Consider the following 288,358-nt stretch of genomic DNA (forward strand, 5'->3'; position numbering starts at 1 on the left):
CAAGCCTGCCAGCTAATTTAAAAATAACACTTCATTTTAATCTCCAGCTTTCAGTTGGAAGTAATGAAGAAATGGAAGTTAAGTGCTCGATCCAAATTGCCCGAGCCTCCAAATTCTTCCCAGCCCTCATCTCCCACTCACAGATAGAAATAGGCAAATCTTTAAATGATATCGCTTATTGTCTATCCTTTGCTAATGGCTTTAAAAATCTTCCACATGGGCAATAACTTAAGAAGGGAGCTATGGAAAATCTACTACAGCCCCAGCTCAAGGGAATTCTGTCCTCTTCACTGCTCCTTTGTTATGCGTGAAGCTCTCACTGGAGATTTCCTGTGCCTGTCACTTTGCCAGCTGACAGTGAGTGAGCTGGCATTTTCTACACATGTATCAGTACTTTTTCACCATGTGGACAAAATCCAATTTAGGAACAGGTTATATCATCAATAAACTGATGTGTTAAGGCAGTAATTTGGATCTGGAACAGGTTCCCTCGTAGAAACAGTGTAACATATGGTAGCTAGGTTTTAAGACAAGACCACAAAGACCATCTAATCTGTAATAAATAAAAATTAGCATATTAATGCTTGGTTTTGATGATGCCGAGGCCCATTTTCAACTTTTTGTCTTTAGAAAAATGCACTCTGAAACCCAAATGGGCCCCTCAGGAACATGTGTTTTCAGAGCAGGTGACACTGGGGGACAGAACTCCATATGGAATGCAGGGTAAATGGCACAGGCAAGCGTATTACAAACACAGTGATTTATGAATCTCTTCACCACTCAGAAAGGAAGGCAGCGAGTCAATCAGACTCTGAATGGTTTAATTCAAAAACCAAGGGTAAGGTTACTTCTGAGAAGTAGACAAATCCGTTCTGGGATGCACCTGCCAGACATTTTGTATTTGGGGTTCTTTGTAGGGCAAATGATTATATATTGTACACAGATGAAGATGTGTTGTTAATGAGGCAAGCTCTGCCAGTAGCCTCCACAGGTGGTTGTCAGACAAGGAGTGTGCCATGAAGGGCCCTGAATGATCCAGTTTCCCGAAACTACTCCTGTATCAGCTTTCTTTCTTCTCTAGTGTAACACTCCCATCTTAGCGTAACTCAAGGATTTGCAACTTACACGTCAACAGGTCTGCAATTGCAATTTCCACATTAAAAATAAAAGGGTGAGACTTTTCTACCTTATTCTAAGATATCAGAAAATAATCAGGACAAAGAGAGAAAAAATTGTAAATGTCACCATTGATGAAGTAAGTAGAAATCTCCCTTAGCCTCGTTTGACACCACGGGGAAAGCAAAGGACCCAAGACCAAACAGGGCAGGGTTTGACCTTCCATCTCAGCACCCAGGATCTGTGGCAGCCCTGCACCTGCCACCCTAGGTCACATGGGGAGAAGGAAACATCTAAGTCCCTTGCACATAAGACCCAACCTATATTGTGCTTGGCTTCACAGAGGCTTTGCTAAGTTGTCTAGTCGGAACACATCTCTTTCAGAGATGATAAGGAAAGAGCAGGCTGGCCTCAGTCTTCTCCATAGGAGCTAGAGGTGCTAGAAGACAGTAGCATCATGCTTGATCAAGGAGAGAAAGCAGGATCCAGAAAGTGCCTGTCGAGTTGAAGACAACCTCAGACAAATGCAGATGGAAAGAATTTTATGAAATAATAGATCACTGCTCTTCCACAATGTTAAGGTTATGAGAAACTGTCCCATACCATGGAGGGACAAGAAGTAAATACAATGTGAGATCCTGGATAGGATCCTGGAGCAGGAAAAAAAGATATTCTTTTAAAAACTGATGAAATTCACATAAGATCATAATTCATAGTATCACACCAAAGCTAATTTTCTGGTGTTGGTAGTTGTTCTATAGTTATGCAAAATGTTTATACAGAGAAATCCAATGTTACTTTTGCAACTTTCCTGTAAGTCTCAAGTGAATTCAAAATAAAAAGTTAAAAAGTAAGGCAGTAGATAATTATATTTAACATGCAAGACCTTAAGGAGTATAGTTCCTGTGAGTTCTTCTTAAAAAGCATTAGAAGATGGATTTAAGCCAACGACTAAATGAAGGGAAATTATGACAAAAGAATGGCTAGTACTTGAGCACTGGATCCCTTAAACATAGGATTGAATTCAAACCAGCTTGGCTATAAGGTAAAGTGTGAGCAGTTTTTAAATTATACATTGCAATGATGTATTAAGAAATATTGCTATTAAAAGATGGCACTAGTGGTCAGAGATGAGAAGCGGGAGAAATATAATGAAGTATTTATGCATTAAAGTTAAGCCTTCAAAGGATAGATAAACTAATTAGAGGTATAAGTACTTTAAAATACACTTGAAAAACAATGATAATGACCCAATCAATCAAAATTGGGAAGCAGAAGAAACAAAGCAGTAAGAGGTGAAAAGGCATTAATCTCGTCATTGTTTACAGTGGGCAACAAATGGATGCTGTCCAATAAAGAGCCAACTGTCTTATAAAAGGCATTTTTAATGGTACTACTGAAAGATTTAAAACCAGACTTTCTAAATTATAATAATGAACACAACTAAAATAAGGGGAATGTTTTAAATATTAAGAGGAATCATAACATAATAAGTTTATAAAATGGCAGCATTGTTTTATAATAAATAGTAAGAGACTAGAAACTACCTACAAAACTATCACTGAGGAGTGAGTTAAATCAATTATGATAAGAATACAATATATTTATTACCAATAAAAAGGCAGTAGCTCTATATATTGATACGGAATGATCTCTAAGATGTCTTAAGAAGAAAAAGAAAGTTCAGTACCATTTGTGTAGCAAAGAAAAAAAATGAAAGAAAAAAAATCCCTGCATTTGTGTTTGTGTGCTTATATCTCAGACAGATATGCAGAAACTAATAGTTGTGTTTTCTTTGGGATTTAAGTGGTGAATTGTAGGAGCTGGATGAAAGGAAATCTTTCGTTTCACTCTAGATAACTTTATGTGCCTTATATACATTACGCATTATATAAATCTATTGCCTATTGAAAACATAGATTGCTAGATCAATAGATGGATGATGGAAAAAACCATTCACCAGAAACAGTGTTTAGAATAAAGCACAAGGAAACGCTGATTCCCAGTGTCTCCACATTACCTACAAAATTGTGCCAGCAGTGGAGGCTTTCACAGTTAAAAAACTTTGGCTCTTAGAGGGAGGGGCATGGCTCACATGGTAGGTGAGAATGACCCAATAGAAGGGCTTTTGACTATGTCCATGCTCCTATTAAGCAACTAGGAAACTGTTTCAGCAAACAGAAGAGGCCCCTTGGTCTTCTAACCATTCCTAGGGCTCATGGTTTCATGACCAAGAATGGGTGTAAGGAGTAACAAGGAATCAAAGATGTCATCCAGAGTTCCAGCTTAAGAAAGGTTGAATGTGGCTCCATTCACAAGATAAAAGACAGAAGAGGAATGGTGGTTTTCCTAATGGAGGGGCAGGGAGAGGATGGAAGTGGAGGAGGGATTATTACTCTTTGCAGTAGAAGGTCAAGTGAACGTCAGGTAAATTAGGTTTGTGCCTGGAGCACAGACATCCACACGTAGATGCTCATTAACTCGTTAGAGTTAGTCTGTGTCTCAGAAGAGAGATCTGCCCAGGAGATAATTATGTAGACATCAATGTGTGCTTTAATTTCAGCCTTGAGAAAGGACACAATTGATAGCCAGATATACAGACTGAGGGAAGAGCAGATGGAAAAGGAAAAAAAAAAAATCAAAGGAACCTCAAATGGAAGGATGAGCAGAGGAGGAAGAGCTAGGAAGGAAACTAAGACGAAGAAGCCAGAGAACTCACAGATTTTACAGCATCCAAGAAAAAAAGAACATTTTAGTTCTTTCAAAAAGGAGAGCTGCATCCAGGAGATATGCGGCGCAGAAGCTGGAGGATGAAGCAGAGTCCAAAGAGAACTTTTTAAAACAAGAGGCTTCAGATATTCAAATGCCAATGGGAGGGTCCAGTGGACAGGGAGAGGCTTAAGATGTGGAAGTAAGAAGATTGGTGGTGCTCCTGATGAGGGGGAGGTGAGGGATTCGGAGCCTACGAGGAGGGTAAAGCCTTGGACAAGATGAGGACCACCTCTTCTGTCATAACCAAGAGGAGGAAGAAAAAGAAAGGTACAGGTGCAAACACACTGTGCATCAGCTGGGAGCAGGGGGAGTTCTGACCACGAATCTGAAGACAGCTCTTTCCTCATTGCAGTGGAAGGTGAGTCATCTCCTCAAATTGTGGGGTGAAGTGGTGAGGCTAGGAGATATTTTAAGAAGGAGTAGACATGTTATTATTGCAGCACCTTGGCAGGAAAAGAGAAATTGCCTACTATAAAAGATAGGTGGAAGAAGTAGGAATCCATACATTTGCAGAGGCAAGAGTTGGCAGGGTCACGTGGGCTTTGTTCTGGTTGGTTGGTTTGTTTTTAGCATCATTCAACAGATGAGATATGAATGCAAGCAAAGGGAAATTGGCTGTATTGATCCAGAGGGGGTTCAGAGAAAGAGATGCAGGGGAAGGTGTTGGATGATATGAAAAGACGGTTGAACTAACAGACGATGAGTTAAAGACCAGACAGAAGAGACACACAGAAAGGAGGGAGCTGATGAATAGGAGTGGAGGGCCTGAAGTTCTGGAAGTCTCAGTCAGGTAGAGAAACACATGCATAGACTGAGGTGAGAACACTGGAGATTGAAGAACAGGTTTCAGTTTTCAATACATAGCTAATAAAACTAAAAGATGCTTCTGCATAATTTTATTTTATTTTGTAAAAAGACTTTATTTATTCATGAGAGACACAGAAAGAGAGGCAGAGACACAGGCAGAGGGAGAAGCAGGCTCCCCATGGGCAGCCTAATGCAGGATTCGATCCCAGAACCCTGGGATCACGACCTGAGCCAAACACAGATGCTCAACCACTGAGCCACCCACATGCCCTGCTTCTACATAATTTTAAATGCAAATCAAAACCTTTTTATTGGTCAGATTGGCAAAAAACAGAATAATAAGCTTGATATTGAAGTACAAAGTGTGGTGAAGATAGGAGGAATTGAACATCTTCCCACACTATCAGTAAGACTGTAATTTGGCAATATCTATGAAAATGCCCAGTGGCCATCGTGCCCGAGCAGGCAGTTCTGTGGCTAGGAAGTTAAGCCAAGGACATACTCAGACAAGTTTTCCCAAAATGCATGTGAGGGATATTCTCTGCATTGTGTACTCACTCATTCAGCGATCATTTACTGGGCACCTACCATGTTCAGAGGACAACTGTCAAAATGTAATTTTTGAAAATGAAAAACATGACACTCAGACAAATACAGAATGAATTCATGTCACCAATTTTATTCAACTCATTAATTATTGAGGCCAACAGTAATGCAGCAAAGCTGGTTTAAAGGAGACTCTGAAGAAAGGGGAATTATATGGTCCTTTAAAAAGAGAATGTTAGAATAAGGTTGTTGGGGGGTATACAAATGAGTTAAATCCTACAGAGAAATAAGCTGCAATCTTTGAAGTTATCTTTCCTACCGGACAGAAATTATTTGCTCCTTGACTAGACATGAATCAATAAGTTAATGTGTGTCTTTATGGAGTCTAAGCCCTTAATTAATAGTAAATAGCGGTCAAACAATATATTCTCTTGGAAAAATAAATAATTTGAGAATGGACTTGTTGAATGATGCCCTAGAATGACACTGAAAGACTATTCTGCACTGTTTTGCATTTACTTCCAAATGCAGATAATTTTTCTTAGTGTGACCTTGTGCTTGGGAAGCAACAATGAATAAAGCAAGCAAGTTCTTTGCCTTCCTGGAGGGAACCCCCACAATGCCAAGGGGTGGTTATGGATGATGTGGTATGTACGATATGATGAATTAGATGTAGCCTCTAGAAAGACTAAAGTTGATCTGTAACTATTGTTAGCCAGAGGCCAGAGGAAAGGTGTTTGCTTGTTTGTTTTCCATTAGAATGAATGACTTTGTATATTGGGGTAGACAGAGAAACTCAGAATCTAGAAGCACTGTGTCTTCATTTCATCCCAAGGAAAGTAGGATGTCAGGAGGTGGAGAGGGGGCTGTGGAGCACCAATCCTGTATCAGGGTTGCCAAGAAAGCTGGATAGAATGAAGCAGTCCATCTAGCTGGAAACAGAAATTTGAAAGAGTACACTGAAAACACTTGGCAGGAAGGGGAAGAGAAAAGGGGAGAAATACGAGTTTGAGTTTTAGAGCAAAAAGCTTAAAGCATGTAGAAATTAAGAGGAGGGCAGAGCCTTCTGGGGCCACCCAGGATTGACACTGATGGGAGTGACCAAGGATAATGGTGCACGATGAGGTGATCTGACCCCATTTCTCAAAAGAATTAATCAAATTTCAATTTCAGCTTCAAAACATAAAGACCCTGGACATTGTCAATAACTGTCCAACAACTTCTCACAGCAAGATGGAAAAATTAAAAAGCGGTGACTTTTCTTGGACCTGTCAGGGAACTCAAGTCATTGGGCAAATCATCACCCTGGAATCCAAAGCTATTTGCTTCTAGGGAGGTACAGAAACCAAGATCTACTTCCATGGAGCAAACGCCACAAGAGACATCAACTTGTAGGAACAGTGAAATGGTAATGTTGACCAATTGCTGGGGCCTATTGTGGACTATAATGAAGGTGTGACACTCCTAGATGTCACAGTCTTAGAGACAGTCCCTCACTTTCATGGGTTTTTCTCTCCAGAACCCCCAAGAGGTGCTCCCAGTGAGAATCCAAAAAAAGGATCCCATGTGACTCTGGCCAGGGCACGGGAACTCTCCAGACAGAAGGAATTTGCAAGATCTCAAATCTTTTTTTTTAAGATGTTATTTATTTATTCATGAGAGATACACAGAGAGAGGCAGAGATATAGGCAGAAGGAGAAGCAGGCTCTGCTTGGAGCCCAATGCAGGACTCAATCCCAGGACCCCAGGATCACAACCTGAGCCGAAGGCAGGCACTCAACCACTGAGCCACCCAGGAATCTCTGCAAGATCTCAATTCTAAAAGCCCATCTCCATTGGGAGAAGAGAATTCCTTCCAACACCAGTTCCCTCCAACCTTCCTGTCTCATTTAAGATGAAACACACACACACACACACACATACACACACGCAGAATCAATAAGAGTCAGGACTTCAAGAAAATAGATTAGAAATTCTGTAGTCAGGGAGGAAAATAGGGTGGCACAGGGTCGATAAAGAACCACTTATGAAGGTCACAGGCCAGAGACCCAGGACCTCAAAAAGACTAAGGTTTTATTAAGAGGTTATAAGATGCTCTTTTCCCCCACACTTCACCACCACACCAACGGGGCCAAGTATAATAACAGAAGATCTACCTGTAAGAGCTACCAGATGCACTCTCTGAGGAAGAGTACTTAAGTAAGCCTAACATGAAGATAGGAGGCAAAAACAAGATACCAAAGGAATTTGATGCCTCTGGTACCTATAGCTATAGTAAAGATTAACACAACCCAACATCTGATCAGATTAATATAAATCTTCACACTAAAGCTCTATTTATTTCAGTCCTTTTACCCAATAAAACATACTTGAATTTCAGCAAAAAAATACAAGATGTGCTAAAAAGGCAGAAAAAGGAGAAACACACACACACACACACACACACACATAGTTTGAAGAGATATAGCAAGCATCAGAACCCAACACAGATATGACACAGCTGTTGAAACTCTCAAGCCAGAAATTTAAAATAACAATGACTAATATGCTAAAGGCATTAATGGAAAAAGTAGATAACATGCAAGAATAAGTGGTTAATGCAACATAAGCAGAGAGATTAAAAGGCTAAGAAAATTTCAAAAACACCATCATAGAAATAAAGAATGACTTAGATGAGCTCATCAGTAGACTGGACATGGCTGTGGAAAGAATCTGTGAACATTCAGAAAAGTCCACTAGAAACTTCTGGAAGCAACATACAAAGAGAAAAAAAGAATGAGGAACAAAAACCAGAACAGAAGATCCAAGAACTGATGGATATCAGTAAGTATAAGATATACATAATTGGAATACCTGACAAAGAAGACAAGGAGAAGGGAATGGAAGAAATATTTGAAGTCATAATGGTTGAGAATATCTCAAAATTAGTGACAGACAACAAACCAAAATACAGATCCAAGAAGCTCAGAGAACCAGGCAAGAAAAATACCACGAAAGACTCCACCCCATATCATAGTCAAAAGAATCCACCCCAGCACTCACCTATAAGTGGGTAGGTGGTGGGAATTAAACAAGCATTTCTTGAAGGCATTTCAAACTTGTACACTTCAACCCCTCCCTCTTTTCCACCTTCCACATCAAATTGCTCACAAAATGCTGCCAATTCTCCAAGAAATGTCTCTCAGATCCAGCATCTCCTTTATCTTCCTATTGCCACTGCCTGAGTTGAGGGCTTCATCTGTTACTTGGAATTATCACAACATTTTTTTTTTAATCTGTCACCAGTTTCTTTCTCACAGGCATAAGCCAGAGTTATTATCCAAAAAAATTCAGCTGGCTCTTTGGTACCTACAAACTGAAACCCAAAATTCTGTTGAAAACCTGGCTACTGATTCACTTCCACTCCCCATCTCCATGCACCCAGACTGAGTTTAATCCCTTGCCTTCCAGGCCCTGACACATGCTAGTCACTATTCCAAGATCACATTCACACCACTCTTCATCTGTCAACTCACTCATCTTTTCATATCTAGCTAAAATATTACCCTCTCAGTGAAGTGGTCCCATGTCCCTGTTGTTAAATTAGTTGCTCTATAATACTGTGCCTTCGGGACATTTTTTTTTTTTTAATTAGAGTGGTGGGGGCAGAGGGAGAGGGAGAGAATCTTAAGCAGGCTCCATTTCTAAGCATGGTTAGAAAATGCTTCAAAATGGAGCCTGCTGAGCATGGAACCCAACACGAGGTTCGATCTCATGACCTTGAGATCATGACCTGAGCAGAAATCCAGAGTCGGATGCTTAACTGTCTGAGCCTCCCAGGCACTCTGCGTTAGTGGAATTTTATTAAACTTGTTGAAGCAGTTATATTGTAATGTATTTGTTGACACACTAATCTATAATCCTAGAATGAGAGCTCACCTAGGCCAGAGGCATTTGCACATAGTAGTCAATACATGTGTTTGAATAAAATGAAATGAAATGATGACATAATTTTTGGAAAGGTGTTGATAATAACGGGCACTCGTGATAAAGACAAAGGGATATTTTCTGAATGAAAAGGAAACCTTATCTTGGCATTCGCAGCATGGCTTGGCATTTGATTTAACAATTTGGAAACCAGAAGCTGTTTTTGGACTTGTCTGCAAAGTGAGGTGGTCATGGCCTTCTTATACTTCAACATACAGGTACCTAATAGACAATCTCATATCAGAGATGTCTTTAATACAGCAAAGTCTAGGCACTCTCTTGGTGGTGGTGTTCCATCTTCCTCATTCTCTCTGTCTGGGCTCCTATAACAAAACATTACACACTGAGTGGCTTAAAAATAGGAAAGATTTGGTTCTCACAGTTCTGGAGGCTAGGAGGTCCAGATCAAGGCATTAGCAGTTTGTGAGGGCCCTCTTCCTGGTTCATAACTATGACCACACCTGGTAAAAGGGGAAAGGTCTCTCTGTGGGACCTATTTTATAAGAAGCTCCACCCTCATGATCTGATCACCTTCCAAAGGCCCCACCTCCTCATACCACCACCTTTGTGGGTTAGGATTTCAACTCTTGAATTTGGGGACGATCCAAACATTCAGACCATGGCATCCATGGTCTATCCTCACTACCCATCTTTGTCATTACTGGAAAGGTATGCCCTATATTCAAACTTTTGATAACCATGACTTATCAGAAAACTCTGTTAATACATAATAATAAAATAATAGATTTTTAAGAAGTATTTCCATTAAAAACTTTAAATATTTTTTGAAATGTTAGCAACCAGGTGACTTCATTTTCTAATGTTCTTATCTCTTTTTTTTTTTTTTTTTTTGGCCCAAATTCAGGGTATGAACTAAATTATACTCATTTAGTGTTTAGTATTTAGTATCCTTACTGTTATATAGTATTTTCTGTATAGGTTCCAAGAAGACCTGACTGCTTCTGACTTGGACCTTTCTAGGCTTCCCTAAAACTTGTCCACAGTTCCAATCACTACCAGTATGGCACCCCAGAGAACAGGCTATGGGTCAGCATAGTAAGGAGCAGGGAATGACCTCACTAGCTGGACCCAGAGCTTAGTCAAGAGTGAGGCAGGAATCCTAGGAAGACTGAGGACCTGGGCTCTCAACTACTTCTCTTACTGCCGGGCTTCTGGACTCAGTGTTCCAGATGCTCGTGTGCTCTGCAGATAGAACTATACTTCAACATCATTGATTTCCTTTGTAATTCTATGGATTTTACTTTATGGCTTAAAAACCTCATCTTGGGAAGAGTTCCATGGCATGAAAAGTGTACAGATGCCTGTAAGGCTTCTTTACCAAAGGATCATATTTCAGGGAGAAATGAATCCCCTGAAAGAGAAAGGCAACTTTTATGATCTATGCCTTTTCTTTGAGAATGCCCAGAGCTTTCACTTGTAACAAAACAGGATCCAGGGAGCCAAAAAGGTCTGAGGTGAGATTTCTTTAGTTTAGCAGGTTTTGGGGTGGCTTTTATAGGGATTCCAGAATCTTTCTCCACCCTATTTCTAAAAGCAAGCACTATTTCTTTTCGTTGCTTGTAGGTTTGGTGAAAGAGTGACTGATAAATGATGTGCATGCCAAGTGATCTTGCCTTTTACTTAAATCCACTAATCCAGACCAGGGCTTTAATTTTCAGTGCTTCAAGCAGCCATATCTATGTGACATCCCTGGAATCAGAATGAGTTCTTTTGGTTAGGACATTTTACTATTTACCAATTTTTCCACAAATGCCATATCATTTTATTTTATTTTTAGTAAGGAAACCTGTATAGTACAAAGTAGTTTATTATAGTGCAGTAGAGTTAAGTGTAAGTAGGTATAAGTAAGGAAGTATAGTCAGCCTATAATTCTAATTCTTACCTCTTCTAAACTGGGGTACTAATTCCTAAGAATTAGGGGTAGAATCCAAAAATGGTGTGATTTCAAGCAAAGTCATAGACTTAGCCTGATTCAGCAGGAGAGCTCTGCAAGAGAGCAGGCTTCTGTATCCTTCCACCACCTATACCCTATTTCTTTGTTGTTGGTCATTGGTGGCAAGCTGCCCCAAGGCAATGAGAGGATGGGGAATGCAGATTCCCAGGATCTTTGAACTCTCTGACATAGAGCAAACTGGGTCCAGGAAACTGAGAACAGTTCTATAAAAGAGTCACAGGTACCAACCATTAGAGGCAAAATCACACCAAAGTCAGAGATGGGTGCAAAGATAAAGGGATTCCAAGGGATTTGGATGGAGTGTTGACAGTATTGGCTGCAAAGAGTTTGAGTGATTTTTTTCAAGCAAATCTAAAATGAAATATAGGTCTTCAAACTTAAAATATCACTATTACATCGAGTCTCCTATTGTCTAGAAATCATACTTTTCAGAACATTTTTTATATTCCTACTATGGGATATAGCTAAGACCTAATTGCCCCTCACTCTTGCAGACTCTATTACAAAGCTACCAAAGTCACTTAATAAATCCCAAATGATAAAATAACAGGTCTTGGCTAACTTGATTGCCAAAAAAATCAGTAACATATTTTGTCAGGTCCCTGTGATGACTGTGGCTTCCCTCAACAAAAAACAGGCTGGGACAGAAGTAGAGAGACCAATCACTGCTGAAAGAAGGGTCTGAATTGAATATCTCCAGTAAGATGAATTCACAGGAAATGAAGCTTCATTAGCTCAGATGCCTCCATATGGAACTACTTGTTGGGTCAAGAGCTTTCCAGAAAACCATATGAAACCCTGGGAAATGTCTGTTTTGGATGCAAGAAGTCTCAAGAGGTTTTATGGATTCAGATCTTTGTTATGGAAAAAGGAACTTCGACTTTTGCTTGGGAAGTTTGCTTCTGGGAGACATGCCAAACTCAAAGCTGACGTGATTTGCAATAACCTAGTTAATCAGCCATAAAAATCAAGGCTTTATCATTTTTTAGAGATAATCACACACTGTAATTTCAAATAGTAAGACTTACTGTGAGAAAACCATGTGCTTTAGCTAGGGTATATGTTTGTTTAAAAGATAACTAAATGTAAAAATCTCAGCCAAAAGCTTGCCTTGTACATAAAAATCCAATATACTAATGTTTTCACATACCACTTGCCCATATTTTTAAAAGATAAAGTGACATCAGAGGCCTTTCATGACTTAAACTTGGCTTTAGTAATTATAGAATCATTTTTTAAGCAAAAGAAATTGGCTTTCACTGACAAAAGTCAGAAATTCATTCATTACTTATGAGTAGTATGAAGCTGAAGTTTTATGTAAACAAATCAGAATTTTGAAACCAGGACACAGACACATGCATTCTTACTAGCATGACTCTATCTGAGACTGTTATTTCTTTTAGATAATTAGAATTTATACCTGCTTTAAATATATATATTTATATGTATAGACTCAGATAGACATAGACTATCTGAGATTGTAGGCTGAAATTTTATAGAAGGCCTAGAAAAGCAGTTTTGAGAGTCTGGCAGGAAGAGGGTGAAATTGAACAGAGAAGCAGATTAGACATATCAATCCCAAGAGAAAGAGTGAAGAAAGCAAAATTGAGCTTTCTGTCTCCCACTTCAAGCCCCTTCCCTTTCAAAAGTGCTTTGAAGCCTCTCAAGATCCCACAGTGGGTCTCAGCCAGACATCTACAGTAGCATAACCTACAGACTTTTTTTTTTAAAGTACAATTTTCTAAAACTTCAGTTTCCCAGAGTGTGTTCTCATTACTCCTGGGGATCCCTGCAACAGTATCAGAAGGCAACCAGCTTAAAACTATTTTTATAATAATGCAAAGATGCTTTTTACCTTTTTACTTTTATTTTCCTTTTCAGTAAGCAGTGGCATTTTCCATAGACTACATGATAAGTGATGTCATAAGAGATTGAAATCATGTTAAAAATAGCTAGAATAACAACTAAGTAGGCAGAAAGCATATACTTTCCCAAAAGGTGTCAATTTTAAAATAAAAACAGTTAATTTGGTTTCAGCTCAGGTTGTAATCTCAGGGTTGTGAGGTTGAGCTCCACATTGGGCTCCATTTTCAGCATGGAGTCCGTTTGGGACTCTCTCTCCCTTTCCCTGCTCCCTCTCTAAAATAAATAAATAGATCTTCTAAAAAAAAAAAAAGTTAAAAAAGGGCTCAATCAAATAAATGGCAAAGAGGTAGTAGGTAGGGCAGCAGAAAAGAGAAGAAACAAAAAATATGGAATAATAGAAAATAAATAAACTTGAGAAATCACAATAAAAGTAAATGGACTAAACCATTCAGGTAAAGAAGAAAAATTAATCTGACAAATATTTTTAAAATAAATACTGTTATTTATAAGTAAGACTAAAACAGAGTTGGCAAACTGCAGCCCATAGGGTATGTCTAACCCATATATATTTATATATAGTCTTAGGCAAATGATGGTGTTTGCAATTTAAAGTGATTGGGTAAAAAGAAGAAGAATATGTGACAGAGACCACATATGACATGGAAAAGCTAAGATATTTAGTATCTGTATCTTTACAGAAAAACTGTATGAACCCCTGTGTTAAAATATAAAATGATAAGATCCAGAGTTGAGACAGAATGGAGACAGATTTAGAACACAGTCTGGTTTCCCTCCACTATTCAGATATTACCTGGATACATGAATGCCCTCGCACGTTTATTAGCCTCCCTTGTAGTTAGATATGGCCAACAGGAAATGTGCTGCAGTGACTTATACAATTTCCAAGTCAAGTCTTCATAAAGCATACATATGTCTCCAACTCTACTTTCCCTTCTTCCTATAGAAGAAAGAAAAACGATGGATGGAATAAGTCAACTTTGAATCTTTGATTATGTGGATAAAGCCATCACTTGGAGCCCAGCAAAGCAATGATATGGGAGTCTAAGTCCCTAGACAATTTATGAAAACAGGAGTTTGCAATAATCCCTGTTCTGCCCACCACCAAATCATTATAGATTAGAAAGAAATGGACTTCTCTCTTACTTCAGCCATCGTTGGGTAGAGATCTTTGTCACTGTAACTTGGCCTGTATCCCAACTAATACACCAAGGAGATGTGAACTAAGAGAAACCTATGCTGTTATAATGTCAGACAAAATACACCTTAAAGCAAAAAAAAAGATCAAAAGTATCATAATGGATGGTGCGTGTGGGTGGTTCAGTCCGTTAAGCATCTACCTTCCACTCAGGTCATGGTCTCAGGGTCCTGGGATTGAGTCCCACATGGGGCTCCCTGCTCAGTGGGGAGCCTGCTTCTCCTTCTCCCTTTGCCTCTCTCCTGCTCATGCTCTCTCTCTCAAATAAATAAATAAAATTTTTTTAAAAACTGTCATAATGGAAAAGCTGATTTTACAGGAAGATTCAATCATTCTAAACCAGAATTTAATTCTATGATGTTATGTATCATCATAGACCCACAGAAAATTAACAAATCTCTCTAGTGAAATATTTAACACCTCTCAGAAATCAATGGATAAAGCAGAAAATTAGAAATAAAAGATTGAGGCAGAAAAGTGAATATGCTTTATCTAGTAGGTATATAGAGAACATTACATCCAATAATTGAGTAAGTTATATTCTTTTAATTTTTTTTCATTTATGATAGTCACACAGAGAGAGAGAGAGAGAGGCAGAGACACAGGCAGAGGGAGAAGCAGGCTCCATGCACCGGGAGCCCGACGTGGGATTCGATCCCGGGTCTCCAGGATGGCGCCCTGGGCCAAAGGCAGGCGCTAAACCGCTGCGCCACCCAGGGATCCCCCAGTTATATTCTTTTAAAGCACAAATAGAACAATTTTGAAAACTGATCCCATTCTAAGTCATAAGGTTAGTTTTAAAAAATTTCAAAGGATGATAAGGTATAGCATGTAGTCTCTGAGTACAAGGTAAATAACTTAGAATTTAGTAACAAAATCAAGCAAGAGAAATATTTACAAATTTTATAACATTCTAAATAACTCAGAACTCAAAGAAGAGAGAATAATGCAAATTATAAGATATTTGTAAATGAGCAGTAACTAGAATACTATGTAACAAAACTTGTGGAATAGAGCGAAAGCCCTGCCTAATGACAAATGCATAACCGTGTTAGGTCTCATTGAAAGGTAAAATCATGACTCTCATACAGATGTAAAAGTGAACAAATGCTAAAAACTTTACCCTATTTGTTAATCAACAAGGGAATCAAGCATATGTCATAACTGCTCAAAAGAGAATCCAAAGAATAGACACATTTATAGATACAGGATATTGAAAAGAATACGCAAATGGAAGTAAAACTGGGTTTTCCACAGGGGACAAGGGAAGTCAGATGAACTTCTCTACCAGAATCTGCAGGTCTCTAGATAAGAATGATTCCGTGCTGCTAGCAGTTACTGGCAGTGTTATAACATAGCTCAAAGATAATGACAACAGTAGAATCAAGTAACTCAGAAGGTAGACAATGCATAGTTTTCCATGGAAGCACAAGTTTTTCCTTACAGTTGCCCTCCATATGATCAAAAAATATTATCACAGAAGGATTATTCATAACCACAGTGTAAAGCTGGTCTCATTACTGCTGGAGGCTCTGCAAGAGTGGTAATCTATCATATAGACCTCTTTGAGATTGTTTTCTTGCAATAAACCAAGCAGGTAGCTTTTGAAATATGGGAGAGAGAGAAACAAATAATAACACAGCAAAATAAACCCAGAGGAAAAAAGATATGGTGCATAAAGATAAGTGGGAAAAACATGAAAAGCAAAAAGTTCCCGCATTTGCCCCAGGAGGCAGAGCGCTGGAAGAGCCTCACTCCCACCCTTATAACAAAGTCAGCCGTGCTCACTTCAGATTCATGAATGTATTTAATTAAGCCCATTGGAGAACTGAAGTAGCAAAGCAACAAATGGCCTAAAATCAAAGGAGACATGGTACATGCAGAGAGAGAGGAGATGAACACCCAGCTGGGTGTGGCAGATGCAACCAGACGCCATTTAAATCATTAGACTAGAAGAGCTGAAAAATTGGTGAAAGTCAAGTGTGGACCATCCAGTGTAAACCCCCGCCCCCGGCGGTTGCAGAAATTGAGTTTGCCCCAGACTCTTTCTGTACAAACCCCATTGGCTGCTCATAGAAGAGACCAGAAAGGGCCCTATGAAGGAAGCACCCACACATCTCAAGTGAAGAAGGAAAGGAGAATTCCAGATGAGGTAAGAAACAACTGGTGTCTTCGAGGCACTTCTAAAATTTCCAAGCAGCTGGGGAGGGAAACAGAGGAAAATGCCTGGAGAAGGAGCAGGATTACACGGACCTCACAGCTACAGCCAGCAGTGGGGAAGGAGTTCACATACCCCAAACCCAGATAAATACCGCAAGCCTAAATCGGTGGAGTAATCAAAACAAGAGACCAACAACCCCAGCCCCAAGCTAAGAAGCTTGAGATAATAAGGACCAACAGCAGAATATTAACGGTGGCAACAGGAGAACAAGAGCACTCAAGTGATCTTTAAGGCACAATTGCAGAGGGAAGACCTAAAACCCAAAATTTAGCTGAGTCTCCCCACAACCCCCTGCACTAAACAAAAAGTATCTCTTAGAGCATGTTGAAGCCTGCGGTATACTGACAGTTGCCATAGCAACCACAAAGCTCCAACCCAGGCAATCTCAGACTCGGCCATGAAGCAAGCTCAAATTTTAAAAAATAGAAATCGCACAAAATATGTGTTCAGACCCTAACGGAAAGAACTCTACAGATGTTACAGTAAGAAAACAAGTGACTTGTAAAAGGGGGAGAGGAGGAGAGGAGGAGAGGAGGAAAGTTCTGAGCTGATACTTTGTCAGGGAAGATGTCTGTAGAGAAAATAAGCACATACAAAGATGCTAAACATCACAAATGAGTCAGAAAATGCTAATCAGAACAAAAATAAGACACCGCTACATGCCCAGTGAGGATCTTAACAAAACAAAACAAAACTAGAAATATCAAGGCTTCACAAGGATGTGGAGCGACTGGAACTCCCATGGCAATGTGAGACAGTGCAACCACTTTAGAATCGACAAAGCTAAAATTAGTTGTTGGAAACCCACAGTGAAACAAACATAGTTCCCTTCCCTCAAGGCAAACAGAGAAAAGGCACTAAAAAATATGGTACCTATCCCTAATATCTTCCCTCAATTCCAATGCCAGGTTAGTAGGTTTGGGATATACCCCTGGACCCAGACACCAGTAGACTTTCAAAGATCAAAGTGTTTCCGAGAATCACTAAGGCACTCTTATTTTGAGCCTCACCATTGTACTTCATCTCAGTATCTACAAATACCATTTAGGTTAAGTCTTTCCTTGTTTTTCTTTGGCCTTTCCTGTCAAAGTCACATTTGATGAACAACCAGATTCAACTCAGGCCATCTATGACTTTTCAGCTACCCTCTTCCAAACAGTGTCCTTACCTCTATGGGGTAATATGAGAAGAAGACATCAAGGCCTTTGGGGAAACCCAAAAAGGTTTGCCTAATTCCTGAATTCATAAGATGGGCTGAAAGGTCAATGATGGCAACATTCAGTTTTGGTACTAGGAAGATAGATGAAATGAGAAAGGAAACAGGTGACTGAATTTCTTTTTTTAAAGATTTTATGTATTTATTCTCAAAAGACACACACACAGAGGCAGAGACATAGGCAGAGGGAGAAGCAAGCCTGATGTGGGACTCGATCCCAGGACCCCGGGATCATGACCTGACCTGAAGACAGATGCTCAACTGATGAACCACCAAGGTGCTCCAATGATTGAACTTTAATCAGACTTCTAGATCCTGGGGTCATGGAGCTAGCATGATCCAGACACTCTGCTGTACTTGTTTCATGTTCTCCTCACAATAACCCCCCAAAAGAAAGTAGGTTTATCCTCCTTTTACTTAGGAGAATACATTCACTCAGCAAGCTTAAGTAAACAGCTCAGAGTCACACAGCTACTTATTTGGCAAACAGAGGGTTTGAAGCCAGATTTTTCTAACACGTAAGCCCTTGTTAATTCTACTGTAATCACATATCAGCCAATATGATACTTCATTTAAGTTTACAGTCAGGTAACTGAAGTGATTTTTTTACTCGTTTTATTTGCTCCCAAACTGGCGTCCCGTTCTTTATTTCTCCATGATGAGCCTTTCTCTTTAAAGCTAAAGAATGAGCCTCAACCTCCCATAAGATTTTCATGTTACAAAAGAAACTTTCATAAATCCTGTCTTGATTGACTCATCCTAGGGTGTGGAATAAGACAAGAGGCTTTTCATATCTGTGTGAAACTAGCCCTGTTCAGTGGTATTATGTATGAGCCCTACCAGCAATTCTTTCTTTTCAAAGTGATGGTGTACCTTGAATTCATTTGGCATAGCAAGGCATTCTAGTCTGAGCCTCACTGATGAATTATGTCCCCAGTGGGATTTTTTTTTCTAAATAATGTTGAATTAAATTTAATCTGAGAACTTCTCCAGCCGGCTTATTTTCTTATAGCAAGTATTGAACTGAATCTCTCTTCTGACTCCCTTGGTTCTTTTCAGATGAGAATAGCCCATCTAATCAGGTCTACATCATTCTTGGATTTGAATAAAACCTTCAAAGCCTGTGGGACTTAGCATAGTAATAAATACCACAAACGTAGATAGAAGACGCAAAGGTAGAACAAGCTGCCAGCACTAAAGAAAGGGAAAGAGTAGGCAGGAATTCTTTTAATTAATTGCAAATTAAGTCTATCTGACAAGAAAGGAACTCTTCCTGATTCATATTTTCTCTCTTGGGATCTTAACACTAGGTTATGAAACATCTCTTGACAGTAACTGCCAATGGATATTGCCATTGTTTTCATATATGTTATTTGAAAATTGATGTATGGAAGTAACATTCCAGAATAACTTTTTATTTGGATGTTTACTCATCACACCAAACGAAATTTGCCAGCTCCTTTCCTCCTATTTTTGCCTGATGTACATACTATTATACATACATGAATATTTGTTCAGTATATTACACATACTATATTAATGGCTCAAGTCTTCTTTCTCTTCTTGGCTTACCTCTCCCTGGCAATGGCCTCACCATTCCCATATTGAACATGGAATCAGCCTCTAATTTTGTACCTTCTTTAAGTGGAGTATAAGGCACAGAGGGAATGGCTTTGCAGCCAGATGAACCTGGGTTCAAATCCTGATTCCACCCCCTATTGGTATGTGCCATTGACTAAGTCATCTTAACTGATTTGAGACTCAGTTTATTCATCTGTAATGTAGGGATCATAAAGTCAGCCCTCCCCCATTATTGTCAGGATTAAATGAGATAAAGCACACAGAATATTCAGCACAGGGCCTGATGTATGTTAGGAGTTCAAAGTACTTACATTCTTACTATTAAAAATAGAACTGAAGCGATCTTGAAAAAAAATTGCCTGCTTTTTTACCCAAGCCTTGGAGTTAATAAGTTCATTTGCAATTGCACAATAAGCTGCCACAAAACAATGACAGTCTATTTCAAAGAAAACATTCAGTGGAAACATTCATTAAGAAGAAAACATTTAAAAAAAAAAAAGAAGAAGAAAACATTTTGGTTTATATATCCACCACTTTAAAGCTAACCAGGCTGAGAGGATAATGGACAACATTATCTAGAGCAGAACTCACACAGTAGGACATGTGGTGGCAACTAGTTGGCCACTGGTGAGTGGTGGAAGGTTCCAGATGTACGGTCCTTACCTTGGCTCTCAGGGGAGTGCAATGTCCATTTCCACAGTATTTTTAACTTCACATTTGACTAAAGGTTAAGTGTTGGTAACCTACTTCATGAGTGATTAAAGGTTAATTTTGATTGATATTCATAAATTCATTTACTTGTTTAATAATGACTTTAATTCAGTATTCTACTAAAAAGTACCACCCAAACTTAGCAAACTGTAACCTACATGTTTTGCATATTCAGAGTTAACATGCTTACAATTTTCAAGAAAGCTGCATTCAACCTCCATTTTTTTGACAGATACTTACACAAAGGACATTTCTTTCATATAATATCTCCCACATAGTAAGTGCTAATAGATAGTAATTATTCATATTACTTAATTCCCCACAACCATTCACTGGCCAACTCCTTCTATTCCTCTGAAAAATTTCCCCTCTCCATTTCTATCACAACCACCTTAATTCAGGAAGGAATCATCGCACAGCCAGAGAATTTAATACTTGCCTCTAATACTTTCCTGTCTCCCTGACCTTTCTGCTAAACCACCCTACAGCTAAATCGAAATGCATATATGTGTCTGGTTTTTAAAACCACCCCCCAAAACATGCTCTTCCTGTCCAGCCATCCTTGATTCCCACAGTCTATCAATAAAAATCCTCCATGCCTTGCAAAGGAAGCATTTCGCAGATTCACAGGGGCCTTTGGGAACTCAAGATTTATATTCTGAGTAGGGGATAGGTGGAGATTTAATAGTAGATGACTGGAGATTTGTGCTACACCTATCCCAATCTGCCAGTCATCAAGATCCACACTGATGCCTTTTTCAAACATTCTTTCCAAACCACTCTAACCACATTAATTTCCCCACTACCAAACCTCAGAGCACTTAAATACGGTGCCAACCAATCCAACACTTAATTATGCATTGTCTCACAAAGTTCTTTAACCACTCCATATACACTTCCTATATATTATCCTTTCCTGTCCAATAGATAATTTCCCCAAAGATAGAAACTATGTTTTATTCATCTCCTACATTTTTTTTTCATCTCCTACCTTTTAAAATAGTGATGGGTATGTAATATACATTACCACATAGCATACAATTATTACTACCAGGCATATTGCTAGGCATTTTAGCCAAATTATTTAATTCAATACACACAACAATCTTATCTGGTAGATGTTTATCATTCTCCCCTGCAAAGATGAGTATTCTGAGATTTAAAAGCAAAGTTACTTGTCCAATGTCAGAGAGCTAGAAGACAAGCAAAACCACAGGTTGATTCCAGGAATGTCTGATCTCTAGGTTTTAACTATAGCTGGTATCCAACACAAAGTTAATTGCTGATAGATGTTTAACACCAACTTGCTCCAAGACAACCTCAGTAACTCTCAGTAACTCCTACACCTCTAAATGGAGAGTGGAGTCTCAAGTCTCAATAAATACTTGTTGGCTGATTTACTGGAGGCAAATGTCATGCAATTAGCCAAATAAGCTTTCAGTATTTTAGTGAATAATACAGCAAATGTCTACATTTTACAAGATGACTGAGAACTTTTTCAGCTTATTTTCAAAAACTTAGAATTCTACTACCCTTGAAATACACAAACAGAAGCTGTTCATTCAGATCTTGTTACAGCATGGGAGTCAACCACTATCACTTGGATTTGGCAGAGGCTTGAGGCAGGCAGGGGAGTGGGCATGCATCATAGTGGACAAAGGAGAAGTCTCTGGGCACGTCCTGATTAAAGATTGTTGGTCTGGGGTGGCTGGAGGTGGGCTAATAACAGCAGGATATATTATGTGATAGGTTTGGGCAGCTTGTATATCTCTGGTTGGCTCTGAGTTGAAATGGGGGTGGGAGTGACAAAAAATAGGGAAGCTGGCAGTCTGACCAAGTCCTGGCCTTTCTGGGCCAGTTGCTACAGAGGCTGTGGGTCAGAGTTCTATTGTCCTGTATGGTCTGGCCATTGTCCATTGGTATGTTCATTTTCTCATACTTAGCTGGAAGCCACTTTTCATCCTAATTTACCTTTGGTAGAGATTTGGAATGCTGTTTCTATTTGTTTGTTTGTTTGTTTTTTCTTATTATAAAGATATCTAACTATTTATTTCCAATGACTTAAGTTTAGAGGTTAACAAATTGCTTTCTTAGGAAATGCAATTTTCTACAGAGGTTGCCCATGTCTTAAAAAATAATAATAATAAGGTTTTCCCTCCAAGAAAGGATGAAGAAGGAATTAAATTAAAAGATGATGATAGGGATCCCTGGGTGGCGCAGTGGTTTAGCGCCTGCCTTTGGCCCAGGGCGTGATCCTGGAGACCCGGGATTGGATCCCACGTTGGGCTCCCAGTGCATGGAGCCTGCTTCTCCCTCTGCCTATGTCTCTGCCTCTCTCTCTCTCACTGTGTGCCTATCATAAATAAATAAAATAAAATAAATAAAAATAAAAGATGATGATAAGTGTCACTTTTTCTACATAAAACAGTGAAATTCTAGTAGTGACAAAGAATGTATTTCAAAGACTGGAGATTATAAACAATGGTATTGGTCTGGTTCCCATGTATACCACAATGAACCCTCTCCCATAACTACACTCAATACTATCTTAAATCTCTGAAGATTTTGACATGTGTAAAGTCATTGGATGTCTTTCCTCCATTTTTACAAAGTTCTGTCCAGCTTGTATTTGGCAGTAAGAAAAATATAAAAAGGGGAAATCTTATAAGGTAATGCTGGACAGGGAGCAAAGGGAATTTGGGAAATCTCTGCACCTTCCTCTCAATTTTGCTGTGAACCTAAAACTGCTCTAAAAATCAGATCTTGGGGGATCCCTGGGTGGTGCAGCGGTTTAGCGCCTGCCTTTGGCCCAGGGCATGATCCTGGAGACCCGGGATCGAGTCCCACGTCGGGCTCCCGGTGCATGGAGCCTGCTTCTCCCTCTGCCTGTGTCTCTGCCTCTCTCTCTCTCTCTCTCTCTCTCTCTGTGTGTGTGACTATCATAAATAAATAAAAATTAAAAAAATAAAATAAAAATCAGGTCTTGCTGTAAATTAAATGTACTACAACTCTCTTCATGCTGCTTTCATCGTTAGAAATCATAACTGGTTTTAGTTTAGGTCCAAGAGAGTACAGTACTCCATTATTTAGAAGTGTTGTTATCTCTTACTTGGAAATAAGGGAAAAGTCAGCCTATTCTTATCAAAACTATAAACAATTTTCTCAGGAAAAAAGTAAAATAAGAATGTTCTTTAAAATTAGGATTCTTAAAAATGAGAGCATACAATGTTTTGTGCTAGTGAGTAGATCAAAGAAAATGGAAGCTGGTTTTCAAGAAATTCTGATCTAGTCAAGCATTATACTCTTAGGTAGGCACTGAAACCACAAGCCCAGGCCCTGAGTAGAAAGAGGGAAAGACAAAATATTGGAATGAGGGCAGCCCTGGTGGCTCAGCGGTTTAGCACCGCCTTCAGTCCAGGGCCTGATCCTGAAGACCCAGGATTGAGTCCCATGTCGGGCTCCCTGCGGGGAGCCTGCTTCTCCCTCTGCCTGTGTCTCTGCCACCCCCCCTCTCTGTGTCTCTCATGAATAAATAAATAAAAATCTTTAAAAAATATTGGAATGAGACATAAAATGTATGCCTATGGGGGGAGGAGAATACTAATGATTAAGGCTTCCTGGAGGAGGTCAATCTTTAGCCAATTCTTGAAACATTTATGATAATAATATATATTGTAGAACACTTAAAATATATTCTTAAAATATACATTATAGGTGGGCCTGATAAACACCTGGTCACTTCTACTTAGCTTGACTTCAACTTCCAAGCTGTAATTTCTGCACTATCAAACCATAAGCCTAATTCAGTCCCTAAATGGGGTAACATAAGGGAAATTTGTTCAGAATTCAGCATTACATCAGCCCAGCTGCCAGTTAGAATATTATGCCTAAGGAAATAATTTGCTATACTCTCTCTCAAATGTGCCTCCAGAACACAATTTTCCCCTCTTCCCTTTTTCTGCTGCCATCAAAAATAAAAATAAGAAAGTCCCATATGTATGGTGTCAGAAAGGCAAGAGTAAATGAAGCAACGTTAATACACACATACTCACACACACATCTTGACTCCCAGAAGAGTGTTCCCTTTTCAATCCAGTTGAATGAGTAAGTGGTATGGTCCAGGTATAGTTTGAAATTCTATCTCAGTCTGCTTCTGGTTTTACTATCCACTGAGTCACATGCATTTAGAGTTAGTCTTGAGGGAGAAAGAGAAGCTTTGTCTGTGGCCCTGGGCCTTCTAGGGAAGGAGAAATGCTTTCTCATTACAATCTCATGGCAGCCATGTCTTCACATCTGTTTTCTCCACACTGTACATAATTCCTTCAGGGTAGGGGCTGACTTCCCCACAGGGAAATAAAAAATTGACAATAGCAGGGGGCAAAGATTCCTGCCCTGCATATCTGCCCACCTGCATCTCTTTCTTCTTTTTGGTAAAATCACCCTTCAAGCTTCGAAAATGTTGAGTTTCGGTTATCATGGAAGCCATAGTGGAATCACTTCTGGTTTGGCAATTGCTTCATCTGCTTCACCTCTGAAACCAGCAAAGCAGCTCTAACAATCTCCCATGTGTTTGGCTGTGCTATTACTGAGCACAGCGCAGTTAGTTTGTGATCTTTAAATAGCACCAAATCTGACATTTCCAGTTGACAAGCATTTTAGGGAATAAGGTAAGCACCCTTGACAGCTGCATTTGAGTTCTGTTTTGATGAACTAGACTAGAAGGAGCCTGCCTCTAGGGAAGGGCGTGTGGGCCCATCTGTTTAAGGCTGATTATGAGTAATTGATAATGAGTGACCAGACTGAAGTGATGCCCTGATAACAAGACTGTTTGGAACAGCAAATACCACTCTTTAAAAAATATTAGAGATAAATGCTATCTCTTTGAATGCCTGGTCTGGTAGTTAGGAGCCAGGTTACATTTTTCCAATTAAAGTGATTCATTTGGGGTTGTGTTAGTGGCAAGAAAAGAAGGAACACTTTGGAACGAAAAGCGAATTGCTAGGGCAAAGGTATTTTAAATATGAACAAATGATTTGGGGAGCACTAGTAGCTATTTAACCACTTTCTCTTTAACTTCAATACCAACACACTGATGATCATTAAATGCAGTTAAATGGAGAGAAGGAAGGAAGTGGGGAGGAAGGAAGAGAAGGGAGGAAGGGAAAGAAGGAGAGAGCTTTTGGACATATTTCAGATTTATCTGCCAGTTTTGTTCCTTCTAACACCATAGCTGTACTATTAAAAATATACAATGAAAACCTATACGAATTAACACATGCTCATTATACCCAGAGCAACCCAGATTAGGAGAGAATAAAATGAGAATTAGAAATCCAAGTTCTTTTGGTGATAAATCATATTTTTATCAACCTTAGAAACTGAAAAAGAATAATACAAAACCAACCAAACCAGTCACTGATGGAAATGTCTTTTAACACGGGAGTAATGAATTTAAGCTTCCTGTGCAAGGTTTTACTGGTAGTTCTGTTTTCACCACCATTCCCAAAATCCATAGCTCTGAGCCTGGCCTCATGCTGTCAGTCCACTTGAGCACATTTCGATGAAGGGAAAATGGAAAACATTGTTCTCTAAGCTGCATCACAGTAATTTCTAACAGTGCCTGAATGTGCACTGAGTATCTTGGTGTTCACACTTGATTTAGAAACCACTTTGAAGCTTTGAATTAGAGACATCAATATAATAATTTGACAGCATTAATTCCACTTGGTAATAAAAAGTGCTCCTTTTTTGGAATCTCTTAGCATTACAAAGAAACAAGGGCATTCAAATCTCTCCAACACACAAATTCTAGCTCAAGGGCACTTGGGTTCTAATGTATATCCCTAGTACATATTTTTTGTTTAAAAATATTAATATCCATTTGCCTCTTCTAAGTCTCACCCTTATAATTTCACTTGTCTTTATTGTTAAGGTCACATGAATACTGAAGATTAAGGAATTGAAGTATGATTCACTTTGAGACATTCTGTGTCAATAAAATCTCAGCTCAAACCAGTTAAATATGATTTTTAGTTTTCTAAAGAGGGCATGGAGTGTAAGAAATAAATTAGTCATTAAGATATCTAAGATGCCGGGGTGAGGGAAAATGCTCCAACCGAAAAATTCCAATAAATGGGAGCTTAACTAATGACACTGTCTGTGCCGCAACATGGATAAAGAGGAACAAGTGGATTACGACAGGACCTACCACCCTGATCCATGACACCAGGGCATTAGTAACAACATTCCCACATACATATCCAAGACAGCTTCTGCAGTGCAGAAGACACCACATTTTTTTTTCTGTTTGCTTCTTAACATACATGCATTGTGAAAATTTTACTCACAAGGTAGTAACGCAAAAAGCAAACCTGACTATCAAAACAGGTGCAAGCAGATTTCTTAGAATAATAAAATTAGGCAGCTGTAAAAACTACTGAAAGTGGGTTCAGTGATTTCTTAAATCACTGATACTGTCAGTGAATAATAATAACACCATATGAGTCCAAATTAGGACTGGTGGGCCCCAAGTAGGTATTGAGACAGCCTGCTTTGTTGTTAACTGCTTGCTCAAAGTTAAGGAAATCAGAATTTGTGGGCTCTCAGTCAGATTCTAGGAAGCCAAGAGGTCTGTCTATCATGCTGACTGTCTTTCTAGTCCAACTTTCCTGTGTCTCTTAGAGAATACTGCCTATGTAAAACTCCAGCTAAAATGCTACTTCCTCCAGGAAGACTTCCCTGAGCTTCCCCTACTCTGAAAGTTCACTGTTCTTTTTCCTATATGTTGTGGCACACAGCACAGAAGCCTTGTCCATATAGAACAAAGACTCTTTATGTTTGAGCTCCCACCCCATTAAGAAGCTAAAACAACAGGAGTTGCCTGGTAACCCATGCTCAAACTATGTGCCAGGCACTGTTCTAGGCACCATGTAGCTATTAATGCACGTCTTTCTGAGAACATCCCACAGATTAGGTAGTCCTTTGATCTCCATTTTTCAAGTAAGGAATCTGAAACAGCAGTTAGGTAAGGTGCCCCAGAACACAGAGTTGGCACATGCTAAACTACCATATGTCTGTCACACACCAGACAATTGAATGCTGTGAACATGCCTAGATTTTATATTTGATTGACCAACCAACCAAAATTAGCCATGAAGAGCTAACTAAAGTCTGTGCATCCTTAATAATATATTCTGTGCATGTGTAGGAAATCTAAACCTACTTAGCCTCATAAATTGTAAATTTGTTTCCAAAGTGTTAAGACTTAGCACCATACTAATTAAGCTCTGGCACAGTCTCCCACAGCCCAGAATAGAAGTCCGGGATGGCCTGGGTGATGCCTGGCTGTACAGTGCTGACTAATCAAAAGTACTGGTTGGCTCCAGTCCTAACAGAAAGGTTGCCATTCCGTAAGGCTATGTATATGTGCTGTCAGGAAAAAGGAACATTCAGGTCTTTGTCTTTTCCCTCATTTTTTTCCCTTTTAGTATATTGGTTCTTTCTATTTACATAGTAGTGAAACAGTTATTATTGTTTGTATTCTGTATTCTCTTTCTATTGTTGTAAGAACAAATCACCACAAGCCTAAAAAACAACTGTATTATCTCACAGTTGGTAGGTCAGAAATCCATGTGTGCTCAGCTGGTTTCTCTGCTTCAGGTTTCACAAAGATGAAATCAAGGTGTCAGAGGCACTGTGTTACCATTTGGAGGCTCTGGGGATGAATCTGCTTCCAGGCCTAGTCAGGTGTTGGCTAAATTCTGGGTCCTTGCTGCTGCAGCACTGAGCAGATCGTTCGCTTGCTGGCTGTCAGCAAGGGCCCCTCTCATCTTCTAGAGGCCTCTATTCACTCCTTAACTCACTGCCCCTACCTCCCTCCTCCTCCGTCTGATAGCCAGCAACCAGCAACCAAGAGGGTGATGAGGGGGCTGGTGGGGGGGATCTCTCTCCTACTTAGAATCTCTCTGTCCTGCCTTTGTCCTCATCACCACCACCCTCTCCTGCCTTCCTTTTTGTCATTTAAGGTCTCATGGGATTATACCGGATTCATTCCAATAATCCAGCAGGATAATCTCCCTGTTTTAAGGTTGGCTGATTAGTAACTTAATTCCATTTGAAAAGTCCCTTCACAGCAGTATATAGATTAGCGTTGGCTCAAAGAACCAGAGGACAGAAATCCTAGGGGCATCTTTAGAATCCTGCCAACCACACATGTTGACCCTCAAAATGTAAACACAACAATGTTTTCTTAATCAGAAGTTAAGAACTTTGGTGCATTTTAATTTTGTTACCCTACATTCTGTGGTTTCCCACCTAACAGCTCTTCTACCTATTACAAACAATTATAATGAAACAAGAATTTAGATAATATCCCTTTATGATTTGTAAGCATACTGATTGAATTGAATAATATAAAATATATGAACGTTATTAACTTTTGGGTTTTTTAAAACTACCAATAAAACGGTCTATAAAATAATTTCAACACCGTGATTAAATTTTGCTTTGGATTTTGCATGCAGCATAATGATGCAAGCTTGCACAAATAGTAAGCTGGGCTTACTGGGAAAGGATAAAAATCTCTTTCCTAGAGATAAGCTAAATTATGTCAAATAGATGATTGGTCACAATTATATCATACTAATGGACTCAAGGACTTATGAGAATTTTATGTATTGTGAAGATGAAATCAATCGTCCTCAAGATCCTTTGTGACACTATGGGGCACATGATAGTGTTCAGTTTATACTGTGGAAGAATGAATGAATGTGATTTGGTGGTGGTAGAAATTTTACTGATATGTTTATGAAATGCTCCATGCTTCTCATCCATGGAAAAAGGTTACAACTGCAAGTTATCTAATATCCCTCTAGCTTCATATCCTATAATCATGATTTGTAATAATTTTCCTTCTGAATTCTGTTTATTCCGCTCAAGATATTCACCCATGTTCCAGGATAGGAAAAAAAGTAAGTAGAATTTTTCCTAAGGAAAATTTAGAAAGCAATTAAAAATAGGATTGCCATAAGATTGTATCAAGTGCATAGAGATGCAACTTGTTTTCAGTGATAGCTGTCCAAAATCTATGGATGCTCAAGATATTAGTCAATGGCCCTAACTGGGGAGACAGAGGCAATATGATGAGGAAGAAAGGCTCTGGTATTTCTTCTTGAAACCCCCGCCCCCACCCCCTGCCACAGTAAATTGAAGGCAGGACTTAGGCAAAGCACTTAAGTTTTCTAGATTCCACTTTCTTAATCTGTAAGAGAAACAAGGCTTGCCAAATGAGGGGATATTTAATCTAAACACTTAATCTCTACTGGTGGATGAGGCTGCTTCTAGTGACTAGAGTTTTATGGGAGGTGGAACTGCAGCCTACACCAAGTTGTTAGGAATGGCAGTAGGCATTGGCTCTTAATATTATTTAAAAAAAAATCTTTGCAAGTTTAAAATCTGGCCTCTATACATTGAATGGCATTGTGTGCCTAGATCATTAGAGAAAGACATGTGTCAATCTTTTAAAAATCTCTAGCGATGATTCTCCTGTGCTGGGCTCTCACTGTTCATGTTTCCTCTCCTCTGACATTTCCACTGCTGCAACCAAAGGCCATTTCCTTTTTGGTCTGTCAACAGTGGAAATTGCAAACAGCTGCTTGCCAATCCCTTGGATAATAGGTTCACTGTGCACATCATGTTATCAGATCTTTAAAGTCACCTCCAATATCTGAAGAGGTCACAGAGGAGAATTTTGAAGTTGAAAGGGGCCTTAGTAAACATCTAATCCAACTTCTACCGAAGGCAGGAGTTCCATCTGTACCTTCTGTCTTTGAGGCATCCCTTGGCCTCTGCACAAAAACTTCCAACAACAGAGGATTCATGACCCCAAAGCAGCATACTTCTTGTTCAGATTACTTAAATTGTTAGAAATATTATTCTTATATTTAAGTGGAATCAGACTGTAGTTTCTACAGGATCTTATTCTGCTATCTAGAATCAAACAGAATGTGTTCATGTATTGTTTTTATCAGGTAGTTCACCTATAAGAAGAAAGATCTGTTCCCCCAAAAGGTTTATTCCAGTCTGAACTTTACCATTTCTTCATGTGAAAGGGTTTACATTCATCTTACTTCCTTTTTATTAGTTTCTACATGTTTTTTATTTTGTGAATGTCCCTCTCTTATAAAGTTATTTGAATAACAGAATTTGCTACAGTTCAGTAAAAAGAAATAATCTATAGTCACAGGCAAAGATGTGGCTGAAACTCAAAAACAGAATATTCAATAAAGGGACACCAGGGTGGCTCAGTGGGTTCAGTGTCTGCCTTTGGCTCAGGTCATGATCTCCGGATCCTGGGAGTCAGGCTCCCTGCTCAGTGAGGAGTCTGCTTCTCCCTCTCCCTTTGCCCCTCCCCTGCACTCATGTGCTCGATCTCTCTCTCTCTCAAGTAAAAAAATAAAAAATCTTGAAAAAAAAGAATATTCAAAAAAATAAGTAGGACACAAAAGAATGGAGTATGTTTCCATTCATATAAATTCAAAGTCTAACAAGATTGCATATATAGATAATATAACCATAAAGAAAAACCAGCTAATGATGATTATGAAAGTCATAATAATGCTTACCTCTGGAGGAAGAATGAAGGTGAGATCACAGAGGGACATGTAGCTAGGTTTGGGGGATGTTTTAGAATGTCGGTAATGTTTCATTCTTTAACCTGAGTGGTGATTTCATGATATTTACTTTATAGTTTCATCAGTTTACATATTTTTTTTTCTGAATGTATATTTTGCATTTGTGCTCATTTAGCATTTTACTCTAAAAATTTGCATGTATACATTTTGACCCCAAAATTCAGTTTCCAGAAAATTATCCCAAGCAAATAATTAAGGATATACACAAAACTTTTAGTTCAAGGTATGCATAATACAACAATGATTATAATAGCCCAGCATAAGTTAAATATTCAAAGTTAGACTGCATGTCTTGATATAAAAGTATATTCATGATCTTTTTCTGAAAAAAATAAAATAAAAGAAGATACAATCTGTAAGATTACATTCTTGAAAAAATCTGAAAAGGATTTCAATTAAATATTAATAAGCACTTCTCAGAGGCTTACTAAAGTTCATTTTTCTTTTCCTTCCTCTTTTTCATCTATACTTTTAGATTATTCTATAATGATATGTGCATTGTACTCTTTTGTAATAAAAGTATTATTAAAAATAAAAATAAAAATAATGGATCTGGTGGGCATAATACTCTAAATGAGGCATGGATCATGGCCACTTGGGTCCTACAGAGTCTATTTTTCAGTGCAGTGAAATTTTTTGTTTTTGGCATCATACATTTATTAGCTCTCTTTCTCTCTCTCTTTTTTATTGGTGTTCAATTTGCCAACATATAGAATAACACCCAGTGCTCATCCCATCAAGTGCCTCCCTCAATGCCCATCACCCAGTCATCCCAACCCCCTGCTCACCTCCCTTTCCACCACCCCTAGTTCGTTTCCCAGAGTTAGGAGTCTCTCATGTTCTGTCTCCCTTTCTGATATTTCCCACTCATTTTCTCTCCTTTCCCTTTATTCCTTTTCACTATTTTTTATATTCCCCAAATGAATGAGACCATAAAATGTTTGTCCTTCTCTGATTGACTTATTTCACTTAGTATAATACCCTCCAGGTCCATCCACACTGAAGCAAATGGTGGGTATTTGTCATTTCTAATGGCTAATATTCCATTGTATACATAGACCACATCTTCTTTATCCATTCATCTTTCGATGGACACCGAGGCTCCTTCCACAGTTTGGCTATTGTGGACATTGCTGCTAGAAACATTGGGGTGCACGTGTTCCAGCGTTTCACTGTGCAGTGAAATTTTGCACAAGCTCCATAGGAGCAACTATAGGACACTGAAAAAAGAAATGGGGAATAGTCAAGTTAAACACAAGATCAACCGAATTCAATCCATATCTTTTTAAATTTAGTTTTATTAAAAGCAAAGTTGTTCAATGGCATAAAGTCAAAGCCTTGTTAGAAAAAAAAGCAACACATCATGCCTCGTCCTTTCCCTATTTCCTACCTCCCAGACAATTTCAACTGTTTCCCCTTATTCTTTCAGTATATGCCTGTCTGTTTTAAACAACATGTTTACGATGCTTCATTCTGTAGCTTTAAACATAATCTATTGACTTCCCATGGCAGAAGGTAAAGATTTTTCTCTTTTTCAATATACCATGCACATGCATATTCCTGTCTTTGCAACCTCCCAGTATCACAAGTTTGATTATACATATTTAGTGTTTACATCATCATGACAGGAATGCAATAGTTATCTAAGTCAGGTGCCATCCATCACTGAAAACCTTCTCACTTTCCCTGGAGTTAACAATTATTTTTGTTTGTTCATTTGCTTGGGTTGCAATGTGCTTATCTTCCCCAGTTGTATAAACCCCAACTTATCCCCCTGTTGTAACCTCTCAATTCAACCAATGCATCTTGTATTTATCAGGTTAATAAATTTTTTTAACAGTTTCATTTATTTATTCATGAGAGACGCACACAGAGAGAGAGAGAGAGAGAGAGAGGCAGAGGGAGAAGCAGGCTCCATGCAGGGGGCCCGACGTGGGACTTGATCCCGTGTGTCCAGGATCAGGCCCTGGACCAAAGGCAGGCGCTAAACTGCTGAGCCACCGGGGCTGCCAGATTAATAAAGGTTTTAAGAAATCTTTCCCAGAACTTCTGACTGTCTCTAATCACACCTGGGTGCTCACTCAGGACCTCTTTTATCTTTCTGCTTAACTCTTTCACCTCTCTCGTTTGTTGACCTTCTGTTTCCTGGATCCCATGACTTCCCTCTTGGTACACTCCCTTTGTTTGTTTGTTTTAAGATTTATTTTTTTATTTGAGAGGGAGCACCAGCGGGAGGGACAGAGGGAGAGGAAGAGAAAATCTCAAGCAGACTCTGAGCTAAGCATGGAGCCCTACGCAGGGCTGTATCTCATGATCCTGAGATCCCCACCTGAGCCAAAACCAAGAGTCAGATGCTTAACTGAGCCACCCAGGCGCCTGCGTGAACTCCCCTGTTTTGATGGGACGCATTCATTTATAGCTTCCTAACAAGGGGGGCATGGAAAGTAATTTTTTGAGATTTTGAATGCTTCAAGATGTCTTTATTCTAACTTCTCACTTAGTTGATGGTTTTTGCAAATACAGAATTCTATGCTAGAGTCATTTCCCTTCAGAATTTTGAAAGCATTGCTCTACTATCTTCCACTTCCCAGTGTTGCTATTGATAACTCTGAGCTCAATTAGATTTCCAGCTTTCACATATGGGCTTATCATATCTCTCTGAAAAATCTTGGGGTCATCTCTTTGTGAAAATTCGTCTATTCCTCTCTGTGTCTGGATACTTTGTGAAATGTTGAGTCTCAATTCCGGGACCTTGTCTTGAGTTCCTTCTTTAACAATTAATTCACTTCTGTTTTCATGCTCCTTTCTTTCTGAGTCTTCTATTATTCAGATGTTGAAGTTTCTGGAAAGTCTTGATTCTTATCTTTTCTCTCCTCTTCTCCTGCTTTGCCTTTTGTTCTGCTTGCTGAGAGTATTACATCAATACTCTACCAGGGTATTAATTAGTCTCTACCAGGGTCTGAAGCTGTTTCCACTAAATGGAGTCACTGAAAACTATAGCTCCTGATCATTCCATTGAGGTTTCTCTTTCTACTATTATGCTTTTAATTTTAAGACCACTTATTTTAATCTGTGAATGCTCTTTTCTTGATGACATTCTATTTTTTATCTCAACAATGGAATAGCTTCCCTTATCTCTCTAATAATAGTTTTCCTTTTCATTTTTTAAGTTATCTTCTTTCTGTATTGTCTGTTTCCTCCAAATTGCTCTTGTTTTTCTCTTCTTGTTTTGGTCTTTTTCATATTTTACAGTTCTTGGTTGGGCACCAAAAAGCTGCTTGGGAGCTCTACAAAAGAGAATAGGGCCTGTCAATTATGGATGTCACTGTGGGGTCATCTGGCTGAGCCCATTCGTTGGAGAACCTCCAATGTTCATATCTTTAGATCTTTTTCCCTGGGGTTATTTGGCTGACAGAATTTTCTAGTGTCTGCCTGGAGTGAAGAAGCCAGCATCCTAAGTCAAGCTGAGGGAAGAAGTCTGGAAGTGATGATAAGGAAGTCTCAGTATTTAATAGGCATATATTTTCGTATAATGCCCCATTTTCAGTGAAGAACACCAGCTTTCAGCTCCACCAGAAGTCCTCCAGTTCAGTCAGAGAGCCACTATTTTGCCCTCCCCAGAGACATACATCCAGTCTTCTATCAGAGCAAGAAGGGAACCTGGGAGCTTCCAGCTTCTTAAACATGATTTCATAATGACTTCCAGGCTCCAGGCCCACTTTCAGCCATCTTCCAGGGGTACTTGGCACTGCCAATCCCTAGCTTTGAGGAGTTTCTTGTAAATCAGATGCTTCTCAGCTTTACCAGAGCCAGCTGAGATTCAACTTTCTCAAGTGTGCTAAATTAGTAATCATTCGTTCATCTGCTTTTTAGCTTTCTCGTTATCTTCTCTTACAGTCTCTTTGTGCACACTATGTATATATACATATTTTAAATAATCCAATTTATTAGGGATTTGGCAAGATGCACAGGTAAACATGTGCATCTTAATTGGAAACTACCTATATATTTTGCCCCAAGAACTTCTTTTATGACAAGTTTTTCCAACTTTTACATGTTTCATTCTATTTCTTGGGGGTGGAAAAAGTTGGCATATATACTTCTAAATTTGAATCTTGTACTTTTTGCCCATGTTTCACCTTTTTGATATAATTTGGAAACCCAATCATGTGATAGGAATGATAGTAATAATAAAGAGAGCTACTATTTTATATGCTTCTGACACTATACTAGATCAAAGTTATATATATGTATCCTTCATAGTTTTGTATTATCTGCACATCTGATAACCACATTCTTTGCCTTCCTTTAAGTCATGGGTTGGCAAGCTACAGCCCATGATCCAAACCTGGCCTGCTGCCTGATTTTGTAAATAGTTTTACTGGAGCACAGCCATGTCCATTTGTCCACATGCTGTCTATGGCTGCTTTTGTGCTACAGTGGCAGAGGTGAGTAGATACAGCAGAGTCTATATGACTTGAAAAGCCTAAAATATTTATTTACTCTTTGGTCTTTTATAGATACAGTTTGCCAATCCATGCTTTAAGTTATTGATAAAACATAGTAAGTATGATAAGGTTAGAACGAATCTCATTGGTGAGTCACCAAACCTTTCCAATGGCTGACATCGGTTTATTAACCAGTACAGTTAAGCAACTAGCAATAAACCTGTTTAACTCCATGTCTTTCAGATTTTACAGATCAAGTACATAAAAGGTTAAGAAAATTACAAAAATGCTAACCTCACATTGAATGCATTGTCTTATAAGATAAGAAGTCCCCTGTCAGTGTGTGTTTAAAGAGTGATAACATGCAAATACAAAAGAATCACCATAGATGATATTCATGATCCTGCGCATCAGATTCTGGGGAAGTATGGAATTCTAAGGAATTCTAAGAATTCACAAACTGACTTCTAAAAAATTTTAGACCTGTGGAAGGGAGAAAAAGGTTAAGGCTACATCATATTAGTGAAATATTATTTACTACTTTCTCCTTCCTGGAGATTTATAATATATTAGCACATGAGAGATCTAGAAAATTCCTGCAAAAGAAAAATATAAACACCTTTTTATGCAAATATTACCCTTTAGAAATTATCTCTTCCAATCCTAAAACTATGATTTCATCATATCTGTATTTATATCATTAGAAACATTGTTAAACCCTTTGCTGACCGAGATGAATAACCATGTTTTCCATGGTTTTCAGAAACTCGAACAACTTTACGGTTCTGTGTCTATTAGAGCAGTGTTTTACCTGGAAGCTAGTTTGAAAGAAGCTGACAGTTAATCAAGACAGAATCAGAGCACTAAGATAAATGGTGTTTATCATTCATTGCTTCCCTTTTCCTTATTCTGAAGCCACCAGAAAGGAATGAGGGGAAGGTAAAAGCAATAACTATTGGGCTAAGGACAAATGGGATCATTTGGCACTGCTGGAAGCAACTGGAATGCTCTGCATTCCACAACCAACAGGCAAGAGAGCCCCTCAGCAGATTTCATCTGGAGTTTGTCTGATCTTGGACAGTAATGGCCACTGCTTTTATGCTCTATTGGTATAGATCTGCTGAGGACCACTGATAGATGATGGTTCAGTCATCTCTCTGGCTATTGAAATCCTCTGTATTGCTCCAGCATTTTCATTACTCTTTTCCCTATCAGAGGTGATTCTAATCATTAATAAGAGCAATTTATTTGATCTCTATCTTAGGCTTTAACTTACATAGAAATAACAAAATATAAACTTAGTACTACACACCAGGTACACATTCAGGAAAAGCTACCCTTACAAGTTATTTCTTTTCACACAAAGTATAAAATGGAAAGGGTCCCAAAGGAGTGAGAGGTTTTTCTCCACTTTCAGCAACTTAAAATGATTTATTTCCTGATACATTATGCCATTGAAAAATCAAGCTGCATTACCATTCCTGTTTTACAAATAAATAAAACAAAGCTTAGAATGATTAAATAACTTGCCAAAGGTCTCAGAAAAGAGCCCAGGATTCACACTCAGAACTTCTATCTACAAATTCCAAGCTCTTTCTAACAAACCATGCTGCCTGACCAAATACTTTTTGTTTTTCTCATTCTCCAACTCTATTAGCCTAGTAGTTCTATTTAAAAAAGCAAAAAGCAAAACCAAAACTACAACTAAAAATGGTATGTGGTTCACATCATATTTCTGTTGGACAGCACTGATCTCAGATTCGATGCAATCCCAATAAAAATCCCAGCAGACCTTATTATAGAAATTGACAAGCTCATTCTAAAATGTATATGGAGGTACAAAGAATTTGGAAATGGCTAAACAAATTTGAAAAAGAACAAAGCTGTAGAACATATACTCTCTGATTTCAAGAGTTACTAGAAAGTTATAGTAATTAAGACAGTATAATATTAGCATAAAGATATGCATAAAGATTAATAGGGAAATGTAAGACTACAGAAGTAGATCTATACTTGTATAGGCAACAGATTTTTAACAATTACCAAGGTATTTCAGTGGGGAAAGGATGGTATTTTTTCATATATGATGCTGGAATGATTATATATCTGTCTGCAAAAATGAAAATAAAATAAAAATGAATTTGACCCTTACCTCACACCAAATATAAGCATTAATTTGAAATGAATTACAGACTAAAACTCAAAAATTAACTTTTAAACTGCCAGAAGAAAAACATGGTAAGCTATATTCATGAAGTTGAGGTAAAAATAAAATTCTTGGATAAAACACCAAAAAAGCATAAATCATTGAATTTAAGAAATGATAAATTGGACTTTATCAAAATAAAAAAAAATCTGCTTTTTGGAAGATACTATTAAGAAAACAAAAAAGGAAGCCACAGACTAGGACATAGCCACAATATGTAAATCTCACCAAAGGACCTGTATCCAGAAGGTATAAGGAACTCTTATAATTTAATAATAAGAAAATGAAAAGCTTAATAAATAATGATTTGAACAGTTCCACTGCAAAAAATACATTTAGATATATACATATTATATATATGTTATATATTATATATACATATGCATATTATATATGTTGTATTATATATTACATATATTATATAATATGTGTGTGTGTGAATATATATATATATATATATATATATATATATATATAATGGTATACCAATAAGCAGATGTATGAAAAAAATGCTCAGCATCATTAATTATCAGGGGAAATCAAACTAAAGTCATAAGGAAATACCACTATGCACCCACTACAATGGCTGAAATTAAAAAGAGTGACTCTACTAAGTGTTCACAAAGATGTAGAGCCACTAGGACTGTTTATATATTCCCGTTAGGACTTGGTGGGATTGTTACAGAAGGCAAAAGGGGGACCAGACAAAAAATGGTACAGATACTTCAGAGAACAGTTTGACAGTTCCTTATAAATTGTCAATTGGATAAAAAATCCAATTGCTAAATCACCATGACCTAGCAATTGGATTCCCAGGTATTTACCCAGAGAAATAAAAATGTGTGTTGCCACAAAGACTTGTCCTTGAATGTTCAGCACCTTACTCAGAAAAGCTAAAAACTCTTCAATAATAGCTGAATGGACAAACAGATTATGGTACAATTATGTAATGGAATGCAATCTGGCAATGACAACAAATGAACTAGGATACATGTAACAACATGGTTGAAGCTAAAGTAAGATCCGAGCAAAAGCAGTCAGACACCAAAGGGTGAATGCTGTATAATCACATTTTATGAAATTCTAGAACAGAGAAAACAGTGTACAGTAACAAAAAGTAGATCAGTGCATGCCCCAGATTTTCAGTACAGATGGGAGGATTGACTCTATATGGGCAAGAGGGAACTTTTGGGGGCAATATTCTATATCTTAATACTGGTAGAAATTATATGGTTGTGTATATTTGTCAAAACTTATCCCATTGCACATTTGAAATGGGTGCTTTGTACACCTGAAACTAGTAGAACACCGTATGTTAACTACACTGGAACTTTAAAAAAATTAATTAATTAATCACATGGGTGTGCTTTATTGTTGTAAACTATAGCTCAATAGAGTTGATTTATTTAAAGCATATGTACAGAAACAGAAAAAAATCCCAGAGTACGTATGTCATCATGGTAATGCCTAGATGGTAGAACTGTGGTTGATTTTTACTTCCTTTATCTTCCCTTCCTGTGTAATCTAGCATTTCTATTATTATATATAATGTTAATGATAAAAAAGATAAAAGTAGAAATAATATCCCTTCATTTAAAAAGAAAAAAAGTCATGTATGTGTTTTTCTCACCCCGGTAGTAATTTTCTTATCTAATCATGAGATGGTGGATAGGCTTATTCATCCCTGAACCAGCTCCTGGCCCCCAGTAATATCTAGTGAATTGAACTGAAATGTTGGATTCACTGTAGTCATCACCAATACTTAGACTACCAGTCTATTGCCTATTGGGAATCACTCAGAACATTTTCCACCCAATGCTCTTTTTCTGAGCTTTACCTACTGTCTTCCATCTAATTTTATCACCCTATAGGGTGTGTCAGAGAGAATCCAGAGATGGACAGTAGTTAAAAAGGTAAAAACAGATTTATCCAAAAACTATTGCAATAGGGGGGAAAAAATCTCAGTGTAGAACTATGCTCAACTCCAGATACAGCAAGGAAAAGTGAGTGTTTATAGCCAAGGAGCAGCATGAAAAGTAGTAAAAGGAATCAAGAGGATGGGGGAAGGGGGATGTCTGGCTAACCCAATTTGGTGGGATTGTTGCAGAAGGCAAACAGGGGGATCAGATAATCCCCTGGGTGGGGGGGGCGGGGTGGACGGTGAGGAATTTGATCAGATATGAAGGGTTATCAGGCATTGAGGGCAGAGGATTCTCACCAAACTGACTTAGCAGGATTCTTCTTGCTCTTGAGGTCAAGGCCCAACTATGGGGCCCAGTCCAAATAGGGCTTAAAAGAGCCTGACAAAGTTGAGTCTTTGTAGGGTGCCTTTTCTCTTCCCACTTCAAATTGCCTGCACTGGGTTGGCCGGCTCTCCTTCCCTAGAAGACCTGGGCTGGTAACAACCCCTGGAGGGGGTCATGCGTTGTGATGACAACTTCTTCTCCCAGAACTGGGCTGCTGCCCTTTCTTGGGCCCTGTATGTGCTCCTTGCTGGTGAGAGAGCTTCTCCTTCGCAAGGTACTGATACAAGCTTCCATGGAAGAACTTCAATTATGGGGGGCCCCTTTGTGTGATTATACCTCCTGTTCCATTCACTCCTTGAAATCTTTCTTTCTTGGCTAGCTTCTGCTATTGGATTTTGATCCTAGGAGGCATTCCTTCCCCTGCCTATAAAGTCAGAGGATACAGGAGCATTATTTAATCCTTGTCACTTCCTCATTCCTCTGGCATCATAGGCCTTTGGTGTGTGCCTTCTCCAAGACAGATAAAGAAAATATCTAGTCTATCCGGTATAGCATAGGAGGCTCTTCTGGGCCAAGGTGACAGGACTGATAAATGGAATGGAATCAGGGACCATGGATGTATTCCTGGGCAGAGAAAGGAAACTTCTTCTACCCCAGGAAGCTAGCCAGTAGCAGGCAACAAGCTGGCAATGTTGGTATGATGGTATGTCTTACCATCTTGCTTTACAGTGCCTCCTCCAAAGCTATTTTTCATCAGAGTCTTTTACCCACCATGTCAATGGATCATAAGGAATCGCCCAGAAAGTGCACTTTCAGAGACTGTAGTCAAGAGACTTGCACTCCTGCCTAGCTGTCCTGCTCCCGAAGCAGGGTTGGGGACATCACAGAGAAGCCAAACTCTTGGTGGCACTGAGCTCCTGGTGCAGGCAGTACTGGCATTTGTGACAACTTCTGGGCCATAGAAACAATGGTCCAGGTGCCTGAGAAGTCTTGCAGACACATGTTTAACTGGAGGAATATAGTTAAATTGATTCCATGTCTCCCCCAATACGGCGCACTTCCTTCTTGATCTCGAGTACATACTTGCCTGTAGAAGAAAGATAAGGGAGTACAGTGATCTCTATAGGACTCATATAGCTGCGTATAGATCGGTTGCCAAATGATATTAAATTACTTTAGTTCTTGTAGAAAGGAAGAACCTGAATTTCATTCTAATGGGCAAATCTGTGGTACTTGAAAGATTGCAAGCCTTGTAAGGACACTGTCATATTCAATATTTGAAAAGAGCATTTGTAAATGATGCACAGGCCCTTTAAATGATGGGGAAACACACCCTCTAGGCTGCCCTAGGTATTCTCCATGAATGAGTGTTCGGTGCTGAAGAGAGGGCTCAGGGCTACCATACAGCACAATCAAAGTATCATGCCAAGTTCAAATCTGAACAAGCTTGAATATACAAGCTTCCCCTCTTTCCCTGTGTCTTTCCTATTACATTTAAAGGGAGGGCTTTGAACACGCCCTACTATCAGTAGAACATGCAAGACAAGGAGCATACAACTTTAACAGTTGCTCACTAGAACCCTGAGAATCTATGTGAGCTCTTCCCCTTCCAGCTTAATGCTCTTTTGTTTGCATGAAAGGCGCAGGCACCTTAATTAAGCGTGATCAATGAGATTACCCTGTGTAAGATCTTAATTAGGTATAAAATTGAAGAATAGATTAATCCATATGAAAGCTGCCATTTTGCCTGCAATATATGGTGTTAGTCATTGAATAAAATGTTTTTGAGCCCAATCTTCAGTTACATAAAAACAGGAAATTCATTTATTCTAAGAAAGACAGAAATGTAGAGTCATAAATTTTAAAATTCAAAAAAAAAAAAATTGAAATGCATGTTTGCTGACAGAAAGTTTTCTTAGCATTCCAGTAAAGCAGACTCACAATAAAGTTGGTTCTCCAGATAGATAGGAATGTTGTTACATGAAAGTAAAATCAAAATCAAGATATATGTATAATTTACCAACTTTCCTATTTTGGTCTGAACTTATTTATCTGGGAGAAAGGGTAAAAAATACAGTAAGGTGTTCTTTAGCATTCTTCTCTAAAAAATAAAAACAAAATTGTGCTTTTGAAATATACTTCATGTACTTCTGAAAATACTGAAGAATATTTGCATTTGTTCATTAAAATAATGAGATAAATAGGTTTGATATGTTGACAACTTAAACGTGTAATTTTCATTTTCATCAAATTTATGTCTTCATTCTGAGTGTATAATAAGTAGCTATTTTGGGATTGATTGGCACTCATTATTAGGAAGGGGAAAGCAGGATAGGGCTAAGGAGTCTTAGGACTATGACAATCTGTTATCTATGCCCAGAAAAAAAGTTATCATCATTGGTCTAAGCCTTAAATAATACTACTTTGTGCAGATTTTTTCCCTGAAGGATCTGTCCAGCTCCAGGATTCTGTAATTTTACAAGCCAGGCAGTGGCTTGTAAAAAATTATACTTATTGGTGGAACAGAACAATTATTTTAAATGTTCTGTGTTATTCTCCACAGTTCATACTCTTCTGCTTATTGGGATTTTAAAGATAGTACAATAGTGAGCAACACTGATTTCACCAAATTTCTAAACAACTGAGAAATAAGATAATGGAAAAAGGCAGTTGAAGAATAGGGCATGATTGGAGAATGTGGCTCAGACTAAAGGATTCCTTAATAGTGAACCTAAAAATTTATCCAGAGCAGCTTGGGACAAAGAGCAGTGTGGGACCAGGAGAAGCCTGCCCTCACCCCTCCCCTACATTTCTCTCTCCCACAGAGCCTTCCCCTAGAGGGATAGTCGAGGAGAATGCTTATTTCTTATAGGCAACAGATCCCAAATGAAAGTAGCTAGGCTAACATACTCACATTCTCCTTGCAAAATCACCACATGGGTCGCTCCAGGTCTCCAGAAATGGAATGATTAAGATGCATAGAGATGCACAGATGTTTCTTTTTCATCTGGAAAGGCACATCAGGATGGAATCATCTTTTAACCCTCTTGTTCTGTGGCAATGGCTGGGGGGTCTATGACTGTAGCATTTTCATTGTCCAACCCAAGAAAGGCAAGTTAGGTTTTATCCTGCATGACACATCCAAATACTGTGACAATCTTCTTGGAGTAGTGGTTGGCCAGGACAGTGAGGACATATGTATCCTCTGTGGCAAATAATATCATAATGGATTCGTATCATCTGCTGTGAACAGGTACAGGAAGGTGAGTGACTGAATATATGCAACCAAATTCCTAATCCTATACCCTGGGGTCTATGAATGCAGCTCTTTGAAATCAGGAATAATACAAGGAGATAATAACATTTTTGTGACACTAAAACACTCATAGGCACCCCTTTTGCCTCCAGGACAAGGTTCAAGTTCTCTTCTTCTACACCAGCTTTTTCTCCCATATTCCTCTCATGACTCTTCTGTGTCAGTCAACAAGAACTCTGTCCCTACTAACATAAAAATAGACAAGCCAACCTGGCAGAAACTTCCAGCTCTTACTGATGCTCAAGAATCAAGCAATTTGGTGGCTCAGTGGTTGAGCATCTGCCTTCAGCTCAGATTCTGATCTCGGGGTCCTGGGATTCACGGAAGCCTACCTCTCCCTCTGCCTCTCTCTGTGTGTCTCTCATGAATAAATAAGTAAAATCTTAAAAAAAAAAAAAGAATCAAGCAATGTGTACTATGATCTGAAGGTTAACATACCCTCAAAATTCATATGCTGGTGTTAGGAGGTGGGGCCTTTGAAATGTGATTGGATCATGAAGGAGGAGCCCTCATGAATGGGATTCTTAATTTTCTATAAGAGACCCCCACAGAGATCTACTGACAATTCCACTGTGTGAGGACACAGCAAGGAGGCTGACAATGAACCAGGAGAAGGGCTCTCACTAGAATGTAACCATGGCAGTGCCTTGATCTTGTACTTCCAGCTTCCAGAACAGTGAGAAATAAATTTCTGTTATTTATAAGCCACCCTCTGGTATTTTTGTTATAGCAGCTCAGATGGTCTAAGACACTGTGAATCCTTTGAAATTGCATGAATACATGTGCAGTTTTCTTGGGAGAGGATCCACGGCTTTCATTAGACTTTTCAAAAGATCTGGACCCAAAAGAGAAACACTCTGCTCTTCACAGTCCCTGGCACAGATCATGGACAGAGAACAGCATGCTTTTCTAAAATACCCTCCTTGTCATAAATCCCTTCACCAGGACCACTTTTCCTTATAGAAACATGTCAAAAGTGTCATGTCACAAGAGGAGCAGGGAGATATTTTGCATCTTCTGATAGCTTGGCTACAATCCTTGCTTCACTATCATCATCCATCACTACTATAATAATAGATCCAATTCTGCTCACATTCCTACCAACACCACAAATCCTAGGGCCTGGCTTTTGGAAATATCTAGTGGCCCTGTTCACTGAGAATTTCTTAATTCTGCTTTTATGTCAATCAACCTAGTTGAGCACTTTTCCCGGTAGGGACTGGGTGAATTAGTGCACTACTGTATTTCCCCCAGAACTGTTCAAGTGCTGGGCATGGAGTAGACAAAGAAGAGAATTTTGGCTGAGGTGGAATCTACCTCAAGTTCATAGTACCTTCAGGTAGGTTTGAAATGCCTGCTCTGCAGGTATTTGCCATTGCTCATGGATGCCATTTTTAACAAAGGGAAGAAAGTAAACCACTGTTTATGCAGGTTCTCCACTAGTTTGGAACTGCAAAAAAGTTCTCAGACTGGCTGTCTACTGGGGTCCTTTTTCCAAACATCTTTTCAAAGCTTGATCTGTAAAAGCAGTAACCACGTTCTCAGAGAGAGCTTAAATCTGTCCTTTTCTCTTCCTAACTTTCTAAGATTTCCTATTTTCTACTGAGATAAATGAGTTGCTGGAAGAACTCTTACTATAATGTTTTTCACTTCTTTATATACAATCCAATCTTGAAAGTGGAAGAGAGCTGTTTGTGGGAAGTTAAAAACAAAAGAAGACAAAACAAATCCCCAGTTTCTTAAGTCTCCGGTTGGTGAAGCCCAGACCTTGTCAACTTTCTTTGATATGCCATTTTAAAAAGAACTTAATTGTGGAAAAAATAATGAAAAAAAAATTCATTCAATTTGAATTTAAGAGAAATGTTGGTAAAAATAAGAAGAGTATATAAATTTGAAAGTTGGTTCAAACTGCTCTCCTAGATTCTCTTCTTCCTCTTACTTTCCTGCTGAAGTGAGAGATTTATTTATTTTCATTGAGAGCCAAAACTCAGTTTACAAGGGGCATATGCTGAAATGGTCATTCATGGTTTTCTCCATTTGTCTTTCTTCTATCTTTTCCTCCTTCTTGCCTTTGGTTCCCCTCTGACCAACTCCACCCATATCTAAATTATTTAGTTGCTAAATAATTTAGTCATTATGATTTTTCCTCGATGCCCAGGAGTTTTACAAGTATTCTAGAGGTGCTCACCAAGCCTCCTCCAGCCTCATCCAAAGAGAAGGACAATGGATTCCTGTCTCATCCACCTCATGGACAGGGAAAGAATTGCTCTCATCCACTGTCCAGAAGAACATGGCTGTTTCTATGCTTATTCTGAGAAAGGTGCGAGGAACTTACTCTAGTCAAAGGTGAGAGGGACAAACTCAATCTTGTTGCCCAGAAGAACTGGTAGCTTCCAAGGAGGTTTCTCTTCACTCAGAGCCACCCTTTCTCCACACACAATCCCCCTGGGCAAACCTCCACCCCGACTTGGACTCACAATTTAAGATTTGGAGGTTCTGAGGAAGTATCACCTACAATCCATGCTCAGGGATGCACCTAGTAATAACTTCTTCACCCCAAGGAAGCAAGTCAGGCACAGTTGAACTTGGAAAGTTTTCAAATCAGAATTCCTTTGCTCTAAAATGAAGTCTCCAAAACTACCCTGAATCAACTTCATGAATTTTTACCTACAGATGCAGCAGATTCTCTTGTCTCAAGTCATGGCATTGATTAAAGTAATCTGTATTTCTTAATTAGGTAGAGTAGGTAATAAATTAATTTGCTTGATTACAAATGTTATATCAGTTTGCTTAGTTATGCTAAAAAATGCTATTCATATTAGTAGGTTAAAGAAATGCCTCTCTTCTGTTTTCATTTCAGTGGTTTAGTAGAAAAGAAAAATCAGTTGAGAGATCTTGAATTACACTCAAATAACAGAAAAAAAACATTTTCAAGGGATTTCTTAGTAGAAATGTTGATGTTCTGGTTCTCAGCTAAGAAGAATCCATTTATGAAAATATTTTTAACAGTCTATGAAACATCATTAAATTTAGAGGAACCCTCTTGGGTGAGATCAAAGTATCAGATTGCAACATCTAGCTTCATTTATCTGATAGTTATTGTGCTAATCTCCAAATCAATATTTCTACAAAAAGAGGAAAGAAGTTTCCCTGAGTTGTTCTTAGGACTTACTCTGTATTTTCTTCTCTGGATGCCATTTCTAAACCCATGTAAAGCAGTTAATGACAAAGTTAGTCATGAGATTTCCTATTACTATGCATGTTGTTTGAGGTTACAGTTTTAAATTCCTCTTCCAAAGTTACTTTGTACTAATCCTGAATTTGATGTATTTAAAGATGATCCAGTTTTTCAAGTGGATCCAAACAATTTGGCTTAATATCTCACCAAATGACATTTTTCAATGTACAGAGACATTTCCATAGTCTGATGAAATTCTGTTATTGAAATGTAAGGATATGCCCTAAGTGTGATCTTATTACAAGGATACTACAAACACACTCTGCAGATGTCCACTTTAAATGTAAAAAACTTTCCCAGGAAACTTTGGATAGTTCACTGTAATTCTGGAGCTTCTATGGTTCTCTGACCTACAGCCTAAGTTTAACTTAAGGAAAGTCCTTAAAAAATGTTCCCTTTGAGAAAATGAGTGGGAAATATCAGAGAGGATGACAGAACATGAGAGACACCTAACTCTGGGAAACAAACAAGGGGTAGTGGAAGGAGAGGTGGGTGGGGGGTTGGGGTGACTGGGTGACGGGCACTGAGTCGGGGCACTTGACGGGATGAGCACTGGGTGTTATGCTATACGTTGGCAAATCGAACTCCAATTAAAAAAATATACAAAATAAATAAATAAATAAAAATGCTCCTTTTTAGAACTGTTTCTAGGAAACAGGGTAATAATGAATGACCTCCAAGTAGACTGGCCACTAGGATAGTCCTCACAATATATAGAACTCAGACACTGTTGTAGGGAATTTTTCAAATAAATAATTATAAACCCACCACCATGAAGATCCAACATGCTAGGTTAAATCAAAGAATAATAATAGATAAAAGCCTGCAGTTGTGCATATATATTCTTTTCATTTACAAACTGAATCAAAAAGTAACTTGATTTTGTGGGTCATTATTGTTTGATGTCCATTCTTTAAGAGGACACTCAGTGGTTTCTTAAATACTTTGATACAGTTATAGTATTTAATGGCAAGATTGTGTAGGCATATGGGGTTGCTTTGTAAATCTGTAGAAGTTTCTCTGGTTAAAAAAAACTAATAAATCTTGTTCTGTTCAATATCAACATTGACGTCATGGTGTTGAAAAGCTTTATTCTTTAAAATCATAGACCCTCAGAACTTAGTGTTTGCAATTATATCAGGAACTAGAGCAAAATAAACAAACTGTACACTGAGCTAAATCAGAATGCTGAGCATGGTAACATAGCCCCACTTTAAGACTGGGAGCAATGGAATTCTTTTTCTTCTCTGATAGAGCCAGTCATAATCTTCCTACTTCTATTAGAACTAGTCGAAACCCTATTAATTTACCCAACATGATATATGTAAGATCCAGTGAGAGACTGCTGAGACTCTGCTTCCACGTGCAGGTCTTTCTTGCCCAGCAAGTGTAATAAATTCAATTTTGTCTTATAGTTGCTTTCAGATCCTTGTTAACACTTGTTCTGTGAAATATATTTATCTGGTCAAACGTGGATGTGTTTCTATTTGTCATGCAGACAAACACTTGGAGCACGAAAACATCTTAATACTGCTTTGCTCTTAAGCCAGTCTCTTAGACCTGTCTGAACTGTTGCTCAAATATGAATAAAAGTTAATGTTCACATGATTGTTGTTATGACTAAATGGATTTTTTTAAAAAGCAAAACCACTTTGCAAATTAAAAAGTGTTTACAAACGTTATTATAATAATATTTAGATGCATTTATTATACACTTCCTTAGATCCTATCACAAAGAGAAAGAAAAATTAATACTGCAGTAAAAGACTTTGTGAAAATACTTAGGGATTTAACATGCATTCTTAACATTTTTGAAGTAGATGCTGTTTTTCAAGACCCTGAAATTCATTAACTTGGAAAAAAGGATAAAAAAAAAAATGTAACCTTTGAAAACTAACAATTTAAAAGCATTATTCACTATCTACATTACCTGTCCACATCATACTAGATGTTGGAGTGAATATATAAATATGCATTCAAAGACAGCTCCTAATCTCAAATAATATACAATTGATTTAAGCAGATAAAACCAATGCATACAAAGTAGAGAATAAATAATACTAAATGCCATGATCCAGATTAAAATGCAATGTCAGTTTTAATAAACTAGTAAAAGTTAAAATATATATATATATATATATATATATATATATATTAGTATTCCTTGACACTATTTTAAAAAAGAGAATCTTAGTAAGAAAGAAAGAAATCCATCAGACTAAAAGAAAGAAGTCATGAATCAGCCTGAAGGTATTATGAGCCTGAAGCTTTATCAGTTACATAACCATAGGAAATTACAATCTCATGGTTTATTTTATAATTATTTTTGTCTCTAAAAAAAACCATTAATATAGGGGAGCCTGGATGGCTCAGTCAGTTAAGCATCTGCCTTCAGCTCAGGTCATGATCTCAGGGTCTTGGGATTGAGCCCTACATAGTGGGGGTAGGTCCCTGCTCAGTGGGGGGGGGGAAATCTCTGCTCAGTGGGAAGTCTGCTTCATCCTCTCCCTCTGCCCCTCCCCCCGTTCATGATTTCTCTCTCTCTCTCAAATAAATAAATAAAATCTAAAAAAAAAAATCATTGATAGAGCTCATAAAGAACTCTTTGAGGAAGAAAATCTAACTGATTTGTTGAACAAAAGAGGTTGATTAAACAAGGGAAACATTGAGACTAACAGTATTATATCATTACATCCCAGTGGACTACCTTCTATAGTTACCTTAAAAATTGTGTTAAATGTAAATTCCTTGTCTAGAACCTAGAACTATTGAATCAAAAATGCTGGGGAGACAGGGAGTAGTTCCCATCTACCTGAAGATTTAGCAAGCACTCCAAAGATTCTGATGCAGTTACTCTAGGGAAAACCATAGAGAACCACACCCTAAAAAGTAAAATTGTTTATTGAGGACATGGTCTCTTATCACTTAAAACATTCTGAGTTTAAAGTTAGAAAAAATGTTTTATTTAGTGAGTATAATTAGAAAGAGAGACTATATACCTACCTTTCTTAGACACATACGTAACATTTATAAATGTTCACCACATTCAATATAGTATGGGCTACAGCATAGGTCTATAACAAAATGAAAAGAAAACTTTAAAAAAATTTAAACTATGTTTGGAAAATTTAAATTACACTTTTAAATAATTAATTTATTAAAGACTATATTTTAAGAAGAAGTAGAAAGTACCTGGAACTGAATGAAAACACTGTATGTTGAGACTTGCGGGACATAGCTTAAGCAGTACCTAAAAAGAGAAATTTATAGCCATAAGTTCTTACCTTACAAACAGGGAAAGTTAAAATTCAATGAGCTAATTGTCAAAACTAAGACACAGAAAAACATAACTTATTGGTACCAGAAAAATGAAAGTAATCAGATGATAAAAATAAAAACAGAAACTAAAGAACACAGCAACTGTACCATAATGATAATCAAGACAGCCAAAATTTTTTTGAAAAGACTACAATAAAATAGACAAAAATCTCTGCTGAAACTGATCAAGACAAAAAGAGATGGTATACACACAGATGCAAAAATGTTAACAGTGAAGATGGGATATAGCACAAATAAATCATAGATTGAAAAGATAATGAGCCAATAATATGGATGACTTTATACCTATTATATTTTAAAACTTGGTTAAAATACATTATGGAAAAGACCATTATACAAAATTCATTGAAGGAGAAATACACATTCTAAGCAAGCCTATGATATGTAAAGAAATTGAATTTAATAATTCTCTACCCACGATAATATAGAATTTGGTTGTTTTGTGAACTATTTCAATATTTTATAAAATCATCCAAGTAAGAGAAAATAAAGAGCACTCTGAAGCTCATTTCATAAAACTAAAAGTACCTTGATGCTAAAATTATATAAGAAAAACAAATAAAAATTTAATTATAAACCAATTCATTCATGTGCATAGACTCAGAAATATCTTTTAGCTAAATTAATCCTAGCAATATATGTAAAAATGTAATCAATCATATCAAAGTGCTATCTTTCAGGAATTCAAGGTTAGTTTAACATTAAAAAATTTATTCAAATAATTCAGCACATTAGTAGATTAAGAGAGCAGAAACAGATAACATTCTCAATAGATTCAGAAAATATTATTTGATAAAACTCAAAATCTGTTTATGATAAAAATTTAAACTCTTAGCAAATTAGAAATAGCAAATAATATTCACTAGCAATTTACAACAAATCTTATACTTAATGATCAAATGATAGCAATCAGGAACATGACAGTGATGCTTTATATCACCATTTCTAACAGACATTGTTCTGGAAACCCTAAAATTCAGGTCTGCATACATTGTACACAAGACTTCCAAATGTCACCACAGCCATATTGCCAGACACCAAATGTCACCTGGTACAGAGTTGGCACTTCACACACCCATCTTCTGTTAGAGATGCTTTTCATACCACAGCCTCCTAGATAGTAACTCAAGTCTATAAGCATTTAATGGCAAACATCATTTCAAAAAGATCTCTGTGTGTCAAAGCTGGACCAAGTCCTTGCAGAATCAAGGACACCTGAGGCATGACATCATTCTTCAACTGAAGTTAGAGGGTGACCTGCAGTCATTGATCAAGGTAGAGGCTCATAAAACCCCAAAATCTGTAAAATCTGTGAGGTCCAAATGATTCCAACTGAGGAAATTCTTTATTCATTGTGCTTATCTAAGAAACTCTTCATCAGCTGCCTCTCTCATCTCTCTATTTCTGATTTCTGAAGATAAGATCACCAATATGGTGAATTAAAACAATAGAAATTTTTCATAGTTCTAGAGTCCAGAAGTCTGAAATCATTTTTACTGGGCCAAAATCAAGATGTCAGCAAAAATTTGCTCCCTTCTGAGGCTCAAGGGAAGTATTCTCCGGTTCTGGTGGCTGCTATCATTCCTGCTTGTGCGGTATCACTCTCATCTTTGCCTCATCGTCACATTGCTTCATATCTTCTGGGTATGTCATTTGCCTCTGCTTGTCTCTTAGACACTTGAATTTAGGGCCCACCTGGATAGTCTAGGATAATTTCCCCCATGTCAGGATCCTTAACTTAATCATATGTGCAAAGATTCTTTTTTCATATAAGGTAATATTTGCACATTCCAGGAATTAGGGCCTGATATCTCTGGGTGGCCATTATTTAGCCCATGACACAAAGTGACCCAACATCATAAAGAGCAGCTGAAGATCTTGACTGGTAGCAGTCTCTATATATCCTGGCAGGGTTCTACTGGGCTTTATCTAGGATGGCTACCTTCAAACAGGTGACAATATTAGGTTCTGCCTTTGCAGGACAAAAAGTGATAATGCCTGTAGCTGCCAGCATAGTAATATGTAGCCACAAGCTTGCAATTGCTGCTGGAATATATAGAAGATACTTATTTTAATTTAACAGCACATCGGTATGATCAAAATTAAGAGACACTTGCCCACTGAGTAGCACATACCTTGATGTATATGACAAAAAGCCACTAAGTTAGTGTTTAGTTGAGCCAAAAAATTCCATAAAGATATTTGTCAAGGAGATTAGATTTGGAGAAAGTGTTTCTAGTTTACTTCATTACAGTAAAAGCTATAGAAAGTGTACCAGAATATTTGTGCTTTAGCGAGGGGTTTGGGGCTGCAAGGGACAGAGATCTACACAAGAAAAGAGGACTGGGGGCAGCCCGGGTGGCCCAGCGGTTTAGCACTGCCTTCAGCCCAGGGCCTGATCCTGGAGACCCGGGATCGAGTCCTGTCAGGCTCCCTTAGTGGAGCCTGCTTCTCCCTCTGCCTATGTCTCTGCCTCTCTCTCTCTCTCTCTCTCTCTCTGTCTCTCATAAATAAATAAAAATAAAATCTTAAAAATAAAAAGAGGACTGGGGTGAGGTTATTGTTAGAATGTACACAGTATACACAATTAGACCCAAAGCTGTTCCTCTTTATCTCTTTCTCAGACCCTTTGCATTTGCCTCTGCTTCTTTACACTCACTGTGCTTTTCTCCAGATATACCCACTTACTGATGACTTCAGTCTGAGAGGGACCCATGATGGTTACCCCACTCAGCTTGTCTCTCAATAGCTTTTGGCAATTTCTTTTTGAGTGACTTACTTCAAAAGATGAAATGTTTGATTTTTCCAGCTTTTGTGGAACTAGAGCTATGGTCAGATGTTATGGATTGGTTGACCTTGAATTCCTTGTCAGTTCCCATCCAAACACAGAGCAGGGAAAGGTTTAAGACAGGGTTGTTCTCTAAAAAACACAGCCCCAGGGATAGAAGGGGCTATACAAGGATACATTTTCCCAACCTAAACTTTAGGCACCCTAAACAGTATCAACCACAATCTTCTGTTGGAAATCTAGATCGTTAAAATTCAAATGACTCCTCATAAAGCCAGCACAAATGTAAAGGTTAAAAATCTTAAAAAGCAAAATACACCATCTGGCTGTTATATTATAGGCATTTACTGGGGAATGGATTTTTTAAATATAAGTATGCTCAAAATCTAATGTCACATTCACAGTATTTCACTACTCTCTCTCTCTATCTCTACTGTTTCTAAACCTTCAATGAATTTTCTAAAAGTTATCTTACTTGTGGTCTTACCTTCCAACTTCTCTATATTTCCCCTCTGTTCTCACTGACCTCCTGGACTAAAAGGATAGCTGAGATCTGTAGGACTTAAATCCCAAAGAAGGGACACTCTTTGTCCCTTACCTAGCCATTTCTAAGATGCCTTGCTTTCTGCTTTATGGGAAAACTATTCTTAAATACTGAAGAAATGAGAAAAAAGAGAAACCAGTATAGAGTTAAAAATCCCAAACCAGGCCAGCAGCAAAGAGCTTGCCCAGCTAGTTAGTTCCGGAAAAATGTGATGTCAATTGTAGTGAAGATCTACTTAGACATGTCCAGCTTTATATGTTGAGTACCACTATGAATTGAGAATGGGGCAAGGCACTGAGTTAGGTAGGGCAGGACAGCCCCTGGACTTGGAGATCTCGCCCTAACAATTAAAAGAGTCATGAACCAAATGATCACAATCTAACATTCAAGCAGAAAAAGAGGTCTGTACATAGTGCAGTGACAGCTAGCAGGATCTAGAAGGATCTGGAAACACGGCTGGGTATTCAGGAAAGGTTTCACCAAGCTACTATCATGTTTAGCATATGAAGGATGTGGAAAAATTCCTCAGGCAAAAGACAAGGTAGCTGGGGCGGGGGGAGCAAACAAAGATAAATATGTGCGGAAGTATCTATTTGTATAAATATACCGAAGCCTAGTGGTTCAGAAGACAGTGGTTGGAATTTTCAGAATGCATGACAAGGGAAGGGTAAGGAAGTGAGACAAGAAGCATAAACTGAAGCCACATGGTGAAGGACCTAGATAGTCTGTAAAAGAATATGGATTTATCCCTAGGTCGTAGAGACACAGAAGGGTCTGAGATGAAGAGAAAGATGATCAGATTTGGGTTTGGCAAGACAAGGTCAAGAGTAGATTAAAATAGAGAAGGAGGGCAGCCCCGGTGGCGCAGCGGTTTAGTGCCGCCTGCAGCCCGGGGTGTGATCCTGGAGACCCGGGATCGAGTCCCACATCAGGCTCCCTGCATGGGGCCTGCTTCTCCCTCTGCCTGTGTCTCTGTCTCTCTCTCTCTCTCTCTCTCTCTCTCTCGCTCTGTGTCTCTCATGAATAAATAAAAAATAAAAATAAAAAATAAAAATAAAAAAAAAATAGAGAAGGAGCTGCTGGTGAGAAATCATTTGGGACACCTTCATAACAATCAGAGTGAGGAAGTAGGGAGGCCTGAAACAAGGCTCAGAAATGACAGGAAGGGAGACATTTCAAAGATGGGGTCAAGTGGAGTGTTCACACTGAGTGAGGAGAGAACCCAGAAACCCAGACATCTTCAACCAGGCTTCAACCTGGGCTTGCTAGCTTGATTCAAAGATGTGGACAATGCCGTTAACTGAAGTACTGCTGCAAGAAAGAAGAGTTGGAATAGGTTTGGAAAATTTGAGTTGAGAAAGGGGCTAGATGGGGACAGGGACAGGAAAGTACCAATGGTGAACTCCAAAGGATTGGGTATCATTTAAATCAGGCAAAACAACTCAGTGATTATACTAACAACCAGTGAATTGTACCCTTTAAAAGGGTGAGTTTTATGGTATTTGAATGATTTCTCAGTAAAGCTGTTAAAGCACATGAAGTCAGGCCAGGGAGAAAGAATTCACAAAAATGACAGAGCAAAGGTAACAAAATTTCAAGGAGTATAAGGTAAATACCTTTCAGATTTTACTTTTCTTATTCTGTTATTTTTTAATTCTCATTTTACCATTCCTTATTCCGCTTCCAATCTCCAGTTGCCTGTTTTGTAATCCCCACCAGAAAGGGCCTACCATGCCATTTTAATGGACCCAAATCCTAATGACTCTGAGTCAGTAGTAAATTCACACATGCTAGTAGTAAATTCACATATTCACATTTCTCATAAAGGGAACTTGTGGCTAGAAAGAAATTGTAATTTTTATTTGAGCACGTGCAGAATGTTACAAGAATTTAAAGCTCTATAATAAAGTGAAATGTTCTCTTTGCTAAATTTTTGTAAATGATTTTAAACAACCGTATCAGGGGAACTTGAGTGAAAATTTTAATTGGAAAAAAAAAGAAAATTTTAATTGGATAAACTGTAACCATACATAAATATAAAAATAGTTGAGAAAAAATTCTTTACATTGGATAAATCCATAATCCTGGATGTTTTTATACCAGTAATAAATTATTGGTACGCTTACTGATATGTGATGGACTGACGTGTGATCTCAAAATCATGTGATCTATTTATATGTGCTAGAAGCTGACAATCACAAGTTTTCTGCAAAAAAAAAAAAAAAGAAGAATGAGATTGACACCAAAATATAACTATAATTTAAAATTGGGGGTGAAGGGTGCAAAAAGAAGCCCATTCAGTGATCCTGTTAAAATGTAAGTCAGGTCATGATTATGTTGCCCCTTCTGCTCCAAACATTCCCAAATTTTCCCATCTCACCTGGAATAAAAGCCAAGGCTTCCCCCTGTCCTATCAGACCCTGAGCTTCTTGGACTTTCCCCACTCCTTACTTTCCTGACTTGGTCTCCTATTCTCTGCTCCTGTGTCACATGCCCCTGGGCCTCTGGGCCTCCATGTGTCTTGAACATGCCGCTCCCATCATATGGCCCTGACTTTTGCTCTGCCCACTGCCCAGAAAGCTCTTGAGCTGGATAGCCTCATGGTCAGCTCTCTCACCTCCTTTAGACCTTCCTAGCTTCTGCCCTGGACCTCCCCCTCTTCCACCCCTGCTCTATATCTCCCTGTAGCACCTGTCCCCAAAATGACCACAATACTTTTTATTTGGTTTTCCTGCCCCCTTTTCTACACTTCACAATGGCTCCACAGAAACACAGATGTTTGTTTGTCTTGGTCGCTCATGTGTCATCAGAACCCATAAGAATGCCTGGCACATAATAAGCTGTCTGTATATATTTTTGAATGAATGAAAGAATCTATTCCTTTAAGTTTTGACAATACATTCTCACCCAGTAAGCATTATAGAAATCAACACATTCTGGACAACGATAGAAGATTTTTCTCATTACCACATATTAAGAAGTATAAGGTATTTCCAATTAGGATTTCACCTTTTTGAAGTGCTGAGAATCTAGTGTGAATCTTAAGTACTTAAAAAATAATATGCATCCTCTAAAGGAAATCAGTATATGCAAACGTGTTTAGCCCAGGCTACAGTTCACTGCTGTTAACATCTGGTTATGTATCATGAATCTATAAGAAGCTAACTCATACATTGAGCGAGCTGAAATTCTTTGTATATTTCTTTATCAAAATAAGTTTTAGAAAAATAATCTTGGTGAAGTCTCTTCAATTCTTTTGCATGTGTATATATGCTTTCTTTACATATATTTTTATATTTATTCCTCTGTGTTATACTTTCTGTATTGGTTGATTGTGAACTCTGGATGCAGAGATTATTTATCATTTTTTTCTTAGTATCATTTGCACAAATTTTGCCAAATAGATTAAAGAGAACTTATGATCTATGTTGCTGAATGGTTGAAAGCACAAAAAGGTGAGACTAAGAAAGTACCATATACCAATACTGTTGGCATAGTTCCCAGACTATCAGCGTGATTTTCTTACACTTGTTTTGTCCAGGGCTAACTCTTCATAGAGCTCTGCCTTGATTAAATAAATAAGAGAAAAATAATTGGAAATCTTTGGCATTTATACTGTTTGAAAAACTAACTCTCATGAGATATCAGAAAACATACACATGCACATTTTAATGAGATCTTCTATTTCAGAGTCTAAAGAACATCTGGTTCATTTGGGGACATATATCATAATGTTGAGAACATGGAGTGGCTAAAACCCAAGAGAATAAAGTGCAGGGAAAGTATATTCAGCATTATTGGAAATGCGTTTTATTGCAAAACAGTAAAGATTTATGACTGAGTCAGGAGGATTAGCAGTACAGTTTCCTCATTTTCTTTAATATATAAATTATGTTAATAATGGCTTTTAAAAACATCAGCAAGGTACACTATAATTTTTAAGTTACATAATAAATAGTGACTAGAAACATTACTAGACCAATTAAAATTTATATTTAAAATTCCCTCCTAAATGTATCTATAATTCTTTTTAGAGGTCTGTAAGGGTTTCCATCTTGCTGACCTGAATTTAATTACTGCTTAATGTGTTTTATGCACACGTGTTCAAAATTTTAAAATGTTTTCTACAGATTATTAATCAATATGTCCCATTTCAGGTCCAATTGAAAGGCATATGAAGATAAGGTGCACTAACAAGGAGTATAAGTTAGCTGTGCATTATTTCATGTTCTGAAATTTCATTTAACAGAGTACAAATATTATTCTTTTAGAAATTCATTCTTTGAGGATGGTTTCTCTGAGCATAAATAAAAGAGATTCATAATGTTATAAAGACAAAGCTAACTGGCCAATGTTGAGGTAATTAGCTAAATGTCCCCTATGGAAAATAAAATTTCTGACAAAAGATAATGAAGAAATACTTCAGGATTTGTAATAACTATTCTGATGTCAAATTTATAATATTACTTCTTTCTTCATGAGTTTGAAGAACATGAGTGGGATTATCATGAAATTCTCAGAGCCCTGGGGTTAGTATGGTGTCAGCAAGCAAGTTTTTCAGAGCCAGATCCTACTTGCCTTTTACCCAGGTGAGCTCCGTAAACACCATCTGTAAGACCCTTTCCCTCTAAATAAAGGAATATCTAAATATTCCCTTATCTAATAATATTCCCTTCTAAATATTACTAGATATTTAGAATAATTGCTTCTTTGGGGGAGGTATATATTGCAAGACTTTTACAGAAATATGGTAAAAGAAATCATAGGCAATGCTCCTCCAACAATTTTACATTTAGATAAGAATATTCTCTTACAGCAAGTTTCAAATTTTAAAACCTAGAACTTCTGGGGGGAAAAAAACACGTTAAGCCGTCTAATAACAAATACCCCAGGAATAAATGACCTCTTCCACGACATTTCTCCCAACTTCTAAGTCCCTGTCTGACTATATAACTAGCATCCATCATGGAGCTAACTAGGAGAAAGCATCTGAGGAACAAATTTGGAGGGAACCCTCTAAGCCTAGTTTGAGGATGTCTCCATAGACTTTCTGTTGCCCAGATGTGCGCTCTTACTTCCAGAGGCTCCTCAAATATTCTTCTTGCTCTATACTCTGCTTTCTGGCCTTTTGAAGGCAGGGCCAACTTTACAGTTAGTAATAGCAGAAGCACACAATGTCCCTTGAGGAACATTGGACTTTTTCTCCAGAAATCCTTCTCCTTTATCCCCTTAAGACAACTGACATTTCACCATCAAAGAAAACTTCACACCTTTGGTTTTCCATACCAGAGAGACACCAATGGAGGGCTGTTTCCAGACTTAGAAGTCTAATGGAAACAAGGAATAATTCGCATGTTAAAAGACCAACTTGCCCGGTTTCCCATTTAACAAGGAAAGGTCCAAATACCACTTGGTTCGGTTTTTCCCAAACATCCATTAATATTCTGAGATAATATTTTTTAAAAATATGAAAGCTTACATTTGCATTGTAAACTAAGAATGACAGTAAATGATACTCCAAGACTCTAGGGCAAATTTTTACTAACTACTACATGCATAGGGCTCAAAGCAGAAAAAGAATCATAGGTTACCCCACACTCAAACCAGTATAGTGTGGCTGGGAAGAAGGAATTAGGAAAACATGTTGATTTCTGCTACATCATTCATTTCAACTTCCACCCCTACCACCCACCAGAGACTGAAACTGCCAGTAAAAAATACAGCCTGCATCCTAAAGGCAAACAAAACAAAACAAAACAAAACCACACACACACACACACACACACACACACACACACACACACACCCCTTAAGAAAAAAACATTACAGGCGAGAGGAGAGAGGAAAGTCCTCAAAGAAATGCATACTAAGAGATCTTATCTTTCATGTACCTAACCTGGACCAAAGAAGCTACTTTCTAAGCAATGAGAATGCAGGTAAAAGAGAATAATACAAATGCTACCTCTCACTTCAGTCTAAGAGAATGGCACTGAATAAATATTGTATCAATCAAGAAACTTTCTGTGGGAAATGACAGAAACCTAAATCACCTTGTGCCAAAGAGGGAATATTAATTTTTTTTGAAGATTTTATTTACTTATTCATGAGAGACACACAGAGAGAGGCCAAGACATAGGCAGAGGGAGAAGTAGGCTCCCCTTGGGGAGCCTGATGAGAGACTTGATCCCAGGACCCCAGGATCATGCCCTGAGCCAAAGGCAGATGCTCAATGACTGAGCTGCCCAGGTGACCCAAGAGGGAAGTTAATTGGCTCAGATATCTCCATGTATGGGTGGGTGGAAAGGACAGAGGTGAAGTTGGCCTTGGAGAAAGCCAGATACTACATCCAAATATCTTTCTTGCCTCTCTCCCTTTCTTACTCCCTCTCTCCTTCATTTCTTCTCTTTCTTCCTCTTTCACTCACCTTTCCTCCCTCTCTTCCTGTCTCCTTGGCTGCAGACCTTCCTGTCTCTGTCCCTTCCTTCTTCTTTCCTTCCTCTATGCCAGCTTTATTCGAAGTGCTACACCTTCCGCATGGGAAGGAAACAGGCTCCCAGAAGTCCTGTTCTCATATCCAAAAGGCTCTAACAGCAGCAAGAAAAGGAGCCTTCTCTGCCAGTCTAATCTTGAAGGACATTGAGAGGTTTGGCTTGGGTTACATGCCCATCTCCGTGACAGGGGAGAAAGTAACATGACCAGCATGGCCCGAGTCATGTGTCCCTGTCACTGTGGTTGTAGTGAGAGCACAGGGTAGCTCAAAGGAAGGGAGAAATGTTTTAGGAGGAAAGGTGAAAAAATCCTGTTTGTGCTTACTGCGAAGGCCTGCAGAGCATCAGAGCTTTGGCTAGGTCAGTATTAACCTCCTCTTCAGATACGGATTTTTTGTTTTTACAGCTTTATTGTGGTATCATAAAAGTACATTAAACTTCATGTGTTAAAATGTACAACTTGGGCAGCCTGGGTGGCTCAGTGGTTTAGTGCCTCTTCAGCCCAGGGAGTGATCCTGGAGACCCAGGATTGAGTCCCAAGTCGTGCTCCCTGCATGGAGCCTGCTTCTCCCTCTGCCTGTGTCCCTGCCTCTCTCTCTATCTGTGTGTGTGTGTGTGTGTGTGTCTCACAAATAAATAAATAAATAAATAAATAAATAAATAAATAAATAAATAAATAAATAAAATATTTAAAAAAATAAAATAAAATGTACAATTTGATCAGCTTTGACATATGTATACTCTTGAAATCATCACCACAATCAAGATGACAAACATTTCTATCACCCACAGAATTTCCTCATGTTTCATTGCAATTCATCCTCCTATACTCCACTTACCTAGGCAGCCACAGAGCCTCTCACTGTTACTACAGATTAGTTAGTATGTTCTAGAATGTTGTATAAGCAGACTCATGCAATAAAGAATCTTTTTTGCCCTGACTCTTCTGACTCAGAATAATGTGTTTGAGAATCATCAATGTTGTGCCCATCAATTGGTATGTTCCTTCTTAGGGCTGAGTTGTATTCCATTATATGAAGGCACTATAATTTATTTATCCATTCCACTGTTGATAAACGTTTGTTGTTTTCAGTTTAGGCTATTATAAATAAAGTTGTTATGGGTTTTTGTGTATAAGTCTTTGTGTAAACAGTTGGTGTATCTTTAATTCTTTAAGAAACATGCAAATTTTTCCAGTGTAGGTGTACCATTTCACTTTCCCATCAGCAGTGTGTAAGAGTTCCAATTGTTCCACATCCTCACCAACACTTGGTATGACCAGTCTTTTAAATTTTAGCCATTCTATTCAGTGGGTATTTAAGGGTTTTTATGTTTTGTTTTGGGTTTTTTTTGCATTTACCTCATCATTAATGATGGTGAGGATCTCTTAATGTGTATATCATCCATTTTTAGACTATACATTCAAATTTTTTTGAGTTGTTTCTCTTGTCATTAGTCATAAGACATCTCTATATGTTTTTGTTATAAATTTTTTGTCAAATATATGTTATAAATATTTTCTCCCAGTCTGTGAATTGCTGAGGTATAATTTTTTTTTAAATGAATATTTGGTGTTTGTATACTATCCCCAGCACAGAGCTCCTAAAGCCTTTGGAATTTCCTGAATCAAATCGTTCATTTGTCATGAATGACAATCATTCAAAAAGTCATGAATGACTTTTTTTTTTGAGCACAGTCCACACACAATATTACATTCAAGTGTACAGCATAGTGATTCAACAACTCTATAAATTATGCTATCACAAGAGTAGCTACTATCTGCCATCATATGTTATTGCAGTACTATTGACTATATTCCCTATGCTATTCCTTTCATCCCAGTGCCTTATTCAGAACTATCTTTTGTTATTCATAACAAACCTCTTTCAACCACATTTGAGTATAGGCTAATGAAGTGACTTAGGATAAGGCCACTAGAAAGCCTCAGAGTGGAATAATCACCAGAAAGACCAAGTGATGAGATGATTGGAACTTTAAGCCCCACCCATCTACCTGATGGGAGGAGGTCAACTGGAAATTGAGCCCTATAAAAATTTCTGAACAAGGAGATTTGGAAAATTTCCCAATCCATGTCCTGGGAGGGTAGCATGCTCCAACTTCACTAGAACAAAACTTCTGCATTTTGGATCTTTCCAGACCTCACATTATGTATGTTTTTATCTAGCTATTCATTTGTATCCTTCACAAAAACTAGTAAACATAAATAAAGGATCTTTTTGAGTTCTGTGAGTCGTTGTAGAAAATTATATAGCCAGGTGGTCAGAAGTATGGGAGGTCTGGTGCCTGCAGCTGGCATCTGAAGTCGGGGGGCAATCCTATAGGACTGAGCCTTTAAGTTATGGACTGTGTGTTAACTCTGAGTAACCAGCGTCAGAATTGAATTGAATTGTTGAATACCCAACTGAGTATCTGGAAAGTTGGAGAACTGGTTGTTTGTATTGAAGAACACCTCAAACTTGCCTTTTCATTTTTCTTAATGGTGTCTTTCAAAGAACAAAGGTTTTGCCTTTGTTATAGTCCAGCTTATCAATTCTTTCTTTTGTTTTTCATGCTTTTGGTGATCTAACAAATGTTCGCCTATTCTGAAATCTCAAAGATTTTTTCCTATGTTTTCTTCTTAAGATTTTAGAATTTGGGTTCATATTTAGCTCTATATCTATTTTGAGTTGACTTTTGTTTATGATGTGAAGAGATGAGGATTTTTTTCTTTTTTTATTATTTTTTTAATTTTTACTTATTTATGATAGTCAGAGAGAGAGAGAGAGAGGCAGAGACATAGGCAGAGGGAGAAGCAGGCTCCATGCAGTGGGAGCCCGACGTGGGATTCCATCCCGGGTCTCCAGGATCGTGCCCTGGGCCAAAGGCAGGTGCTAAACCACTGCGCCACCCAGGGATCCCAGATGAGGATTTTTTTTCTAAACTAATATACAATTAGTTCATCACTATTTGATTAAAAGTCTTACCTTTTCCACATTTAATTTTCTTAGAACCTTTGCCTAAAATAAATTGATTTATATGTGTGGATTAAGTCACAGCACATGGGAGTAATAGTGCCTCAGCATACCTCCAACATTCCAGACATACTTTTTACTCTGTTCCATTCATCTGTATGTTCATCTTTTCACTAATACCAAACTGTTTCAATTACTGTAAAGTAAGCTTAAAATCAAATAAGGTAAGTCATACTTGTGAGAGATTATTTCTTTCAAAATTGTGTCATCTATCACAGGTCCATTGCATTTTAACACATGTTTTCAATTGGCTTTTAAAGTTTATAAGAGAAAAGTCAACTGGAATATGGATTAGGATTGCATCAGATTGATACATCACTTTGGGGATACTTGTATTTTCACAATACCGAGTCTTTTAATCCATGAACATTGTATACATCACTCAATTTATTTAGGTAATGTTTAAATTCCTCTATGCCATGTTTTGTAGCTTAGTGTGAGGGTCTTAAATTTCTTTTGTTAGATTTATTCCTACATTTTTGTCTCTGTCAGAATTTTACATATCTATCCATTTATAATAGGAATTTGATCTAATGCAATTATAATGCAATTCTCTAAGGCTGTTGTTTTGTGTTTAATGCTGGAACAGAGCAGTTAATTCTGAATGGAAGATAGACATAAAGTGAGGAATGGCAAAGACAAGCTAAAAGCCATGAATATAAACTGAAACTGAAAAGTATCAGGAAGATAGACATAAAGTGAGAAACGGCAAAGACAAGCTAAAAGCCATGAATATAAACTGAAACTGAAAAGTATCAGTTGTCTGAAACCCATGAGGACATACTCACTGGACCCTTATCAGTTCTTATTGCTTCCACCATGGTGAATTGCATGTCCTACAGGAGAAGCTGACACCCTGAAGAACGGAACTAAATCATATCTGGTCATCAGTAAGAGCAGAAAGAGGATTTAAGGGTAAGTGGAAGAGTTGCAGACTTAGTAGTTGTTGCTCTACACCAAAGAGATAAACAAGCAGGTGGACACCAACATGAGTGAGGTGCAGAAGCTGTTTGCCCCAACCTCTCAAGCAAATACACAAAAAAGCTACTACTTCACTTCTGTATTCCAAATATTGAATGAAAATATGACTATTATTTGTCTGAACTGGAAATATTCTGAGAAGGAAACCCCAGGAAATATTCCACCTCAGGTGAGTCTGACACATTACAAAACCACACCATTTCACTCCTTATCAACTTGCCATCCATACATATGTCTTCAAACCATACTCAATGTCCAAATACAAATAATAGCAAAGTCACATTCCTACCAAACATGAAGCAAACAATAAGAACAGGGTAAGACATTCCCCCAAGATGCAAAGAACTTCCTGAGTCTTGGATTGATGTTCATTCTTCTTCCAGATGATTTACACTCCTCATTTGACATTTTGTAACTTAAATATTGAAATATAAGATAAACTATTATTAACATATCTTATGTTAACTAGGAGACTAGGAAAGATTAAGAAAACAAAAATATTGGTTAATATAAGCACTCATATCAAGACAAGAAAAAATACTCAACTATTACAGTACTTAGTTCTTTAAATGTTTACATGGTAATAGCTGGTAATTATAACTAAATTATTCTGCTATCCATTCAAAATTCCCTTTGCTTTCAGAAAGTACATCAGCTGGTAGTGGTTGGACACTCTTGAGTGACCCAAACCTTCATTCTTGAATGCTCTGGTTATTAGCAATCTTGCCTGAATTGGGTTTTTGTAATTTCCAATGACTTTAAACTCAGGACATGAAAGTACTAAGAAGTGCCCCCAAGGGATCTCTTACATTCCAAGCATGCTGTTCCCCTACCCCCACTGTGGAGTAACTACTCGATTGTTCCTTAATGGTCATGATAAATCAATCATCCCAGCCAATTTAGTAACAACTTTCTTTCCCTGTTAGTTTACTGGCTAAAGCATCCCAAAGTGGCCAGGTAACAGTATTAACTTCTAGTTTAGTGGAATTATTGTTGTTCTCACTGGTGGAAGCATTCATCTTTTGGAATTAAGATCTCCAAATAAGCAGTATCTATAGTTGCAGAAACAGGAAGTACAAATTTTTCTTGTAGATCACCAAGAGACAGAGTAAGACATTTCCAATCCCTCATTCCTAGATGCCTGAATCCTGAGTATGGAAGAAACAATTGATTTGAAGTACATACTGCATCCTGGAGGAGGTTTTCCTACTTATCCTACGTACTGCCACCTAACTGATGCTATAAACAAGTCTTCAAAAGGCCAGTTTGCCTGTTGCTTCGGGATAGTGGGAAACATGCTAAGACCAGTTAATTTCATGAGACTGGACCCATGTCTGCTCTGCATCTGCTATAAAGTGAGTTCCAACGATCAGAAGCAATGATAAATGGAATAGTATGATGGCAGATAAGGCATCAATAAGTCCATGGATGGTGTTGACAGAAGTGTTACAGTCAGGGAAGGGAAATTCATATTCAGGGTAATTGTCTATTGAAGTGAGAACAAAGTGTCTCCCCTTCCAAGATGAAGTAGTTTAAAGTAATCAACTTGCCACCGGGTAACTGGCTGATCACTCTGGGGAGTTGTGCCATAGCTGGTACTCAGTGCTAATCTCTGTTACAGGTTGGACATTCAGTAGTGAGTGGCTGCAGTCAGGTCAGCTTTGGTGAGTGGCAGGCCATGTTGCTGAGCTCATGCATACCTTTCATCCTTGCCACTAGGGCCATTTTGTTCATGAACCCATTGGGCAGTGACAGGAGCAGCCAGGAATGAAGGTGCCTGGTATCTATAGAATGGGTCATCCTCTTCACTTGATCATTAAAATTCTTCTTTGCTGATATCACTCTTTAGTAAGCATTCACATGGAACACAAATAGAATGACATTCTTCACCCATTATATCAGGTCTACCCACTGTTCCCTTCCCCTGGTCACTGGCACTAGTACTACTGTGAGTAAGAGCCTCCTTAAATTGTGTGTGCTAGGGACCTCAGTTGTCTCACTCACCCTAGTCCTGGCCAGGGTCTATATCTCCATGTCCAAACTACTTAAAAGACCAAGAAAATTCTGTCTACAAACTTCTACCATTTATTTTTAGAAATTGAGGAAAATGGGAAAGATACCAGAAGCCTGAAGAGGATTAACTATTGAGCAATTCTGCCCAGAAATTTCAGAAACCATTCATTCATGCATCCCTTTACATGACATTGATAGCATGCCAGACTGGGCAATTTGGACTTTATGCTGAAGACAGCAGGGAATCATTGAAGAGATTTAAGCTTATGAGAAAAGGCTGATGTCATTAGATTTATAGTATTCATAGAAGTCTCTCTGATTGCAGTATAGACTATGGAACAAAAGGGGAAGGGATCGAAAACAGGGAGGACCTATTTTTTTCCTGAATGAACGTGGGAGAAGTGATAGCCATTGTGCCTCAATAAAGCTTATATGAAAAGAAAGAGTGGTCAGTTTTTCTCAAGCTACCCAGGAAGATACTCAAGGGCTGAGGATATTGAAGTGGGAGCCACAGAGAAGTTTCAAGGATGGGATAATAGTTGCAGAGTCATAGAAAAATATGTAGATAACTAATAGATGAAAAAAAAGGGTAAGGTGTATTCTAGATAAAAGCCACCTGATGATAGAGGGTCTAGTTTAGGAATTGACTGAGTATGGAAAACAACTTTTTTCACCAAACCATGAAAAATTCTAGTGCATTCCATGGGACTCACATTTATGTCTGAGTTCTAACTGTTCTATTTCCTATTTATTGTAATTAATTCACCCATCAGGCAATTAATTCACCCATCCACTCCCAGGCCCAGGTAGTTTTAAGGCACAATAACTGTGAAAGTTGTTTAGACAATTATGTAAAATCCAATTTTAAGCCCTCACATATTAAGTGCTCATAAACAGCAGTTTTTGTTACAAGTATTAAAAATGGTACCTTGAAGAATTGTGTAGTTATGTAAATTTGTGAATCCCTCTCTAAAACAGATAATTAATGAATGTTACCCTCAAGTAGAATCTTGAATGACACTATTTTGGGGTTTCTCTCGATTTAGATTTATTCAAAGTATTATCAATTATTTCAATAAATCCTAGAATATAAGCTTATTAAATTTACAAATAACATCAAGGCTGGAGAAAAAGTATATTTGATAGCAAATTAGAATTCAAAAAGGAAGCAAAAATGGTAGAAGCCTAAATCATTAGGTACTGTTAGCAGAGTTTTAAAAATAGTAAGAATATACCTACATTAACTTTATTTCTGCTTTTCAAACACAATGGGTTGACTCTTGCATTGCAGCCTTTTCACTAGTTTTTTCCCTGCCAGGAATGTTCCACTTGCTTGGCTGGCTACACTGTGTCATTCAGATGGCAGCTCAAAGTATCTTTTCTGCAGTGGCTTCCTTGCGCACCCCATCTTATATAGCACTATCCTCCTACCTAGCAGCAAGTTATCATATCACTTTCTATCATTGTTTTCATTACATTTATCAAAGTCTAACAGATTTTCATTTCATAAAGCTCATTTGGAATACGGCAGGTGTTTCCTTTGCCTAACGAATATTTCGAATATTTCTCTGATAAGATTCTTTGATAACATTCACAAACCCAAGGCCCCACATATATACTGTTAACTGGACTCTGTCTAGACTCTGCTGGTCCCATACTCAGTTTTCTTCCTTAATTTCTAGAAGTAGCCATCTCCAAGCTAGAGACGCAGCTCTTGGTGAAAGCAGAGAGAACAAATAGGGAGGTCATTGTCTCCATTGTCTGTTCTCTGAATGGTACAGACTCTTGTTTTCTCCTTTGGCTGGCAGGAAGTGAGGGAGAAATTGCTGGATTCCAACCATTATTCCTGCCAGTGGCATCCCTCCATTTCATCTGACCAAATAGCTTCAGGCTAGCAACTGTAATTCTTCATTCAACTCCACTGATCCTTTTTGATACCTTCTGGAAAACTGTCTCAGAAAATGGTCTAATTGTTGTAGTAGGTTGACTGACAGTTTGGGTCTTTTCATTCTATTTTCAGGATCTTTATTTCTTTTTTTTTAAAGCTAATGGGAGTCACATAGGGGCTACTATCCAGACTACTTTTTAACCACTTCAATCTCCTCACTAATATCCTTTGTATTTCTTTTATGTGTATTGTTGGCTACTTCAAAGTAGGCTATTTGTTGTTCTTTTAAACACACAAGAATCACTTTATACTTAGACCTCTTTAGTTTCACCTTGGAGATTTGGTTTATTGTCCGAACCTGATGTGATCTCTTTCAAATCTGTTTCATAGTTTTCCTTTAATTCTATGCAACTTTGTGCTGCTTGAGATGTAATAGACTATGTTCATATTTAGACATTTTGCAGTGTTAATTTAACTCCTTTCTTTGTATGTTTTAATACAATTTTAATTGAAATATAACTGGCATTCCAGCATATATTTACATATATTTAATTAAAATGTAACATGTAAAGATTTATATGCTTATATATATTTCATTAAGGTATAATTGAATATACAAATCTTGAGTGGAAGCTTGCTGGATGAGCACAAAGTGAACTTCTATGTAGTCACCATTTATTAAAGAAACATCAAATTGCTAGCACCTCTTAAGCCCTCAATGCTGCTTTCTGATTACTAATACTACCCCGATCCCCCAAAGAAATCCCTTCTATCCAGACTTGTAAAGGCATAGATTAAAGACCCTATTATTAAACATTATATAAGTGGAATCATAGTACACATTCTTTTGTATCTTTTGCTTCTTTTGCATTTGAGTTTCACCCTTGTGGTTGCACATATCGGCAGCTTATTTATTTTTATGCTGTAGAGTATTCTATTGTATGGTATGAATATACCATAGTTACCTGTCCATGCGACTATTGAGAATATTGGTTTTTGCCAGTGTTTGACTCTTACAAGTACTGCTGCTTTGAGCATTCCTGTGAATGTCTTTTGGTTCATGTACCTACACATTTCTTTGGGGCATATATGGAGAAGTAGAATTGCATTTGTTAATCCAATGACCTACTTCTGATTCCCTAAGAAATTATGTTTGTTATCTTTAAAATGTGATAATAAAAATGAGGCAAAACAGAAAGCAAGGGAAAGGCTATTTCTCAGACTTTGAAGTGGAACTTTTTCCAAATATACCTACCATTCCAGTATCATATTGACTTTCATGAAATAAAAAGAATCACAACTATCTCATATTCAGCTTATGAACTGCTGAATGAGGTGGGCCCTCATTAGTGAAATAATGGTTTGCCAGGGTGTTTTCATCACTACAGTGCTTAAGCAGAGGCCATCAGCCCATGATGAAGTAGGCACTTTGAATATGTGATTGGACTACACATCCTCTCAGATCAAAGGCTGAGATTATCTGACCCTCCGGACTTTTCCTTTTAGTATTTCTTTAGCCTATATTATGTTGCATTTTCTGTTGTCAGTATTTATCAGTAGGGTTATCATTTTTCCTTATTTTATATCATCCTATCTCTAATACACAATCCATTTTCAAGTCCTATTGGCTCTGCTTCAGAAATACAACTCAAATTTATTAAATGTTCCTGCATCTTAATTATTGCCACCATGGTGCAAGCCACCATCTGCTTCCCTAGACCACTGTGAAATTTCCAAGCTGGTCACCCAGCTTTCATTCTTAACTATCCCACCACCTCTTGCAAATTTGTCACATCTCAGCTAGAATAGTCTTGCAGGAACATAAGGCAGATTATACAGCTTTCAGGAGGCATGCAGAATAAAATGTAAATTCCTTACCAAGGCCTTATTTCTTCTCCAGCCTCACTTCCAACTTTTCCTTGATCACTAATATCTAGTTGTGCAGGTCATCCTGGACATAGACCATGGGGTATGTCCCAATTAACTCATTGTAAGTTGAAAATATAAGAAGTCAAAAATGTGTATAATACACCTAACTTACTAAACATCATAGTTTAGCCTCACCTACCTTAAGGGTGCTTAGAACACTTATATTAGCCTACAGTTAGGCAAAATCATTGAACACAAAGTCTATTTTATAATAAAGTATTAATTCTCTCATGTAATTTACTGTACAGTGTACTGAAAGAAAGTACACTGGTTGCATGGGGACAGAATGGTTACAAGCGTGGCCCTTATGATCACGGGACTGCCTGGAAGCTGTGGCTCTTTGCCCCTGCCCACCATCACAATAGAGGAACCTACTGCATATCACTAGCCCAGGAAGAGCCAAATTCAGAATTAAAGTACGGTTTCCACTGAAATTGGATATGGCTTTTAAACCATTGTAAAGTTGAAAATTCATAAGTTAGACCATTGTAAGTCAGGATCCAATGTACTTGTCTTCCTTTTTCTCAAATACACCTAGCTCATTCCTCCCTCAGGGTATTTGCATAGCCATTCCCTCTGCTTGGAATACACTATCCCCTCATTTTTGCATGGGTGGTTCCTCAGACATCATCTTCCGAAGGAGACCTTTCTGACCACCTGATCTAACTCAGCCCCACCCCTTTGCAGTCACTGGCTTTCTATAGCATCATTCTGTGGAAAACAAGAACAGTCATCATCATATAAAATGATCTTATACATTTTTATTATTTGATTGCTTCTGCTCTCCTACCATGAGAACACAGTACAAGAACCTGGTCTACTTGCTTCCTGTTGTATCACTGTAGAGAAACTTTGCAGTGTATGTTGCTTGAGTGATTGAGTAATTTGTCAAACTACTGAATTAGTAAATTCACTATGATATGATATGCTCATTTTTTTATGATACACTCATTCTTTCTGCATTCTTCCTCTAGTGTCATCCTCCTAATTCTGACTTGTTATTGTAAAAACCTTACATGTAATTTATGCTTGTAGTATGCTGAGTACATAACTGCTGAGGTCTCATCTTTCTTCATGAAATCTATTTATACACAATCATATAAACATTATCTTCAGCATATCAATATTTTACATTTCTTAAAAAATGTTTTAGATTCTTTAATCTTGGATCAGTTAAATTGTCATAAATGATCTGCCTGTCATTTGGTGAAGCACCAACAATATACTATTGCTGCCACCCAACTCATCTTTTCAAACACCTGGAATTTCTCTGCTATAAAATATAATTCTTAGATTCTCTTTTAAGTGTTCTGAAGCTTTTCTTATCAGTGCAGAGGAAAGAAATCCAAGTGAAATGACCAGAAGCTGGAACTCTGCAGGCATATTTGTGGCTGGGTTTATCCTACTACTTGTACATTATGTGGTTTACCTCAACATGTGGAAAAATCCAGTAAGTCCTTCATTGCTTAGGGTGTAGTTAGTGTCTCATGTAACTTAGATGCTTTATTCTTTTTACAAATATCTCACGATAAACACACAATATGTTGAAATCCATTTTGAATAATTCATGTCTATTTGCTTAAAGAAACAGAATGTTATCTATAAAAACTTTTAAATAAGCATGTTTCTGCATCCCTTTTACCTCTACTAAGAGTGTTCCAATCCCATAAATGTGGGGAAAATGCCTTTAGGTTTATTGAAGTCATTTATTCATGGGAGTATACAGAATGAATCAGACCTATCTATCAGGAAAGACAAAAAGAAAGAATTCTGAGTTGTGACTATACCAGATTTGCTTACAACAGGAAATGTACAACTTTTCTACTTCAGGTAACATAATTTCTCTACTATCGGGGTGATAAATTAATGTGTACAGTGCACCCAGAGTTTATGCCTCACTTATTACATTTTTTAAAAAATAGCTCTAAGAAGTCATCAAAATATTTGGTTTAGTTTTCCTGACACTTTCAATGACCTCATCAATTTCACTAATAAGAAAAAGAATTCTTTTTGTATTTAGTCTTGAGAATTAAGAGGATCTTAAAGATCTATTGGTTTATTTTCTTTGGGATCTTGAGGATTCATGAGGGCTTACTATTATTTTGCTATATCTATAGTAATATTAGACATACTAATCTGAATATAAAATTAAGATGATCTTAAAAATAGGCTAAAACTTTTCCTTACTCCAAAATCTCAAAGTTGTTTTTTATGTACAATTTTAAAACATCTGTTTTATATAAAAATTTGTTGAACATTAAATCACATAATTATGATTCATATTACTGTATATTTCTATTAATCCTGCCTATTTCTACATTTAAAAATCTTATTTTACCATTTAATTATGCCCATCAACAGAGGTCAAAAAGGGGGCACCTGAGTGGCTCAGTGATTGAGTATTTGCCTTTGGCTCAGGTCATGATCCCGGGTCCTGGGATTGAGTCAGGCATCAGGCTCCCTGCAGAGAGCCTGCTTCTCTCTCTGCCTATGTCTCTGCCTCTCTCTCTGTGTCTCTCATGAATAAATAAATAAAATATTAAAAAAAAAACAGAGGTCAAAAGTACTCAGCAACAATATTTTATATTCAAGTTAGTACTAAAAGATCAGTGACTCTCTTATGACCATCTAGAATCTTTGGAAACATTGTTTAGAAGCAGTCATCCAACTGGCTGGTGTGTCATTCACTGATGATTCTTATTCTCGTCATTTCTGAAGTTAACTTCCTGTTTTAAATATTTGTTCACCATAGACCCTTAGAGCAGTTATCAGTTCTTTGTTTTATTTACAATTATAATTTCTCTAACAGAAAAATGCTATGCTCCTCTTTTTAACCCTCTCTTTTTATAAAGTCATATTAAAATTTCATTTCCTCAAGGAAATTTTATAATCAGCCTCCATCTGACTTCTCCATACAGCATCTGTTTGGTACTTATTTGAAACTGATCTTGCATTATATTTATTTGGCCTTGTTATCCAGTTTTTTCATGTGTATATTCTATTACTTTAGGAAATAAAAAAAATTACCCATGGATTGAAATGACATCTTATAATTTGCTGATAACTCTGACTCCTTCCAGCCCTTTTGCATTAGATGCACAATGCACTCTCTACAATTTCAGTAGATCATTGGAAAATCTCTCATATGACCAAACTCATAATAGATGGGCACATCTCCATAAATTATGCAATCGCTTTACTCTAGCATTGCAGTTAGGGCAGAAGATTGCAACCTACATGGCCCGATCTATTCCTCATGCAATAATTTATTAAAACAGTCTCTTAAATATAATAAGCTTCTCCATTTAAATAGTTTTGTCCTTTAAAAGATTCAATCATTAAGAACAGCAAGGGCTTTCCCATGTAATTATTAATACGTGTTCATACATAGAGATAGGCAGATAGAAGCTTATGAACAACAGTTATTTACTCATGTCTTATAACATTTTGCAAAGTGATTTATAGTACACTTAGAGTTAAAGCATTAGATCTATTGCACCAGAGAGAAAAGCAGAGTCTGTGTGAAGAAAGATAAGGGGAAAATCGCAAAATAAAAATTTCTAGCACCAGGGTTGCTGTGTGCACTTCTCCAGGCAGTGCCACCTGTGGAGTTGGGCACTGGAGGCCATTTGGTTTTGTGTGGCATCCCTGCAGAAACCAGAGTGTAGAGAGGGATATTAAATAATTTTAAGCTTCAGTGCCAGTCCTTAGTTAAATAGTCTTAAAAGTTTTATGGATGTCTTGTAAATCTATTATAACCCATCCTATCAAAATATATAATGGTCCTTACCAATCATTTTTCTTAGTTGAAAATAAAAATAAATATAACAATAAAAAAGTAAATTATGTATTTAAGATACATGTGAATAAAATAGAAGTGAAGGAGAAAGCACAAAATATAATATTACCAGCATCAAAAATTAAATACTTTAAAGTCAAAACTGTCTGCAAATAAGCCATAAGCATTAAAAATTTATACTGCTTATATGAGTCTTATGTCTCAAAATAAGAGAAGTTTTTGTAGTGACATTTCAGTCTCTAAAAAAAATCATCATTCAGGAAAGCTAAAATTATTTTATGCTAAATTAGTAGCATAAAAGCTTTCATAATAGCATATGATCTTTCATGTGAATTATATGTCCTCGGTTATTTCTCAGTCATATAACGGTATCTTTTAAACATTATTCAACCACATTAAAAATTGAAACATTGAAATTTGTTACCTGACATATCAGAAAAAATATGTATACTTTTGAACTTAAATCTTTTTTTAGAAGCAGAGGCACAGGAAAACAGATTTATTATCTATTACATCAACGAATTAGCTCAATGCAAGTTAAGGAGTAGGTTGTTTATATAAGATAATCTTTCTGTATTTATAAAGCTATGTGGAAAGTGCAACATATCAGATGGGCTATATACTGGTAGGAAATGAGTGTGTATGGGTACATATTCATTTTAATTAGTCGATTTTAACTAACCAAGAATATAAATCGTATACTGTGTATATAGCTGCCTAGATGGAGCTACAGATAGCCCATACCATGGAGGAAAGCATCTTTTAGGATTTTACAAGCTCATTACTTCCTCTGCATATGTCCTGTTGTATTTGGGGCTCACATCTAAAATTATTATTTAAGAAAATATTATTGGAAAAACTGTCTTTCCTCCGGTAAGAATGAATCCTTTTCCAAATATTAATTGACCAGATATGCATGGGTTGATTTCTGAGCAGTCAATTCTGCTCCATCCATGGGTCAAGGTGTCTGTTTTTATGCCAGTACCATACTGTTTGGATTACTATAGCTTTTTGATATAGTTCAAAAATCAAAGAGTGGGATGTTTCCAGTTCCATTCTTCTTTCTCAGGATTTCTTTGACTATTCCGGTGTTTGTGGTTCCTAGTGAATTTTAGGTTACTCAATAGAGAAAAGGGTTTCATCAGTAAGTCTTGCTGGGAAAATTGGATATTCACATGAAAAAAGGAAAAGGAAGGAAGGAAGGAAGGAAGGAAGGAAGGAAGGAAGGAAGGAGGGAGGGAGGAAGGAAGGAAGGAAGGAAGGAAGGAAGGAAGGAAGGAAGGAGGGAGGGAGGGAGGGAGGGAGAGAGGAAGGAAGGAAGGAAGGAAGGAAGGAAGGAAGGAAGGAAGAAGAAAGAAAGAAAGAAAGAAAGAAAGAAAGAAAGAAAGAAAGAAAGAAAGAAAGAAAGAAACTAGATTCTATCTTAAACCACTTGCAAAAATTAACTCAAAATAGATGTAAGACTTAAATGTAAGACCTGAAATTACCAAACTCCCAGAACAAAACATAAGGAAAACTCCTTGACATTGGACTTGGCAATGTTTTTTACTTTTTTGTTTTTGGCTATGACACCTAAAGCATAAGCAACACAAAAAGAAATTAGTGGGACTACATAAAACTAAAAACCTTCTGCATAGCAAAATAAATGATCAGCAGAATAAAGAGACAATCCATGGAATGCAAGAAAATATAAAAATATTTGTAAACCATTTATGATAAGGGTTACTATCCGTAGTATATAAAGAATTCATACAACTCAACAACAACAAAACATACACACAAATAATCCAATTTAAAAATTGGCAAAGAACCTGAATAGACATTTTTCCTAAGAAGATATTCAAATGGCCAGCAAATACACTAGAAGATGCTCAACAACATCACTAGTCTCAGGGAAATACAAATCAAAACCAAAAGAAGCCATCACCTCACATCTATCAGAATGGCTATCATCAAAAGGACAAGAAATACGTGTTGGAGAGGCTGTGGAAAAAAGAAAACCCTTGTGCATTGTTGGTAGGAATGTAAATTGGTGCAGCCACTATGGAAAACAGTATGGAGTGGCCCCAAGAAATTACAAATAGAAATACCACATCATCAAGCAATTGCACTTCTGAGTATTTGTCCAAAGGAAATAAGAACACTAACTCAAAAAGATATGTGCGCCCATTCATTGCAGCATTAATTACAATAGCCAAGACATGGAAACAATCTAAGTGTCCATCACAAAAGAATGGCCAAAGGAAATGCGGTATATACACACAAAGGAATATTATTCAGCCAAAAAAAGGAAAGAAAATCCTGCCCTTTGCAATAACACAGATGAACTATGAGTGCATTATATTAGATGAAATAAGTCAGACAGAGAAAGACAATAATGTGTGCTGTCACTTATATGTGAAATCTTAAAAACTGAAACTCTTATCAACAGAGAACAGACTGGTTATTGCCAGGGGGCAGGGCAGAAGAGAGGGTGGTCAAAAGGAACAAACTTCCAGTTAGAATATAAATATGTTCTGGGATGTAATATACAGCCTGGTAACTACAGTTAACAATATTGTATTGTGTATTTGAGAGTTCCTAAGAGAGGTTCTTAAAGGCCCTCATCACAAGACAAAAAATTTGCAACTATGTGAGGTGATGGATGTTAACTGAACTTAGTGTGGGAATCATTTCATAGTATGGTCATGTATCAGATCATTATGTTGTACAGTTTAAATTTATACAATGTTATATGTCAATTACATCTGAATAAAATTGGTGGGTTGGGGGGTAGAAAATATTAGCAAGGCCTGTACTACTGGGGGAAGAAAGCAGAGTCAGCTGTTAAGTATGCCCAAAGAACCGCTCTGCTTCCAGCTTTCCAGTATTCTGAAAAGCCCATTTTACTGTGACTCCCTACCACCTCCACCATTCTTCTGGGTGATTCACATCTTCTTTGCTACTAAAACTGTCATCACAACTCTATTTTCTCAAATATAATATTTTCATTTAGAGAAAAAATAACACCTTGCACATGGGAAATTAACAAGAATAATTTTGCTATTCATATCCTTAACAATGTGGCTTTATGAATCTTTTCAAATCCAAGAAAGAGCTAGATCTTCCTGTAATTCCCCATTTTCATTCTCTCCTGGATTCTGATGTGCATTGCCAGGTGGGAAAAGTGCCCTGCTGACTGTTGGGAGCTGCATGCAGATTAGGGACTTCTCGAGCCTGATAGCACTTTCTGTTCTCCACTTGCTCATGCAAGAAATGCTGCAGTATAGAACTTTAGACCAGTTTCTAGGCATTGAAAGTTGACAAATATAAAGTGACATAATAATTACACCACTATCAGAGCATGGATTTATCTCAGTGACTATCTGATGAAATGTTGTCAGGTGCTCTGATTTTGCTAAGTAGTGTGAGAAATTTCACAAGAGGAGTTATCTGCATCCCCTGTTCTCATATAGCTTACAGTCTTAATGAGGTTAATGAGGAGACACCCGAATGCATACTAAGGTCTAAGTTCTGAGAAATAGGCAATCTAATCAAATGTAACATAGGAAGACCTTCTAAGAACATCATGATTAAGATATTTACTAAGAGTTTGGGAACCCAGCCAATCCAAAATTCAGAGGATTATTATGGTTGATGATCATGAGAAAATTACGCTAGTATTTAAATTTTCTATTTGCTACTTTGCATAAAACTCCCAACTCACAGCTAAGTAGAAAGCAGAGAGTGTCACAGGAGATGTGCATATTGATAAATGCCATTAATTACATATCAAGATTTTTGTAGCCTGTGTTGACCATGCGTATCCATACTTCTGTTCTATCAGCAACAGCAAATTGGCAACATATGCTGATTTGTTTTTTCCCAAAAGATTTAGACATACTATGATTTAGTCTTCCTGTATATTCTCTGGTGGAGTTTGGACAAAGAATTTGGATTGCTTGGAATAGTGAGCTGAGCAATAGAGATATTCTCTTTATCACTCCATTCTGTCTTTTACTAACCTTTCTCCTTCTGTTCCTCTACCTCATTCCTCTTCTATGACAAACTAGCTGGCAACTTGCAAATGCTGATGTGCTAAAGGAATATCTACTTAGGAGTCTTGACTGCTGGTGGTGAATCTAGCGGAAAATTTAAAGTATGTGTAACTCGTGAATAAATAAAATGAATTAGTCATTGAAGTACTGCTCAGAAGATTGATTTTTACCAATTTGAGGAATGGAAGAATAATATAGAAGAGGTAACAAAGAATGTGTTTGACTGGTTTGTGTGATTACACAACAAACCAGGAAAGCTATTGTACTAAGCCCAGGTAAGATGTGAATGACTAGATGCATGAGTGAAAACATTGAAAATGAGAGATTTGGTGACAGAATAAGTGAGGGAGGAATGAGTGGGTGAATGAACTAAAATTCACATCTATACCAAAAGCACTCTGACATTTTGTTAAAAGTTCCTAATAATTTACAGGTGATTTTTCCAAATGTCAGAAATACCATTTCTCATCATTCAGATTAATACCAGGTGACTAAAAAATAAAATGCCTACACAAAATTCTGAATATATTTTTACCAAACATTTAGAGTACACTTTAAAACGAGCTCACAGGGAAAAAACACTCATTGAACCCTTAGACTCATGTCTGTATACCTACTTTAAGCATTTTTTCTATTTTTTAAATAGAACAAAATAGCTATTATGTATCAGTACCATCTGTGGCTCAGATACCTAATAGTCCCTCACTTGTCCTTTTCTCCTTGTTCTCTCCTGCTTATTTCCTATTTTTGCTTGTTAGCATCTTTACTATATAATGGTAAAAAGGAGGAGAAAGTTCAAATTAGTTCATTTTTCTGGCTACTAATGAACTGGTTTAATATTTGATTAGGACAAGGTTTGAATGAAATTAGAGATTTCAGTTATTCATGCCACTTCTGATTTTGGTTCCAGGGAAAATGAGAATTAGTGAGCTGTGCACGAAATGGATTATATTTCTATTAAGTAAGTAGCTTAATGTTCTAAGCTTACCTTGCCACAAATAGTTTAAAAATGTTCCGTATATTTGGTATATTATTCCATATCATGAGAGTACAGAAGGTATATATACATAATTTTAGAGATTTATTTATTTATTTGAGAGAGAGAGAGAGAGAGAGAGAGAGAGAACATGAGCAGGAGGAGCAAAAGGAGAGGAAGAGGGAGAGAGAATTCCAAGCAGACTCCATGCTGAGTGTGTAGCCTGAAATGGGGCTCCATCCCATGACCTTGAGGTCACGGCCTGAGCCAAATTGAGTTGGATGCACAACTGACTGTGCCACCCATGTGCCCCAGAAGGTGTATATATTAACCTAGTATTCCATATACCATGCAAACAAATTCTGGCAGCTTAACCCTTTCAAGTTTTGAAAATATGGAAGCAAGCAAAAGTTCTGAGCCAAATGATAACAAGAGTTGGTGTATTGATTTTGTAAAAGCAGACACACTACATCTCAGTTTTGAAGCATAGATCAGTTTTATGTCTGGGAAGGACCTGCAGAGTTTCGAGCTCCTCTGCATAATTAATTCATTATACACAATATTTGGCAATCTAGACTTTCTCAGGACATTTTCTATTGTGTTTGGTGTCAATAACAGACTAGGAAAATCAGTTCTTTCAGTTCATCTGTGTGTCCTCCATGGTCTTAGCATCCAGGGGGCATTTCATCATCAGCTCCAGCTCCTGGGTGCCAACGATATCAGCTTGTCCTTTATCTGTGTTCTTTGTAGTAGCATTTCTGGCTCCTGCTAACATCTAGACTGACTCCCTTTTCTTGTTTGTCTTTCAGCTTCTTGAGAACTTTTGTAAGGATAACCTTAGTTATTAACAGGTGGTAGATGAGCATTAGGGGTGTAAGAGATAGCCAGATGGAGTCAGGTACAGCATTTGGATTTGTTGCTTTGTTTTTATCTCTGATCCATTGCAGTCCATTATTTGCATACATACTATACCATACAATGCAATATAATGTTCCAACAATGGCAAATTGCTATAAAACTTCTTGAATCCCAGCTTCCACTTTCTAACCTCATCTTGTCCCAGAATAATAGTCAACTCACAGAGTACTGCTGGTCTACAGACAGCACTCTGAGTAGCACTAGTCGAATAGAGGGCAGGAAAAAAAAAAAAAAAACTGCTCTGAAGGTTAGAAAATGATCTGGAAGTTGGGGATCAAAATTCTGGAGTCCCTGGTGAGTTAGAGGTGGCTAGGGACATGGAATTGGAAGACAACGCATAGGAAGAATGCGTTGGGAAATAGAAATAAAAACAGGTTGGGGCAGAACATCAATGAGCCCTGTAATGTGGCAGACAGAGAAACAAGAAGTGAAGATGGGCAGAGATGCCAGAAGAGGAAAGAGAAGCAGAAGCTCCACAGCATGCCATTTGGGTCCACTGAGGTATTAAATAGGCATTCCATTCTGTGTGCCCTACTGACAAAGAGGCTGCGATTCACGTTGCCTACCCCAAAAGTCAAACGTTGAAATCCTAACCTCCTCAAGTGATGTTATCAGTAGGCATGGCCTTTGGAGGTGATTAGGTCATGAGCGTGGAGCCCTTATAAGTGGGATTAGTGCCCACATAAAAGAGACCCCAGAGAGCCCTCTGCTCCCTTCTCCTTTCTGACACTTAAGGACAGAGTGAGATGTCCATTGGTGAACAAGTAAGCTCTCGCCAAACACTGAATCTTTAGTATGTTGATCTCTGACTTCCCAATCTGCAAACTAGGAGAAATGAACTTCTATTTATGAGCCACACAATCCATGGTATTTTTGTTACAGCAGTTCAAACGGATTAAGACACAGGAACATAAATGTATTACATATTTTAGAAAGAAATCCATCAAAACAGTTGGAGCAATTTACTTGAAAAATTCAATCACAGAGAACAGTGCCTTTCTTCATTAGTGATACAAATATGTGAAGCATCAGAGCAAATAGAACTTTCTGTAATAATGATGGAAATAATTTTTATCTGTGCTAATGGGGTAGCCATCGGCTATACATGGCTATTGGACACTTGAAAAGTGCCTCGTGTGACTGAGAAACTGAAGTCTTCATCCAATTCAACTTTTTAGAAAATATTTTATTTATTTATTCATGAGAGACACACAGAGAGAGGCAGAGACATAGGCAGAGGGAGAAGCAGGCTCCCTGTAGGGAGCCCGATGCGGGACTTGATCCCCGAACCCTAGGATCACAACTTGAGCCAAAGGCGGATGCTCAACCACTGAGCCACTCAGGTGCCCCTCATCTAATTCAATTTTAATTAATTTAAATTTAAATAGTCACATGTGGCCAGGCAGTATTTATTAAATAGATGATTTGTATGACTCAGAGGCAAGTTTGGGTTAGAATAAAAATATATAGGCTTTGAGGTCACATGGACCAGCCTTTGAATCCTTTGATTACTAACTCAGTGACCTTGGATACACCACTGACTTTCCCTGGGCCTGAACTTCTTGTTCATAAAATGAGGGTTATAATATTTACGTTTAGAGCCAGTGCTACAATTAAAAATGAGGCATGTAAATTGCCTAGCGCAGACCAAATATTCAATAAATGATAGCTGTTAGTAGTCTTAAATGATGCAGGTCAGTATTCGTGAACATAATTCAATTGTTTTGATTTCTCTGATCATCAGTATGAACATGTAACAAACTGTGAAATATGCAATAAGAGATAACGCTAGGGGCTGTTGCCTCTGGTGGAGTAGTCTCTTCCGGTGATAACTGACAATGCTTTTCTAGTTAGTGATTCTCTTATCTCTGCCTTGCTGTGAGCTGTCCTTTTACAGTGTGATTGCTTCTGGCAAACCCACCCTGCTCCTCCCGGGAAACATTCCTCACTGCTTTTTCTTTAACCTCGGAAGAGCTAGGGGCTGTTCAGGAAAAAAGACAAATGGAGTTTGTTCAATCAATACCTTTAGTTTTACAAACAATTCTAAGTCAATGGAGTCTGATCAGATGGCCTCTCAAGTTTTTTCTGTGGAATGCAAAGCACAAATTCAGAGACATTTACCTTAACCCCGGCTGATGTCAAACTCTTGGGAGAACTTCTAAAAACTAGATACATGACCATCCCTCCCCCCTAACCTGGTGCTGTTAGGAGCACTCCAGGCGATTGTATCATGGTTTGAAAATTATTGGTGTATCCGTTTTTCCAGGAGAGGGCTGTGGACAGATGAAAGCCCAGGTTAAATGAGAGATTTTTGGACCGCTCGAGGGCAAGGACATGGCACAGACATTACGTGGATCCAGCACAAGGATGTGGAGCAACCCTGAACATTGGGCTGAAAATTTCCCTTGGAGGATCAGAGCCAATCATTTTAAACAAGTGTCACTCAGAGCTGGGCCTGGATTCCAGAACTAACTTTTCTTTTTCTTCTAAGCTACGCTGTCAGGTTTCTGGAGATGGTTCAGCTACTTGTGCTTTTAGTGGGGCTCTAGTCTATTTATGATCTACTACTATTCAGCTCACGGGCTTTCACGAATGAAATTTTACTAGTTGTGGTACCCCCATCTGAAGAAAAACTAGTGAAAAAACTTTTCCCTTTATTTGTTTTTAAAGATGCACTTGTTATATATATATATATAGAGAGAGAGAGCTCAGAGTGCGAGGGGGGAAAGGCAGAACCAGAGGGAGAGAGAATCCTCAAATAGACTCCCCTGCTGAGCAAGGAAGGAGCCAGATCCCAGGCCTCTGACAGATCCGGACCTGTGCCGCTTAACCAACTGAGCCACCCAGGCGCCCCTCTTTTCCCTTTAGAAAACACTCCTGCAATCAGAAGCTCAGGGCTATGTCTTCATGTCTGTCTGACCCACTCCCTTGCTACCCGAACTCTTACTGCTCACAGTGACCTAGGAGTAACGCTACATACTGATTAGTGTACGGATGCTTGTTAGGGTACTAGCCAAATATTGTTACATACTTGTGGAGACTTTCTGTGGAACAAAAGAATTCCAAGCATAGGCCAATGGCCCACTTCTCCGGAACAATATGCAACACAATAAAATTCCAGCACAACAAACCGATTTCAACAGTCCCTGAAAGTCTGTTTCAGGCCCTAAAATTTTCAGTCTAGAAAAGAGGAAAATGTCCTATATCACTAAATATTGGGGATTATGAAGGCACGTTTCATTGGAGTAATGGACAAGACAAAAAATTTACTGGAATGTAATGGTTTAGACATATTATTGTTTTCTCTCTGGTTTTCTAACCACATCTTTTATTAATTTTTGGTTCTAATGGTGGAGGGCAACGTGAAAATATTAAAAGTACACTGGGCAATAGTAACACCTTGAATGAGAAACTTAGTCCTATTAATAGTTAAGGTTTCTGGGGCACATGGTTGGCTCAGTGGTTGAGCATCTGTCTTTGGCTCAGGTAGTGATCCTGGGGTCCTGGAATCAAGTCTTGCATTGGGCTTCCTGTAGGGATCCTGCTTCTCCCTCTGACTATGTCTCTGTCTTTTTCTCTGTGTCTCTCATGAAAAAATAAATAAAATCTTTTATTTATTTATTTATTTATTTATTTATTTATTTATTTATTTATTCATTCATGAGAGACACAGAGAGATGGAGAGAGAGGCAGAGACACAGGCAGAGGGAGAAGCAGGCATCATACAGAGAGCCTGACGTGGGACTTGATCCAGTCTCCAGGATCACACCCTGGGCTGCAGGAGGCGCCAAACCGCTGCGCCACTGGGGCTGCCCAATAAAATATTAAAAACAAAAACAAAAACAAAAACAGTAAGTTAAGGTTTTGTACTAAGTGACCTTCTTGGTGACAGAAAAACTAGGACTCATTGATTATAACCCTGATTTTCAGAGCCTGGATCCTGTAAGAATCTTTCATGGCTTTTAAGTGAGTATTTTGGAAAGAAATGTAACTTCCAATAAGCTAAAAAGACAATTTATTGGTGTATTTCTTTAGAAATCCAGTCAAAACTGGTTTCAGAGATGGCTTCCTGTAAGGCCTCATTAATGCCATTGGGATTCTTCCTGTCTAGTGCTCAGTTGGCTTTCTTCTGGTTTGCCCTTTATCTTTTTTTTAATTAATTTATTTATTTATTCATGAGAGACACACACACAGAGAGAGAGAGAGGCTCCAGAGGGAGCCTGCTTCTCCTTCTGGGGAGCCAGCCCATGTAGGACTCCATCCCAGAATCCTGGTTCGCTACCTGAGCTAAAGGCAGATGCCCAGCCACTGAGCCACCCAGGTGCCCGGCTCTTACTTCCTTATGGGCTACCTCCAACTGCTACAGGCTTTCATGACACCCTCTCAGAAACTGCAATATCAGCGGGCGAAAAGGACCCCTATTCACCCAAGTCGGGTCATGTACGTCTCCCCTCCTCCCTGCCTATGCAGGGGCTGAGAGGCACTCTGACTGGCAGGCCTGGGTCACATGTCCTGCAGTGGCAGGGAAAGTGTGCCTACATGCTGTGACCAAGTAATTCCCAAAAGTAAGGGGTTGGGAGAAAGAAGTTAACTTTTTTAATAGCTTACTTTGGGGTGAGAGAACTTAGTTCCAATTTGCTATGCAAACGATGAAAAATAACTTCATTCTACCATCACACGACTTTTGGATTTAGTGAAGACCACAACATAATGGGTGATCATCACATGGAATGCATTAGTCTGCAAAGGAAAGTTCCATTCCAAACCCGGTATCCTGTCGCTTTCTTAAAATGGTTCTCTTGTAAATAGCCAGAAATTTATTGTGGGAGTCTGAGTTTTATTTATTTGACAATCTCTGAACTGGAATGAAACAAGGCACACCATTCAAATATAGATGATCTGAGAAGATGGGATGAATGCAATCTTATTTCAAATGTACAAAAGGTATAAAGAAATCTCTGCTAAATATTTCAGAGAAGTAATTATGTTGTGAGTTTGTATCTCATTCATTCGTTTTGATAAATATGGATTTCATCCACTAGAGTTCCCAATGGTGAAAAACTGAAGTAGAATGTGCTCCGCATTCCTAAAACAACAAAACCCTCGAAAAACCGACCGGGTGATTAAGCAAATCTAAAGAAAAAGCAGGACGAAACCACACATTACGACATGAATGATGATGTACCCCAAAACATTTAGTTAACTCGGAAACATCAGCCGGCCCATACTGTAGGGGCTGCACACCGTGCTTGAGATATTTTTCTATATTCTTTACTGTTTTCTCCAAACAGCTTTGGAGTCTTAAAAATGCCTTCAGAAATGAGGTCTAGAAATGCTAAGCTGGGTGCACTGGGTGTGCGGAAGCGAGTCCATAGAAAATGTCAGGCACTGGGATCGTCTGGGCGGGGGCACTGCCAGGTGCGGTTCTCGCAGCCACAACACGGACTCCAGGTCCCCGCCCGCAGGGGTCGGATCCGGGGCTTCCCGGCCGGCCCTTGGGGTCACGGTCACGGGGACGGGGGCACCGGGCGGGGGCGGCCGCCGAGTCTGGAGGGGGTTGGAGGGTGGGGGCGGGGGCGGGGCCTGGAGCGGGCGGGGCCTGGAGTGGGCGGGGCCTGGAGTGGGCGGGGCCTGGAGTGGGCGGGGCCTGGGGGCCGGGCCGGGGCGCCCGATGGGGGCGTGCACACTCCGCGGGGACACGCGCTCTGGGCCGCGGCAACTCGCTCCAAGTTCCCTCCCTCGCGCTCCGCGAAGCCCGCCCGAGCCCGCCCGAGCCCTCCCCTCCCCTCCTCTCCCCTCGGCGCGGACCTAGCCCTCCGCGGCCTCGCGCCCCGCGCCCCCGGCCCGCCGGCTCGGCTCCCCCCGGCCCCGCGGGGCGGCGCGAGGACTCGGCGGCGGCCCCCTCCCCGCGGGCCCGGGAGCCGACGCCGGCTGGGGCCGCACCTCCGGGACCGGGCAGCGCGGCCGAGGTAAGGCTGCGCCGGGGGCGGGCGGCCGCGGACAATGCCCGAGCGGCGCGCGGCCGGAGCGGGGGGTCCGCCTCGGAGCCTCGGCCCCGGCCCGGAGCCGCACTGGCCCGCACGGCCCCGGCCCCGGCCCCGGCCCCGGCCCCGGCCCCGGCGGGGGGTAGGGGGGGCGCCGGGCTGCGCGCGGAGGCCGGGCAGGGGCGGCGGCGCGGGGCGAGGCTCGGGGAGGGCGCCTGCCGCTTGCTGCCGGGGAGCGGGTGGGCGAGGGACCCGGGCTGCGCTCGGCCCTGCTCCTGCTCCTGCTCCTGCTCCTGCTCCTGCTCCTGCTCCTCCTCCTCCTCCTCCCCCTCCTCCTCCTCCTCGCCGGGGCTCCAGCCGCGGGGGCTGCGTACGGGGCGGGGGGGGGGGGGTCCCAGCATCTCGCAGTCGCCGGCCGGGAATCCTTGCGGGAGACGCAGACCCGGAGGCTCCGAAAGTTGCCTGCGGTCACCGCCTGCGGCTCCCCCGCGGCCGCGGTGGCCTCGGCGTTCTTTGGAAGCGCGCACATCGGCCGTAGAACGGGGTTGTGCGGGGCCCTCCCGGGCTGCGGCCGCCGGGAGGAGCTGGGGGCGTGCGCCGGTGCCTGCTGGCCGGCCGGGCTCGGGGCGTCGTCGGGGCGGGAGCGGCGCGGAGGCGGCGGCGGGGGCAGGTCCCGCGCGGCGCGGGCTGCTGGGGCGGCCGCAGAGCCAACTTTGCCGAACGCTCGGTTACTTGGGGAAGTGGAAACAAGACACCTGGGGCCCGGCTGCTTAACCTTTGGAGTTGTGACTCAGATTTCCCGAGCCACCAAAATGCACAGGCGTTCTTTGCTGCCTGAGATGCAGGCAAACTCTGGGTTTATCCTCACGCCGTATCCTGTGCAAAATCTGCCCACATCTGTGACAACGCCGCGTGGCTGGCCTTGTAAGGGCTGCAGGCTGGTTTGTTTGGAGAAGGGGACTGTGACCGCAGAAGAAGCATTTTTGCAGCATAAATAACACGACTTTCATTTTTCTCATTTCCCCTGTTGGTGTGGAAGACCCACATGTAGCATCGTCTCCCCAAATTATAATGGAGTCATTCCACGGAAAATACCTGTACTAACCTGTGACGTCACAACCCCCGGCCTTTCGGATGAGCTATTGATTGAGCATAATTATTTTAACATAAGGGCGAGGTCACGATAAGCCAGACTCCTTTGCCCATAGCATCCCATCGACTTCTCCTTTGGTATTTATGGTGCTGCTGCAGACCTTCCAACACTAAAGTCACTAATTGAGCAGGGAGGTGGCCATGCTTTGTCAGCCTGATAATCTGTAAAGTGCTTTGAGCAGTGCCTGGAACACAGTGCTACATGAGTGTCACCTAGTCTTATTTTTAATTTTTGTTATCAGTCCATGTGTCTTTCTGTTTGGAAAACAGTTGTTTTGTTTTTCAAATCCCAGCTCTTTTCAAGTCGTGGTCTATTTTAAGTCTGTGGCTTATTTTTAGATCAGAATTGAGGTTGGGTGGTTGTTTAGCTTATGACTGACAATCTGCTCAGTATATTCTTATGCACAATGTATAGCAGATCTGTAAGGACAAGAGAACACAGTCCTGAGCAGTCATATCCCAGTACATTTCATACTAAAGAGACTTAATTATCCTTCAGGGCCTAAATGTCTAAGGAGAAACCTAGACATTAGGGGAAATGTGGGCTCTGGACCCCATTCTGAACCATCCTCGTTGTTTAGGTTGACAATAATACTTGCGATTCCTACTTGAAATTCCACCATGGTGACACAACATTTAGGTGACTCCCACTGGGTCCACAGGTGGTGAAACAGAAACAGGCGTGTTGTATATACATCAACCAGATCCTATAATTCTTGTGCTTTAAAATCATTAGAGCAGCGCAATTAGCTAACGTAAGAAAAATTAAAACTACTTACTTGGCCATGTAACCAAATGATTATGTTTGCTGCCTGGATATTTTTAAAAAGAGATTGTCAGAGGTTTACTTTTATTTTGAATTTCCTCCTCCACCCACTTTTAACTTTCAAATGATACCTCTTTCATTCCTAAACAGTTTACTTGGCTAATCAAAGGCATGGCTAATTCTTGGGGCCCTGCGGTACCAAAGCTGCTGTAGGCACAGTGTGGCAGTAGGTGGTGCTGTGGATTAATGCTGGTGGACAAGGTGCATTTGTGTTCCTGTAGAGCTGGAGGGGTTAATTTAGTGATCCCACTGCTTGCCCTCTCCCCAAAATAATGCTCTCACCACACGGATACTGTCTAACAATCTTTTTAAGGAATAAACACTCTTAAAAGTCTCTCTCTTTTGTATTTCTACCTTTTTTAGACTTATTTCCTTGGGCAGATTTTTCTTTCTGGAAACCATAGTGTTCAGGTGTTAAGACAAACATTGCTTGAAAATCTTATTTAATCGGCTGTACTCTTTACTCTTAATTTTTCATGATAGAATAAGTTTGACCATTCTGGGACTCTAGGGTCTCCAACTAAGCTGGACTTTTTTTTTTTTTTCAGTACTTTTAAGAGAGAGAAACAAATGCTGAGAAACCCAGTTGCATCAGGACTCTTAAGAAAATACCTTCTCACTTATTCTGATTTTTGCCATTTTTCTGACTCCCAGTATGATGCAATGAGCATTGATATTCAGGATGAAGACTCTGAAGCTCTGCAAAGCCATGACTCATCCAAGAAAAATATATTCATTCTATTTCGTACAGTACCAAGGGTAGGGCATGAATAAGAAGACTTAGAACAAGGGCTTTCTGGACTGTAATCCGAGTTATCTCTGTGGGCTGGCTCAGGGACTGGCCTCGTCCTGGGTAGTTGACAGTGTATCCTCTTTATTCCAACACAGGATAGCTGTCCTTATCTTCTTTCTTCGGGTGACATGAAGTGACTGGCTGAGTCACGTAGCTAATAAGTAGCAAGGCTGCGATTTTTAAGCTGGGGTGGGGGTGTGCCTCTGGAGCCCATGGATCTTTCCACTGCACTGTGTGGAATAACCTCTGCATATTCAAGAGGTGCTCACTAGGTTCTTTTGGGATTTGTTATAAAAAAAAAAAAAACCCTCTTCTTTGTAACTTAGTGACATGTTTTGAATTGCCTGGGTAGCATCTGGAGTCTAAAACAGGAGAAATTAAGCCAATTTTAATGTTCAGATGTTACCTCCTCAGATTTCACACTACTTATTAAAGATTGCTTGTTTTAGAAGGAGGTAGGTGAAGGATGGCAGGTTTAACTTCTTGGAAATATGTAATGGCCAGTGCAAATGGTTTAGATTATGAAGTGATGTTGGGTCTGTTTTTGGCTTTCTTGCTCAGGTCATCTGATAAAAGTCCTAGACTCCCCAAACCTCCATTGACTTTCCTTCCCTTGTGTTATAGGAACTATATTCACTTTAATCACTTAAATGCATCAAATAATTAAATATGTTATGATTAATAAAACATTAGACCAAACCCTCCTTTCGATGTATTCATTTCTTAAAATTTTACACTTTAACCAGAGCATAATTTATTTTTTAATGGTCATTTTTTTGTTGTTGAAAGTATTATAAAAATACAAAAAAGTAGTATTAGAGAATTGTTCAGAAATGAACACAAATTTTGTCCAAAATGTTCACCAAAGAAGCTAAGGGTAGCTTTGATTCTACAGTTTGAAAGGGTAAGTTACGGGATCGTTCACATGGAAGATTTGGGAGAGAAAGTAGTAAGAAATAACAGTTTTTCATCGTTTGTGGATGTCATCACCCACACAATAAACTACAGATAATGAAGGTATGGGCAATGCTTCAAAACGTTTGCAGAATACATTTTCTTCCTGTTTTTAAGATTAGGTTTGTTTCTAGATGATCTCTTGTGATACAAAATTAATGACCTTAAATCATGCATATTCCTATTATGACACATTAGGTTTTCCTCCTTTTTGTGAGAAGGGAGTGTGTGTGATGTTTATGTTTTTAACATTTTGAGTCTCATAAGGAGAGTCACATAAGAAGATAACATCCAAAGACATGAATAGTTTGGTTTGTTTTTGTTTTGAAACTTTAGTATTTAGTAGATGAAGCAAGTGATTTCTTCTTTCCAGTGTGTTTGGTGATAAAAATAGTGAACATGCGGATGATTAAACAATTTTAAACTGGGAACTAGAGCTAAAGCTGGGATTTTAAAATTGTAAACACTGTAGAGGGAAGTTCAAAGGTGAACACTAAGCAAAAGGAAACAATATGTCATTTGGCAGACAGGTTTCTAGAAGAATTATAAGAATTCTGTGGTATGTTTTATACTTCAGAGCAAGATCAATGGGTTTTGAAATTGTCCAGTTCCAGATAAAGCTTTTAAGGATACAATTTAGAAGCATATGGGAAATTTTTGAGTGGTTATGTTGTAAAGCAAAGCATTTGCTCCTCAGAAACCCCACTGGAAGTTTGTTTCTTTTTTAAAATTTTTGTCTTTTTGAGGAGGAATCACAAATACACTTCAAAATAATCATTGCCAGCAATTTTTTTGGTTTCATTAGCTGGAAGTTAATGAAAGAAAGTAACTATGAGAAAGAATGTAGTTTAGCAATTTCTTCTATTTTGGTTATTGTGTTAAATGGATATTTGTAGAGGATTCATTGTGTACCTAGGTCCTGGGGATAAGCAGTGCTCAAGAAAGACAAGGTTCTTGACCCTTTGAGGCTTTATGGTATCAAGGAAGAAAAAGGTAATAAAATAAATAAATGTAAAGCTAGTTCTTTTTTAAGATTTATTAATTAAAAAAAAAGATTTATTTATTTTAGAGAGAGAGTGGGTGCACTTGAGAGAAGGGAGGGGCATAGGGCAAGCGAGAGCTAGAATCCTCAAGCAGACTCCACAGTGAGCACAAAGCTTGACAGGGGGCCAATCCCACAACCTAAAGATCATGATCTGAGCTGAAATCAAGAGACAGACACCTAACCAACTGAGCCACCCAGGTGCCCCGTGAAAAGCTAGTTTCAAGCATTTAGTAACTGCAGTCAGGAATGAGGGTGGCATTCCCAGCTGCGTTGGGTGGTCTAGGAGGGCTCCGTAGAGGATGTTTGAGCTGAGACTTAAGAGAAAAGAAAAGAAGGGAAAGGGAAGGAAAGGAAAGGAAAAGGGGCAACCTCCACAAGGCCTTTGGGCACAGAGGGCAGCTTGTGCAAAGGTCCTGAGGCAGGCTGAACCTGGCCTTTGTGAAGAACAGGAGAGAGCATCAGAGATACCAGGTCAGCAGGGCCTTGTAGTGGAGGATTGCTGTTATTCTAAAGTAGTGGGAGCTGTTGGAGGGTCTGACACAAGGAGAGCCAGGCTCTAGTGTGCAGATTTGGCAGCTCACATGGCCTGCCTTATGGAGAATGGATTGTCAGACAAGAGTGGAAATGGGGAGGCAGTTAGGAAGCTGTCATGGTGACCAGCCAGTTGGACAGGAAGGAAAGAAAGGAAATGGGAGAGAACCCGCTGTTTCCACAATTTTGAATTTCTCCTAAACCACTATTGATCTTAAGGTGCATCATTCTTGTATGTCACTTCAGAAAGAAAACATAGGCCAGTTAAGCTGCAACATACCTGGTTTCAGGTACTATAGTGGGGAAAATAGATGTGTCTGAGAATTGGTGAAATACATACAGTATATTCTGGATCTCAAGCTGAGAGGGCTTGCCTGTTCATATTTTATTTTTATTTGTGTATCAGTGATACAAGTGGAATCCTGTTATTTGGAAGGATCTGGGGGTCATATGTAATGGAATCCCCTACCTCAAGGATTGGGAGCTGGTGTAAACAATTGCAATCCGTGTAAGTAGTCTTTCTGAGACTTTAAAAATGTGTAGAGAAGGCATTCACGGGTTCTGTTGCCCCAGATGCAGTACAGACCATTGGTGTCAGAGATCAAGGAGACCTAGACAGCCCAGATTTGTCAGATTCAAGGGGAATCATAGACACTGTGTGTGCATTCAGAGTGGATGACAGAGCCCTTAGGGATTACAGGCTTTATTTCTGTGACACCAGGAGCAGGGCAAGGGGAGGGCAGGGGGAGGGCTCCATCAGGGCCATGAGGACTCCAGGTCACACACTAGGCCATTTCCGAGAGACGGATAGAACGTTTTCTGGTTGAGTCTGTGTGGGTGCAAAGATTGGCACTGTGTGAACTTGAGTGAGTTACGGAGGCTCCTGGAGCTTCCATTTCATCCTGTAAAATGGGGATAACCTTTGTGTAGTACCTACTTCATAGGATTGCTGAGAGGGTTCAGCAAGATGGTGTTTGCAAAATGCAGAGCACCCTGCCAAGGCTAGTTGCTGTTATGAGGTAACTGCGTCACGGATTTCAGGGGCATCTGTCTTGAATGCTGTCCTCATACGGGTCATGGGACGAAAGTCACTGTTTCAGAGACTCACCCTGACCACAGGAGCCAAGGTAGCCCCTTCTCCAGCTACCCTCTTTCCTGTCATCCTGCTTTATTTTCTTCACAGCTCCACTGTCAAACTAGAACAGTGTTATTGGTTTACATGTTGAAAGCACCTTCTCCAGGTTGAAAGGGATGTTGTCACGTAAGAGGCCAAGTCCAGATTGCTACAACCGTGCCAGGCACCTTGCAGGCCTTCCTACGTACTTACCGAATGGAGCCCAAGGGTGACCTGCTGGTTATGAGGTCCTTGCCTGTGGCACCTTAAAAGCACAGCAGAAAGGGCCAGAACTCAAGCAAAGTTGTGCTCTCACCTTTGCTTTGGTGCTGTGAGATGGCTGGCTTTCCAGTGAGGTGGATGGATGTACCTGAGGTCCAGCGGGCAGGTTTCAGGCAGCCCTCTGGAGCCCATTTTGGGGACAGAGAGAGGCGAAGGAGGATTTACATATTGAGAAACAAGGATTTTTCTGGGGGTGGGACATGCTAGTTGTTTGAGCCTGGCCTTTCAGAGAGTGTCACTTGCTTCATCATCAAGCCAAATATCACCCAGGGCCTACTCTGGCAACTAGCCCTTCTGTAAAAACCACAAGGGGAAACATGGTAGAGAAGTGTACCCCCTGTAAAAAGCAGCCCTGGCCGTGCCAGAAGCTGGACCTGAAATTGGGGCCGCAGTGGACAGCCTGATGGACCTGCCAGGTCAGCAGTCTGGACTGCGGACTATCTCCCCTGCCCCTGAGCTGGATTATGTTCCTTGTGATGCCACATCTCATGATAATGGCTTTGGTTGGGGGCGTTTTGATGCTATCTGTATTTTGTAAAACGCAATCATACTCATTTCAGAAATAAGAATATTTTATATTCTCGTCCAGGCTTTTTAGCTTTCACAGTGCTTGCTTGTGGACCACAGTGTTTGGGTGAAGTTAGTGAATACCGTGTAAGGACTTCTTTTCTTTTTATTTTTTTCCCCTTTTATTTATTTTTTTGGGTAAGGACTTCTTTTCAAATCCCTGTGCAGACGCACTCCACGATCATAGGTATATGCTCGTATTTATTCACACACACATGCACACTATTCGTCTGCTTTCTTTCCCTGGCTACCGATGGGGCCATTGCTCTCACGGTTGGTCAGAAATAGACAGAAACAGAACTCAGAAGTGTTGAGAAACACCAGTGAATCCGACAGCACTTCCTGACTCTGTGGTTAGAGCAAGGAGAAATGGGAGGCTCATTGTGCTCTTGACTATGAATTGGGGATTTAAAAAAATCCTTTTAATCTATCCCTGGCCTGTGCTCATTCAAATGATCATTAATTGGAATGTTGTGATTTTTAAGAATCAGATGTTGTTCTTCCCAATAAATTTTGTTCTTGTTCAGTGACCATGAGAGAAGGGGAATCTTTGTGTTGGTGCTGAATATGACTGGTCATGGATGTTCTTAGCTTCGGGCTCTGTTCTAACCTGCAGCATGAATCGGGTGTGTCACCATATAAACCTTTTTATAATGTTTTGGTCAAAGTGGCCACCATCTTCGAGGGGATGAGACGGCGGCTATCTAGCAACTCAGTTATTAAATTTAACGAAAAAATTTTTTTTCTAATTCCTGTTAGCGAATTTATAGTTACAGCTCTTGTACGGGGAGAGTATTACAATCATATAAATCTACATTTTCTGGAAAGTTGAAATAAGGTTCTATCGGTATCGTTTGGAAATTGGTTTTAAGTGAATTTTCCCCAGAAGTGGTGGGAGTCCCATGCATCTCATGTAAGTTTTACATGCACATGCAGGTGTGTGTGTGTGTGTGTGTGTGTGTGTGTAAACGTCTAGTTTACAAAATGAACTTTGCAGTGGCCACATTTCCCAGTTAGAAGTGGCTCTGCCCTCTCCCCAGGGTCACATGTTCCAGCTCATGTGGCCTACTTTGCTTATCTGATTTCTCCTTCAGGTATTTTTTCCTTTCAGAATGCACCAGCACAGGACCAGACTGCTTTAGTTGTTAATCCCCATTGCTATTTCCACATGCCTTTTCCAGAGTCATTTCAGTGTGAGGCATTCAGCTGTTGAAAAGCTCTGTCTGCCCTTCGGACCTTTCCCAAAAGGTGTTTAGATACTGTGAGTTAATGATAAAGAGACTGCATCACCAGGACCTTTTGATTCAGGATACTAAGACATAATCAAACAGCTTTATACATTTTGTGTCTGAAATACTTAAATATCCTCATTTTAATATAGACTTTTTATTTTAGCAGATAGTATTCATTGGTCGTAGATACCTCGTGTTAGGGTTCTCCAGAGAAACAGAACCAGTAGAGCTCTGTCTCTGTCTCCATCTTTTTTTAAAAGAGATTTGTTATAAGGAAGTGGCTGGTGAGGTTATGGGGGCTGAGAAGTCCCAGATCCATCATCTGGGGGCAAAGCATCCGACTCTTGATTTCAGCTCGAGTCTTGATCTCTGGGCCACGGGATCGAGACCCAGGGGAGCCCATGGTGTAAGTTGCAGAGTAAGGGGAGGGGAAGATGAATGTCTCCGCTCATGGAATCAGGCAGAGATCAGATCTTCCCTTCTACCTTTTTATTGTATTCAGGCCTTCGACAGACCACCCACATAGTGGGGGAGGGTGATCTGCTTTACTCCATCTGCCCATTTGAACATCAGTCTCATCCAGAAACATTCTTGCAGGCACATACTTGCTCAACTAAGTATCTGGGCATTTTGTGTCCCAGTCAAGTTGATGCGTAGACCTCTCTAGTCCTAGAGTACCACGTTACTGCCTGTTGTAGGGGAATGGAGGTGACCTTGGTGGCGCTTCTCACCTTGTCCATCCTCTGAAGGGCTGTTGCCCTTGTTGAAAATGTCAGGGTGCCTTGTGAATGGGGTCACGTGCACCTCACTAGTGCCTACTTGATGTGGAGGGTGCGGCATCGATGAAGCAAATATTCATCTTTTTTTCTTTTTAGAGAAGAAGAAAGCTTTGTCCCTTTTTCTTTTTTCTCTCAGTTTTCGGCCTCTCTACCCCCTCTTGGCATAGAAAGTTATATAAAAGGAATATGATGCCAGCAGGTGTTTTTTTTTCCCTTGCATTTTGATACATAAAGAACCTAAACTCCTGTAAGCAGCTTCCTTCCACCAATAGAAGGATAAATTCCTCAAACCTAAAATAGCGAACATACTGTCAAGCAAGCCCGCTTTTGTCTGTGCTCATAGATTTTTAATCGATTCGTTGATGCTTTGTGGTCTAATGAAATGACATTGCAAGGATCATGGAAAGCTTGCATTTGGAGACGGGTGAATTCTTCCCCTTGCAACTGAACCTTCCTTTCCCTGCCCCTACTCTACTGTCTCCAAAATTAGCTGAGGTATTGGTCTATCACAGTGCTTACCTGCTCCAAGCCTGGACCCCACGTTCAAAATAAAGTCTTATTAACATACCCTTCCAGTTCTTCCCAGTGTGGCTTCCGTGCCTCTCTGGCTCCTTCCCGTGGGCGTCACCCTGTATTACACCTGCTGTTTGCTCTGTCCCGAGTGGCGGCTCACCTCGCTCTGCTTCGTGCAATCCCAGTCACCCAAAAGGCTTCTAGTTCTAGCATGCATCCTCTCTAATTATTTTTCTTGAGCATATGTGGTCTAAATAAAAAAGAGCAGAAGAGGGGGCAAAGCATCCGACTCTTGATTTCAGCTCGAGTCTTGATCTCTGGGCCATGGGATCGAGCCCTGCCTCAGCATAGAGGATGCTTGTTTCTCTCTCTGTACCTCCCTTTCTCTCTCTTTCTTTCAAATAAACAAACAAATAAATAAATGAAATCTTAAAAAAAAGAGTAGGAGAAACAAACATGTCTTTTATGATGTTTGAATAATTTGGATGCCAGGGCATGAAAGCATGTCTCTGCCTTATGACTACTGTATGACTTGACAGAGAGCATAAATCATATTCAAACCAGCAGCTTCTTGTGAATATCTGCTTCAATCTTAAGCCACTCTGCTACGTGAGTAGTTTGTGTCTCAAGATTGAGGAGACACAAGGAGTTTGAAGGAGTTTGCAGCTGGGACCAAGCCATCCCTCTTGATAATCCCCTGAGAGAGCGTGGAGAAGACGAGAGGTGCCAGAAACTAGTCAAATGCCCTGATTTTTCAGAAAGGGACAAGATCCTAGACCTGCACTGTCCAGTATAGTGGCCCCTGAGCACTGTCTGTGTGGCCAGCCTGAATTGAGGTATCCTGTAGGTGTAGAGTACCAGATTTTGCAGATTTAGTTTGAAAATAGAATGTAAAAGAACTCATTAATATTTTTTGGATATTTTGGATCGATTGGGTTGAATAAAATACATTATCAAAAATAATTTCATCTTTCTCTTTTTAAGTTTTAATATACTGATTTGAAATAACGTATGGTTCACCTTTGTGGCTTGCATTGTATTTCCATGGGAGGATGCTCTTCTAGATTCTACAATTCAGTTATTTTACTCCCTATCCTTGGCAGCCTTCTAAAACGGTGTTAAGCAGATGGTTGTGTACTTGTAGAAAAGAAAGTAGTAATAACTAAAATCAAGAATAGTGTCAGTATGAACAAATCATGCCAAGCTAACCTCATTTTGTTTGCATAAGGTTACTAGCCAGAATATCAGAACAATTCTGTATATTTCTCTTTGGATTTCTGTGAAACATTTGGAACATCTCTTATAAACTCAAGAACAATTTCGAGTATATAGAGTTGTGGTGATTGCGTTGCTGTGTCCATAGCTGGTTGAACTTGGTTCTCAGAGTATCTTGTATTGATTGTTGTGATTGTTGTGTCAGGAACAGGCTGGGGACGCTCTCAAGCTTCCCATAGAGCTTGTTCCATTTTAGTAATGTGAGGGAATGTAAATTAAGTTCATTTATGAAAAACATCTCAAAGGGGGATCTGGTGATGTTTCTGGGCCACAAGTTTGACCAGGTTTCGATGGTCTGAAAGGTATTCCACACCAGCCATGTTCTGCCGAATGGTCTGTAGCTCATTTGTTGATCACATTTATTGGATTCGTATGTGCTCACGCACTACTACTTTGGGTGCTGAGCAGAAAGATTAATAATACATTGTCCCTACCTTCCAAGTTTCATAACGATTGGTATGTAGGCTGCCTGGCGATGTAGAGAATATCACCTCACCTCTGCTGCCACAAAGGATGGCTTAGTATTAACTGGTCTGAAACTAAAATCATTATCTTTAAATGGTTCATATCTAACAACTTAATGCATAGCAAATTAATACATGAGACGGTTTTTTTTTCCTAATTGGTTTTATTTGTATTTTTCAGCTTTATTGAAGTATAATTGACAGCTAAAAATTGTGTATGTTTAAGATAGTGTGTTTTGGTGTATGTATGCATTGTGAAATAGTGACCACAGTTAAATTATCAACACACCTACTACCTTACAAAGAGTGTGTGTGTGTGTGTGTGTGGTGGGGGGGTTGGTGAGAACATTTAAGATCTGACGCTCTTAGCAAATTTCAAAGAGAATAGGGTATTATTAACTATTAACTATAGTCATCATGTTGTACATGAAGTCTCCAGAACTTACTAGTCTTATAACTAGAAGTTTATTTTCTTTAAGTTTGTTTTCTCTCTCTCTTGCTCTCTTTTTAAAAATTTATTCTCCTTGGCCAATATCTCCCCATTTCTCCCACCCCCTACTTCCTGACAATGACCATTGCTTCTGTTTGACTTTTTTAGTTTCTACATGTAATACATATGTGAGATTTTTTTTTCTGTAGCTGTGGTAGAAAGCTTGGTAATATCCACTTTGAACCATTTCTAGAACAAAATCACCTTGATAATATACTTTTGGGGGTTTATTGAACCTATGACCTAGAGTGAGTCCTTCAAACTATTACTTCTCAGAGAACGTTTGGCTTTGCCCACTAGGTACCTATTTGGCTGCATCCGTTCAGAAGCAGATAGTTCTACATTCTGGTCAGGCTTTTGGAACTTTTTTTGAAAATTACAAATTTACTGAGCTCTTAACAATCTAAGAGGCCTATTTATTGTGGATGATTCTTTCAAGAGTCTACAGAGCCCATTCACTGCTTTGATTTTGTCAAGTTTGATCTTCCAAGTAGAAGGCTCTAGGCAACACTCAGGTGGCAATGAGTTATCTTAGACCCTTCCAGAGTTATCTTCCTGACTGAGTAGCCCTCTTACCCACTCTACTCTTTGATTTGGTTGAAAGAAATTCCAGAGGTGGCCACATGATATCGCCTGTATTTTGGTGGAGATGTCAGTAAGTATCTCTTGTGTTGTTATCATCCAGTGTGCTCTTCTACACTTTACACACTTAAAAATTTGTCAGAAATATGCAAGACAAAGAATTAGATTATAAATAATAAACTTGAAGCAGAATTGAAGCTCAACTGTAGCAACTTAGTAGGAAATTATGACTAGTCTCTTTCCTATCTTGAGCTGTTTCTGGGTTTAATTTTCTCTAGGTCCTGAAACTTTATGTTTTCCTCTGATTTTATTTTATATTTTTTTTCTTCAAGGTATCTCGCATCTTTTTGGGAAAGAAGGCAGGGTTAAAAGTAAAACCAGAGGCTTTCTTAATATAATTTTTGGTCTGTGAATTGGTTGTTTAGACTTTTTATATTGGGAAGGCATGAATTATATATTTGACCTTGTTGAAACTTTAATACTAAATATTTGAATCAGTGGTGGTCAGCTTTTTAATTATTTATTTTTTGTAGTTGGGAAAATACTTAGAGGTCATTTTCTTTTCTATCTCATATCACAAGTTCTGTTGAGCACTGTGGCAGAAACATTCTTACAATTTAATGATCTCTTGTGCAAAAACATCTCAAAGGGGGATCTGGTGATGTTTCTGGGCCACAAACAGTGCGTTCCCTGCCGGGGGCTGTTGGTGGTGGCAGTGTGAGGCAGGCATACCTTTGGGTTCCTATGAGGGAAAGTGATATGAAGTTAGATTTCAACTTAATGAAGGTGACCCAGACCAGAATGGGCTGCCATATAAAATGGACTCTATTGTTGGGATTGGAGTAGGGGTTCGGAGGAGGCTGGACAGTTGCCTTTCCATCCCCTATGCTGAGACCAAGACTGTTTTTATCCTGACACATATCAGCTTGACCACAACACTGATGGCTGTCACCATTTCTAACAGTATCATTTTGACTTCTCATTTTGGGTTTATTTCATCATGCCTTGGAAGCTGAGTCTGCTCCACAGTAGACTTTTAACAGAATCTTATTCAGGGCACTCTCTCCAGGGGCACAGTGTTGGAGAATAAGGTCATGTTTCTCTTTAACACCGAAATAAACTGATAAATACTTGTAAGCAGAGTAGGAGAGGAGTCAGATGGCTAGCCTTCAGTTTGGGGGCATTTGTTACCATGCTGGAAAGGAGACTGGGACTTGTGCTTCCCGGGAACGGGGATTTTCTGTGCATCAAGGTCCTGGCATCTACATGTGCAGAGTTATGCTTTTGCCTTCCGTTCTCTCTGGCTTGGCAAACACCCAAGCAAAATGGGAACTATGGGGGCTGACTTGGCAAAACAGATTCAGTTCTTCCTCGAAGGGCCCTTCTAGATTGCCTGCTCCAGTGGTCCACACTGTCTACTGGATAAGAGCATCTGGGATTCTGCTGTGCCAGGCAGGGGCGTGGGGGGTGAGGGGCTTCCCTGAACAGGAATTTGGGGGCACTGTGGAGGTTACCTGTGACCCTGCTGTACAGATGGCTTTGGGAACCTTGGATCTGGGTCAGTGGTTCACACACTGTAGCCCAGCAATGACCTGGATGCAAATTGCCTGTCTGTTCCCAGAGTTCCTGATTAACAGGTCCAAGGAGGACATGAGAATTTGCATTTCTGACAGGTTCCCTGTTGATGTGGAACTGCTGATATGGGTGAAGTCCTCATTTAGGGGTGCATGGTGCTAAATTGAGAACCCCCAGCTGCAGTAAACTTTGCAGGAGCCTGGGAAGGAGGGAAGGAGGGAGGGTAATTGAAAATGGATGTCTTGCAGGAAAATGCTGGGGAGGGCAGAAAGGGTTACAGACATTCTCCCAGAGAAGATCTGCCTTGTGTGATAGGCTTTAACTTCTCATCCAGAATCTGAAACAAAGTCCGTAACTTTTAATAAGCCAGGTGCATGCTTTTCCCTAACCATTTTGCATTTTTTTTTATAGTCTGTGTGGCTATTCATTTTAAAGTATCAGTTAAGATTTGCTTTCTGGAGTACCATTTATTAAACATTTTTAGACATTTGGAAGCAAGACTATGATGAAACTATGTTTTATTTAAAAATTTAATGGAAATCTGTTTTGGAACATGTTCAGCTTTCATAAAATATTTTTAAATGTAGTCATTCTAAGATGTTTTTGTTAACATCAAAACTTTGGGGCCATGAAAATGTACTTACTAAGTAAATGTACTAAGTTTTTTAAACTTAGGTTTAAAAAACGTTTTTATGAAATGATATCTTTTTGGGAGTTTCTGGTTTTTTTTGTTGTTGTTGTTTTTAAGCTGAGGAATTTGATGTTCTTTGAGAGAGCTAGCCCCCCCCTTTTTTTTGTCTTAGAGTATGTAACATTTATATTCTTGGAACAATTTTTCTTATTTTGACAAAATTAATGTAGATATTATTAAATTGATTAAATTTGGAGGAATAAATATAGCAAAGGTGATTTCTAAATTTAGTCTTAGGTCTTTAAGTAAAAATGTCTTCAGTGAACTGAAACCTGTTTTTAAAACGTTACGGGGGCTTACAGTAATATCTAATGAAATGTGTATTCTATAATAAGTCCTATTTGGAAACAAATTTAACTCAAAGAATATTGAACTATTTCTTCTTATATCATTCCACTCATTCTTTTTTTGTGGTTTAATTATATAGTCGACCCACTTAATCTGAATACTTCACAAAACCGAAACTAGGGTATCTTTTAAACAATTTTAGAATCTGAGAAATCTGATGTCTCTTTGGTGAAGGTGGCCAGAGGGAACTAGAACATGTATTCTCTATGGCTCTTTGATGATTTTTTTTTTTTATCTATGAAATAGATACTTTTAGATAAGTGATTATACTGAGCCAAAAGGAAGCTAGGAGTTGAAGTAAAATCTGTATTATCTCTGTTACATAAGAAGTGACCCTAAAACCTAGTGGCTCAAAAAAACGATAAGCGTCCCATCCTGTCATTTCAGTGGGGATTCGGGGTGTCTCAGGAGGCTGCAATCAAGGTATTGTTGGGGCTGTGGTGACCTGGAGGCTGGACGGGACCTGGAGCAGCTGCATCCAGGGGGGCTCAGCGAGGTGGCTGGTGGGTTGAGGCTGGCCGTTGGTTGGGGAGTAGAGCTCAGTTCCTCCCCACCTAGGGCCTTTAGTACTGCTGTTTGAACTGTTTCGGTTATAGGTCCAATTCTTGGCCCCGGAAAGCACCAGAGAATGATTTTTCACAATGTCTAAGGCTGTGCTCCTTACCTAACTCCATACATTCATCAAGTTTTTTTCTGAGATGCTTCTTTGCTCTGGCAAGTGCTCTGGGCAGATACCTGCCATTTTTTTTTTTTTTTTTTTTTTTTTTTTGCCTCCAGATACCCCCCAAAATGGTGTGGTGATCAGAATGTGCTAGCCTAAAAGGTAGGAAGGGAATAGGCCAAGGAGGTCTCCTTGAGGAAGGTCAGATATGAGCTGAGTCACATCCACCTACCCAAGGAAATGTAGGTGTTAGCCAGGGGTGGGCTAGGGGTGGGTGTTGGGGGAGAAATTAAAGAGGGAGATTCTAGCCAGATGGGACGGACCCAGTCAAGGGACTGAGGCATGAAACAGCACGGCCAGTCTAGGATGCTCCATGCAATTTTGTTTTGCAGTATAAGGTGAAATATTTGAATGGGGGAGATTCGAGGAGTAGAGAAACCTAGTGTGGCAGGTAGTGGCGTTTGGATTTCTGCCTGTAAGTCTGTGCTTTTGAACCATGCAGCTTGGCACATGGTCACCTGGCCTCTCAGGCATAGTTTTTCATTCATTCCTTCAACAAAGAATTTGAGCACTGATTAGATTTAAGGCATTATACTGCTTTTCTTACTCCTAAAAGGTGGAGATGTCTTCATTTTATAGATGAGAGAGGAGTCAAGGAGGAGTAATTGACTTGCCATGGTTATGTGGCTGGTGATGTAGGGCTGAGCATCTTTGCATCTGTTTGAAAACCTGAAGGTTTTTGGTAAGAATTGCCAAAGACACATATTTAAAATAAAGATTTCAGGGCCCCACCTTAGACCTTTTTATTTTTAGGGGAGGATCCCCAGGTGATGCTCACTATTGGTGAAGTCCAGAATGTAGCTTTTTTGCTTTAGGCTTGAACTTTGAACAGCGTGGGTTGGGAAATTGAGGGAGAGGAGATGCAATCTCTTTTTTGTATGGGATGAGGGGCATGAAGACCAAGAGGTGATTTCTCTCTAAGAGAAATTACAGTGGACATTAAAGAAATATCTTCTGCTAAGAGATTTCCGAAGTCTCTCAAAAATAAATTGTGAAGGAAGACATCCATCATCTTCCTTATCTTGGAAAATCAGCGTTTGATTTTTAATAGTTGATTTTATTGGTATTTGGTATTTGGTTTGATTTAATATTTCACTTGAGTTAGTAGCTGAAAGGTGCTAATGAGGTATTTATTAATACTTGTACTGGAACCAAAAGTTGAGAAATATGTGAATATAAGAGCCTATATCAGTATTAATGTTCTGTGGTTTCCTAGGACTTAAAGAAAACCAAAAAAGAGTGGAATTCCTAAGAATTTCTTAAAAAGGATACTTTCATGTTCCTTTGTATTTTATAATGTACTGTTCTAAACATTTCACGTGTTTTGGATCATTTTGTTATCAAACCCCAAAAAACTAGGCTTCTATTTCCATTTCACATGACTATAGAATTTGAAGTTTATTAGAAAATGTATAGGGATACCTGGGTGCCTCAGTTGGTTAAGCATCTGCCTTCAGCTTAGGTCATGATCTTGGGGTCCAGAGATTGAGCCCCACATGAAACTCCCTGCTTAACTGCTCTCCGTCTCCCTCTGCCACTCCTCACCACCCGCCTTTGTCCATTCTTCCTTTCCCTCTCTCTCAAATAAATAAATAATATCCTTAAAAAACAAACAGAAGAACATATATGCAGGTAATCTTCAACTATGATTGTGGATTTTTCTGTTTCTTTAGTTTGGTACATTTTTGTTTCATTTAGTTTGAGATTCTGTAGTTAGGTGCGTACATTTAGAACTCTTAATGTCTTTGTGCTGAATTGACTCTTTTATCATTATCTAATATACCTCCTTATCTTTAGGGACAGTCCTTACCTTGGAGTCTACTTTATCTGATGGTAATGTAACCACACCAGGTTTTTATGACTGGTGTATGTATACACACACATACACACATACACCATGGTATATATATATATATATATATATATATGCATATATTATACATATATATATGTGTGTGTGTGTATATATATAAATAAAATCTGTTTTTAACCTATCTAGGCTTTATACTTAAAGTGTGTTTTTTATAAATGGCATATAGTTATGCATTGCTTTTTATCCAGTCTTGAACGTTATCCCCTCTTCATTGAGGGTTTTGTCCATTTATATTTATTGTAATTATTGATATTACATAAATTGATAATTTTAAGTCTGCTCTCTTATTATTTGTATTGTACTTATTTGCTGTATTAGTCTGCCTAATTTTGGATTACTCAAGTAGTTTTTGGTATTTTACTTAATCTCCTTGGCTTTTTAGCCACGGTTTGGTTTTAATTTTTAATGGTTGTTTTAGGGATTCATCTATGTTAAATTCATATTACAACTTTGAATTTAATCTAAAAATCTTAGAACTGTACATTTCCATGTACTCTCCTCTCTTCTGTTGTGCTGTTATCATATATTTTACTTCTACATAAGTTATAAACTCCGTAATATAATAGTATATTTTACTTTACAGCTAATTATCATTTTAAAAAACTTTAAAATATTTATCCACACTTTTACCATGTCTTTGTTGTTTATTCCTTCTTGTAAATCTGATTTTTTCTGTTTGGTATTATTTCCATCAACCTGAAGAACTTCCACTATAATTTACTGTAATGTGGATCTGCTAGTGACAAATTTTCTCAGCTTTCATTTAGCTGAAAACATCTTTAACGTTGATTTCATTTTTTGAGGAGTATTTTGCTAAGCACAGGATTGTAGTTTGACAGTTTTTTATTTTTTCCTTTTAGCACTTTAGGTAGGTTGTTCCATTCTGGCTTCTATTGCTTCTAATGAGAAGTTGGCCATTATTATTATCTTTGTTCCCCTGTACGTAATGTCTTTTTTCCTCCTCTTGCTTTTTAATTTTTTTCTTTTTATTGTTTGTTTTTAGAAATTAGGCCATGATATGCCTAGGTGTGATTTTGCTTGTATTTTTCTGTTTGGGATTCATTGAACATCTTGGGTTAATGGTTTGATGTTTTTCAAAATTTGATATATTTCAGTCACATTCCTTGAAATATTTTAAATCCCATTGTTCTCTGTTTTTTAAATTATTCATATTTTGGATAATTTGCTGTTATTTCTCAGGTCACTGCTACTTAGTTCATTTTTTTTTCCTGTTTTCTCTGTTTATTTTGGAAAATGTAAGATTTACTGACTTGTTTTTTGTGATGTCCAATTAGCAGGTCTATCCAATAAACTTTTTTTTTTCCAGATTTTTACTTTTTAAATTAAGTTTTCATTTTAATTTCAATATAATTAATATACCATGTTATATTAGTTTCTGGTGTAAAGTATAGTGATTCAGCAATTCTATACCTTCTTCAGTACTTATCATGAAAAGTGTGCTCTTTAATCCCTATCACTTATCCCCCCACCCCTCTGGCAACCATCACTTTGTTCTCAAGAGTCTAGTTTTATTGATTTCTCTCTCTTTTTTTCTTTGCTCATTTGTTTTGTTTTTTAAATTCCACATATGAGTAAAGTCACAAGGTATCTGTCCTTCTCTGACTGGCTTATTTCACTTAGCTTTATATTCTCTAGCTCCATCTATGTTGTTGCAAATGACAAGACTTCATTTTTATGACTAAATAATATACCATTGTGTGTGTGTGTGTATTCTTTATCCATTCATCTATCAGTGAACACTTAGGCTGTTTACATAGTTTAGGTATTGAATATCATGCTACTATAAACACAGGGCTGCATGTATCCCTTTGAGTTAGTGTTTTTCTACTTTTTCAGTAACTACCCCGGAGTGTGATTACTGGATGGTAAGATACTCTATTTTTAATTTTTGCGGAATTTCATACTGTTTTCCGAAGTGGCTGCACCAGTTTGCATTCCTACCAGTAGTGCACAAGTGTTCCCCTTTCTCTACATCCTTGCCAACACTTATTGTTTCTTGTGGTTTTGATTTTGGCCATTCTGATGTGATATCTCATTGTAGTTTTGATTTGCATTTTTCTGATGATGAGTGATGCTGAGCATCTTTTCATGTGTCTGTTGGATGCCGTCTTTGGAGAAACGTCTGTTTATGTCTTCTGCCCATTTTTAATCAGATTATTTGGGTTTTCTTGGCATTGTATAAGTTCCTTATATATTTTGGATACTAACCTTTGTCAGATATGTCATTTGCCAGTATCCTCTTCCCATTCAGCAGACGGCCTTTGAGTATTGTTGATTGTTGTTTTTGCTGTGCAGAAGCTTTTTATTTGGATATAGTCCCAATAGCCCATCTTTGTTTTTATTTGCCATACCTCAGGAGATATCCCATCCAATAAACTTTATCCCAGGTGGTGTAAATAAAATAGTAAAGACTGAAGTATAATATTTTGTTTGTTTCAAATCTCAGAGCATGCAAGCTCTTTCTTCATGGAGATTAGGGTAAGGAGCTGAATATTCAGATCCTTTAGAATTTTTTTTTTAAGATTTTATTTATTTATTCATGACGGACACACAGAGAGAGGCAGAGAAATAGGTAGAGGGGGAAGCAGGCTCTATGCAGGGAGCCTGATGTGGGACTCGATCCCAGGACTCCAGGATCGTGCCCTGGGCCAAAGGCAGGTGCCAAACTACTGAGCCACCCAGGGATCCCCCTGAGTTGCACTTTTAATCAGACTGAATTCACCTGATCTTCCTTTTTTTTTTACTCTGTCAGTGTGTCAGCTGGGAGAGTTGGACTGCCATTTTAGATATTTTGATTCCCCTTTGCATTCAGAGACTGAAGTACCTTGAGAATATATGGGCTGTGTGTCTTCTCTTGGCTTTCTAACCTCTTCTCTGTTGCTCTCTTGCCTGGTTTTTGGGATGAAGGTTATGGGGGTAAATTCTAGTAAAGTGATTTGTTGTTGCCTTTCTTATTCTTTCAGATTCCAGTCTTTCTGTCCTACCTGTTCACACTGTCCTGTAAGGCTGGTCTCTCTCTCCGTGTTCCTGGCAGATCAGGCCCTGTCTGTGGGATTTCCTCCCTCTCTGCAGGCTAGCCAGGCACACACAGCCTTCAGAAATGCAGCTTACACTGGCTTTCAGCTTGCCTTTGAAGGACTTGTTTCTTGTTGAAATTAGGTCATCAAGGCTTCTATGTTATTATTACTCTTTGCTAGACTGACCCACAGAAAAGTATGTTTTTATTTTGCCCAGGTGAAATTTCTTTTTACCATGAGATCAAAGACCTTTCTACATGCTCTGTATCCTAATTGGAAATGGAACTCGTATTAAAGCAAATACCCAAAAGTTTGAAATCCATCAGTGAGTTCTCTGGATTCTGGTTAGGTTTGACCAGTGGAAAACATTGGCAGATAATCAGTGCAAGTTGAAGGTGCTGAGTGACATCCTTCTACTTTTTCCTTTTTCCAAGACCAAAATCTGGTACCTATACAGTTCTAATGAGCCATCCCTAGTTACTGATACCTGACAATAAAATAAGATATCTGAAAGAGAATAAAAGTAAAATCAAGTCCTCTTGCACTTGCCCTTTTCAATTCAAGTCAGAAAACAGGAAAAGTTAAAGATACATACATAAAGTGAATCCATAGCTGTCTTAGTCTTTTTAGGCTACTGTAACAAACTACTATAGATTGGGCAGCTTAAATAATAAACATTTATTTCTTACAATTCTGGAGACTGGCAAGTCCAAGATCAAGATTCAGGCAGATTCCGTGTATCATGAAGGCCCATTTCCCATTTCATGGACAACTTTCTAGTCTTCTGTCCTTACATGGCAGAAGAGATAAGGAAGCTCTCCTGTGTCTCTTTTATAAGAGCATTAATCCTATTTATGAGGGCTCTATCCTCATGACCTAACCATCTTCTAGTGGTACTACTGCCTGATATTATCACAAGAGGTCTATTGCAACAACATTACTACCACTAATGGTGGAAATGTAATGGATTATTTACTCTATTTCACATTTCAATCCGGTGGTATTGAATATGTTGTTATGTAATTCAGAATAACTCTTGAGTAAAACTGCGATTTAAATTAGGAAGTGCTTGACCACAAAACAAACTTTAACCACTAAGCTATAAATACTGCCTTGTTTAACTACTTTTTTTAGTGATCAATCAGTCCATTTATTTTTTATGTGTTAGGTGATCAACCAGTAGCATTTTATCGAATACCTAGTTTTGTGTGAACATTGATGTGAGATGGATATAAAAGAATTCAAAGACTATGTTTTGAAATATATGACTTAATTAGGGAAATAAGGCTTACATAAAATAGCCACACAGCCAAAAAGCACTACAAAAGATAATATAATAAATGCTATATTTTATGAAGCAAGTTGCATTTTTATGGTGCAATTTGGTATAAACCTCAAGATAGCAAAATTGCCTTAAATGTAATGGAGCTATTAATTTGATGTTTACTAACAGTGTCGCTCTTTCCCAGCCTGTCATTTATATCAACATTAATTTCCCCAAAGCCCTAAAGATCCAGTATGGCAGACATTAAAAATGAAAAGTTCAATCCTCAGTGAAACCATACCCTAACTTACTTTACAGACATGCCAGGTGGCCTGGCTCACACACCCTACCTGCTCACTTGCTGGAAGCAGCATCCTGTGGTGCTGTGGATGCTAGTCTTCCTGGATCCTGCCAGTGCAGTCAGACTCTTGCTTTAATAAACAGTAATTTATTTGTTTATTTTAAGTTGTTTTTTTTTTAAGATTTTATTTATTCATGAGCGACCCAGAGAGAGAGAGAGAGAGAGGCAGAGACACAGGCAGAGGGAGAAGCAGGCTCCATGCAGGGAGCTGGACGTGGGACTCGATCCTGGGTCTCCAGGATCAGGCTCTGGGCTGAAGGTGGCGCTAAACTGCTGAGCCACCCTGGGATCCCAACACAGTAATTTATATTGGGACTCTCCATTCACAAGGGCTTCATGGATGAGATGCATCTGGCTCTACATTTCTGTTCTGAAGATAAACGCTTTCCTGTGGTACATGAGGTAAGAAGTGCCCAGTAGACACATGCTTCAACATGGATGAACCTGGAAGACTTAGGCACAATGAAATAAGCCAGTCACAAAAGGACACATGCTATAATCCCACTTACATGGAGTACTTAAAGTCAAATTCATGGAGACAGAATCAGTGTTTGCCAAATATTGTGTGTGGGGTGGGGTAGGGGTGGGTGTAGGGTACAGAGTCTATTAACTTCTATTTAATGGGTACAGAATTCCAGTTTTTGAAGGTGAAAAGAGTTCTGTAGATGGATGGTGGTGATGATTGGACAAAAATAGGAATATATTTAATGCCACTGAAGTGTACTTAAAAATGGTTGAGATGAAAAAAAAATGGTTGAGATGGTGAATTTTTTTGTGTATTATACCACTGTTTAAGAAATGTATTAATACAAAACATGATGTCTCAGTGTGTATTGAAACATTAAAAAAAGAAGTGCCTAGTAGATTGATTGTATTACATTTCATTAACATTATGCTTCATTTCTATAGGATAGCAGAAAATGCCAGTGTTATTGTTCTATACTTATTAATGAGACTTATTAATGAGACAAATAGCTTTTTTTAGAGAAAGCTAAAAGTAAAGATTCTTTGCCCTGAAGTCATTGCCACCTACTCTGGAAAGTACTTGAAAGAGACTCCAGTAATACTTCTAACCTAGACAAAGAGCCCCAGAATTCAACGTTGTTAAATAGAGATCCCTCTCCTGAGGACCAACTAAAAAACAACAATGTGGGAAAGCTGCTGTGCCTGCATGTTTGATGAGCATAACAAGTGTGTGTGTGTGTCTTACAAACAGTTTAATTGATTGTTAGAGTCCCTGCGGTCCGGCACTGAATATATCATGGAGACTATTCTTTTAGGCAAAAAAAGGTGGAGGGTAGGCTAGCATCTCATCAGCACTCTTTTTTTTTTTTTTTTTTGTATTTGGACATGCCTGGTAGGATGGGACATTGCCAGCTTATAATAATAGCAGAAAACAGAATTTTGTTGACATAATGTCTTGGAATGATGGTGTTATTTAAGTACTATTACATAATCTTTGTATTTTGAGGAACATAATGATTGATTTAATTACTCATTGACTGAATTTACTCATCCAAAAATTATAACTTGTAAAAGTAGATTTATCGTATGACTTGGCAATTCCACTTCTGGGTATACATCCAGAAGAATTGAAAGCAGGGTCTTGAGATATTTGTATTCCCATGTTCATAGTGGTATCATTTATGGTAACTAAAATGTACATGTAACACAAGTGTCCATCAGTAGATGAATGAGTAAGCAAAATGTGGTATGGCCATAGAACGCAATAGTATTCAGCCTTCAAAACAAAGGAAATTCTGACACATGCTACAACATGGATGAGCCTCGAAGACATTATGCTAAGTGAAGTAAGCCAATCACAAAAGGACAGATACCATATGATTCCACTTTATGAAATACTTAGAATAATCAAAATCACAGAGATGGAAAGTAGTTGCCAGGGGTCACAGTGAGTGGGAATGGGATTTGTTATTCAATGGGTACAGAGTTTCAGTTCTACAAGAACTGAAATCTGGAAAGAGTTCTGGAAATGGATGTTGGTGATGGTTGCATAACATTAGGAACATATTTAATACAACTGAACTGTACATCTAAAAACAGCTTAAGATGGTAAATTTTGTGTTGGGAATTTTACCACAATGAAAAATTAAAAAAATAATAATTTAAGGGGTTAATAATAACAAATAATATATATTTGTTATTTACATATAGTAATATACTTTATACATTAATAAATTACATATGAAAATTAATATATTAATATATAAAGAATAAGTAAATATTATCAGGTTCCAGATAAGATAAATGCTTTTTGCCTTAGGTTAGTAAGTTCCTTACTCCTATGTTTTTTCTTGAAAGAAATGTTTTCCCATAATGTAGATTACTCAGAGATTTTGTACATAAAAATTTGAGTAGCTACAAAATACATGTTTTTTTTAAATACATGTTTTCTATAACAGTTTCTGCTGGACAAAGAGTTACTTGACTTTGGAAGAACCATTCTGACAAAAAATGAGTATCTCAATATATTTTGCATTTAGGAAATCTGTGGTGTTGTACAAGTTCAAAAAGAAATCCTTTTTAAAGTTTTATTTATTTAAGCAATCGCCATACCCAGTGTGGGGCTCAAACTCACAACCCCAAGATCAAGAATCGCATGCTCTTCCTCCCCAAGCCAGCCAGGCACCCCACAAGGTTGAAAAAAAATTTTTTTTTAAGATTTTTTTTAGTTATTTGAGAGAGAGAGAAAGCATGAGCAAGGTGGAGGGCCGAGGGAGAGGGAAAGAGAGAGAATCCATAAGCAGACTTCCTGCTGAGGATGGAACCCCACACATGGGACTCTATTCCAGGACCCCGAGATCATGACCTGAGCCAACATCAAGAGTTAGAGGCTCAACCGGTTGAGCCACCCAAGTGCCCCACAAGTTTGAAAATTTTAGTGCAAGGAAGCTCCTCTATTCCTTATTTCCGAAGTACCATATTAGTCCTACAGGATATATCAACATTATTCTTGCTTATATTCATGTTTTTGCATCTAAATAGCTGTCCCACCCAGCTGCTGCTGGCATGTAGGTTGAGAGCTACTTTACCATAAACTGTTTGCCTTGTAGTTTTATTCATCTTTTCTAAATGAGATATTATTTTAGCTACTGACTCAGAATCATTAAAACCCTAGAAAATGACAATATTAGTAATTGGATCGTAGCCAGTCAATAAGGTGCTAGGTTTATAAACACTTATTTGTATAATAGGCTCTGTGCTGAGTGTTAAAAATGAACTTTTGAAATGTGCAGCACTGTACAAAATGTGTTGTTTGGAACCAGGTGCATTTATCCCTAAGATAAATTTGTGAAATAGACGCTGTACTTAGTATTTTATGGATTTTGCCATTATGACATTTTCCAGAAACCTCTCTCTTGGATATAACACTTCTTTGACCAAATGTAGTTTGAAGCTAAATGTTATTGTTTATAGAGAATTGATGAACAAAAGTGATGGGATACATTTGAGTGAATTTAATGAAACTTTTGAGTGTGCCTTTTTTTTTTTTTGTCAAATCTAGAGAAATACCAGGATCTGTTTAAATTCTGTCTAAACAAATTAATTATTGGACTACATAAAAAGCTTCTTTTTAAGGGATCTTCACAGCATGTAAGGAGTATTATGTGAGGTGATTATAGTCTTTGTGCTTTGAACCTCATGAAGATTCTCTAGTTGTATAATCCTGGAAAGAAAAAGTAATTTTCTTAGTGTAGAAATGAGTGATTCATGGACGCCTGCGTGGCTCAGTGGTTGAGCATCTGCCTTTGGCTCAGGGTGTGGTCCTGGGGTCGTGGAATCGAGTCCCACATTGGGCTCCCTGCATGGAGCCTTCTTTCCTCCATGCTCATGTGTCTTCCTCTCTCTGTATGTCTTTCATGGATAAATAAATAAAATCTTAAAAAAAAAAAAAGAAATCAGTGATTCATAATCCAGTGACTCCTATGTACCCAGAATTTTTACACATTTAGTTGAAACACCTTATTCCAGAGTAGGTAGTATTTCCATTCGTTAATGGAAAAGTGGGCAGGACAAGGTTGCTGAGCCATCAGACATTTAGTGAGCATTTTCCGTGTCCTGATTCCTTCACTACCTCCTTTATAACACATTGGCATGCAATCCTCACAGTGACCCTTTGAGGTAAGGGCTATAATTATCTTTATGTTGTAGACCAGGGAACCTGGGCTTTGAGACCTTAAGTTAATTACTCAAGGTCACATAGATAATGAAGATTTGATAGGAAGCAAGATTTGAATCCAGCTGATTTCACAGTGGCCAAGAGCGTCTGTGAGATACTCATTTTGGTTCTAATCCTCTATCCCGACTAAGGCTGCCTGGATTGTTCAGAGTTGCCCCAAGATGACAACATTTGCCTGGGCTCACTCTGTACTTCCTGCATCACCCCAGTGGATACACTGCTGGTGGGTGTAAGGTCAGCCAGGACATAGAGAACTGGGCTGTCTTGGAATCCCTGACTCGTCAAAAATATCTATGAAGTATTGCAACCTGAGCTAAATCCTAGGGATCAAAGGAACCAGGCAGGGGTTTAAGATTTAGCAGGGAGATACAGCTGTAACTTGGTATCTGGGGTGAATGTTTTCATGGAGACCAGTAAGGCGCCACGGGCATGGAGAGGAGGAAGTGGTAACGCGTGAGATGCTTCTCGGAGGAGGGATTGTATGAACAATGTGAAGGCCGAGTGGGCTGAAGCCTCCAGACACCCATCAGGAGGTGTAGGCTGTTTCACACAGTGAATGGCAGGCACACAGTGAACGGCCAAGCAAAAGCAAGGCCCCACGAGAGTGTTGTGCAGTGATTTGGAATTGCTGGATACAGCATGTAAGGGAGCGTGGCCAAAGAGGCAAATCTGACAGGGGACCCTGTCTGCCAGCATGACCAGTGTTTGGCTTTGATCCTGTAGGTGATAAGAGAGCCACTGAAAGAGTGTCAGAATTGTAGGCACGGGGGTGTGTAGTCATGGGCCTAACCGAAGAGGAGAAAGATCGATTTTGTTGCTGTTGTGGAAGGTTGAAAATCTGGGCGTTGGGAGACAGGTTGTGGGATGACAGGTATCCCTACCTCATGAGGCAGCCTCTTTAAATTTGCAGTTGTTCAGTGCTGGAATGCTCATATCGTGAGCCATATATGCCCCTCTACTTTCTGCCACTCAGAATGAGGTCTCTTCCCTCATATGGTGGTCCACCTTCCACCTACACTTCCCTAGTTGATTTAAATATTTCTGGGTCCTTTTGCTATCTGCCCATGCCTCGGTTTGTCAAGATCTGACCTTAACTAACACTCTTATCAGCCTGGATCGTATAGGAGGTACAGGGTAATTCCAGGCTTGTGCATCATGTTAGGGACTTTAGTGGTGGGGGGATGGCCACATGTAGCAGATTCAGGCATCCAAGCTGGGCTTTTGAATGGACCTGGAATGAGGACATCCTGAGCATAATCAAGAATTATCCACACCCTACACGGTTGGCCATTTAAAGCAGAGTAGTACTTATGTTTATTTGCCTTGAATCTGATACTTCTGTTACTTCAGCCTGTAAGTTCACTAGTATTTATGCCATAGGTAAGAGCTGAGTGATAAACTCAAGCTCGTAGGTCTTTTTCAGATTAAGTAGTTAATAACTCCTACCTTGGAGCACATTACTTACATTTTTTGGTTGATAAACTTTGTGAGGGCAAGGGCTCCTTTTTAGTTTTGGTGTCTTTTTCCATCTATTACCAATACATGGTAGAGAATATTTGTTGAATAATGAAATTTTTTTCCTCTGTATTTGACAATAACACTATCCTATTCCATCTTTATACATTTAGAATCATAATTCTGTTATATTAAATTTTAGCCGTTTTTATTTTTACTTTTTTAAAGATTTCTTATTTATCTTATTATCTTATTTATTATCTTTCTTATTTGAGAGAGAGAGCACAGAAGGAGAGGGAGAGGAGGAAGCAGAGTCCCCGCAGAGCAGAGAGCCCAGTGCAGAACTCAATCCCAGGACCCTGAGATCACGACCTGAGCCAAAGGCAGATGCTTAGCCACTGGGCCACCCAGGTGCCCCTATTTTAGCCATTTTTAACCTCTGAATCAGCTATACCTTTGATAAGCCTATCTTACATCTTTATTTATATCCTAGATAAGCATGTCCAGTAGACCAGGTCAAAGCTTTGTGAGTGCTTAAGAGATGTCTCCCAGTTAACGCATCAAAGAGTTTTAAAGAATAATTTTGGAGTTGATTTATAAACTGACCCATATTTCTTCATGTTTCTGTACTTGTTGGTTTTCTTCTACACATTTCTTGGTAATTCTTCAGACTCATATATATATTGCCCTACATGAATCACCAATAGCTTTAGGAAGATTATTCTTTTACAGTGAGGAAGTTTATTTTATTTATTATTTGTTTTTATTTATTTTTTAACTGAATTTTCTTAAAAAAATTTTTTTAATATATTTATTCATGAGAGACACAGAGAGAAGAGAGGCAGAGACACAGGCAGAGGAGCCTCCCCATGTAGGGAGCCCGATGTGGGACTCAATCCTGGGTCTCCAGGATCAGGCCCTGGGCTGCAGGCGGCGCTAAACCGCTGAGCCACCCAGGCTGCCCTATTAAAGATGTTATTTAGTTGAGAGAGAGAGCATGAATGAAGGGGTGGGTAGGGAAGAGGGGGAGAAGCAGATTTCCCACTGAGGGAGCCTGATGCGGGGCTCAATCCCAGGGTCCTGGGCTCATGACCTGAGCTGAAGGCAAATGTTATCCACTGAGCCACCCCAAGGAGGTTTATTTTAGACTAAGTATTATTAGACCACTTTATGGAAATCTATTATAAAAGTAAAATCTATTGGAAGTTGTAGAAGTGGCATAGTTTAGTTTCCCTATAAACAGTTAATTTGACTATTGTTTTTTTTCTTTTTCTCTTTTGGTGGTCTCTAGCTACTTACCCATCACAGATTGTTAAGTATTTAAAGATGGAGAGTACCATCTGCTGAAGGATTTTCAGATCTTAGTGATGAGGTTACTGATTTCCAGGGTAAATGATGTGGCCCTGAGTTTCGTTTTGTTTTTAACCAGTTTAGTTGGAGTATACTTGAATATACAATTAACTTCACTGGTTAAGGGTACATTTCAGTGACTTTTCACAATCATGATGTAGACTATTTCCAACCCCCCCACTAAGTCCTCTTTGCCCCCCTTTCTCTCCACACCCTGGCCTCTGGCAGTAATTGATCTGCTTCCTATTGTTACGGTTTTGCTTTCTGATTTTAGTATTGTGAATGATTATGAGGGATTATGAAGAAATATGTGGAAGGTATTTTGTTGCTGACTTATTTTCAAGAAAAGAGTCCCTTTCAAAGGATATTTTGTTTCTTGCACCATTTTTTTTTTTTTTTTTTTTTTTTTTTTTTGCTGTTTGGGGCATGATTAGAGGGATTCTTCTGCTTTCTGTTGCTTTATTCTAATTTATCTTACCCTGCTTTTGTACATATGTAGTTGGCCCTTGAACAATGCAGGTTTTAGGGTGATGATCCCCCACCTGTAGTAAAAAAAAAAAAAAAATCCACGTATAACATTTAACTCTCCTAAAACTACCAATAGCCTGCTGTTGACCAGAAGCCTCACCTGTAACATGAAGCGTCAATTAACGTATGTTGTGTATGTTATATGTATTATATACTGTATTCTTAGAGTAAATTAAGAGAAAACAATGTTATTAAGAAAATCATAAGGAAGAGAAAATATATTTACAGTACTGTACTGCCTTTACAGAAAAAATAATCTGGGTATAAGTGAGCCTCAAAGTTCAAACCCACACTGGTCAAGGACCAGCTGTACTGTTTACTAAATCTGTCAAGTCATGTTCCCTGAGAAAACCCAAGTAGTTCTATTAACTGCCCCTCCAAGTGCACATTCACAGATATACATTCATCACGTGCACACCTTGACTCGGTCAGATGCCACTATGAGAGCCTCCTTAATTATCTCCCTCATCAGCCCCCAGTGAGCAAGGACAGCATCTCCTGCTTTTGGGTTTCTGTGCACCTGGCACTGGCAGTGCAAATTGTTGAGGAGTCAACAAATGATTGTTGAAGATAATAAAGTTGCTGAGCTAGGTAAATTAAGTGCTCTTGAGTTTTAGAGAATAAGAGTTCTGTCTGCACTGATGGATCTAATGGTAAATTATCTTTAAAATTCTTACTTTAAAAACTGCTTATATAAGCTTTTACTGTAGTATACCTACATTTTGCTTGCTAGCTATCTATAAAACCTTCTTGAAAATATGTTGTAGCAAAGCTATGATTATGGTTTGACTGTGATTAAGAGGGGAATTCTATTTTTAGAGTAGACGTATCTAGGTTAGACAACCTAAAAGTATCCCAAATTTTATTTCAGATTTCTCATGGGCATTAGTGGTTTAATCTTTTCAGTGGAGCGAAAGGCAGAGTTATGTTTTTGATCATTTTGAATAGTGTTTCATATTAATAGAAAGTTAAGTTGACTCATCAAGTGGTGTTCATGCTGTGTGGAGTAATAGAAGCTTAGAAAATAGATGAAATTGTAAGCTCTGAAGAGCTTGTTTATGGAAATCAAAGATCAGTTATGATCTAATAGAGCACTAGATTGGCACCTATGAAATCTGAGCTCTAGAACCAGCTGAGCTGTGTGACTTTGGAGAGGTCAGTTGACCACTCCAGGCTTTCATTTCCTTAGATGTGAAAGGAGTGGGTTACAAGCCCTTAGCTTTAAACTGTGATATGAATTATTTTTTATTAGAATGGTTTTGATGTCACATGGCGACTTTGAAGATAAACCCAATCCTGAAATTCATTTATGGTATTATTCTCCATCCCAATCATAATGGTGTGACTGGCATTTCTCAAACATTAGAGGAAGGATTGACCTCTTTGTTGTTTTCTCTCTTCATAAGTAAAAGAAAGGAGAGCAAAAATAATGATAAAGATGAAAAGGATTTTTTAAAGACATTTTTGATATAATTTAGGGCAAGACAAAAAATACTATTTGGAAAAATAGTTAAATATAAAACTTTTTACTGTGTTATGAGTCACCATCAATCTTAAATAGCTCAGGGTCCAATTTCAATAAAAATTTCTCCAATACTTTGTTAAATGTGTATGATTTTATTCATTTGAATTCTGGAATCCTATATTTCAGCAGGCGAATAAAACCTTAAATTGCAAAGAGTAAACAATCAAAAAGATCTGAAGGACATAGAGTTCATATTTCTATTAGAATCTGGTACTAATTTTTACCTAATGTTCTTGTTGAACATTGTCAGATACAAGGATGGGGGAAAGTAGATGATTTTGAAAGTTTTAAATGTGGGTGTGGGAAGTATCAGTCTCAGTTGTTATTTAAATAGACATTTTCAGGCTCTGTTTTTTTATTTTTATTTTTTGAAGCTATGCAAAATCTAGGTCAAGATTTGCAGCCTTGTTAATAAACTTCTGGCATACTGTTCAGTACACATTACTCCAGAAAGAACGTAATGATGGGTGGGACGTTGGCATTGAAGTGGTTCTTAGCCATTGCCTGTCGAAGTCCCCATGTATCCATGGGGAGAATACAGTGCATCTGAATAAAAAAAAAGATATCTTTTGCAATCTGAGCATCTTCCTTCCCTGTCTCTAGCTCTCACTTTCAAGTAAACAAAGATGTGGTTATTTGGATTGATGGCATCCAAGGAAAGCAGATGCTGAAGGGGGAAGGTATTTAAATTTTCCACCACTGTATCGTCTTGCGAGTTGCCAGGTATTTAGATAACAATCACTTTCATGATTGATCCAAGTCTAATAAAAGCATTGATGTGTCAGACCTCTGGTATCCATCAACTTTCCTCAAAAAAGCCTCAGTTTTTCCCCTTTGTAAAATGGAATCTCATTGTTTCTGAGCCCGAGTAAGTGCTGTCAGTGTTAATTGTTTCCTTCCTAAAAGATGAAACATTGTGTGCTCGCAATTTGGGACAATGTTGCCTCCAAGCTCTGCTGTCCTGGCTCCAAGAGAAAGAAGCCCCTGGACAACTGGGCATGTGTGTGTGAGTTCATGCATAGCAGCATTTGGAGAATGAGACTGGCTAAAATGCCTATTTTGTAATATTTTATTCGCTTACAAACATTAGCAAAGTTCCTAAAGTCTCTCAGATTCCCTCTGCAGTGATGCAGCTGTTGGTGAGGGGCTACCTCGTTTCCTGCATGGTTTAGTGACCTAGAAGGACTGACCAGGTGGGCGGAGGTGTTGTGTTTGGAGTGGCACAGGGCACCGCGGCGGGGGCTATAGGCAGTAGCAGTACACAGGCTCCTTGTTTGGTTTGTTTTCCAATAAATGCACAAACAAAGCCCACCCTACGATTGATTTTTGTTTTCTTCTAGAATCAACTTCAAGTTTGCTAGAGCAGCTGTATTTATTTGCAAGAGGCTTTGGGCATGAATTTTTTTCCCCAGGTATATTAGGAAATACACTGTCTCTTCAGTGAAAATCGGTCTCTTTTTAATGATACTTGAAAAATTAATCACTTTTGTTCTCCAGATTGACTTTTAAATCTTTCCCTTTAGAAATCGCCGGCTGGACATCCAGAGCACCTAGCCTGTTTTTTTCTGCATCTTGAATTGAGCATTAACAGGACTCTTGAAGGTATGAAAGGGAGGGGAATCAAAGGTAATTCTGTGTTAAAACGTCTATTATTAAATGTATGTGTAACACTGACGATCATAAAGTAAAAACGATCTTTTATTTGTCGAACAGAATTTAGATGTCCACTGTTTCCATTCCGATTTACCTTCTATTCCTCCCTTCTGTTCCCTCCTTTCCCTGTCCCTTTCTCTTCTCGCCTCCTCCGCTCCTTCCTCCTCTCCTTTCTTGCCATGAATTCGTCCAGCACGCCTTTGGGAAGTCCGCCCTGTGCTGCGCACAGTCCTGGGCACACATACCCGTCCCTGTCTCTTGGCCCGTGGCAGGAATGCGAGGGCTCTCCTGGCCCTTTCTCAAGTTGCCCGAGTGTTTACCTGCAGTGGCTTTTTGTGAATCCTGTGGATATGTATAACCTCCCCGGTGTGGACTGTTAGAGTCACAGTCGCTTTCAGGGATGAGTAAAAAGCACAGCAGGTGTACTGTCTCCCGACGAGTGAATTTCTAAGTATTCTCACTTGGCATGAGATTTGCTATATTTTTTTTGCGACCACTAACACAGTACCTAGATTGCACAAAAATGAGATGTCACAGGTCTATAACATAGAACGTGGCTGTCTACACTAAAGCCACTCTCCAGAGATAGTACTGCTTCAGTCGAGGTGTAGACATGTTACATTCCTCTCCATGAGTAGACTCCTGTTAATAAAGGTGTGCAGTCTGTACTGAGTGCCTTCATCTAGTTGGTAAACGTGGTTTCGTAATTTCTGCCAAATATAGTACCTTATTTATTTTTTAGCACCTTATTTATTTATTTTTGTTTTGGTCTTTGCTAATTGAAAGGGCAGTTTCTATGGGGTGGGGTGGCTGCTGGCACTCCCATGTGCTTTTAGTTCACGTTGGTGTTTTGAGGTCCCTTTGTGGTTAAGCTGTCACTTAGGCCAAATGGCATTAAGAATGCATTAGTCATTGCAGTATTCCTTGGGATGCCTGGACTCAGGTCAAGGTGAGCACCCTCATTTTGAGTGCTGGGTGGGAATGGAGAACTTCTCCCTAAGCCGAAAACATCTTCCGTAGTGAACATACTACTCTATGTGATTCTTGGGACATTAGTCTCATTTTCCCAGTGCCTCTGTCTGTCCTTAGGTCAGTGGTTGTGAGTCAGCTCATGGCCAGCACAGGTGTCTTCCTCCCAGCGGGACTGCTGCTCACCGTGGCTTCTTGCCTTCCTCCTGGAGTAAGGCTTCCTGGCCTTACTTCCAAGACTCGGCTCCCTACTACCCTTCCCTTTAGGCTTTGTTAACCTCCATGCACACTATTAGAATCAATGCCCTCCCTCCTTGATGCTCCCTGCTGCAAGAACTTTGCCATGATTTCAACAGCCTTTGTTTCCATGTTGTTGGTCTCCCTACACTGTAGGTTGTTGAGGTTGGCCTCTGGCTTATTTAGCTCAGTAACCTGGAGCCTAGTGTGGATGGGCACATAGTAGATCATAATAAGTAAGCAGTTGGTGACCACTGAATGGACATAGGGCACCTATTCAGAACAAGGCTCTTTATTGGGTCACACATCCCTGGGACCACTGAGCTGTGCCAGCTATGAGGCCGGATTTCAGTTTCCTGGTTGTAAGTTTCTTCAGGGAACCTTGGAGGATAGGTCCTAACCCGATTTAAGAGTTGGCTTGTGGATTAGGGGTTCAGCTCTGGCCACACCAGCCCTGGCCCCTTTCCTATCTGTTCTTCTAGCCCTTATTGTAGATGGGATGGAGGGCAGACATGGAGAGCCACATTCCTTGGGGACGGTGGATAAGATCGTGGCTTTGGCATCCCAAAGATCTGTGTGCTCTGTCACATGATGTATATGATGTTGGGAAGACTGTTGGCTCTGTGCCCCGGTGTCTTCATCTGTCAAGGATTATGGTGAGCATTAAATGAATGAGCTGCAACATAGAAGTAGCTTTTGTTGCACTTTCTGAAGAGTAGAGATAATAACATTTACTTCTCATGGTTTTAAACAGGCTGCTCCTATACAGTTGATCCTTGTACCACATGGGTCTGAACTGTGTGGATTCACTTACATGAAGGTTTTTTTTTTTTTCAATAAATAAATGTACAGTATTGTAAATGTATTTTCTATTTCATATGGTTTTAACATGTTCTTTCCTCTGGCTTACATTGTTGTAAGAAACAGTATAGAACACATGTTACATACGAAATACAGTGAATCGATTATGTTATCATTAAGGCTTCTGTCTGCAGTAAGCTATCAAGTAGGTAAGTTTTGGGGGAGACAGAAGTTATATGTGGATTTTTGACTGCATGGGGGTTAGTGCCCCTAACATGGGGGGTGGTGCCAGGCACATAGCACTCAACAAATGGTAGCCCTTAGGGGTAATGGTAACCTAACAATAGCATTATCAGCAAAGGTATTTAGAATGGGACAGATATGGTGACCCTGAGTGCTGGCTAATATCTAATAGTAGTATGTGAGAATGACTACAGATTCATGGGGCACCTGAGAGGCTCAGTCAGATAAGCCTCTGCCTTTAGCTCAGGTCAGAATCCTGGGGTCCTGGGATTGAACCCCTGCCTTAAGCTCCTTCCTCAGCAGGGAGTCTGCTTCTCCTTCTGCCTTTGCCCCTCCCCCTGCCCGTGCTTGCTTACTCTCTCTCTCTCTCTCTCTCTCAAGTAAATAAATAAATAAATAAAATCTTAAAAAAAAAAAAGGAAAAAAAGAATGGCCACAAATTCAGTTTGTCAATCAGACAGTATGTATTTATTGAAACATTTTTGTACAATCTCATCATTAGCTTTATTAAATTACTGTCTACTTAGGACACAAAAGTTAACTCAAAAAGGCTTTGTTTATGATTAACTATTGAGTGAATAATTAAGAGTTATATACTACTATAATCTTTTTGTTCCTATTAGCGTCCACTTTTTAAATAGGAAGGACAGCCTTCTGTTGGATTTTTATGAAATTGTAAAACTACTCTATGAATAAAGATAGTAGATCTTGAATGACTTTAGAATACCTTACCCTACCTATATATGTCTTTAATCACAATATATATGTGTAAATATTTTGGTCTTTCTCATTAGTGCCTTTCTTTCATCATTCTTAAATATTAAGTATATTGAAGTATTATCACCCATGTTATATGGTTGTTCCAAAACTATAAAAGGGGAAACAAACTGAACTCTAATAACATTTTATTCTACTATACCTAAATTAAGTGGAGCTTCTAGGAAAAACTTTGACATTCTTTTTTTTCCTATACTTTGAACCAAAACACATTTGAGTTTTTGGTATATTAGAGAATTTCTTACTATTTTTTTAAAGATGTTATCAATTTATTTGAGAGAGATATTGTTGGGAGGCAGGGGCAGAGGGAGAGAAAGAAGCAGACTCCCTGCTGAGCCGGGAGCCTGATGTGGGACTCAATTCCAGGACCCTGAGATCATGACCTGAGCCAAAGGCAGATGCTTAACCCACTGAGCCATCCAGGTGCCAGTCTCACTATTTTTTTTTTTTTACACATTTACTTTTGGTACACTTGAAACAAATGACATTCCATGGCTTAAGAATGTCTCTTAAAGAAAAAAGTATGTAATTCAAGTGACCGTGAGTCACCTGAGGATGCAAGTGTGTTTGAGCCCTTCTGGTGGTAGAAGCCTGTCTTGTGATCCTTGCACCTGGGCCTGGCAGAGAGCATGCTCAGTGAAGATGGGAACTGAATTAAAGACACAGCAAGGCAATTGGAGAACTGAAAATGCCCTTGTTAGAATACTGAGAATATGATGATTTTTCAAATTTGCCTTTAGTATTACTGTAATTGAGTTTAAACTATAAATAAAGACCTTTCAGGTGGGAGTGACATTTAGTGTGTATTTGAAAGCAGTGAAACTAGTTCTTTGTTCTGTCCTTAGTTTAGGATGCTTATGGCCTGGGGATCTGTCTCCTCCACCCCTCCGCCCTTCTGCCCTCCCTTTGAAGCTTCTACTTCTTTCTTTTCTTGCCCCCTCTCCCTCTATTTCTGCCCTCCTGCCCCTCCCTACCCACCTCCTGCTTGGTTTTAAGAAGGACCTTGAGCCAGGCCCTATCTGGCCCTGCTCTCCTATTCCTGGGCAGTGGCCTCAGGTGTCTTCTTCAGAGGTCCTGAGGAGAATTCAAACTAACAGCAGCAACCACCCTTGAGTAATAATGCAGCTACCCCTGCCCTTCTGCTGACTTGGGCAACCCCCCCCCCCCCCCCCCCCCCCCCCCCCCCGCTCCCAGCCTCTCTGTTAGAATCCCTGGTAGTACATCTCTGACATGGAGTTAAATCCAACTCTTTGAGTAGTTTTGTCAATGTCCTTTGCTACATCTTTCCTCAGCTAACTTGGGAAGAAAACATTCTGCTTCTATTAGCATCACTGTTTTCTGGCAGAGAACAGTATTCTGGTTGCATTTCACAGGAAACACCCAGGTTCAGCCAGAAGTGCACAGTTCTGTTTGAAATCAGACTTACTCTCTTATCTGCCAGCATTTCTTCCTCATGATAGAAATCTAGCACTGTAACTCCTGAACTGGCTTATTGGCATTTTTTCCAGCAACAGATATTCACCTCTTTTCATCACAATCTTTAAAGATTTTTGCATTTGAATGAACTGACACACAATCATTATGGTTTTTTTTTATTATTATTTGGATATTTGCACAACTTAAAAATTTGACTTTGTTACATGGTTGTACATAGATTATGGTTTGCCCTGAGATTAAACAAGTAAAAAAAGTGCAGCTACTTAAGATTTGTAGCACCACAAGTGAAAGTTTCTGGAAACCAGGGAGTAGTTTAATTCCTGTTCTGAATGGGATGTTAGTGAGCTCCTCCCCTCCATACCCCTGGCCCCTGCCAGAGTAACCTTTGGTTTAAAACTCTCGGAGACTTCTTTGCTTTGGGTTTAGATCTGACCCAAGTACCATCAAAGAACAAACCATTTAAGCAGGAATTTATTTGCATATGTAATATACATACAGTTCTTCAAATCATAGGAACATTTGAGTTTTTCTTTTCCAAGTACTGTTTTTATTTTTCTTTTTTGAATTTCTGTAATATAAACTCAGATTTTCCTAGACTGTGTTTTTCTGATTAATAATCAATCCTCCTTCCTTCCTTTTCTCCTTCCTTCTTTCCTTGCTCCCTCCCTTCCATCCTTGTGTTATTGTTTAGTTGAAGAAAGAAGAAACATCTGATGGTATGTTTTAGTTTTTCAGAGTTTTTAGACACCAGTAAGTTATTGATAGATCTTTCATATATGAATGACATTAAGTACGTGTTAATTTTTTGTGCCAACTTGGTTTTCTAATCCTAGGCTCTAATGAACCTGCAAAACCTGTTATTTACAGTACATAAATTCTAATTGTTACTACATACGATTCTTTAAAAAAAAAATATACTGCTTTTCCAGGGTTTCATATCCAAATGTGAAATTTGGCTTTCCTTCTCTGAAAGGAAATTTGCCTGTTGTACTGATTTAAAATGTTCCCAATTTAAGTTGCAAACTCAAATCATGTAGATGAAGCTCTGTTTTAACAAGGAGTACTGTGTATAATCTTTAAAGTTTTTCTAGTAGCATCCCTTTTCAATGAGTACCATTCTTGGCTACGTTTTGTGACTTGTTTCCTGAGTTAATTAGAACCAGAGAGCAAATATTTCTTCTCTCTCTCATTGTTGTTCAGGGTCACCTTTCCACCCACCCTGGTTAGCATTCCACTTCAGAGGTTGCTCTTCTCTCTTTGTCTGCTGGACAGATAGGCATCACCAAAACATGACACAAACAGGGACTGTCTGGGTTTGAAATGCAGAATGTAGGGGCCAAATGAATTCTAGATTGTTCTGACCTAGGAACTCACCCAATTTTTGTTTCTTAATCTTCAAAAGGTATGACTAGGAGGATCATTGCACCTCTTGATAAGCCAGTTGGCAGGGCACCTGGCTGGCTTAGTGGTTGAGCGTCTGCCTTAGTCTCAGGGCGTGATCCCGGGGTCCTGGGATCTAGTCGCACATTGGGCTCCCTGCAGGGAGCCTGTTCTCCCTCTGCCAGTGTGTCTGCCTCTCTCTGTGTCTCCCTCTGGTTGTGTCTCTGCCTGTCTCTCTGTGTCTCTCATGAATAAATAAAATCTTAGAAAAGAAAAGAAAAAGCCAACTGGCCTTTTCTCCTTGAGTGATTGCTAATACACATATAAATGTGTGTTAGCCTCTTTTTGCTTACATTTTAAGTCTCAGATATTACTCATTCTGGATCAGGTGGCAAAGCTGCCATCATGCCTCCCCATCAATCTTGGGAACATTATTGATGACTGTTCTCTGTACTAGAAGCTGTATTGTATTTGCATGTGAAATCATGGCATGCTTAAGATAGAGATGCAAATTTCACTTCAGCTTCTTGATTTTACAGAAGAGAAAATTGAGACTATTTTATAGTTGCCATCACTTAAAATATTTATAAGAATTCAGCAAAGATAAAATTTTCCATTGTTATTCTTAATATAAGTATTTTATGTAATTAAAATATTTATGGGAAGTAACTAGTACCTTAAGTCATATTGAAAGTGATTAAGTACCTACTCCAGCAAGGGACAGACTTCCTTTATCTGGGACCCATAGGAGGAGAGCTGGTATTGGGATTTCCTAAATAGTCATGTGTTTCTATTTGTGCATCTAATAGTTCACGTAACATGTCTTGGGCAGCCACTGGACTGACCTTATGGAAAGACTGGGCTCCTGCCTTTGGAAACAACAGGCTTAATTTGCCAGATCGATTTCACCTAATCCTGGACTTCTGTAAATTTCGCATTCTCCTGGGCCACAGAGATCTTTTTTTTAGGATTTTATTTATTTATTCATGAGAGACACAGAGAGTAGAGAGAGACAGAGAGGTAGAGACACAGGCAGAGGGAGAAGCAGACTCCATGCAGGGAGCCTGACGTGGGACTGGATCCCAGGACTCCAGGATCATGCCCTGGGCTGAAGGCTGCGCTAAACCACTAAGCCACCCGGGCTGCCCCACAGAGATTTTTTGATAGAAATTTCCTGAGGGAGCTGAGGAAAGCATATTACCACTGTGTTAATTCAGGCAAATGCATTTCCCCCTTGTCCCTGAGGTAATTCTGCACAGTGTCACCTTCAGTGCCTGGGATTAGGGTACAGTTATCCTGGCTGGCTGGCAATCCCCAGCCTTCTTACTGGCCCTGCTATAGGGAGGTAAACTGATCCTTGAGTCATCCTCACACTAAGAGAACTGGGAGACTGTCCTTGTGAGAGCCTCCTGTGTAGGGGTTATGTTAAAAATGCAGAGAGCTTAGATGATTCTTAATGTGATTCAAAGACTGAACTTGAGGCTCCTGGGTGGCCCAGAGGTTGAGCATCTACCTTCAGCTCAGGGCGTGATCCTGTGGTCCTGGGATCGAGTCCCACATTGGGCTCTCTGCAGGGAGCCTTCTCTCTCTGCCTGTGTCTCTGCCTCTCTCTTTGTGTGTCTCATGAAAAAATAAATAAAATCTTTCAAGAAAAACCCACAGAAAAGACAAAGACTGAACTCATTTCCCTCAGAATGCATGAAATGTGTTTAATACCTATTAGATCCCATGCTGCTTGGCAGAGGCGTGGCGGCAACCTAAAGCACCATGGGCTTTGTGTTCTACAGAAGGCTTTGTCACCAGCTCCCTGTGGAACTTCTCACCATCCGTGTAGAAAGTCTCATCAATGTGGGATCGCACACAGTCTTGAAATTTTACTCCCTAGTACTCTTTTCACACGATTTTTAAAATAGTAATTAAATAAATTTAATAAATTTATTAAATAAGTTTAATAAATTGTTTCCATTTCATAGGCTGTGTTAGGAGCCGGGCAGGTCTGTTGGGTACTGGGAAGGGCACCAGGAATTTCACAGCTGAGTCCTGCTCTGTCCTCTTGCCGCCGTGGTTTGTGGCACATAGAGAGGTCACGTGACCTCCTTCTCTGAAGGTCACCTCTTTTTTGACAAACCATACCTGCCTCCACTCTCTGTTCTTTTTCTTTTGCTCTTGCAAAACATTTACTTTTTCCTGCTTTGGGGCACAAATTATTCTGTCCCCAAAGCTAATGCATCAGCATTCTGTGACAATTTTTTTGAACATAAAAGCAAAAGTAGTTTGTTTTTCTCTAAGCATTTCATTTTTACCAGTATCTGAAATAATACTCATGAAGAGAAGTTGATATACCCACAGAGACCCAGGTGCTCCTGGATGGTCACCCCCTAGATCAGAAAGCATTTTTAAACTCATTTTCAATGAGGCTTAAAATGTCCACCCATGATGCTTTTCCTTTCTCTACTGCCCTTCTTTTTTTTCCGGCTGCCTTGTTGGCCTTTGGTAGTTTATCAGTAAAATAAATTTTAGTGGCAAATGCACACAGTTTTTTGTTTTAAGCAGGGGGCTAGGACTAGGGAAGTCTTAGGGTACAGCACAGTAACTTAATCATGTGAATAAACATTAAGTGGAAATGTTTTTTCCAGCAGGAAGTAGAACCACACTTTTAATGTAAAACATGATATGGGACACCTGGGTGGCCCAGCGGTTGAGTGTCTCCTCTGGCTCACAGGATCCAGGATCGAGTCCCACGTCCAGCTCCCTGCATGGAGCCTGCATCTCCCTCTGCCTATGTCTCTGTGTCTCTCTCTGTATCTCTCATAAATAAACAAATCTAAAAAAAAAAAAAAAACATGGTGATGTTTCCCACTCTTCTCCTAATCTCCCCTTTTACCAAAACTGAAAACAGACTGCCATGATTAGATATTTGGTGGACCCATCACTTAATAGGTGGTAGTATCTCAGCCACCATGTTAGCAAATGTTCTTTCGTGACGCTCTGTCCCCTCCTCCCCAATTTGGATTGGTCAGTGTCCTGTAGCTTCTGCCTACTTAGGGAAGCTACAACAGGAAGAACTCGCAGCAGGTACACCTATAAACTGGGGAGTGTTGCAGCCAGATAGGGAAAGTGAGGGCGTTACTCTGAACAGTGCAGTTCACTCACCATAGTGGTCGCCACCTGTCACCAACATGTGACATTGAGGTTCTGGGCTGCAGTGGTTGGTGGAGGAACAACTTGGGATGCACAGGACTTCCTGGCGTGAACCATCTGGTAAGTGAGGATGTTCCCTAAACATTCTCCATTTTAGCTACAGGACTTGGTAATCCCACAGTGATCTTATCACCAGATGGTTGGCAGACGGCTAACTTCTGCTTTAAGTCTGGAAGTGGCGCTGAGAATTACCCATATTTCCTTGTCCCTGAGTCCGTCTGGTAGGGAATAAGCATGGGGGTGGGGGGTGCCTAGCTTCAGTTCTTGGTAGGATTTGACCTCAAACACTGTGTAAATTTTCCAAGCCTTAGCCTCCTTGTGTTTACCACGCAGAGAAGTAGATTCTTGCTTTCTTTGCTTCCGTAAGACATGTAATTTATGATTTGACCCTTACAATCAGGTGGCAAATTAGAACAAATAATGTTATTGGGCTGAAAATAATGTTATTCCTTCTTCCTAGATACCATGCTCTATCCTCGATCCATGTTATTACACTAATTGCATTTATGATGAAGACATTCTAAAATCACAGATGTTAATTGGTTTAAAAATAGAACATATGCCTTTTTATTAAGTTGTTAAGAAACAGGGTTTGGGTGCTTTTTCCTGATTTTCTAGCCCAAAGCAACTGTAATGAGAGTGGTGGGTAAAATGTCAATGTCATGCAGAGACAGATATTGTGTGACCTATTTGGGACTTGGCTGCTTTGTACACAGATTGTTTCACACAGCAGGTCTGTTTCTAGTTCATTCACCCTTCTAGTTTACCTGGATATTTGGCTATGCACATTTTAATTCTTCCCACTGAGCTCTCCCTGTCTCATTTCGCAAGTGAGGGGAACTGGTTAGGTGATGCTAGTACAGCAGCCTCTCTGGAATGGTTTAAGAGGTACTCTGAATGGCTGTGGCATGCCTACGTAATGTGTGCACCCCCTGTGTGCCAGAGTTGATGGGGTGGGACGGCACTTTCCAGTATTCTAGGTCGAGATGGGGGTAAGGAACTTGTTTCCTGTGTGTCCTATTGTTTTCCACTATCTAAAAGCTACAATCTGCGTCAAAACCAGTTACTAAATCTCCCTGGATCCTTGTAGGAGAATTGAAATAGAGAAAAAGCAGCTGTTCATTAGCATGCCAGGCCTTTTTATGATTTCTGGCAGCCCCACTTCACACTATGGAAATGGGCCTGGCTCTTTTCGGCTCCTGAGACTTCGAGTGATGCTTTCATCTTCAGAATACACCCCTCTCCCTCAGGGCACCCGGAATAGACACTGTTTGCACTGAAATGGATGACATGATTTTCCAGGGTACGAGCGTAGCACACCAGGGATCGGCTGATATTTAAAGAACATGAATGAAAGCAGTAGACACCTCGCTGGGGCAGGGCAAGAGAGCTTTCGGACCATTATTCCCACCTAGGATTGGAAGTCTTATTGACGGCTGATTGTGTAAACTGGAGTTATTTGTCTACTAGGTCAGAAGAGGTGGCTGGTAAATAAATGTCAGCCCCCGGCACATGGCTTTGGAATGCCCTGTGTATCAGCCCTGGTGGCCTGTGAAGGATGACCCGTGTCAGTAATCAAAGCACTCAGGTGCGTAGGAGTTTGCTTTTCAGGTATCAGAATTACTTCAACTTATGGGTTTTACCTTCATCAGAAAGTTGGGATGTAGAACACTGTGGTCTCATGAGAACTCTTTCCTGTAAATCAAGAGGTGTTATTTCCATTCTGGAATAAATCACTGGCTAATTCTGAAACCCATGACAAGGTATCTAATCTTTCTCTGCTTTGATTTTCTCACCCAATGATACTCATTCTAAATCTGAACACTTAAACAGTGTTTACGATGGTCAGGCACTATTAATAATAGTGAAAAAGGATTTGCACATAATCAGACTGATTCTAGAATTCCATTCTCTTAAATGCTATGCTGGTGGACTGTCTCTCTGAAAAATTAATATAATGGTCCCTGATTTCTTCTTTATGTGGTTTGATCATGTGAATATACATTTACTCTTTGACAAGAGGTATTTGACCCAATGACTATGACTACTATTTGTCTGGTACTTATATAGCTTTTCGAAGTGGTAGGGGCTTGCCTAAAGCACTGTGCTACCTGGAAATTACTTCCTGTAGCAGCCTGGACTCATACCTAGACATTTAAGTGTTCAGAGGTACCATATACACTTGTACAGATGAATCATATATGGTCCTAGGGTGCCACTCACAGAGACCACCATGGTCATGACATTCCTCTGCATCATCTACAGTCTATACAGCTGTATGCCCAGCCCTTTATAAGCTAACCGATAGCCTTATTTAGAAAACTTCTGTGTACATACAGAAAATATATTGTACCTATGATAATAGTTTATGCTTTATAAGCTCACCTTAGTGTATCAAAGCTACCTTTGAATGAAGTGAAAAAAATAAATATTTTACACAGCAAACCTCTATATGCTAAAATCCCCAAAGGAAAGCAGTGGCTACCAGGTAAATAAAGAAGCTGTTAGGATTGCAACAAAAGAATCAAAGTAAGTCCCTGTAGTAATTTCTCATTTGGATGGACATTAGTTGGCCAGACTGTGGGTATTAGAATTACAAACTAATCAGCTTAGTAATTTTGCAAATTATAGACCTCACCCAATAGAGTCACAAAATAAAAGCCAATTTGAAATATTTCAGCTGTCGCTTAGCTTCAAGCCAACACAACTCACTCCCCCATCCGATTTTAGAGATTCATGGGTATTTGTTAGAGGAGTACCAGTTCTGGTTAAAATCGGGTAGCACTTGGAAATTCTCATGAGACAAGGGCAAAATACTATGTGAATGAATTGAAACAAGGCCCTCAAACTGTTGTATCCATTAAATATGTTGAGTAGTAAAGAGGTTATATAACACTTACACCATTTAGTTTTAGGAAATAATGAGTTAACTGGGTGAAATAAAGCTCTCCTTTTAAGCAGCTTTAATTAGTTAGAAGTTGAAGCTTAATAGTCTGTTAAAAAGTTATTTTAAAAATTAGTGAAGTGAATTAATTGTAATCTGACAGTAAGTCAGTGTGGTGTACGTCTGTGCAATTAGAATAGTTATTACCACGTTTATTACAGGGGGAGGCATAGCCCTGAGTCTGCCATCTTGTGTGGTTCAGAGCACACTAGAATTGCATTCTCTAGCCGCCCAAGGCAATTCTGGGTACATCAGCAGTAATTAGGGCTGCACAGCACTGTCCCCTCTCTCACAGCATGATCACACTCTCCCTTGCTGCTGCGTGGCTCTCCGGTGAGAATGTTTTCTAGTAGAGGTGCATGGTAAGCTCCATGAGGTCAGGAAGGTCTGTCTGTTGACTGCTCTATCCCCAGGGCCTAGAGAGCAGTGCCTGACACCCAGTGGGTACTCTATAAATATATAGTCACCGAATCAACGAATTGAACTGTTTTCCTGATCTAACCCATACTGTATTTCTAAGTATGTTATAAGTATTTTATAGGCTTTATTGTAAAATCTTAATAATCCAGTCTCCTAGGGCTTCCACGTTTTCAGAAATTATTTGCATGTTTCTGTGGCAATTCTGAAGAGGGCCCACTTCATAGATAAAGAAACTGAGGCACAGAGAGGTTGTAGGAGCCCAGACATAACTTTCAGATATAAAATGAAGTCTTGTACTTCCATGCACATGTATTTTTTCTGTTAAGACTGTGTATACCAAGAATCCTCATGAAGCGTGTGGTCACCGGTTAACAAACCCAAGATAATCAGAATGGCTTCCTTGCCATTTCAACTTTAGGAACCCACGGAGAGCAGAGATTTGAAGAAGGAAATCATACGCACATCTTACTGTAGAACACACGGACTTGTGTTCACATTTCTTAATCTTCAACTTGTATCATGTGCAGATTCACTTTTGTGAGAACATGACTTATGTCAAGTCAGGCAACCACTGCTTGGGCAGTTCAAAATACTGCATCTCCTGTCTTACACTAGACTGCACCATTCTGCCAAATGATGGCTGTGGAGGTCTGATTTGTTATAGTGACCAATGTCCAACTCAATGTGCAATGCTTTGTGGCTTCACAAATACTGGAGAGAATTTGTTAAATTTACAGTCCATAGGGTCTTCAGGTCTTACAGCTTGAACTGAGGAGACTGGTGTATACACACATTTGACACATTTCAACGGCTGATGTTGTTGGACAACCATAATGCTAACGCACTTTAAAAGTCGAAGAAGGTTGGGTGGAAGAGTTATAAAGAGAAAATACTGGTGATGGTAGGGAGCATTTTCAAACAATACTGAAATGATATTCCAGGAGTGAACCTAAATGAGTGGGAAATGGAAACTGTCAGTAGAATTCTTTTCTTTGAAAACGGTAAAGACTATAGAAGAATGAGATACCCTACATCTTTTGGAAGCATGAGCGTTCTGGAAGATTTCAAATGGTGAAGGAATTCTCATCCCCTCTAGTCCAGCAGTTGTTGCCTGTCTGGGGAAAAGGTAAGTACTAGTTCCCTGAGCTTTGACATCATGGTCTGTGTTTGGTAGGATTCTTGTTGTGAGGTTTGAGGGCTAGGGTGTATAACTGCGGCTGTATCTGGGGTGTACTTGGAGGGCACCATGTTTGCTTCCTCCTCTGGTGTCCTCAGCGTTGTCCCTGGAGGCCATGGGGCCAGGGCTATGGTTCTAGCCACTGAGGCAGGGCAGCTGACCAACCAGGGGCACCAGAGAGAGACCTCCTGAGATTGGAATTAATCTGTGTTCTCTTTTTCCCTCTCTCTCTTTTCTTCAAACTGATATTAATCAAGCAATGATACTTTGTAAATCTTCTAAGAGGTCATTTCCCATCAAACAGTAATAGAGGAATTCTCTCTTTGTACATTTTGTACTTGTTTCGGTAAATTATTGCTCACTTGCAATACTTGAGAGGCTATTTCATGTGTGTAATGAATATTGAGATTTTAGTGTTGTTGTTGTTGTTGTTGTTTTTTTAAATAGCTTCTTCCTGTAGGAGGTTAGTGTGCTTGGTCACCAATTTGAGAATTTTGGGAGAAAAATGTTAATGTCAAAGTAGGACTTAATTTCTTTTAACTCTCTTTCAGCTTCTCCAGAACAGTTATTAGCATATGAGCATAATAGATTCACACTCCCTGGGTTATATATGTGCTGCTGAAGTTCAGTATTTGGTTCTAAATACTTGCTTAATAATCCCGAAACCCAGCCTGAAACACTAGTGTGCTTAAGCATAGTTCATTATTACAGAGCCAGGAATATTTTGAGGATAAAAATAGAAGCATTGAATGTTCCTTTGTTGAAGGGTTGGGGAAGAATATTTTGGTGCTGCTGAATATTTTTCATTTTAAAAAGAATGTTAACATTGATCTCACTGTTGTTCTTACCCTGCTGAACCCTGACTCCCTCATCTCCACTGTGGAGTCCCCTCTTTGCCTTGTACCTCACAACATATCTGTGTGTTGCTGTCCTGCTTGTGCTCACCCTGGACTTCCCTTCCCTTCCGCCTTCCCTCGGCACCGCCTCTCTTTGGTACTTCCTGGAGGTTTGCCCTCCTGATCTACAAATCTGCGCCACTTTCATTCCTTTTTTCCCTGGCCTCAGGTCCTTGGGACTTGCTGCTCTGTTTTCTGTTGACTTGCTAGGTCAGAGGTGCTCAACTCCCCCACTTCCTGTCCTCTTTGTCCCCCCCACTTCCTGTGGCTGCTGTGTGCACCTGCACCAGGGCACATGGCTCAGCCATTTGGTCATTCTGCATCCGGAACATCACGCCCACGCCTGATTCCACCTATTCTTTGCACATTGATGATCTCAACCTTTATGTCACTTGCTCGATTCACTTAATGGATCAGCTACTCCGAACTCAATTCACGTGGTCACCAATGGATCTCTGGATCTTCCTGCTAAACCAGCATCCTCTGCTAGCTTTTCCGCTAGAATACCACTGAGCTCCTGTTACTAGGAACTGTCTTTGGAAAGCCGTGGAAAATCACCTGAACCCCACAGCATTCATTCATTCATTATCATGGTTCCTTGACTTTTTTACATGTGCTCTTTCCTCTGTCTTTCCCGAGTTTCAAGTCAAGTGCCCGTCTTCTTTCATCACATACCATCGCTGAAGCTGTCTCTAGTTGGTGACTCTGCCTCAGGTGTTCTCTTTCTAGTCTACCTGGTATATTGCCTACAGGTGCGTCTTGATAAAATTGTCTTCATGTCACCTTTATTCTTACAAACCTTTTACTAACTCCCGTAGACTTGGGGGCTAAAAGGTACAGGTAAGGTATGGTGGATGCTCACCTCTTGCCATCGGCGAGCTCTGATTTACCTGACCAGCCATTTCTGTTCTCCAGCTTGGAATCCTCTTCCTCAGCCCTATTGATCTACTTGAGATCTTGAATGCTTTTTTGCAAACCCTGCTCATTGCCTCTGCTCTCACCCTGGCATAGAGTCCCCGCCCCCTTTCTTCACTTGGCTAAGTAATGGTAATGCATGTTGTAGTCAGCAAAACTGGAGGCGCATCTGGTGCCTCCTTTAAAGACAAAACTCTCACTTGAATTTATGGCACATATTGTTTTGTGATCTCACAGTTAGTTTCGAATTACTGGGTTTTTTTCTTGTTTTATTTTCAACTGTAGTAAAAAAAACAAACCCACATCACATGAAATTTACCATCTTAATATCTAAGGGTACCTACGTTCTCTGTGATGGTGTTATTTTTTGTAAAATTATATCTTCTTAATCACTTTTAGATTTTCCATGTGTTTATTAGCCACATCTCTACAGCTTATATATAAACTCAGGGCTTGAGTTAGGTATTGTTTGCTTCATTGCCTTTGCTCATGAATTCATTATGTGCCGACTGTTTTCTAAACACTATGTTCTACATCCCTGACTTTGTCTAGCTCAGACAGCAGATGTGAAACATCTGACAACCAAGTTTAAGAAATTTCTTTTAGAAATAATTTTTAGTGGTGGAATTTGAAAACAGCTTATGTGAAGAGTCATAGCTCATTCTTTTTGAAAAATAAATGCCAAATAAGATAAGCATTATCCTGGGGGGAAATTTCTCACTTAAGAAAAATCTTTATACAGTTATAGGAATTAAGATTTTTATTTCCTCCCAACAAGACTGGTATGATAGATATTCAGGGGGTGTGTGTGTTCCAAAATTGTAATGTTCAGTATTTTCTATTATAATCACTCTGTCTCTTCAGTTACATAGTTATTGTCATTTTCATTGCTGGGTAAAGAATGAAAGGTTTAGTATGTTTGATTTAGGTCCCAAACTCTCATACGCTCTACTCTGTTTCTAGGAAGTCAGTTTTATTTTAATATAAGTTTCTATTTGGAGAATTTTAGAAGTTTGTGAACTAAGTGGTATTCTGTTCCCATGGATGGGACACTATTTTGTGGTACTCGGACTATTGTTTTAAACATGGGAGAACTTGATTGTGGCAGGTTAAGAACTGTCAACTACCTTTCACATGTAAGCAGATGACAGATAGAAGTATTTCATGAAAAGCTAGCTTTCTTTAATAATAATAAAAAAAAAAGGCCACTGGTCACAATCCTTAGGCTTACAACAAATGTCAGAACTGCCCTTAATTACATGCTTCTGTGTTTCTGTGTAACTCTTTAATAATCTTGGATGGGGGCAGCCCTGGTGGCGCAGTGGTTTAGCGCTGCCTGCGGCCTAGGGCGTGATCCTGGAGACCTGGGATCGAGTCCGATGTCGGGCTCCCTGCGTGGAGCCTGCTTCTCTCTCTGCCTGTGTCTCTGCCTCTTTCTATATATGTCTCTCATGCATAAATAAATAAAATCTGTTTTAAAAAAATCTTGGATGGATGGAGATACACTTTTTTTCAAAATTCTGACTTTATTTTACTCTTTTTTTCTTGTGTTTCATTCAATTTTCTTTTTTTTAATTGAAATACAGTTGACACACAATGTTACTTTAGTTTACTGTGTACAGCATAGTGACTTAACAATTCTGTGCATTATGCTATGCTCATCAGAAATGTAGCTACCATTTATCACTATACAACTCCATTACAGTAACAATGATTATATTCCTTATGCTGTGCCTTTATCCTCCTGTCTTACTCATTCCATAACTGGAAGCCTGTAGTACCCACTGTCTATCACCCATTTTACCCATTGAGAAAGTACTATGAGGTTCCTCAAAAATTTAAAAATAGAAATACATATGGTCCAGTAAATCAACTACTGAGTACTTCTGCAAAGAAAACAAATACACTAATTCAAAAAGATAGGCACCCCATGTTTATTGCAGCATCCTTATTGGCCATTGTAAATAAGCCAAGATATGGTAGCAACCCAAATAGCCATCTAGATAAATGGATATAGAACTGGTACACACACACAGACACACACACTCTTACACATTCATGCACGCAATGGAATATTACTTGGCCATGAAAAAGAATGAGATCTTCCCATTTCTGACAACATGGATGGACCTAGAGAATATTATGCTAAGTACAGTCGGTCAAAGAAAGACAAATACCATATGATTTCATTCATTTGTGAAATCTGAAAAACCCAAATAAACAAATGAAATATACACTTTCTTAATTGATCACTCACCACCATCACACCAAACACTGTGTAATTCCCAGACTATACTACATCTTATATATCACACACACCAGTAAATAATACTGTATTGATTGAAATTGTTTTAATTCTTTAAATTTTTTTTTTTTTTTTGAGAAAGTGTATGCTTGTGAGCAAGGGTGAAGAGTGGCAGAGGGAGGGGGAGAGAGAATCTTAAGCAGGCTCCACTCCCACCCTTAAAGATCCCCAGGCAGGGTTCAATCTCACACCCTCAGATCATGAATTGAGCTGAAATCAAGAGTCAGACATTTTTTTTTTTTAATTATTTATGATACTCACAGAGAGAGAGAGAGGCAGAGACACAGACAGAGGGAGAAGCAGGCTCCATGCACCGGGAGCCTGATGTGGGATTCGATCCCGGGTCTCCAGGATCGCGCCCTGGGCCAAAGGCAGGCGCCAAACCGCTGCACCACCCAGGGATCCCAAGAGTCAGACATTTAACCAACTGAGCCACCTTTGTTTTAATTCTCAATAGACTTTTCTTTTTCCTCTCTCCTAAGAGTTTGAAGGTTACTGGAAAGCAGGGGCTGGCTTACTTACCTGTTTTTGGTGGCTAGCACAGAGCCTCATATGGAGTAGAAACAAATGTGTATAAATTGAAATAACAGCCGACTGTTTATAAAAGCAAAAGGAAATGCTAAATATTTATTTATATTTTAACAATACATATCTAAGAAATACATATCTTTTTCTTAAGAAAAGCAATGAGCAAGCATCCTCTGATATTTACTTTTTCTTACACTATGTGGATGGCATGTGTATCTTAGCATTCCTTGGAATTCATCAATAAGCACTTACAAAGGATATAGTAGATAATCAATTACCATTTTGATGAATAAAAGATGAATGCTTTTCCTAATATATATCATAGAAACCTAAGTAAGTTATAATGTTGATGTTACTCTTATTGATGTGAACATTAGTAAAATATTGCAGAAGGGCTGATTCCTATTTTAACATTTCTGAGAAGTAGTCACTATCATTAAAGATGTGTATGTCCTGTTCGTCCTCAGATTTCATGGTTTCATAGGAAGGATAGAGATTTCCTTTAATGCTTCTTATACTTTTCTTTCTTTTTCACTCATTGAGTACACATTTAGCCCATGAGGACAATTGACAATCCTGGAATTGATGGGAGGTACTTTCAGGGTGATGTTATTTTTATGTGATGTTATTTTATGTTATTTTTATGGCTGGCTTAAAAGAAAGCGTATTAGTTTTCTGTTGCTGTGTAACAAATTTCCACAAGCAACTGTTTCTTAGTTCACAATGGTATTGCTCAAAAGTCTATCATGGATCAACTGGGTTCTCTGCTCCCACACAGTCTGACACTCAGGGTGCTGGCTGGACTGTGTTCTTGGTTGAGACTTTGGGGAAAATCAGTTTCTTTCTCTCTTTTTTTAAGATTTTATTTATTTATTCATGAGAGACACACAGAGAGAGGCAGAGACATAGGCAGAGGAAGAAGCAGGCCTCCTGCAGGGATCCTGATGCAAGACGTGATCCCAGGACCCTGGATCACGACCTGAGCCAAAGGCTCAACCACTGAGACACTCAGGTGCCCCAGAAAATTGGTTTCTAAGCTTATTCATGGTTTTTGGCAGGATTGAGGTCCATATGTCTTGGCTATCAGCCAAGGGCTGCCATCAGTTCCTAGAAGTTTTTATAAGCCACTGGCATTTCCTTGCCCTAGGCCTTCTCAAGTGCCCTCTCACCAGCTCCAGCAGAATCTTGTATCAGATCCCCCTTACTTCTAATCTCTTTAGTTTCTCTTCTGCGACCAGCCAAAGAAAACTCTCTGCTTTTAAAGGATTCATGAGATCAGGCGAAGTCCATCCAGGTAATCTTCCTATCTTAAAATTAAGGCACTGTATAACCTTACCTAAACATAACAATAAAATCCATTATATTTACTGTCCTGGGATTTATGCAGGGTATGTACGGGGTTGGGAATTCCTGGGGACTGTGTTAGAATTCTCCCTTCACAGAAGGTTCAGTTAAGATACTTGGGAAATGCCAAATGTACCTCCACGCTTTTTATTTTGAGAGGCTGAAGACTATGTTTGATAGGCTTTCTCCTCCTCAACCCTACTGCATTTCTATAGGAAAGAGCAGTAGTCTGTTCTTCATATAAAGAGATGTTACTACAGTCAGTAGGTAGGGCTTACGGTTTACTGTTTGTGGTTTTCATTCATTGATCTGTATATTCTTTGAGCCAGTTGCTCCAGGGCCAGTGGTGACCAGATGAGGACTGGAGTCAAGTGTGCAGAGTCTTGGCGATTAACATGGAAACCAAACTGACCCAGGGTTAAGTAAAGGCTTAATCCAGGAGAAGAACTTGACAGGTGAGGCTACGGGGAAGGCTATGAACTTGGTGTGCTAGACCATAGGGAGCTGCCCTCGCTTTGTGACCAGATGAATTACTTGCCAGAATCACTGTTCTTGGCAGATTAACCTGGAAACTGTATTATGGTTAAAGTGGAGAAGCCAGAAGCAGGAATGAGCCAGGAAGTCAGAAGTGAATGTTTATTGATCAGTGGCAAGGGAGATTTAGAAATGAATTGCGTTCCTTGAGTTACATTAATAGTAGTGGCGCTAGTAAAATAAGCAAGAGTGGGGGAACCTTGAACATGATTAAAGAGAAAATCGGGCTGCTTTGTATGATCTGTGATCACCTGAGTGGAGTTTGGTTCATTTTAATGGAGACTATGGATAAGTGGTTTTAGGCTGCATGTCAGGTAAGTAATCAATTTGTTATTAACTTGCTGTTGCAAGTTTATAAGTTTTGCTTTAAGTGCCTATACATTTTTCTTATCATCCAAACAGCTTTGCTAACTAGAGGCACATGGGGTAAAATGGATACCCAATGTGTATTTTACATGGAGTTGTATTTCACGTTTATAGCATTTGGCTTTGCCCATTCACCTACCCCTTGCAAAAAGCAATACTCCCTTTAAATGAGATGGATAATGGATTGTCACATTTACTACTGTAGTGATAGGTTGTTCATTGCTTCTGAATACCATACTTCCTTGTTTAAATCACATGCTCCTGGTTTTCTCAGTCAGTATTCAAAGGGAGTTTTTACTTCCTATTACCTCCATTCATTTTTTTGACTGAAGAATTTTTTTAAGATTCAAACAAACAAACAAACATAAAAGCCATCTCTGAGCCTGGGAACCAGACAGTGAACAGATCTGTTTTCACATAAGTATAGAAATGCTGGTTTGGGAAATATTCACTGTGGAGTTCTTGCCACATAGTTGGCTGATAAAACTATAAATAAGCTAAAACTACAGAGCTTCATACCATGAGAAGAAGAGCATTTAGCTTCATCTTCTGTGACTAAAAGACGCAATGCAACCACAGTAAGAAGAGGACATGGTAATTTGCAGGGTAGCGGTGGAACCAGAGACGTTGACATGCTGATGGTTTTAAAGCAACCCTACAGAGTAAATCATTTATTCATGCCATAAATATTTATTGGTAACCTGCTCTGAGCCTATTCTTCTATAGCTGGGGTTATGGTAGGAAACAAAAACAGTGAGTTCTGCCCTTGAGAGCCTTCTATTTCCATGAGATGGAGCAGAAATACAGAAGATAAATAATACATATTTGATATTTGAGTGGTTAAAAGTAGTATTCAGGAAACTGAAGGCTAGGGGATAGATGTGTGTTATAGGATGAGGCAGTAGCATTTTAGAGGGTATGCTAGGCAGGGCTGGAGGATGACCCTTGTATTGGGTAGTGAGACTCACAGAGCATGGTGAAAGTGGTATCCTGCTGGAGCTATTAGATGATGTTATCTAAGACCACATCTCTGTAGACTGGGGTTAGAGAGTCTCCTGCTGGCTGTGAGAAGGGCACGTAGCCCCTGGTGGATGAGAGTGGCCCCAGCCTGCAGCCAGCAGGAAACCTGGGACCTCAGTCCTGCAGCCCCAGGGACTGAATTTTGCCAACAGCCACAGGAACTCAAAGGAGAACCCCAAGCTTCTCAAGGAAAGTTGTCCAGAGGACACCGTGGTGGCAGCCTTATGAGACCTGGAACCAAGGATGGAGGTAAGCTACACTTGGGCCTTGACAGATACTGTGAGATGTTAACTGGGGCTGTTTTAAGCCACAGAGTTCATAGTAATTTGTTACACAGCAACAGAGAACTGGTCAAGCCTGTACCTGGGAGAGTATGAGCCAGCCAGTACAGCTTTCTGTGGGAAAGGGCACTGGGCAGAGGAAGCAACCAGGAGGGCAGCATTTATGGGATGAAGGGGGAGTCCCAAGCTATCAGAAGTGAGGTCAGAGAGTAGAGTGGGCTGTTGGGCTGTTAGGATTTGGGCTATTGCCCTGAAGGCAATGGAAAGTCATTAGAGGGGCAGGGACAGAAGGGTGACCTTCATTTTAACAGGGTCTCCCAGGCTGCTGTGTGAGACTGGTTGAGACCAGTAAGACACAGTAATTCAGAGCACAGGTTTGGCATCTTGGGCCAAGGTCCAGCTGTATGGAGGTTGAGGGTGGTGAGTAGTAAGGAAAGGTCAGGTTCTGGAAATATCCTGAAATTGAGTGTATGGGATTTAATAACATCTTGGATGCATAGTATGATAGAGAAAGGAGCATGAAGGATGACTCCAGAGTTTCTGGCCAAGACACCTAGAAGGAAGATGCTGCCAATGATTGAGAAGTTCAGGGTGGGCATAGGATCAGGAGGGGGTTCGGGAGGCCCCTTAAGATTAAGCTCCTGGAACGCCTGGGTAGCTCAGTGGTTGGGCGTCTGCCTTTAGCTCAGGGCATGATCCCAGGTCTGGGTATCGAGTCCTTCATCGGGCTCCCTGTGAGGAGCCTGCTTCTCCCTCTGTCTCTGCCTCTCTCTGTGTGTCTCTCATGAATAAATAAATAAACTCTTTGAAAAAAAAAAAAAAGATTAAGCTCCTGACGATATACAAAGGAAGGCGCTGAATTGCCACTGGGTGTACCCGTCTGGAGTTCCAGAGAGAAGATGGACTGAACATATACATGGGGAAGTAGTTAGCACATATATGGGACCTAAGGCCATGAGGACCCTAAGACAGTCACCATAGAAAGGCAAGCAAAAAATTGGAGGCCGAATGTTGGTGCTCTGATGAAATATTTTCAGTTGTTTTATCTCAATGGTAAAATGTTTCTCTATTCTTCTCCAGCACTTCAACTCACTCTTAACATTTTCAGTTTGGTTTCAACATATGGTACTATATGTTGGACTCTGGTGGGTAGGGAAGTGAAGCTGGGTATGAAATCCCTGTTGCCACCTCCTGCTGGGAAGGTTCTAGCAGGTCTAGGGGCAGATCTTTTCTTCCTAAGGGCAAATAGATGTGTAAGCCTAGGGCCTCCTTCCAACTCCAGCTGAACAAGAGTAAGTGAAGCATTCATGTATCTCATCCTAGACCTCAACTTCATTCCCAAAGAATCGATAAGCAGTCAGTGTGGCTTTCAAGATGGGGTTTGCAAGAAGTCCCATAGTTTGCTGTATAGTTTACTTTTTAAATTTTTTAAAAAATTATTTATTTATTTATTTATTTATTTATTTATTTATTTGAGAGAGAGGGAAGGAGCAAGCACAAGTGGGGAGGGGCAGAGGGAGAAGGAAAGAGGATCTTTCCTTCAGTGCAGAGCCTGATATGGGACTTGATTGCATGACCCTGAGATCAGGACCTGGGCCAAAACTGAGTTGGATGCTTAACCAACTGAGCCACCCAGGCACTTCTGCTTTGCTATATTTCTCCAGTTAGATAGCTAAACTGATAGGCAAAAATAGGAGGGTACCTTCTGGGACTTTAGGGGATAGGGAAGATGGAGTCTCCAAAGAGGGCAGTTGAGAGGAGGTGAGAGTAGGCTCTGGACCACTGTGTAATCTGCATTTACTGAGAGCCCCAGCACTGGTGTATATAGCTCAAGCCTCATTGGAGTTGGTGGGAGTGGGGAGAGCTGTGCCCCTCACAAGCAAAAGACCCCTTCCTATGGACACATCCGTTTTTATATAAGTAATCTCTTTAGTTCATAAATTTCTTTTTCAGGCAAGTTACCTATTTATTCCTAAATCTTACAAATTAACAATTACTATATAGTACTTTCTCTTCTCTTTTTCCTTTCTTCATTTTCCATCATATTATCAGATGGGCTATTTAATCTAGTATCGAATTGCTACATTGTCACAGTAGTACCTTTTTAAAAATGAGACACACAGGTGGTGATATAAAATCTTTGGGAACTGAGATCGTTATTCATACCCTCTCGTGCTCCAGAAAGAGCTCGAGCAGAAACCTTGAGAGTTTGAGTTTCATCTGGTTGACCTTCTGGAATGAGGATAGCATGCTGTCACCCAGGACAGTGAGCAGTGAGGCCAAACAGTGTCTTGGATGTACGCATCCTGATATATGTGTTAAAAGTCCAGCACACCTGTCCTTTCTACCTGCCTTGAGCATTTGCTCAGACCTGACTGTACACCTCTGACTTCATTTGCACAGGCTCAGCCTTCTCCTACCCCTGTATGGCATCTTTTTTTTTTTTTCTCATTTCAGGTTGTATTCCCTTTTGACATTTAAATAGTTACCATTCCTGATCTAAAGATTACATTTCAATTAATTTTCCTTCAACCTGTGAAAGCAAAAATTCTTTTGCATCATTTGAGAAAAATATATCATGCTTTTCCCCCACTCCCTTACTGTTATGTGTGCACAGCATTTTCAAGTGCCCTTTTCAAGTTGAGCGAATCAATTGTGCTCTTAAGTAGCAGTGGTGACCTTTTTTTTTTTTTTTTTTTTTTAAGTGCTTTGGGCCTGTGGAGATCCATTCCTGGCCAAATGAATCCATTCCTTCCCTTGTAAGAACACTTTCTCTAGCCATCTTGAGTCACGCATGGGACGTGGCTCAGTTTCCAGCTGTGCTCAGCATTAACACCTGCTAATGTGTTTCTTGTGTGCAAGAAAGGATAAACACCCTCAAGTCTTCTGCTTCTTGATAAAGATTAGCAACTTCCAGAAACTCTAGAAACATTTGCCACATCTAACATTATCCACTTGGATACAAAGAATTGCTTATTTAGAGATCTTTTTTCTTTTTTGCTCTGAAGTATCCGTTTCATATATATATATATATATATACACAACACAGATTCCCACGTTGTTTTTAGTCTAGTCTAGGTCAGAGGTTGACAAATGATGTCCCATGGACCAAACCAGCCCACTGTCAGGTTTTATAAATACAGTGTTGTTGGAACACAGCCACGACCATCCGTTCATGTGTTGACTGTGACTGTTCCATGCTCCAGTGACAGAGTTGAGAAGTCATGACAGAGACTGCATGGCTTGCAGAGCCTAAAATACTCACTATCTGGCGCTTGACCAAAACGTTTGCCAACTGTGGTCTAAAATACATAACTTTTTTTAAGACTAAAAATTTTCAGTCATAACATAATTTTGGAATCATTGATATCTCTGGCTTTTTAAAGGTGTCAGGAAGAGTCCCTCGAGAAAAGAGTTCCAGTGGTTTAAAATAAATAAAAATTCAGCATTATTTGGTTTTCTGATAGCACTTCGATTTCCACGGGTCATCAGAATGTATTTAACTTAAGCATAATGTGTGGAAATGTAAAATATAAAGCATTTCAGGTCACACTGAAAGGGAACATTGGCATTTCTATATAACCTAAGTATTAGGTTGCATTTTCACAGGGCTCGATAACATTTAAAATTAAAATCTTTGTGAAGGCATAATTCACACGTCTCCAGAGGTCTCCCTTATAAGCCACCCAGTTTGACATATGTATAGCCTCAGGTGAAGGCCGAATTGGTTTTACTAAAATCAAACGAGTGCTTAGTTTGCATAGGCTTCTGTGTGCGCGTGCGTCTGTGAAGATTTCAGTGCTTTTCTGGTAGGTTAATTACATTTTCATACTAAAGCGTAATTTCTTTGAACTGCTCTTCTATTTTCCATAGGCTTTGGGTTGTTAGCATGTGTTCCAATATGATAAGGACAGATCCCCTCTCTCCCCGTGCCCTTTCCATCCCCATCACTGGCATAATGGCAGGGTATTGTCATACAGCCTGGACCCCGAGAGAACGTTCTCTCCGTGGCTGTCTTGTGCTTTGAGGGCCAAGGCAGGACACAAAGCTCAAAGCAAAGAAGTCTTGTGTTTTCAGTGGGAATGCTCTGCCTTTCTTACGCATCCAGGCCTGGCAAATGAGGGCAACAGAGGGGTTGCGTTCAATGTGGCAAAATCTAATTAGTGCTTGATTGACAGCCACATGCACACTAGAGCCGAGGGGCGAGTTCACTGCCATGAAGCACACTCAGCCGGTTAAGGGCTGCCTGAAGGGCTCTGCTCTCCTCTGCTGGGCCCTGCAGTGGGTGCCTGCCCTCCTCGGGGAGGTCAGCAGCCCTGGGGAAATCAGGCCAGGGCTGCTAGGGCACATGATGCTGGCACAGGTCAGGTGCTGCTGGCGAGCTGGATATGCACACACACACACACACACACACACACACACACACACACGGTACGTTGAGTCAGCTACCTGCAGTAATTTTGGCAAGACTGCTTGCTCATCCCCATTTCTTGGATCCTGGGAAGTGAGACTAGTTTATTTTCCTAAGGAATATAACCAGATGCTCTTGCCTTCTAAATGGTTATTTCTTGTGCTGTTGTGAATCAGGTCTGAGGATCCAAATTCTCCAAGATGACTCTCTTCCATTGAGAGACCCCCACCTTTTCTGCTCCATCTCCCTCCCCTCCCCTCCCAGTCACCCCGAGAAGGCTCTGAAGCTCAGAAGCTGTAGTGTGGCTTCACGGTGGCAAGAGTGCGTGTCAGGGTCATGGCCAGCATGCCCCTGATTCGACAAGTACCTGCTGGCAGCCTCCAGGTGACAGACCCGACTACAGAACGGTGACAGTAGTTAGTACCTGCTTCATAGAACTGTGGCAAGGAGGAAGTGACTAATGTGTTTCCTCATGGGGCCAGGCACAGAGAAAATATTCAGTGAAGGTTAGCTGTTCCTAGACCAGAAGTGAATAGAAGACTCAACCCATCCTGTGTTCTCCTGCTCCTCCCTTCACCCTTGCAGGTGGGCAGACTACGCTGCTTTCATTTCTTTTGCATTGTCCCTGGGGACAGGCAGTTTATCACTGATACATTTTGGAATTGTCTGCATGGGGCTGGGCTATTTTTTAAAATTTTCTACAGACCGTCCACCCCCTTATTAGTTTCAGGGAGCCAGCTCCCACCTTTCCTTCTCTCCTGTCCCCTCTCAAAGTTGTGCAATAGTTATCCATACAACTGTTTTTATTTAAGAAGAAACTGAGTCTTAAGGAAGTTCAATCATTTTACCTAAGTCCATGTAACTAGTAAGGAATAGCATAGATCCTCAAGCCCAGCACTGTCTAAAAGCCTCCTATGACCTCGAGATGCTTAACTGTGAGTTCATTTCTGTGACATACAAGTCAAAAGAAAGGTAAATGGATATAGTATTTTCCTGTAAGATGTGTTTTCATTTCTTCCAGAAAACTGCTTTATTACAAACGAGACAAAAGAGAAAAAATGGTCAGGTAAAAGCAGAAAAGGTGAAAATAACTTACAAGAAAGGTGTTTTAAATGGGTGCTAACTGGTTAACTGTTGCAAATAAGCTTTCCTGGGGCCTATAAATAGAAAAAAAATTCTCAGGTCCTGATAGAGTAATCTAAACATAAAGGTGCAACATGACATTCAAATGAGTAAACTATAACTGACATGAATTATGTGGGACCAAGTCATTGTTTCTTCTTTATATATAAACATGGCATACTACACATAAATACGGGGTTGGCAAGTACAGAAGAATTTAAAATAAAAATAGTTTTAGGAAGATGTCAAATCAGCAACAAAACCTTGAAAACTTTGTAATGCCAACTGTGTTGGTAATTTCTTTTAAAAACTATGGGATTTCTTTTGAGGTAAGAATTACAAATCTTAAGTGTACAGTTTGATAAGGAAGGTCTAGCAAACAAATACTCTCTTAGAACCACCCTAATAAAAATGTAGACCATTTCCATCACCCAAACAAATTCTCTCTTGCCATTTTACAATTTCCCCAGACAAAATCATTATTCTGCTATCATCATAAATTATTTTATCTGTTTTTAAGTATATATAAATGGAATCACAGTAAATACCCTTTGTGCTGATGCCTTTCATTTGATAGCATGTCTTTGAGATTTGTCCATAGTGTTGTTTCAGGAGCTGGTTTCTTTTATTGCTGAGTAGTATCCCATTGTGTGTATCTAGTGCAGTTGTTTTTTTCTCCAATCTTCTGCTAATGGATATTTGGCTTGTTTCCAGTTTGGCATTTTGAATAAAATTACTACGGACATCACTGAACAAGTTTTTTTTGTGGACGTGGGCTTTCCTGTGCCTTGGATAATACCTCTGAGTGGAGTTGCTGGGTCATAGGCCAAACGTTTGACTGACTTCAGACCTTCCCATTAGCAGTATGTGGAAGTTCCAGTTATTCCACATCTCTGCCAACATTAGGTATCATCTTTTTATGTTTAGTGATTTGAGTGGCTGTGAACTAGTGTATTATTGGGTTTAAATTTGGATCTCCTTCACAACTAATGATGAGTCCCTCCTGACATGCTTATACGTCTTTTATATATCTTCTTTTGCGAAGTGCTATTCAAGTTCTTTTCCCTTTTTAAGAAGTTGGTTTGTTAGTCTTTCTGTTATTGATTTGTCGTTCTTTATTTTTTCTGTCTAAAAGTTCTTTTCAGACATATGTATTAGGTATATTTTCTCCCATGTAGTATTTGCCTTTTCATTTTTCTGACAGTGTCATTTGATAGGCAGAGGTTTTTAATTTTTTTAAAAAACAATTTGTCAACTTTTTAACAGTGTTTTCTTGACTCTAGGGAATTTTTACCTGCTTTAAGTTTGCAAAAATATTCTCGTCTGTTTTTTCTAGAAACTTCACAGTTTAGACTTTAATTTGTAGGTCTGTTATCTGTTTCAAGTTGATCATTTTGGTGTGAGGTAGGGGGTCAATGAATATTCAGCTGTTCTATCATCATTTATTGAAAATACTCTTCATTCTCCATTGAACTGTCGGAGTTCCTTTGTCATTTGTGGATCTATTTCTAGACTCTTCTGGTTCATTGATCTAGCAGTTGATTCTTATTAATGCCACAATGTTGGAATTTCATTGTCTTTATGGAATAGATTATGGTCCTTTTCTAGGAGGAGGATGCTTTCTTATCAGTGGAAGCACAGATGACCCAGCATGCAGATTCCTCACAGTGGGACACATTTCCACAAAATGTAAAACCTCACTAATACTTGACTCTGACATGGAATTTTGCAGGTGGAATTTGTTTTGCAGTTGGATTACTTCGGTTTATTCAGATATGAAAAATTTGGTGTAATATATTCCATTTCATTGCAATTTAAGTCCGAGAATAATGCTGAAAAGCAATATGTATGAAGGCCTGAGTGAACATAGACTATAGAACAGCCCAAAACTAGTATATCAAAAAGGAAGATAGGTTAATTGAAATTCCAATTAATTTCACACAACTGAGTCCAACCAGTGTTTGAAATGACAGTACTTTAGTACTGCTCTTTCTTGGTTATCAGTGGAGTATTTTTTTCCCTGTAAAATACATCCTATCCAAAAGCATTAACACACAGCATTAACACCCAGCATTAACATTTTGGGCATCTTTTGGGAGAACAGAGATTACGTTTTTCCAAAAGAAAAACATAATAGGAGAATTTCTGTTTAAGTTCCATTTGCTGAAAATGATGAAATTTTAAGAAAAGTATGTAATTACAAATAAAAAAAGATCTTCTTTCTCTGCCCTTCCTCCCTTGTCCTATCCTAGCTTGGGTTTGAGGCAAGTGCTCTGGCCCACCTTTGCAGGGCCCTGACTCACCTGGAGCATCAGGAAGAGTAGGAATATTGATTTTCAACTAGTGGACCACCCATCACTACTGATGGAGAATCAGGACCTTTAGGAATTTCTAATTACTTCATCCAAAACCCAGGATCTGCTCTTTTGTGTGGATAAGCTGTGGTCATTGTAGGCAAAATGAAATTAACTAAGAACCACCCCCTGCACCCCCAACTCATTTTCAAGATAATGGAACATGGGGTACTATCTTTTTAAAGCCTGGCCTTGACTCACATCACATATTCAAATTGTATTTGTTCTTAAACAACACTAAAAACAAATGTAAAGATTATGCTTTTGAAAGAAGATGATTAAAACTGCAAATGCTTCTTTAGTCTATAAAATGTGCCAAATACCATCAAAGAGTATCAAGTGGGCAGTTTCTGTTGCCGCCCTCTGGGTTCCTCTAGTGCTTTTCCTCCAGCCTGTTAGGCACTTTATGCCATTTATTACTATTACAGAACATTTCTGTGATGTTAATTTAAAAGCCTTCTCTATAATTTAGTACACAGGCCACTTGTGTAGGCTTGACTCAGACTTATGTTATGATAAAAAAAACATTTATCATGTGCTATTCCATGTAAGAAGAATCTAAACTCTCCTCTTCATTAGTAGACCTGCCTGCAGTAGAACTAAAATAGCTTTTCCCTGAATGGGAGCACTGATTTGGCAAAGATCATGAGCAGTCAATTCAAGAGGAATCTAATCGAATACTTGAAATGTAAATTAGCTTGTAATCTGACTTTGAAAATAAAGCAAAAGAAAAGCCCAAGAAAGTTTCCTAAAGGTGAATTAATGTCCTTCAAACTGCTTCTGGTTTCAAAGTTAATAACATACAGATGATAAAAATAATATGCAGTGAAGCTTATCTTTTCCTGTGCTTGTTCCCTCTGATACACTGGCACCATACTTAGAGAACATTCCCTGCAGAGAGAACCCACATCCACAGAAATGATTTTCAGATATCACTAGAGATTTACAAACTGTCTCAGTAATGTTTGGTGGACTAACTTTGTTCCTTATTGTGTCCATAAAGCATGAAGTGATAACCCAAGATAGAACCTTAAATAAAATAACACATATTTTCTTGCTTCTCTAGTTAAATGTTCCTATTTTCAGAGAATTTTTTTTCTTCGAATAACCTCTTCCTCATTCTTGAAGGACACATTATTTCTCCCCTTAAATCACTGAGCAGGGGACACCTGGGTGGCTCAGTGGTCGAGCATCTGCCTTCAGCTCAGGGCATGTTCCCAGGGTTCTGCATTGGGGTCTCCACAGCGAGCCTGCTTCTCTCTCTGTGTATGTCTCTGCCCCTCTCTCTGTCTCTCTCAGGAATAAATAAATTTAAAAAATAAGTAAAAATAAAATCACTGAGCAGTAAATGCTCCAAAAGAACACTAGTTAAATGAAGGTCCCATAATTATTGTCATTGCCTATAACAGGTTTACATAATGCAAAATTGTTTCTTTGCTCTAAAAGAAACCATGAAAAAGAATGTTTACATGTGGAAATAGGAACAGGAGAAATATAGGGAATCCAGATTCAGAAATGAGTCACCTGGTATGAAAAACTTAACATTCAAAAAAGAAACTGGGTGGGATGGGGTGGGGAGAGTGATTATTTTCAATAGGAAAAAAAAGTCTTGGCTTTACAGGTAATTACATACCTAACAGTATAGATGGAGTAGAGCTCAGGTTACTTCAAAGCAAATTTCTTTTAAGTAATTCCCACTTGCACACTAATTTCTATTGTGGCACTTAAAAATTGGTCCCTAGATATAATAAAATTACCTTTAAAATATACACATATAAATGGAAACACCTTTCTGACAAAACCTTCCAACCATTATCTATTAATGATATTGTGCCAGGGTTCACAAGATTTTTTTCAATTGTGAATGTAAAAAAAGTCTGTAGAGGCAGATACTGAAAGGTGATTGTTTTGCTTTACTGTATTTTAAACTCACTTCCTACTGTAGTAACAATCCATGAGGCTTCAGAAACCTGCCACGGTCCGCAATCAATCTTGAAGCATGCTAATGTTCCTAACTTTATATCCAGAGAAATTATTTTCCATTTCCTTCATCACTTAAACTTACTGGCTTCTTTCCAGGCATTTGAACTTGGCCATGTCTTCCAAGTGTGTAAGAATGCTTTTAGGCAAAAGGAGAGAATTATCCAAATAACTAAGGCAAGGAATAGTTAAGCTGCACTTGGCAATGAGGGCTTACACCGGGGCCAGCAGAGGCTTGCTCTGATGTCTAATCAGCAAAGTGACTGACAGTCCAGTCTGAACTTTTGATTCCCACTCTAATGGTTTGACTTATGGCTGGGAGCAGTTAGCTCATCAAAATCCTTTTTTGCTGGGGCTACTACTTACTAGCCAGTTACTTACCTGCTGGTGAGCAAAGCTAAGTTGCACCATGAAGATTGGCTGTAGGCTAGATCTTTTGACCAGGACATGGGGCAGCAAGAATCTCCAAGCCTGAGACATTGGAGCGGCTATAGTCATTAAAAACTTGCCACCTCAGGTTTTTCTTTTCCTTGGGTGGGAGTGGGGAAAAACACAAAGTTTAAATAAATAATTTATGTTCCATGTTAGTAATAGCACAATAGAAAAGTTTAAAAATTCAGACAAGCCAACCATGCAGAGATAAAAACGATTCACATTGTGGTATTTGCTCCTAGACTTTTTCTCTGTATGTATTCAGACATATATATGTACGTACACAGAGAGGTAATTTTAACAAAAATGGAATCATAATATATGTTGATTTAGGACTCTCACTTAATATTTAGCTGATAGTCTCATTTAATAAATAGCCTTCTAAAATATCACTTTTGAATAACTGTATAATGTTCCATTCATCTTATTTATACACCATAATTTATGTAACCCATTGGCTGTTGTTGAATATGATTTTCTCTCTTTCTTTTTTTTTTTTTTTTTGCTCTATAAGGGATACTGTGATATGACAAATACCATAATTTTTGGTATTTTTTGTATATATCCTCAATTATTTCTAATTTATTTTTGCTCATAATCCTTAGAATGATTTTCCCATAGTGGATGGCTATGGGTAAAGGTGTATACATTTGTAAAGTTTTCAATATGCTTTCCCAAATTGCACTTCCCCCCCAAAAAAAGCCATGTTTATTTAAGTCCCAGAATTTCTAGATGTTATTAACAACCTCTTAACAGTGTAACATTTCCCATGTGGGTTGTGCTCAGGGCATGATGATTATATATTAATGTTATACACTTCTTTTTCTAGGAGAGGGTCTGTTTTTCTAATACTATTAATGCCATCTAGCCTGGATGTTTAATTTTGCAGTCACCCAAGTGTGGAGAACTTAGATAATGTTTACAAAATGCTAGGTACTCTCTAAATGCTTTCTGTATATATTAACTCATTTAATCCACATAATTTCATCATCCTCATGTTACTGATGAGAAAATTCAAGCATGGAAAAAAGTAATTTACCCAAGGTTACCAGCTGGAAGTAGCTAGATTGGGATAAAACATAATGGGATAGGAGGTGAGAAGTACATGATGATGTTCTAGCAACATAATTTCTCCCAAAGAGCATCATTCAGGAGGTTATAATGTCCAAAATTTTGAAATGACCCTTCTCAGGACTCCTATCCTTTGGCTTCTACTGATTTCGAAAGTTTCAGAAAGACTCCAGATGAATTTCATAACAAATTATATTTTGTAGTTTCATATTTGTTTGGATGAAAGTAATCTTTCAAAGTTAGTACATTAAAACATAATTATGAGCATTCATACCATGCATAGTTGAAGTTCTTCCATGAAGCTTTTGCTTAAAATAGCAGCATGCATTACTCATGCAAGAGGATACGCCTTGATTTTGGACAATAATTGTAGAGATACGCTCAAGCACCGGTGCTGATGCTATACAGAACTATTTATAATTATAGGAAATGTCATTTAACTGAAATCTGAAATGTTTATGCATTCCACTTAGAAGACAAAGCTACAATTTAGGATGTTAATCCATTTATTGGAATTTAAAGTTATAGGAATTATCCATGGTCAGTAGAGAAAGAATCCAATCTGGAGCCTTTCCAGTAGAACGGAGATTATTGATAAGGTAAACACTTTCACATCTTAGAAGATGCCTGTCAAGGTCCATAAAACATGGTATGCTTTGAAAACAGAAGGGAAGGTAATAAGCTCAGGATAATTATTAGAAATTAATTCATAGTTTAGTATATTATAAAAAGATCATTTATATAACGTGTATGTTATGTGTGCTTTATTTATATTATTTATCATTATATATAATGTATGATATATAAGATTAGTAATATTTAATTATTACACCCATGGGGTAACTAATTTTTTGAGTATAAGAACAAACATAGTTTTCATGAGAAAAGGAACAAAATAGAAACAAAATGAGTCTGGAGTCCCTGAGCAAGTCTTAGTTTGTGGCTCTCCTTCCTGAATTCCACACCCCACCCTCCCCACCCCCCAGGAAGCAAAACTCCCAGGTGCCTACTGCTTCTCTCACCTGTAAATTCTATCGAAGGAGAGGATATATTCTCAATCCATGATCACATAATAGGGGCTTAGTATACATTTCTTGAACTATTGAAGCAATGTTGCCATAGTGTTTTAGATTCTGAAATAACCCTCTCTTCTTTGTTCTTAACTTCCATGTCTTAAAAGCTGCAAGTCAGAATGCCGAGGATTAGTGTTATTGGTTACTTAAAATCATTCCTGTTAAGGTTTAAATCGCTGATGTCTTAATCCACCACTTTGTTGTTGTTAAAGAAAGTTCCTTTTTTTAAAGATTTTATTTATTTATTCATGAAAGAGAGAGGCAGAGACATAGGCAGAGGGAGAAGCAGGCTCCCTGTTTGGAGCCCGATATGGTACTCGATCCCAGGACCCTGGGATCAAGACCTGAGCCAAAGGCAGATGCTCAACCACTGAGCCACCCATGTGCCCCAAGAGTTTCTTAGTGATGTTAATTTTTAATTCCTGAATGCCCATTCATGCAGGGCTCTCTGTTGTCCAATGCCATTTGGACATGTGGGTTCTGATACCAATATGTACTTAGCCATGTATAGAAATGTCCTTGTACATTTTATCTCATCAGCTGAATAAACCCATGTTTGACTTGTAGATGTATGTAAGTATAAATGAAAGAAAGGAAAAAAAATAAATGAAAAAAAAAAGGAGTTTTGATTTCTGGAGAATATAGAAGTTCTTTTATTATGCAGTGCTTAAAGTTGTGTGCAATGAGAGACTTTTAAAATTCCCTCTAATTGACTATTTGACTTTATAATTAAGAAACAGTCATTTGGGTAAAACTGGGCTGCTCTAGAAAATAGGTGAATCAAAATGATGCTTTCCTAAGAATATTGTTTGTGAGTTAGAATCCTGAGATATAAAACACTCTTAATGAAGTTTTTCTTAAGCTATGTTCATGTAACTGTGCTTTTTGCATCAAAATTTCAAAACTTCCTTATGTTACCCTAATCATTTAGTTTCTTGGGTTTGGGGGGGCAGGGGAGTCCCTTTTGCACTATCCTAGCTCTCTCCTTAACCCTGTCGACCTGCACAGAAGTCCCTCTGTGTGTCCTTAATTTGATCCACCTTATGCTGAATGTTGAGGTTACCATTCTTTTAACAAGTTGGAGAGCTCACCTCCAGGGCAGGAGTCTTGTGTACTTCTTCTGCAAAGTTAACTAAGTGGGAACAGGAGTCCAGCTTTGTGTTTTCCTATAGGAGGATGAGGGACTGGCTGGTTAGTTTTAAGACTTGAGGAGTGTGGGGGCTGAGCGGACTGATGCAGTCTGCTAAGTTTGTAGGCACTTGGTACTTTTTGGTCAGGGTGCTAGGTGTTAGAGAAGGATACAGAGGGTATGGGACATAGATACGAATTTTGTCTCTATAGACTTTTTTGACAGTCCCATACCTAAGAAATTCTTTGTTTGCTTCTTTTATCAAGTGATTTCTTGCCTTCTAGGCCTAAGAAGCCAGGTACATTCCTGGTTAAATGGCATAATGGGGCTAATCCCAGTGCAATATTGACATATGATTAAGCCATTTTAAAATCCAAAGTCCTAACTTCAGTGGTCCATGGATTGAATAGGGTGGCAAACTGTAAGACAGGCTGAGAGCCTCTAGGGTTTCATAGGTTTATCATAGGGGGCTACAGCAGGAAAGTGGCCTGAGGAAATGGGGAAAGGGGACCCCTGGGAAATGACCTGTCCAAACACTGTGGTCAAGGACCCCTGACTTGTGCTGTCCAGAAACATACCTGTGGGTCCTGTGAAGTCCCTCAACCAAGGTGTTCAGGCTGCGCTGGATCTTCACTGTGCTAGCAGCTGCTGGCCATTCAGAGCAAGCCTCCGTGACAGTCTCTCCCGAGCCAGCCACCCCTCAAATTCATAACTCCTCAGCTGTCTCATTGTTTCTATCCTTCTGTCTCTCCTCCTCGATACTATAAAATATGAATCATTAAAAGAAAAAGAAAAAGGCGATGGCATAGGCAAGGCTTTGAGAAGACACTACAAGACACAACTGAATTGTAAACCGAGCCCCTGCCTCCTGAGAAGACTCATGCAGTCTGCTCTATGAGGCCTGGCAAGATGATCATCCACACATAATTATCTTTTTCAGCAGACAGCTTCCCAGGCAGCCCCAAGAACTGACTCCCAAGAACGGTGTCCTGCACTGATGTGTAAAGGAACTTTTGAGGTCCTATTAATGCGGGGGGGCGGTCACTTCATGGTAAACAGGGCAGCATGGTAAGTGTCTGAATGAAGAGGGGCCTGAGAGCTAAAAGTGGCCTTGGAAGCAGCTGGGGTAACTTCCAGCAACCCCATTTCGTCTTTCCCATCCTGTCACCCTTACACCTGCATTGAGCACCGTGTATACTGCATTCTGAGGAAGGAAGGAAGGAAGGAAGGAAGGAAGGAAGGAAGGAAGGAAGGAAGGAAGGAAGGAAGGAAGGAAGGAAGGAAAGGGGAAGGGGAAAGGGAAAAGAAAAGAGAGGAGAGGAGAGGAGAAGAGGAGAAAAGAAAGAAGGAGAAAGAAGGAGGGGGGAAGAGAAAGGAGGGAAGGAATGGATGAAGAGCCAGTGTTTAGGTGTTATGAACAGAGAAAGAAGGAGCACTATACCTCCTACCTACTCCTATGCTGTTCCACCAGTTGGCCTACCCCTTGTAGCCAGAAGAGACTCTCACAACCTGGGCATGCTTTTCTTTTCCTTGGAGTTGGGAGTAGGTGGTATTCTAAAGCCACTCCTTGCATGATCTGAGGGGAGCTGATTGTTAGCATCTCTGCCCAATTCCATGTACAGTGACTTCACTTCATGTCAGTTGGTGGCTTGAAATCCCATAATGGAAATACTACTGGTCAGGGCCACACCATCTCAGGCTGGCTGTTCTGACACTTGCTAACCCATACTCTACAAGAGTTGGGATCCGTGGCACGTCCTGGACTGTGGCTCGACTGCTGGTCCTTGCTCTTTCCCCTGGCAGTGTGGTGGGGAATAGAGCTGGGCTGGGGCTCCCCAAATAGAAGAATCATAGGTCCTGGAGGTCCAGCTTTTGAGCAGCCCACCCTACACACTGATCCTGTTCTTCAGAGCAGAAACAGCCCTCCTGGATCCCTTTTCAGCAAGTTGGGAGTTTGACAACCAACCAAAACTGAGACACTTCTGATCAGTCTAAAGTTATCTAGAAGCCATAGGCTTAAAGGGAATAATTTTTAGTATGTGAACCCTGGTTTCTGTACCAAGGAAAGAAAACTTTGACAAAACTCTACATGGAAATTCTTGACACATAGGCTTTCTCCTTCTCTCCTTGTTCTCGAAGCTTAGAGAATCAAAGCAGAACTTGAGGAAATCCATTCCCGGAGGTAAACGGTGTCTCTGGTGAGTGACTGTCTTCCTTGCCAGTGTAGCAAATGTGAAATGCATACATTTTTGTTCTTTGTACAAGGAAGGGTATGTGAAGGTTTTGACTTGGAAGATTGTGGGAACCTGTTAATTTTGGAAAGAACTGAAGAGGAATCAGCATTCAGATTTTCAGAGGGGTTGGACCAAAATCCCTTCCCCTTTGGTGTATGCTGTTTGCAGCTGTGTCTGCGTGTCCTTGCTTTGTCCTCGGGCCCCAACAGCCTCTCCAGGACCTTCACACACTCTTGGCCCTCACCCACGCTCCAGCCAGAAACCTTCAGCCACGGACCAGGCAGTCCACCCCCACTTCACAGCATTCTACATTCTACCCCATCGTAATTACTTATTTGTTAATGAATCACTTAATGTTGATCTACCTCATTAGCTTGGAAGCTCCATTAGGAATCAGAACACTCTGGCTCTCTCCCTGCACTATTCTCAACGTCCAGCAATGTCTTTGCACACAGTAGGTGCCACAAAGTGTTCATTGAGGGAATGAATGTTTTTTCAGAATCAAGGATGAGTTGACAAAAGGTCAAAGACAAAAAGTGCTCCTTCCTGAGGTCAAAAGAATCTGTAGGCTCACCTGGCAGAGTGGCAGATTACCAATTAACTGTTACTCAGTTTCAAACAAATATTAGTTCCAAACATGTTGAAAGATAAGACCAAAGAAAGGACTGTGGCTTCTGTTTCTTTGAAAGGGTCTGTTTAATTCTTATACAAAACAGGCATGAGAGAAATTAATCAAACGGCTTTTAAAGTGCCTTTTTTGAGCTAGCAGCCTGTTAAATGAAGGGGAAGGCAGAGCTGTTCGATGTTTCCTAGATAAATGCCTGGAAGTGTTACTAGTCTGTATCCTGGCAGCCTCTGGGGAGCTGTGCCTTAGGCCAAATCACTGAAGCCAATTCCTCCTGGAGATTTAGCTCCTGATGATACTGATTGCACTTTGATAATTCAATGGTCGATGCTTCCGGGTAGCGCACCCAGCAATCATTCTTTTTAGCGGGCTTGTCTCCATCATATTTTCCCAGAGTTTTTGTCTCTGTGTACATTTCTCCATACTTCTCCACTCTTGAGCTTATGCATCCTGAGTTTCTGTGCTCTCTGTTGAAGTTTATGGGCCATGCCTTCCCTTTCTGTAGCTTATTTCCCAAACAGGTTGTGGGACACAAAGACTAGAGGATGAAAAATGATCCTTAGGCATGATTCCTTTTCCATGGCTACTGATTAATCTCTGGGGATATTTGGTTCCTCGGAGCAAATCATAATGCCTTTTGAGAACGTCCGCTTTCTATGAAGGTTTTCAAATGAAAATCAGAGCAAAACAAAACTACAGAAATGAGAGGTTTGCATAGTATCATTGGATTAGAACTTGACTGGCAAAACATACCAATTTCTGGGAATTACTGAAGGAAAGCTTAAGATATTAACAGATCTGATTAATATCACCCCGGGATTGTTAATTTTGTAAAACATACCAAGAAGAGAGAAATGACTCTAAGGGAGAACAAATATATAAACAGTCTATAGGTATGAAAAATTGTCTTTGACTAGCTGACTTCTCTTAAATCTGTCATTTTACAGTTTATCAAACTTCTCAGTATCAACTTTCCCCAATTTATTCAATAGAAAACATTTTTAAAATGTATATCATAATCGATATTGCAAATCATTAATGAAATACTATTATATGCCTATAATTTCCTGAAAATACCTTTTAAAATTGGTTTATGTAGAGTCAATTGAAACTGTAAGAATTATGTAGACAAAAAGGGGGTATAATTATTTTTATTACTAGAGTGAATACCAATAATGATTCTCTGTGATTATTCAAGTCTGCCATTAGCTTGTCACTGTTAATTCTAAATGATTTTTCTGACAAAACCCAATGGTGGAGAAGTATTTAGATAATTTTTTAAAGTAGTATGATGCTGGAAAAGAAGGTAGACAATACGATGTAGCAAGAAGATTGCTGCTATTAATAATTGCTTGATTGGAACTCACTGTGTGCCAGGCCCCGTGCTAAGTGCTAATAGATCATTGACAATAATCCTGCAAGGTGTCTCCTATTATTGCCTCGGAGACACAGAGAAATCCAGTCACTTGCTGAGTCACAAAGGTAGGAAATAGCAGATCCAGAACTTAAACCCAGCCAGTCTGACAGTTAGATGCGTGCCTTTTGCCTGTGCATCAAAACACCTCTCACAGGAATTGGCTTCTAGAACTAATTTTACCATTACATTGTGAGTTGGGCAAATTTATTTAATTTTTGCTTTTATAATAACCTCTGATACCCTTTTTCCATCTCTTGTAGCTTGGAATTATCACCATAGTCAAGATTATGACTTTTGACCCCTTCGTTAGCCCTTTTCCACTATGGATGGAAATGTGCGCAGTATTTCCAGTGATATTGATTGATTAATTAGCACTTTAGGACAAATGAGTGGCAAATTGCTAACCAGGGTAAATAAAGTGAGGCTCATAATCTTACAGCACTCAGATTTTAATATCTGGCTAGTATCGATTTTATTATTTCTCAGTGCTGGCATCTGTTAAGTTTAAGTAAGCTGGTAGTACTGTACATTGATTGAACCACTCCTTGTTTCTCTACACTGGAGAAAAAACAAGAATGCACTTTTAAAAATCAGTTATAGTTCATAAGGTGATGCATTAATCTCCAAAATGACAGGAAATCAAGGTGATTTTTGTCTGTGGGGTTTAATTTATTAAAATTTAATTTGCTCCTGTGCTTCGCTCCAAGAGCTCTGTGCTAGCAAACTAGCTATAATTAGATTAGCAGCCTGCTAAGCGCTGGTGACAGCCTGCGCCTCAGAGAGCATGTGCTGGATTCTGCATGAGCCTCTCCTCATTGGTTGCTAGCACTGCTGCTCGCCAGTTTGATAGGTTTCCACAGCACTCTTTATGCTGCATTGGAGACATAGATACAGAGATACTCTTCGGTGTTCTTGCAACGGTGGAGGTGCTTAGCTGGTAACGGGAAGGAAGGAGCAGGGCACCCGGGAGAAGGTGTCTGCCTTTGTTGTAGCGCATCGGGGGCACTGGCTGCCGGCTGCCGGGGACAGTGAAGAAGTTTCAGTTCATGGTAACTACTTTGAGGCTTTCTCTCGCAGGAAAAACAGGGCCATGCATGAATTGAAGCGTGTTCATCATGTCATCTGTTTAATTTCATCTCGCTTTTGTTAATATCACGCGTACTCCAGCGTCCCCGGACTATAATATATTCTCCTGGAGAAGGCTCGGCTGCTAAACAGCTACCCTGGTCATGAAGGAATATTGTTTTTACCTGGATTCAAGAGTGCATGTAGTGGGGAATGATGCTTATTGGTTCTCCTCTGTTTTGGAAAGTCCGATGTTGCATCAATTTGTGTCTTTGGAGGTGCGTTTCAGCAGCCGGTTGACTTTGTTTGCATGGAGTCCGGACTCATGAATAATGAGCAATCAAGGAGAGTTCGGTGAGACACACTTTAATTAGGACAGGGCAGCGATTCTCCTGGTGTCGGCGCAGGGTCTTAGCAGAAGTAATGTGCTATTGTTTCTTCGCAGATGTGTGCAGCCTTCATTTTGGACGATTTCCTTTGTTTCACCTTTTGTAGTTTTCATTAAGCCTTTTTAACATGGAGAATATTAGCATATCCCATTCTGCCCAAAATATGCCTAGGTGTGTATTCAGCCGTTACAAAGAGAGAGAATTTGTCACTCGGGGCTTTGTTTTACAGAGACGGTGCTTTCGGAGTTGAAATGAAATCGCGGAAAAGGTGGGGTTCTTCCCGCTTTGACTGAGGTCTGATTCCATTAACGATGGCCTGGATTATTTTCCAGATCAAACCATAAGTAATCTTAAATTCTGTAATAAAGATGGTATGTTCTGGGGTGGGGGTGGGGGGGGGGGACATCTAAATGGCCAAGGCTGAGCTGAAAGAAACCCAGACAAGCGCATTGTGACTTTCTGTTTCTCAGTGTACCTTTGCCATAGGGTGGTTTTATACCAGGAGAACCCCTTGGTGTCATTTTGTCCTCAAACTTAAAAATTAATATCCTTACCGTGTCAGACTGTGGAGACCACAGAAACTTGTGTATTGACTCACCAGTCACACGGCTGGCTGGCTGCCACCATGCGTCTGCTATCAGTGGAGAGCCCTGCTGCTCTCTGAGGCTGTCAGGAATTATTTCCCTGCTCCTGAGAAGCCAAACCTTGCCATTTAACTGTTTGGTTAAAATCACTGCTTTGATTTGGAGCTATAAGCTGGCTGATGGGGTTCCGTATATTCTTTGGCAGAGGAAAACTTCAGAATATGAACTGTGCTTCGCTCCCCCACCCCAACTCAGAGTCCCCGTCCCTGGCCTATCCTAGGGTGTAATAAGTCATCCAATGTAATATGTTTCTCAAGTCACAGTTTTAAGAAAAATAAAGAATACTGTGAAAGGCTGCCATTTATCATGATAGAGCCTCATCTGTAATAACAAAGTTTGCTAGTTGCTCACTGTGATGCAGGGTCTCTATGACTCTGGGCAGTCTGCAGCAGTTTGGTTTTAAGGTAGCACGTGTGATGGGTTGAATGTGAGAAGGGTCCCTCTCCTGAGAGCACTTCCTTCCTGTTTGGCCTCCCGCTGACACCAGCCGCACCTGCTTCAGACTTCAGAAGGTTGCGTGGCCCAGGCAGAGGAGGCACCATTCGTTCCGGTGATCTTGCTCTCCATGCCCCCCCATCTCGCTCTCCATGCCCCCCAACCCCGCTCTCCCTCTTCTGCCGTCCATTCTGCCCCTGACAATGCTTCCTGCCTCCAGGCTTGGAAAATAACCTGCACCTGACACTCAGGCTTGGCTGCTCGTTGGGGGAGGAAGGAATTGATGCATTCCCATGACTGTCTCTTCCTCTCCTCCTCTTAATCTCCTGAAATACTTCCTAAATTGCCTTGGTCTTACAGAATTTCCAAGAAGTAGGGCTGCCTTAAGAGTAAATTGTTGCTCTCCTCCTCTGTAAACATTGTAAACCACCTTTTGTGAGCACAGCTCCATTAGGCTGTGTGTCATAGGAAGCTGCGGGAAATACTTCTAAGTGACGTTGACTTTCAAGGGCTGGATCCTAAAAGACTTGCTGCGTCTAGAAGGAACTCCTTAAAAATGTGATGTAAATATAAATCTGTGTGGATGTTGTGTAATGTGCTATGATAGCCCAAAGGGCCTTTCAACATATACTAAATGGGCATTTTTCAGATAGTGCTAAATAGAATGTTATTTATCTTTTTGCAAAGAAACAGAATCTGTACTTTTATCCTCGGATGAATTACAGCGCTCTCTCTCTCTCTCTCTCTTAACGACATTCAGGGAAATCTTTATGTGTTTCAGAGATAAGACAGTAAAAATAAATTTCTGAGACACTTTAAAATTTTGTTCTCTCCCCCCTTGTAATTCTGTAGCTCTTTACCGATGAGGGAATGGCATTCCTAACCAATCAAAATTAGGTCCGTTAGCGTGAACTAAAATATAAAATGTATAATTTTTTAAATTAAAACATTAAGTGATACTTTCTAATTTTTTCTCTTGGGGGCTCATAATCACAGCAGGAAAGATGGTCATCAGTTTAAAAAAAAAAAGTCATTCCATGTAGAATATGATGCACCACAAAGCAACTGGGCTGAACATAGCCTGAAAATAATTGTAGAAAAGAAGGAGCATTGTGCACTACATGCTCTTGGATGTAAAGGTTGCAGTATAATACGTGTAGGTGGCTTTCTGGCTGGATACTTGGGCATCTATGATACCAAAGGACCTGAGGGGCATCTGTCATTAGCAATTGATTACTATCTCAGGAATGACCCTCCAAAATATTGCCTGGGTTGGAAAAATATTTGAAGAGACATTGGGTCTTTTATCTAAGTGTATTTCTTTTTTTTTTTTTTTCGTTATTTTATCCTGTAGTTATGTGCATCTACCATGTGCTAGGTTCTGTGCTAAGCCTGAGTGAGAGAAAGATAGATGGCACAGCCTTCTCTGTAAGAAGTGGCCCTTTTGAAGAGAAAAGAGAGTGAAATAATAATAATACGGGGCACAAGGAGAACAGAGGCATTTAGTGATACCGAGGAGGGGTAACCAGTTCTTAAGAAAAGGTAGGGAGGGAGAGCTTCAGAAGAGAGATAGTAGCACCCAGTCTCCAACCCAGAACTCTCTAATTGCCACTCATCTTACACCGCATCCACTACTGCTAATGTCTACTACGAGTTGGTGTGGGCCACAAATCTGTTCCGTATCTTATATTGACCTTCAGTTTCACTATGTGGTGTAACTTGTTATCTGTAATAAATGTAGTAAATAGTACTATCATTTTTTTCCTCCTGCTAAGCCTTTTCAGAATACACAGTGGATTGTTGCATGGAAGTAGTTTTGTTTTAATAGATTTACATAGCATGGGACTTTAAAAAGATTTTTTAATATCTCCAATAATTATTTAAAGATTTTATTTATTTATTCATGAGAGACAGAGAAAGGCAGAGACATAGGCAGAGGGAGAAGCAGGCACTCCACAGGGAACCTGATACAAGACTCGATCCCAGGACCCTGGGATCAGGACCTGAGCTGAAGGCACATGCTCAACCACTGAGTCACCCAGGTGTCCCATTGTCTCCAGTAATTTAAATGTATCCAGTAGTTTTATCTTAAAGGAATCACAAATACTCTCATCATTGTTGGACTCCTAAGTAATTTAGTGATTACTTTTGGAACTGTTTGCATTGCCAGGAATTATCATTTGCTATTGAATGCCTGTTGACTCCTTTATTTAAGTCATTTATTTTGTACATGCTCATTAAAGACCAGCTTGTAAAACCAGGGCTTGGATTCTAAGGCCAGCATTTAACCTTACTTATGATTAAGGCCTTCTGCTTTCCTTATACGTTTAATTGAATTTAGACCTATCTTAAATCTCGCCAAATTTGGTGGGAGGATCAGCTTTAAGGATCATGTGTTTGCATTAGATCTCGCCAGCAGTGAAACGTCCAGGTGGAAACTGCATTTCCAGTATGCAGAGCCTGCAGCCAGGGAACCCTCCAAACTCTGCGGTGTTTTGCCCTAGTCAGGCTTGCACATTCCTTTCTCACAACTGGGCATATAGCAGCCTTTACTTCTCTCTGGCTTCACCCACCCCTCCTCCCTGTGTCGCAAGTATTCACTTTCAGTTCTGACAGCCAGAGCCTGCAGCTCGCCCACCTGCTGGCCTCTGGGGAGACAGCTCCCTCCAGTTTTTCTCCTGCCTTTTTCTCCTGTTTCTTCCCAATCTCCTCCTTTCCTGCCCACCTTTTAAGTAGATATTCCCCAGAGTTCTGTGCATCATCAGTGTCCCATCAATTGGCTCTTCCAATGCCATGGGCTTGGCCACTTCCGTGTCCCCGTGCATCCCCTGCAGCTGTGCCACCAGCCCTCCTGTGCTTTCTGTGTCTCGGGGTCCTCGCTGCCCCTTCTGCCTGGAATGTGCTCCCCCAGTAGACTGGTGGCTTGCTCCCTCACTGCCTCCCCATGTCTCCAGCCACCATTGCAACAGGACCATTCTGAGATAGTACTTATTGGATTTAGTCTCCCCTCTCTGGAACAGAAACTGAGAGCTTTTTCTCTTAACCCACAGAGCCTAGGACAGAACTTGGTCCATAGAAAGTACTGAGTCAGTACTTGAGAATGAATGAATGAATGAATACTGGCATGGGAGCATGATTGCAGGGGAACGGTGCTCCTGTGGCTCTCAGGAGCTCTGTCCCAGCCAGCTGAGTGGTCTGTGCCAAGCACCTTCCGCTGAGTGGGCCTGTTTCCTGTCCTGAAATGGGGGTGGTGCACCAGATGAACCCTGAGGCCCTTTGAAATGCTAACACCCTATCACACCTTGGGTAGACTCAGACTTAGGATATGCTTGGCAGACATTCAGGAGTGAGATGACATCCTGTAAACCTTTATGTGACTTCTCAACACCTGCTGTTTATATGTATAATTGCTATGTATGGTTAAATGTCTCCTTAAAAAAAAAAAAAAGTTGAAGTGAGCAAAACCCTTAGCTTCTAAATGAAGTATGTACGAATGAACACATTTCTGTGTACTTACATGTTTATCTTTTTTTTCTAATTTATTCACCAGATTTTAAAAGAATTACCGTTTTCTGTTTGCTGTGTGTATTTAGCAGCCTGCCTGTTTGTGTCAAATAAAAAAGCAATAGCAATTTTTTTCTGTATTTTCAGAGTACATCCTGCAGAGAGTAGCTTAAGCTAGAAAGGACTGCCTGTGACACCTGCCTGCTATCTATAAAACACTCATTCCTCTTTCAAGTAAGTACATTGCTTTATTTTGGCCCATTCTAAGCAGAAGGTATTGATTCTCTCTGAAAATGTGTGACATTATTACATTAAGACAAAGAGGCTGAGAGGCTGAGGTTTCAGATATTTTGCTCTCTGGCAAAAAAGAAAAAGAAAAAATAAGAAAAGAAAAAGGAGTCCCTGTCTTCAAGGTCTCTGCTAGGACTGAAATAACAGTATCCAGGATTTACTTTTGTTTTTGCAAGGTTTCCATGATATGTCTTCTATGTATTTGCTCAGTAGTTTTGGGTTTTTTTCAAAGGCCATGTTATATTTACCAATAATCATTAATCGGGTATTTGGAAGTGTATGGATTTGAAGACAGTATAAAAATGAACATCTTTGCACTTTAATGAGAAGTACACTGTCTGTGATTGGAGAATGAAATGGTGTTTTCTGACAAGCCAAATAGTGTACTGCCAGCAAGGAGCTCCCTGGAAGTTTTGGGGAGAGCTTTGCAGGATGGCCTCCCAAAGGAGGCCATACCGAGAGGGCAGTGTGTGCTTCATGGAAGGTACTGTGGAAGGGTTCTTTGCCACATGTCCACAACACCCCAGAGCTGATGGAGAGCCAGGACATATCTAGAACCAGACCCATCTTCCCATGAAGGAGCCAAGGAAGTGAATGAATAGTGGTCAAAGTCCAGATGGTTCCCCCCGTTGCCAGAGAAGAGTTCAGTATCACCAAATGAGGACATTGGGAATGGTTAGAAAGTTGGAGACAGCTCTCCAGTAGACTGATGTCTGCAGTGACATAAGAAGTGATAAAGAGCAGCTCTGATGAGAACACAGTCTTAACCTCAGTGCCATATTCCCAAGTGACCATATGCTTCGAGTTTATTGATAGCCTTCCTCGAGCCTCCTTTCCGGCATCCATATGTAATGGGCCATTGCCTCTAGAGCATGTAAGGCACTGTATAGTTTATTATTATTGGATTATGCATGACCTTTGTTGGGTAGATGTTACCACTCTCCAGAAACCTCAGAACCTAATTTAGGCCGGCGGGTAAGAACCAGCCTATGCCACGTAGAATCCTGCAATCCATGGACAGAGAGGCATTACAGAAAAACCAACAGTGCCCCTCAATAATACACCCTGATATCCATCACTCATCACCATATGACCTTATCTTCTGATCCCCAATATAAGAAGTTCTGCGATGACAGCCCTGGGCTCCTGTTGGCTGGAGGGAACTCCACGTCTCCCATCCCTAGGTCTGAGATCGCAGAACTGCACCTGGGCACAGGTGGATTTAATGGGGAATGCTTCAGTAGCGCTGGCGTTCTCCACTTCGCCTCATTCTAGGAGCCTACCCATCCCCATTTGCCCACAAGTGAGTAGTTTTCTGGGACATATGCTAAAAGCAGGAGAAGTCCCCAGCAAATGGGCCTGTTGGTTGCCCAGAATGACTGCTCTCTCATACACAGCCATGTGATGTGAATGCTTACTGATGCTCACCGAGCTGGCTCCTAATGGCAGGTAAATTTGCAGCCCTAGTGGCCGAGAAAGACCTGAGAAGTTGAGTGGACATGAGTGTGACCTCAGCTCCACTGCTTACCAACGCTGCAAACGGACTTCACTTGTCTGAGCCTCAGTTTCCCCCTGCCAACTAAAGATACCAGCAAACTAGTAGAGATTTGAGGAAGGCTAGGGACATAACATAGTTATAGCATAGCATATAGCATGAGAAGTGAAGGACCCTCCTTTCTCCCTTCCAGACAAATTCTGGTGAAGACAGTCAGTTACCTTCTCAGGTATAACCGTCTTGAGTTTGTCAGTATTTGTCATTATTCTTATTTAGCTAGATCTCGAATTGGGGAGATTAGAAAGGATTCAACCACATGACTCCATAGTGCAGTGTCACTAATTCGTGGCCCTGTATCGAATTCTCAAATAAAGTCAGGTCATTGTGTACAAGTTGATTATAGGTGTTTTTATATCAGTTTTCCCATAAATAAAATGGAAACATTTATTTTAAAAAGTGCTCTAAAGATTGCTGTGAAAAGCATCATTTTTGTCTTACCATCCAAATATTTTTAGCTGTTTTTCGGCGACTTTTACATTTAAAGTTCATTATAACTTCATTCTTTTCTGAGCTCTTACATTACAGATGCGTAGCCTTATGAAGACATATGTACTAATCTTGTCATTACTGTTTTTCACTACTTCTCCATACGTGCATTTAAGATTACTTTGCTGTCAGAATACAAAATGTGTCTTTTTAAAACAGGGTTCCTTACTTATGGAAACTAGAAAAGAAAGGTATAAAATGACCTTGTAATGCTCTTTTGGTTAAACTTTTTAAGTTTTTTCAGCCTAGAATATGAGACCTCCTATATGACGATGGATATGTGAGTCATCTGTAAAGGAATACACGAACACCAATTTCTGTGCATTATCCATGTGATTGCAATTTCAGAGAATAAGTTGCAATGTTCACTTTGTCTTTTAGTTTCTTGTTATTTGAGTCAGACTTAAGTCACTGATAAGGTCAGTTTCTCCTAGAAAGTTTCCTTCTTCAAAACTTCCCTGGGATTGATTTTTTTATTCTCTTATAGTGTAAGTGCTAGGTAATGAAGAAGTTGCTGGGAGTAGAAACAACCTTTGCAGGACGTTTTTGTGGGTTAAATGATCTTGACCAAAAATACAAATTAGTTTTCCCCAAACAGCTCTTTTTTTTTTTTTTTTCCATGTCAGTGTTTCCCAAAGCTGGTCCTCTATAACGAAAGATTTGTTCCTTGCTCATGACTCATCTACCTTTCATGCCAGCATCTCTGACTTTTGCCTTTTCCCAGAGCAGCTCTCTGCCAAGCAAATGACTCAGAGCTCAGGTTCCGTAGGTACAGCCAGGTGTGGCTCCTCTGAAGCTGGCTCAGCTGACCTTGAGCAAGTTCTCCCCAGGAGCCAGAGAAGCCAGCCACAGTAACGAGAGCCACCGTGCAGCCCAACGGAGCCAGGTTTTGACCTTGCTCGCACTGCTTTTTAAAAAAGAAGAAGAAGGTGAGGGGCCTTCTCTGGAAAAAATAGCCAAGATTTTACTTGTTTTTTTCTCCTTCTTCACAAAAATGATCCAGGCTTCTGTAAGGATAGACATAGGGATATTCTCCTCTCTGATGCAAAATACTCCTGTACTCAGGTAGACAGTATCCTTCTGTTTTTGAGGATTGAGCACATAGTTAGTATGGTGTTCAAGAGGCCACTACTGATTGCAATTTAAATTGTTTAATTGCCAATTGGGTTATCTAGTATATGTAAAAATGCTGCTTTTTAATCAAATGGAAGAAATTCTATAAGTTACTGTGTGTGCACAGTTTTTTGTTGATGTTAGTGATTAACGGCTGCTATGGTACAAATCAGTTTGTTGTCAGTGTAGTCACTGTTTTTCTACAAAGATCAGCGGAAGAGTTAAGCTCCTAGTCTTTGGAAGGCCTGCTCGAGGCATCATGTCCCTGATCTGAAGGCTACACACTTGCCCTGCAGAGAAGGTATTAGAATTTTCATTGTGTGGATGAGGATACAAGAATTAAAGATTCTTAAACCTCATAACCTAAGGGCAACCATGTGAAAAGATACACTGGGTATAAAACCCAAGTCTACTCTAGGTTCTTCTGTCAGAGTTTTACCAGACTTGTCATATCAATTGATTTGTTTGTAGTGATGGGTTCATAAATGGAGTGGGAAAAAGATGATAGAGGATAATTGGACAGTGGGAAAGTAGATGGGAAAGTCAAAAGAAAACATGGATGTCTGGTGGAATATTAGATCAACTCCCTAGAAACCACAGGAAGTCTTCAATTAATTAGAGAAAGGATGAGACCAAAAAGACAGTTAATGAGAGAAACGACCATAAGAGCACACCCATGAGAGAGAGAAAGACACACATGGAGTGATTGCGGTTGTGGTGGGTGAAAAGCTAGACTATCATGACCTTACTTTTTATTCTCCAACCTGTTGAGTTTCTACTCCATCATTGGGTGTGGATTGAAAAAGTGTTCATGCAGCCCTACTGCTCAGAGAAGTTCAGAGAAATGGAGGCTCATCAGGACCAGGTGACTAGTGAGCATTGGAGTGTTGTTTCCACACACTGGTCTCTCTCTTCCATAGCCTGGTGCTGTGGTCTGAATGTGTCCCCTACCCGATTCATACGTTGGAATCCTAATGCCCAGTGTGATAGTTCATGGGGTCTTTGGGAGATACTTCAGTCATGAGGGTAGAGCCTTCGTGATTGGATAGTACCCTGGTAAGAGAGGCTCCAGAGGGATCCCTTGCCCTTTCTGCCATGGAAGGACACCATAAGAAGCCTGAAACCCAGAAGAGGGCCTTTACCAGAACCAATCATGCTGGCACTTTGATCTTAGACTTCCAGCCTCCAAAACTGTGAGAAAGAAATGTTTGCTGTCTATAAGCCACCCAGTCTGCATATGGGTTGCAGCATTGTGTTGTAGCTGCCCTCTATAGAGATTAAGGCACCTTGGATGAAGTTGGTCTATGCACATGGCTTTGGGTAGTGTTTGGACATACCTATTCTTTAGCTTCGCATAGCACTGGTCTGTCATTGTCTTGAAATATCTCTCTTGCTCTTACTTGATTCTCATGGTTCTGACTTCTCTAAAAGGCACATTTAAAGCAGAGCTCAACTCAGCAGCATCCTCAGACAAAGAGATACAGTTTTTACCACGACAGTCAACAGAAGGAGCTTCCTCTGGAAGGAAGCCCCACTGAGGAACTGCTGGCTCTTTACCATGCATTCCCAGGAAGGCATCAAGCCCTGCTGGCTTTTCCTCATGCATCATACGTTGGCATCACCGTCTCAACACCAGACAGCTCCATCATTGACTTAGCCTTATTACATCAGCCAGCCTGCCTCTGGTCTCTGCTCCCAGACCAGTTCATTTAGCAAGCAGAAAATTATTTTACAGGCACTATGTTCATCTTGTTACCTCCCTGCTCCAAAACCCTGATTTCTCCCAGTTACCTGTCAGTCAGATTAAGTCCAGAGCCATGCCGCAGAGTTAAAGCCACCTCTCACCTGGACTCCTCACACTCCTCCAAAGTCAGCATCCATTACCCTTCTCCTGTTCCCTACACACCTGGTTCATCAGAATGTGTGCTGCTTCTTGCCTGGAATTCCTTATCAGTTCCTCATTCTCCAGAGCCCAGGAGTTCCTTGAGGCCCATTTCAAAAGTTTCTTTTTCCTTTATTTAAAAAAATTAAGAAAGAAAGCTTTTTCTGAGCAAAATCCAGGAACATCTAGTCATTCATTCAACAGATTTCTTCACAGTTCAGTATATAGCATGTACCTTTGCAGGTAGTCTTGAAATTATCCTTTGCTCTAAGCATTTATAGGATTCTCAAATTTCATGATGAGTTTATTTAAGACTTTTCTTTTACTGTAAGGAACACAGACTCTTGGTGGTGTACGAGCCCCTGTGGGCATCCATCTGGCACCTGCCCTGAGGGATCACAGGCTGGGCTGAAATTTTTAAAGACTTGCGGATGCTCTGCAGTCTCTAAGACAGTTCTGTGGTCTCATTAACTTCCTGAAGAGGAATGAAGTTCTTTACCAGCACTGCAGCCCCTTCATGAAAATAACCATTTCGTTCAGCAGCACAGATTGGAAAGCTATTATCAGTTCTTAAATCTTCAGGATACAGTGACATCTAAATAGACTTAGAGAAAACAAAGTTGAGAGGAAAACACAGCATCTCCTCTGGAAAGTAAAATGGACCCACTGACAGCAAGAAACACAAGTAGAAACTCGATTAGAATCCCATCCATTTGGGGGCTCCTGGGTGGCTCAGTGGGTTAAGCATCTGCCTTCGAATCAGGTCATGATCCTGGGGTCCTGAGATGGAGTGCCACATCAGGCTCCCTACTCGGCTGGGAGCCTGCTTCTCCCTCTCCCTTGGTCCCTCCCCGTTGCTCATACTCCCTCTCTCTCAAGTAAGTAAGTAAGTAAATAAATAAATAAATAAATAAATAAATAAATAAATAAAATCTTTTTAAAAAAGAGTCCCACCCATTGGTGAGGCCCTCATTTGGGTTTTCTCTCCTATGTGGAAAACCTCACTTTTCCCCAAATCTTCATTTATTCAGAAGGGGCATTATGAGTACTCAGTCTCTTGTGACTCTGAGTGCACGTCATGTACTTTCTTCACTTTGTGAGTACGTACAGTGTACTTACCTCATTAAGTTGCTTCTGCTTCTTGCTGGAGCTTTACAAGCAATTGGAGGGTAGGAATTATGTTTGAACCCGATGGCTTTGGAATCCGCCACGGACCCTAGCAAACTACATTAAGATTAAGAACAGTTTGTGGACTTTAATAGGGAAGGAAGGACCTTCTCTACATGTAGAGGAAAGTCACTGTAGGTTGCTCATCTGCCTCTGATGGCAGCCTCTGCAGATAGAAACACGGCAGCACCAGGGGGAACAGGACCAGGGATATCATTTCATTGAAAGGGAAAGACACTGTCTACTCTTGGGAAAGGGAAGGAGAAAATGAGGTCAGAAAACAGGAAGGAAAACAGAAAAATTTGAGTTATTTGTAAGTGGGTTATTATGGATGAACATTATGGAATAGAATTATAAGAACTGGAGCTTCAGGGATCCCTGGGTGGCGCAGCGGTTTAGCGCGCCTGCCTTTGGCCCAGGGCGCGATCCTGGAGACCCGGGATCGAATCCCACATCGGGCTCCCGGTGCATGGAGCCTGCTTCTCCCTCTGCTTATGTCTCTGCCTCTCTCTCTCTCTCTCTCTCTCTCTCTGTGTGTGACTATCATAAATAAATAAAAATTAAAAAAAAAAAAACTGGAGCTTCAGCTTTAAACTAGCCAAAGTAGAGAATAATTAGGGCATGATTAGCTTTATCATAAAGCTCTTTAAATCTGGACTTCTCAGCTGTATTTAAATATGGTTTTGTTTACAACATTTAGTTTAGATACAATCTGTTTTTTAGCTCAAATTCAGTGTTCCCTAGGGACCCATAGATTCAACATTCAAAAGCTCAATTATTGATGCTTGGCCCCAAGTTCAATAGTTGCCTTAATTCGCAATTTGAGGGAGGTACCACCTCAAAAGACACACATCAGCGCTGATGAAAAACAAGGAGTTAGCGCAGCCATGCCTGCTGTTCACACCCCAGCTTCGAGTTCTGCCTGTGTGTTAATCCATTCATCTCTTCCATTACAAAAATATATGTGTGTGTGTGTGTGTGTGTGTATGTGTGTGTGTGTATACACATTATAGGCAGAACAGAAGCTCTGCTTACATGCAAGAAGAGTGCAACTAATTCCTGGTTAGATCAGATCCATGACATAGGAAAGATTTGAATCCTACTAAGCTGTGGATTTGAATCTTTGGTCTCTTCTCATAGATCATAGTCTTTGAATGCCAAGGGTCTATTCTCTGTGTCCTCTGAAGCCTCCGGCTGTGTTTCCTGAGAGGTGTGCTTGTGACCAAGACCTTGCTGGCTGACATTCATCTCATATGGTGGAGGTACTACGGAGGTGGTGCGGTGTATTGATGGGGTGTCCCCCACTTAAGAGACAAACACACTGTTTTCAAGTATCATTTAAATGGCAGTTGGCCTATAAATAGTGTCAGAGTTTCAGACATTTAAGTGGTTTTATCAGATTCTCATGGTTGCTTTCCATCCAGTTAGCGGTGGACTTGAAATCTTTTCTTTAAAAAAAAAAAAACAAGACTTTTCACTGAAAAGCTTAACCCTTTCCTACCCTACCACCCTCCATCTCCCAGGTAGAGAGGGGGCTGTGAAGCTAGTTTCTTCACCTGTTAATGTGGATTACTTCCCAGGAAGCCCCACCGAGGTGCCGGTGGGGTTTTTATACGTCATCACTGGAATCATGGTAAATACCCCAGCCAGCAGCGTTAGATCCTAAGTAAGCAAGGTGCTAGTTCCCATCCTGTGTTCCCAAGAGCCCCTCTGCCACCGCCTCGCAGGGTATGTCAGAGTGGTGGTCATCCCTCGTCAGTCAGAGTGGGGATTGATACGTGACTGTCTTCCCCTGTCCCATTGCCTATCCTGCGTCAGCCTCAGGCTCTGTCTCCTTGCTACAGATCTATCAGCAGACCGAAAAAATAAGGGGAGAAGCCAAGGGCTTCATTTTCTCTTATTCTCCCAGTTTCATTTGTAGTTCATTTCATGTTGTCCTTTTAAGTAAAAAAAAAAAAAAAAAAAAAAAAATCCTCCCTTTTTTTTCTCATACCATTTAATCAACCAGGAGATATTAGAAAGTTGATAGATACCCTTATAGATTTAAGATTTTGACCATCAGATTTTTGCAAGCCAGAAAGATACATGCATTTGTTGAACTTGAGCCCGAGAAGGTTTTACATTAGTAGTTTTTAAAGAATGTAATCAATTATCTCAGAATACACCTGGCATATTTATTTATAAGGCATTTGAAGACTGTGTTCATCTTCTCTCCCACCGATGTGTATTTCTCCACTTTGAACCTTCCCTGAGACTTGTCCCTGTTATGTAATGTGCTGCATTCTGCTTTTGATTATTCCGTACCGCATTCCTTGATGCTGCCCGTTTGCAGATGAGGCATTGCCCACTACCCTGCTGTTCATCTGCTGTGTACAGCGCTCACATCTTCATAACTGACTCTCCAGCCATACTGAGCTGGTCTCCAGGAGCACCAGACCAACACAAATAGCCTCATTTGGAGTCTTTGAGAGCATCTCTTATTCTTAACATCCTTTGGCCACTAAGTATTCGATTAAGAGAGGCTAAAGTACAATTAAGAAAAATCATGTGAATATGTGACTTGAAGTCTCTTAGCAAGAAACAGAAAGTTAAGAGATTACTAGAAGATATTTTATGCCAAATCTGCAATCTTTGGGGGTTTCTCGTTGTACTTTATTAATGACACTTGACATCATGCATTAATCTGAAATAAAACAACTGTATTTCAAACCACTTTATAATTATTAGACTTTTGCATCCAATTGATCTCATATTTTTTAAAGATTTTACTTATTTATTCATGAGACACACAGAGAGAGAGGAAGAGACATAGGCAGAGGGAGAAGCAGGCTCCCTGCATGGTGCCTGATGCAGGACTTGATTCTAGGACCCCGGGATCATGCCCTGAGCCAAAGGCAGGTAGGTGCTCAACACTGAGCCACCCACATGCCCCCAATCTTATATTTTTAAGACTATAGAAACCTGGCTTTGAAGTGCTGTCAAGACATTCTCATATTTTCAAGTAAGAAGTAGCCACATCTTTGGCACTTAGTCCCGTTCATAAGTAAGACGTCTCAATGTGCACTTCTTAGAATATTTTGTAGAGAATGTGACCTCTGTTTTAAACTTATGCATTATTGCTGTGATGTGTAAAATACTCTACAGACTGCCCCCTTGACTTCCAGTCTTCACACTGGTTAGTAATGGATAGTGATACTCTAAGAGTACTTGTTAATACTGGTATGTTTCCCGGTGAAAACAGTGCAATGTTAATGGACAAACAGCCACATAGCGTAGTGATTTACATGATGTGGCATAAGCAGAAGATTGTGGAGCTAGTGTTTGGCTTAGCATTTACTGGGCCCTTTTCAGGGGGCCAGTTAGGGTGGGAAAGCCTTTATGTGCATCAGTCATCTCCCTTAATTCTCATAACAGGTAATTATTGGAAGAAAGCAGGTAATGAGGGGGCAAGGTACAAGCTCACGTTTGTCTATCTGCAGGTGCAGATTTCTTATACACCTTGCCAAAGTGTATCAAGAATGATGGTTCATGTGCCAGATGTTTCTCAGACTTGAGAGCTAAAATGTATTCTTCCTATTTAGAAACCATTGTCTTTTGACAGATTAGATTTTTGAAAGGATTCTCTGAACCAAGAAACTTGCTATAGATGCCAACAAGAGTTCCACTTCAGGCTGTTTATTAAACAGTGGCCTCAAAGAGACTCATGTCCTCCGTCATCTCCATACTCATCAGGGAGGTGGGGGTTGGGTTGGGGACTTGGATGGGTCACCTGGCTGTCTGGGATGCAGGTCTTGGCTGTCAGCTCTCTGGTTTGAAGCTGGCAATTTGCTTTCTTTTTCCCATAGATTTACACATTTTATAAAGCACTTTGCCTTGAACAGCCTTGAGGTGTGGGGGGGGCACTGTCACCTTAGCTTTATAGATGAGGCAAGAGAAGTATAGGAGAAAAGTGACTTCTCGAAGTAGCATGGCTCATAACTGGAAGGCTGGCTTATGAACCCATCTATCTCCTTCTGTATCACAGCTCTAAAACAAGACCTGTGCCGAGGGGAACCTCATTTGCTCATCAGTAGAATGAATGCACTGAACTTCATCAATGGTTTTTGCTACTGTTCCCCGGAGTACAGAGGTTTCCAGGCTGATGGGGCACTGAGATTTGAGGCTCTGCTTCAGCCAAAACCACTGTGTGTCTGTGTGTTTTACACACCAATGTTCCACATAACCTTTACTTAGAGACAATTTCTGTAGCTAAAAAATGCTCTGAAGGCTAATGAACGTCAAGGTTCTTATTACATTCTAAGCTCTACCCTTTAGAGTCCAGTGCCAACTGAAAAACCAATGAAATTAACATAAACATGAGTAAATGGTCAATGGGAAAATGGGAGTTGGCTTACCAAATTAATTTGCAGCTTTCCAAAGACATTTCTGTTGGGGAAGCCTGAAAGAGCCCTCCAGAAGTAAGACTCCCTGATAGCTAGCTCAATACCAGCCACTCCCTTCAAGTCCTAGTCCTACCTTCTCTAAAGTTGTGCTGCTCCCCTTGCCTGCTCAGATCCACCTGATTGCTCTAAATAGCATCAGTGATTTTAAGTATCAGGTTGCTCCCTGCTCACCACCAGTCACTGGCTCCCATCACCTGCAAGGTCAAGTTCAGGCCCCTTCACTTCAGATTCAAGATTCTCCTTGATGGTTGTCTGTTTACCTTCTCTGCTTTGTCTGCCCCCACCCACCCACATACACGTGATTTCCTTGTAGGATCGTGAAACAATCACAGCCTCTGTGAATACCTGGTTCTCGATGCCTCTGGGCTTGAGTTTAGACTGTTCCTGGCCTGGCACTCAGCTTCAGGTGTCTGCTTACACGTCATTTCTTCCAGAATGGATTCTCATCACCCTTGGCTCCGTGATTTACCTCCATATGCTCTTTTCGGGTGGTTTTGTGGCTTCTCATACACTTCCATTTCTGCACTGAGTTCGATCCTTTGAATTCCAGTGGTATCTCTTTCCTCTCTAATCTGATCTCGTTGATGACAGAGCACAAGATGCCAGTCGTTGTATCCCTCATGGTTAGGATAGCACCTAGTTCAAGAGAGGGGCCCAATAAATGTTTGCTAAGGTGAAATTCAATGAAAAAATAAATTCTATTATAGTATATATCTTAAGCAATGCACATAATATCAAAACTTTACTTATTTTATACCTGTTATAGTATGCAAGGATTATAAATAATTTCATAATTAATTTTAAAGGATAATCACATTTTTTAATTTTTCCATTAAATCTTATTTTACTATGTGCATACATATATTTAGTGAGTTTGTGTGCAACAGTGAATTTCCCGGGACACCTGGGTGACTCCGTGGTTGAGTGTCTGCCTTCAGCTCAGGGCATGGCCCCAGGGTCCTGGGATCAAGTCCCACATTGTGCTCCCTGCAGGGAACCTGCTTCTCCATCTGTCTATGTCTCTGCCTCTCTGTGTGTTTCTCATGAATAAATAAATAAAATCTTAAAAAAAAAAAAAAAGAACTTCCCCACTTACCCAGTCACTCTATAGCTGTCTTCATTGTTTTACTGATTTGATGAATTTCTAGTTCGATCGACGTCCAAATGTTTTCAAGTCACATAACTCGTTTAGAACTCCTGTAATAAGATGACATTTCCAGACAGAATTCTCCATGTTTTGTCGTTAAATTTTGAATTCAATGAAATGTTCCTTTTTCTTTCCATAATCCATTGTCTGTATCATCTTCATTCTTGGAGGAGATTTGAGTAGAGGGATTGTTTATGCTTCTTTTTATGGGATGCCATGAACACTTAGTTTAATACACCAAATTCTGTTTTCCACATTTTCCAAACTTCAGAAGGGTTTCTGATTGTCAGATGATTGCATGCACTAGAATTTGTGTGAAAGTCCCAAGAACACTGAATACTGCTTCGAGTTATGCCTTCTGCTTGGCGCAGCCCCATCTTGAATGTGAGGAGGAGGGCCAAGAGTTATGACCACATCCCAAGGGAAAGTGATAATTTATCTGAAAACCATCAAGGATAGATTTTTTTGCGTTTCATGCTACCTTTTTGATCGGAAGGTTTACAAGATGAAACCCATGCACCTCAACTTGCTGCCTTGTAAATTTGATCCCTTGTAAATCTGTGACATTTTTCCTTGTAACAACAGTTTTATATTCCTTTGTACATAAATACTGCCTTTGACAGGATCAGAGCTAGTGCCATGAATATTCCTTTAGCAGTGGTGAAAACTCTGCAATAAAGCATTGAAGTTTTAGGATGACAATCAAACAGTCCAACAAAGGGCAGGGAGAAGCTAAAATAAAACCTTCACAGATGAGTGGTTTTATTTCACATCAACTATGTGGTCTTAATACTGTCTATCAATTGCTGCCTTTGTGCATGATCCACGTGAATCGGTGAACTTAGTGTACGAGAATCATAAAGTATTTTGTCACTTGAAGGTCATCTGTGACTAAGCTATAATCTCTACGGTTCTGAGAACATTCCAGATCTCTGTCAACCTCATCTCACTGGGGATCTGTTTTGATGTTTACTGCTTCTATTTTGACTGCTGCTTCCCTCAGTGCTTAAAACATGGTGCCTTAAATTCACAGTAATTTAATTTCATGGTTTGATCTATTTGTGGGTGCCTTAGTTTTATGAGTTTTGCTTTCCATAAATATATCTATATAATATATATATATAATAGAATCTGAGTCCAAAGCCATTACCTTCTACTACCCAAAGTACATTTCTTTCCCTGGTAATTTTTTACAGATTAGCATGGTTTTACTTTGCTGTTACTCTGTTCAGTGTGATAAACGGATTATGACCAAAATAAAGATGAAAATAATTATGACAATTTGAAAACACGTTATGTGGGCGGCAGGAAGCCATAAACATCCTAACACTGTAATGATTTGATACAGAGAACTTGAGAAATAGATTTAATATGAATGCATTGATAAGTTTTACTTCTCATCTAGTTATTCATGGTAAAAGTTAACATAGTCTTTATTTATTTTTAGATCAGGGAATCATCTTTTTGAAGAAAACATTTCATAAAAGTAAAATACCACTAAAACTGATTTTTACTTTAAAAACATATTTTTGCCATGATAGCATTTCTTAGAAAGTTTTATTCTTTTATACATCTGAGGTCTGATTTCTGTACTTCTCCCCAAATGTGTCCCGTATTAGCAAGACTCGAGGGCAAACCTTCAATTAATTAGTTTTATTCAAAATAAAGCCTGATGTGTCCATATACTCTTTTTTTTAAAGATTTTATTTATTTATTCATGAGAGACACAGAAAGAGGCAGAGGGATAAGCAGACTCTCAGCGGGGAGCCTGATGTGGGACTCAATCCCAGAACCCCGGGATCATGACCTGAGCCAAAGGCAGATGCTCAACCACTGAGCCACCTAGGTGCTCAGGTGTCCATATACTCTCTTGGAGAGTTCCTCTGAGAATCTCAGTGTTGCCATCTCATCATTTATAAGGGTTGAGCTGAGGTTTTCCCCCACAAGATCTCGTGAAGGACACTGCCTCATTTTTGATAGTCATAATACAAATAACATCCACAGTAATAATACATAGCAGCTGACATTTGTTGTATGCTTGCTGTGCTCTTTGCCCCCTTTTAAGCATTTACCTGGATTTTTTCACTTCATCCTCACAGCATCTCCTTGGTACAGATGAGGAGCCTGGAGTGCACAAGCTCCAACCTTGTGGAAGCAAAGCACTTTCTGCTTGGGGTCAGCTGTGCATTGCAGGTGTGGCCCAGCTGTGCCTCGCAGGTGCAGCTTGGGGTCAGCTGTGCATTGCAGGTGTGGCCCAGCTGTGCCTCGCAGGTGCAGCCTTGCCTTCACCAATCTAGTGAATCATTGGGACTATACAGTCTCTTAATGGACCAAAAGTTAGTGCCACTCTAGAAGGTGAGCATTGAGAGACAAAAGAGAAGGGCATTTCCGTGCTTGTCTCTCCAGCTGGAATTCTATTAGAAGTAAAGCAGAATGAAAACATTTCCTTAAAAAAAAAAATCTCTAATGAAGACGCCCTGACTTAGGGATCTGTGACTTCTCTTTTCTGGGTTATGGAGCATCTATTGTGCTCCTTGTTTTCATTTGAGGCATATGCCTCTGCCCTTATGGAAACCATGCTTCCAGCCTGATCCTTCTAATGGCCCCTTGGTCATTTGTCCCAACTCAGTTGTCCAGCTGTGTTCATGAAGCCCCTCCTGGACAGCAGCCGCTGGCTGTGCTTCCTCTGCATGAAGGGTGTTGTAATGTCTAGCTTTTTGTTTTTTAAGATTTTATTTATTTATTCAGGAGAGACACACAGAGAGAGGCAGAGACATAGAGGGAGAAGCAGGCTCCCTGCAGGGAACCCAATGCGGAACTCGATCCCAGGACCCCAGGATTACACCCTGAGCCAAAGGCAGACGACTAACCACTGAGCCACCCAGGTGCCCCCATGTCTAGCTTTTTGGCTCAGCCCCTCGCCCATCAGGATTCTGCTTCAGACTTTTATAACCAGGTGTGCTATAACCTACAGGATAAATTAAAGTGAAATCTGTGGGTGACTTCCTCACCACCATGCCTCCCTCGGAGCACATGCCCAGTGGTCGTGGACACTGAAGAGTAGAGAAAAACAGGAAGCTCGGGTAACTTATAAACATTAATGCCATGTGCATTCTCATAAAAATTAATATGCTAGCAAAAATCATAATCCTGAAAACCCCAAATACAGGTCTCCCCCTTCCCCATGTGGTCGCTGGGTTATAGGGAATGTGTGAACTGATCTCTCCTTGGCAGAGCAGCCTGTTACCATGGAAACGTGCTTACTAGTTTCTAAACCCTTCTGGCTAGTTCCAGGAACATTAACTCTGTACTAGTACTAAAAAAAATCAATCTAACATTCATATCTGGCTCTTGAATATGTATAATTATTGAAAGGAGCGTTCATTTCAAATTACAAATAGACTCTGCTCATCTGAAAAGTAATACATTTGCTATTATTAATAATAGTGCTTCATTTATGCGGAGTAACTGCTAGTAGATTGACGTTCTCTTGCCACTAAGTAAGCCCTTTCCCCCCTGTATCATAGTTTTGGGTTTGGCGCTGGAATCATCTGGGAGAACATAATTTTATTTAGTCATACTTTGCTGTTTATGTACTATTTTTGTCTTTTAAACCTCAGCTTCCTTATGGAGACATGGTGTATTTACCAAGCCTACTGTCCCTGCACGGACAGGATGACTAACTATTCACTTTTCCCCCTTAACAGTAGATTTTAGGCACAGTGTCTATACTCCTGCTAATTTCTTAGTTTAAAAGTAGGAATAGCAGGCAGCCCCAGTGGCTCAGCGGTTTAGCACCTGCCTTCAGCCCAGGGCGTGATGCTGGAGACCCAGGATCAAGTCCCACGTCAGGGTCCCTGCATGGAGCCTGCTTCTCCCTCTGTCTGTGTCTCTGCCTCTCTCTCTCTCTCTCTCTCTCTCTGTCTGTCATGAATAAATAAATAAAATCTTTAAAAAAATAAAAATAAAAGTAGGAATAGCATCTAAAGTAAGGTGCCAGGGATGCCTGGGTGGCTTAGCAGTTGAGCATCTGCCTTCAGCCCAGGGCACGATCCTGGGTCCGGGGATTGAGCCCCACATCGGGCTCCCTGCATGGAGCCTGCTTCTCCCTCTGCCTGTGTCTCTGCTTCTCTCTCTGTGTCTCTCATGAATAAATAAATAAATCTTAAAAATAAATAAATAAACGAAAGTGTCAGAATACTCCAGGCTATATAGTAATTGATGGTGATATAGTAAATATTTAAATGTAGTTTTCAGAAATGAATATTTACCCTTAAAAAATTGAACATGCGTCATTTTCAGTATTTAAATGTATTTTGTAAACTTCAAGGAAAGTTAAGTTCGTTTATTCATTCCAGCTATTAAGTTCTTGCTTGTAATTTAGGTCTGATCCTCTGGTCTCCCTGGGCGTATTCAGTGCTCCCATGTAGACATTAATTTGCAGATATTTACATAGATGTTAAGGTGTTTAAATGTATATAAATGTGAATGCTGTACATATATATATATTTACACACACATATGTATCCAACCATACTATCATTTACTTTCAGAGTAGATCTCGTCTACTCCTGTAATTTTTATAATCTTTCTTAATACGTGGTTTCTTTTCACCCATGTAGCCTGTGGCCATATACACATAGGTGTGCTTAATGAAGGCTGTGTGTTTTATGTGCTTCATTTTCATTTTTGAAAATTTTCACTGATTTCTGTTCATCCTTTCATTTTCTTTCCCAATACCTGATTGCTGAGCATTCAAAAATATTATCCTTTTGTTCTAGTGGCCTAGTCACACTTTGTGAACTTATCTATGCTTTTACTTTTGCCTCTCTCGAGTGCTCTGTCAATACTGGCTACTAAACTTTTCCTGGCCCCAATCCCTGATCCTTGCCCCTTTCTTTTCTCTAGTATTGTAGATTCTAGGAAATCTTTTGGAAGTCAGGGATGATAAACTCTGTGCTTCTAATTCTTCATACTCAGCACATAGACATTCACAAGTTGTAAATACTGAAATGACACTTCCTAAATTTCCTTGGTGCTTCCTCCTGTACTTTGGACAAAACAGCTATTAATTCAACCTTGGGTACTTGAAGTTATTCCCAAAAGATGCATTCTGAAGGTGAGTGGGCTCCTTCAGAGAGCAGCATGCAAGTGGTTATATTTTGGTGCCATTCTCCTTTGAATACGTTTCACATTGGCCTGCTAGCACTGCCATAACAACTTACCTCAGCCTGAGTGGCTTCAAAGGCAGAAACGTATTGCCTTTCTGTCCTGGAAACAGAGAAATCCGAATCAAGGTGTCCGGGCTTCATTCCTTGTTTCCTGCCTCTCCCCAGTATTCTGGTGGTCTGCCGTCTTTGCAGTTTCTGGTGGTCTTCTTTAGTATTCCTTGCTTGTAGAAGCATCACCCTGATTTCTGCCTATATTTTCATATGATGTTTTTCCCTGTGTGCATGTCTGTGTCCATATTTCCCCTTCTCATAAGGACCCCAGTCCTATTGCAGTAGAGACCACCCTTCTCCAGTATCACTTCATCTTAAGTATTACACCTGCAAAACTATATTTCCCAACAAAGTCACATTCCTTGTTACTGAGGAGTAGGAGGGACTTCAACGTGTGGGTTTTAGAAGGACAAAATTCAACTCATAATTCATATTATTACTATAAAATTCATTTTGTATCCTAAGCCTATTCAGTAATTTACGACCAGTAGATCTTGTGTTTGGATCACATTACAAACGAAACATAGCTGGTGCAGGTGCTTTTAACAAATGAAGTCTTGAGCGTTTATGTGTTGGCCAGCTCCACCAGGCACTCTGATTGTTTCTGTACTCGGAGGGTCCATTTATGCCTAATCATGCTAGCTTAACTTCTTTTGAAAAATAAATTCATGTGTCTAAACTTGTGCCAGCAGTTGTTACTTCCAATGACAACGAAATCTCCAACATCTTTGTAACATTCTCATCAAATGATAATTTCATTTTAATCCAAAAATAGCCATGACTACATGAATATTTAGGCCGAAAATAAAAACACAGTATATTATTAATTAGAGCTGTATTGATTTCCAATCTGGATTAACTGACTTCCTCCAAAATCTAATATTTTTTCCTGTTTCAAGAATTAATTTCTTGGTGGTGCTCTATGACATTGTCATTTAATCATAGTGGTTGTAAGACACCAGCCAATAAGAGCACCAAGGCATCTACGAGGCAGATGGCATCTAGTACCTTGCTCAACACTGTTTGTAACTCTTTGTACCCATTTCTTTGAAGCTACAGGGCTGTGACCTCCAGCCATGAGTCAGTAGAAACTATCAGTTCAATTCCCAGGGCATAGGCTTCCTGTATCCCCAAGGGGAGGCACAAAAGCAGTAAGCTAAAGCTATAGCTTTTTAGCGTAAAGTTATATTTATTCTGTTTAAATGGTGCTCCATTATAATATAGGTGCTCCCTATATCTAAAACTTGAACAGAAAGGAAATATTGAGTATCATTGCTACTTTTCATTATTTTCTGGACCATCACGTCTTACTTTTCCTTTCATTCAGTGATGCTGACTTATTCACCAACACTTTCCAAGAATGTGTTTACATTAAAGCAGAGCCAGGATGTTAAGAGTACCAGATTGCAGATTACTTTGCCATTGCTTCAGTGGCATCCAGAGTGAGTCACCCTGCCTCAGTTACAGCAAGAGGAGCTCTGATTGACAGAACTTGGAAAAGATGACACAGAGCAACAAATGGATATTTCCACAAATCACTTTTCTTCTATTTCAGAGCCTGAAATTAGGAAATGATCTATTTGCACTGTACCAGTTTCTTATTATGCAATTTGATTTTCATGCTAGAGGCTTACTGTTGTTTATAGAATTTGATCTACAATAAAATACATCATTCTCATGTCTGACTCTTGGTTCAGATCATATCTAGTCAACTGTTCAAGATGTTTTTTTAGGGGCACCTAGGTGGCTTAGTGGTTGAGCATCTGCCTTTCGCTCAGGACATGATCCCAGTCCTGGGATCAAGTCCCGCATCGAGCTCCCAGTGGGGAGCCTGCTTCTCCCTGTGCCTATGTCTCTGCCTCTGTCTGTGTCTCTCATGAATAAATAAAATCTTTTACAAATATATATATATATATAAATCTTTTACAAATATATATATGTATATATATATATATATGTGTGTGTGTATATATATATATATATATGTGCAGCAAACTACTTTAAACCAGAATCCACAAGTTCTAATTGTGGGAAGGAATTTATTTGGGAAACTGTTAGCATAAAGCTAATTATATTTGTTGCATAAACAAGTTGATTTCCACCAAAGTCATAACAACATATTTCCCTTTGCAGCCCCCAAGTGGGGTTCACATCTTAACTGCACACAAGCTCACTGCCTTCTTGCGTATATGACTCCTCATACCTTAGCCATGCCATTTCCCAGGATGGACATTGATCACTCAGTCTAGAAATTTCAAAACTTGAGGTTTTGAAGAAGTTCAAGAGAAGAGTGACATGATCACACTTGTGCTTTAGAAAACTCCATCATCTCATCTTTCCGTATGCAGTATTATATAGTGTGGTGCCTATTACAAAAAGACCTATTGAATGAAGCAACTCTTCAAAGCAATAAAAAGAATATGTACCAAGGGGTTTTAAACCTTAATTTTAAAAAAATTCTTATTTTGTTGAAGGAAAGATTCAGTTCTCAAAATTAATTAAACTTTGGAAAGAAGACACACAGGTTTATGCTGTTGACCCAATTAATGCAATATGTAGAGTATGACATGTATTTCTACAAGCAAATACCCGTAACCTGTCAATCAGTCTTGATAATAAATTGCACATGTGCAGTACCCCTGTGTTCCCATCATTTTCACTACTTTGACTCATTCCAGGAGACATAAAGGTACAAAAATGAGTCCTAATAGTTTTATTTTCCCAACACATTCTATCTCCTGATTTGCCCCTTGCCAGCCTTTCCTTGAAGCTCCCCTAGTGCTCTGTCCAGAATTCTAATAGACTGTACATGACGCTCTAATGTAGCCATCTGGTTGCCCTGGCCAGCTAGAGCACACTGTCAGAGCTGGAGCCATGTTATTCTATGACTCGCTGCTCATCATCCAGCACCGGGCTCATTACTCAGCCTACCCAATATGTATTTGCAAAATGAACGAATAAAAGATGAAGACAAAGCTGTCCTGACTCTACAACCAGCTTTTTAACCTTTGCTTCTCTGCACACTTTGATTTTTCCCAAGACTAGTCTTTCGAGGTTTACCAGTCATCCTAAGAAGCACATTAATTGGCTAAGATGTTTCTTGGAAGTGTAAGATGGAATCCTGTGGTTAGAGGGGGACACTGTAATCCACCTGTTCTTCTCCCAGAATGGCAGCGAAGCCTTCACAATCTCATGAGCATGCCGCTGATGCTAAGGAAGCCTAATGAAGAAGATTGCAGAACACCAGAGAGCGGGCCCTTTGGACGAAGTAGAAATCCTCTGTTGAAACTGCAAATAAAAAGGAAATGTAAACACATCTCTCTAAGTAGGGACCATTTTCTTCCTCACTTTGCACCAAAAGGAAAGACCACAGGGCAGAGTGAGACTAGATTAAAAGACCGTAGACCTTTTTATAACAAAAAATTGATTCTAATTGTTAAAAGTCAGCCTGCTGCAGTAACTGGCTTGCAGCCTTCCATGCAGGATTTAATTTCTTTTGCAGTAATTATTTCCCTTAGTTTTTCTACTGATATTCTTTATTTTTATGTTATTGTTACATATTTCCAGAAATTTATGTTCAATTACCTTTTTCACTGTTGTTTAAATATTTGAAATTGTGCTTTTATACGCAAATACAGCCAATCAGAATAAAAGCGCATTGTATGAAATTATATTCCAAAAAGTTTCTCAAATGACACGGTTCAGTGATTTCTTAAAGGATAGAAGAACAATTTGTTAATGGAGAAAACCAGAGTCTATCTTCTCATTGGGAATATAGGTTCCATTTTAACTGAGTAACTGTTAGCCGCTTCATATTATCAACATATATCAGGCAGTGGATTTCTATGCCAGCAGTTCTTTACAGAAAAAGAAGCCTTTCTTCTTGACTTTCCCAAGAGAGAAGAGCTTCCTCAGATGGGTAACCATCAACTCCGCAGCCCGAGAGCTGTAACCAGTAGTGGAATTAGGTGTTCTGGGCTGGTGTTGTGTGGGCATAGTATCAAAGACTTTTGCCATTCTCCTAAAATTGCTTTGGGCTCCATGTTGCTTAAGGTTGAAGAACAAGTTCTGGAGCTGGAAACACCTGGATTTCATTATAGCTCTACCATCTAATAAGGGGGTGATCTTGGCAAGCTAGTTAACTTCTAAAAGCCTGTTTCCTTGGGTCCTATGCATGAAATGAGAACTTGGATATGAAGTACTTAGTACATAGTGTCGTTTTCTTATTATTTTGATGGTCCAATTTTCATTACATTAAAAAGGACTGTTGAATTATTTTTCACAGTGTTTCATTTTTTTACAGTTTTCAGGTGTCACTTCCACTCTGTGTAGGCAAAGCTGAGGAATTTGGTTATTGCCCCCAGCTAAACAAATAAATAGTTCCAGGCCTTGGAGTTAGAACGAAAATGTCTAGTGGTTTTATATTCCACCCAATCATTTCTCTTTCCTTTACGTGGTTCTGATCTACATGAATTTCAGCCACACAGTTTAGTTAATAAAACCAGTTGCCCAACACCACAAGTCAGATTTCAGTTACCAAAGTATATTAACCGTAATTGCATAAAGTGGAGATGTCATAGCCAGCTCTTCAGTCCACAAATCAGTACATAAATAGCAGGTGCTCATCATGATGAATGAGCAGTCATGTCACTTCTTTCAAAGTCTGTCAGGGATGGGTCACTGCCCATCTAGGGTCCAGGTCATCCACAGATGTATGTGTAGTTGCATTGTCCCCTTGTCTTCCAGTAATAACTCGCAACATTTTATAAAAAGGGAATTGGCCAACCAACATGGAAGTGCTGCAGAGGAATGAAATTGGAGTTGAAGGTAAAAAGAAGAAATGACTTCCTGGAGAATGTTGACCCAGCGTCATTTGAAAGATTCCAGATATGCAGTAGGAGCCAAGTGAGAGATGCTGATCTCATCAGTGAGGAAAAGGGTAGTGCCCAAAAGGATGAAGATGTTCCAGAGGAAGTGACACTTTCAAAGGCTTCATGTTAAAGGGGTTTTCAAGGATAGTCATGGCATTGAAAGCATAAAGGATTAAATGTTGGAAGAGGAGAATGACAGTTCACCAAGACATAAAAAAGATACTTGCCTCATTCCTGTAGGATGAAATGGGGAAGGCAAGCATCGATCATTTGAACTACTCTTGCTTGTTCTCACAAGAAATTAAAAATTCTCGATGTGTTTATGTTGTCAATTATAGGGTTTTAAATTATAGTGTTCTGTTCACTACACATTGATAACCAACAATAAAAGAGTTTTAAAGTTCTGACAAGAAATTTTGAAAGCCACAGAAGCTTCATAATTCTTGGCATGCATTAGTAAGTACCTATTGCATAGTTTTAGCTTTTGTGGTTCTTTTTCTAGTCATAACCTTGGAAAGCAAGGCCCATCTGTAGTGAAAAATAGTCAAAACAAATACTGCTGCCATTTGAATTTTCTATTACTGAAAACTTAGTTCATACATCCTCTTCAATATTGTCATTATTCTCCTTTTAAAAGGAAGATACTTCTTTTTCCTTTTATTTATAGCCTTTTAAAGGCAGTCCATCCAGTAACAGATGCCTTATTGATCATAGAACTTCCCTGACTTTCAAATATTTGCTATTTTTAATTTTTAAAAAGTCCAGAAATTAAATATTCAAAGAATCCTATTTTTGTGGTGCTTTTAGTAAAATATTTTTGCACTAGGAAAGTTGTCTGTTCTTTCTTTTCATCGTAAAAGGAGGCCACGCTGGCATGTTTCATAGGGAAACACTGTATTGGACATAGCAAGTTTTAGTGATAGTTCTATAGTGATTACCGGATTTACTTTTCATATCTGCAGTCTCTTGAAGGGTGAGGAATGTAATCTTGTTTGCTAGCTTAAGTCAACATGCTGAGGGGATCCATTGTGCATCTTGTAGTATGTGTGCACAGTTTTGATGTTAAGACCTCTGAAATAATTAAAACTGTCTTGTATCATTCAACCTTACAATAATTACCTATAATTTAAAACCTCCAAATAGGTTGGTTTTGAAAGATGTTCATCTAATCAATAATACTAAGGGCCCCTGGGTTATCTTTAACGTCTTGTGCTATGGTCTGTGCAAGAGAGAGGAACCTTGATTACAATTCTGGAGAGTGTCCCCAGTGCCACCAGCATGCCCACGTCGCCTTGCCCTTCCCTGCAGGGCCTCACGCTAATGGCAGGCTTGGTCACATACAGTAATGAAAAGCCTTGTCCGGGGAATGTCGTGCTTTCAGATTGCTTTAATCATGTTCAGGGAGTGAAGTTGATTTAAACAGAGCTCAGAGTAATTCTTGAGAGTAGAAAGGTTGACTTTTCTGCCTGCTTTTCCCATTCTTCCTGAGGGGAAGGAATTCTTTCTCCTAGTCAGTCACGTGGCAAGGAAGCCAATTGCTTTTGTTCTTTTCAGGATCTGCCCCCTTTGTATACATGAGTTAGCATACCATTTTTCATGTAATTTATTTTATCATATTCATCAGCTCTATAAAGAGGAAATATATGTATTATATGTTAATTATATTATATATGATATATAATTATATATATTGATTATATATACATATAATTTTTTTTTTACTCTGAAACATTGTTTTGTGAATCTGAGGTGGAGATTCCCATGAGGCATGATGAGGAGGTGACAGACACAATCAAGAAAGGGGTCGGAAATGGTGATTTTGAAGATCCTTCACCAGTTCTCAGATTCTAGTTATTTTATTTCTTTACTTCCATCCATTAAAAGGACAGTTTCAGGAATAGGAAAATGAGGAATGCATAGACCAGAGCCAGCACGGATGCAGGTGAGACCTTCAGCATCACTGGCCCACAGCAGGCGATCCTGAGCCCCTGCAGACAGGCCTTCACCTCAGACTTGGTCTACAATGTGACGGGAAGCCTCGCCTTTGGCTTGAGTCCAGTGGGAGGCTTTCTAGCACATTCAGGATAATGGGCAACTTGGATTTGTGCTGTTTCTTGGCCTCCTGGCCAGTGGTATGCCCTGCTCAGGGGTGCTGGGGGACTTCCTGACTGCGGCCTGCTGCTCCTGATGGCCAGGAGGACGGCCTGTGCACAACAGCCCTCTAGGCTCCAGCCTATCCTCCCCCTCCTCCAGGAGCAGCGAATTCCCATCCCACCCCCTCATTAGGCCCCTGGTGGCTCATGACCTCCTTGGGACCATTCCTTCTGCAGGAGTGCCTGCCTCTCTCCTGCTCTCACTTTGTGAACACCAGATGCTGTTAAAGAATTCTTTCCCACCTTTCCCAAGAGCTTCATTACTTGTCTACCTTCATTACTTCTTCTTCCAGGAGTAATTTATTCTTGACCACCATGATACCTCCTGTTGGGGGCGAGGAGGGTACCTGTCATGCACTGAGACACTTCACATGCATGATGTGGATCCACCCAGCAGCCCGCTTCAGCCCCATGACAGACTTTAATAGATGAAGGAATAACTGCCCCACTCAGGAAGTTCCTAGTAAAGAGTAGAATTGGGATTCAAACATTTGTCCACTTGTACAGCACATCACACGTTACTGTGTGGTTACCTTGTGTCTCTTCATTTTTCTCTTCCTCAATAGACTATAAAGTCCTGTCTTACCTGCTTATCATTTCTACCTCCACCCTAAACATCCAGCACCACCCTTGGCCCATGGCCCTCATTCCATAAATAAAGTTTATTGGAGGACCAGATGAGTGACTGAATGAAAAGTTTGAACCAACTCCCAAGAAGCTACAAAGTAAGAATCAAGACTAAGATCCAATTTTATAGGAACACCTGGGTGGTTCAGTGGTTGAGTGTCTGCCTTTGGCCCAGGTCGTGATCCCAGGTCCTGGGATTGAGCCCCACATAAGGCTCCCTGCAGGGAACCTGCCTCTCCCTTTGCCTATGTCTCTGCCTCTCTGTGTCTCTTGTGAGTAAATAAATAAAATCTTTTAAAATAATAATAAAATAAAATCCAATTTTATAAAATTAACATAATATTTGCAGGAATATTTTTCGGCTTTACCTGTTCGGCCATGTTGAGAATCTATGGAAATAGCACTCTTAAAGACTCTAGTGCTAAATTTACCCACTGGCCACAAACATAGGCATAGTCTCTATGTCTACTAAGCGTACTGAGAAGTGACCATTTAGTTTTTCCACAGTACTCATCGTGCGTAAGTCCCTTTTCTGGTTACTGGCCAGGTGGCGTGTGAGGGTATTTTGGAGAGGCCATTATTGTCTAGAGTCTCTTATGTTCCATGGCCACAGTGGAAGGGCAGACAGGAAAATGAGGTCGACGATGCTGGATGGTGGCGAGGTGCCCAGGACACTGATGGACAATCCAGAGGGCCAGCAGGCATGCCACTGCCATCAGAAAAGAGAAGGTGGTGGGCTTGCCAGAGTGGCCCTTTGAGCCAGTACAGTGCCACCTGCTGTGATCGGTGACCCTTCAACTAAATAACACCCTAGTGCCCTCGAGTCATTAATCTGCCCTTCTTTGCAACTAATTTATTATGGAAGTGAGTGCGGCCTAGAGAGAGCAGTCTACTGACTTATTAATTTTATTTATTCAAAGGCTGTAGTGACTGGCTCAGAGGGAGACAGGGCCAAATCGAAAATTTGGAACATTCTACTGCCCATGTTTATTCTGACAATTCTTCTCTTCCATTGCTAACAACTATACCACGCAAGGGGCAGGAGTCCCTGAAAAACTGAGCTGCGGAGTTCCATCTAACAGAAGTAATCTGTGATTTGGGGCTAGCAAGAATTAAACTTGCTACCAATATTCTATCCATCATCCACATTTAGGCTGCATAGAATGATTTATTCAAAAACCATGCAGAGGCAAATGATTATATTGTTATAACTATTTGTTTGGAGGAGGAAATGTACTTACTAGGCTATTTGCCCTAAACCAGAAAGTACTACTAACTGCTTTGATCAAAAAAAGGAAAAATAAATCTATGTTAGTTTATTTATGGCATGACTTGTGTGCATTATAATTAGTAGAAAAAAAGGAACTGGGTGAGATGCTTAAAACTCAGTTTTTTCTTTGGGGAATTAGTGACTCAAGAAATGGCTCAGAAAGTGGTCATAGTTGCAAATGTTACCCTGATTATTTATTTTTAAAAATTTTTTTAAAAGATTTTATTTATTTATTCATGATAGACATAGAGAGAGAGAAAGAGAGGCAGAGACACAGGCAGAGGGAGAAGCAGGCTCCATGCAGGGAGCCCGACGTGGGACTCGATCCCGGGTCTCCAGGATCCCACCCTGGGCCAAAGGCAGGCGCCAAACCACCGTGCCACCCAGGGATCCCCTGTTACCCTGATTTATGTGTAATGAAAAGTTAATTCCATTTTAAGTAAAGGTAACAGTATTTCAAGTATATTTTACTTGGTAGCATTATCTTTCTAATCATTTTTTTCTGTCCCTAAATCAGAGCCCCTGACCAAAGAGTCTTTTTCTTTTAGAAAAAAATTATTCAAAACTTGATTTGGACTGTGATATTGGCCAAATATTACAGTTTCTTTTTTATTTCTAATGCAGAACAACAGGGATTAGAAAATAAGATTAAAACACACATTTTGGGGGGCTTTTTTCCTTTCTTGAGAAAATTTCCATGCGAAGTCAATTATATATTAGGCATTTGAATGTGTCACTTGAACAATAGTGTAAAATTGTCCCAAACACTTTGAGTGACACAGAGGGGGAAAACACTGATGGTGATTATTTCTCAAATAAAAGGTTAGCCTTTAAATAGCTATAAAAGATGCTACAGGAAAATAGATTCCAGATTATAGTAGGCCAAATATAAAATCTTTAAAATGTTATTTTAGAACATCACTTTTCAGAAGATAGCATAATTTCTTAATTGTATAAAATGGATTTGATTGAATACTGTTACTTGATTATAACAATTCACAAATTTTATGTTCTAAAAAATATTGGACTTCTGAATAATATGAATTAATTAATCTTTATGAAAATAATTTTAGGTTTTATATTTATTTACAATTCTGTGAATCTCTTTTGGCAAAGAGAAAGCAACGTTCTAACTACACATGTTCATTTTGCACCAGACCCAGTATTCATCTACTAATAAGTTTAAAATACAATGCTGTGCTCATAAATGGGCTATATCAATGTCATGGCACAAAAATATGCTCCTCACCCCTAGGTTGTCTATTCAGTGCCTTCTGGCTTATATTTAATGCAAATTTTAAAAAATTTAGTTATCTGGGTTTTGAACTCAGTAGATTAGAAGCGGGAATTGTTGGAGGGGCTGGGAAACTTTTGGACACAACGAATAATGACAAGACAATTGGAACTAGCAGCCTGGTTCCATGAAGAACACCAGAAATCTAAAAAGCTGACCTCTCCATGCAGTGTTTCTATGCACTGTTGTTCCATAATAACCACGAATGATCAATAAACAGATAGTATAGAAGCGGCTTTTAAAAGATAAAAGATTCCATCACAAATGCTCATTTAAACAAACTGTTTGGATCCTTCATACACATGTGGTGAGTTAGTGTAAAGACATAAGCCTCTGATTTCTCGGTCTCCCCAAGTGTGTATGAGCCCTTCATGCACTGACAGTGGGAAGCAGTTTGTGTACGGCAGAGTGCTAGGCACTTTCCTTCTCTTATTTAGCTGAGAGAAGGAAACCGATTCACCCTCAGATATCCAGATATCCGTCCTTCAGATCAGTTACACGTAAAGAAAGCAAAGGCCATCAGTAAAAAACAAATCTGTTTTGAGTTGGTTTTAGTACTGTTTAAATTGTAATGATGTTTAAAATCAGCATCTTCTTGGGGTGCCTGGGTGGCTTAGTCAGTTGGGTGGCTGTCTTAGTCTCAGGTTGTGATCCTGGAGTCCCAGGATCAAGCCCCACATCGGGCTCCCTGCTCAGTGGGGAGTCTGCCCCTCACCCGACCTGTGCTCTCTCTCTCTCTCTTTCTCTCAAATAAATAAATAAAAATATTTTTTGAAAAAAAATCGACATCTTCTCATTGACAGTCCACCAAGTAAATTCTAATTTGTTTTTGCTTGAAAAATCATGAATATATCCTTGTAAAAAGCTAGACTTCCAGAGTCTGGATATCCAAATCTGTACCTTGAGCATTTGTTCGTTATGCTAGTAACGACCCCCACTCATCCTGCAGCAGAATGTCACCTGGCTGTGACTCCCCTGTGCTGTACAGGGAGCTGCTAAGGGCTGGGCCTGGTCCCTGGGTCCCCGTGGTGGGCTTGTGGCCCCACCTCATGGTTACGTAGCCCTGACCTGATCCAACTTCATTCCAGATGAGTGCTGATTCCCATGAAACCTGGGAACGATTTCTAGATGTGTCTTCCCAAGAACACTCCCATAGGAAATATCATCTGGCTTTATGGTTTTAAGGGATCTTCTAGTTTCCTGCAAAAGAAGGAAACACATCTCTGACTGTGGGTGATTCATTAATAAACAAGGGTCTCCTGGGTGCAGATCTTTAATGGTATTTTATAGGTATCAGCGCATGCAATTGCTTTGGATTCATGTCTTGGCTCAAACTTGGTAAGCATAGATGATAAATGTCAGAGGAGAGTGTAAGGGACTTCATCATTTTTTAAGAGGCTCATGTGCACTCACAGCCCCTTGTCCCTTTCCTTTGGTATTCTGTGTTTTAAAGTAACTCACACCCTGCCCTGCCATTAATGTCATCTGCAAACTTAATAAGTTTGTGCTAGCCTCCCCTCTGGGTCTTTAATAAGCATGCCCTGTCCCTTGCGAAGGGAAAGACTCACTAATAACTCAAAGGCTAATATTTGTAGAGGGAGCCAGTATTTCCCCAGATTATCATTATGATATGAGACAGCATCAAAAGTCCCAATAGGTTCCATCTATGACTTGTCCACTTTCCAAGACAAGAGATTGTAACAGTCTGAGAGAATGATTCCTAGGACCATAATTGCTGTTCCTCAATTCAGATAGATTTCTATTCCATAATTATTTATTCTAGGAATGACACAATAATAAATATTTCCGTGGATTCTCAGAACTTCCTTTGAAAGCTGTGATTATGAATAATATTTGTGGGTATTCTCTGCGAGTGTGTTCCTCCTCAGGCCCTGTGGCCCCCACCGTCACAGCCAGCCTCACACTGACCTCAGTGACTTGACATTCTTGATAATCAGACTCCAGGTTCATCTCTTTCGAACCCCAGGCACAGGACACCAGGTTTGTCCTTCTGGACTCAAACATCATAAAGGGATTCCTTTTCTTAGTTACCTGGATGAGTTGGCAGTAGGGGTGGGGTTGGAGATGGTAATTTAAGTGCCTTTTGTGGCACCAAGGCGAACCCTCTAGGGGAAGTAACCAGTGTTCATTCAGTAAGGGCCAACTATCAGTGGGAGCCAGGCACTGTTCTAAATGTTTTGCCCTGTGTTAATATAGTTAGTCCTGACTGAATATCCTAGGAGATGGGTAATATTTTATCTCTTTTTACAGATGAGGAGATTGAGAAACAAAGAATTCAAGAATGTTGCCCAAGGATATTTAGCTAGTCAGGGAGAGGCGGTATCTCAACCCAGCAGGTGCCTCTCCAGACTTGATGCTGTGCTGTCCTCTGATTAAGGGCACCAGGAGAGAGGCTTAATTGGCATCAGACCTCTAGAGCAGCTGAGCGCTCTCGGGTTACCTGTTCCTCTCCATTGGAAAGTTTGTTGTCGTTTTCATTTGTAGCTGGATCACTCTAAGTTCTAGGAAGATCCATTCTCCTCAGAATCTGTGACTTTGGGCAGCCCTGGTGGCGCGGCAGTTTGGCGCCGCCTGCAGCCTGGGGTGTCATCCTGGGGACCCGGGATCAAGTCCCACATCGGGCTCCCTGCATGGAGCCTGCTTCTCCCTCTCCCTGTGTCTCTGCCTCTCTCTCTGTCTATGAATAAATAAATAAAATCTTAAAAAAAAAAAGAATCTGTGACTTATCCTCACTAACACTGTTTTTTTAAATATTCCCTTGCTGACCTACCTGTGCCCACCCTGATGCCCCACTCCATTCAGGTTCTTAAAGACTGCTTCCCTGACTCATTTTCCATTTTCATTAGAACTGCAAGAAGGAATTTCCCTTGTATATCTTTTGTGTAGCTATCGAGCGCTATTAATAGAGTATCTTTACCAGAAAGGAAATTCTATACACAAGCACACACACACACATGCACGCACACACACACACACTCCAACCAGGGCTGTGTTAGGGTCATGTTAGAGTACGTAGGAGCTTCTTAGGACCTTTCCTTGTTTCTGACCCTTATCTTCCAGATGTCAATACTGTGCACAGATGGCTAATGATATCTTGTGCCTTATAGAGAGATGTTGAGGAGTGCATTGACCTGAGTATACCTTAGTGTGTGTGTGGAAGTGGGGGGACCTTTTATTCCTGGTAAAAAGTTATGCGAGTAGAAGCAGAATAGCATAGTGACTATAAACTGAAACTTGGGAGTGAGAAATCCCTGGATTGGAATCCTAGCTTAGCCTCTTGACTGCTTTTCAAACTCTGGCAGGTTCATTTATGTATTGCAGATATTTGCAGAGTCGTTATGTGCCAGGCACTGTTCTGGGCTCTGGGGATGCAGAAAACAAAACAAACCCAAGACTGCTCTGGTGCAACTTAATACTAGTGTGGGAGACAAACAGTAAATAAATAAATACAAGATCACCCTGTTGGCTGCTCCTTCAGTGTATTTCCAGAGAATGACCGTACTGTATTCCAATAGAATTCCAGAGAATGACTCCTGATTATACTGCTGTTATGGAGGTGGGAAGCCCTGGGATCATGGAAGTAGTTTTTTCACTTGTCCCTGCTTCCATCCTGCCCTGAGCTCCAGCTAACTCATGAATCCGAGTTCTCATTCCTGGGCTTGGAACAGGGGCACAGTGGCACTCATTCCCTGTGGAGGTGGCCGTGGTCTTTATAGCATCCCACAGCATTGGACAGTTGTGCCTGTCCCTTAGGTGGCCCCCTTCCTTCCTTCCTCCCATGCCCACCATACGTGAACCTCCAGGCCTCTACACTTGTCTTTTCACATCTCTGTGATCACTCCCTCACCTCCTTCAAAACTTTGTTCAGCGGTCCCTTCTTCAGTGAGGCCCTCCCTGTTTGACATATAGAATATCGTCTAAATGTGGAAAGAGCTACCATATATGTTGCGCAGACAAATATGCTAACCCTAAAATTCAGACCACACATGTTCCTTAATACCTTTAATAATTCAGTAACCCACCAGTGGAATCGAGGCCTGTTCTGAAAGCCTTGGGTGTCCCCTTCCTTACAGATGCTGATATGTGGATGTGTCATGATAGCAACCAGAGATCATGATGAGGGAACATTTAGCCATATTGGGAAGAGATGAGTAAAAGGAAATAAATTACTTTATTTGTTCCTTTCCTGAATGTCTTACATTTCAGGCTTGTAATTCTGGGTTCTGGAGGCTGGGGGATAAAACTGACTGTAGAGCATCAGGAATGGTTTGTTAACCACAAACCATTTCAAGCTTCTCCTGAGTGCAGTGCATGCATCATGAGGGGGTGCCTCTGGGATTGGAAGCTCCCTCAAGACCTAAAGAAAAGGGAGTGAGAAGGCCAGAAAGCCCATGGCTGAGGACCCCGTGGGATGGCTTAAAGCAAAGCGCCTCTATTGTGGCAGGTTTATTTTATAGCATGTTTGTGCTCGCCCTGTCCAGAATCCCTTAAGCAGAGGGGGAAAGATCGATAGTAGGTAAACCAATTAGGGAACCTAAGTGAAGTGGTGTCTGTGAGTCTAATAAAGCAGAAGGCAAGCTGAGCTACATGAGAAGAGCTGATAGGATTCTGGGCAGTGCTTTCATGGTGGCAGCTGGACACAGATACAGGAACAAAGAGAAGTTTCTTCACGTTTACTCCCCAGTGGGGCGATCCATGAACCAACATTCAGGAAAATAGCCAGAGAAAACTTAGAAAGGGGAGATCTGCAGAGGCTTCGGTTTGCATGTAGAGGCCCAGAGCCACAGAACCTTTGCCAAAAGGGGGGTTGGCTGATAAGGGGGGTGGGGGGAAGTGGGGTCTTGCCTCTCAGGGCTGCCATTTCTTTGTTGGCCAAATGAGATGGTGAGAAGCATCTGGCCTGGAGCCAGATTGCCTCCTTTGCATTCTGGCCTCACTTCTTTCTAGCTGTGGTCGGAGGGCGCTTTCTTGAGCAAATTCTTAAACATCATTAACATCTTAGGGCCTCAGGTTCTAAACTTGTAACGTGAAGGATAGTAATGGCCCCTCCTAAGTGCCCTAAAGAGTTAATCTGTTAATATTCATGAAGCACCTCAGAACAGTTCTGGCACTCAGTAAGTACCACTTTGGAGTTATCTCTGTAGTCATTCCTACTATTTATTAGGCACCTAATGAATATGTATATCAATAAACATAGTCTATAACCAAAAGGCATTTTTGCAATTTCCTTATTTAATCTGCATTAAACTTACTAGATACTTAGGTCCCCTAAGTATGTAGTCTGCATGGGATTTTCTCCTTCTCCCTCTGCCCCTCCTCCACTTGGTCTCTCTCTCTCTCTCTCTCTCTCAAATAAATAAAATCTTAAAAAAAAAAATTTAAATCAAAAAGTGTATCTATCTCTGTGAACGCTTATACAATACTGTGAAATCTCTAGACCTCCAAAAAAGTGCTGGAAAGATTCTAGAGTAAGATCCTTATATATGAAAAAGATATATCCTATGTGTACAAATGTCATTAACCTTAAATTTAAAAAAAGATGTTTACCCAGTTATCATCAATTTCTATATTGATAATAATGCCATTTCCATAATCCCAAGAGACTTAATCTGATATATTCCTTTTCTCTTTCTTCCCTTTCTCCCTTCCGACCTTATTCCATGACATCATTTTTCATACATTTGATGGATGAGCATGTACTGTCCTGGAAATGCCAATCCCTGCTACTGCAGGCAGTGTGGGTTGATAAGCATCATTCCCTTCTCGAGAGCCGGAAAACGTCTTCCTGACAATGAAAAGGGAACTAGCCATACATTCCAGGGCATTCAGATTTCAACCGCTTCCCATTCCAAAACTGGTCATGTATTTTTGCAGGTTGTGGGGGGAACCAAACGTCAGGTCAGAGTGCTGTTAATCAGATCAGTGCAGGGAAGTTTAGCTAAGTGGCTAGTGGGAAGTTTCATTGCCAATGATTACCTCTAAGCAGAGCCTTCTCTGGGAGGGGAAAGCATGGCCATGGTATGGGTTGCCAAGATGCTTCTGTAGAGACTGCGCTAAGGAGGGTGCTTTTACTCAACACACTCAGATTTTCAGTTGCAAAACAGCAGAATCTCTAGTACCTTCTGTTGTGACCATCTTCCATGCTTAAGTTAAAAAGTCCAAAAATTCCTCTTTGAACCTTACAAATGTGGTTAGCAAAGTCCCTCTTTTTTACAGGTAGAACTTCAGAAGTTAGTTTGATGCAGGCTGCCAAAAACTGTTGACCTTTGCTACTCTAAAACACGTGGTGATAATAGTAATGGTGATGATGATGATGATGATGATGATGATAATACACCTACAAAAGCTACTCAACCGTGTTTGTGCTTCTGGCCTTATAATCTCTTTTTTAGATTTTCATTTTAACATTGGCTGCAGACATTATTCCTACATTTTATTTTGAACATTCAGAATTAGTATTATTCATGATTCTTTTGAGCCAGAAGGATAACGGCATGCTCTAGTAGCCAAGTAAACTCTGATAAGTGCGCATCCCCGTGCCCACGATCTCAGGATAGCTGAACTGAAATTCAGGATGGAGCAAATAAAAACCAAGTGCCATCTCTGAAGAAAGAATGCCTGCTGTCTATTGTCTTAATTTGTTTTTCTCTTCATCTGGGTTTGGGGAAATGGTGGCATGTAAATTTCTCATTGTGACAGGAGATCTAACACTTCACATAACTTGCTTCCTGTCGGCAGGGTTTTGAGAAATCGATTGCAATAAACGCTTTTCCTTGTGGGTCCTTGTGGGTCTGTTGCAATTGCCGTAATTTCTATTCAGACAACTCTCATGGCTTTAGTTCCTCCCACTGACCTGTTTTCAGACATTCTTTGGGACTGTACCACTTCTCACATGGCCCCGTGGAGGAGAGTGGCCGATGGCCGTTACTGGTGTGCCCTCTGCTGCTCACTGTGCCTGGCAGCGTGCGAAGTGCTCTGTACATGTTGGGTCCTTTTAAGCCCATGTCCGTCTGGTAAGATAGGTTATATGTGTCCTTCCTTACTGTCAAGAAAGCCATAATCTGCTTCAGGACCATGCAGCCAGTAAGCCATGGAGCCTAGATTTAAGCCAAGATCTGTCTGATGTCCAAGTTCATAACCTTTAGTCACATTCATACCGTCACTGAACAAGTGAACAAAACATTCTGCTTCTCGGACCTGTGTCCCAGACTCAGTGATTCCAAGGGCACCTTCCACTAAGGCATGTGATTTCTGAATGAATGAGGGCTGACGAAGGGCACATCGCCTGAGCATCCTTTTAAAAAAATTATTTATTTATTCATGAGAGACACACAGAGAGAGGCAGAGACACAGGCCGAGGGAGAAGCAGGCTCCCTGTGGGGAGCCCGATGCAGGACTCGATCCCGGGACTCCAGGATCACGCCCTGGGCCAAAGGCAGATGCTCAACCACTGAGCCACCCAGGTGCCCCTCACCTGAGCAACTTTAGGAAGATAGACAAAATGCATTTGTTCAAAGATACTTATTATGTGAGATACCCTGTACATTAGACGTTGCTTTCTTACTGTGATTGCCTTGGGAAATCACTTTTTCCAGGTGGTCTCCTTTTGAAATTCCTGATCTGACCTTTCTTGTGTGGGATGCCCTATAAATTATTTAATAGTGAAGAATGATGGGGGATGTAGGAATAAGAGAACAAGCCCACTGATACCTCTTCTCTGTCAGGAGGAATTCCAGGCAGGCTACCTCAAGGAGTTACCCCTGGAATTTCAACAGGTGAACTTCTTTCTGTGTAGTTTATTTTTGTATCAGAATACTAGCTTGTAGACTGCTGGATCCCGCCCCAGAGCAGCTGCCCCTTGGCTGTACATGAAGATAATCCACAGCGAAGGAACTGCTCAGGAACTCAAAGGGAGGGAATACCTCACCCATACTGTTGAGGTTTGGATTTCTCTGCCCAAGAGCCATGTTATAAAGAACCTAGCATTTTAAGAAGATGCCTCTGTGGGATCCATGAGGTTCCCACAGTGAGGAAACAGGAATGGATGTAATGGAGCCGTGAGACTGGGAGGAGAGGGGGTTGTGATTTTCCCGGAGGGGGCAGCCCAGGTGGCTCAGCAGTTTAGCGCTGCCTTCAGCCCCAGGGCCTGATCCTGGAGACCAGGATCGAGTCCCACATCAGGCTCCCTGCATGGAGCCTGCTTCTCCCTCTGCCTGTGTCTCTGCCTCTCTTTCTCTTGTGAATAAATAAATAAAATCTTTTTTAAAAAAATAAAAAATAAATAAATAAAAAAGTAAAATCCCAGAGGGGTGACTGGAATTAGAATCAGCTGACTGTGTTCAACAGACACATCCCTTACCTATCCAGACAACGTCCACATGGGGTGGAGTTTAAAAGTTAGTGATTCAGGGTGTCCCCCCCCCCCCCCCCCCCGAGAGGCACTAGTTCAGGGGATGCTCAGAGAAAGCTGCTTTGAAGGCACAGGAGAAACATGTTTCTCTCCTCTCCTTACCCTTTGCTCCTCTAATCCCTTTAACACTCATGGTGCTCCCCGGGGATGTAGAGGTGAGTACCAGATGCCATGATGTCCTCATGGGGCTTACATTCTGGTGCAGGAGACAGAGCAACAAGATTTCCATTAGTGACAGAAAAATAAGCATTTAATAGGTTGAGGAGTGATGGAGTGCACAGGCTGTGTGGCTTCTGGTCTGAGGAAGTGACATCTGAGCAGAGGCCCTGGGAAGAAACCAGAAGGGCACTGCTCTCCTTTGTCCATGTGCATAACAACAGCAGCTTCGATCATCTCACTGATAGAACCAGTGCAACAAAACCTTCGGTTTATTGTAATGTGGGTCTGAGAAATCTGGTTAGGGTTCAGTGAACTTAGTAAAAGCCATTTGGTTTCTGGTCAGTATTAGGGTCCCAGATTCCAGACATCCATCTGAGAATGCTCCATACTGAAAGTGTTAAAGGTAAAATTTTACTCTCTCTGTGCTGTAATGATTTCAACTCATTTTTTATTGTTTTCCTCTTCATAAATTTAAAGTAAAGGTAAAAAATTTGTTATTAATGGTAAAAAAATTTAATCTGTGCAGTAATGATTTCAACTCATTTTTTATTTTCTTCTTCATGAATTGCCCAGGGAATATGCCAGACAGCAGAACTATATTAAGGTTAGAGTCTTCCTAGTTTATTCTTTAGTTAATTTGATCATAAACAACATAACAAAGCTACACATCCCACATAGTGTACTAGAAGCATACCTCCGTTCTTTTAGAAAACTGCCCTACTTCATAGAGTTGTTCGTGGCCTCCTCTTGTCTTAAGGCCTTCTTTCCTGATATACCTAGACTCCCTCTTTCCCCCAAACGTTCCAACATTTCTGCCATATGTCTTTGAATAATATTTCACAAATACTCAAACTTGCCTCCCTCCTGGAGCTCAGGAGGGATACTTCAGGGTCATTTCCAGGCCAGTTCCTCTCTAAGCTGCTCCACAGCTGCTGTGCTGTGACCTCTCAACGCAGTGTTAAAACCTCCCTTGACCCTTGGAGGTGCTGGAGGGGGGATGTTGGGAGATCTCTCTTCTTGGATTCCTGTATCTTTCCTTTCTAGGTTTATTCTCCCATCTGACAAAGCACACCCTCTGTGAGTTCCCTAAATAAAGTTTGCCTGGGAGGTGTGCTTTTGAATCCCTGCATGTCTAAAAAGTGTCTTTATTCCCTCTGTGCTTGAAGAAAGATGGCCTGAGCATACGACTGTAGGTTAAACAAGCATCTTCCCTCAATTTTGAAGACATGGCACTCCTGTTTTCTGGAATCTAGAGCTGCCCTGAAGAAGTGCAATGGCATTCTGGTTCCTGTATGTGTCTTGTTTTTCTCTCAAGGTATTTTTTAAAAAAGATCTTCTGTTTATCCTGATGTTTTGAGATTTCACAGTAATGTGACTTTCTGTATTTGTTTCTTTGTTTTTGTTTTTGTGTTTTTTTTTTTTTTTTTTAGACTGCTCTTCCCAGCTCTGGATACCCGTGACTTTTTAGTATTCTTTCTTAAATAATTTCTTCCCTGCTTTAACCTCTGTTCTCTTTGCCTAGAATGTTTATTACTTGAACATTGGACCTTCTGGATGGAACCTCCTTTTTATCACTTTTTTCATAATTATTTCCTAATTCTGTTGTTTGATTTTTGCTCTACCTTCTTCGAGAGTTCCTTGATTTTCCTTCAAATCCTCCTATGGAATCTTTGTTTCGATTAAATATTTAATTTTCAACTCTTATTTTGCCTTTTTTTTTTAAGGAGCATTTGGTTTTTATTTTAGGGCTACAATAGCTTTACTTACTTCGCTAGACAATTTCCTAGGCCTTTTGAAGTTTTTGAAGAAAAATGTCCTTTGGATATCTTGTTTTCCTCCAGGTTCCTTTTTTCTGTTTGATTTTTTGGGTCTCTGGCTTTCAAGTTAGATGCTTGTCTGCCTATTACCATTTAAAAGGGAGTTACTGAGAAATCTGATCAAGATCTCAGTATGAGAAGGTGGGACCTGTGGATGGTGGAATGTTCTGTATATGAATCCTATGCTGAGCTAGCTTTCTCCAAATTGGAACCCCCTAAAGTTCCAGGAGGTGCCCCCTTTCCCTCTGCTCCAGTGCATATGTGCATGCATGTGCATGGATGCACCCCTACCTGGGCTGATGAGTTTCTGCCAAAGGAAAAAAGTCCTTCCCAGAAAGCATTCTGTGTCTGGCTGCTGGCATTGACAGCTAGGCAGAGGGAGTAAAAGACAAAGACCCCAACACTTGGCACCAGTCAGTCTTGCTTTTGGCCCATGCTGTCCACCTGGAGTCCTGTGGGTGCTGGCAGAAGTAGGGTGGGGGTGGGGGCCTCCATGCCCTATCAGGGTGAGGGTCTCAGGGGCCCAGCAGTACTGTGTTTGGAGTTTCACAGGCTCTATATTTTCATCTTGGTTTCTAGCCCTGCCCACCACCACCACCCCCAGCCCAGGCTCCCATCCTGCTCCAGTGGCCTGTCTCTTTGGGGGCATTGCTAGGAAAATCCACTCCCTTATCACTGGGATCTTCCAGCACACACTTAGATGTAATTTCCACTGTCCTGTTAGGGTAGCTACTGCTCATTCCTCTGCTTTGTCTCTCTCTTGTTCTTCTGGCCATTTTTATTATCTTATTCTCATTTTAACAAGATTTGGGTAAAGAAAGGAGATAAAAGAAGTCATGTTACCATTTGGAACCAAAAGTAACATTTGGGATTTTTTTTCCTCCATTTTCTTTATATATATTTCACATTATTCAAATTATAGCAGTTGCTCTAGCTATATTCTCCATATGATGCTTCCATCTTTAGAAACCATTGTGCAGAAAATGCTAACATTTTCTGTAACATATCAACATGATATGGCAAAGATTTTGTACACTGATACTAATTATAGGTTATTTAATTAACATGACTTATGCTTTATAAAGATCAATGGAGAAAGAATTTGTCAGCTGTGCCAGACTTGTTTCTATAGCTGTCCTGATTGTAGATGCTGAGATATAGTTTCTTGCTATACAGACTCGCTTTGGAAGACAGAATAAAAGCAGATTTCTAAGTTAATTAATAGTGTTTGTAACAGAGATGCAGTTTTGTTCTATTTATATAGAAAATGTGTTATTTGAAAACGTGTTCAAAATCAGGAAGATATGATATCCATATAGGAAAAAGTTCTTTTTAATTTGATATGCTGGTTTTTTTAAAAGATTTTTGTTTATTTATGAGAGACTCAGCGAAAGAGGCAGAGATAGAGGCAGAAGGAGAAGCAGACTCTTCAAGGGGAGCCTATGTGAGACTCGATAGCAGGACCCCAGGATCACGACCTGAGCCAAAGGCAGACACTCAACCACTGAGCTACCCAGACATCCCATTAATTTGGTATGCTCTTTTACATCTCTGCTAACCTGCCTTGCTTTATCTCTCTTTTATCCTTTTTAACATCTTATTCTGGGGAGAGGATCCCTGGTGTCCATCTACGGAAGATAATAATGGAAATATTCAGCTCTAAAAGGGAAGTCAGAGTTCCCAAGTAACATCCCAGCCACTAGGTCTAATGATTAAGCTTGGTCTCTCTTCTACAAAGTAGAGGCCATAATATAGATACTGGCGGAACCTTTAGTACTAGATTAATTAGGATACTCTGTCATCCTGAAATAAAATGAATTGGACCAGATGGGTCTCATAAGTCCCTTCTGATGATAAAACCCGCTGTGAAACTCCTCTTTCTTGGTAGCAAAGCATAGTGGATCATTGCTCCCAAAAGTTCTATTGGATCCATTCTTGGGTTGTACTGTCTACCAAAAGTTTCATTCCCAAGGCCAAACAAATAATAGAGTAGCTGTATGTAGAAATTGGGATTTCATATTACACTGCACACCTAACTTTTTCATTATCTTTGCTTTCAATCCCAGAAGTGCCATAACAGCCTGTACCCTAGTGACACATGTAGAGAAAGGCAAGAAGGGGAAGATATCCTAAATTGGCCCGGTATATTCTGAGATAGGCCAGAGGGTAGGAAAATTACTTTTTTTGCATCACCAACTCTAGAACAGCTTTCCATACTTAAAACAGAACTTAAATTTGCAAGGCACACGTTTTTAATACTTTGCCACTGACTTAACACACTTCTCTGTTAGAATGGTCATTTAAAATATAGAATGAATGAGGAACACTTAGGAAGTGTCAAATATGAGATCACAGAATCATGTTCTTCTAAGTCAGTTACATAGAAACTGGGGAACTTAAAAAGAAAAAAATGATTCATTCCTCTTAAGTTCGGTAGATCAAGAAGTCAGTTCTGCCCCAAATCCTTTTTCTTTGATGCTAATTTTTTTCTTTTAATTTCTTGTTAAAATAAGTTTAAAGCATTTCAATCTGGAGTAGGAAATCATTAAAATTCTGGAATTGTTCCATTTGAGTTATATGCAATTTTTCCTTGAAAATAGTTTTGAGAAACCGTTTCAGAGAACACTATGAATGTATTAAAATGTCTTTTTAATTTCTAATCTCATACACTTCCTTGGTATCTTCATAAGCATGAGTAAGTTCATATGTTAATGCCTTATTGTCTCCAGTACTATTTTAAAAACATATTTCAATCCATGCAAGATTCTGAACCATAAAAAAGAAATTTTTTTTTCAAAACAAAGTTTAATTTTAGAATCTTATAGCAACTCAGAAAACATAGTCCCTATGTTTATGATGTTGAGGCCAAAGTTTGAGTCTTCAGTTATTTTCTCAATATCAATATATGAGAAATGTTAAAGCCTATTTCTCCACATTAAATATCTCCTAATCTGACAAACATGTTGATTTCTATTGTAGTTTCACCTGTTAGTTTTTAAATCTGTGTTATTTTTAAAATAATTTTTTACTTATTTGGGAAACAAATTGTGTGTTCCCCCCACATCCCCCCCACATCCTGGACAAAGCTTTTTTATTTTTCACTTTTTAATCTGAAATTATAGATTCATAGGAATTTACAAAGGTAACAGAAATGCCATGTACTGTCTCCCAGGACCCCTACCCCCATGGTTATGTCCTATAATTATAGTACAGTATCAAACCCAGGAAGTAAACACTGTGACAATGTGTGTGTGTAATGACATATATATGTTACTTTATCTCGTGAGTAGTTTCATGTAACTACCACCACAGTCAGGATACCATTCCATATCACAAAGTCTCCCTTTCCATACTTCTTTACACACACATATACAAACACACCTCCCTAACCCCTAACGACTATGTGTGTGTTTTCCATCTTTGTAGTTATATATTTTTGAGAATGTTATATAAATGGAATCATTCAGCATATGACTTTTGGATATTGGCTTTTTTTTTTTTTAATTTTTATTTATTTATGATAGTCACAGAGAGAGAGAGAGAGAGAGAGGCAGAGACAGGCAGAGGGAGAAGCAGGCTCCATGCACCGGGAGCCCGACGTGGGATTCGATCCCGGGTCTCCAGGATCACGCCCTGGGCCAAAGGCAGGCGCTAAACCGCTGCGCCACCCAGGGATCCCTGGATATTGGCTTTTTTCACTCAGTATAATGCCTTTGAGATCCATTCAACTTGTTGCATGGATCAGTAGTTCTTTTTTATTTCTGAGTAGCATTCCATGGTCTGAATATGCTGAAGTGTAATTAACCGTTCACCCATTAAAGGACATTTTGGTTGTTCCGAGTTTTTGACTGTTACAAATTAAGCTACTGTGATCAAGCGTGGATAAGTCCTATGTGGATATAGTTTTCATTTCCCTGGAATAAATGCCCAGGAGTGCGATTTTTGAGCTTATATAAGTTTACACTTAGCTTAAAAGAAAAAAAAAAAACCTGCTAACTATTTTCCAGAGTGTCTCTACCATGTAATATTCCTACTCCATGCATACAGTGATCCAGTTTCTCTGCATCCTCACCAGAATGATTTTGGTGGTGTCACTTTTTTATTGTAGTTGTTCTAACAAGTATATAGAGAGAACTATTTGTCATCTTAAGGGTTAGTGATGTGGAACATCTTTTTCACGTGTTTGTCTGCCCTTCATATGTCCTGTTTGTTGAAGTGTCTCTTCATATCTTTTGTACATTTTCCAGTTGGACTGTCTGTTTTTTCTTAAAGATGAGTTTCACATTTCTTATATATTCTAGATATGAGTCTTTTGTCAGATACATATCTTGCAAGTGTTTTTTGAGTGTGTAACTTATCTTTTCATCCCAGTAACACAGTCTTTTAAAGAGCAAAAGTTTTCTAATTTTAGTAAGTCAAATTTATCTATTTTTCCTTGTATGGATCTTGCTTTTGTTGTCATATCTAGGAACCAAGCCCCAGTATCCCAAAGATTTTCTCCTTATTAGCTCCTTAAAAGTCTATGGTTTATGTATTCCAAGTAAATCTGTAATTCTTTCTGAATTTTTGCATAAGGTATGAAGTTTAGGTCAAGATTCTTTGGCCTACAGTTGTCCAGTTGTTCCACCACCTTTTGTTGAAAAGACCATTCTTCCTTCATTGAATCACTTCTGAACCTTTGTCAGAATAAGCTGACTGTACTTGTGTGTGACAATATTTGTACTGTATTTGGGTTCTCATTCAGTTCCATTGAGCTGTATTTCTATCCCTCCATAATATCACACAGTCTTTATTACTACAGCTATTTAAGAGTGATTCCTCCCACTTTGTTCCTTTTCAAAATTGTTTTACCTATTATAGTTCCTCTGCCTTTCCACATAAATTTTAAGGAATGTGTTTGTTTGCATGTAACTGATAGAAGGATTTGCTTGATACACTTGCTCTAAGTTTCATTTAACCTACTTTGCTTCTCTCTGCTTCTTCTTTGTTGTCTGTATTGTCTGACATGACTGTCTACTTGGAAAATATCAAGGAATCTACCAAAAGTTAAAAAAAAAACTATAATTAAAAAACAGATTCAGCAGGTTGCAGGGTACAAGATCAACATACCAAAGTTAATTATATTTCTATATTAATAATGAGCACATGGAAATTAAAATAAAAATCCACTATTACTTACAATGGCTAAAAAAAATACTTACGGGTGAATCTAACAAAATATGTATCAGACTTGTATTCTGAAAACTATAAAACTGACAATTATGAGAAGACTTAAATAAATAAAGAAATATGCTGTATCGGGACACCTGGGTGGCTCAGCGGTTAAGCGTCTGCCTTTGGCTTAAGGCGTGATCCTGGATCCGGGATCAAGTCCCACATCAGACTCCCTGCAGGGAGCCTGCTTCTCCCTCTGCCTGTGTCTCTGCCTCTCTCTGTGTGTCTCTCATGAATGAATAAGTAAAATCTTAAAAAAACAGAGAGATGCCATATTAATAAACTGGAAAACTCAATTTAGTAAAGATGTCAGTTGTCCAAATTGCTAAGCAGATTTAATGTCTGTCAAAATCGCATAAAATATTTTTTTTATAAATTCAGTTTGCAATTTTTTTTAACAGGACCCTCTAGAATTTTCACGTTTTGAAAATGATGACTTGACTAGGGAAATGACTTTCCAACATTACCAAGTACTTTTTTAATACTTTAAATTAAAGTGGCACCTGGGTGACTCAGTCAGTTAGGCATCCGGCTCTTGGTTTCAGTGCAAGACATGATCTCAGAGTCATGGGATCGAGCCCCTTGTCAGGCTCCACACTCAGCAGAGTCTGCTTGAGATTCTGTCTCTCTCCTCTCCTCACTAGTGCACACGCATGCATGCACTCTCTCTCTCTCTCTCCCCCCCCTCTCAAATAAATCTTTTAAAAAATAATTTCAATTAGAAATGACATCTTTACTATAAAACTTGAACATAATAGCTTCTGTATGCCAGGGCCCATGCTGAGTGCCTTCCATCCATCACGTCATCCTTCACAGCCACCCTGCAAAGGTGCTGTTATCATCTCCATTTAACAGACAGAAAAGTGAAAGCACATGGAGGGAATTTACCCACCCAAGATCACGGAACTAGAGCATACAGAAGCAAGATTAAGATATATACCAACCTCAGTCCAGAGTCTGCCCTTAATTCAGAGGTCTGGCTGTCTTCCTCAGTGTCAGCAAGGGACTCACACCAGCTTCTTTCTCAGAAAATCCTACTTTTTGAAAATCACCGTAATCCTTATATCATTTTGATTCCTAGTTTCCTGCAAGGTTGGTGTTTTGTTTTGTTTTGTTTTGTTTTGGGTTTTTTGAGAAAGAGTACATGAGCCGACAGTGGGAGGGGTTTGAGGGGTGGGGTAGAGAGGGATAAAATCTGAAGCAAGCACCATGCTCAGTGCAGAGCCTGACTCTGGGCTCAATTTCATAATCCTGAGATCATGACCCGAGCTGAAATCAAGAGTCCAGATGCTTAACTGACTGAGCCACCCAGGCGCACACCCCCACACACCAAAAGGCTATATTTTGAATATTCCCAGTGTACCATAGCATTCCAGTTCTAGCTAGAGAACTAGACCCAAGGATAAAATTAAATTGTCCAGCTATAGGGCAACATTTAATAGATACTTTTCAGGATGACTTTTTTTGGGAGGGTGGGGCGACTCATCTAAAAGAACCTTTCCCATCTATCAGAGAAGGATGACTTACTTTTGCCCCGCAATTGGAAGAAATGGATTTTGGAATGACACATTACTTTTCATGGGTGTCAGGGGAAGTAGGTCACTTTATAGTATTTATCATAATATTTGAAAAAGCTGACATTGAAAAATGAGAAGTTGAATATTGAGTAGCTCTTTGTCCAAAGACTGGAAATGGATTACTGAGATATTTTCTTCTGAGATAGACAATAGCTTTTTTTATATAGTTTCCTGTCTACTGTTTCTCCCTAAGATAAATTTCAATTTAATGGTCAATTGTAGCTTCATAAAAGGAGTCATTTTGTCTTTATTTATATATATATATTTTTGGCTTCATTTATTGAAATATTTTCCTAGATATACTTGTATACTTATAAGAAAGCTCTAACCAACTTGTGCTCCAGAAACAATTGGAGAGATCCAGAGCCTTAGTAAGTAAAAGACGTGAACGCTTAAAAGCCTCCATCTATCTTTAAAGCTATTAAACAAAAGAGAAATATCCAGTGCCCTCCCTCTAGAAATCGATAAAGAATATCACAGAAGAGTTAGATTCCCTCTAAGCTAATGGAGGGGGAAATTACATGAATCAAAATGTTCATTTAGGAGACGTGGGCATTGCGTCCAGTGGTTCCTAGTGATATCTCTCGGTTCAGGCCAGTGGCCTCCTGTTGCATGTGTACCAAGTCCTGACTACAGGATTTAATGGCTCCATTTCTAAACTGCAGTTGTGGATAAATGTTTTCTTTCTTTCTTTTTTTTTTCTTTTTTCTTTTTTTTTTTTTTTTGATAAATGTTTTCTAAAGAATTTGGGATGACCTGATATCAAAAATAAGCTGACACATCACATGCAAATGTAACACTCTGTTAGTGCAGTACATCATTGTTAGCCACCCAGCTCTTGATCACAGTAGAGGCTATTTCTGACCTCCAGGTATCAACCATGCCTTCCTTGCCCCTGTAATCATTTCTGAGCCCAATACATGGCTCCTCCATGGTTATTAACTTGGTCAGTCCATCAACTCATGGGGCATCTTCAGGGCCTGTGCACTGCTTAACATATATAATTCCATATACAGTCTGTATATGGAAACACACTGTGTAAGAAGTATGAGAATTTCAGAGGCATAAAAAAACATAAGAGATCAACTATGGTGCAGATCTAGAACTACTAGAACAGTGTGGGAAGAAAGGTGGTCTGCTTGCAAAGCACAGGTGGGTCTCCATGGCCATGATTGACAAGATGTCCTGCCCCCTCTTCCTTCCCCTCTCATTCATCCAGCCCTCTTCATCCATACATACCTTCCTTTTCTTTACTATTCCCTGGAGGATTTAAAGTGCTTATCAGAAATACTCTTGCCACTTTCTTGGGGCACCTGGGTGCCTCAGTCGGTCACTGAGGTTGTCTGACTCTTGATTTCAGCTCAGATCATGATCTTGGTTGTGAGATCCAGCTCCATGTCAGGCTCTACACTCAGCAAGGAGTCTAATTGAGAGAATTCTCTCTCTCACTCTCCATCTACCAGCCCCCCAAAATGTTCTTCCCACTTTCTTGATACAGTGTGTTCAGTTATTCTCTCAGCGCTTAATAACTTAGGACAATTTATCTTTAAATGTTTCTGCTAACTTCATGTTATGTCTTTGCGTTTTCTCTGTCCTCGTGTTCCTGTCTTCTTCCTTTGAGCATGGTATATTAAATCTGGGCAATGAGGACATTTCAGAGAAACAGACCTATTGGGAAGGCACTGGACATGCACCTTTCATACCCTCTCTCCCACGGCAGGAACCTCTGAAATTTCTTAGACAGATGGTAAGCCTATGTCTGCACAAACCCTTCCTGGGAGAAAGACCTCACTCTTTACAAAGGAGTTAGTTCTAGTTCGGGATAGTTTCAATTGTTCAAAAACTCTTCAATCAATGTGCAAATTGCCTCTGCAGTGTCTGATGTTCCGTGGTAATATTTCTGCAGCTCATTAAAAAGAACAGTGGCTAACACGTATTGCCCCTTGCGCTAAGGTAGATCTTAGGGCCATCTGCATGGCACAGGTAAGGAACAAGACGACCAGGGAGATGCGGTGGCAGAGGGTGGAGCTGGGGTGGGAACCCCAGAACCATGGAGGATGCAGCCGCGTGAGCCCTGTCTGCTCATGGGCGCTGGCCTCCGGGATCACACATGCCTGGGCTGGGCACCTTCTTTCCTCAGTGCATTTGGGCCTCTCTGACGTCTTCGCCTCGCTCGCCGCTGGAATGGGTTACTAGTATTCCCTCCCTTTCGGTCTTTGGCTCTGCTCCCCGGCTATTCTTCCTTAAAATGCAGACATCAGATCTCACTTTACTCTGAATTGTGCAGTCCGCTCGCTGGGATGCTGTGAACGCCACACTCAGCGCCGGTATCTCGGGCACCGGGCACCGGGCACCTGCGGCGGCGGCTGGCGCGTGGTAGACACCAGTCGCTCTTTGTCGGATGATTGAATTCCTGCCTTAGTTACTATATACTCTGTAGATTCCGAGCTCTTTCTCCCTGGGGTCTCTGATTTCCCACTGGTGAACTCCAAACTCGCGGCAGCAGTATGTTCTTCCTCTGTCTGTTAGGAGATGGAATTGTAATTGAGCAGATGACCTGCTTTTGGCCGAAAGAGCGGCAAGTGGAGAGTTGTCGCTTCCTGTCACTCTTCCTCGGTGGCGGTTTGTAATGTGTGCTGGAGGGGAGCTGCTGACTCGCTGGGGTCCAGTAACAGCCCCACGGCAGCATCCCTGGTTTCCTGTGCATCTCGCAGCGTGCCCCCCTGGCGCTCTTTGAGAGCCCTTACCATTTAGAACGGTCTCCTCCAGTGTCCCAGGCCACTTACAAGACGTCCCATACGGCCTTCTGGCCCCTCGAAGCCATCACTCACCACCTGTGTTAAAGTTTGGGGTTCTCGTGGTTATTCGCTTGTTCTCAGTACTTTTGTGTGATGTCTCTGTCCTGCATCTACTGGATCATATTGTCAATGTACACACGTGCTGTCATTGCTAGTGTCTTAAAGAAAAAACCCCTCTCTCTATCCTGCTCATCCTCCAGCTGTCACCTCCTCTCAAAGCTCCTGAAACAAGCCGCCAACACCATTCCATTTCTCTCCCCAGTAGACACCTTACCACACTCTTTTGACTAAAGTCAGCGGGTAATTTCCCTCTTGCAACATCTTTGCTCTCCTCTAATTTTCAGCAACTATACTTAACCAGACTGGGTACTTTCTTTATTTCTCTAGCTTATTGCCATACCGGTGAGCTCCATATATGCTGTTCGTTTTGCTCATTGCCTGGCGTATAGTAGATGCTCAGTAAACATTTACTGAATGAACCAGGATGCTGCTGGTGCTTCCTGCATTCTAGACCTTCTGTGTATATAAACTTGCTTAAACATGTCCCCTTAGGGGTCTGCTCCCTTGAGAGCAGGGAGGTTATAGAACGATGTCTTTGTCATATCGAGTGAGTCTCTTTGGTCTGAAGGATTCGTGCCCTTTTATGGGCAAGCCCAGAGATGGGCTCAAGCTTCATCAAGACAGAGTTTGGTGTTTATCTCATCAGGTGGTGGCTAGATTATTTATTTTTTTTCTGTTGTTAAGAAGACAGTCTGATTTCCTTAGCAAGATATTGGTATCATCATTTTCCACTAAGGAGGGTGAAGTGAAATTTTGAGATCCCTTTAGAGAGTCTTACCAAAACGAGTTTTTATTGTCACTGACACAAATTGGATTTATTGGGCCTATCTTTTGTATTTTTTGAATGCCTTCTCACAAAGTTTTAAGAACATCTTCCTGTCTCTTATTCCCCCTCACTGTGTTATCCTCTGGCACAACCAACACTGCTAACTGCAGTTTCTCCCGACAGATTCTGCTACCACAGCAGGAAGGAGGTTTTGTTATGAAAGCAGCCTGAGGCCTGGCATCATATGGTTGGGGGTGGTGACTTGGGAGTCTGCTCTGTTCTTTTGCCTCCCTTCCTTTCTGGCTCAAGTCCAGATCCAGCCCCTCTTCACTCCTCACAGGGACAGATGTTTCCATGACTGTTCAGAGCAGTGCAAGGGCACAAGCTTAGAATACAGACAGACCTCAGGTTGACAACAAGCTTCTTCCAACTGACCAGCTTCAGGCAAGTCCCTTAAACTTTCTAAGCCTCAGTTTCCCCATCTGCTAACTAGGAAAGATGGTACCTGTTGGGCAAGGATGACAAATATAAGGCATCCATCCCATCTGGCCTGAAGTCTAGCAGAGGAAAGGGAGTCCTCCCCGCCCCCCCCCCCCACCACACACACACAAATGGTTGCTGATCTATTTCTCTTTTTAGACTTAGTGACTATGCCACAGATCAAAAACTTGAGAGATCATGAAGCACGAAAGAAAACAGCCAGCACGTTTTGGCACAAGCAAAATAATTCTTGTTAAAAAATAATGGAAAACTCCTGTTTCTTACTAAATGAACCAAAAAATGCTAAGGACTGAGGGAAAAAAAAACCTATTTCAAAAAGCCTCCCCCCTTTTACCACTTTGAATGAGTCAGTTTTCTTTTGTAAACAGGAGTGAGAAGCTTAAAATTAATCAGGATGGAGGCAGGTAGCATCATTTTAAAGTGAAAGCATGAAGGAAGGGAGTAAAAAAAAGTTCATTGTATGTGAGTATATTTTTAAGGCAGAGTGTTCAGAGCTCATGGAAGATGCGTTTTGTCCATCCAGCAGTGTCTGTAGTTCTTTAGGTTTTTATCAGATTACTTTTACTATAGATTTGCATTATTGTAATCCTTAGAGAGCCCCTTAAGCGAGCAGCTGTGGTTTGTTTTGTTTGTTTTGGCAGCAGGAGCAGGGAGATGGGGAAGGAAGCAAAGCCTTTTTGATAGTTTTAGCTTTTGTTCTTTTACACTGAGGCAGAGTCACATCCTGAACTGGACACATGTGAGACAAGGTCCCTGCAAGAGATTCTGAACTCTGTTGTCACCTGCGTGAAGTGTGGTGCAGGGTGGATGAGAGTCAGGCAGCCTGTCCTCAGGTGTGTGTGGTGGGAGAGGAGAGGGTGGCAGAGGAGGGCTGGGGGGTTCCAGGGCAGGAGGAAGACTATGGAAGCGGGCGTCAGAGAGCGTGGCCAGGAAGAGGGGATCCTGGCAGTAGGTGAGGATGGCCAGGTGGGAGAGGGCTGTGGCCACACACCCAGATGTATCCTGGTCACCAGTATCTCCCCCTCCCTCCTAATGGCAGCCTGCCTCCAGACACATCTCGACTGAACTGCCTACCAGAGCCAACAGTTTGGCCTTCTGCCTGTTGCTGTAGTTGCTGGGAGCTCAGAAGCAAGAGCTGGAATGGGCCTGGGCATGTCAAATGAACTTACTAGTCATTCCTGAGTTCCTTGTCACCTGGACCCAAAAATAATATTTCAAGTGCAAATTGTGGTGAAGCCTTCCTTTATGCCATTCTGGGTTGAAAATGATTGGTGTAAGATGTGTTAAGTGCTAACAATTAAAATACGTGCTGCAAAACTAGACGTCTATCTACTTACATATCTTACTTTGAGAATTATTAGTTGTGCCACATTTCACCCTGAACCCTTAAAAATGAACAAATACGGTTGTCCTTTCTGAGTACACTTGAGGCAAAGAACTAGTTGTTCTAACAGCTGCCATACTAAGAGTGATTCAAGAAATAGAAAGTAATTCTGGGTGCTCCTTGGCAAATGAGAGCAACAGTATGTGTTGGTTTGCTTTAAGTGAACTTAGTTGGTATACTTTAAAATTCTACCTTGTACTTATTTCCCTTTGGGCCATATTTTTGCTCTAAGCAGAATTCAGTGCTAATCTGATCAGAAAGTTGTAAATGAACAGTTTCTGTGCATTTGTGTGCTCTTCATACCCTCCAATCAAAAGGAGGCACTTTGAGTGTTTCAGATTTCTCAACAATTTAGTCCAAGTTTTACTTCCCAAGCTTTTCATCTAACATCTTCTTTGAGTTTTTACAATATAAAATGTTGTGCTAGATCTTCTCCTGGGTATTTAGCATTTTACATCAGCCTACTATGTGCGTGGCTGGCAGCTTTTCTAGAAATAGCAATAAAATGCGTGTGATTCCTGCTCCCCAATGCTGTGTAGTAAGAGAGTATGAAATCGCAGTCTTACCTTGCTTTTGTTGTTCTTTTTAATATGGTTCTCATGATTTTCATCAAAGTTCAGTTAACTTTGACAGATCTGCAGTCAGTGGTATCAAGAAAGAAAATTAACGAATGGAACCCAATTTATAAACACTTTACTTTCTCTGCTTGTGCATTTAAGCTGTTAGCAAATAGCATGGTTATTTGATTTAACAAAAGTTAAGAAGGTAAACAGTAGGGCAGCCCTGGTGGCTCAGTGGTTTAGCGCCGCCTTTGGCCCGGGGTGTGATCTTGGAGACCTGGGATCGAGTCCCACATCGGGCTCCCTGCATGGAGCCTGCTTCTCCCTCTGCCTGTGTCTCTGCCTCTCTCTCTCTCTCTCTTTCTCTCTGTCATGAATAAATAAATAAAAATCTAAAAAAAAAAAAAAGAAGAAGGTAAACAGTAAATAGTAAATACCTATTTGCTAAACAGTAAATAGCCCAAAGAGTAGATTTTAGGAACTAAAATATAATTAGTGTGAGTTCCTTAGCCATATTACTTAAACATAAGACATTTAAAATGCATCATACATATCTTTTTAAGAGCACTGACAGTGGGACCTTGTGAGATGGGCCAAGGTGTACTATACAGACTTGGGTGTGGATCATTCACCTGCTCAGTAGCTGAGTATCTTAGCTTTCACCATCCGGACATCAGTTTCTTCATCTGTAACATGGGGACATATAACACTTGCTTTAGAGACATTGGCAGGATTGAATTTAAAAACCTGCAAGATGCATTAGAACAGTCCTGGGGACATCCTATGTGCTTACTAAGAAATAGTCATCGTTAACAGGTTAAGTTTTAAACATAATACATAGGAATTTACCTAATCCATTTACAGTGCACTTTGTCTACTGCCCAAAAAGATGCTGCTTTGCTTTCTCTCCCTTCAAGTTGAAAAATGTTTCATGATTTTAACTTAACACACTTTCATGTGTATTTGAGAGCAAATATCCTTTGCCCCAAAGGCTGATCCCTAGAAATGAAAAATATTTTCGGAAACAAAGGTTCGGTCTGTATTGCCATCCTTAATCTTTGTTACTGTACGTATGTGCCACCGTTGCTGTAGAATACAAGTTGACACAGCTAAAGGACAAGGCAATTCGCAGAGTGCAAATGCTTAAAATTGATGTTGGGGGGAGAGCTGGGTACAGGGTCCCCAGATCTGTACAGTGGTGGATTATTCTGGTCAGGGCTCTCAGAGGCCATTCACAAGTACTTAGCCTCCATGCCAGGGGGGATCAAACAGCCCTGAGGGAGTAATCGTGAGGATGGATGAGGTGGCACTCTTCGCAGTATCTCCCTGAACAACACACATTGCTGTTAGAGTTCATAATCTGTGAGATCGTTGAGCCCTGCAAGATCCTTGGGCTCCTGGTCTGCCTAACTAGGGAATCCAGCTAACAGTGAGACCCACGGTAACTAGTGAGTCTTCTAAAGCCTGTGATTTGAGTGTACTAGTCTGTAGAAAAGGACAGTGGTCTTTTGAACTCAATATTCACTTGGAATTTGGCCATGGCCTCCCACATTCTCCCAGCTGAGCATAAAGCCACATAAAACTCTCTAGGAGAGGATAAAAGCTTTCGAAATTGGGATCGCGATATGTTTGTTTGGAAAAGGCAGGCAGTCCTATTGGGTTTTCATTAGGAATTCCAGTAGCTCTGCTTTTTAATTACTTGTAGTTATTTTCATTAAGCAAGCCATTTTATTGGCCAGTGATTTTTGGCACCAGCTACACACTACAGCTATAGATTGATTTCTATAATCTCAGGTGAAAGGGCAGGTCTCCCCCACACTGGAACAAGTTAGCGGCCCTCTTGTAGCAACATTTTCTTTACCTTTGGCCAAGGAAGAATGTTGAACCAGAAATGTGATTTTTTTTTTTTCCCCGCTGATGCACCGTTCTGCTTTCTTTGTCTTAGATAGGAGAAAGGCATTTTAAAAGAAACCCATAAGATTTTTTTATAATGGATTGCCTTCGAAATGAAAATGAAGCATATGAATACATTTTCTAAATGACCTTGGAGAATGACATTGAAGAATCCATCATGGATTGAGATTTGACCTGCTATTTTTCTCCTACCAATTTTAGGTTTGATTTCATTTTTAATAATGGCTTTATTATTTACTCTAGCCTGGTTCACTCATAACTGTTTGCTTTGAAATGCGAAACCACATATTTTCTCTGTAACTCAAATAAAAATGGGGTCATGCGAACGACCTTTCAGACAGAAACGGCATAGTCCATCCACTTTGACAGCAATAACACGTGCACACACACTGTCGCTCCAGAGTAATAGAATCATTTTAAGACAAAAGATCATTCAGTTACCGTAAAGCCTGAAATCTAATGACGGTGATTATCAGTGCCAAGTTGTGGACACTGGGGACGAAATTTAATAACTGCTCACATTTACTGAGCAAACGTGGTGCCGAATTCCACGCTGAGCACTTTCAGTGTATTACCTCCCGGAATTCCCACATCAGCCCTAGGAAGTGTAGGAGTCATTATCCATAAATGAGGAAACTGAGGTTCCCTGAGCTTGAGTAAAACTTACAGGTAGTCTGTGACCCTGGGAAGTGGCCAGGCTGTGGAGGAAGCACAGGTTGACCTTGACCCTAGGACCTGGGCTCTGAACCAAAGAGGAGCGGGAATCCAAAGGCCAAAAGGCCACCTGAAGGATACTCTGTAGAACCCTTTTGTTTTCTGCCCAGGATTCATGATGGGTAAACAGGAAGTGGGTTACTCTTCCCCACCCGCACCCCCACTCTGTGCCCTGAGAGGTCACCCTGCCGAGTTCTCCTTTCCACCCCTGGAATGAAATCTCAGATGGGACCTATAGCCTCTTCAGTTCGTCTTGAATAATTCAAAGTTCTCAGATCAGTTTCAGGATGAAAGAGCCCAGTCCAGCATTTGTCAGGACGAAAACTCCAGCCTCTCCTCCAGTTGAAATTAGCTTCTCCCTCTTCCAGCTCAGGCCTGTGTGGGCTTGGAAGGGGAGGAGGAAAATCTGCTGGGCAAAGGGAAGAAGTAAACATGGTGGGCTTTCCCCCTTCCTTCTTGCTCCAGCTCCTTTCCCACTTGTGATTAGGTCACATCTGACCTCTCCCAGTAGGTCCTGGGACACTGTGCGAATATGCAGGGCAGGCAGGGTGCGAAGGGGAAAGCCACAAGGCTCCCCTCCTTGGCTCTTGACACCTGGGATCTGGTGACCTGGGGGCTTTCAGAGCGGGCTCTTTGGGGTTTCCCGGGGACAGCCACATCCCTCCCACCGCTGAGGGGTGCTCACAGCCTTCCCCTCGGTGCAGGGCCGCTGGCTTCCTTGGGGGTGAATCTCTGGGGGAATTCCTTTACCATAACCCCAGACCACCTTTTCCCAAGTACGTATGTGGACCTAGGAAACTCCCACGCCTGTACTCATGGAAACACAGCTTCCTCTCCCTGTTGGAGACCAGGGTAAGCATACAGAGCCACTGCCCTCCATCACATCAACAGCAGAGAGCTGGAGCCTGCCCTTGCTCCTGCTCTCCTAAAGCAAAGCTGTCTCCCCTTCCGCCTTTGTTTGCCCACCTGACATGAGGAAACACCGTGGGTGACAGTTTGCACCCCCTGCGCCCTCCCTCCAGCCTTGCTCAGCTCACGGTGCCACCTGGAGGATGTTTCCATAGCGCAGTGCCTCCTCCACCAGGAGAATAATTCTCGCACATGTGTCGAAGGCAGGCCCAGGCGTCGTGCCCCAGCACATTGTACGGGAGCCAGCGAGACAGACTCCCTTCTGCGTCCGTATCTGTGAAGTCGTCAAAAGCTGAGAGTTGGCCTCTCCCGCCTCTCACTGCAACATCTGTCTCTGTCCCGCGGATGTGGAGGATGCACGTGGCAGGGGACAGTGCTGAGACGTGGGGAGGTGGTTTGCCCAACGTGTGGAAAATTAAAACAAAGCAATGGAAACCTAGGGCAAATCTGAAGACCAGTCCTCTAGCCCACTGAAAAACGAAACTGCAAAAATGACGAGGCTACCAGAATCAAAAGTCGAAATGTTAGTAGGAAAAGCCCCTGGCTTCCAAGAATACACAGAGCGATCCTGTGGCCGGCCAGAAGATTGTGTCACTTGCAGCCCGGGAGCTGATGCTGACAGCAACTCCGAGGTCACAAAAGGGAAGAAGATTCAGTCGTCAGAATTACAGATGAGCGGGATCCACCGGACGATAAGAGAGCACGAGGCACGTCATCCAGTAATTGAGAAAGTACAGCCCCTGCAAGGGCCGTGGCTTTGACTTAATGCTTCCAGATGGTTGGCCCTCCGGTTTCTTAGTTTCTGTTCAGTCAGTACTGTGCGAATTCCGCCTGGGTTTGTTTGTTTTTGTTTCTGTGGGGGGTTTTTTTGTTTTTGTTTTTGTTTTTTGGTGACTTCCCCATTTACTTTTCTCATTTCACTCCTTTGCTTTTGCCTTGTTTGCAAGTTACTCTGCAGCATTAAAAGAAACGAGTACAAATGAGTATGTGCTCGGAAGGGAAATATGAAAACATGGCATATTAACTAAAATGGATAAATGAGTATCTTCCAAGTGGAATGGCATTGCTTCCTTTAGCCCACAGAACTAAGCCTCATTTATGAATACATTTTGCTTCTAAATGGAGTGTTTTTGTGATAACCACGGGATTGTTCACTTGGTGCCGTGTGTATGAAGGTGACAAATTTTGTGAGGCCCTGCTGCTTCAAAAAACATCAGAGGCAGAGGTACGGGCAGATGCGTGCGAGCACACAGCTGGTCTGGAGGAGCTGCCGTCGTTGGGTTTGGCTCAGGCCTGACATGCAGAGGACGAAGGAGAGTGTGTAGCTCGCCACAAACCGCTCCTCGGTAGTCACACTGGAAGCCAAGAGTCGGCCTCAGCACACCCCCTCGCCTTCCACACCCCTTCCATCTCCCAAGTGTGGCACCTCACCAGCATCTCTTGAAATTGTCCACACTTCTCTCCATCCCCAGAGACACCGTCCTCATCATTGTTTAGTGAATGAAAAGCGTCTGTGCCCATATTCAGCCTTCTCCAATCCCATAAAGAGGTGGGAACTATCATCATCCCATTTTGGAGATGGAAAATTTGAGGCAGAAAGGGATCGTAACCTGCCCAAGGTTACTCAGCCTTTACGGGGCTGAGGCAGGATCCAGACCCAAAGGCGGCTGCTCTGAGCCCGGCCACGGTCTCCCTCCCCTACTGTACTGACTGGCCTCTCTGCAGTCCCTCTGTCTCCCCTCTCCTGCCACCCATGCTCTGCCACAAGGGGGATTTCTTAAAAATACAGATCTGACCATGTCACTGATGCTTCACTCCCCTCCAGCGTGCTCCCTGTACTCTGCCTCTACCCCCACCACCTCCACTGGTGGGTCTCTGATCCCTGTCCCCCTAGCACTCCACACCAGCTACTGGCTGTCTTTGAAGTTTCTGGAATGTACCATGAACTCAGTAGACAGCCTTCTTGAGAGTGGATGCCCCCGCCTCCCGTGCCTTTACTCCAGATCCTCACCGCCCTTCATCTGACTTCTGAGAAGTGGTTTGTAGGGAAGGACACCTTTGGGACAGTCCTGCCACATTTGTCACCAGCATTATTCAGTTCATACTTGTCATATGCATGCTGGATCTTTTTTTCTAAATTGTCATGACTTTCTGTTGCTTTACACCTGACACTTAATTGCTCCATCAACAAGTACTAACTGACCACAGCCCATCATTCAGTGAGCACTCATATATTGTGGGGGCATTTCTCTTACATTTGTAAAGAATTCCAAAGTTAACATTGTCAGTGAAACTCTGGATTTTTACTTCATTGACGAGGATGTTTCTCTGTCCTTAAGTGGGATTCAAAAATAGAGCTGCGAGAGTGACCCTCCCAGCAAGTTCAAGTCAGTGGCACAAATAGTATTACCAAAAAAAAAAAAAAAAAAAAATCAGAAAGCAACATGGCACAATTTTATACATATCGTCAGTGTTCTGTGAGCAGACATATTAGGAAATTAAATCTTTTTTTCAAGAACCCTTCTTAACCTCAAAGGTCAGCTGCTTTTTTTGTCATTTGCCGCCAAGTACATTGGACCTGAAGACGTTTTCAAGCTCACCAAATTCAACACATTTCGATTGTCACAGACAAGGTCACGATGCTGAGAGGTTTGATGATTGGAAGTTGAATTAGACTCCCAGAGGACAGCGACATTACCACCTTTTCTGTGTCGTGACACACGTGGGAAAGGGACAGTCTTCACATATTTAAGAAACTTCTGTGGGTGGATCTGGGACTATGTTCAATCCCAGGGTCCCCGCTCTAACTGCAGTGCTTTCTTCCTATTTAAAATTTAATGGCCAATTAAGCATCAACTAGCGCTTGCTTTTTACTTACCAGAAGCACTCGGCCCACAGTGTTTCATAAATGAATCTTAAAATCAGGAGAGTTTCTGCAGACATCTGGGTTTGCCACCTCCACGGTGAGCGGCAGTCCCTATGGCAACCCTAAGCTGGGGATCCCTTCGGAAGGCCACTGTCACCCATGATCAGCCTGACTGCAGAAGCATTTGAGGCGCCTTGTACCTGGTGCCTAGATTCCAGGAACTTTGCCTTTAAGCATTTTTCATATAAAGTATATGCTTTGAGGCTCATTTTCTCTCCCTAACGGCCTTCAGGGTTGCAAATGCTCCTGGTCCTAGAGCGCTGGGTCTTCCCAACATTACATGTTACCTAGCAGCCCCTGTGAGCAGCTGGCAAGTTTAGAGTTGGAAAGATTCAGGCCACTTTGGTTTTTAAAGTTTTGAACTCTCTAGTTGCTATGTCCCCAAAGCCCCAAACTTGAATTCATTTAAGAGGCAAGAAAGCTTGCCTTGTTTTCTCCTGTGCCAGAGGCGTTTCGGTTCTAACCTGATGCTCGTCAGTACAGCAGGGGGCTGTTGTCCCCTTCCCCTGGCCACTCAAGGGCTGGACCAGCTTCCTGGGCATCACCCGGGATCTTCGAGATACCCAGAAGCCTGGGCCCCACCCCAAATCCACTTCAGGACCCTGCCTTTCAAGGACAAACCCAGGGATGCTCAGGCACATTCAGGTTTGAGAAACTGCTAGTGTGAGTGGGAGTCACTGTCTGTGGCCCCTACTGTCCCTGGCCACCGGGCCCCTTCAGCCTCCCCACCCGGAGCAGGACTCCTGCACAGGTAACCGTGACCCCTGGAGCCCCACTTCGCCATCGGAAAGGAGCTGGCAGGGCTCTGCCCCCCGTCACCCCAAGCCAGATTGCTGTGGAGTTCGTGGTGGGCCCTGATTCAGTGGACCATTTTGTACCTCAGTTCACCAAGCTTCATTCTCCAGTTCGTTTTATTAGTCTATGAAATTTTCAAATGGATATTAAATGGAGTAGAATGTAGCCAGATAGTTTGTGAGTGAAAGTTTCTCCCGCTTTCCAGTTTATGTTCCCCCTTCTTAGGGATCAAGCAGGACTGTATAATTACTGTTGTTTATGAATCCTATGCAGCTGAGATCTAATTCTGCTTCCCTGGAAGAAGAGGAAACATAAGCCTCTCCTGGCCTGTTCTCATCAGAGCCTAGCCACACCTGGGGGGTGTCAGAGGCTGGTGAAAGGGCTGCAACAGTGACGGGGGTGGGGGGGTACGGGGAGACCATGTGCCACAGTGCTCCCTGAGCATAGTTCCTGGCTGTCACATCAATGGCATCAAGATGTAGCCCCAGGTATCCAGCCAGGTGTGTCATCTACCCTTTGACCAGCCTTTTCAAACGTACTTGGTCTACATCGTAACAAAGTCTATACTCCGGAACTCTGGGAATATACAGCTCTGTCCCAGCAGCACCGTTTAAGCATTTGAGAAAAAAAAAAAAAAAAAAAAAACGAGAAGTTAGAGATTATACAAGCATTAGAAAAAGAAGCAGCCTAAGCCACCTTCATTATTTTTGAAGTAGGTAGTTTGCTGGCTAAAACAGATCCTCTGGCACCCAACTTGTTCCTCTTTAGCATTGTCTTATGCTTTCCATTCTTCCAGGAAGATGATTTTTCTTGTCCTTCTCCAAAGGGTCCAGATTAAAACTTTTAAACTCTGAACACAGTCATCTGTAAATATAAGTGTGCTGAAAATTATTAGGGAAATTGGGAATGACAGACAAAAGAGAGAGGGAAGGAGCGGAACGAAAAGGAAATGAAGTGGAAAGTGGTTACAGTCACTACCTTTCCAACATAATCCTTTCACACTGGTTTTGTTCTAGAAACTGCTCCCTAAGGTTAGATGGCTTGGAGCGGTTGGGAGTTCCTGCAGGAGCCCTCGTGGGGGCATCTGCCTCTGTTTACCCATTTTCACGCCCTTTTTTCCATGAAGAAGGCAAACAGCGTGAAAGCAGGACTGTCAGCTTCCTGATACATGCACCTGCCTGGTAAATAGACTAGTGTCCATCAATCCTGTGGGTTGAGAGGAACGATTTTTATTAAGTGTTCCGATAGTCTCCGAGCCCATCTTAACAGACAGGGCATGCTGGGAAGTTGTGTCAGTGGTGGGGGATTCTTGGACTTCTGGTCCTAGCAGGATGGAATTGGAAGGGAAGATAGTCATACAGGCCACCATGGGCATCAGTGCCAGTTCACATTATATGATAAGGACAACTCATCATTCAGGAAATGTTTTCCTAAGAAGAGTAAATGCAGGAACCTGTGTGCAGTCACGTGCCAATAGTCCCATGTACCATTTTGACATTGGAAAAAGTCCACTCCTTCTTAGCTCCTCAGAACCACATGATTTAGAGGGAGAAGGGGTCTGGGGAAGCTCATCCAAAACGTGGCCCTTCCTGGGGAGGGCAGCCCTCTCTCCAGCACTGCGGATGTGATCCAGTGGGGTTGCCTCTGAGCCCAGGCTCTGCTACCTGTTCTGGCTCTGAGCTCCTCAGTGAAGGGGGACCCCATTTCACCTTCCCGGTCAGGTGGGCCCAGGGTGGTGGATGAAGAAATGCAGAAGGTTCCGCAGGGAAATTGCTGCTCCCCTCGGGCATCTCATTCAAAATTTGTTCAAAGAAACGATCTCGCTTAATCTTCATGAGAGGGGGGTGGAGGTGGCTTTTTCAACTAAATTGAAGTATCATAATAGAACTGCACAATTAAAGGAAGTCATTATGTAGGAATTGCCTTGGGGCTTCTCAAGGCTCACATAGGAAAATATTTTTATTAGAACAAATCCTTTTGCAGATTACCGGAATTGTCTCTTAGCAAAACATGGCGATGGGTGTATTTGGAGATGAAGTTTTAAAAGATGTTAAGGGAGAACTATCAGGCTTCCACTCCCCCACCTCCAAGCTTGTTATTAATTGACTCTCCATTTTCTTACCATGAGAGCAGATGATTTTATAGTAAAGCCACTATATTTATTTTGTAAATTAGTTATGTGATGTTGGTTGAAAATATTACCCTTAATATTCCTAATCATAACCAAAGATGCTGAAAAGGTCTGTAACCAGTTACCCTCTGGGATGCTGATGCGTTCACAAATGTTCTCCATCGGCAGTAAGAGGCAGAGGAGTTACTCTTGGAAAAATGCTACATATATTATTGTTCACGAAGTAGAAAGACAGCCTATAAATTTATCCTGGGAGTATCCATAAATGTTTCCCTTAGACTGGTTTTGGTTGAGGGAGGGGGTGGTCAAAGTGTTCAGAAAGCCATCACTAGTAAGGCCATGAATAATTAACTATTATACCAGTTTTCTGTAAAGTAACATATTTAGGTGTGATTGACATCCTAAGATTTTATTCTTCGTTCCCTGGGGGGATCTGGGGAACTACATACCACAAAGCAAACTTTTGATTTCTGCTCGTTGAAGGTAAAAAAACTATGGAGCACTTTTATAATCAAATGATCTAGGTACAAGGTTAATCTGGAGGTATTTGTAAGTTTTCTTGTTTAGTTCAAAACTAACCTTGTAGTTAGGGGGAAGAAGTCCATGCCTAGTCTTGGGCTTCGGGAGAAGGTGTTTTCAGATACCCTGGTTGGCAAAAGTAAAAGGACTGAAACGTGCGTTTGCGAAGTTCCTTCATCTTTGCTGCCAGTCCCATCTCCTGCCAAATTTCTCAGTTTTTGGAGAGTTACCGAAGTGCGCGTTTCCGATGTTAGCGAGAGATTGGGCAGTGAGAAATCCGAAGTCGTGCTTCCCGGAGACGGAGACGGAGACGGAGACGGAGCTCCCCGCCGCGGGACACGGGATGGGGGAGTCCCGGGGAGCCCCGGGGCGATGCGCGCCGGGAACGCGGCCGGCCCGGCCCGGCCGAGCCCGCATTTGCACCTTCATGCAGGATTGCCTGGGTTTGGTGCTGGGAAAGCCAGCCGGGCGTGCTCGGGGGCGGATCCCAGCCACGGGGAGGCGGCGGCAAGGGCCCCCGCGGGGGACAGCCCGCCCCCCCCGCCCCCGCGCCCCCAGCGGCCGCCCGGGCTGCGGGGCCCCGGGAGCGGGAGCGGGAGCGGCGGCGGAGCGGGAGCGGCGGGAGCGGGACCGGGAGCGGCGGGGCCGGCGGGGGCGGGGGCGGGGGCGCCGCGGGTGGCTCCGTTGCTACAGCCGTGATGTCACTCGCCCGTGCTAACCCGCGGTTGGTTGTTGTGTGTTTCAGCTCTGCCTGCAGCCGAACACAAAGACCTGGAGGAGACTCCCACATCCTTCGGGGAGAAGAAAGGAGGCAGCGGCGCCGGTTCCGGGAGCTCGTGGCTCGTGGCCTTCGGGCGGGGGGAAGTGGATCGCGGCGTTGGCGGCGGCGTTGGCGGCGGCGGGCGAGCCGTGAGATGCGGCGGCGCCGCGGCGGCGCCTGCTGACACCCCGGTCCCCGGCGCCGGCCGCTGCCCTTTGTGCTTCGCGTACATGTGTCAGCTCGGCGCATCCGGAGGCGCGCGCACCGGAATCCAACACGGCCGCCGGGGAGAGACCGCCCGCCATGCCCACCGAGACCCTGCAGACAGGTAGCATGGTGAAGCCGGTCAGCCCCGCGGGCACCTTCACCTCGGCCGTCCCCCTGCGCATCCTCAACAAGGGGCCCGACTACTTTCGCCGGCAGGCCGAGCCCAACCCCAAGAGGCTGAGCGCCGTGGAGAGGCTGGAAGCGGACAAGGCCAAGTACGTCAAGAGCCAGGAGGTCATCAACGCCAAGCAGGAGCCCGTGAAGCCGGCCGTGCTGGCCAAGCCCCCCGTGTGCCCCGCCGCCAAGCGCGCCCTGGGCAGCCCCACGCTGCGGGTGTTGGGCGGCCACGCCAAGACCGAGGGCGGCGTGCAGCGCGAGAACCTGAAGCTCGAGATCCTGAAAAACATCCTCAACAGCTCCGAGGGCTCCAGCCCGGGCTCGGCGCACAAGCTGGGCGCGCGCAACCGGCCGCCGCCCCGGCCCGACGCGCCCGACCCGCACCGGCACTCGTTCGCCGAGTCGCTCAAGGTGTTCCCCACGCAGGGCCGCGGCAGCCCGCACGAGGGCGGCTCCCACGCGGGCAGGCGGCTGCCGGAGCCGGCGGCCGACTCCTTCCTGCACGTCTCGCACAGCTCCTCGGACGTGCGCAGGGCGACCAGCGCCAAGCCCCTGCGCGCCATCCCCTGCAGCAGCTCCGCGCCGCCCCTGCCGCCCAAGCCCAAGCCCAAGGCCGCGGCCGTGGCCGTGGCGGCCGCCAAGTCCCCCGAGGCCGCCGAGCCCGCCGAGCCCGCCTGCGGGGTCAGCCGGAGGCCCTCGCTGCAGCGCTCCAAGTCGGACCTGAGCGACAGGTACTTCCGCGTGGACGCCGACGTGGAGCGCTTCTTCAACTACTGCGGACTGGACCCCGAGGAGCTGGAGAACCTGGGCATGGAGAACTTTGCAAGGGCTAATTCCGACATCATCTCCCTCAACTTCCGCAGCGCAAGCATGATCAGCTCGGACTGCGAACAGTCTCAGGACAGTAACAGTGACCTTAGAAACGATGACAGTGCCAATGACCGGGTGCCCTACGGCATCTCTGCCATCGAAAGAAATGCTAGGATCATCAAGTGGTTATATAGCATCAAACAAGCTAGAGAGTCACAGAAGGTCTCCCACGTGTAAGACGACCGTGCGCGCCCAGGAGGGACGAGGGGGGGTCTCTGTCCGCGCACCCGAAGTCGTGAAGGTCCTGAGGTCTCCTCGAGGTGTCGTGAGCTTCTCCGCTCTCTTTGTGTTGCCTGTGGTGCAATGTTTCCAAGTCGCATGCCTGTCAACATGGGGACTGGCCTGGCTCCTGCGCCCACCAGCCCACCCTCGCTGCAGAGCCCGGCTGAACGCGACGCCACCGGCCCAGGGCCTCAGGCCAGAACCCGAGTAGGGCTTCGATCTTAAGCAAAACTGTTTACACGAAAACGGTAGACAACTTCTTCGATATTTATGTGGTTCTTGTGTTTTTATATCCCGCGCTATTGTGTCTTAATTAAAAGTTTTATCAACTGGCTTTTAAGTTGAGAGTAGAATCTTTTTGAAATAAAAAGCCAATTTGCCTACGCGTGAGACCGAAACAGTGGGGAAAATCAGTGGGATCCGCTACCAGACAGATAACAGTGACTGACCTAAAAGAGAACCAGGCCAACGGTTTCTGAGAAAGAAAGCCGTGAGCCTGATGGTCATCATTTGCATATTGGAGTTCTCCCGCCACTCACTGTAAAGTGATGGTTGGGGCCTCAGCGCTACGTTTTGTGTCCGATTTAAGTGTGTAAATGTTGGTGCTTCTGTGTAACACTGACCCCCAGGGAAAGACAATCAGAAACCATGAAGGTAATTAAATCTAAGAGTTTGGGGGGAGGGGGTTGGGGGGTTTTGTTGATATTGTTCTGATTTGGCTTGATTCCGAAAGTTCTACTATTAATCATTTGATGGGAATGGCCATCCTAAAGCTGATACTAAATGTCTTTAAAAAAAAAAAAAAAAAAGAAGTCGTTTGTTTTTTGATCAAGAACTAATTCTATGCTGACTCTCTTCCCTCTCTCCCTCCCTCCCTGTGTTGTTGGTTTTTTCGGGAGAGGGGCGCTGGGGGCTTGTGCAGGGTCGAGCTATGGGAAGACATGAACACGAATGGGAACACCAGCCACATCGGTATAGAACCTCCCACGTAAAAGGGAATAATACCTTTCATAGCTGAACCGTATCTGAGCAGTGCGATTGTGTTGTCTTGCATATGTTATCCTCCTCCTAGTGTTACGGCGCTAGAAAGCTGTGGAAGCAAGATGCCATGCCATGTAGCTCTTCCACCCTTTGGTCTCTATCGACTTATTTCCATTCTCCCCAGTAACCTGTCTTGCGGGTGGTTAGTTAGCTGTGGACCAGCTGACACTTGTGGTGCGGTGGCCGGGAGGGAAACGTGTAGCCGTCTGCTCCTTTGCTCTGTAGTCCTGCTCTGAACCTCTCAGCAGCGCTACCTTAGACTTCATCAGCTAACAGGCAACTTTTTATGGTGTGTAAATGCTGTAAGACTTTGTACATACTTCAGTTGTTATGAAATCTTTAAGAAAAAAAAGAAAAAGTGATGCTAATAAATAGCTCTGGTGCAGGCACTAATGGTGGTGGTTTCTCTTTGTCCTTTCCTTTGCTCCGGCCCCGAAAAGGTGGACTCTGGACTGTGAGCCAGAAAGCAGATTTTTGATAGTCTCGAAGGAACATTTTTTTTTTCCCCCTCATTAAGTGACTTCGGCCATATCACAATTATTCTGAACAGTGATGGCAGTGTGCTTTTGCTAAAAGGGTTTCATCAAGGTTCCTAAAATATGCTGCCTCTTCTTTACTTAGTTCGCACTTGCGTTATTTTTACCTTTTCTTAAACATCAGAATTTTTCACGTCTTCCGCAAGACTCTTCGGTTGTAAATATTTATGAGTTCTTGCAGTGGAGACCTACCTTTGAATGTTCTTATTTGTAAAAGCCCAACAGCATTAGCATCACACGTGTTCATACATTTGTCCACTTGTTCGTTCATTCGTTCGTTCCTCTTTCAACAGGTTATTTGGCGAGTGGCCCCCTTTTCAGGCCTCATGGTAGGCACAGGACAGCTTTGGGCAACAAATAGCCTCTGCCTCGAGGAATGTAGATGCTCACTTTTAAGAAGAACAGCATTCCTCTTGGGGGACAGATCTTATGTCTTCTTATTAGGACGCAGAGTATTCAAGTATCTCTTGAATCAAGTTATTTGAAGATTAACACCTCTTCAAAAGTTCCCTGTACTATGTAAATGCAAAAGAAAGCATTATTTTAAAAAATATCTTCAGAAGCAGAAATTGTAAGATTCCCAACTATTACTGTTTGAAATTTTTTCCTTCTGGAAATCAAATGTGATTCCTTGACTCTGCTGGCTTGGGATCCTTTCTGGTTCTCTGATTAATGTTCAGTTCCACTAGAGCTCTACTTCCCGGAAGAAACATTTGGAGATGTAGCTTTCAGTGGGGATGACACAGTGCAGTTAAGATAATAGAATAAAAATCGGTTTCTTTCATTTAGTTCATTCATTCTTCCCTCACTATTAGGGCAGAAACGTGGCCATTTCAAACATTTATGGCTTAGCATTTAGATAGCCGTTTCTTTCTAGGGCTACTGCGATACCAAAAATAGATGTCATTTTTATAAGGAAACCAGTTTTTTTGGGAGGCAAGCACTTCTTAGCTAATTTAATGTCACTGTCTATGCTGTTTTAGTCATGGATTCTGTTGAATGTTTTAACATTTCAAAACCACGTTCAATCTGTATCCCACCATAATTCAGTCTAATCCTCTGTGGCCTTATTTGTACAATGGACAAATGTGAGCCTTCTAGTTCCCTTTATGGAAGGGGGAGCTCATTATTTTCTTTTTTGTTAGTGAAATTAGAGTTGGTATACAGGACTGTGTCAAAGGCTTAATATTAAATCCTAAGAGTGAGACATTTCCTAATTGTGAAGTCCTTTTTACAAAGTGCTGATTCTGTTAGTGCATGAAAAGTATCTCGTGTGTGTGTGTGTGTTTGTGTGATGATAATGATCATGTCGGCAGGAATATTCAGTTGTCATGTAGTTCAGCATACTTTTTCCCTGACACAGTGCAGAGTAAAGCGTGATTTCACAGGATGGCCCTAAGTACTGAAAACCACCAAATTTTAAGTCCTCCTAATAGTCACCCCCTCTGCCAGAGTCTTATTTCAGGCTCTCCTACCTAAACTATTGTTCCTGTAACCTCCTAACTGGGGGATGCTTAGCCCCCAGCCAGTCTCCTTTCCCCGCCATTTCATGCCAGAGATAACATAATCAACTCTGATCATGTCACTTCTCTATGTAAAAACATCCTCCAGCTTGAGTATGTTGCTGAAAGAATAAATATTTACTTCTTATCAGAGAGTGTCAGGATTTACCTTTCAGACCCTATTTTCTGTGTCCCCAGGCCCCTAGGCTCCAAGCAGAGGAAATTTCCTTTAGGAGCTCTTTGCCACTATGTTAAGTGATCTATTGCTACAAAACAAATTTCCCCAAAGCTTAAAATGATAAATACTTATTTATTATCTCCCTTTTTGTGAGTCAGGAATCCTGGACTGTCTTAGTCAGATGATTCTGGCACAGGGCATCTCCTTAGGCTCCAGACAAAATGTCAGTGGGGGCTGCATCATCTGAAGGCTTGACTGGGGCTGGAGAAGCTAAAATTCCAAGATGAATCATTTGATGGTGGCAAGAGACCTTACAGCGTGGCATCTGGCTTCCTCTAAAGGGAGTGACCCGAGAGAGAAAGCATTGGGAGAGCCACAGTGTCTTTGACAATCCAGTACCTGAAGTCACACACCTCCACCATGCTCAGGTGGAGCATATCACTAAATAGAGCCCACACTCATGGAGAGGAGAGTTAGAATTCATCTCTTAAAGGAAGGGATGTCAAAGAACTTTTGGACATGTTTTAAAAATCATCACTACTGCTGAGTTTCAGTAGCTTTTCATTCTGTGAGTGATGCTTTTTTCCTTCCTCCTTGACCTTGCAGACTTCTGTTCTTTGAGACTCAACACAACTATCAACCAGTGAGATTTTTGCATTTCTGTGTTGCCTTTTCCCATTACCTAGTAATTTTTGCCCTGCCCATGGGCCCAGCCTCTGCTACCTTAAACAGTGCCTTTGTTTAAATTGTTAAAAGGTATACCTTCCTCAAAACAATTTTCTGTCAGGTTAAAAAAATCTGTCCTAATAATTCATAAATCTCTAATGATTATAATGTGAATTGTGATCCCAGAGTCGGCCAGTACATAGCACAGCAGCCCAGAGTATATAGCAGGTGCTTACTAAGTGTTGACTGGATTTTTTTTTTTAACCTATGGCTTTTAAGTCCTGTGCTAGTTACTCTGTAAGTGTTATCAAACGAACCCAAGATGGGACACGTGGATGGCTCAGTGGTTGAGCATCTGCCTTCGGCTCAGGTCGTGATCCCGAGATCCTGGGATCCAGTCCTGCATTGGGCTCCTCGAAGGAATCCTGCTTCTCCCTCTGCCTATGTCTCTGCCTCTGTCTCTGTGTCTCTCGTGAATAAATAAATAAAATCTTAAAAAAAAAAACATTAAAAAAATGAGGTATAGTTATTGTCCCATTGTCCCAAGGTATAGTTATTGTCCCATTTTACAGGTGAAGAACCTCAGTTCCACGGAGGTGAAGCCCCTTAATCACGATCCCAGAGGAAGTAAGTGGCAGAATGGGATTTGAACTCCATACTGCGATTCCAGCTCCACCCCTTCTCCCTGCCACAGCCCAGCTCAAGACAGAGAAAGGCAGACTAGAGTGTGTTTTTGTACTTTAAATCCAAAGTGCTCCTAAATTCATCTTGTTCATTTCATCTGCTGCCTGTATATACAGACATGTCTCAAACACTGAGTATTTCAACAATTTCACTCTTACCAAAATGGCACCCAATAAAATTTAGAAAAAGACTTCAGCTGTTCCATGATACGTAACGTAGAGCCGGCTAAATCCAAAGAGGCAAGGCTGTTAGCATAGCGTTCTTTCAGTTTTGAGCATGCTGTGTTTTGGAGGTACATCCTGTCTTTTTTGGCCAAGGACTTTTAGAAGGGTAAACAGAGATAAATGTCTGCCCACAATTCAACAATCGGGAAACACATTGTGGCGATCTGGTGAATCAGCATCACCCGCTCCTGTGGTCCTTGAGGCACGTGGTGTGTCCTTCCCCAGAAGATGCACTGGGGAAAGAATAACAAGGTTAAGGACGCTCTGAGGAAATGAATAGATCCTTCACTCACAATGGATGACTAATGTCACTGCAATTTTGAAAATGTGAAACCTGCCTTGTCCACTTAGCCCTGTAAGATGACCGAGAGTTCTCTTGGCTTCCACAAGGCTTCCAAGAGCGGTACTGTGAAGGACCACAGGCCCGGTGGCTGTATGTTTGGCCCTGAACGAGACCCCTTTATGGAGATTTTCTCTCATATGTTCAACTCACACCCCCTTGCTTTGGCAGAAACCCCAGCAGAAGGAAAAGCCAGAGGGAGATGGGCCTCAGCAGCCTTTTGAAACTTCTTCCTCCAATAACTGAGATCCGTCTGCCTAAAACTTTGCCTCCATTCCCTCATCTGTAAAACAGAAAGAAACTCATATGATGTGTGTGTTCCCTTGACCTCAGGGCTATGGGAGCACAGAGAGCTGTTTTCGGGAACATTAGAATGAGGTGCGGGGTTAACAAAAATTCAGAGAATACTGGGTTCATGGTGTCATGGCAAGTGGGATGGCAGACAAGGCCTGATGGGGACCAAATTCTTCACTGACATTTTATGTACCAGCTGCCTGAGTGAGTTCTAGTTGGTGAAGGAAATGCAGTCTATAAAAAGATTCTTCTCTGAGTAGAAAGAGTCTCCAGAAACATTACAGGTTGTCACACAGTGTGGCCAAGTGTACACCAACATACAAAGCTATGATAATAATAATGATATATTCACTAATTGGACATTTTTTTCATTCCACATTCATGAAACAACTATTAGTATGTCTTAGATTGATGCTAAGCCCTTTGTCACATCTCATTTTCTCAAGAACTTTAGAAGCAAATCAGAATCCATTTTGGCGATAAGAGATCTGAGGGCTGAGCAACTTAAAGGCACACGTCCCATGAGGGGCAAGAGTGAAATGCAAACCCATGTTATTAAAGCACATGATGAATTTTTAGCATCTAGGAGGGTGGGAGCCATTTTCATTCCTTTGGAGCAGGTGAGATGTGTTAGGGAACATTCCCCAGAAGCTTAAAACACAGCTGTGTATTCCTGGATTGTGATTCTTCCATACAGTGAGTGACTCAAAACTAGTTCTCATATTTGATCGCATCAGGACTGAAGCCTCTGGGTTCTTCTGAGAGGGACATTAGTGATCCACTATCCCTCTCTATCCTATTTTACAGAGGAGGAAACAGGTGCAGAGCAGTGAGCTGGTGGGACCCTGACACGGCTGTGATGGCGCTAGAACAGGGAGATTAGTGCTCCACTACCCCGGATAAGCACCGGGGCCAGGGAACGGTGGGACTATGCACCGCCAACAATTCCATCACATGACTTAGTTAATATATATTATTTCTGCGCGGTGTTCCTTGTCCTCAAAAACTATCAGATATTTAAAGAAATTTTAATGAGATTTTCTATTAATACACATTAACTATTCTTCTATTTAACCATAGCAGATATCAAATACTTAATAGAGATTAAGAAATCTCTCTAAAGAAGCTTTTAGCAACTTGGGAAATACTATTTTCATGTTCTTTTAGTAACTCCACTGTCCATGGGTGCCCTGTATTCCTCGACAGCTTAGGGACCATTTTTATTAGCCTGATTTTTGCCTCCTGTATCCTCGGGTGCAGAAGTTGCCATTGGTTCCAAGATCCATTTGCTTCTCCTTCCAGCTCACAAGAGGATTGCATGTTCACACCTCAAAGCGTTAGGTGTGGCCAAGGAACCATAAATGGAAGTGAGCACGTTACAGTAGGGAGGAGCCAGTCCCCAGATCCTCCATCTTCTCTTCCCTCAAACGCGGCAGCCAGCAAAGTTCCAGAAGGCGGAGTTCCCATTAGAGTTGCCATTAGGATCCTGAATGAGGACAGTGTGGAACAGGGCCCTCCACCCCCAACATGGAATGGATATGTAACCCCCAGGGGATGAGCTCTGTCCTTGTAAGCCACAGTGATTTGGGGCATTATTTTGTCCTGCAGCACAACCTGGCCCAGCCAGACTATTGTCTCAGTTGAAAACTAACCAAGAAGACTCAGAAGACTGCCCTATTATTCCAAAGGCAGGATGGAAGGACCAGCCCTGACACATTGTTTCTCAAACTGTGCTGTATTTGACTTCCTTGAGGTTCTCAATACAAGCTCCTGAGCTCCATTCTAGACATCCCGAGTCAGAATCATGAGGAGTGGGCCCAGCAATCAGCCTGCCTCTTTAACCCATACCCTCCAGATGATTCTTAAGCAGGTTTAAAATTCCAGACTTTCTAAGATCACAGTTAATCAACTTTCAGAGTCACTAAATGGAAAACAGGGCGAATGCTAGAGTTGTCAGACCCTGGAAAATACTTTTGATACATTTGGGAGTCCTAATTATAAGCGCTGCCCGCCCCCCCCCCCCCCCCCGCCGGAGTCTTGTCTTTTTTCTTTTAAAGATTTTGTTTATTTATTCATGAGAGACACAGAGACCGGCAGAGACACAGGCGGAGGGAGAAGCAGGCTCCGTGGGGGAAGGAGCCCGATGCGGGACTCGATCCCAGGACCCCGGGCTCACTACCTGAGCCAGACGCTCAACCACTGAGCCACCCAGGCATCCCTAGCCCCTGGAGTCTTATTTTCGGGAATGAAAACCCACGGGGGACCGCCCACCAGTGCCGAGAACCACAGCAGGCAGAGAGTGGCATCGTGTTGCCATCTCTGTCCATTTCCTGGCCTCCCTGACCTTGCTCTACGACCACCACCGTCGCCCCTGAGTGGGTGCTCCACTCTGCTCTCCCCTCAATTTAATCCCATCGAGCAACCGCAGGTGCCCTTTGCAAAACCAAGAGCGTGTAGGGTCATTTCGCTGCTTGAAACCCCTCAGTGTTTTTCCTCGGTGGTGGTGACAAAATTAAAAAATGCCTCCCCTCTGGCTGTAAGACGGTGTCTCCTTACGGCCTTGGCGCCCCCGACACCAAGACTCCCCATTCTCTCCGCTCCCACTCATGTCTGTGAACAACACAAGCTCCGCTCACCCCCACCCCGGAGTCCGGGATCTGGTGCCCTCCTCAACAGACCCTGATCCCTCCTGATAGCCCACCCTCGCCTTCGACTGCTCCTTTGGGATTTCACTTCAGTTGCCACATCCCCTTCCTGCCACTCTCTAAGTCCATTCCGAGCATTAATTCATCTCTATCCTCTGCTAATTAACTTCCAGGCACTGAGCACAATCTGAAATCCTCCTATTGGTTAAGTTATTGTCGGTGGTGGGCATTCTTCTACCCCCTTTGCCTGGTTCAGTGCCTGGCACACGGATGCCAAATAATATGAATCTTTGGAGCGAAGGGATGGGTTCCAAACCTACCTCCTCACCTGATCCCACATCGTGGCTTCGGAACCCCCTCATCAGCTTGTCCTTCTGCCCTTCCTGTCTCTAACTGTGACACTGTCGTTCTACTAATGAGAACTGGAGTTGGCCTCTAAGAGTCTCTTGTCCTAGTATTTGTTTTTGGAAAAAAGAAAAGAAAAGAAAAGAAAAGAAACAGCAGTACATTTAAGGTCATGGAAGTCCACAATATGGACTTCTCTGCATAAAAGGATTTTATAAGCAAGAATTTCTCATTCGTTGCGCAATGACCTTAGGAAGAAGTGAAAGTATCCTACTCCCTCCTGACCATAGCCCAAAGCAGTGAGGAGCTCTACTTAGGACTTGGGATGGGTTGGGGGCTGGAGGGGGGGGACCATCTAAGAATGCATGATCTTTATCTTGACCTTGTCTCAAGGAATAAACATGCCTCATTTCCTTGCCTAAATACAAAACTTTGCCTTTTCTATGAAAACACATTCTCAGGGCCCCTGGGTGGCTCAATGGTTGAGCATCTGCCTTTGGCTCAGGTCGTGATCCCGGGGTCCTGGGATTGAGTCCCATACTGGGCTCCCCGTGGAGAGCCTGCTTCTCCCTCTGCCTGTGTCTCTGCCTCTCTCTGTGTCTCTCATGAATAAATAAATAAAATATTAAAAAAAAAAAAAGAATACATACTCAAGGTAAGCACTACCGGGCATAAAACACTGAGGCCCTCCTGGCAGACTGTCTTGAGGTAAATCTGCTTCAGAAACACCTCCCATTTTAGCCTGTTTCTGCCCACTGACCTCTCAACCATGGGCTCACCGTCCTGTTCTCTGAAAATTCTGCTAACCGGGAAATTAAAAAAAAAAAAAGAAAGAAAGAAAAAATAAGGCAAGCCACGCATGAATGCAATTGCTCTCTCAACTGAATGAAACTGTGGTGGCTGGTAATTGAGAACATATGGAAGATCAACTGGGAAAAAGGAAATCGGGAGGGAGAGCATTCATCGCACTGCCTCCTAGATGCTTGGGGTAGCATGTTTTGCCTTCCTAAGTGTAAATAAGTTTGAGGCTTTCGAGGATTTCTAGGCATGCTTAATGTGTTCTGGTTGCCCCCCCCCCTTTATTTTATAATAGATGGAGAGCAGCAGCCAGGTGAGTTATTTATGTGCATCTGAGCTTCTGGCAGCCAGGCACTCCAAATGTTTCAGGCAGGCGCATCATTTCCCTACCGAGTTCTCGATCATTTTAAGGACTTGAGCTCCTGAGCATTTTATTTTGGAAGAAAATGATGACACATTTTGCCCACTTCATGGGCATGTGGTTATTTCACTAAAGGCTTTTTCCTGTTTTCTCCCAATGAACTGACAGCCGCACATGGTACAGGAACGTGGGGCCGATGTCTGCGGCTGCGAGAAAATTGCTGCATTTGGTCTGAACAAAGGCTTGGTGTGTTTTGTCCGTGTTTCGAATTTCTCAGAGCATCTCAGTGGATGGGCATCCGATATAAAACCGACCCACTCTCCTAAAGAATCCTTGCTCTGAGTTTATGGATCTGCTTCCATCTGCTGAGAATTCTTCAGCTTAAAGAATCTGCCAGTTGAGATTTGCACAGCATTTCAGGTTCCCAAGGTTTTGTTTTCAGGCTTTAATTCACCACCTGATGCCTTTTAAATCCAGTTTAATGGTCAAAATGGATTTTTGTGCTTTCTCCTCTTAAATGGTTGTGTGTTCTTATGCACGCACATGTCAGATTTCTTAAAGAATTTATTCTAGACAAATGTGCCGAGGGTCGAATTACATGACTGTTACTTTTTTTTTTTTTTTTAAATTAAAGTCCTGGCGGGTTGGGGAAGGGGGTCTTTGCAGGGAGAGTTTGACATGATATGTAGCCCAGCAGGTAGTCAGGCCAAATTCAAACTGGAAAGAAAATGTAAAGCACCATCCTTTCTTCAACATATAAAGACCCTTAACCCTCTTCTGGTGATTTAGTTGCCTTTAGGTGCATTCTGATTGCGAGGAAAAGACACATTGCAGAGCAAACAGCTTGTCTGGTGAGAAAACAGAACTACAGGTGACATAGTGACATAGTTGTGTTTGATTTTCCTCTCCCATTCATACTGGGCCCACAAGGAGGTAACCTCCCCTGAAAGCAGGGACCGTGACCACTGCCTCGTTACCTGTCTGGTATGAGTGGGGTATAGGTGCTTAAAGTTTGTTGAATGAATAGGGGTCCGAGAAAACCCAAGGTCTCCTTAGGACTCCTAATGTGAAGGGAGAGAGCAGATAGGCTCCACAGGGTGCTCTCCCTTCCATTGCGCCCAGTCCCTTCACAGGTCTCCAACTACTCACGTGCTGCTCATCCTTCCCCTTTGGCCTCCTCTGTCGCAGGTCCCTTCTGAGAGTGGCTGCCCTGTGGCAGGCTCTACTCTAAGCCGGGGGATGTCACGGTGAGCCCACCAGGCAGGACACCCCCCTACCTGGCCACCCCCAAGGAGCTCTGGTCTCCTTCTGAGACCAGTTAGTGGATGCGCTAAATAAGCAGATATGTAGAGTATGAGACAACGACCCAAGCTTAGGAAAAAAGAATATGGTGCTGAGGCACCTGCATGGCACAGTGGGTTAAGCCACTGACTCCTGGTTTCAGCCCAGGTCATGATCTCAAGGTCTAGGGATGGAGCCCTGCTCCACATTCTGTTGGTCCGACTACTTAAGCTCAGATTTCAGTTTTCAGAGGTGAGTTGGAGAAGGTGTTAGCCTCTAGCCCCACTTGGAGAACAGAGACGATAGAGACCAACAGAACAGTGCAGACCAGCAAATACTCACGGGGTGGAGGCACCTGGAGACAGAAAAAGCAGTCACCTAGACTGGAGCCAAACACAGGCAGGCAGAAGCATTTCTGAGAACCTGAAACTTCAGTGTCCATGGCCCAGCCAGGGGCAGCAACTCACCCTCTCCTATCTGCTCTGGAAAGTGCCAGGCCCTCCCCACCTCCCTCTCTGCTCTGAGGATTCCATTCCCAGTACCTCCTCTTCCTGCCTTGAACCTTCCTCACCTCACTCAAACTTGCTGAACCTCTGCTTCCTTATCTGTAAAATGGAGTCATGTTGCCTCCTCCTCGGGAGGAAAGGGTAATCCTTCTGTGAGGGATAAATTTGTGTGCGCAGTAGCCAACAGTGGGGCCTGGTATCTCCCTTCCTCTACCATGTTCTCTTCCATTTCATGACTTGCTGACTGCATTGTCACTTCAAAGGGGGCTTGAACGTTAGAAAATGATTAGCCTAGGGAAAACTTCCTTTCGGTCATTTACATAAGAATTGCCACTGCAGACTGGCTTTTCCTGGGTTTGTGGGACACAAAGGGAAGTCAAACAGGTTAGTAGTGGACAGGACACTACTCGTGGAGCATCCTTGCCCCTCACCTCAGCTCAAATCCTATGAACCCCATATCAAAGGACCTCCTTTCTAAGCCTTCCCGTCCTGCTACACCAGATGCCTGGTCCCTCCCACCCCGCTCCTGCATTCGTGTATGATGATTATTCATCGTAACAGAACATTTGGCAATAAATCACATATGGCCCTGTGGCATGTCTTCCATTGTTGTTTTAATTGTTGTTTAAAGATGTTGTATAAATCTCACATTAGTCTATTTGACTTTTCCCACTGAGAAAGCAATGGAAAACCCACCCATCTAACTGTTCACACTGTGGCTTCATTCTGGGAAAACCCACTTTGCATACACACTGCCCAGACTTAACTCCCACTTGAATTTACCTTGTAAGTCTTTCTGGGTTTGTTTTATCTATAAAATTAACCATAGTTCTAAGAATCATTGTAGTTCAAATGGGAAGTAGAGACGTGTAGACGTGTACAGTTAACTAAGACCCTAGGTAGACAATCCCCTCTCTGAATTGAACATTGCTATTTCTTAATTGTGAATGCCTGCAGTCCAATATCGTTTAAAGCCATTGGGTTTCCCATTGTTCTGCTTTGTGACAGTAATAGGACCCTTAGTGAATTTGGGTAGGAGGGAGGGAAGGAAGCCAAGCAGAGGGAGAGAAGTTGTCCTAAGTGCTGGGTACTGTTGTGAACTTGATTTATTGAAATAAAGCTTTTTGTAGAACTTATTATTCATCACAACTTTGCATGGGCTAGAAACCATACTACATGCTGTACCTAGTAGATAAGTAGTTCTATCTACGGGCGGTAATTCAGGGCTCAGTTGTGCAGAACTGTATGATAGCACTGAACTTGAAATTGAATGAGGCAGTTTGCTGCAAAACAGACCAAGAATGGTGACTGAGTGAAAACAACCATATTTGCAGAGCTTGTCTGAGTTGATTTAGTTGTGTAGCTCCTACCGCTGGCCCAGAAAGGCTGAGGAGCTGCAAGACCATCAAGCAGGATTAAATGATATTCTAGATGATACTGGAAAGTGAAGTCTTTGAACGACTTCACAGTGTTGAACTGACAGGATTTTCTGTGTGAAAGCTTAATACAGATGTCGATGTGTATGTGTGTATTCGTACTTTTATTAGAGAAGTGGTACTCTATAATTTCGGGATTTGAAAATGTGAATAGAGGGGACAGGATTCTGCACTGTGGGTTTGGTTTGCTGATTCTTCATCTCTCTGAGCCAGTATTTTAAGCACACTGATCTCATTTCCACCCTGAGACCTTGCAGACAAAATGGATGTTCCTGCAGATAATACATAAGGCTGGAACGCACCCCGCGCACCAGCTCGTGGCAGCTGCATAGACGCCCCCCCCCCCCCGCCCCGCACTGTCCCCTCCCTGCCCCCAGTCAGTCACAGGCCAGCAAAAACAATGGCCCTGGCTCTCCAAAGAGCACTTGGATGCCCAGCATAGCTCGTTAAAACTCCACCAACACCGACCTCTGTGCGAGGTGGCATTTCTTTTAAATGACTGCAGTTTGTCAATCTGCAAAACGAATCCTATGTCTCCCTGAGAATGCATGGCTGACGGTGGGACTCTGGTGCCGTCCCCAGAACAAAGGGCAAAGTCTGTTCTGAGGGCAAGTGGGCTAAAGAAGTGAGCAGCGACATCCACCCAAGAAATAGAAGGCAGCAATGGGGGTGGGGGTGGGGGTTGGTGGCAAGCCAAGACACTTCCAGAACTAAAAGTCTAACCAGGTCAAGGAAGGCTCCTAGCCTCGATTTTGGTGGTGGTGGTTTGATTTGCAAGTGCTCAGATGTCTGCTGACCTCGAGCAACTCTTCTCTTTCGAAATGAACACCTAAGTATTTTGTCAGGCGGTCGCATCATCGATTGCGCCTGATTGCTCCAGTGTGACAGCCCCGAGGGCCTCCACAGAGCAGGGCAGCCCGCCTGCAGAGAAGACCAGGCCGCCTGGCACTGAGCCCCAGAGCTCTGGCCACGTCGCCAGTGAAAAGGAGGTTTGCATAAAGGGCCTGCGCATTGCTGGCCCCTTCTCCTTAACTGTTTCTGTTGCGTGGACTGTGAGGGAATTCTAAGTGGTCCACTGTAAATAAGCTACAGTGATTGATCTCAGATATTTCTCTGTGTGCTGCAGTCCTTGGAGGTCATGCCCCTGGGCACCGCTGGTTTGATTATGCCGTAGCCCCCTGTCCCCTCTGTAAACAGTACCCCTCATTCCCTAAGGAGCCCCACGCAACCCCGGCCACCACTTCCTCTCATGCGTCCAGCTCTCAGCAGAGGGTCTGCCTGTGACCCAGGCAGGGTCAGTTATACAGTGTCCCAAGTCTTGGGCCACAAGGCCTAGTCAGAGATCTTCCCAGTGGGAAGCGGGGAGAGGCTCCACCATGACAAGCAGTACAGGTGACCCTGGAGCTGCTGGGGCCAACGCCCAACCAAGAAAGCGCCACTGTTCAGCCATGCCCATCTGACATTCAGTTCTGTAGGCCACCCCCTGTCCTTTATTGCATTTGTTTCAGTTGGGTTTTCCATCACTTTCAACACAAACAGTCCTGCCTAATGCCCTGTGTATGCTGTCTTTGAGAGTTTTTTAGTTTAAAGACAGTGAATAATTACATTGAGTTAGCTTTAGTTAGTTTCCAGGACTCATGCTCTCCTTGGAGACTTTGCCTGCTTGCAGTCTTCATGAGAGCTCTGGAGTGGGACCAGAAAGAGTCCATCCTTGGACCATTAAGAATGATCTGGGCCACATAGCACCATTCAACCACTGAAGCCAGGGACTCCCTCTGCCATGGGGTGAAGGGTCTTCTGAAATGAAGGGCACTTTAAAACATAAACTTGTTTGTTCCTATTTTGCAAGCAGTACATCGTAGTTCTAAAAAAACTGAGGAAGTTAAAAAGAAAACAAGGATTATTTCTCCATAATTCTCACTATACGTGTAAGTAAAGATGTCGCTAATTCTTGTCTACCACCCCATTGCACTTGGAACACACAGACAGGACTGTTACGATTATAATTCCAAGATCTAGCACTGTGCTTGCCTCACGATAAGCATAAGTGATTAGAATAGTGAGTGAGGGAATGCATACAGAAAATGGTGCAGCACATCGTAGCTCTTCCAACCCTTACCAGCTCCCATGAAAAAATTATATTTGCAAAGCACTCTGGGATAAGTGAGGCTTCTTGCAGCTGGAGACAAGACCTGTCCCCTTCCTCAGGCACATCTTGTAATACAGTTTGGGGAAGCTGAGGAGCAGTTCTGCACAGCAGTTGGCTTTGGAGTCAGGTTTGCATTCAGTCTTGGCTCAGAGACTTACTAGGCTTTTGAGCTTCAATAAATGCCAGGTGCAATGATCTTATAGGCCGGGTGCTGTTCTCCCACTACCATGGTTCTTCTTTCTACCATAGAATCAAAAGAATCAAATCTCACCTGTACAGTGGCTTTTCTCACCCCTTGTCCTGGGACAGGGAGTATCCTCCTTGGTGTGTGAACTTGAACCCAGGCCCACAAACCTGAAGTGGGATACATTTCCCTTTGGATGGATCATCTTGATATTTAGAAATTGGATCCATTTGGGGAAACAACAAAAGGAGAATAAAATGAGTGATCAAATTTAGCTTTTATTTTAGGATAAGATACAATTATAGAAGATGCATTGATCATTCTTATGTGTTTTTTTTTTTAATGTATCGTAGAACCATTCCAAAAACAGAGCTCCAGAATATTTTAAGAAATGACACCTCTGTGAGAATGTGTGTATCCTCTCCCGCTGTAACTGCTCTGCAGGAGAAGCCTCATTTAGATGTTTGAGTTCCAGCCAGTTTATTGAAAAGCATATGTCCTTATCGTAATACCGTACAACTCCAATCATTTTGGAAATACGCAGTCACCTTAGTTTGGAAATGTGTAATGTGCCTCTCACAGCCACGTCGATTTATTGTCGAAGAGAGCGTTAGTGATACACAGCCAATAAATATGTGCTTCATCTCACCGCTGGCCCCCACAAAGCCTAGTGACTCTGCTGAACCTCATGGGTCCCAGGCACTGAAGAGATTAGAAGGAATATACATATACTAATATAATAGATGTGTGTGTGTGCTGCATTATGTATGTTAGTGGCATCCTATATTAGGCCATACTGTATTGTATTAATTGTTGGTGTGTTGTACCATATCAACAACAATCACCAAAATATATTCTGTCTCTAAATGAGAAAGAAATAAAATAATAATGAGAACCAACCACTAGTACATGCATCTTCTTAGTTAGGGACAGGCGCTAAACAAAAATGTAATCACACTTTCTTCTAGCAGCATCCTTGAGAGAGAAGACTCTGATTCTTTGGCTACTGTATGGCCAAGGAAACCAAGGCTGAGGCCAACCAGGTAAGATTTTGATTGTACATCCTCAGTCCAAGCACTATCTCAGGGCTTCAGTTTCTGGAGTAAAATCTGGAGGATTTGAGGTCTAACCCAGTACTTTCAGGAAGCTCTTTCTTTTTTCTCTCTCCAAGACACAAGCACATATCTCTGACTAGGTCTGTCTGGGACGAGAGGCTGGAGGTCAAACAATATCTCCCTCCAAACAAGCTGACCAATGGGTGTTCCCTCACGATGAGGGGAATTCAGACACACTGGCCTTCACTTCCATGTGAGTAGCAGTGGAGGGGGTTGGCTGGGAGGGGCATTGGAGGGAGAACTTCTGTGGGTGAGAAGGGGCATCCCTAAGAGCTGTCTTGTCCCAGCCTCTGCATGTGAGGGGCCCTTGCCTGGCATGTGCTTTTCTTCTTTTAACACCCTCACCATCAAATGCCACCTCCTTCTCTGTTTCCTTTTAAAAACCACTTATGGAGAATAAACAGCCTTCCCTGACACCCTGGTCACATGATCCCGTGGCACTTTTTGCACATTTTGCCTACTTTTAGTTGTTTGCTCTTCTGTTGATTGTCGTATATTTGGCATTGGACAGTAAGCACCATGGAGAGAGAGACAGTGCTGTTTTGTTGCTTGATATACCCCCAGTGCTTAACCACAGTTCCTGGGACATGACTACGTATTGAAAGCACTTTTAAAAAGCTATGTAAATCCCTTGATGCAGCCTTTGTGTTATTCATTGTTAATATTATCAGCATTCAGTTTAGGCAACTAATGAATGTGGAAGAAATTATGGGCTTCAGATTTCACCATGTTACCACCAACAGAGCAATAATTGATTCAGGCAAGAATCATCAATGCATGCCAAAATTTCTAGATACATGTTTGATGAGGAACAAGGATATTTACATAACCTCAGAGAATCTCCCCAGAAATGATTAATTAGAAAGTAAAAACAGTCTACTTACAATAGAGAAACCCAGTGGATACCACCTTAACCAATGGATCCCAGTCAACATCACCAACACTGGGGCCAACCAAAGTCATGTAATTCCTGGAATGATGCACCAAAAAGAGCATCACCTCTGTGGAGTCCCTATGAAGTAGGATTGGAATGCAGAAGAGCAGAAAGTCTTTTCCTTGGTTCTTACGAGCAACCCTGGTGATTATAGTAATAACCCATCCTATAATATAAACAAAGAAGCCCCTGCAGTGGAATTAGATGACTTGGCCAACAATTGCCTAGAAGGTATCAGAGTCCTGCTTTTAATCAGGACTTCCAGCTCCAGCCTGTCTTCCCTCCATGTCCTGCTGCCTTTCCCAGGGCCTCAAATCCACAAGAAACATAAGTGGTTCCATCAATGGGAGGGAGCTTTGTGGGAGGACATGGAAAGGGAATCTGTCAGCTGTGAGTCCAGTCCCGCCACAGCCACCATTCATGGGAACATGAGGGAGGGATACTCGGCATCCCTGCTTCCTTTTCTGTGAAAGATGGTTCCTGTATCATCTATGATTCCAAGAAGTGGATCTTTCCGTCTAGACTTTTGATACATAGACTTGGCAACCATTCATTTGCAGTATGATTTGGAAACTTGCTATGCCTTTTAAGAGAAGTAATTTCCTTCAGAGTCAGATGTTTTGACACAATGACTACAATATCTTAGATTTGAGACTGGAATAAAGAAAGGAGAAATCATACACAGTTAGGAAAATCCTTCCAGGTGTAATAGAAAATGAAGCAAAATTTCCAGCAGCCCCAACAACAGGTCAAAACCATCCATCCATCCGTCCATCCATCCATTCACTTGTTCATTCATTCATTCATTCATTCATTCATCAATCATTTGTTTGAACCATAATTCCCAAAGCCACATCTCTATCAAACAAATCCTCATTATATAAAACTTCTCTGGAGGTTAGAAACCTAAGTCTTCATTGGCTTAACTCAAGCACAGAAACACACTGCCCCCACTATGAAAAGGAAGGTGTTTTCACTTACATGTCTTCTTCCAGGGATATTTAATGAGAACTAGTATGTGCAAGGCATGATGCTTTGGGATACCAATGAAGGTTTCATGTAGAATGTTAATTAGGGGGATAAAAAATGAATAGACTGTGCATGTGGAGATGGGAAGAAAGAGCCCTACAAGGAAACATGAGGGGTGAGAAGCACGGGTCCTGTACTGAGAGCTCTTGGCGCCATTTAGTTCAGCGGCCTGCAGGGTGTGTTGTGTGTATAGGGAGAGGACAATAGGTGGAAAGGGTAGATTTATGGTTAATGAATCTGAAATCTGTCTTGTAGCCGTTTAGGATTTTGTCAGGATGATTTTTTTTTTTTTTTTTTTTTTAGCAGAAGTTCAATGCTGAGGTGTTTGTTTGTTTGTTGTTTAAATGATGTTGGCTGAAGGAACCTTGGAATATTTGGAATGTCCTGGGAGTAGCTAACAGGCAGCAGCTAGGTAAGAGGTGGAGCCCAGACCAGGGCCCCAGAAATGATGCCTCTGATTTCAATGGATACTTGAAGTACAGTGAGTTGAGAGACTCTCATGGTCTCTTTTGCTGTCCGGATTTTTTAATTCTCTCTGTAGATATCATGCAGTGAAAAATAAATACACCTTCTCATCCACTAGATGAGGTTGGTTTCCCTCACCCCTGGGGAACCTTGTCACTTTCCTGGACACACCCTTGGTTATCTCCAAAACCTTCCCTACACCTCCCACCCACTTACACTCCTCCTGTCTTGCACAGTGATGAAGGCTCTAGAAATGGGGGTAGAAGATGGGAGGAGGAATAGCAGGAGAGTACCCCCTGAATTATCAGATCTGGATGGGTCAAGGATCACACCCCACCAATAGGCTGAAAAGGCAGAGGGGGTGGTGGTGAGAGAGGGAGAGATTGGGGTATTGGAGGGTAAAGGCACATCCAATCTGATGGGGAAGGCTCCCTTGCCCCTGGAAGTAGGAAGCACAAAAGGGGGGTGACCCTGCTGCACAACCCTCCGCTAGCTCCCGGAGGTTGGGGGGATCCAAAATGCTGTGCCACCTTCCCCCCCACAGATAAGAGCTGCTCCAGTGCAGATCAGTGGGGCCACAAGAGCAGCAAATGAGATGCAGAAGAGAGGGATTTAGGTTACAGGTTTCAGACACCTGTTCAGGGCCTGAGGCTCTTCATTCTTCGGGAGCCTTGGATCTCACCCCCTGCCTAAATTATGCAGAAAGAGTCAATGCTAAAGTCACAGCTGGAAAGATCCACCCAGGTTATGCAATAGGCTACTTGAAAATCCAGAAGTAGACAGGAGGGAAAGAAACGGCCCATAAATACTTGATGCTCTGGCACTTGCTCTTGTCTGGGTTCTCAGCAAATGTTATTGACAGTTCTGGGCGCCTCTGAGAAAATATTTGCACAATTCTGGCAGAGGCCAAGCTCTTTTCCTGGTGGTGATAGTCCCTTGCTGGAAAGGTGTCAGAGCCTGCAGCACTCTCAGAAACCCCTGAACTGAATTCTTCGGAGTCATTTGCCCTCCACTCATGCACCCGCCTCTGCAGCAGCTTCTGCTGTGTCTTCATAGGAAAACCAGGCTGTGGAGAAGAAGCAGGGATGCATTACCTGAGAGAGACCGCTGACAAAATAAACGATGGTTTTGCCCCTTGGCTCTAAGTATCTGGAAGGATCGCAGAAAGGGCGCACCTGCTTATCCACATACTTTACTCCAAAAGGATTTTCCATAAGACTGTATAATGAGCAAGCTCACAAACTGTACAGCATCACCGTTCCACAGGGGGGGCCGGGGAACCGGTGCCGGTCTACAGAATGATTGCTGCTGCTTCACAGAGAGATCAGTACAGAAATAATGAGTAAACGTTTAGAAACTTCTTTGGCAATTTGACATGGCCATGACACTCAAGCATATAACCAAGGGATCCGTCTCGCTGAGCAGAGTAGAGACAAAACACACTGGTCTGTGACAGATTGGAAGTGAAAACAACAAACAAAAGCCAAAGTGATCCTCCACTGAGGCTAGTTTTAACAGCAACACTATGGCCAGTACACTGGGGAGAGGACTGGATTTTGGTTTACCATGAACATGCATTGAGTGCCAACCATGTGCCAGCAGTGGGGAAGGAGGCATCAAGATTGTCCTTGGGGGTGCACAGGCAATTGGCAAAGCAGATGGGCCCACGGACCCATGTAACCTGATGGGACAGACACTAGACTGAGAGCTTACAGTAATTTCCTCCCGGGCACCGCCAAAGCAAGGATGCTTTTCCTGGTTATTTGGGATGCTGGGTATTGATGACGCTAGTGTCCATTTACTGAGCATTTACACTATGCTGGCGACTACATTGAAAACTGTACATGCATCATCTGTTTAATCCCCACCAGAGGACTCTGCGGTGGCTACCTTACTGTCACTTTCAGTTTGTAGATGTGCAAATTGGGGCCCAGAGAGGATACAAAATCTTGCACAAGATCATAGACTTCATAAATGGAAAAACTAAAATTCTACAGATCGCCTGACTTCAGGATCCAAATTCTTTTGGTTTTTAAAAGATTTTATTCATTTATATGAGAGAGAGAGAGTGCACAAGCCAAGGGAAGGGGTAGAGGGAGAGGGAGAAGCAGACTCTTCCCTGAGTGAGAAGCCAGATGCAGGGCTCAATCTCAGGACCCTGAGATCATCCTGAGCCAAAGTCAGATGCTTCTCTGACTGAGCTTCCCAGGAGCCCCCAGGATCCAAATTCTTAACCCCTACCTATGTTGCCTTTAATGATCACATTGTACTTGCCTGCTTAGTGACAGACTCTGCGCTTCTAGAAGGCATTGCTTCTTTAGCAGCTTTCAAATGCTTGGTACATAGTAGGTGCTTGGGATAGCAGACATTCATTCCCTCCCTCCCCAACCAGACTCCAAGAAAGATGCATACGCCCCACATCATCGGTGGTGAATGTGGCCAGGTGACTTTTTTTGCTAACAGAATAGCAACTTTGACCTTCAAAAGTGCCAGCTTTGACCACAAGAGCATCACATTTCCACTTGCCCCTCTTGTGCTTCTGCCTATGCCATTAGAAGATCCTTGGGGATCCGGTGGTCTAGATAGAAAATAAAGAATGAATGGAGCAGACCTGGGCCTATTTCACAGAACCAAACTCGGCAAAGCCAGCTTCCATCAGGCAACACCCATCTAAGATGACAAAGAAATGCCTGATGTTGTATGTCAAGTAATAAATGCTTGATGTTGTATGTATGAGGGTTTGTAATCATGATTGTTCATTTTGTAGCAGAACCTGACTACCAAAAGGTGCAAGAACATCTGTAGAATAATATATCTATTGAATAATATATCTGGCTCCATGGGGGGCATAGAAAAAGGTATTGACTCACTGGAAGAGGGGAAAGAAAGGAGTCCTCCTAGAGGAGCTCCTCCTTAAGTAGTTATTTATGCACACTCTTCTGTATGCAGATCCCTAGTGCTGTGAGGAGCACCCAGCACTGGGTGGAGAATTAACATAAATTAGATGAATGAATACCAAAAATAAAATTAGATTAATATAAAATGATATCTGTGATCTAAAAAACAGATGTTTTTATCTAAGAGATTAAAGTTATGAATACTAAAATTTACAACTTAGAGGCAGAGAGTCCCTCAAATTGATAATAATTCAGTGTCTCCAGTCTACAGATTGGTCCTTCAGGCCTGTGCATCCCTCAATAGCACATAGAGCCAAGGCCAAAAATGCAGCCCTTTCTTTCTCTCTCAAAATGTGGGTGTTCACTCAGTACCTGCATCTGTCCTTTGCTGCCTGGGCTCAGAGCAGAGGTGATGGAATGCCATGAGATCGACAGTTGGCCAATCTGAAAGAAAGCCAGACGTATCAACAAACGTCTGAGAGAGGCTGCACTCAAAAGATTCTGGCCAGATTTGTGCAGATGCAAGAAGTGTTTTTTTTTTTTTTTTTTTTTTTAAGATTTTATTTATTTATTCATGAGAGACACAGACAGAGAGGCAGAGACACAGGCAGAGGGAGAACTAGGCTCCCTGTGGGGAACCCGATGCAGGACTCCATCCCAGGACCCTGGGATCACAACCTGAGCCCAAGGCAGATGCTCAACCACCTAGGCACCCAGGCACCCCTAGGTGCAAGAGTAAACCTCTTGTTTAAACAAACATCCAAACTTTTGTCTGCTTATCAAGACTACATCTCTGAACCTGTCACGCACAGAAAGACTGAAAGCAAGAGAATAAAAAAGACTGAGTGAGCTCATGAATAAAAATTACATTTAACTATGAATGCCCCCTTGCCCCTAGTGGCTTCCCACTAGAAGGAGGATACAGAGTGTTTTGAACAGATCAGCCAAAACCATCAGCATATGTAGGTTACATCTAAGACAAAGTCAACAGCATGTGGTATGTGCTTAACAGACACAACCCAAACAACAAAATGCAGTAGATTTGTGTGTTGTAGCACATCTAGAGGTAGAAATGTTTTTTTCCTGAAGAACATATTTCTATTTGATCTCCATGAATATTTGATGTATATATATATTCCTGGGCTTCCAATTTGTCTGCTGCTTGAGCAGATGGCTAATAGTATAAAATTTGGAGCTTATTAAAATATCTGAATCCCAGGCCCTTTGGTTTATTTTGAATACCAAATTGAGTATTTGAATGTTTTAAATTAAAGCGCATAATTCTTACCACCTTGATTAGAGTTTTAGCTTCTGTACTCAGATTAACTAATGAAATCACAAATCATGGAGAGTTAAAAAAAAATAATAAGGCATGATAGAGCCTCTTTAAAAGTTAATTTGTTCCTCAAGATGGAGAAAACAAAACATTTCATGCCAACCCTTTCTACCCAGATTATTTATTTAACACACATTATAAAGGCATCTTATTTTCTTCTATGCCACTTATGTGCACTCTCACTATGTCACTCATCAGTCAAAACGTTCTTATCTTATTGTGCATTAAACCAAGTTTGTCTCCTAGTTCTGAAAATCCCTGGACATGCCCAAGTCTCATTGGCTTTACCTCCTTTCATCAGGGTTTTATTATTCTCTTCTCTCTTCTACCCTAACCAATCCACTCCTGGCTGTAGCTTCCCAAATCATTAGGCAAAGATATGGCAATTAATTAATATGCTATGATACTTGGTGACTCTTTGAGTGGGGCAGCAAGAAGGAAGAAGCCCAGTGTCTTGCTGTGCTGGGGAGCAGGAAAGCTGTGTCCTGCTGCCTTCTGTTCCCTCCCAGCAACAGTCTTGGGCACCTTCTCCCACTCCCCAAGGACTCAGTCCCTACAGAGCTGATCCCCCATGTACAGCTTCAGATGTCCCCTCTTGTGTGGTCAGGGCTATCTGCCCTTAATCCTCATGTGGAATCCCTGAAGCTAAAAGTCCCACCAAGGAATGCAAGCTGGTGCAGCCACTCTGGAAAACAGTATGGAGAGTCCTCAAAAAGTTGAGAATAGAGCTACCCTACGACCCAGCAATTGCACTACTAGGTATGTATCCTAAAGATGCAAATATAGTGATCCAAAGGGGCACCTGCACTCCAATGTTTATAGCAGAAATGTCCACAGTAGCCAAACTATGGAAAGAGCCCAGATGTTCATCAACAGATGAATGGATAAAGAAGATATATATACAATAGAATAGTACTCAGCCATCAAAAAAAAAAAAAAAAAAAGAAACCGAAATCTTGCCATTTGCAATGACATGGATGGAACTAGAGAGTATTATACTAAGTGAAATAAGTCAATAAGAGAAAGACAATTACATATGAGCTCACTCATATGTGAAATTTAAGAAACAAAGCAGGATTATAGGGGAAGGGAGGAAAAATAAAACGATGAAATCAGAGAGGGAGACAAACCATAAGAGACCCTAATTCATAGGAAGCAAACTGAGGGTCACTGGAGGGGAAGGGGTGGGGATGGGGTAACTGGGTGACCTGCATTAAGAAGGGCACATGATGTAATGAGCACTGGGTATTATATAAGGCTGATGAATCACTGACCTCTACCTCTGAAACCAAGAATACATTATATGTTAATTAATGGAATTTAAATACAAATAAAAGTAAATAAAATTCCCACCAAACAAACAAGCCCCCTTCCCTGGGTTGACCCATATCGTCCTCCAGCTACCCTGCCTCATTTCTCTCTATCTGCTCAAAGCTGAACTTTTCAGAAGATTTGCCCACAATCTCTGGTTCTGATTTCTCCCATCCCATTCACTTCTTAACTCACTGCCACCAACCTCCAATGCTTTCAGGTCACTGAAACTCCCCTTGTCGGGGTCCCCTGTGATCTCCATGTTTCCAGATGAAGCAGGCATTCCCAGCTCACCTGGCTCTTGGTAAGTTTGCAGCAGCAATGGGCACATTCACTTGTTTCCTCCTTGGGTCGCCTTCCCCTCCTGGCATTTCATGGCTCCGCCCTCTCCTGCTTTCCCTCTTGCTTTGCTTGCCACTCTTTCTGATTCCTTTGCTCTCTTTTGCCAAAACTTAAAAAATGGTAGTGTGCTTCAGAGCTTTCTTTGGAGCCCATTTTTCTACTCTGCTTTATTTTTTCTGTATTGTCATTCAGTCTCATCAATATCCTGATGACACAGATTGGTATCTTTAGCTCCAGCATCTCACCTGAGTTACAGACTTTAAGACCCTTTCTCTGCTTGTTATCCGACCCCTGTAACTTAAAGCCCAAAATGAGATACACAACAACGAAAGACTACCTAGTCATTGATTTTACTTCTTGACTTCTCTCCTCAAGTTCAAGTCATTACACTACCCCCACTTCGGATCACTAAGTCAGTCCTGTTGGCTTTATTGTCATAATGTGTCCCCAGTTTCTTTACTTCTTTTCACCCCCACCGCGATATCCCACCTTTGTCTAAGACATTACTGTATGTCACCAAGAACATAGCGTCAGACCAATGGTTCTCAACGTGTGGTCCCTGGACTGGCAGCATCAGTATCATCTCAGAAATGGCTAGAAATACAAATTCTGAAATACTGAATCAGAAATTTGGGGGGAGCAGCCCAGATACCTGTGTTTTAATAAGTCCTCCTTGGGATTCTAGTACAATCACATGTCATGGCACATCCTTCATCCTACTTCAATGCTCCTATCACATTGGCCTTCTCTGTTCCTTAAGTGAAACCCATGTCTACTTCAGTGCCTCACATTGACTGTTCATTATTCCTGGAATGCTGTTCCTAAATCTCCCCAATCTGCCTTTTTCCTATTGGTTAGATTTCAGCTGAAGTGTAAACTCTACAAAGAATCTCTCCTAACCTTCCTATCTACTCACCTGATCACCTTCTATTGAACAATTCTTTTATTTTGCCTATAACACTTATCACTACTTAAAACCATATTATCTATCATCTTACCTGGATATTGTTTGTCTTTCCCAATAGAATTTAAGCTTCCGGATAACAATGACCTTATCTCATTCATTACTCTATCACCAATGCCTAGAACTGTGCCGGACACATCCACATTTGTTGAATGAGTAAAGATCTGTGTTCTAGAGCTATCTCTTCCTTGAACTTGTTGTGTGACCTTGAGTTAGTAACATTTTGAGTCCAGAATATCTCGTCCTGTATAAGTGAAGATGTTGGAGTAGCTAATTTCTAAACTCCTGTAAATTTCTATATTTTGTTAAAATCTATAAATGTAAACCCTCTTTCTGCCTCATGTTTTTAGAATCATTAAAGGCATTTCAAATAATTATTCTATACATGGTAAAGGAGATCAGAAAAGATGTATTAAGAAGAAGAGAAGAAAATGACAAAAAAGGATATAACAGAAAGTGAGAGATGATGAGAAGAAAAAGAGAAAGAAGACAAAAAGAAAAGGAAGAAGAGAGAGAAGAACCTTCTATGGTCTCACAAACCAGAAATAATTACTATTTGAATTTTTGTATATTCCACTCAATATTTTTGCCATGGGAATTTCCTTTCCCCATCCTTAAAAATGGAATTATATTATACTCTTGTTTGTAAATTCCCAATCACTCTTAATATTTTATAATAATCTTTTTATATGTGTTAGTTAAGATTCTTATTTACAATCAACAAAACTTGACTCTGGCTGAAATTAACAGAAAAGGAACTTAGTGAAAGGATATTGAGTAGCTCATCTAGAGGGCTAGAGATTCAGGGCTCAAGCTTACCAGGGAAACAGCACTCAAAATGATACTACAAGATTGGAAAACTAGGAATACAGCTGTTGCCACCCATGAAATCCATCACCAGAATGATTTTTTTGCATCACCAACTTTCATTTCAATACAAGACTGGCAAAGGCTTATGTTATGTGCACACATCTTAGCAGCAAGAGAGCCAGGAAAATAAATATCTGGCCTTTTCAGCTTCTATAGGTGAAGCCAAGTTTGACTCCATAAAATAGGGAATTTGCCCCAGTGCAATTCCTCATAGATGCTACATGGCCTGAAAAGAAGACAAATTTCCACTTCAAATCACCTCTTGAAACAGACACAAGACATAAATCCCCCCCCCACACACACACACAGTGCAATTGTAATGCAACATATAACTTCTCACAACTGAAAATATGCTCACCACTTCCCCAAAAGTGATTAGTCCAACTTCTTTATTTTTTTAAAGATTTATTTATTTATTTACGATAGACAGAGAGAGAGAGACAGAGACAGAGGCAGAGACACAGGAGGAGGGAGAAGCAGGTTCCATGCAGGAAGCCTGATGTGGGACTCGATCCCGGGACTCCAGGATCACGCCCTGAGCCAAAGGCAGGCGCCAAACCGCTGAGCCACCCAGGGATCCCCAGTCCAACTTCTTTAATTACTACAGTCATCATGATCCAAAATGCCAAAATTATGTCCATCCTTTCCTTAGCTCTATCATAATTCTTTCTTTTTTATTCTGTAGCCTATGGACTACAGGGTACAGTCAACAACCACTAACACACACATACAGATAAAAGAGTAGTAATTAATAAATATATGCATCAAAATAGAAGGAATAAAATGCAATTACATGCCACAGTCCTTGTTTCTGCAGCTAGTCCCCAGGCTTTATTTGATAATTATGTCTTGCCTCTTCCTCTAACCAGTCCCTTTACCTTCAGCCAGCATTTTATGGAATGATGAAAATTTTTGTTTCTAAAGACTGTGTTCCCTTGGTAGTACTTTTTTTATAGGCTTATTTTAGTTTTTCATGTACCAGTTCATTCCCTAACTACTTCTGTAGTTTATTAGCAACTTGATTTTCCCTAGAGTTAATCACCCCACTAAACCATAACCTGACTTTCTTACCTGTTTTTCCAACTAATGAAATGCCTGAAATAGCCAGGTAACAATCTTAGCATGACCAGCTACATAATTTGCAGAACCACTTGTGAAATGAAATGTGGGTCCCTTGTTAAAAAGTAATAAGGATTTCAAGATGGCAACATCAGAGCACTAAACCAAGCATGGGGTGCTTCTAAGCATGGGACACTGTGGTACTACAGTGACCACATGGCCATGGGCTAGCCCTGAATTTCATATTTTAACTCAATGGAACAAGTATTGTGTCCTATAGTAGACTGTATTTCTTCTTTTTTTTTTTTAGTAGACTGTATTTCATTGCTGCATCAATACATATTTCATTCCACATGTTCATCTTCCAATGTGCTATTAGCACTCCTCCACTGAGAAGTGAGGCCTATGTCCCCTCCCCTTAAACTTGGAAAAATCCTTGTAATATTCTTGACCAACATAATGTTTCTCTCTCCTTTCCTCCCTCACTCCCTCTCCCTCCACCTTCTTCCTTTCTTCACTCTCTCTCTTTCCATGTACTCTGGGAACTTTGAGCCACCCTGAAGTTGCCATGCTGGGGAGATCATATGAAGAGATTATGTAGTGAGGCACTCAGTGAGCCCAGCTGTTCTGGCCCCCAGCTGTTCAAGTCTTCCTAGTCCAGGAACTAGACTAAATGAAGAAGCCTCGGACCCCAGTCCCAGCTACCATCTTAGTACAACCTCATGAGAAATCTCAAACCTGAATCATTCAGTCAAATATCAAATTTTTGATCCAAAGGAATCATGATAGATAATAAATGATGATTACCATTTTAAGCCATTAAATGCTGGAGTGAATTTTTTTTCTAAGGCAGTAGATAACTAATCCATATCCCTTGAGCAATAACCTCCAGCCGGCAAGTCCAAGTCTTAGGTACAGGAAGCAAAAAATTATGTAAGAGGGTCATTAAGTATAATAGTGAGAAGTACACTCATCCTTACATCCAATGGTTTCTGGATGATTGTGTTCTACTTATAGAGAGAACAGCACCATATACGGAGGTGGGTTCAGACCTAGTACTTAATTGTAAAGGGTAGCACCACAAGGGTGGTTTCCCAGTTAAACCTATAGTTGAAATCAGTAAGTAGAATGGCCATATAATTTATCACCTAAAGGCCATTTGGAGAGCAAAAGGGGGCACTTTAAATAATTATTCTAGAACTACAAGGCATAAATCAAGGCCATCCTAGGCACAGCAAGATGTGTGGTCACTCTATCAATAATACACTTCTGAGTCATGGGATATATAGACTGGAAGACATATATGTGACTGGAAGTCACATAAAAATTAATAATCATCTTACATCTACTGAAGTACAGTAAATTCCTTGGCCAAAAACAATGTTGTCAGGGATACCATGATAGAAAATAAAGTCTTATATTTTATATTTTTATTTGCATGAGAAAATAGTAAAATAAAGAAGGAAAGAAAGAAAGAAGAAGAAAGAAAGAAAGAAAGAAAGAAAGAAAGAAAGAAAGAAAGAGAAAGAAAGAAAGAAGAAAGAAAGAAAGAAAGAAGAGAGAGAGAGAGAAAGAAAAGAAAGAAAGAGAGAGAGAGAAAGAGAGAGAGAGAGAGAGAAAGAAAGTCTTCAGCAAATCAATGATAAATGGTTTGGACATGAAAGTAACTTCAAATATAGAATACCTGTGTATATTCCACTCGTGACAAATTGCTGCTCCTCCATGAAAAGCATACCTATCTGTTGCCAGGTGACTGCCTAGTCCACCCAAGATGTGTCACTCTATTGAGACTCACAGTGGTCACTGCTACTGTAGTTGAGCAGCCAGATGGCCATAGTAGATGTTCAGTAAATGGTAGCTGGTAATTACAAGTCTGTGTTTCAGTATTTGGTAGATGTGCTCTGATTTTCCTTTTTTTTTTTTTTCTAAAGATGCTTCACTTCTTGAACATGTATTATTTTAGTTGAATTTCAGAATTCTGTTGCAGTTTCCAAAAATCTCTCAAGGGATTCTGATTGGAATTCTGTTACATTTATAGATTAATTTGGGATTTAATGAAGGCTATAGAGGGAAAGTTGCATTCTGAGACCTGTAAAGTAGTAAAGGTATACTTAAAACGATTTCCCACTGCCTACTTAATACCTGGCACATAATACCTCATAACAGGTTCTATTGTGAGCCCTTTAAAACGACTGCTTTCAAATATTTCCTGGAAGAAAACAAAATCAAGTTTTCCCAAATGATTATTGAGATACGTACATGGTAATAATTCAAGTAGAATGTGTAATAACAATCTGCAGTTCCTTAGAAAACATCAGTTAGATATTTTGATGTTGGCTTCATCCAATGGTAATCAGACATATGGTCCTTAGTGTGACTTATATAAGTGATCATTTCAAAATGTATTTCTTATATTTTAAATGAGCAGCTCTTCTGGTGTGTCAGCTGTATTGGTAGGAGCTAGAATTCCATTTCCTTTTTTTAAAAGATTTTTATTTTTAAGTAATATCTATACCATTGTGGGGCTCAAACCTACAACCCTGAGATCAAGAGTCACATGCTGGAGTTGGTTCTTTGAAACAATTAATAAGATAGATAAGCCATTAGCCAGCCTTATTAAAAAGAAGAGAGAAAAGACTCAAATTAATAAAATCATGTATGAGAAAGGAGAGATCATCACCAACATCAAGGAAATACAAACGATTTTAAAAACATATTATGAGCAGCTATACACCAAAAAATTAGGCAATCTAGAAGAAATGGATGCATTTCTGGAAAACCACAAACTACCAAAACTGGAACAGGAAGAAATAGAAAACCTGAACAGGCCAATAACTAGGGAGGAAATTGAAGCAGTCATCAAAAACCTCCCAAGACACAAAAGTCCAGGGCCAGATGGCTTCCCAGGGGAATTCTATCAAACGTTTAAAGAAGAAACCATACCTATTCTACTAAAGCTGTTCAGAAAGATAGAAAGGCATGGAATACTTCCAAACTTGTTCTATGAGGCTAGCATCACCTTAATTCCAAAACCAGACAAAGACCCCACCCAAAAGGAGAATTATAGACCAATATCCCTGATGAACATGGATGCAAAAATTCTCAACAAGATACTAACCAACAGGATCCAACAGTACATTAAGAAGATTATTCACCATGACCAAGTGGGATTTATCCCTGGGATGCAAGGCTCATTCAACACTAGTAAAGCAATCAATGTGATTGATCATATCAGCAAGAGAAAAAACAAGAACCATATGATACTCTCAATAGATACAGAGAAAGCATTTGACAAAATACAGCATCCATTCCTGATCAAAACTCTTCAGAGTGTAGGGATAGAGGGAACATTCCTCAACATCTTAAAAGCCATCTACGAAAAGTCCACAGCAAATATCATTCTCAATGGGGAAGCACTGGGAGCCTTTCCCCTAAGATCAGGAACAAGACAGGGATGTCCACTCTCACCCATTGCTATGCTAAAAGTCCTAGCCTCAGCAATCAGGCAACAAAAAGAAATAAAAGGCATTCAAATTGGCAAAGAAGAAGTCAAACTCTCCCTCTTCGCCAATGACATGATACTGTACATAGAAAACCCAAAAGACTCCCCCTCAAGATTGCTAGAACTCATACAGCAATTCAGCAGTGTGACAGGATACAAAATCAATGCCCAGAAGTCAGTGGCATTTCTATACACTAACAATGAGACTGAAGAAAGAATTAAGGAGTCAATCCCATTTACAACTGCACCCAAAAGCATGAGATACCTAGGAATAAACCTAACCAAAGAGGTAAAGGCTCTACACCCTAAGAACTACAGAACACTTCTGAAGGAAACTGAGGAAGACACAAAGAGATGGAAAAATATTCCATGCTCATGGATTGGCAGAATTAATATTGTGGGGATCCCTGGGTGGCGCAGCGGTTTGGCGCCTGCCTTTGGCCCAGGGCACGATCCTGGAGACCCGGGATCGAATCCCACGTCGGGCTCCCGGTGCATGGAGCCTGCTTCTCCCTCTGCCTGTGTCTCTGCCTCTCTCTCTCTCTCTGTGACTATCATAATTAAATAAAAATTAAAAAAAAAAAAAGAATTAATATTGTGAAAATGTCTATGCTACCCAGGGCAATTTACACGTTTAATGCAATCCCTATCAAAATACCATGGACTTTCTTCAGAGAGTTGGAACAAATCATCTTAAGATTTGTGTGGAATCAGAAAAGACCCAAAATAGCCAGGGGAATATTAAAAAAGACAACCATAGCTGGGGGCATCACAATGCCAGATTTCAGGTTGTACTACAAAGCTGTGGTCATCAAGACAGTGTGGTACTGGCACAAAAACAGACACACAGATCAATGGAACAGAATAGAGAATCCAGAAGTGGATCCTCAACTTTATAGTCAACTAATATTCGACAAAGGAGGAAAGACTATCCACTGGAAAAAGCACAGTCTCTTCAATAAATGGTGCTGGGAAAATTGGACATTCACATGCAGAAGAATGAAACTAGACCACTCTCTTTCACCATACACAAAGATAAACTCAAAATGGATGAAAGATCTACATGTGAGACAAGATTCCATCAAAATCCTAGAGGAGAACACAGGCAACACCCTTTTTGAACTCGGCCACAGTAACTTCTTGCAAGATACATCCATGAAGGCAAGAGAAACAAAAGCAAAAATGAACTATTGGGACTTCATCAAGATAAGAAGCTTCTGGACAGCAAAAGAAACAGTCAACAAAACTAAAAGACAACCTACAGAATGGGAGAAGATATTTGCAAATGACCTATCAGATAAAGGGCTAGTATCCAGGATCTATAAAGAACTTATTAAACTCAATAGCAAAGAAACAAACAATCCAATCATGAAATGGGCCAAAGACATGAACAGAAATCTCACAGAGGAAGACATAGACATGGCCAACACGCACATGAGAAAATGCTCCGCATCACTTGCCATCAGGGAAATACAAATCAAAACCACAATGAGAGGGGATCCCTGGGTGGCGCAGCGGTTTGGCGCCTGCCTTTGGCCCATGGCGCGATCCTGGAGACCCGGGATCGAATCCCACATCGGGCTCCCTGCATGGAGCCTGCTTCTCCCTCTGCCTGTGTCTCTGCCTCTCTCTCTCTCTCTCTCTCTCTGTGTGACTATCATAAATAATAAATAAAAATTTAAAAAAAAAACACAATGAGATACCACCTCACACCAGTGAGAATGGGGAAAATTAACAAGGCAGGAAACCACAAATGTTGGAGAGGATGAGGAGAAAGGGTAACCCTCTTGCACTGTTGGTGGGAATGTGAACTGGTGCAGCCACTCTGGAAAACTGTGTGGAGGTTCCTCAAAGAGTTAAAAATAGACCTGCCCTATGACCCAGCAATTGCACTGTGGGGGATTTACCCCAAAGATACAGATGCAATGAAATGCAGGGACACCTGCACCCCGATGTTTCTAGCAGCAATGTCCACAATAGCCAAACTGTGGAAGGAGCCTCGGTGTCCATTGACAGATGAATGAAGAAGATGTGGTCTATGTATACAATGGAATATTCCTCAGCCATTAGAAACTGCAAACACCCACCATTTGCTTCGACATGGATGGAACTGGAAGGCATTATGCTGAGTGAAATAAGTCAATCGGAGAAGGACAAACATTATATGGTCCCATTCATTTGGGGAATATAAAAAATAGTGGAAGGGAATAAAGGGAAAGGAGAAAAAATGAGTGGGAAATATCAGAAAGGGAGACAGAACATGAGAGACTCCTAACTCTGGGAAACGAATAAGGGGTTGTGGAAAGGGAGGTGGACAGGGTTGGGAGGGGTGAAAGTGACAGGGTGACGAGCACTGAGGGGGGCACTTGATGGGATGAGCACTGGGTGTTATGCTATATGTTGGCAAATTGAACTCCAATTAAAAAAAAAAAGAGTCACATGCTCTACCAACTGAACCAGCCAGGCATCCTCTGTTTCTTTCTTTTTTTTTTTTTTAAGATTTTATTTATTTATTCATGAGAGACACAGAGAGAGAGAGAAGCAGAGACACAGGGCAGAGTGAGAAGCTGGCTCCCCACAAGGAGCCAGATGGGGGACTCTATCCCAGACCCTGGGATAACACCCTGAGCCAAGGACAGGCGCTCAACCTCTGAGCCACCCAAGTGTCCTGTCACCCTCTGTTTCTAACTAAATAATTATTATGCATTAGTTTCTTGCTTGGCAAAAGAAATAAGATCTAAAGAAAAGATTATTACCATTTAGTTTTTGAGAGTGGCAGAAAACTACATATGGTAGTAGATGAGAAACATTAAAAAGCTTTTATTTTTTTTTTAAGATTTTATTTATTTATTCATGACAGACACAGAGAGAGAGAGAGAGAGGCAGAGACACAGGCAGAGGGGGAAGCAGGCTCCATTCAGGGAGCCCGACATGGGACTCGATCCCGGGTCCCCAGGATCACACCCAAGGCTGAAGGTGGCGCTAAACCACTGGGCCACCAGGGCTGTCCATTAAAAAGTTTTTAATTTAAATTCAATTAATTAACATATAATGTATTATTAGTTTCAGAGGTAGAGGTCAGTGATTCATCAGTCTTCTATAAGACACAGTGCTCATTACATCATGTGCTCTCCTTAATGCCCATCACCCACTACCCCATTGCCCAACACCCCTGTTTTCCAGTTACCCTCAGTTTGTTTCCTAGAGTTAAGAGTCTTTTATGATTTATTTCCCTCTCTGATTTCATCTTGTTTTATTTTTTTTCTTCCCCAACTATCCTCTGTTTTGTTTCTTAAATTCCATATATGAGTGAGCTCATATGATAATTGTCTTTGTCTGATTGACTTATTCCCGCTTAGCATAATAACCTCTAGTTCAAGAAACATTTTTAAAAAGTTCTTAAAAACCATTAATTGATTAAATATATTTACAGTGATATGAAGATTCTGCTTTGCTTTTCTATTCTCTTGAGACAACTTTACAAATTATTTGGTGAGGTTACAAATCTTGTTAATTGTATTAGCATCTAACATAATTAACCTTAAAGTGCATTTTTAAAAAATTTAAAGTGCATTTTTGTGGCATTCCAATGTTAGGAATTACTGATGCTAAACTAATCTAAGAAGTGGGTAAAGATATATGAGATTTGCCATAAAATATTTGGCTTTATGGGAAGAAAAATTTACTATATAGAACTTTATCCTTGTGATTTCTAAAACTTCTAGTTAGAAATGATTTTCTTGCACTTCAACTGGAAGGAGATAATAACCTCAGAATAAAAGTCATACAAAAGAGGTTTAAGATTAGTTATGGAGACATCCAGGTAGAAAAGGGGAAAAAAACCTGTAAGATTCCTTACTACTCACTTAACCCAAGACTCATATTAGAGCACACTATTCCCTTTCCATTAAATTTTTATTGAAGTACATCATATATAGAGCCCACAATTCTTAATTGATGAATTTAATATGTGTATATACCATGAATGAGTCCCTCCTCCAGATCAAATGACAAGATATCCCTGAAGGCTCCCTCCAGGGTCTTCCAGCCAATACTCCCCCAGCCAAAGGTAACTGCTATTCTACTTCTATCACTATAGATTACTTTGCCTGCTCTTGAACTTCGTGTCAACAGAACCACTTATAAATGTAGTATGTACATTTTGTTTCCAACTTCCTTCACTCAACACTCAACTTTGTGAGATTCATCCGTATTGTTGCATGTGGCATCCATTCCATGTTCATTTCTGCATGAATAAAAATTGAACAATAAAAACTTTGAGTTTTTGTTGAGTAAAAATTGAAACTAAAAACTTTGAGTTTAGAGAAGAGCAAAGAAATAACTAAAATTTGGTTAGTTAACCATTAGTCTGCAACTACATTTAATCTCCAAATGAGAACCACCAAGATTACCTTCTTACTCTTTATACCTCTCACATCCCAGAATGATCAGCCATGGACCCCAGGGGATCTCAAAATTGAAAGCACCCATAGGCTGGGTGGATAAGAATAAGGAAGAAGACACCTGAAGGCATTCATCCTACGGGGTCAGGGCAATGAAATAATTTACAGAGTAGTTTTTTTTTTTTTTCAGAGTAGTTATTAAATGAGTATCTTGAGTATTTTCTTGAATCAAAGAGAATAATTCTCATTCTGGTGAAAATGTAACAGGTTGGAGTATTAAAGTGAATGGGCAATGACACCAAATTAAAAATGAGGAAGATTTAATCCCCAAGAGAACATGGAATAACATGGAAGGCAATTATACTATCTCCGTCTCTGGGAAGTTTGGGGAAAAAAAATAGGAAATCAGCATTTCCAATAAGTACATGAAAATATTCAACTTTACGTGACAATAAAGTAGAATTGATCTTGAGCTGCCCAAGTCCACTAAGATGCACATTTTTTTCAATAAATACCATTCAGTGCTATAAATGCATTTTCTCTTATGATTTTTCTTAACATTTTCTTTTCTCTAGCTTACTCCATTTTCAGAATGCAGTACTAGTACATATAGCAGACAAAATATGTGTTAATGGACTATGTTATCAGTAAGGCTTCTGGTCAGCAATGGTGGTCAGCAGTGATCTGCCAATATCAGTGCTGGCCAGAACATGAGGAATGAGCACTCCAAAATACAGCTTGTGGGGTATATGTCAGTATACCATTTCTGGAAAGCTGTTTGTCAGTATGAATTCACTACACTCTACCAGTAATTTCATATCTAGGAATTTCTTTTCAGGAAATAGAGATACAAAATATTTATCACAATACTATTCTTATAATATTTTCTGAAATTTAAAAACATCCAGTAATAAATTTTTAAGATTTTATTTATTTATTCATGAGAGACACAGAGAGAGGCAGAAACATAGGCAGAGGGAGAGTCAGGCTCCCTATGGGGAGCTCAATGTGGGGCTTGATCCCAGGACCCTGAGATCACGACTGGAGCCAAAGGCAGATGCTTAACCCACTGAGCTACCCAGATGCCCTTAAGACTTATTTTTAAAGGAATATTAAATGGCATGAGCAAATACTCCTGAATGATGCCAGGTGAAGAAGAAAAGCATATGACTATACCTAGCAGCTGTCATAAACTGTTCTCTGACCTACACAATGCTTTTGAAAAGTTAAGATTTATGGGGTGCCTGGGTGGCTCAGTCAGTTAAGCATCGGACTCTTGGTTTTGGCTCTCATGGGTTGTGAGATTGAGCCCCAGATCAGGCTCCACACTCAGTGTGGAATCTGTTTGAGATTTTCACTCTTTCCTTCTGCTCCCCCACCCCCAATCAAATGCTCTTTCTCTCTCTCAAGTAAATGAATATATCTCAAAAAAAAATTTTTTTTTTTAACTTAACGTTTCCAGGGACCTTGATGGTTTAACTTTCTGCAGAATGTCATGTAAGTCTCCTATATTGATGACATTGTGCTAAAGGAACACGGTACCCAGGAAGGGACACATTCTCTGGGTTGTCCTAGTAAGTGAGAGAGTGCAAAAAAATAGGAGATTAATCTTACAGATATAGAGTGACCTGCTGCATTGTAAAGCTTTAAGGGGCCAAATGGTCTGGGCAAGCCAGGTCAACCCATCTATGATAAAAGACAAGATATTGCATCTTGTACTTGTATTGCTTGGATTTGTAGGCAACAAATACCATGCTTGGGACCACCACTAACTCTAACCATTTGTTAAAGGACTCAGAAGACTACCTGTTTTGAGGGGAGCCCAAGGCAACAGAAACCTCTGCTGCAGGTCTATGCCCTGCCATTCATGCTTTCTGGCCTAGCAGACCCAACAGTGCTAGAGCACCCTTTCTGTGGCAGTCCCTAACTAAAGAATGGGAGCTCAGATCCCTAGAGATCTGGAGTGAGTTCTCGCTTCTGCAGCAGGAAACTGAACTGCATCTCCCATGTGCTACTGGGCCCTACTAGAGATTGAGCAGTTGACAATGGGATATTAATTGACAGTATAATCAGCCTGGTACCATGGGCTGGGATCTGTCACAAGGTAGAGTAGGACTGAGAGCAATTTGCTGTGCTATGGAAATGGTACACAGCAGGGGATCATATCAGAGCCCATAGATACAGCATAAGTAAGATACATCAGTCTGCCACTTCCTTTAGCTCATACCTGTGGCCTCAAAGGATGTTGATAAAGAGGAAAAACCTGGAGTTCCTCCTGAATTAACTCAATATGTATTTGTGTGAGCTGAAAATGGATTCATGCTTCATTAGAGTCAGTTTTGACAAATGGCAACATTCATACAACCCACATTTCTATCAGGACAAGTCATTTACTTTTAAGGACTGATTTGTATACAGACTTTCTCAAAGGCAGAAACATAAACTATTCTCTCAAAACTATGTTTTACAGGAAAATGACATCATTCTGTAATTACAGTACCAATCTTAAATTAACTGTGACTTTACCTATTATAGTCAGGTTATTTAGCTAGAATTAATGATTAAAACTCACCATTAAGCTAGTAAACAATTGCTAGACTTCTAAGGCCAGTTTTAAATGAACTGCCAAAATACTTTATATCATATATAGGTTTGTATGGGCAGTGAATAAATATATCATTTTTAAATTCTTGGTCATTTACTGTATTTCTCAGGATAATATTTTATATTCATAATATTAGACACAAATCCATTATTTATCTCTATCATCTATCTTCTATCTATCTATCATCTATCTATCTATTGATCAATCTATCTGTTATCTATATTTTGTATTCTGATACCTTTTCGTTCTGCTGGGGAATAACCTTTGGGTTACATTAGTGTTTGTCATAAATCAGAGATGTCCTGATTCAGGTACTCATAAAGTTTTAGTGACAGTTTGCTTGTATTCAGTAACAGAAGGAATAGAATAGACTTTCAAATGGATTCTTTGGTACTAGCGGCTGTTCTAAACATATCTAATTTGAATTTTTCATTTACACAGCTGGTTTTATTTGCTCTGAGGTATTATTGCAAAAAGGATAGAAGCAGCACATGTGTTATACTAAGCTCAAGGCTCATTTAAACATTTTATCTTCCAAATCCTGAACTACAATTGACCCCTTCAAAGTTTAGATTTATACTTACTCTTGGAATTATTAAAATCCCTATTTTTATAAAAGAAGTCACAGAAAAAATATTGGGAATAAAATCTGTCTCTCAAAGTCTACTAAGTAATTATAAATGGAACTAAAATTGTTGATTTAATTTTTCTTAGGTAACTCCAAAGGGTATGATTTAACTATACAAATAAAGTAATTCTATATTCGCTATTATTTCATTTGTGTAAAATATTATTTGTTTCTACTTCTTTATTATCAAAGCTCCTGATTCCAAAATGTCAGACACTAAAGGCCTCTTGAATTTTGTACTATCTTCAAATATTAGAAGACTTACCTACAAATATTAACTTTATGTTTTGGTGATGACTTTTTTTATGGAATCTATTATAAAGCTACTAGAGAAAGAAATGTAGTGGTGAAACCATAAAAAATACATATAATACATCATGTGGAGTATTTTATATTCATCTTAAGACTAAAAGCTACCATAGACTGGGATATTCTGAATAAAATAAATCATCTTAAATCATCTCTTTGGGAGTCATTTTTTTAAATCTAGTTTCACTTTAGGAGGATGAAATGCATTATTTGTGAAAACTCTGGTTTCCCCCCACCAAAGTTACAATTGATTACCTATGGAAACAGAAACATGCCTTTAGCAAACCTTAGCAGTGAACGCTGTGATTTGCATCACATTAAATTCTTCCTGCAATAATCAGTCCTTTTACTTAGTGATTTATCACATCTTTGAAAGATAGGCTGGGGACAGTTAAGGAGGAAGATGATTGGTGTCTCAGTAATGGCAGGACCAAGGGTATGAAGGCAGATGCTCATGGAACAATACTGAGAAGAGTGTGTGCCCTTGTCTATGACAAGACCCTTGGCTTAAGAGCCCAGATGATCAGACATGGTGGACAGAGAATGTGCCAAGGCATGAAGGCTCTTGGATGCAGAGAAAGAAGGGCTTTGCTTTTTTAGATAGGCCTGGTTTAGGAAGGGTACTATAACCTGTGCTTATTAGTTCTTTCATTTAACAAATAACGCTGAGTTTTTAAAATGTGCCAGGTGCATTCTAAATGATGGCAACACAAAGAGACCTTTGGATGGGTCCTTTTCCTCAAAAATTCCATACAGTCTCCAGCGAAAGTGTATAGGATTAATTGGAGAAACAAAATAATGAGGGCTGTTAGAAAACATTTTCAGCAGCCCAGGAGAGAAAACCTAAACTAAGTTGGTGACAGTTGGGTTGGGTTCAGGATAAAAAATTTAAAAATCTATGGAAAGTTGATAGAAGTTGATGAATCATTTTATATAGAAAAGAAGAAGACTTTTTTTTTTAAAGATATCAATAATTTGGTGATTAGAGATATCGATAACACATACAGCACCCTGCAAGCGTAGGTTTTCGCAGCAGAATTTGGGTTAAGATTGGGATAAACTAATTTTTGAGGTCTTTTGAGATGATCTAGTTGGGTCAGTAGTTAGAACAAGAAACCATAGTTGGGTTAGAGAAAGAGTGACCATATAATTTATCATCCAAACCAAGATTCCTTTGAAAGTGCACTGAACACTCTTAATATGTACACCAGGACAGTTAAGTGTAAATTGGAACTACCACAGGCAATCCAGAATGGATGGTGACAATTGGTTATAACCATTCACATCATTGCAAAAGTTGGCTTTGTAGGATAGTATAAAATTGTTAATTCTATCCCATGGAATATGTCATTAGATTGTGGTTTGGGAGATGTTGCCAGATTATATCCTGGGAAGTTTTCGAAAGCTGTATATTTCTTTAGAAATCCATTTTGTAGTAACCATTTTGCCACAGAAAAAAAATCAAATAGAGGAGACAGTATGTAAATTACAGTGCTTCTGTAATCTCTGTTTTCAAGGCCATGTCCAGGGTTGGAAGGGGTGCTTTCCTGTCTGAGCAGTTAGGGCAGCACTGTGGATTGTGGCCTATATGAAATGGAGTGATTGGAAAAGCATGGTGACCAGACATGCTCTTCATAGGACAAGAACAACCTCAGAGGAGGAAATGTGAAAATGAAGTCAGGGATCAATGATAATGTGTTTGCTCACAGGAAACGTTTATTTCCCCATTGTATCTCATTCACTGAAAATGTGTGTTGGAAGATGCCTTAAACGTGTGAAGGGGATGGTAATTGAAATGAGATGTCTAGAAAGTACTCATCTAGATGCTAACTGAAGGCCTTCTAAATTTTCATCTTCTAAAAGTTAAAAAAAAAAAATTTTAGGAAAAGTATTACTTAGTTCTGAAAGTCTTACTGTCATTTGCTGAAACCAGCTCAAACTAAATTACAAGAATCCATTGTTAAATTTTAAGGAATTTTTCAAGCCAGTTGTTAAATAGAGCCATTATTAAAATTTGCATTATATATTATACAAAATTATGTTAAATTATTATATAAAAAGTTGTAAACACTTGAAACTCAATAGTTTCTAATTGTTTTATTGCATTGTACTCTATGCTCTTGAGGGTTTTTGCTTCTTTTTGTACCTTTTTGGTAGAAATACTATGTAGAGGTGGCTATCTGTACATCTCTCCCCAGTGATGTAACATCAAATTGGTAGCTTGAAATCGGTCATGATGGGCATATTACCCAGAATATAGGTAAACATTATAAATCAGGACAACACTCCAACCCTTTGTCTCAAGAACTGGTTGTTCAATATTTATATAGATAGTATCTATTACTTCAACCATATATTTTATGATAAGAATTAAGGGGTTTGCATGTAATATTACCTGCAATACAAACCAATGACCAGTGTTAATTGCAAATTATAGTACAGATTGTTAAATGCTTTATAGGACTCCTTTTTAGAAGTAAACTCTCAAGAGTGACAGCACCGTATTAGCACTCATTACAAAAAAAGCAACTGTTTGAGGGAACCTGGGTGGCTCAGTGGCTTAAGCATCTGCCTTTGGCTCAGGTCATGATCCCAGGGCCCTGGGATCAAGCTCCATTTGGCTTCCTACTCAGCAGGAAGAAATATTCTTCTCCCTCTGCACCTTGCCTCCCTGCTTATGCTCTTTCTCAAATTAATTAATTAATTAATAAAACCTTAAAAAAAAAAAAGCAAGTTTAGGAGCCGCCTGACCATTCACTTTAACTGAAACATTTTGTAAATATTTCTCTGAAACCTTTGCACTCTGGTAACCATATATTCACCACAAAACCCAGAGTCGTAAGTAGCTTGGGCCCTGCTGTGTGTTAGAAAATATAGGTTTTATTCTGTACCCCTGGATTATAGGCAACAAATCTCAATTTTCTGAGAACTGGCTTCTTCCCAACTCATAGACTGACTGGACCCTTTTGACATTCTATGTATTATTTTTACATTTGTATTTACTGCTTTATCACTTTGATGATTTTTTTCTTGATAAAAATATGCTAACAGAGAAAGCTTGCTTATAAAGCCTAAAGTAATTTCATTTTAACCACAATAGTTTTGCCATGACATGTTCATGTGCCAGAGTTAAATAAAGTTATTATTTAATTTTTCTAACCAATGAATCTAGGTCAGATTTAAAGAGCAGCGGCCCCAGTAACGTGCCTGCCGGGGGGGGGGGGGGCCCCCCCCCAAAGAGAGCAAAGCCAAGACTATCTGCATTTGCTAATGGAATTTCAAGGAGTTGCTAATCAGCTGATTTTTATTTTAACTTTACAGTAGCTCCTTTTATTTGTTGCTTTTGTGTGCTGGTGTAGATTTCATTGAGACTCTTTTATCAGATTGGATAACCTAACAACTGAAAAGTTTGATTTAATTTCTCTTCCTTCTGCCTGTTATAAGAGGCTTACAAAAAACTAGCATGCATAAGAGGTGCATTTTAATTAATCACAAAATAGGCTTATAGCATATCACATTCAGTAGATCAAGAGGAAAAGCAATTTACATGAGGCACCTAAGATGTAGTATTATTTAAGAAAAAGATGCACTGTAACATAATACATTAAGTACAGCCATTATTTAGAGTTGGTACGCTCCATCCTTCCCTAGATTTATGGACTTAAATAGGAAGACATGATTCTAATGACTCTTCCTAAACATTGTGTTAACTGGGCACTTTCAAGGAGCTACCCATGTGAAGAGATCTGCATATGAGACTCCAGAAAGTCTTACTGTGCCATTTAATTTAACCCTTAGCTACAGCTAATGACTGCAACATTCATGGTGAATTGGGCAAAGTTTGAAGCTCCTCTTAGCTTTCACAAGGCTTGCTGAAAGGATCTTATAGAAGAGCATGGTAAAAAAAAAAAAAAAAAAAAAAAAAAAAAAAAAAAAAAAAAAGGAAAGAAAAGAAAAGAAAAGAAAGAAAAGAAAAGAAAGAAAAAAAGAACAATTTGAACATAAACAATGCCTGAAACTTTATCTCTTCTTCCAAAAATATTTTCAGCATTAGAGCTAAAAAGTATTTGGCTATATTTTAAGCAACAAAGTTACTAACTAATTGCATAGTGACATGCTCAGTGCAAGCCCGGAGTGGAGAATTCTTTTCTGAGGTAGTGCATTCTCCAAAGATATTTCTATAATAGATAAATCTTATGGGTATATACTCTCTTTAATAGATAAATAGGTGATAGACAGGAAATAGAGATAGACACAGGTATATGAAAGTGTACGACCAATCCCATTTCTCTTCTTCCTTCACTCTGTGCATATTCCATATGGGATCCAGAAACACAGGGTCTGTCAATCTCTTCTTTCCCTGCTCACTGAATAAATGTCCAATATGCAATAAAAGTATGTAACCTAAGCCTCCGTCCTCTCCATTTTAAAATTTCAGCTCCACACTAACCACACACCATATGACCACCTACCTCAGTTAAAGGAAGTATTTGATTAAAGAATTCATGGACGTCTTACTAGGAGCCCGGGCCAGCCTTGGGCACCAATTGACAGTTTCTCTCTTTCCCCTGTAACTCTCCCAGGAGTGTCACTGCTTTACACATTGTTTTGATAAAAGCCTCCTAGAAGAAGCATCTTAAATACAAAGCATATGGAGGCACTTGGCAATGCCCCCCAACTGAGAGAGAGCTGTTGTCAGTAAATCAAGCTCCTTCTATTGTGAAGTCCATTTTATGTTACTAAGGGAAGAATAACGCTGAAACATTAGTCATCTAGAATATGTTTTTCAACTCAGAAAGCAACAAAATGTATCTCTGAGGAAAATTAATCTGAGGCTATCTCTGCAATTGAAACAGGAGGTTTCTGAGTCTAGAAATTTGGTTTCAGAATCATTTTTACATAAATAGATTTATGTCCACATTTTCAGGGAAATGTAAGTAGCACTGTTTCATAGGTCATCTAGCTAAAAATGGTGGTGATGGTGGGGAGGTTGGTTGGGTGAGAACAGTTGAGGAAAATTATAAGAAGATAATTCTTCAGGGGTGCCTGGATGGCTCGGTCGGTTAAGCTTCCAACCCTTGATTTTGGCTCAGATCCTGATCTGAGGGTTGAAAGATGGAGTCCTGCCTCGGGCTCTGTGCTCTGTGGGAGTCTGCTTGAGATTCTCCCTCTCCCTCTGCTCCTGCCCCCATCTCCCAAAATAAGTAAATAAATCTTTTTTAAAAAAAGATAATTCCTCAAATGAAATGATAGGATAATGTTGTAGCCTGGCATTTTTTTTTCTCCTTTTCTCTTGAATCACTTTTTGGTGTAGACAACAGGAAAAGAACATTTTAAATACTTTTATTAATAAACTTGAGTTCCACACAATTGACAGTCGAAGTGAGATTGGCAGGTGTTTTGATTGACATTAGAAGTTCTATTCCTGTTTATTTAATTCTGAGTTATCATGATTTTGATATTACTTAATAGAGAGGGAAAAGACATACCATCATCTTGTCAAGCTATGCAGATAAATAGATCTGATTTCCTACTGGGAAATTATAAACATATCTTCTTTCCTGTTGGGATAAAATCAGAACTGCAGTTCATTTCCTATTGGCCTTATACTGGCTGCCTCTGTGTTGCTGAGAGTGTAGAAGTGGTGGCATTGTTTGTATATCAGAATCCTGATTGTGAAAAATATCTGTGCAGGAAAAGGGTGAACAGGGCAGCCTAGAGTATAAGAATATGAGATCATCAAATGTATATGTTGGTTCTCCAACTATATTTTGAGAGTAAACTCTTGAATGTGCATAATTAGCATGTGTTTGTCTTCAGAGGGTTAGTGTTTTTTTTTCTCTTCTTTTTCTTTAAAGATTTTATCCATTGATTTCAGACAGAGGGAGATAGAGATGGTGACAGAGATAGCGAGAGAGAGGATGAGTGGGAAGGAGAGGGAGAAGCAGACTCCCCATAGAACAGCGAGCCCGACAAGGACCCTGGGATCATGGCCTGAGCCTAAGGCAGATGTTTAACTGACTGAGTCTCAGGCTCCCCAGTTTTTTTCTCTTCTGAAAATGTTGGGGGTTTTTTCTTTGTTATAGCTCAAAGAGTATTTATCAAAAGACTCAATTTGATTAAATGTAATTACATGTTTATCAGAAATAGATGAAGAATATTTAGACTTTCTGGTCTTTATGGGACAAAGTCTGATCTATGGAGGTCTCTTATGAAAAGAAATCCACCTCTGAAGTAAGAAGGCTGAAGTGACTCCATCTTAGAAAGGCTCCACTCTGCTGTTTTTCTTCTAGGCCCCATTTACTCATGTTCTGTATTTTACCTCTAAATAATCCAAAGAAGCTATGTTCCCACTCCAAGGGGGAAGCAAGAAAGCTAATCATTCTCTGAGTTTTGTCTTAGGCCCCCAAACACCTGATAACATCTAAAAGGAGCCAATCCCAAACATGTTCCAGGATATTAGCTTCAAACAAACCTCAGCTGATGCTGGCATCAATACCCCCCACCCTGGATGGTTTACAAAATAACACCTATTACCTGTCACTCACCTTTGATTGAACCCTGCCTTAGATTCCTGAAAGAGTACATATCCCAGATCCCTTTTCAATATAAAGCCCTAACCCCACCCCAGGTAGAGAGGAAACTCATTCCTCTTTCCTTTCTGAGTCTCCCAGACACTGTCCGCTATCCTGTATCTGTCACTCACACTGTTCAATAAACTCTGCTTTCACTTTCTCCTGCTTGAGTTTGATTTCTATCCTGTGCAAAGCCAACGTCCATCTCGGCTGGTCCTGCATGACCCCCTCTGGCTCCTCAAACCCAGCCTGCCTGCATCACTTCCATGAATTAGAACTTGATCAGAGTTAGCAGTTCCATGAAATCTGTCACTCCCTCCATGGGCGTTTGAGAGAAAATGTGCTTTTTCTCAAAAGGTGCATTCTTGCATAAGTAACCAACTGTTGACAAATGTGGTCACCACACAGACCTGGGATAATTAATGAAATTCAATCTCGCCTATGGTAGTCAAACACGTCCTGAGGGACCACCATTCTCTCTTCTGCTTTATGTGATGGAGGTCGGTGCCTTTAATCTCTAAGCACCCTCTGTTTTCTTTCCTAACATAAGCCCTGGTCCTCTGATATATCTATAAACCTACTCAAGAAAGGGATCTTCAGTGCCTCATAAGGACTTCAAGGCTGCAGCCAAAATAAAAGTAAAAATGTAGAGATTTCATGGACCTTTATTAGAACATCAAGTCATTTTTCAAACTGAATTTCAGTGTTTCATAGAGTAGAATTCTTTCCTCTCTTGTTGATTTTTACTTTAAGATTGAAGAAGTCATTTTTCCTCTTACATGATTACAAGGACATGAAATTAGATAGAAACAATTGTATTTACTTAATCAAAAAATAGTTACTGTAAGCCTACTATGTGTTAGGCAGTATTCTAGACCATCGGGATGCAGTGGTGATTAGACAAAGTCACTGACCTCAAGGGTTTACGTTCTAGGGGAGAACCCAGGAAATACAAAATAAACATGTAAACGATAGCCACACTGATAAATGCTTTGAAAAACAAAGCAGAATAGGTCGGTGAAGGATGATCTGGGAGAAGAGAGGAGATCAGAGATCAGAGAGCCTGACCAAAGTCAAGCCATGGGTGGCATTTTGGATTATGTGAAGCGCTTTGGATTCTTTGCTCAGTGTGATGGGAAGCCACTTGCAAGGTTTACAGCATAGAAATGACATAGCAGGTTTATATTTAAAATAAAATCTTTCTGATTGCTGTGGGAAGAATCAAATATGGGGAGGAGAGTGGGGAGGTCAGGGGCAAGAGTAGAAGAAGGAAGACCAGCAAGTAATGATGGCTTAGACCAAGAGATAGACAGAAGTGGCAAGATGTCAGACTTGCATACATTTCAAAGGAAGAGCTGGTAGGATTTGCTGATGGACTGGACATTAGGGGAGGGATGAATGGTGGATATAAGAATATTTGTAGGATTATAACTAGAAGAATGGAGTTATAAATTATGAAAACAAGGAACACTGGAGAAGGAGCATGATTTGGAAGTGTCTTCATTATGGCCTTGTTAAGTCTGAGATGCCTGTAGAGGAGTCAACACAGAGTTTAGAGAAATGGTCTTGGCTGGAGAAATATATTTGGTAAGCATCAGGATATGGACGGTATTTAAATCCATAGGATGGAGCAAGAGCCTCTAGGAGATGAGTGTAGATAAAGAAGAGATCTAAGGACTGGGCACTCGGCTCTGAGAACTTCACAACTTAGCAACTGAGGAAAGACAGAGACAGCAATCAAGGTTGCTCCCGAAACCAAAAAAAAAAAAAAAAAAAAAAGTTTCAGGAAGAGAAGAATGATCTCTATGTCATATGCTCCTGAGAGATTGAGTTCAATGACCTTGTGGCTTTAACAATTATGTTTTCAGTCTGGAGGCATGAGTATAGCAGAGTGGAGCAGATTGAAGAGAAAGCTCAAAATGAGGATGTGAGAGTCTGTAGAGACAACTCTTTCTAGATAGATGGCTGCAAGGCAACAGGTAAGTATGTCAGAGGCCAAAGGAAATTAGGATTCTTGGAAGAACATTTTTATTTTTATGGGAATTTTAGTATGCATGTTGACAGTCATGAACCTTTTTTTTTTAAGGATTTATTTATTTATTTATGATAGAGACACAGAGAGAGAGAGAGAGAGAGAGAGAGGCAGAGAGAGAAGCAGGCTCCTTGCTGGGAGCCCGATGTGGGACTCGATCCTGGGACTCCAGGATCACGCCCTGGGCCAAAGGCAGGCGCCAAACCGCTGAGCCACCCAGGGATCCCCCATGATCTAATAGAGAAAAAGAAACTGATGAGAGAGGAAAAAGGGAAAATGATTACTGGATCAAAGTCCTTGAGTATCTGAGATACAAACACACATCAAGTGGTTGGCCTCATATAATGGGAAGAGGGGGTTTAAGTATTGTGAGAAGGCACACAGAGAAGATGGGCAGAGATGTCAGTAGGTTGGTAAACTTGATGGAAGGAAGACAGGGTATTTCTTTTCCTAAGTTACTATTTTTTTTTAAGTGAAATGAGAAGAAAAGTCATCATCTAAGAGTGTGAAGAGGAAAGAGGTGATCAGTTTTGAGAAAGGAGATGTGCAATGGTCATCTCAGAGAGTGGAATCATTAACTGATGAGGGAATTAAGGTGAACTTTTGAGCAATGTTGAAGAAATACTTGAAAACTATGGCTTTAAATTTATACCGAGCATATTGAGTTTATGCTTGGGCTTTTGCTCAGCCCATCCTGCTGCTCACAGGCAGGAAGCAATAGATACAGAACTTGAGTCATTCCAAGTGAATATGATAGACAGTGTTGGGCATAGATTAGAAAACCTTTCTCGTAAAGGGTCAGACAGTAAATATTTTAAGTTTGCTTTGTGGGCCATACAGTCTCTGTCACAACTGTTCAGCTCACCATTTCAGTGCAAAAGCAGCCAAAGACAATACATAAACTAATGAGTGTGGCTGTGTTCCAGTTAAATAGTATTTATATAAACAGCAGGCTGATTTGGCCCGGGGACCTTAGTTTACTGTCCCATTGTCTGGAGAGTTGAGAGTGTATGCAAAGGACTGATTGTAGTAATGGACTCAGGCTGGTGATGTATGGCGGGGACACAGGAGGATGTGATAAATTGCAAACGACTTGGAGGTCTAGATGGGGTTAGTGAATGACTAGAATAGGGACACTAATGAAAATGAACTGGAAAGAGAGAAGTTAGCAGTTGGACTGTTTGCTGCTTGACATCTCCTTGTGAGAGATGACACACTCATTGGCTAGGAGCCATATGAAAACAAGAGCCTGGGAGTTTTATAAGCACCCTTTAAAGTTCTGGAGCTGCATCTTGGTGAACAGAAAGAAGGATGGAAGTGTCTTACCAAAAGCAAGTGGTACTCTGGAAGCTTCTCTCAAATCAGGGGATCCGCAAGCAGCAAGATGGGCAGACATCCCAGGACTCAGATCTCTCTCAAGGTCTGTGAGTGAAGGGGTGGCCAAATAAGAAGTAATTTTGCAAGAGTATGTGCACCATGAAGTCTACTTTAATTTTTTTGTTGGGGATCCCTGGGTGGCGCAGCGATTTAGCGCCTGCCTTTGGCCCAGGGCGCGATCCTGGAGACCCAGGATCGAATCCCACGTCGGGCTCCCGGTGCATGGAGCCTGCTTTTCCCTCTGCCTATGTCTCTGCCTCTCTCTCTCTCTCTCTGTGACTATCATAAGTAAAAAAAAAAAAAAAATTAATTTTTTTGTTGGTTATTTCCAATGAGGGGGAAAATACAGGGTTATTATTATTCTTGCAAGATCATCTTACTTGATAACATCTCAGCACACAGCATTCTTGATACACTTCTCACAAGTAATGCAGCATTTATGCTGGAAGTCCTCTCATTAGGAAAATTCAATGGTCATTGCAGATGTAAAATGTTATTATTGGTAATTCAAATATTGGTAAATATTATTATTGGTAAATTAACTCATCTATTTGCTTATTCACTCATCTTATATGCTAGGCAGATAAATATTGTCGACAGTGAACAAGGTAGGAGTTAGGGGCACCAATGCCCCCTCAACACAGTAAAAAATCCCAGGATAACTTTAGACTCCCCAAAATGTTACTAATAGCCTACGGTTGACCAGAAGCCTTACTGATACCATAGCAGTTGATAAACATATTTTGTACTATAGGTATTGTATATTGTATTCCTATGATAAAGTAAGCTAGAGAGAAGAAAATGCTATTAAGGAAATCATAAGAGAAAACACATGTACAGTACTGCACTATATTTATCAGACAACATCTGCATATAAGTGGACCTATGCAGTTCAAACCCAAGTTGGTCAAGGGGCAACTGCCTACTTAATGCATAGTCTCTACCCTCAAGATACTTATGGTGGAGTGGATAGTTGCAAGACACTGAAATAATTGCTCTGACAAAGCAGAGAGTAATTCATTTGTTATTCATCACGAGTTTCTTTTTTAGTCCTTTCTATATGCCAGACAGATACAAATGAATGAGATACTTTCTTTCTCTGTCCAGGTGCTCAGAGGCCTGGTCCACCGGGAGGTAGATACATAAGCAATTTCCAGAGGCTGCACTTGTTGCTACTACAGTGAAGAGATTCAAATAAGCTATAGAGAGGACACAGAAGAGATGGAGATCACTTTCCTTGGAAGGTCAAAGAAGGTCCCAAAGGCAAAGACCCCTGGGCTGGGTCTTGTCTGGTGGTTAGGATGTCATTAATTGCAAGAGAACATGCCTGAAGGGAGGAATTCCAAGTATGTCCAGTGCTAGTGGGGCAAGAGAATCAGGACAAAAGAGGTGAGTAACAGGCCAGGAGGCTGAAAGGTAGGAGGGGGTGGGGGGTTGGGGGTGGAGGAGCTGGAAGAAACTGCAGACTTCCTCAGGAAGGCTGTGGGAGACCCTCAGGGGCTTTACTGGGAAGGTGAACCTGGCATTTGCACCTCAGAGAGATGGTGAGGATGGATCGAGGAAGGCAAAAGTTTTCTAGTTTATCTTTTATTTCTTGCTTTTTCCAGGATGAAGCAGCCTGAGCACTCCAGTAAACATTTCGGAGCGCTGGGTGGAGGAGTGGAAGGCGCTTCTCAGGGCAGGGTCCAGGGCTGGGCAGGGGCTGCTCCCCAGACTCCTGGGTCAGACAAAATAGGGCAGCCTCTGGAAGGCCCGCCTGGCGGCCCCCGGGACTGTGGCAGGCTACAGCACCCCGAGCTCCCTGCGAGGCCGCCGCTAAGCAGGTGCCGGGAGGTGTGGGGCCTGCACTCTGCATCCCTTTGGGGCTGACCCCTTCTGAGCACAGGTTGACAGCTCCTCGGAACCTCGGGGAGCCCACTCAGAGGCGGCCCGGCTCTCGGGAAAGTGCAGGTGCACCTCTCTGAGGTTCCCAGTCCCCCCAAGAAGCTCCTAAAATGTCTTGTGATTCCAGCGAGCTCTCGGACCTTGGATGACGCCCTCTGGGGAGCAGGACTCTGGCCAGATATGGCAGGTCCTCAGCGGGGGCTCATATCTAGCAACAGTGGAAAGAAGGTAACAGGCCCAAACGTCTAAAACATGGCTTCGTTAACATTACAGAATTGAATAACCTGAAGGAATTAAAAAAAGGGGGGGGGGGAGTTCTACTGGAAATAATGCGATTCTAACTTCTTTAAGGAGGGTATTTTTTAACCTGTTTGTAATTTATTTCCTAAAATGCTTCCTCATCATCCCCTGCATGAACATGACATAAAAGCAATTTCTGAGGCAATATTAGAAATGTTAAAGTTAGGGTCTAACTTAAAAGGACTGTCAAAAGCCGAGGTAGAAAATGATGTTATACACATTGCAGTCGGCCAACTGTTTGTGTCTCTGTTGGACTGTGGTGCTTAAGGCAGTGTTATCTCTGGTTTTGTCACATTCACCTGCTTGAATTGAACCCACACGGCTCTACTGTACAAACAGAACAACTGTCTTAGCAGACTTTACTTTTTCATTTTTCTCCTGTATGTTGCCTAACACTGTTTGATAGCAGTGGCTCTATTTCACTAGTTATTAGTCACTGGATAAGATATAACATCAAACATGAATTCTGTATTGTGCTCTCCTTAGTATAATCTCAAATATACTGATGCCCTTCAGCACTATGGAAGAGCAAAAAACGCGGATAACTCTATCTTGAAGTCCTCAGATATGGGTGGTCTCTTGAAAGTTGTGTCATTTTTAGAGAACAGTGGCAAATAAGTTATTTATATTATTTACATTTAATAAATTATTTATATCTCTAAAAAGAAAATGATCCTCATGTGACCTGTAGGAATGGGAGGGGCAGTATCTGTAATCATTACTGGTTTGCTACCTATAGTTATGATATCAAGAATGGGTATGTCCTTTCTAGGCTTACACTAACATTTACAACTGAATGTTGAAATGCTCACCTTTACAGTTGATAAACAGACAAAGGCGCATTCTCAGATCGGATTTGTTTTTCTTCCTTTGGACAATGAAAACCCCAACTATATAACTCATCATCTTTTTTGCAAGACCATAATAATGCTTTGCACTTATATAATAGACCCATGTGCTTTAAAAGATTTGTTGATCATGAATCAGTTTGCCTCTAGCACATTTCTATGAATTAGGTCTTGTGGCATTGTTTATATCATAGATGATAAACAGGGTTGTCTGGCTTTTCAAGAGGAAGAGGAGAAAGAGCAAAAAGAGGCATTCTTCAATGAGGAATCTCATCATGCGGTCATAGCAGCCAGAAGTCTGTTTATCATTGTATTTCTTGATGTAAAAGTTAGTAAGCAATCAAGGAATTTCCAATGTGACAGAATGTACTAAATCATTCTGAAACAATCACTTATCCACTAGTCAAAATATGACACTGGTTAGCTGCCAGAAACCCCAGGGAGACTTCCATCAAGGAGATCCTATCAAGATGGCACAAACATTTCCTTTTGCTTACAGCTTCATCTTCTTCTTATCAGTCCCTGTTGCTCTCTGCAACAGTGCTATATGTGTGAAAGTTCATAAAATTTACTTAAGGAAAAGCAAATGAAAATGGGGCTAATGAAGAAGTGAATTGGAATGAGTCCCTGAGGAAGACTATTGAATCATGTTCACTCTGTGATATTTGAGTTGTTTTGGATGTGATCCCAAAAAGTATATGTGATGGTTAGTTTTATGTGCCCACTTGGGGGTATTGGGTAAGATTAACATTTAAATCAATGAACTCTGAGTAAGCAGATTGCTCTCCATAATGTGGATGGGCCTCATCCAATCTGTTGGAGGCCTGAGTTGAACAAAAAGACCAGCTTTCACAGGTAAGAGGGACTTCTCCAGGAGAGTGGCTTCAGATTTCATCTGCACCATTGGGTCTCTTGGTTCTCCAAGCTCCTAGCTCTTGGGCTAGAATTTCACCATCAACTCTCCTGGGTCTCAAGCATACTGGTTTACACTGCAGATTTCGACTTGCCAGTCTCCATAACTGTTAATTCAATTCTGTGTGATAAAGCTCTTCGTGTGTGTGTGTATGTGTGTGTGTGTGTGTGTGTGTGTGTGTGTGTGTATTGGTTCTGTTTCTCTGGTAAAACTTAACTAATTCAATATTCATCAGCAAACCAATCGTACCAGTTGTTCATCAGTAGACTTAGAGAACTCTGGATCCTATATTTACTGGTCTCTAAAACCACACTAAAGATGACTGATAGAGTAGATATGCTTTATCAATATCTAGCTTACTTGCCACTCTTTGAATTTCTTCAAGACTCTGGGAAGAGGCAGGTCTGGATGGTCATGACTGTACCAGGTAACCCAGTCCCCTTAACCCAGAGGTGAACCAGAGGTGGATAATGACTAGGGGCATTGGAGGGTAGCTAATCCATCTGCAGATCTGAGCTAAATAAGTATTTGATCCTAGGGATCTAACCTAAGAGACATTGAAACAGAGTAGACATCGCTGATGAAAACAGGTACATATGGGGCGCCTAGGTGGCTCAGTCAATTAAGCATATGCTTTTGGCTCAGGTTATGATCTCAGGGTCCTGGGATCAAGCCCTGCATTGGGCTCTCTGCTTAGCAGGGAGTTTGCTTCTCTCTCTCCCTCTGCTCACCACCCCCCCAACTCATGTGCTCTCTCTCTCTCTCTCTCTCTCTCTCATAAATGAACAAAAATCTTAAAAAACAAAAAGAGAAAGAAAGAAATGAAGTGCTTATAAGAGGCTTTGCAGCCAACTTCTAAGCCTACTGGAGACTAACCAAAGGCGCGAGAAGTGAGAAGTGAAGAAAAGAAGATCATGCTTATGGTGAGCTAAAGCAGGAGGAGCCTGAGGCTAAGAGGAGAATCATACATTCACATGCTAAGAACTACAAAGGCTAAGAAACTTGCTTTGCACAGAGAACACTGAGAAAGAGCCATCCCTGTCAACACGCTATGGATCTGGCTCCTGGCTCCTGGCTCCTGGCTCCTGGCTCCTGGCTCCTGGCTCCAGCTGCACCATTATTTGACCTTGGGATAAGTCACTTCCCTTCTCTGGGCTTTAGTTCTCTCCTCCATAAAAGAAAAGGCTTACCTTTCATTATGGAATGCTAGAGACTCCAGCAATTTTAAATTTGTCCTGTGAAACAGACAGATTTAATGATGAATTTTCCTTTAATACTTTTAGGCTCTGTATTCATCAGTTGCATCTGTGGCAACAATGAGGTTGTTTTCCTTAGAGAACTAATTTTCAAACTTTTTTTTAATACCAGGGAGTCCTTTGTTTAAAAGAAGTCTTACAGGGAGATTTAAGCAAATACAACAGATTCTAAAAGCTGAGCAGATCTGATCAGAGCAACTGGGGCCTGGGGCCTCACCCTAGTGGCCTTTCCCAACCTCCCCCATCCCCACAGGCCCCACATCTCAAGCTCTGCGACTCCAGTGTGGAAAGCCTTTGCCCTTGAGAAATGGCTAAGATGAACACAGAAGAGGAGAATGAAATAAAGCATAAACTGCAGGAGCAGCTGGAGACCAGCGGGATTTTAGAGATACAATCTGGAACTATTTCCTGCCCTGGCATGGTGAACTCTAGCCAACAGCACAGACAGGGCAGGGGCTGAGGAGAGACAGCTGCAAAATTGGGGCCAGAGGTGACTGGGTATTTTGGAGAAAAATAAGAGAAGAAAGCAAACGTGTGTGTGGTGTTTTTGTGTCCCCGATTTCAAGCAACAAAGAAAATAAGAGAAACAGTGAAGGAAAGAGAATCTTTTTAAGATACTCTTAAGAGCTTTAAGAGAAGGATGCCTGGGTGGCTCAGTGGTTGAGCGTCTGCCTTCAGTTCAGGCCGTGATCCCAGGGTCCTGGGATTGAGTTCCGCCCGCATCAGGCTCCCTGTGGGGAGCCTGCTTAACCCTCTGCCTGTGTCTCTGCCTCTCTTTCTGTGTCTCTCATGAATAAATAAATAAAATCTTAAAAAAAAGAGAGAGATTTAAAGAAGGGAAACTTCTTAAAGGGGGACTATAATTGCCTAAAAAGAAGAAAAGAGACCTTTCTTACACATTTTCTAGGAAAGACCAGATTTGATGCCGTTTCCACCAGAATCAACGGAGCTGAGGACACCAACAGAAATGGTGAAGTAAAGACCTCCAAACAGACTCTCCTCCATAAAAGCAAGGAGAACAATGGCAAAAATAATCAGAATCAACTTTTTCCCGAACTCTGCAAACTAACCAAAGCTTGCAGCAATTGGGGGAGGACTTATTCAAGTCAAGGAACTATCAGCAAGGATAGTGAGCTCTGGGGTGTTTCCACTTCTCCTATCCTCATTCTCCCCTCAAGCTCTGCAGGAACCTTGAACACTTACAGCCAGAGATCATGGGGAAAATCAGCAACCTGGCAGCTTCAAGACAGAATGGGGCTGGGAGAGCTCCTTCAAGACTCCTCCCCAGAGAATTAACATTATCTGACCTACGTGATATTTTCTTGCAATATCCCACTTGCAAGACTCCCTTTATGTGACCTGAGTTCGCCTCATATAATCAGCCTTCTTCCCATGGACATTTGTCGAAAATAATCAGAAGCAATTGAATGTTGTAGCTACCTGAAGCAAAAGATAACAGTTGGTGCAAACAAAACCTGACCAAAATGATTAAGAGGAAAAGCTGGGGCATGCGATATCCATAGGGAGCTTTGAAAGGCTCCAACATGTTGCTGGGAATCTAGAAAGCAGCAGCCTCGTATAGGGCTGTTTGTACGCCCAGGGTTTCCCACATGCCTCAGAAAAGACCAGAGGATACCCAAAGCACTCACTTTGGGTTAACCTTAAAATTCTGCACGAGCAAGAAGTGAAAACCAGACAGAGTTGCAAATTGCCTGGCTGAATGTTGAATGCATCCCTCAAAATATGCAAAACTTCTTGCAAATACTGATAGGATTATTGGTTTTAGGGAGAAAAGGATGTCTCCTTCCAATTATTAGTTGACCAGTATGCTAACCTATCAGAGATGTCAGTGGCCACACAAAGAATACAGACTTTACAGAATTAGTTCAGAAAAGTCATTAAGCAAATAAACAACAACAAGTGGTCAAAACAACAAACCCTGGGAAGGACAGGGAATCTGATTTCCAGAGTTTTCACATTATATTATTTAAAATGTCTAGTTCAACAAAGAACTACGGGACTGGCAAAGAAATAGGAAAGTATGGCTCATACACAGGAAAATAAACAATTAATAAAAACTATCCATGAGGAAGCCTGGACACTGGACATACAAGGGGTCTTTAAAACACCAAATAGAGACAATCAATAAACAGAGAGAAGTTACAGAAAAGAATCAACTAGAAATTCTGTAGTTGAAAAGTACAATAACTAAAATTAAAATTTCACTAGAGGATCTCAATAGTAGATTTCAGCAGACAGAAGTAATACACAGACTTGAAGATAAGTCAGTTGAGATTATCCAGTTTGAGGAACGGAAAGGAAAAAAAATGAAGAAAAATAAACAAACCTTCAGAGACCTGTGAAATGCTATGAAACATCCCAACATATACATAATATGAGTTCCAAAAGATGAAGGAAGAGAGAAAAGGACAGAAAGAATATTTGAAGAAATAAAACCTCCCATATTTGATGAAAAACATTAGTTTATACATCCAAAGCTTCAATAACTGCCAGGAATAATAGTGCAAAGGGATCCTCACCAAATAGACTATAATCAATGTACACTTCAGTGTCCCATTTTCAATAATGAAGAAAGCACTGTACAGAAGATCAGTAAGGAAACAGAGGATTTGAACAATGCTAGAAGCCAACTAGAACTCCCAGACATCTATAGAGCACTCCACACAACAACAGCATAATGTATATTCTTCTCAAGTGCACATGAGACATTTTTCAGTGTAGACTGTGTATTAGGATACAAAATAAGTCTTGAAGAAGTTTAAAAGACTGAAATCACATGAAATACATTCTCTGACCACAGTGTAATGAAGCTAGAAATCAATAACATAATGAAAACTGGAATTCACAAATATGTGAATATTAAACAATTCAAATTGTTAATGTTAATCCAATTACACAACCAAAAGGTCAAAGAAAAAAATCTTAAGGGAAATTAGAAAATACTAAAAGACCAATGGAAAAAAAATCACAACACACCAAAGCTTATGGGTTGCAGAGAAAAAACAGGCTCAGAGTAAATTTATAGCAATAAACACATATATCTTTAAAAAAAGATCTCTATACCTAACCTTACATCTGAAAGAAATAGTAAGAGAAGAGCAAAGTGAATCCAAAGCTAGCAGAAGGAAGGAAATAATATAGTGGAGATAAAATAGAGAATAAAAGACAATAGAATCAATGAAATCAAAAATTGGTTCTTTGAAAATATCAAAAAAATTTACAAACCTTTAGCTAGACTTACCAAGCTAAAAAAGAGAGAAAATTCAAATTACAGAAATCAGGAATGGGAGAGGGAAACATCACTACTAATCTTACAGAAATAAAAGGATCCTATGGGACTAACAGCCACTGTTATATGCCAACAAGTTAGAAACCCTACTTAAAATGGACAGGTTCCTAGAAATATACAAATTTCAGAAGCTGACTCAATAAAAAGTTAAAATATGAATTGACTTGTAATAAGAGATTGAATTAGTGATTAAAATTTTATCACACACACACACACACACACACACACACACACACAAGCCTAGGACCAGGTAGCTTCACTGGTAAATTTTACAAAAAGTTTGTATTTATAAACTTCTCAAAGATAAAAAAAAAAAAAGTATTAGAGCTACTAAACAAGTTTATCAAGTTTGAAAGCTATAAGATTAATTTACAAAAAATCAATTGTATCTCTATATACCAGCAATGAACAATTTGAAAATAAATTTTTAAAAAACCCATTTATAATAGCATTAAAGACAATAAGATACTTGGTAATTTAACAAAAGAAACAAAACACTTTTACACTAAAAACTGTAAAAATTCATTGAAAGAAATGAAATAAATTCTTTTTTAAAAAATTTATTTTTTTCTGACAGAGAGCCCAAGCAGGAGGAGCAGCAGAAGTAGAGAGAGAAGCAGACTCCCTGCTGACCAGAGAGCCCTGTGCAGGGCTTGATTCCAGAACCTTGGGATCATGACCTGAGCCAAAGGCAGACACTTAACTGACTGAGCACCCAGGTGCCCCAAGAGGTTCTTACTAAATGGGAAGGTATCCCATGTTCATGGATTGGAAGAGTTAATATTGTTAAGACAATACTCCCCAAATTGATATATTGAATCAACACAATTCTGATTAAAATTTCAGCTCAATTTTTTGGAAAAATTGGCAAGTTGCTCCTAAAATTCATAATAGGAAATGTATGGACCCAGAAGCAAAAGTAATCTTAAAAAAGAACAAAGTTGAAAGGATTCACATTTTCCATATTCAAAACTTACTATAAAGCTACAGTAAATCAAGATAATGTGTACTGGAATAAGGTACCAATACAGACCATTGGAATAAAATTGAGGGTCCATAATAAAACCAATATATTTATGATGAATCTGTTCTTAACAAGTATGCCAAAACAATTTAATGCAAAATTTTTGCTGGCATAATTGGATATCCATATACAAATGCATGAAGTTGAAACCCTATTTCATACCAATACAAAAATCAATTCAAAATGGATCAAATACCTAAAGGTAACAGCTAAAATCATAAACTCGGTCTGTGCTTCAAAGGATACAATCAATGATTAAAAAAAAAAAAAACCCCACAGAATTGGAAAAAGTGTCTGCAAATCATATGTATAATAAGGGCCCTGTATCTAGAACTTATGAAGAACTTTTACAATCCAATAATAAAAAAGAAAACAATTTATATTGAAATCTCCATGGTCCTAAATTAATGTAATCAGAAGTCATAATACATTTAAGCATGTAAAAAGTCATTTTTTACAATTTTCAGTAAATAATTTGTTAAGGTCATAGGTAAACTACATATAAGTAAAATACTGTTAGCATATTTTTTACAGAATTCAGTGAGTTCAAAGCTAAATGTATATACTTATATTTCTTATATATTTTCAAAATTAAACTTTTTTAAAAGAAAAGCAATTTAAAAATGGGCAGTGAATATAAAAAAAAAAAAACATTTTCTCAGAGATTTACTGATGTCCAATAAACACATGAAAAGATGTCATTACTCATTAGGGAATTGCCAACCAAAACAACGAGATACCACTTCACACTTGTTAGGAAGGCCATAATTTTAAAAAAGACAGTAACAAACAGAATGTAAAATGGTGCAGCCACTTTAGAAAATAGGCAGTTCCTCATATGCTTAAATATAGTAGATTTACCATATTATCCAATAATTTCAATTCCTCAAGTGAATGCCCAAAAGAATTGAAAACATATGTCCACATTGGTGCTTGTACATGAATCTTCAAGAAGCAGCCTGATAATACCCAAAAGGTGGAAATAACCAAGCAACTCGAAATATCCAGCTGATGAATGGAGAAACAAATACAACATAATCATATAATATAATATTATTCAGCCGTTTTAAAAAAGAATGAAGTCCTGATTTATGCTACAACATGAATGAACTTTGAAAATATGCTAAGTGAAAGAAGCCAGATACAAAAGGTCACATATTGTATGATTCCATTTATATGAAGTGTCCAGAACAGGCAAGTCCACAGATGCTGAATATAGATTTAGTGGTTGCCAAATGCCTAGGTAAGAAGGGAATGAGACACTGACTACTAATGTGTTATGGAGCTCATTTTGGGAATCATGAAAGTGTTTTAGAATTAGGTAGTGGTGATTGTTGCACAACTTTATGAATATCCTTTAAAACATCACAGAAATGTATACTTTTAAAAGGTGCATTTTATGGTATGTGAACTATACCTAATTTTTTTTGTTTTTTTTTTAACTAATTTATTTATTTATGATAGTCACAGAGAGAGAGAGAGAGAGAGAGAGAGAGAGGCAGAGACACACAGGCAGAGGGAGAAGCAGGCTCCATGCCCCGGGAGCCCGATGTGGGACTCGATCCCAGGTCTCCAGGACCGCGCCCTGGGCCAAAGGCAGGCACCAAACCACTGTGCCACCCAGGGATCCCCCTATACCTAATTTTTTAAAAAAAATCAAAGGAATCATTTTGCGGCTCCTCGCTTGAGTGACCTGAGCCAAGAGCTAAAAAAAATTTCAGCTCAGTTACTATTACTTCTTACTATTGTCCAGTATGATTCGAATTCTCTTTTCCTATCATCTAACTCATCTCATGACAACCCAAAACCCCTCTGTTTTGGGATGACTTGTCTTTTCCCAAGTGGCTGTGGAAGATTCTCACTCTACTGATCAAAGGATGTGAGACATGGGGGAGGCCCCATGAGACACCATTGAGCTAAATGTCATGAGATATTCATAGTTCAAAGAGGAAAAGATAGGAAGGGACTTCTAGGGCAAGCACGTGCAATCAGGGGTGCAGTACCTGGCATGGGATTCTTCTCCTGCTTGTGAAGGTGATCAACCTAGAGGTGGCCTGTGAAATGCTTGATGAACAGAACGAGTTTCATATATACACCTAGATCCTAGCTTCCCACTTGTGCAAGCTGCACTTATGGTGCTGGGGACACCATAACATCAATCAAACTTCCTAAAATTCTGTGAGTGAATTCTGTGTTATCCCAGTACTCTTGGAACTAGAGCTACTGGAGATATGGTCCTAGAGTTAAAAACAAAACCAAAACAATAGATTCATAGGGCTTTAAATCTCCAAATACATGTCTGATTTAGATATATGCATGTCTATGATATTTGGGGGGAAATATGAGAGCAAAATTGACCACATCTATTGGAATTTTATGATAATTACACAAAAAAAAACAGGACAAAGATGATTTTCATTTGCCTTAAAAATTAAAGATTGTAAATTATATAAAATATGGTATTAAAATACTATATATCTGATACTAATAGTCCAAGGATCATGGTTATTGGTTGACCAATTCAATTGTTAAAAGAGGAAGAGAAGGGTAAATTAAAAAAAAAAAATTAAGCCAAAGCAAATTATTCATGCAATTCCTGGGGCATTTGATTTTGACATATCCTAAGTTATAATAGCTGTTATTTGTATCAGGAATGTTAGCATTTCCTGGGTCAGAATATAGGATAAAGAGTGTTTTCACATTCTGGCTACCAACAATTTTGGTACAATTTGTCCATGGAACAAAAGGAGGAGGTATACCTGGCCGTCATCGGAAGCCCAGAAGCAATTTATAGAAAGGTATTGTTGGTTGTCCAAACCTGAGCTTCAAGGACTGCAAAATAGCTGATTCAGTGCAGCCCTGGCCAGGTGTATGCAGATCTATCAGAAACTGTTTCCAAAATGAGAAAGATGGACACAGAGCATTGCAACAAGAGGTAAAAGTAAGAATGGCATTTGAGATTATTGTGATGCAACTTATGGAAGGGCAGAAAAGGAACAAACACATTTTTTTTCATTTTTCCCCAAAAAAATATTTTTTAAAGGATATCTGTGAAATAAGACAGAAAATAAGACTTTACAGGATAGAAGGACCATATGCCATATGATTAAATAGTTGAAAGATTTAAATCAAGGTAATAAATTATGAAATAAAATGTGTTCTAGCCTTCTATTTTGACAACTATTCCTTTCTAACCTGGAAATCCAGGTCACATTTAGAATTTTTGTGCTCGTTGGAGTTTTGCAATGAGAGCTTCCCTGTGGGAAAGCCTGG

At 40.6% G+C, this 288,358-nt stretch overlaps 1 protein-coding gene and 3 long non-coding RNA genes across 13 annotated transcripts; 3 read left to right on the top strand and 1 right to left on the bottom strand.

Moving 5' to 3' along the window:
- Positions 1 to 31,718: 31,718 nt before the first annotated feature.
- LOC111093239 lies at positions 31,719 to 60,171 on the bottom strand. The gene is made up of 5 exons (XR_005380846.1): positions 60,137 to 60,171; positions 54,936 to 55,015; positions 49,331 to 49,388; positions 49,142 to 49,212; positions 31,719 to 31,904 (listed from the first exon to the last, which is right to left on the bottom strand). It is a non-coding gene; the product is annotated as an uncharacterized LOC111093239 (long non-coding RNA).
- A 45-nt stretch (positions 60,172 to 60,216) lies between these two features.
- LOC111093223 lies at positions 60,217 to 65,944 on the top strand. The gene is made up of 3 exons (XR_005380847.1): positions 60,217 to 60,294; positions 62,919 to 63,479; positions 64,448 to 65,944. It is a non-coding gene; the product is annotated as an uncharacterized LOC111093223 (long non-coding RNA).
- An 18,805-nt stretch (positions 65,945 to 84,749) lies between these two features.
- Positions 84,750 to 228,061, top strand: FAM110B (family with sequence similarity 110 member B). Of its 9 annotated transcripts, none has more exons than XM_038579355.1 (6): positions 84,750 to 84,839; positions 117,907 to 117,985; positions 137,940 to 138,065; positions 139,683 to 139,779; positions 163,844 to 163,930; positions 225,137 to 228,061. In XM_038579355.1, the coding sequence occupies exon 6, from the start codon at positions 225,455 to 225,457 to the stop codon at positions 226,580 to 226,582; it is 1,128 nt and encodes a 375-aa protein (XP_038435283.1). In that variant the 5' UTR covers positions 84,750 to 84,839; positions 117,907 to 117,985; positions 137,940 to 138,065; positions 139,683 to 139,779; positions 163,844 to 163,930; positions 225,137 to 225,454; the 3' UTR covers positions 226,583 to 228,061. The 9 variants fall into 9 exon arrangements, with proteins under 9 accessions (XP_038435283.1, XP_038435287.1, XP_038435281.1 ...); XM_038579356.1 differs by lacking the exon at positions 84,750 to 84,839 and adding an exon at positions 117,732 to 117,795; XM_038579358.1 differs by lacking the exons at positions 84,750 to 84,839; positions 117,907 to 117,985 and adding exons at positions 119,489 to 119,604; positions 119,725 to 119,898.
- A 14,695-nt stretch (positions 228,062 to 242,756) lies between these two features.
- LOC111093245 lies at positions 242,757 to 278,339 on the top strand. Of its 2 annotated transcripts, XR_005380982.1 has the most exons (5): positions 242,757 to 242,840; positions 242,993 to 243,105; positions 251,105 to 251,188; positions 276,658 to 276,939; positions 277,158 to 278,339. It is a non-coding gene; the product is annotated as an uncharacterized LOC111093245 (long non-coding RNA). The 2 variants fall into 2 exon arrangements; XR_005380981.1 differs by lacking the exon at positions 242,757 to 242,840 and having other exon boundaries at positions 242,972 to 243,105.
- The last annotated feature ends 10,019 nt before the right edge of the window (positions 278,340 to 288,358 follow it).

This window comes from Canis lupus, chromosome 29 (assembly GCF_011100685.1).
Source record: "Canis lupus familiaris isolate Mischka breed German Shepherd chromosome 29, alternate assembly UU_Cfam_GSD_1.0, whole genome shotgun sequence".
Taxonomy (NCBI): domain Eukaryota; kingdom Metazoa; phylum Chordata; class Mammalia; order Carnivora; family Canidae; genus Canis; species Canis lupus.

Coding starts and splice junctions, on each gene's coding strand:
- FAM110B (XM_038579355.1), top strand. CDS start 225,455: ATGCCCACCGAGACCCTGCAGACAGGTAGCATGGTGAAGCCGGTCAGC.